This window comes from Passer domesticus, chromosome 7, assembly GCF_036417665.1.
Source record: "Passer domesticus isolate bPasDom1 chromosome 7, bPasDom1.hap1, whole genome shotgun sequence".
NCBI classification, from domain to species: Eukaryota; Metazoa; Chordata; class Aves; order Passeriformes; family Passeridae; genus Passer; species Passer domesticus.
The window spans coordinates 36798417-37086774 of record NC_087480.1 but is presented as its reverse complement, the minus strand read 5'-3'; the positions used below and the strand labels follow the sequence as shown (position 1 = coordinate 37086774).

The 288358-nt window shown below is 40.1% G+C and overlaps 1 protein-coding gene and 7 long non-coding RNA genes across 17 annotated transcripts; 5 read left to right on the top strand and 3 right to left on the bottom strand.

The window, feature by feature from the left end:
• Positions 1 to 9361: 9361 nt before the first annotated feature.
• On the bottom strand, positions 9362 to 15537 carry LOC135304870 (uncharacterized). 2 transcript variants are annotated; one of them, XR_010366099.1, is made up of 4 exons: positions 15465 to 15537; positions 12339 to 12455; positions 10441 to 10656; positions 9362 to 9500 (listed from the first exon to the last, which is right to left on the bottom strand). It is a non-coding gene; the product is annotated as an uncharacterized LOC135304870 (long non-coding RNA). The 2 variants fall into 2 exon arrangements; XR_010366100.1 differs by lacking the exon at positions 15465 to 15537 and adding an exon at positions 15102 to 15137.
• A 20969-nt stretch (positions 15538 to 36506) lies between these two features.
• LOC135304868 (uncharacterized) lies at positions 36507 to 40514 on the top strand. The gene is made up of 3 exons (XR_010366096.1): positions 36507 to 36670; positions 36958 to 37091; positions 39061 to 40514. It is a non-coding gene; the product is annotated as an uncharacterized LOC135304868 (long non-coding RNA).
• On the bottom strand, positions 38162 to 49345 carry LOC135304869 (uncharacterized). 2 transcript variants are annotated; one of them, XR_010366097.1, is made up of 3 exons: positions 49038 to 49345; positions 43420 to 43554; positions 38162 to 40418 (listed from the first exon to the last, which is right to left on the bottom strand). It is a non-coding gene; the product is annotated as an uncharacterized LOC135304869 (long non-coding RNA). The 2 variants fall into 2 exon arrangements; XR_010366098.1 differs by having other exon boundaries at positions 38162 to 40113.
• A 13777-nt stretch (positions 49346 to 63122) lies between these two features.
• Positions 63123 to 69950, top strand: LOC135304866 (uncharacterized). The gene is made up of 3 exons (XR_010366092.1): positions 63123 to 63448; positions 64210 to 64283; positions 69181 to 69950. It is a non-coding gene; the product is annotated as an uncharacterized LOC135304866 (long non-coding RNA).
• A 9818-nt stretch (positions 69951 to 79768) lies between these two features.
• On the bottom strand, positions 79769 to 275189 carry BRINP3 (BMP/retinoic acid inducible neural specific 3). 3 transcript variants are annotated; one of them, XM_064427756.1, is made up of 8 exons: positions 275053 to 275189; positions 257605 to 257890; positions 164882 to 165072; positions 155896 to 156086; positions 137419 to 137524; positions 135832 to 136068; positions 114582 to 114804; positions 79769 to 81246 (listed from the first exon to the last, which is right to left on the bottom strand). In XM_064427756.1, exons 2-8 carry the CDS (start codon positions 257838 to 257840, stop codon positions 80130 to 80132), a joined length of 2301 nt encoding a protein of 766 aa, XP_064283826.1. In that variant the 5' UTR covers positions 257841 to 257890; positions 275053 to 275189; the 3' UTR covers positions 79769 to 80129. The 3 variants fall into 3 exon arrangements, with proteins under 3 accessions (XP_064283826.1, XP_064283827.1, XP_064283828.1); XM_064427757.1 differs by lacking the exon at positions 275053 to 275189 and adding an exon at positions 271940 to 272423; XM_064427758.1 differs by lacking the exon at positions 257605 to 257890 and having other exon boundaries at positions 275053 to 275186.
• On the top strand, positions 121227 to 124919 carry LOC135304867 (uncharacterized). Of its 2 annotated transcripts, XR_010366095.1 has the most exons (4): positions 121227 to 122125; positions 122777 to 122896; positions 123626 to 123688; positions 123828 to 124919. It is a non-coding gene; the product is annotated as an uncharacterized LOC135304867 (long non-coding RNA). The 2 variants fall into 2 exon arrangements; XR_010366094.1 differs by lacking the exon at positions 123626 to 123688 and having other exon boundaries at positions 121230 to 122125.
• On the top strand, positions 175931 to 203650 carry LOC135304863 (uncharacterized). 3 transcript variants are annotated; one of them, XR_010366090.1, is made up of 6 exons: positions 175931 to 176179; positions 179550 to 179811; positions 183223 to 183325; positions 197975 to 198075; positions 199035 to 199096; positions 199200 to 203650. It is a non-coding gene; the product is annotated as an uncharacterized LOC135304863 (long non-coding RNA). The 3 variants fall into 3 exon arrangements; XR_010366089.1 differs by lacking the exons at positions 175931 to 176179; positions 179550 to 179811; positions 183223 to 183325 and adding exons at positions 195253 to 195781; positions 196188 to 196290; XR_010366088.1 differs by lacking the exons at positions 175931 to 176179; positions 179550 to 179811; positions 183223 to 183325 and adding exons at positions 195257 to 195781; positions 196213 to 196290.
• Positions 227300 to 238006, top strand: LOC135304862 (uncharacterized). Of its 3 annotated transcripts, none has more exons than XR_010366087.1 (5): positions 227300 to 227617; positions 227718 to 227921; positions 228096 to 228231; positions 228685 to 228750; positions 237916 to 238006. It is a non-coding gene; the product is annotated as an uncharacterized LOC135304862 (long non-coding RNA). The 3 variants fall into 3 exon arrangements; XR_010366086.1 differs by lacking the exon at positions 237916 to 238006 and adding an exon at positions 230158 to 231003; XR_010366085.1 differs by lacking the exon at positions 237916 to 238006 and adding an exon at positions 228854 to 230070.
• Positions 275190 to 288358: the final 13169 nt, after the last annotated feature.

Genomic DNA, 288358 nt, shown 5'->3' with positions numbered 1-288358 from the left:
CTGTTCTGCAGGGGAGCAGCTCCCAGGCTGTGCTGTGGGACTCGCTCTGAGGCGCACAGTCATTCTCCTGCCAGGAGATTGGATCCCACTCGCTGTGTCAGGAGCCCCCAGAGGTGCTGCAGCCCTAAAATGCAATTGCAAATGCAGCTCCTGCTGCCTCACTGCAAATCTACAGAGACACTGAGCCTGGGAGGACACGTGCTTGGCAAGATCAGCTGAGATCTGCAGGATCCCACAGCCTGGACACTGCCTGTCCTTGGGGTTCCTAGCAAAGCAGCTGCTGGCTTTGTCTTTGCAGTCTCAGGCTCCTGCTGGCTCCCCAGTCAGCAATTGCCAGGAGATGTGTGCAGAGCTGCCCGGGCGCCCTGAGCAGGCCTGGCAGCAGCTGCAGCACATGGGGTGGCAGCCCAGCCCTGCGAGGCTGTCAATGTCTTGGTGCTGGCCCAGAGGGGAATGGTGGGGCCTGAAAGGCTCCCTGTTTGCCCCGGTGTTCCAAGGGAAAAGGGAAAATCCTCCTGAGCTCAGACAAAGGGACCTGCAGCCCACTGAGAGTGCTGCTGAGCACCTCCAGCAGCAATGTGGTGCTAAGGAGCTGAGTCATGGAATCCCAGAAGCCCAGAGTGGTTTGGGGTGGAAGGAGCCTTACAGCCCATCCAGTGCCACCACTGCCATGGGCAGGGACAACTTCCACTATCCCAGGTTGCTCCAAGCCCTATCCAGCCTAGACTTGGACACTTCCAGGGATCCAGGGACAGCCACAGCTTCTCTGGGCACCCTGTGCCAGGGCTTCCCCACCCTCACTGGGAACAATTCCTTCCCAACAGCCCAACTAGGCACTCCTCCACTGCAATATTCACCATTATTTCCTCTTGTAATGTTCTAGTTTCAACTGCAGCTACAGGAACATATCAGTCATTTTGGAATTATATTCCAACAACTCATATATTGAGTTTTTTTCGTTTCCCTCTTGAACCCCCTGAGTGCTCTGGTGGTTCACTCTGCACTATAAAGGGACAACTGATGGCATTCTTAACTATGGGGGAAGGAAAGACTTTTTCCCAATAAGCCCACCACTTCCACATCACAGGTCTTGATCCTAAATTTGGTGTTGCACATGCTACATGTTCAAGAGCCGCTGAATTTTTCAGTGGGCCCTCTAGTCTGACTTTAGAAGGGAATTCTCTGCTGAGTGTGCAATTATCACAGCTAAGAGACACCAGTCGAACGATGCTCTTGCATTTTATTGAACATTTTTTTCCCACAGTTCATTAAAACTTGTAATCATTTGTAACAAATTTCAGCCTGCAGAGATGCTTTCTACAACGGTCGAGGTTTAAAAGACAGGTGTCAACTAAGGAAGGCAGGAGGCTCCCTTGGAATGGAAAACGTGAAACCCTTCCCTCTGAACTGTTACATCTTGAAATGACGGGGTGTTCAGGCAAAGGTATGAGGACAGGAACACGCGTTCTTTACCAGTGTGCCTAACACGGCAAACAAACAAGAGCAGCTCTGCGCTGGAAGCAGCCCGAGCCAGGAGCGGAGGCCCGCGGCCTCCTCCCCTGAGCTGGGCCACCACTTTTGTTTTTCTTAAGTACCCAGTTGTTAGTGTTTCCTAGCAATTTAGGGGGAAAAATTCTCGAAGTAAAACAGGACAAAAGGAAAGAAACCTAAGCCACAACAATAATGTAACAGCTGTGTACATGATGTGGAAACACTTTTTGAAGGCTGTGGCCTAAGCACTGCTTTCCTTTGCAGTCACTGATTTGTCACTGCGAGAAGCGGTGGGACAGCTCTGTCACCGCACCCTGCACACACTCCTGGCCCAGCCGTTCCCAGCTGGTTCCAGCTGGTTTGATGCTGGTTTGGAGCCCCCGCTGTCCTCGGGGTGCAGGGGTGTGGCCGTGGGGACAGCAGAGCATTCCAGGGTCCTTTGTGACACGGGGCTGCGTGTGCCCAGAGCCCATTGTGACGCCTGGGGCTGCGCCCTGGCCAGGAGGGAAATAAAGGCCGCAAAGAGCCCGGGGGTGGCACTCCCAGGAGAGCAGCTCCGCCAGGAGACGGTAATTCCCGGGAGACTTCAGCGACGAAGAGAGGCAGAGATGTCTGCACCGGCGGAGACACCCACGGGCGTCCAGCCCAAGCAGCGGTGGCTGCGCTGTCTGAGGAGGCAGAAGGTGAGCGATGGGCAGCACGCAGCTGCCTCGGGGCCGGGCCGGGCTGGCCGGCACGGAGGGAGCCGCTGTGCCAGGGCAGCGCTGCGGGTCCCACGCGGCCGCCTGGGCCTCAGCCTTCTCCTGCTGCCTGCAGGCGCAGAGGCGTGAGGCACGGGCAGCAGCTGCGGAGGCTGAGGAGCACCGTGACTCCTGTGCCGGCCCTGGCGCGCAGTTGGCAGCAGCAGAGAGCCGGGCAGCGGCCCCGCACAGCCCCGGGGCCCGCGGCCGGGCTCTGCTGCGCTGGCTGCGGCGCGGCTGCCGGGCCGTCCTCAGCAGGGTGGCGGCTGTCACCCAGCAGCCGGGGACACAGCGGCACCTGCACCGGGCCACGGGCTCAGCGACGACGGCAGCAGCCCCCGCAGCAGGGGCACAGAGCCGGGCAGCTGCCCCGCACAGCCCCTGCTGCGTCCCCGGCCACTCACCCGGCCAGCTGGAAGCTGTCACTGGTCAGAGGGCACGGGCAGAGCTGGGGGCTGTTCTGCCAGCAGCAGAGATGGAGGAGCAGCCCTTCCCCAAGCTGGAGGAGCACTGCCTGCTTCAGACACTGACAGAGGCAAGCAGCAGTCAGGAAAGTCAGAGTAGTGAGGAAGAGAGGTCCCCCAGGCCACTTACACACAGAGTATGGGAAGTGCTCTGGAAGCTTTGCCTGTGCACAGAGGAACCGCAGAGATCCCATCCCGAGAGGACAAAGCCCGCAGGCCCGTACCCCTTAGAGCGCTGCCGCACTCCCAGCCCCTCGCTCTACCAGCTGGAAGAGCTGCGGCTGTGTGGAGCACGGTCAGCGCTAATGGCATTCCTCGAAGTGCTGGGGAACGAGGAGCACAACTGGTCCCAGGTTTGCCAAGCCATCAGTAGTGGGGAAGAGATGAGGCCAAATGAACTGGAGTCTTACAGCGGCCCAGGACAACTCCAAGAATCAAATCCATTGGTGTCCCATGGGGAAAGCAGCAAGGCCCAAGAATGGTGGAAGAAGAAGAAGGACGTCAGCATCACCACCATCTGGGTCAACCCCCTCTACCCAGCCCTCATGCAGGAGCCCGGCTCGCTGGAGGCAGAAGAGGAAGATTCTGACCGGCCCAGCACATCTGCTGCCCCAGCAGCTCCCATGGACACCCAGCCAGGAGTGAAGCTGTCTCACCAAGAAAGTGATACATCCGTGTCCCAAGGGGAAGAGAGCAAGGCCCAAGAAATGTGGCAGAAGAAGAACAAGGATGTCCGCATCCACACCATCTGGGCCAACCCCCGCTACCTGACCCTCATGCAGGAGCCAGGCTCACTGGAGGCAGAAGAGGCAGACTCTGACCTGCCCAGCACATCTCCTGCCCCAGCAGCTTCCACGGACACCCAGCCAGCAGCTGCTGCCCTGGCTGGATCTCCAGACGACGAGGAGCAGCACGTGAGTGCCGCTGCCCAGGCACAAGGGGTGGCAAAGACAGCAGCTTCTGCCGCCTCTGGTTTGCCGGCAGCAGCAGCAGCACAGAGCCGGGCAGCGGCCCCGCACAGCCCCTGCTGCACCCCCAGCCCATTGCCCAGCCAGCGGGAAGATCTCGGGCAGCGGGCAGGCTCAGCAGCCGTGGCACTCCGGGCAGAGCTGCAGGGAGAGGAGGGGTCCTGCTGCGAGGAGCTCGGGTCTGGCCCATCCACAGAGTGGGCAGAAGACACAGACCTGGGCAGGAACGCCGACGAGGAGAGCACCTCATGGTCCCTCCAGACTGAGCTCTTGCCAGAGGACACAGAGCCACGCAGGCTGACCAGGGAACAGGTTGGCCTCATGTTCCCACCACGTGAGGCTTGGGTGGAAGATCAGGACCCAAACCTGGTTTGGGAGCAAAAGAGCCTCTCGTGGTCCCTGTCATGGGGGTCAGAGGAAGAAGACCAAGACCTGACCCAGAGCAGCGAGGATGTGACTGCCTCAGGATTCCTGCTGTGTGAGTCACAGGCAGAGAGCTGCACAGCCACACAGGATGGTGTGCATCAGCGCCAGGAACCCCGGCTGTGCCCACATCACAAAAGATCCCTGCTCTTGCACATGGGCACAGGCACAGAGTCAGAAGAACAAAGCCTGTCCCAAAGGGAAGATGCAGGGAGGGATTTCAGGCAACAGGAGGCTGCCGTAGGGACCACTTGGTGGAAGGAAGAGCTGCTCCGGTGGGACAGGAGCACATTTGAGCGTGTGCGAGGCCTGGCCTCAGCTGCAGCTGTGCCCGTGCCGCGGCCGTCCCGCTCCAGGAGGGCGCTCAGGGCTCTGCACAGGGCGCTCAGGAGCCTCAGGCGCCTCATTCCAGGGCTCCGCTCATAGAGCCCATCCCACCACGGCTCCTCACTGCCCAGGACAGAACACCCACAGAGGCATAAGAAGACCCAAAGCACGTCAGGCACCTGCTCCGAGTAACCCTGACCATGGCCTGGACATCCTAATGACAGACCTGGACAAGACAGCTTAGGACAACCTCAGTCATTCAGGAGAAGACACCAATTCAGTGGCAGTGTCAATCTGCTGGAGGGCCAGGAGGCCTCACGACTGAGGTTTCATTGTGTCTGCTGCCTCAAGGATGTGAGGAGCGGACTTAGTAGAACTAATAGAGTTAAATTCTGTAGGTTAGAGTTAGGTTTAGTTCTCTAGATTGAAGTTAGTTTGAATACTGTAGGTTGACGTTGAATAGGTTGAATTCTGTAGGTTCAAGTTAGGTTGAATTCTGTAGGTTGAAGTTAGGTTGCTAAGTCAGAACAGGTTAGATAAAACATGTTTCATTTAGAACAGCTTAGATAAAACAGTTTTTTTGAAATAAATCTATTGACTTGATAAATCAGAAGTGCTTTTTGTTGTCATTACACTGTGGTCATTGATTTGGGGGAAAATCCTGAAGGCTGAAGCCGTTTGGGTGCTGTGGGTGCAGTGTGAGCTGTGTGGGGCAGAGCAGAAAGGCACTGCCTGGGCCGGGGGGGATGTGGGGACTCCAAGTCCTTGTGACTTGTGGCACAAGGCCGTTGTTTGATGCAAAAGCCCCTTTATTTGTGTGCAGTTCTCCTGCCAGAGAGCTGCCCTGGTGCAGGGAGCATTCTGGAGGATCTCTGCAGGCAGGAGTGCTCTCAGCCGTGCCAAGGAGATTTTGCAGAACTCGCTGTTCTGCAGGGGAGCAGCTCCCAGGCTGTGCTGTGGGACTCGCTCTGAGGCACACAGTGATTCTCCTGCCAGGAGATTGGATCCCACTCGCTGTGTCAGGAGCCCCCAGAGGTGCTGCAGCACTAAAATGCATTTGCAAATGCAGCTCCTGCTGCCTCACTGCAAATCTACAGAGACACCGAGCCTGGGAGGACACGTGCTTGGCAAGAGCAGCTGAAAAGTGCAGGATCCCTCAGCCTGGACACTGCCTGTCCTTGGGGTTCCTAGCAAAGCAGCTGCTGGCTTTGTCTTTGCAGTCTCAGGCTCCTGCTGGCTCCCCAGTCAGCAATTGCCAGGAGATGTGTGCAGAGCTGCTCGGGCGCCCTGAGCAGGCCTGGCAGCACATGGGGTGGCAGCCCAGCCCTGCGAGGCTGCCAATATCTTGGTGCTGGCCCGGAGGGGAATGCTGTGGCCTGAAAGGCTCCCTGTTTGCCAGGGTGTTCCAAAGGACAAGGGAAAATCCTCCTGAGCTCAGCCAAAGGGGCCTGCAGCCCACTGAGAGTGCTGCTGAGCACCTCCAGCAGCAATGCGGTGCTAAGGAGCTGAGTCATGGAATCCCAGAAGCCCAGAGTGGTTTGGGGTGGAAGGAGCCTTACAGCCCATCCAGTGCCACCCCTGCCATGGGCAGGGACAACTTCCACTATCCCAGGTTGCTCCAAGCCCCTTCCAGCCTGGTCTTGGACGCTTCCACGGATCCAGGGACAGACACAGCTTCTCTGGGCACCCTGTGCCAGGGCCTGCCCTCCTTGACAGGGAATAATTCCTTCCTAATTCCATCTATACCTATTCTATGTTTGAGAACATTTTCCTCTATCTCTCATCAATATATATTTCCTCAGCACATTTAATATGCTCTGTTTCTTCAGTGTCAGGGTTGTGATATTTCCTACTTCAATAACTGTAATTTACTAATACAAACTATTTTTATTGTGGGTCATTATCATAAATATAAACAATGTTAGATAGCCAGGGGATGAGTGACTGAAACACTTTGTGTCTTTAAATAATGAAATTTTATTTGCAATAGAAAATGTTTTAAGAGATGATCCCCTCTTTTTCCCACATCTTTTACTTTAAATGAAGAACTTTGTTCCATGGCTGCAATGACCCATTTGAAAAACTGTTGTCACACAACAACAATAATTATGATTGTAACTCTCTATTACAGATTCTTCACATAATATTGTCACGGTAACTGCCCCAATATAATTCAAAGCTGAGATGTTTTCTCCAAGTATAGGCAGCTGAATAGTGCATTTAATTCCATTTGTAAAACCTCTGATCAGCAATTAATAATTATGTGTTTGGAAAGAATATGCTTAATCATGCTCTTTAAATTTGCATTTTAGGTTTGCAAATCCAGAAGACTACAGAGATTCACTAATGACAACTGCAGCCTAAAAGGCAGGTTTTTTGTAACAAAAAAATTAGCCTAGAAGAAAGTAGTATAAAAAGAATCATAAAAGAAAGCTGGAAAACACAACAGTCTTTCTTCTTGGTTTTTTGGAAAACAGAAATAATTCCAGATATCACTTCTCTAGGGGTTTCGTTCTTACTGACAGATACCAGCAAAGGAGGGTTGATTTTGAAATGTGCTTACTGAAAATCCAGGTGGACATCAGGAAATAAGTGAAGCAAAGACCCAAACCAGTAAATTTCTCTGAAAATTAAAATATCCCTGTGGTATTGTTGTTCACAGTTTGTACTTTATAAATAAATTATTTTTCAGAATGCTAATCCTTCCATAACAGTCCAAATTTTAGTTGTTCTTGGATCAATTGGGATCTTGAAACCAGATAAAACCAGACAAAACCAAATAAATAGTTATTTCCTTCTGTAGTTCTTTTCCATGTGGTATCTATAATAGTAGTGCTGCTTCTCTCAGCACTCATCTCCTCAAAACTTGTGTTTTGACACCTAAAATTTCATTATTTGAAGACATAAAGTGTTTGAGTCACTCATTCCCAGGCTATCTAACCTTGTTTATATTTGTGATAATGACCAGCAATAAAAATCACTTGTATTAGTAAATTACTGTTATTGAATTAGTAAAGGTCACAACCCTGACACCGAGGAAAAAAACTCTAGACATGAGCTGTTGGAATATACTTTCATAAGAGGCTGAAATGGTCACATAGTTCCAATTTAAACTGGGAAATTATAAGAAAGAACGGTGAATATTCCAGTTTAGAAGGGTTGGTTTAGATGGGCAGTTGGGAGGAAATAGTTCTATGTGAGGTCCTTCCTAATCAAACCACTGTGGGATTCTGCAGCTGTATGACAGCACCAGGAAAAAGAAGGTATTCAGGATTCTTGGGGATATTAATGCTATTTTTATCTTGTGCTATAGACCCTAAGATCTTCACTGTTCATAAAACCTTTACAGAATTTATTATGCACATCTATTGTCAGCAGATGATTTTTTGTGTTTGTAATTCCATCTCTTACTCACTTCCCTTGCTGCTAGGATTATTTCCCAGGAATAAGGAGTCTTAGAGTAAATATCTATCTTCAGAGTTTCAGTATCTGCTGGCTTTAGACAGCATTTTTATCTCTGTCATTTTGCTTTATAGAGACTAAAGAAATTGGCATTTGTAGAGGTTAAAAGAGGTCCAGGCACAGAAATACAGTTCAGGCATCACGAAGAAGGCAGACACAGGTGAGGCTGTCCTGCCAAGAAAGGAGTTCACTACCAGAGCCTTCAGCAGAATAGCTCTTGAGCAGTGAACTCACCTGCTTTTTTACATTCTTTTAAGATTCTATTGGTTTGAAAAGACAGGTGTCTGCTAAGAAAGGCAGAAGCCTCCCCTGAAATGGAAAATGTAAACCCCCTCCCTCCAAATTATTATAATTTTGAAATTAATGTGCCCTCAGGCAAAAATATGGGAATAGGAATAACAGTTCTTTACTAGGTAAGAAAATTGAAATAAAATAAAAAATGCAGTAATACAAAACAATACTGCCAGAGTCAGAACAGGCCCTGGCACCCTGTGGATCAGGGTGGTGGCACAGTCCCATCCCATGGTGGCTCAGCCCTCCTGCAGTGCCAGCTGTGCTTCTGCTGGAGCAGGGATCCTGCACAAGGGGGGAGTTTTCCTGTGAAGCTCCAGGGCTGCTGGAGATGGGCCTGCTCTTCCTCTGGGAATGCAGTGGGCAAAGGCTGCTGGGGTGTTCCAGACTCAGATTGTATCCCGGTAGGAATGCTTGGCTCCTCCCCTGGGTGGAGCATCTCCCCATGGGATGATGGGATTTGATCAGCCATGCAGGGACACTCAGTGGCCATGAACACAAGATAATTAATAATTAATGGCCCATGAACAGAAGAGGTCTTCTGGAGGGAGGATTGGTGGTGGAAGAGATAAAGAAACTTGCCCAATGAACAGAGGATAGCTGCCCCACCCCTGACAGATGGGGACAGAATACACATCCCCAGGTAACCTAAGACAAAGATTTAGGGTATTTTTCCTTCTGAGGAATCTCCAAAGGAGATTTTCTCCAGCTCTGAGTTCATTTGTACTCAATGTTGACAAGATATGAAATCAAATGTTAATGTACAGGTAATGACTGAGAAATTGTATGTTTGCACTAGTGGATTGCTGTTCATTAGCACACTCCAAGCACAAATCCTCATCAATCACTGCATATTCACCACGGCGGCTCTGCTGATTCCCAAATGGATTGCTATGCCAGAGGAAAACCTTATCCTTTATGCCATGGTCATGTTTCTGTGTGTAAAGGCTGATCAGGAGGTTTCCTGTCAGACCAGGGGCTTAGAGGTGGAGGATTATGTTTATTTTATTTGTGTGTCTGGCAAATTGCTTGCAGGTTTGAAACTGATACCAAGTTTTGTCTTCATCTTGATAGACTCTTAGCATTTGAACACTAAGAGAAGTTGGAGTTTGTTTACAACTGTTTATTCTAAAACCATGCATTCTGATTCACCATTCTAAGAAAGAAATTTAAACCAACAAAAAAGAAGTCTATTTTAAAATATTTATTTATATTTTTTCTTGATTTATCTATGCACTGCTAACATCTTCCTTTTCCAAGGACCAGATGGCTGCTGAATTCCACCTCAATATGGATGCAACTGTGTTTAAAATACCAAGATCATTGTTGACTCGCTGTGGACAGATAAAATAACCAAAACCTGGATGTGACAACAATCTGGTAGCTGGGGAGGGGTAAAGAATCTTGTTATGTTGTAGGGAGATGAGTCAGGAAGGCTGAATTCTGTTTGAACAGGGTTTTATGGCTTCCAGTTTTAGCAAGATACCAAACAGGCAATTAATGACATTTGTGAATATTCTAGTTAATGATTATATATGCCAAAAGTAATCTGTTACATTGTGGAAAATGACCCTATTTCCTGCCAATTTACCATTCCTGTGCATGTTTCTCTGTGTGTTACACATGCACACATCTTTAATTTTCAGTATTGTAACACTCATAATGGGTCTTTTTCACCCACTGCCATTTAAGAAGCGAAATAAAGAGTATTTATTAAACTCATGGAGTTCTTGTTGCTGTGCTTAGCTGAGTTTACATACTCTGATGAAGCCAAAGCTTGCAACCAATTTTGATATTCACATAAGGCAAGCTATCTTGCTAACAGCAGAATGTTTCTTTTTGGTTTGTACCCACAAATCCATACATTTCTAATTTGATTCATTTAATTTCTGAAGCTGCTTTGCCAACATGACATATCTTCTATTTAATTAAACTACTTACTTGGGCAGTAGTAACTTTGGTTTGTTTGTATGTGTTTGCAATATGTTTTTTTTACTCTGCAGCAGTTTTTATGTGGGTGTTATTAAAGGACCTGCTCAGAGAAAGATACCCCAGAGAGTTCTAAAGAAATGTGTCCATGAGAGCAGGACAAACAAAGCAATGGAAAAAAACCATAAAAACCATCAGTGATTTTTTCTGTTGCTGATTTTTGGTTTTTATTTCATAAGATTTATTTAGGGAGTTTTGCCTGGATTTTTTTTCTCTCTTTTTTTTTTTTTCCTTTTAATATGAAGCTGGAATTGGGCAAAATGAAAATGAAAAGTTTTCACTTACGAGTTATTGAACACTTTGACAGGAGATGCAATCTGGTGTTTGAGTTATTTTTAGCTTGTGTCAGTACTGATGGTCTGCATCATCAGAGCATGTGATCCCATGCAAAAGCAGCTCACTCAGGGAACAGGAGGCAGAAGGTGGAGAGTGCTTCCAGGACCAGGATCTCTGCATTCCTTACACCAACTTTGCTCTTTCTTCAAAAAGCAAATAACGTGACTGCAGGCAGCAAAATAAATGAGTGAAGAGAGAAGGAGACAGATGGTAAAGCATTTTTAGTACTAATAATGGGAGCTTCTAGAAATGCCACTTGTAGTGTGAATCACCACCTTCTTACATATATTTGTTTTATTTTGGGGGAAAATAAAGAAACCCTCTGTTTTATACAGTTTAAATCTAAATAACTGTTATGTGGAGATTAATTCATGAGTGCAATAGACCCTTTTTTACAAACCCATACATTTGAAATATCTACTGTGAGAGACCATGACTGATTTCACTGGAACTTTTGTGGACATTAGGTACATAATCACCTTTGAAGGTGTGGATTTCAGGACCCCACACAGTACAAACACAGTTACCAATGCAAACACTGTTCATGCAAATATTGCATAGATTTTTCTAAGTTGTGTGATGTGCAGGAATGAGGAAAACACTGCTCAGGCAGTCTGAGAAAGGCTTAAATCTCATGAATTAATAACCTAGTGAGAAAAAAGACACTTTAAAACCTCTTTCAACCTGAGGGACATTAGAAATGTTGCTACTGTTTTTAACGGGGGAGACAGGTGTTTATTTCCTACATTTTAGTTGTAGGCCTTTTAAAACTTCATATTTTACTTAACACATTTTCTCCCAGACGAGAGCACAGAAGGTTTTCCTTAACTGCCACAATCACAAAGAAAACATGTTTTGCCTATTTTTATTACATATGAAATATATAGATATTTATATAGACCACAATTCTTTCTCTGGCATCCATTTGTTTCCATGTAAATCTATATATTCTGCATATCCATATCCACCTCCAGGACTGTAGTGACAAGACTGGGGCAACTCTTTTGACCCAAAAGAAGGTAAATTTGGATTTGTATAGAGACCACTTTTTTATTATTATTATGACAATGGGGAGGCCCTGGCACAGGGTGCCCAGAGAAGCTGTGGCTGCCCCTGAATCCCTGGAAGTGTCCAAGGCCAGGCTGGATGGGGCATGGAACAAATCTGGGCTAGTGGAAGCTGTCCCTGCCCATGGGCAGCTCCTTGTTTTGGAATGAGATTATCTTGAAAGTTCCTTTCCAACCCAAATCACTCTTAGATGCTGTGATTCCTACATACATTCTGTGCATGCATGTACTTATATAAATTCACCTACTGAACATGTCACCAAATATTTGCAATAATTTCAATAAAAACTAAATCTAGGTTTTGTTAGGCGTTTCTGTTGCTCCTTAGAACAGGATCATGTTGTTACTGTCTGTTCAGAGTAGGTAGGGAATCTGATTTTAGTAAATTGAATGTGGGCATCCTTTCAAGTAATATAGTTATTAAAATCAATATTTCTTCTCTCCATACATTCAGATAGGGAAAAAAAAATCTGAATTCTAAAGGACAACACCAAAGTATAGGAAATACAGGGGGAAAAAAAGCTATCTGGAACCCTTCTGACCAAATGTCTCCAACTCATTTTTATAAAAAAGATTTGTTAAGTCTAATTTATTAAACTGTCTGCTTAGATATTCTCAGAGCACCTGAAAAGCTGGGGCTGTTTTGTGAAGATTAAAAGACTCCATTTAATTCTAAAACATTTTTTTCCTCTACTGTGATGCAATTCTTTGAGGAGCATGGTATTTCCATTTGATGGCTGCATCAACTCCAGCATCCCAATTACATTGATTGATTTTTACCTGTTTTTGCACAAGGAGAATCAACTTCTGAACTAATCACTCTGAGCTTGCTAAATGGGCAGATGGAATTTGTAGTGCATAATGTGTAAGACAGACTTTGACACATTTCTCATAGCTCTGAAAGAGAAAACAGGAGTTTCCTTGGTTCTCTGCACCTCTTGAACAGCAAGTTTCACCTGAACATAGAGGGAATATCCAGGATCAAGTTACTTGGTATTAAAGGCAGTCTCAAGATTTTTGATATTGACTCTACACTGGCACATGGAGATCCTGGAATCAGCTTTGTTATGGGCAGGAGGCTGATGGGAGTAGTTTTATGGAAGTTAGTTCACTGTTGATTCCTGAATTTTGGGTAATTTTAGTGGCTCTAAGTAATGGCCTTTTCTTGCTATTTTATTTTCTCTGAGAGTTTTGATCATTGCTAAGCCTGGACTGAAACACAAGCTTAGCTCCACACACAATAAACAAACCTCTTGTCATTCAGCAATGAAAAAATGCAGGTTTTCTTCCTATGAAAAATATGAGGATAAAATTGGAACCTGTTGAAGACAGAAACCAAACTTCTTGGTAGCGGTGAGGGCAGGATTTTATCCACTGTTTTGATTCTTCTCTATAATAAACCAGCTCATTTTTAGACCTGTTACCAAATGTTCACAGAAGATGATGTCTGGTGGACTGACAGTATCTGGAGACATACAAATTCCTGTTCTTTTTCAAATCCAAAACTAAAAGCATATTCTACTAAATCTTAGTAACATGGTAATAATAGGAAGTGGTAAGAATCCTCTGAGCCAAAAGGAGCTTTTAGAAAGTTAAGGATACCCACTTTGTAAGTAGTTCTTCCTTTTCTGGAGAAATATTGGAAAGGGCAAAATTTTCCAGGAGGGCAAAAAAGATCCAACAAGCCAATTTCCCAGAAATTCCTCACATAAATCTTTCCCTAATAAGCTCAAAAAGCAACATTCATCTCTTTGGTGAAGCTTTAAAATACCCCCAGACTTGTTCCCATACTCTCTGCATAGTCAATGCTCCAATGTTCAGAGCTGTGGCAAACAAAATGACATCAAAAAGCAGCAGCAAGCCTTTATAGATGGTTTTTTGACATGAAGCAAATGCAATTCAGTGCTGACAAATGCATGGTGTAGGAGCTTGGTTGCCAATAGAATAACAAATAGAAAAAGAATTAAGTGTACCAGCCTGAGAGGGCTGAAAATCATCTTAGCATGTGCAGACACGCAAAGGCTTCACAACCCCTTTGCCCTCTTCTTGCTGTGTCTAGTGTCAATCTTTTTTATTATTATTTTGCTTTGTCCTCTTGAAAAAGCCTTTGACTTTGTTTGTTTGTTTGTTTGTTTCTGTGTTCCCTGTGCCCTTTCCCTTTTAGGACTGGGTGAGTGCAGGTGACACAATGCAGTCTGGCTCACCTGTAACTGCCCTGGGATGTTTGATACCCCACAAACCAACAACTGAGTGTGGCTTTAATGCACTCTCACTCCAGAAGCTGGGTTAGATATGGCCTACTCTTATTTACAGCAACACTGTAAGTGCAGATATTCACAAATACCAAGATATTTGCATTTATTTCAAATTCATCCAGCATTCTCAAAGCCAAGCTGGTTTTGTGCTTACATGTTAATCACAAGAATTGCATTTCCTTAACCACATCCTCCCCTGTGAGGCACTTCTGCTTTGCAATCTTATCATACATCAGTCAGCATAAAACTATCAAAGAATCAGGTCTATAAAATGCTTTAAACATAATTCTTGTAATAAATAATTTTCTATACTGTAAGAGGATGAATCACTGCAAACAGGAACTAAAAAAAAAGAAGCACACGTCTAGACTACAGCCCAGTGCACTCTGAGATGCGTAAAACTGTGTGTCAACTAATATTATCCTGACAGGAAATACCGGCTTTACTAAAGATAATCCAACCAAATTTATCCTGCTATTAGGATATCCAGGCACCTGCACCGGCCACGGGCTCAGCAACGGCAGCAGCAGCCCCCGCAGCAGGGGCACAGAGCCGGGCAGCTGCCCCGCACAGCCCCTGCTGCGCCTCCAGCCCCTTGCCCGGCCAGCTGGAAGCTGTTGCTGACCAGGGGGCACGGGCAGAGCTGGGGGCTGTCCTGCCAGCAGCAGAGATGGAGGAGCAGCCCTTCCCCAAGCTGGAAGAGTACTGCCTGCTCCAGAGACTGACAGAGGCAAGCAGCAGTCAGGAAAATCAGAGCAGTGAGGAAGAGAGGTCCCCCAGGCCCCTTACACACCGAGCATGGGAAGAGCACTGGAACCTTCGCCTGTGCACAGAGGAACCCCAGAGATCCCATCCCGAGAGCACAAAGCCCGCAGGCCCGTACCCGTTAGAGCGCTGTCGCACTCCCAGCCCCTCGCTCTACCAGCTGGAAGAGCTGCGGCTGTGTGGAGCACGGTCAGTGCTAATGGCATTCCTCAAAGAGCTGGGGAACGAGGAGCAGAACTGGTCCCAGGTTTGCCAAGCCAGCAGTAGTGGGGAAGAGAGCCTGCCACAGTGCAGTTCTTGTCACCCAAATGAGCTGGACTCCTACAGCGGCCCAGGACAACTCCAGAAGCTCTTCCTCCAAGACACAAATCAATCGGTGTCCAATGGGGAATGTAGCAAGGCCCAAGAGTGGTGGCAGAAGAGGAACAAGGACATCAGCATCCACACCATCTGGGCCAACCCCCGCTACCTGACCCTCATGCAGGAGCCAGGCTCACTGGAGGCAGAAGAGGCAGACTCTGACCTGCCCAGCACATCTCCTGCCCCAGCAGCTTCCACGGACACCCAGCCAGCAGCTGCTGCCCTGGCTGGATCGCCAGACGACGAGGAGCAGCACGTGAGTGCCACTGCCCAGGCACAAGGGGTGGCAAAGACAGCAGCTTCTGCCGCCTCTGGTTTGCCGGCAGCAGCAGCAGCACAGAGCCGGGCAGCGGCCCCGCACAGCCCCTGCTGCACCCCCAGCCCATTGCCCAGCCAGCGGGAAGATCTCGGGCAGCGGGCAGGCTCAGCAGCCGTGGCACTCCGGGCAGAGCTGCAGGGAGAGGAGGGGTCCTGCTGCGAGGAGCTCGGGTCTGGCCCATCCACAGAGTGGGCAGAAGACACAGACCTGGGCAGGAACGCCGACGAGGAGAGCACCTCATGGTCCCTCCAGACTGAGCTCTTGCCAGAGGACACAGAGCCACGCAGGCTGACCAGAGCTTGGCCTCATGCAAAGGCCTGACCAGGCCTGGCAGCAGCTGCAGCACATGGGGTGGCAGCCCAGCCCTGCGAGGCTGTCAATGTCTTGGTGCTGGCCCAGAGGGGAATGGTGGGGCCTGAAAGGCTCCCTGTTTGCCACGGTATTCCAAGGGAAAAGGGAAAATCCTCCTGAGCTCAGCCAAAGGGGCCTGCAGCCCACTGAGAGTGCTGCTGAGCACCTTCAGCAGCAATGCGGTGCTAAGGAGCTGAGTCATGGAATCCCAGAAGCCCAGAGTGGTTTGGGGTGGAAGGAGCCTTACAGTCCATCCAGTGCCACCACTGCCATGGGCAGGGACACCTTCCCCTGCCCAAGGTTCCTCCAAGCTCTGTCCAGTCTGGCCTTGGACACTTCCAGGAATCTAGGGCCAGCCACAGTTTACATTAACATAAATATTATATTAAAGCAGAGAGGTTTTTGTGGCTTTGTAATGATTTAAATTTGTTTTCATCTCAATTTCATGTATAATTACAAAACTAAGATACTCATTGAAATAAAATCTGCCCAAAGGATCCAATGTTTCTCTAAGTTGTGGGTTCTTAGAACTAAAATACTGCATAAAATACATAAAATATTTCAATTTTCGATTGCAATATTCAGCTATATGTAAAATATACCACCAAAATATGCTTTGTACTTGGGTAAACCATTTTAGGACTAATAAATTTTAATAACATCTAAATGCTAAGTTTTCTACAGGGTCAGCAAACACATTTGGTGCAAATTTTGCAGCAAAACTATTTTTTTTTCCCAAGAAAACACATTTATTAATGAAGAATTTAACGTTTGAATCTTCCATCATATCACATCCTGACTGGCTAAACTAAAAGTGGCACTGAGATGAGAAAAAACACTTCCATTATATTTTTTTTTATTGAGACATGTAAAACTTTCTGCCCATGAGAAAAATAATTATAATTTTTATCTTTGCTAAGAAGAAAAATATCAGAAATAAGAAACCCTTCTCAAATGATCTCAAGTTGTTATGGATAGAACATTGGAAACAACATATGTCATTTTCTGAAAAGTACCAAAACAGAAAAAAACAAAACCCAAACAACAGCCCAAATACTGTAATTAATACATACATAGGCAATTGGATATTTAAATTCTGGGAGCCATTATACTTATTTACAGCGACTCTGCATTTAATTTGTACAAATATATTTTCATTTCTATAAAAATTATGGAAAATCTGAATTTTATATAATGAAAATTTCCATCAAAATTTCCTATACTCAAAATATTTTATATATTTACATAACCTAGTTTATTAATAATTAAATTATATTTAAGCACATAGTCAAGCCTAAAGCATAAATGTTGTCCAGAAATGGCTGAACAAGAGCTGAAAATCTACATTGCAAAAGCATCACATATATCTGGGGAAAAAAATAGCTGGTTTGACAGTTTGGTTTTATAAAAGAGAAAAAAACCCTCAACTGTTTCATCAATTCAAAAAGGAAGTTTATTCTTGAAATTGATTGTTTTAATTGTTGTGGGGTTTTCACCTATGCATAAAAATGTCATTTTGATTGGTCAATAAAGAAAGAGTCTCAAAGCTCTTGAATCAAAGTTGGTTTTTTTTCTGATAGTGGGTGAGGATCACATCTGTACCTGACATTTCCCATGGAAATGATATTTCACATTTTGTTGAGCTTTTAACATTACAGTCATCAAATTTAATGTCATCTGTGACACTCACTCAAGAGTGAGACTAAGTAAAGCCTGCAGAAAATGTACTTGATTAAGAAAAGTGGTTTGTTAGCCTGGAGAGATAGAAAACTTTCACTTCCATGGATTGGTTCCTTATTTCTTTCTTGTAGCAGTTAATCTTTGGCAGACACTCGACAGAGCTTGTTTCAATATTCCTCCAATGAATTTTTCTATCATTTTCTTCTCAATTTCAAAGCATCTGAAGTTCAGAAATGGTTTGGGTACTCCAAATTTATGGTTCATATTTATAGAATATGAAGTAGTGCCTGTATAGCCACCTGTAAACCAAATGACAAAGCTTTGGTTCCTGAACAATTATGGCCCAATCTTTAGGAATTCTGCACTGAGGGGTTGGGGCATGTCCAGGGAAAGGAGCAGAGCTGGGAAGGCGCTGGAGCACCAGGAGAGGCTGAGGGAGATGGAAAGGGGCTCAGCCTGGAGAAAAGGAGGCTCAGGGGGCCCCTTGTGGCTCTGCACAGCTCCTGACAGGAGGGGACAGCCAGGGTGTCAGGCTCTGCTCCCAGGAACGGGGACAGGAGGAGAGGGAACTGCCCCAGGCTGGGCCAGGGGCGGCTCAGGTTGGACATCAGGAGGAATTTCTCCATGGAAAGGGTGGTCAGGCCTTGGCAGGGGCTGCCTAGGGCAGTGCTGGAGTCCTCGTGCCTGGAGGTGTCTAAAAAACATGTAGAAATGGAACTTTGTGTTATGGTTTAATGGGCTTGGGTGTATGTGGTCAAAGGTTGGACTTGATGATCTGGAAGCCTTTTTTCAACGTTAATGATTCCATGATTTTGGGATATGTGATCCCACAGCTCAGAGCTCTGGGGTTTTTCCCCCTCACGTGGCAATTTCACAAAGTTACTTTATGGCTTTGAGCTCAGCACTGGCACTTCCCAAACAACTTCCTGATGAGCTGTATGTCCATCCACTCCCTGGAGCTTCTGCTTAGCACTGATCCAGGTGATCTTTGATGAAGTGCCAGCAGGAAAGGGTCCCACTCTGTCCACCATAAGAACAACCCCAGCAACACCTTCAACAGGTTTTGAAACTGTACCTCCTAACTTTACATGTTCCTGTGGGCAGCAGGACAATTTTGCCATTTAAGCAAATTAAACAAATCAATTTACAATCTGAAGCACAAAGCTGAGGTGTACTCACACTAACACACCTTAAGTATGATAATGTGTTACTCTGGGTAAGAGCTGTGTCACACAAAACCACAAGATTGACATTCATGAAGAAACTACTCATTAATTTTTTTTTTTTATACAGTGCATTCCATTATTTCATTCCTTATTCCTGTGATCAGCATTGAAGTAACTGATTTAAGACTGACAGATAAATTGTTTCTTTCCCTTTTCTTTCACTTTCGCAAAAGTGTGACATTTGCTTCATATCCCTCCAGATTCCTCTAAGGCATCATAGTAATATACATGACTGATAGGAATTTCCCCTTGGTTGAGCTTTTAATAAAAGCAGGATCTTGATACATTTACAATATTAAGGACCAGCAATCACTTTTTCTTTTTCTTTTTCTTTTTCTTTTTCTTTTTCTTTTTCTTTTTCTTTTTCTTTTTCTTTTTCTTTTTCTTTTTCTGTAAGGTAATAAAATTATTTTTTGTCTCCAGCCTTCTTACTATATATATATATATATATATATATATATATATATGTGTGTATGTGTGTTTGTGTGTGTGCATATATATATATATGTGCACAAAAATAGCATTGCATCAAATCTTTAGAGCCAAAGAGCTTTCATCTTTCTTCAAGTTAATCAATAACTATGCCACAGAGAAATCTTAGAAATCTGGACTAGTTCTACTATTATATCAACAAGCATATGCTGTTTACTAAGTCTAACTGCAAGCTGATTTTAAAAGACAGGGTAAAAGCCACGCAACACAGCATCTGTTTATCAGTAGATTTATCATTTTCCCATTTTGTTTCCTATGTCTTTTCCACCTAATTGGTATATTTCTGAATCCAGAAAGGCAAATCTGCAGATTCTTTTGCAAGCAAATTACAGAGCAATATACAGTGAGATAAGTTGTATATCCTTAGGAGGTGTCACAAAACCACGCATCATTCCCCTGGTTCCAACACAAAGTCCAGATCTCCATTCCAAACCCATGTTCACCTTTCCTTATCCCCTATTTCCCTGGAACTGAACAGATGCATTAAGTGCACTGATAAAGCCTGATCCAAAAATTAAGATTAAAGAAAATACAGAGAAAATTCATTTCTGTGTCTTTCTGAGGTAGCTATACAATGAATATTCCTGGGTTATCCACCTTGTGAACTGAAAGATAAACAGAATTCAGGTGGAAAGAGGAAAAATCACAAAGCCAAGGAAAATGTAAAAAAAATATCATTCAAAAATGGAAGTTTGGAACTCAACCAGATGAGTATCTGGCATTTCCTATTATATTACATTGGTGTAAAGGGAACCAATCTGTGTGGTTTTGTCATTTTGAATATGATCTGAAATCATCATCATTTCCCAGATGTGTTGGAAACCAATTCCAGCTTTCACACCAGATTTGAAGAAGAGAACTTGTAGTACCAGTTCAAGCTCTGATCAATTATTAATTTGCCTACCTGTGGACTTGAGGAAAATGTGTGCAATATCTTCTGTTTGCTACCAATCTCTTACATTCTGGAAGACATAAAAAGAAAACAAAAAGATACTGTTAAATGCCATCAAAGAACTCAGATTATGAATTATTGGGCTGTTTGGGATGATTCTATGAATCTTTTGCGTTTTTAATGATTATCCATCACAGTCAATGTAAGTTTTCTGTTGAATTCAAATAACTCTGGTATCCTGCCAAAATCTCTGTGGAATTGAAATTACAGGCTTGAGCTAAGAGCATATCCATCATGAATAAATGATGTTAACATATATATATTAATAAAAGTGTAGCATATATATATGTATATTTCATCTGCCACTGAACAACACTTAATTTTAGTCACTCTTGACGTGGTAAGAACTTGAAGGGCTGTTATAGCTCTTGTAAACATTTCCTAATGCAAATCAGTGTGACACAGCAATCCATGACGATAAAATGCTTTGAACTTCAACAGGATGAGTTCAGTCAGAGACCTCCAAAAGGTTGGGTTATATTAGCAGATGGAAGTTGAATGACAATGCAGGAAGTGAAACATTGGTTCTGAAAAGAATAGACAATGGGCTCCCTGAAAACAGATTAGCCTTAACTCTGTAAGAATCAGAGAATCATGGAGTGGTTTGGGTTGAAGAAGACCTCAATTATCAGCTTGTTCCACCTCCTGCCATGGGCAAGGAATTTTCCATGAGGACATACAACTGTGGAAAATTACACTCACCTACAGCTTGGTGCAGTTTCTGTGATTCCCTCTATTTAAATTAAAAACCCATGACATTTGGTAGATGCCAAATTGAAATACTAACTCGAAAAGTACTTTTTTAAGAGTGTAAGTTGTGGTGGGGAGTTGCAATAATTGGCTTTACATCAGAAGGGAACAGCGTAAAGGACTTCCTAGCAAAGTGCAAGCTGAAAGAATCTCAGAACCTTTGGTTTGCTTGTTTGGGGTTTATTTTAATATCTTAGCATACTCTCAAACATTTCATACACTCTTTTGGAGAGAAAATTTCATAGGCATTTTGTAGTCTTTTAAACTGTAAGTTGACTTAATGCTGAAAAACATCATCTGCGTTCCAGAACCTTAGAAGATCTGAGTTCCAGAACCTTAGAAGATCTGAGTTTGAAAGAACTTCTGGTCACCCTCTGGACCAACCCTCCCACTGATCCCACAACCTTTCTGGATAACCTGTTTCCATATTCAAACACTCTCACAAAGTAAAAGAAAAAAAAAAAAAAAACAGAAACAAAACAACCCAACCTGAAATTTTCCTTATGTTTAAGTGGAATTTTCTGTGTTTCAGCTTGTGCTGATTTGCATCTTGTCATGACTCTAGTAACAACCTAGAAGAAAGAGTTTTGCTACTTCTGTGCCACTGCCCTCCCTCCTTGGAAACTACACAAGTGTTTTCTAGTAAAAAACAATAATGAGAACAAATGCAAGGAAACAGTGTGTGAAATTGCTTCTGGTATTTCATCATTCGGATGTATAAACTGAAATGATGAGGCTCCAAGCAGGAGGGAGAGTTGAATGCTAAGGGAGGAGAGAAGAGTTGTGGGAATGAGCAACTACTGTTGCTGTAAATATTTTGGTTTTGTTTTTCAGTATTGAAGCTGCATTGTTGTATTATTGCCCTACTTGAGGAGACCATGTATTACAGAACCATGATAGACATTAATCTGAATTTGGGAATAGGTGGCAGCTGTAGACAAAGACAACTGTCTTAAGTGTATTAAGAAAACATCTGAGTTGAATAAAATATGACCTGAGTGTTTGAAAAGAGAGCAAAGCTTTAAAGCTTGAAGGTCATTAATTGCTATATAGTCATAGGTTATTAATTGCTATATAGACAAATTCAGTGAGGATATGATCTTTCCTACAGAGGTGCTGACAATGAACACCTCCCACTGAGAGAAATGAGAAAGCAAAGTTGTTTTCTCTCCCTACAATCAAAAGAATTATTCATATATTAGATCCCAGATACTGATTTTTGCTACAGGATAATAAAACATAGACCATTCTCTCTTTAATTATTTTACCTATAATATTTCATGGACAAATGTACCTTCTAGAAACAGTTGGTACCTTGAGCAGATTTTTCTTTTTTGTTTTACATTGTTACATAAAATTGGTGTGACCATTTTCTCACCCAGATCTTCTCTGACACATAATTTTATTTGTACTTCTGACTAAGCAAGGTGCTCAAAATAGAAAGAAAAAGAAGGGGAAAAGTATCTTTCCATATAGTAGTAAATAAAAAACTGCATAGAGTTTGTACTTAGTCATCAAAGGGGCAAGTTGTCAAATCTTTCAGAATTAAAGTGAAAGGGAAAAAAAAGCAGTGAAAAGATATCACTGGGTCAAAAGGAAAAATTGATAACAAAATCCTGGAGGTTATCTGTGATCAAGTCCTTCTTTTTATGCTTTATTCAGTCCAAATCTGTACCAAAAGCTTTGGTTAAAATCATTAGAGCCATTCCAAATGTATTCTGGAGGATAGAAAATAAACTCATCATTTTTATGCTGGAAAATTACCAAATCTTATTTTTTTCCTGTTTCTTTTCTTAAACATATTGCCAAAAAAAGACAATACAAATTACTTATCATTCTATCATGCAGTTTATTTTTTAAACATAAAGGTTGTGTCATTAATAACCCTACAGTTAATTGTGAAGCACTGAGAAAAGCATTTTCTCAAATGTATACATTTTTCCTATTTCCACTGTGTGTATTATTTTGGTTCTGGGCCTTTAGATCCCTGTCCTAAAAGCTACAGACAACCAAACCTGGTATCCACACTGTGTTACAAAATGGAATTATTCAGATAATCAGATAAAACCTATAGAAAGTACTTTTCTAATGTTGCACTTTGTTTAAATGAGTAAAATTAGAAAGAGAAAAACAATAATAAATAAGTTACTTAAAAATTGTTGAATCATATAAATGTTATGCAGTCAGTACTGATGGCTATTGTGTAAATAATTTATCTTTCAATAATCACAGCAATTGTTTCCTAAAATGTCCAGTGATGGAATTATCATTTTACTTGAAAATGTATGTAGGTAGAAGGCAGGTTTTAGCAAGCTATAATATGAACAGATAGAACACAAAATTCATCACTTTAGTCCCTTGATTGTTGGAAAAAAATTTGTATTATGCATAGTTATAAATATCCATAATTGCATTCTCATTTCCATTTAGGCAAATGAAAGACTTTTACCATCAAAGGTATTATGAACTGATAATGGAAACAATCTGATGTTTGTTGAGAGATGGCAATCAGGAGGTGTGCAAAAACAAATCCCTTTTTGAATATGCATGAATGTGGCTCGAGTATCAGAAATTATCACTTCCAGTGTAAAAGTTTAATTATCAGAACAGTCATTCTGTCAACCACAGACACATTGGGATGGTAAAAAATTCTATGAGAGCTGATTTTTTAGTGAGACAATTTGTTTTGCTTTGTCCCTGTTCACAAAGAAATGTGGAAGGGCAAGACATGCCCAAAGTCCCCTCTTGTTGTGGTTGTCAGGGTCCCAGGACAAGGGAAGAGATTAATCTCACTCCATGTTTCAAAGGCTGATTTATTATATTATTATATTATATAAAGAAATTATATATTAAAACTATACTAAACTATAGAGAAAGGATACATCAGAAAGGTAGAAAAGAATGAATAATAAAAACCCATGACAGACCAGAGTCCCGACACAGCTGGACTGGGATTGGTCATTAAGTCAACACAATTCACATGGAACCAATCAAAGATGCACCTGTTGGTGAACCATCTCCAGACCACATTCCAAAGCAATCAGATAATTATTGTTTACATTTCTTTTCTGAGGCTTCTCAGCTTTTCAGGAGAAAAAATCCTGGTGAAGGGATTCTTCGGAAAATATCATGGTGACACCCTCTGTCTACATGAACTCCTTGTGGCAACATGTGGATTTGGAAAGAGCTTTACCCACCTGCTGTAAGAGCAGTTCTTCCAAAAACCACTCAGTGAAAATTCCACTCACTAATCCAATGGCTTCAATCATTCCCGAGTGAAAAAACTTCAGAAAGACAACCTAATTAAGTTTAATTAAGGAAGAGGAAGCCTCAGGCTTATCTGGTTCTTGGTAAATGTTGTCTTGAGACCCGATGTGTCAATGGCACGCGTTGATTCTGGTTTCTGATAGGACTTTATTGTATCTCCAGCTGTTTTGAGATAACTCGCTAACATCAAAGTCTCTTTTCCTTTGGGGGAAGCAATCTTTGTAATTGGAAGCACTTCCAGAGCAATCATCCCAATACAACATCTCCAGAGTATCCAAAGGCTATGTGCTTCCACTTGACTGCGTGACCCACTTTGCAAACTCAGGAATCTGTTGGAGGCCTTTCCACACATGGCACCAACAATGCAACAGGAGACAGTGTCCTTAAAGGGGTGAGAGCACATTAGAGTCAGAGGTTGGGCAATCTGGAAATCATCCTAAACAGCAATAAAATCTATAGATTAATAGGGTTCATTTTTTAAAGCTGCTTTGGGCGGGGAAATTCAGACTACAAAATTTTTATATATGCATACAGACAAACCTATTTCTTCATATATCTATATTTATGTATAGACCAGAAACATTCATTTTGGGACCAAAATGTCTACAGTGCAGAAAAGATTGTCCTCAGGATAGGAAAACTTATTGAGGCAACCTGGGACACTCCAGAATGACAAGGAGAAAAGAAGGAGCCAAAGAAGGCATTGAAAAACCCATGTGGAGCAAACACCAAGTCTGACAGACCTAAACCTAAAAGGTTGTGCTTTGAGAGAGGCACATGGCACTGAGAAAGGCAACAGAATACAGTGCACTGCTAAAACACCTTTAAACAAACTTTAAAAAAAGGTTGTGTGTGGTTTTGGTCTCGTACTGAGCATCTATTTGTATTTAATTATACTCTTAGTGAAGTAACACCGACTTCTTGCCTCCTAAAGTTTGCCTGTTGGTAAGTTTAACACCATATAATTTTATCTCCACTGTCATTATGGGATCAATAAAGACACTTAGGACCACTATCCATCTTCACCTCTCCCGAATTTCGAGGCAAAATATCAGCTTGTCATTCTTCAAATGCATTGCTCTTTCCCTAAAATCATGGGGGCTCACAAAACTAAAAGAGGCTCAGGTCAAACACTGAGGTCAAATCAGATAAAATAAATGCTTTTCCAAGTAATAGTTCAAGTGGTTTAGCAGTTCCTATCAGCACAAGTGAAAGACCTTGGAAAGAATTAAATAAACTGCTGTTAAGTAAGCAGCTCCTCAGATTAAGTAAAATCATATTCTAGAAAAGAACAGAGATTTCTGGAGAATTCACAGGGAAAATGGGAAATTTATACAAATTCATTTACCAGAAAAATTCTCCAAGGATCTGTAAAGAATCTGCTTTAGATATTTAGATGTCTTCAACTATCTCTGCTTTCTAAACCAGCTGATTTCTCAGTGGTAGAATTCCTAAACATGGACCAGCACTTCAGAATCCTTTTGACAGCCAGCCACATACTCCTCAGATATTCTCCTGTAGCTGATTTCTTGCAAGTGCTGGAGGTGTTGGACGCTGTACAGCTCAAGTGTGTACAACAAACAGCTCAGGGAAACCTGCAAACAATGAAGTATGGCATTCCAGCCTCGCTGTGGTGGGCCATAAATCAAGAGCCGTGGATCCTGCTGAACCAGCAATGTCCTTAACCTTGCTAAATTCCTGATGTGTAAATATGAAGACTTAACAATGTGGCCTCAGAACAAATTTCAGGGTCAAATATAACACCAAAATTATTCAGCGAGGAGGCAATTTTCTATTTCCAACCAGTGGTACCATAAATGAGGTGCTGCTACTTAGCAGGCAGCGGGCCAAATAAAATCAATTCTGCTTTAAGCACCAAATGTTAGCAGACACTCCACACTTAAGGTCTCGTAAGTATCTTTCCAGAGTGGAGACAGATTTATCTAAGTCATCAGGAGCTGTTTGATACACCTATTATATTTGGATGTCATCAGCATAAAGACAGTAATTAAGATTGTGCCTGTAGAACCAACGACCCTGCCTGGAGCACATGCCATGCATGTTAAACAGGACTGTCCTGCCTGGGAAAGCCCTGATTGGCATTTCCAGGCTTTGACACTGCCCTAACACTTATAACCCAGAATTTTAAGAAATAAAGAAAAAAGAACTGTATGAAATTAACCATAAATTCATTTTTCTTGTATCTGTAAAAATAAATAATGTGGAATAGATGATTATTGTTCAATCTTACTGTGGGTATAAGAAAACCTGTGGTTTATGATATTAGGTGTTAATTTTTTTTTTTTTTTATTTATTTTACTATCTGCAAAATAGTTAGGTGCACAAGAAATACTGAAATCCTGCTCCCTGTTAATGTTGAATTAATCAAAACTACTAATAACTGCATGGAGTGAGGGGAAATTTAGAAAAGGAACACAGAGTATTAGGATTTATAAACTGCTTGTTTTGCAGCTCTACTTAATTATTGCCATCTAATTAGTTATCCACTATATAAAAGGGGAGATTAAAGAGATATTTCTCCTCTCAGGAGTAAAAAAGTCTGTTTAGAACTTTGAATTTAACTTTCATTGTTGAAATTTGTTTCAGGCTTTCGTATAAATGATTGCTTTCTATGTCACAGGTATGAACTATTCAGCACTTGTCCACATGTCCCCAACCTTTAAAACATGAAGAAAAAAGTTTAAAAGGAATTCAGAGGAATAGATTAATTTATTCTACCCCTTTTTTAGGTTACTGGTGGGTTTTTGGTTTGCTGGAATTTGCATTCTTTTAATTAATTGCACTGGGAGCTGCGCAGAGGAGAGGGGATTTGGGGAAAAGCTCATAAACAAGCAAGTAAAGCAAAAGACTCAACTTGAAATACAGCATTAAACTTCTGAGTTCTGTTTCCTTTTCTGTGAGCAATATAATGTGTATTTAATGTATTCATCACTCACTTTAACCTTTATATATTCACATGAATAAAAATGTATTTAGTCTGACAGCTTTTTTAGTTTTATATAAATAAAGAAATGTATTTTTAAATTTTCTCTGCAGCTGAGCAGAAATGCTCTTCCTGAATACTCTTTCTTTCTTAGTGATGTCTAGATATGAATCTGATAAAAAACAGGATAAAATAGGAGCCTGTTTTGCACAGAATACAAAATTCATCAGATTTTTCACAGGTTTTTTATTATTTTTCACTGCTGCTGTGCCTGTTTATTTGAGAAACCCGACAGTTCTTTAAAATTGTGTTATATATACACCACAAGATAGCTCAGGAGGAAAGAAAAACAAAAAAAGAGAAAGAAAAACAAAAGAGAGAATGTAATGGTTTGGGTCAAATTTTTTTTTTTAAAGTGAGATGGAAGCAGGATGGCACCTTCAACTGTCCTAAAATCATGGGAATATAATTATTTAATATTCTGGAGCCTCTTCTTTATTCCCAGAAAATAGTAAGAGAAATATTTTTTTCTTTTCCTTTTTCATTATTTTTCTTTTTCTTTTTTTTTCTTTTTTGTTTCCCTTGAGTTTCTTTGGATACTTTTCTCCCTTGAGCCTATTGCAATTGGAGACCCTATCAGAATCATGTCTTGGAACATCTCAGGAGGAAAATTAAATCAATTCAAACCCTTTGATAGGACACAGCAAGAAACCCAGTCCTTACTGTGGTTTTGTGGACTCACAGCACCCAAACAGAATTGCAAATAGATTTTTCAAAAAAAATTTTTCCCCCTCAAAAATAATCTTTGTGAGAATCTAATATTTTATTCCAGGGAGAATTAATAACTAAGAATTAATAAATAAGTTTATTAATCTTAGTCTATGGAAGTATTGTAGTTGTCAACATTTAAAAATACAAGGCCAAGAATGGAGTTTCTGTCCCCTTTATACAGGGAAATAAAAGTAAAAATGAATATGTCAACAGTACCCATATTTCACACAAACTGACTTTACTAAATACTTCCTTCAGAAGAGACCACAAATTCTGTTTAGAGAAAAAAACATTCCCTAAAATAAAATAAGTGGATTGCTTTTAAAGTGTTTCCAAATTTCTAATAATTATGAAGTATTTTCATGTAAAGTTTGAGAAACAGCAACATAAACTTTCAATGCCTGGAATAAATTTAGTTAAATTCAATGCAATGTGAATATCAGAGAATTATTCATAACCCTTACAGAAAACTGTCTGAACGCTCTGAGGACAAAGTACATTTTCACTTCATCTTTATTCTCCTACAGTACACAAGGGCAAATGAGGATTTATGAGAGAAATACATGAGGAAATAGCTTAAGTGAGCCTGACTCAACAAATATTTATATAAATACATACAAGGTTACTAACATTGGGCTTGATAGTGAAGATTAATTTCTAGAAAACAGCAAGAAATATGTTTTTTCTCAGGCTTCAACATTGGCAGGAGTTGCTACATTTTTTAAATGAAATCTAACCAAGTACCTGTTTTTTAGGGAAAGGATTGTGAAGATCTGAATTGTGACTTAGTAATTCTGTGAAAAATCTGAAAATATTTGGAGTAAACACCTGGATTATTCCCTCATTCTGATGCTATAGTTATGTTCCCAGCTCTGGAAGGACCTAGAACATGTTTACTTATGTTAAAGGGTAAATGTATGCAGTGTTAATAAGATTATTGTTGTTGTTTTTGTTGTTGTTATTGTTATGTTCTGGAGGTAGAACAGCTTGCTGGACTGAAGTGTGAAGTCAGAATCCCTTCCTTTCAAATGGGTTTAAAGTTAAATAAACACAACACACATTTAGACTTAGCATACACGTCCAGCAGCCTTCCAAAATGACCATGCAGAATATTGAATTTATACATGAATTGTACAGTTCTGTTGCTACACAATGTTAAAGATGTCACTGTGGTGTTTGATAAAGAAGGATGTAGGACACACTTTATGGTGCAAAAAGAAAAGGATCGACCCCAGTTTATTTAATGAGTCTCTTTTCCTAAGGTTTTTAAAGAACATCCCCTGTCTATCCCCAATTGATCAGTAAAAAGTTGTTACCCTGGATTGAATGGTCTCTCAACCCCTGGTGTGTACATGCAGAGAGAGTTGTTTGTGACATACTGTTTTCATTTTTTTATCTAACGGTGTAAAAATAGTTTATACAGGTGGTTAGTGTTTATCACAGTCCTAGAGTCCTTTCTCAGGGAAAGCAGGTTGTTTTCCATAGTCTTAGAGCTCTTTCTCAGGGAAAACAAGTTGTTTTTCATGCTGCAGGACTTTGTTCTCACTAAGAGCTCTCAGCTTTCTGTCGGCTAGGATCAGGATTCAGTTTGTAGGTCTCTGGTTCCACCACCACAGAATATGTTAAGAAATGTTAAAAAATCCAATTCTTTAGATGCCCTACCCTTTCTCTCTCTCTCTCTCTCTCTCTCTCTCTCTCTCTCTCTCTCTCTTCTCTCTTTTCTATCCTCTTAGGTAGGAACACTTACCCTTCTTGATCAATAAATGGTTCTCAGATATTTGTCATGTTTGCACTTTAGAAAAATCTATCAAAAATAATTCTCCCCAACTCCCCCTTTTACAGGGGGACAGAACAGATATTCACAGTGTTCTATATGCAATTCACTGATGAATTCTCCATTCAGAACCAAAACTCCAGAGATATTCCAGACGGTGACCTGGCCTGCACGTGCTGACAGACTCATGCATGCCATAACTAAATCATGAGACAGCACATTTCCTGGTTATCATCCCTCAAGGTTTCGATGAAAACCCAGAAAGAGTGTGCAGACATTGTTTGGATTTTATGGTTTTGGGTTTTTGTGAAAGTCAGGATGTTCATCTGGCATGAGAACAGAGTTCAGGCAGAAAATCAGAAATTCATAGCTGGAAAAGCCCCCTAAAGTCATCAAGGCCAAACACAATTCTGCCACCAACATGTTCACAGCTAAACCAGTGCCACAGCCACACATTTTTTGAACACTTCGAAGCAGAGATACTCCAGAACTGCCCAGGGCAGTATGTTTCAATTCCAGGACATGCTTTCTGTGAAGAAATTTCCCCAATATCCAACCTGACACTCCCCTGGCACAGCCAGAGGCTGTTCCTTTTCCTCCTGTCCATGTTCCCTGAGAGCAGAGCCTGACCCCTCCTGTCAGGGAGTTGTGCAGAGCCACAAGGTCCCCCTGAGCCTCCTTTTCTCCAGGCTGAGCCCCTTTCCCAGCTCCCTCAGCCACTCTTTATCAGACTTGTGCTCTGAAACATCAAGTTGAAATAGTTTAACTCTTATAAATACTGCTCAGCTCCATGGTAAATAGTTAAACGAAATTTCTCTTATTATGTTAATATCTACCCAGGCAGTGTGGATATACAGCTGTGCAGATCTTTGCAAGCAGTTCTTGCTAGGTGCATTTAGTTTAGATCTGCTCTTCCCTAGATCAAGATTTCAGTTTTACACATTTAGATATCTAATCTGCAAAACCAAATCTTTCCAGGCTTGTAAGTGAAGTTTCAGAAGACTTTTGTACCAGGATTGTTTCACCTTTCAGAATATATATATATTAATAATATTCTGTATCTTTAGTTTCTGCATCTTAACCAGCAAACCCATAAAGGTATTTATAAATTTATGACTCTGACAGAAAACTCTCTGAGTATTCCCTGGTTCTCTGGCACAGTGTCTGTCAGAGAGGTAAGACAGTCTAGACTCCTAATGAGGATCCTTGCTGTACAAATCAAAAGTCTCTGGGAGAAAAACTCTGGGAGAATCAGCTTCTGTAATGCTTTGTTCTCCCGAACTCCAAATAATGCTTTAATCTTGGATCGACAAATTTTTGAAGCTTTTTCCTAGTTTTAAAAGTCACATATGACTATCTTGAAGGAACATTGACAGTCTATGAATAAACTCATACTAACTGTCATTTGTTATGAAAACAAACAAGCATTTGTTTCTTTACAGAATCCTAAAAAGGGGGTTGTCAAATAAACAAATTTGGCTCACATATCTGAGTATAAAAATATCACAGAGAACACCCCATGTCTAAAACATCATGTGACCTGCACCATCAGACCACTGGTGAAGTCAGATATTGCTAATCCATTATGCAATATTTTCATTTTCTTGTTAGGTAACATCACAAATATGCTGATTTTCTACTCTAAATGACACTTTCCTAATCATGCCTGTATGATCTATATCAGTTTTTCTTAATTTCTCTATGTTTATCTTATTTCTCATTTGTGTAGGGACAAAAATCTAAATCCTGATGATCAGTGTGGCAGCTGCTTCATTACACTCACTGTGTTTGGTATCCTGATAGCATTTTACTGCAGCTGATTACTGTGTTTTAATGGTGCAGTAAATTCAAGAATACTGTAGAGTGACTGCCTTTCTTAGAATAATAAATGCCTTTCTATTACACAAAAAAATCAAAAGGAAAATTCAGTCTCTATGTTCTTAACTCCTCTTACCAATTTAAGCAGATCTTATATGTATGGAAGAAAATAGTTTCTGTCAAATTCTTTGAAAAAAGGCATCATCTACTGCTTAAATTTACATTTCATTCTAAAGAATCAAGATTTTTGTTTCAAGGGCTTGCAGCGTCTTTTTTGTATTCACAGAATTATTTCTATGGTGGGACACCACACTACAGAAAATAACACTGTCACATCAGCACATGAGTTTTCTCGTAAATACTTGGGAAATTTAATCTCTCCAAAAATGTGAATCACTTTTGCCATTCCTGTAGCCCTGAAATGCTCCTTTCCTGCACATATTTAAACCACAGAATCCCTGGAAGTGTCCAAGGCCAGGTTGGACAGGGCTTGGAGCAGCCTGCAATAGTGGAAGGTGTCCCTGCCCGTGCCAGAGGTGCAATGAAATTATTTTTAAGGTACTTTCCAGCCCAAAGTGTTCTCTGGTTCTGTAGATGATTGGCACAACTCTTCCCTGTGCCTGGTTTGCAGAGGAATTTAGATCAGGGCTGCCATACAAAGAAGCCTGAGTATAAGCCCCCAGAGAAATCTGTGGTAGAAAATACAGGGGATACTCAGGTGTGCATCACATTTAGTTGCAGTTGGAGGGGGAAGACTTGGATTTCAGTTTTAGAGACAGATTCTGACATTCTGTCTAAGCCCATCTTAAATTTGCAGCAATTCCACCCCATGACCTGTTTCCTGCTTCTATTTTTTCCTGAATATCTAGTTTCTTATTTTCATCTTGTGTGAGCAACATAGTGCCAAACTGACACGTCAAATAAAAGAGAAAGCAATGCTTATGTTTGGTCTTAATTACTCAAGTTTTTTCCAAGAGAATATGAAAGCAAAGTCAGCAGATAACTATCTGGTGGATATTAAAGATGTTTATTTTAATTAATTTATCCAAAGTCTTTTATGAAATCACCATTTGCCTTGTAGCCATGCGGAATCAGAAACATATTTCTCTTACTTACTCACTGGGGTTTATTTGATTTCAGATTGGCTTTCACCATTTCAACAAGGGAATGTTATTTCTGCCTGAATTTCAGAGGGCATTTTAAGAATTAGTTAAATTACTTCATTACTTTTCTTCATTTGAAGGTATAATATGTGGGTAAAAAGTAAATCTGTTACCACTCTCTTGCTTTGCTAACTTCTGCAAAGAGTTGTAGACTGGGGTTCTTGATGTTGATAAGGTTGGACTTGATGATCTTAGAGGTCTTTTCTAATTTTAATGATTCTATGGTTCTGTGTCATACTGGAGGACTGCGGTTTCCTTAAATGAAGGCTACCTTTGAATACTGACCTGTTTCTATGACTATGTTCATTAAGAAATCTTTCTCTTTAGTATTTTCAATTATTATTGTTTCTAAAAGATTTTGCAGTTGTGTACCTTGCTGAAGCTCTTATGTCACTCTGAAATAAATTGTTTTGTTGTGTGAAATATGTAACCTCTGGAACACACAATCCTTTGTAATGTTAAAGTTCTGTAGAGACAAAGTTGCTGCTGGGTCTAATCCAATATCACCTGATAAACATATTCCTCCCTGTCCTAGCATCATAAATATTCCAGGGTCAAACCCTGACCCCACCTGCACAAATCTTGCTCACAAACTTACCCCCTGGCCTAATGTCCAACAGGGACACAAAAACAGTCACCAGCTTAATTGCTGCCAGAGAACTATAATTCAATCTTCATCTTCTGGTACATTTAATGGGCTCAATGTTTGCTATTTCAAAAATAAATATTTATCAACAAGACAAAGTGTCAGTGGCTTGACGTCCATTTTTAGTAATGTGAAGGATAATAATTTTCAAATGGGTTCCTAATTATGAATTCTGCCCAAAACACATCCTGTTTAATAAGGTAAATGGAAACTCTCTGTCCTTGTACATGTTTTTAGAGCAATAGGACAGAAGCTGGCTAACACAGTTATGAAAACAGAGAAGATTTCATTGCACCCTTCTGTTTTGAGTTATTTATAACATACCACTCTGCTTTTTATAGCTGCCTTCCTAGAGAAAAATCTCATCTAGGACAAGTGCAAACTCTTCAGCAATGAACATGTTGGAGACCACAACTGAGAGAAAGCTTCACGTTAGAAGCAGAAAGATGAGCTGGTTGGTTTCAAGGAGATGGAGAAATTGAAGTAGTTTTCATATACTGATGTTATTTTTAAGGGTCATCTAAAACACTGAACAGTCTCATACATTCTTCCAGCCATTAATCATCCTAAGAGCACCTTAAAATTCAACTTTGGCATTAAATTTCTTCACGTAGCTTTTATTTGTGACCTGAATTAACATCTAACATTTGTTTCATTATAGAGTTTGCCATATATCAAGGTTTCTCTACAGATTGTTAAAAGTTCAGCCTGGCATCTGCTTTACCTGGTGTTCCACTGATTTACATTGGAAGTTTTTCAATAACAAATATTTCTCAGACAAGAAGATGGTATTAAGTCTAGCAACTCCTGGAAACTTTAGTTTGCTATTAACATTAACAGTATATGGTGCTACATTCTATATTTAACTCTATTTTAGCGGTTGATTTAGAAAAATTACATGAGTAAGAGTATTTTGAAAGTAATTTTGAAAGCATAAAATTAATAAAAAGTAGAATTCAGAACCAACAACTGACATTTTACTACAGTTTTACATGTTCTTTGAGTGGGCACAGATATCTCTCTCTTTTTTTTAACAACCTTCTCTGAATTTCCGGTGGGTTTGGACGGGAACAGGGAAACATCTTGGTTTCATTTTAGGTTGACTATGGTTAATGAAGTAAATATGCTTTTATTAAATTCATTTGTGTGTGTTCTTACTTTAAATTAATAAAAAACCCCATTTACACTGTGGATATTAACTAAAGGAAGTGTCAGGACAAGTCCAGAGGAGAGCCACACAGAGGTCAGAGGACAAGAACACCTTTTTCATTCTAGTAAGTCTGGGGGAATTGAGGTTCTGGGGCTTGGAGAACAAAAGGCTCCAGTGGGATTTTATTGCAGCCTTTTGATGTGCAAAGGGGCTTTAAGAGCGATGGTGAAAGACTTTTTACCAGAGCCTGGAGTGCCAGGACAAGGCGTAATGATTTTAAACCAAAAGACAAGGGATAGATTTGCACTGGATTCAAGACCTTTTTTTTTTTTTTTTATGATGAGGACCCTGAAACAAAAGGCTGCCCAGAGAAGCTGTGGCTGCTCCATCTCTGCAAGTGTCCAGTGGCAGCCTGGACAGGTCTTGGAGCAGCCTGGGACAGTGGAAGGTGCCCCTGCCCTTTGCGGAGGGGAGAATTTGATGATCTTTAAAGCCATTCCAACCCAATCCATTCTATGAATTCTATTTCCCATGGTAACATCCACTGATTCCACCTTATAATGTGATCTTTACCAACAAAGGGTGTCCCAAATTACTTATAACCTAGTCAAATATGAAAAAAAAAAAAAAACTAAACAAGAAGGCTTCTACTTTTATATTTTACAGATAAGACATCCAAGAATCTTCCCTCTCTTGAGGTCTGACTTTGCATTCTCATGGAGCAGAATATTGCTGGATACAATTCCAGTGCACACAGTTCCTGAGCTCCATTTCCCTTATGGAACACAGGCAGTAAATGTGTCATTTGAGTATTGTTGTCTATGAAATAAACCTGTGTCATTCAGAGACTTAAATGGTCAAAGTCAATAAAGGTGAATTAGTATCTGATACACAGTAGCAGCAACCCAGGCCACATAAGTTAATATCCAGAGAAATGCACTTGGAATAATGTAACTTGAAGAAGTTGGTCTTCTTTTTCCCGTTTTGCTAAAGTAAAAATTAAAAAATTACATTCCTCTCTGTACTCTTTATAGATCTTGTAATATTTTTTACACAAATATGGTTGAGAGTCTTAATATCTGCTAATCTGTAACTGGAAAGCTCTAAATTGTGACCAGAGGTACATTAATTGGTAGTTATTATCCTACTCTTAGTGCAACAAAAATCAAGAAATTATACTTTTTGAGGGAAATGATTAAGGTTATTTCCCCCATTTTTCACCCAAATAAGCACATTCAAGACTAATTTGCATATTGCCTTTATTTTTCTGGGGATCTCATGACTTTCCAATTTCTCGAGCATTCTGGGTGCTGAAGAAGTGCAAGGCCTACACACATAAAAATGCAAATACATGTTTTCCTTATAGATTCTTCCTAAGCTGTATTACCTCCTATAAACAGTGCTTTATAAATTAATTAAATGTTATGCCAATTTACCAGGGGATGGAAAATAAGACAAAGAAAGCAAGTATTCAACATTTTGTAAGCCACTAAGAGAGACAGAAATGAAGATTTTAGGCTTCTGCTCCATTTCCTATGCAGTTTACCTGACAGGTAGCTCCTTGTCACTAAGGACAAAACTTGTACCATTTACAGATAATTTGTATGTAGACATGTAAATATAAACATTAATTTTTATACAATTAAATCAAGCATAATATATATATTTTAAAAACTGAAACATAATTCATCAAAGTGCAAATTTTACAGTATCACAAAATGGTTTGGGTTGGGAGGGACATTAAAATCCATTCAGTCCCATCCATTGCCATGGGCAGGGACACCTTCCACTAGCCCAGAGTGCTCCAAGCTCTATCCAGCCTGGTCATGGACACTTCCAGGGATCCAGGAACAGCCACAGCTTCTCTGGGCACCCTTTGCCAGGGCCTGCCCACCCTCCCAGGGAACAATTCCTTCCCAATATCCCATCCAACCCTGCCCTCAGGAAATGGCTTCCCACTGCCAATCTCTTGTCCCTCCATCCCTTGTCCCAAGTCCCTCACCAGCTCTCCTGGAGCCCCTTTAGGAACTGGAAGGGGCTCAAAGGTCTCCCTGGAGCCTCCTCTTCTCCAGGTGAACAGCCAAAGTGCTCCCAGTCAGACTCCAGAGAGGCTCCAGGTCTGGGAGCATCTTCTTGACCTCCCCTGGGCTCTCTCCAGCAGCTCCAGCTCCGCCCTGTGCTGGGGCAGCTCTGCAGGTGGGGTCTCACCTGGGCTCAGAATCCCCTCCCCTGCTGCCCAGGCTGGGGCTCAGCCCAGGGCAGGGGTTCAGGGCTGGGGCAGCTCCAGCTCTCACCCCCAGCACCCCCGAGTCCAGGGCTGCTCCTAATCCATTCTCTGCCCAGCCTGGATTTGTGCCTGGGATTTCCCCACCCAGGTGTAGCACCAGCACTTGGCCTTGCTGAACTTCATTTGACCACTCAAAAGCCAAGTAAGAAAATATGAACAGGTTTAGGCTGTTAACACCTGCCTATAGTGAAAAGGAAGGTGAAAAATTGGAGAAAGACTTTGTAAATTCCCTTGTCTTATCTTTCCTCACTGGTATTGAAAAGAAACATTCTTAGACCGAGATCTATATACAGAGAGGTTTATGTCAGGATTTTCAAAGATTTTGAAGAAATCTTTGTTTGGAGTTTTGCTTCTTAAGTAGCTATGGAAAGGCAAACTAAAGCACAATGGTTTTGATGCTGAGCAGCTCCTCTGTTCCTCTAATCCCAGCCTGGAAATGCTAGAGCACGTAGCAAGTCCTGGGAAAACTTTAGTACTGGATGTTTCCAAGCGGGAGAGATGGAGCTCTCTGCCTGAGAAGGGCTCTTACAATGCAACACCTCAGAGCACTGAGCAAACACGAGGTGAGTACAAGCAGCTCTTGTCACTGATTCCCCTAATCAGAGCAGATGGCCATTGCCATTACCTCATTACTGCTAATTAAGGGATGGAGGAGAGCTTGTCTTGCCACAAATTGAAAGTAATGAGCATGAGTAAGATGGTGGATATGTATCATGTAATGATTCATGTAGTGATATAGAATACAGTCAAAATATGTGAAATATATAAAAGAAACCCAGAAGCTTTTTAATTTATGGATTTTGTTTTCTTATGGAAGCAGGGGAAAAAAGAAGGGTTAGCCAAATTGTGTTAGAGTTCCTTTATTCATCTTCAAAGCTAAGCGACCTAACCCAGATCTCTCATGCCTTTGGGTTCTATATATCCTCTTCCTTATGTATTAAAAAAAAATGCCTGTGCTTTTCTTCCCTGTTCTTATTGATGTTTAATGATAATGTAGTACATCATTGAGCTTTCCTAATGTTTTTTTCTATACATTCTACTTGTTCAGCCAATTGATTCTTTAGCAGCTTTAATCTTCTCAATCCCAAATGCTAGCTGATCTATAAAAGCCAAGAATTGGAAAGTGGCTGGGTTTTCATGACTGCAATAAATTAGCTGTGAGCAACTAATTTAGTTCAGAAAATGTAAATGCATCAGCAACACTCTGAACTGCTGAAGTGTTGTCCACTGAAACCAGGGGAAAGACTATTATTGACTGGGACAGGCTTTGGAGCAGGCCTTTAGCAGAGAAAAAAAAAAATGGGCAGGACTGAACTAGAAAAGAAAAAGGAACCAGCTAATAGATTTACTTATAATTCCCTTTCTCTGCTAGCCTAAGTGCATGTCCAACCACTCTATTTCTAAATAATGTGATAGTTCCTACAAAAGGCCGAAGGAGGATTGTGCATATCTGAACTTAGAAGACTTACTGAGACATGTACTCCAGACACTAAAAAAAACAACCAAAAGTACAAAGTACTATAGTTTGTAAAAAAACCAACCAAACAAACCATCTTTCTCAGCTGTACTTGATAGTTGCTGCAAACTGATATTTAAAATCTTTGTCAAATTTTAATTTGCCAATGGATCTTTTTCTCCTAAAAAGTAGAGCTGTGCAGCTCAGCTCCAGGCATTTCTCAATAAACACACAGGAAAAAAAGCTCAGGTGAATATTTGACTAAGAAACATTTTCAAACTATCTGAAGAATTTCAGTATAGGAAGGAAAAAAAATAAACAACTTGAGGAAAAAAAAGGAGTTTGGTTTTCTGGTTAAATTTTTTTCTGAGTAGACAGAACAAAAGGTGTCTAGAGGCAAAATAGTTGGTTTTACTGGTAAACATATTCTAGCACTATAGATTTCTCTCCCAGTCTACATGTTTGTTAAGTGTTTGCCAAAGGGAGAATGTGTTTTTCTCTCTATTTGTATTTATCAGCACTTAAATTTAATGATAAAAGGACAGTTTTAAGCTTACTGACTAACTAAGCTAACCTTTGTTTTTAAAAACTGTCCTCTTCAAGAGTGACAAAAGGTTAATTTATTCTTCAAAGTACATGTCACATATGTATGAGAAGTTAACTGTCAAGACCTTCCTAAAGATTCTTTCAAATTGTCCATTTTATGCTAAAAACTTCAAAGAGGCTTTCCAGAAGGAACCTTGAGAGACTGGGTTTTAGAACCCTCAGGTAAAAAACATTAATGAAGTACCAGAGGTTTCATACCCAAAATCATTTGAGAAGATGGTTTGTCATTCTTCTCTAGCATTGCAGCTCAAAGGCTGTGTTTTCCAAGACCAGGATCTGAGGGTTTAACAGAAAAGATGAAAATATGTCTGATTTTTAAATTGCACTGAACTGCCATATTTAGGGATTGAGGCAGAGAACTGGAAAAAAAAAAAAAAAGACAAAAAACCTCACAAGAACTCAACCAACCCGTTCTAATAAATCATTGATCTTTTTGTATCATGATTTTTTTTGCCTGGTTTTCTTCCTAGGCAAATCCAGCCTACAAAGGATGTCCTCATCCAACAAAACCATGGTACTGAGGACTGGGTGGAAGCGTGCTTCAGCTTGAAGAAAGTTCATTTTTTAACTTTATCCACTGCCTAACAAATAATGCAATCAGTAAAATAGTTCTAATCTTTTCTGGAAGAAATCATGGCACTAGATAAGATTATCTTCACATCTATTAACTGAAAATTCTTTACTCATCCAGGCTAGAATCAATCATTTTACAAAATGATTTTGACCTTATTTTTGTCTGAGTTTAAAGCTGTGTATTTCTAAACACTGCCAGCACATAAATGTTCACCTTTGTAAAATTGCATTCTCTCTTACAACAAGCATTCTATGTCACTTTGCCTGGCAAACTTTTACTTTCTGTCCAAATGATCACATTAATCACTTAATAGTCTTGTGATTACCACTGTAAAAGGATCTGAGAGTCATTTCAAAGACTCCCTTCATAAAACTGAGTGAGTGCAGTGGAAGCTGTAAACTGGCCTGGCACATATGCCTGGAAGATGCTTGATTACTTTTTAATGTTTAGTTCTTCTGTGGCAGGGGAGGACATCCAACAGGGCTGCAACACCAGGAACTGGTTTAATGTAGGAGAACTTCCATAGCAGTCTCTGGGATCTGTGGCAATCCTTGATGAGGCAGGAGTTGTTGGGATTTGGAGAGTCTGGTTTGAGGAGTGGACAGCTCCTCTAATCAGCTTTCTGAGGTATGTTCACACTTCTGTGGGTGTTCTTTCAGTTAAGCCAAAACCAGGATTCACAGCTGCAAGTAGGAGATTCTGAGTGCCAATGGGACAGTGTGATGTTGAACAGGCACCAGCAGATCCCTGCTATGGGCTGTTACTGCTGCTTTTCATGTCCTGGCAAAGATGGAACAACACATTGGAGCTGTAAACACATCCTGTTGGAAACAGCATGGGTGGCTTGGTCCTGGCCTTCACCTGTTCCTCCCTGGCACTTGTAGGATGGAGATGCAGGATGGAGCAGGATGCTCTGCCCAAGTGGGGCCAACACAGCTCAGATAAACCCCTGTTTGGAGATGGGAATAATTTTTGGGGTTGAAGGATGCTGAGACCAGCCTGACTATCTATTCTGAAGTTAAACACCTGGGAAGAATAATGTTCCTGAGTTCCTGACAGAGGAACCAACAAATGATAGTGCTGACAACTGATCCAAAGCTGCTGAGCTGGCACAGCCTGGGGGCATCTGACTGACAGTCCAGCACTTCATAGTACAAAAACCCAGTCCCAATGTTAAGAGGAGGGATCTTCAGCTCTTTCTTGGCATGTGTGTGGAGATTCTTCCCTGGAGTGGGCACACCCCTCAAGGCTGGGCTGAAAAGATTTGCCCACAGTCATTGGGATGGGTGAGTGACATCAGTCTCTACTGAGAAATTATTCTGCCAGATTTAATATCATTGCTTCAACAAATAGTGCACTATAGAAGTAGTCAGAGCTGCCTATACTGTGCAGTAAATAATTCTGATTAAGGTGTGTAGTCTAATCATTATAATTATCATCATTAATCTAAATAAACCATTTATTTTATTTATATAAACATGTCTGATCTGCCATCCTTAATCCTGGGAGACAAAGTCACTTATATAAAGTCTAAATTACACCTGTACAGCCACTGCCCAAGCCTGGGACTGGTACTGGATCCAGGCACACCCAGAGTCCCCTCCTAGGACTCCTTCCCATATTGAACCCTGCTGTCAGTAACCCATCTGTGTCTGCTGCACATCCTGGGGGTTTCTTTGCCTGCCTCATCCTGGTGTGCTTCCCAGCACTGCCAAGAGCAGTCCCTGTCCTCAGGTAGCCCCTGAGGAGTGGAGAAAAGCAGGTATCTATTTGCACTGATTAAGTTTTTAGGGTTCCCTTGCCTGCCATTGCACATCTGATCCTTCCTGGATTTATGTTTTTGGTGATTAGCCTTCAATCTCAAGGTCTGACAATTACATTTTGTTTCCAAAACACACAGACTTCCCATTTTTATACTCAGTCTTTCACTGAAAGTCTTGTGGAATGTCACTGATGGAGCATTGTGTCATATAAATTAAATGGTGGGACAACAGAATGGGAGTAGAACACAAAGAAGGACCCAGGATTAGAGCTAAGCAGATAGCTTTCATTAGAACTCTACCTTTTTAAAGGTTATTTTGAAAAATTGCAGAACTAAAAATGAAAATGCTGGTTTGTTTGCTTCTTTCTTGCTAATTTTAACAGGTAGATGTACATTAATATGAGAGACATTTGTTATGGTCACTGATCAGTAAATTGTGGATAAATTCTGTGTTACTGGAAATTCCTGGGAGGGGCAGATGAAAAAGGAAGTATTTTTTTTACCCCTCCCAGCCAAAGAGGCAATGTGAAAGATGGCATGGATGAAAAAAAAAAAAAGAATATTTTTTAAAGAGCATTTGTAGAAACAATTTCCCTAGTGCATGAAACCTGAGGTTATGAACCAGTGATGCCCTGTTGTAACATTAGGCTTTTAAAAACAGAGAGTCACATAAGACTTATTTAAATCTTTTGTGCCTCTCTCCTTCCTTCATCTTTCCTTCCCCCTTCCTGCTGTCTTGGCAGAAGAATTCCTTAAGTCAAAAACGTCACTGTGGCACTCAGGGAGAGAGGTGAGGCTACATTTGCCCTACAAGATCAGCCCTTGAGACAGTGGAGTACAGTTTTATGTTTCAGCAATTCCACCTTTCTAATTGTGCTAATCCAAAGCTCTTTCATCAGTTTGGCATCCCTGGCTTGCTGGAATAATGTCAGGGGACATCTCTCTCATTATCAACACCTCTGCAGCTCCAGATCATTGAAATGTGCCAAAGCAGATGTTCTTAAGACATCGATGGCTTGGGGAGAAAAATTATGAAGGAAGCTAGTAGTGGCAAAATCCCAAGTAAGCTTATTTGTCAGCTTTGAAGGAAGAGGAACTCCTGGAATAACAATACCTGCAGGTGCCCAAATCAAGAGACATTAGCCCCAAGTGAAAAAACCTTTGTTATCCTTGTGAAAGAAACTTCAAGCTGGCTTACAGTTAATAGTGGGACCATATGGGACAGGGTAGATGAAAAAGAATACATTTGCAGTGGGGAAAGAATTTCCTCAGTTACTGCTTTTTGCCAGAATCCATAGAATCATTGAATGGCTTGGGTTGGAAGGTGTCTTAAAGATCATCCATGTCCCATATACTGCCATGAGTAGGGACACGTTCCACCAGAGCAGGTGGTGCTGAGTTACAACAGACACATCCCTGCATGTTCAAACCTTGTGATCACAAGAACAAATCCCAGGATTGCTCGTGGATCATGGCCACCACCTCTGGATTTCAGTCAGTTTGTAGAATTCATTCATTTTCTGGAGAGCTCCTAAGTATTCAGCAGGCTGCAAACAGCAACTCTCCCTTATGACTTCAGCCTATTGATTTTTGTATTTATGCCATAGATCCTGCTCAGTTCAAAGAGAATTTTCCCCCATTAGAATGTAAATAATTGATATGTCTATTGATTTTGTTTAATGTTTTTTCTGAATTTGTTTTCTTTATCATTAACTTAATGTAACAGTGGGAACAACATATTGTGACTGTCATAAACAGTTACTCCGGGGAAAATACAATTCTTCCAAGTCTTTTCAGAAGTCTCATTACATGTGTGCTTATCTCTGTTGCAGAAGTTGTATGGGAACATAAGCACATCTTTTATTCTTTAAGTGTTAAAAAAAAAGCAAAACAAATGAAAATACAAACAAACAAAAACAAACAAAAAACCAACCAACAACAAGAAAACAAACAAACAAAACCACCTCACACAAAAAACAAAAATACAAACAAACAAACAAAAATCCAAAAACCAAACCAAAACAAAGAAAGAAAAAGCTGCTTCTCTGCATGGTAATCTTATCCAAACAGAATCCACATGAACCTCTTTGACTTCAGAATGCTTAAAAACATCACAACAAACAAGCAAACAAACAAGCCAAACACCTGCTGTGCTTTAATTGCATTTTAAGCTATCCATTTCTACATTTTCAACTCACCTATAACAGCAACAAATCTAATTTTGTATTGACAAAAGACAGAGTGGTTCATGTAATGTGCTCAGAAATATTCTGCTAACTGAATGTTCTGGGAAAAATGGCCAATGACACAGGGCCAGATTCATGATTCCAAAGAGATCCAGGCTCTCTCACCCTTTCTGCTTTTCCTTCTACTCCAAGAAGACCAGTGAGCTCCTTCTATGGTGTGGCATTCACATTCTCTGGTAAAATCCCTTCAGGTTTTTTTTCACCTGGGAAGCTGAGAAGCCTCAGAGAAAAGGAAAACAATTCTTACCTCATTTGCTTCTCCTGTGTTTTGTTCCTTTGGGATGTGTTTGGAGATTGTTTACCCACAGGTGATTGTTTCATTGGATTCTGCTGTGAGTTGTTTTCACTCTTTGGCCAATCAGGGCCAAGCTGTGTCAGGACTCTGGAAAGAGTCACAAGTTTTCATTATTATCTTTTTAGCATTGAGTAAGGATCTTTTCTGTATTCTTTAGTATAGTTTAGTATAGTATTCTTTAATATAGTATCATAAATTAATAAATTAGCTTTTTGAGAACATGGAGTCAGATTCATCATTCCTCTCTGCCATGGGGGTTCCTTGAAAATACAATACTATGGACTTACTCTGAGTAGTTTTCATTCAGTGGCTGAATTGTGTCTGCCTAAACAATAACAAATTCCATGTCCAAGCCCAGTGCATTGTCATCCAGAAGCATTGGCTGGACACTGAACAATTACATGGCACTGGATGTATACCAACATCTTTCTGTGATCAAATTTACTCTGTTTGCAAAGCTTTTACATTTTTACACAACCTTCCTGTGTTCCAGTCCACATCAGGAAACTCAGGTTTTCTCAGTTGCTACAAAAATTAGGAGTTAGGACTTGTGGAAGTTACTTTGTGTGTTAGAACAGGTCTGTGCATAGCTGAGATGATGATGGATTGCACAGATATTTTGAACAAGTTGCTGTTATCAGGTTTGTAAGTCAGGCTAACAAGGAAGAAGCAGCAATGAAGGAACAAGAATCCACCGTATCAATTTGGCTTTCTTCTCTAAAGAATTCAAGAGCCAACCAACTCAAGGCCTTGAAACAGTGACCTCAAAACACTTCAGCTAAAATCTTGGCAGTATTAAAAGTATAGCTTTATTTTTTAATATATTCCTGTATAAAAATACTGAACTTTGGACAGATTATTTTTTTAAAATCTCTATAATCATCAGATACATTTAATTTTCAGATTTGCTATGTTTTTTGCTTTTTTTAAAACGTTTTTCAGACTGAAGCAAAGGAATGCTTTCTTCCATTTCATTTTGACCTCCCTTTTCCTTTTCACATTGGCCTGACATGGTGCTTTGTTGTAGAGTGACTTTTCTTGCTTATTCACTGCTCTTCTGCAAACTCCCACTGCCTTTGTCTTGTCACAAACGTAAGGATGTAAGCCTGAAAACTCCTGCTGCTCTGCATTGGATCATGGTTTTGCTCCAAGTTTCACAGGTAACCCACAGTTCTTGGATTTGGCAGCCTGGAAGTGCAAATATTCCAGGTATTGATTAGCTTCTCGGAAAGTGTTTGTAGGAAAAAAAAAAGTCAGAAAAAAGGAAAATGGAAGTGATTATAGGCAGAAATGTGCCTTTTTTAACACAGAGCTATGGTGAGGCAAGGGCCAGTTTAATTTTTTTTTAAATGGTAGATACAAAGTTTTTAAAATATTAATTAATAATGCAAAATTATAAAATATTACTATATTCAGGGGTTTCTTTAGATTAAAAAAAGGATCACCTTGTAATACAGATTTAGCAAACTGCACAGGGAATTATGCACTAGAAAAATAGTCCTGTGGCAAATGAGTTTATATTTATAGAAAAAAAAAAGGTATAAACATGTTTACAGTCAAGCCTACTTTTTTACTTTCAAAAAAAAATCCATTCTAGGTCTACATTCTAACAAAAATATGTTTCTAGCTCTCTAATTCCTCCTACAGTTTTGCAGCTCATTTCTACAGCTCAAATAAAACAGACCATCTGAGTGACTCATGATATTTTTTAGAACATGGTCTCAGTGAGAACTGGTTTACAGCCAAGGAAGAGGAAAGTGGAGAATCATTTTAAACACAATTCAGAATCACTATCCTGATTGCAGGACAGAGAAAAAAAAAATACCCTCTTTGGGTTGTGTCAGCATCAATTTAAATTGACACTGCAAAGCTAAGGAGCCATCTGGAAGATGGAAAAATGAGTGTCAGCAGTCCCTTTTGCCTGGACAGGAGCAGGAAGTGCCTGGAGAGGAATGGCTGATCATGACACACCCACTGCAAGCCCCTTTTAGGGGAGGATGAAAAATCCGACTTTGGTGATTAACTTCTTGATATCTTCTCTGGGTGGAGGGACAGTTACTCCATTATATCCTTGTGATAAGATGGGAAAGTGAAGTAAAAATGTGTTTCCCCTGGCAACAGGCAGAGCTGGCCACGGCTGATTTACACAGAAAAAATGAAATGAGACTAGCCCCCACCACAGCACATTTTCCTGTATGTATGGTGGCTGTACAAACAAGCCCTATTTATAATCAGCAGGTCACTGATGAATAGAGGTACTTGGTTTTGCTTACAACTTATAATTAACATTTTATCATTTCCTATCAGCTTCTTATGCTCAAAGGTGCTATCATGGGCATTTAAATGATGATGTTAGTTTGTCATAGTCCCTGCAGCCATGAACCATTTTAATTGTTGATGCATGTGGAGAGATGATTGATGTGAAAAGGAATTCAGAGCAGTAAACTATTGCACCTCAAACATCTCCATCCCATATATCACTCTACACACAAAAGCTCACCAGATTAGCCTTGTTTAAATATTATTTGCATTTAAATTGCAGGATAGGTTGTAGACTGTGTATTTTATGAACGAGGCTAAGTGCTAAAGCCAGCAGTGACATATTCCTCTAAACACTGAGATTCACAGGTGCACTTTGAAGGCCGAGTTCTAAGCAGACTGCAGAGTCAAGGACATGAGAGGAAAATCTCATTTAACTGCTGTAAAGTTAAGGGCTGGGAGATGGGGCAGGAATGCACAGACTGTGTTCTGAACTGTGAACAAAGGGAAATATTCCTTGTTCTGAGGAGTGCCTCTGTAAACACATCTTCATTCAAGTATTGTACAGCCTTAATAGATTTTTTATGCACTGAATTGTTCTGTTTTTTAGCAGTTAACTTCAAAATGCTGTGCAGAAGGGGACTGTGCTGATAGACTGCTACCAAGTCACTTCTATCCAGAGTTTCAGTAATGAAGCCTCTAACTATATATTGATGCTAAATGCCATTGTTAGGAAGCCCAATTATATTTTTTTCCATGCTCACTAGGAAGAAGTGCAGTAGGTCACTCATTCTGAATAACAAATCAGCTTCTTAGCCTTCCCCAGAATTAATTCATTATTCAAAAAATCCATTTTTTATTTCATTTTTTCCTAAAGGTTGTTGTACATTTTATAAAAGCATGCTTTTCTTTTGCAAGGCCTTTCTAAATTCAGTGCCAAGTGCCTAAAATGTGCATTACCCTTGTAAAAGAAAATAATTTCCATGCAAAAGGTTATAAAATGAAAAATGGAATTTAAATTTCTCTGTGTGGGTTAAAATCTGTAGAGTTTCACTTTGTTGTGCTAACAAAGGACAATGTATCATAAAATGGATCTTGGAATTTGTTATGGAAGGGTATGGGAATGCTCTTGGAAGAATGATAGTATCAAACACCTCCTTTGGAATCATATCTGCTAATTCAGAGTTTTATTGATGAGATCCTGGAAAACCCTGGCTGACAAAGAATCTGGTCCCGATCCAGATAATAATGAAAGAATGGAGTATCTATGGGGGGAAAAAAAGTGCCCTACTGGCAAAGGTGATTATTGAAAGACTTCATCAAAAGAATGAGGCTGTGTCACTGGCATGCTGGCTGTGACTTGCAGGGCATCAGGAACAGAGCTTGGGAAATGCTTCATGATGAAGGAAGAGCTCATTTAAGAAAGATGAGATCTTTTTTCCATGAAGTTAGATAATCACTTATTGGAAACGTTCAGCTGCAAAACTGTAATAACTCACAAGCAGCTCATGGCAACGTCTTCTGCTCCATCAGACACTAAAGGTTTGTGGTGTGTGAGGCAGAGGGTTTGTGATGTGTTTGCTCAGGCCATGGGGCTGCTGCAGCTGCTCACAGCCTCCAAGGCAAACTGCTAAACAAAGAAATGAGGAGCAGCATCAATGACACCTCTCTGTGCAACATGCACAGCAGCTCCAGTGGGCTGTGGCATAATTAACAGGGAAATATTTCCATGGTCTCTCTATTTTTCCCTTGTCATTCCCCTGTCTGTTACCTTCCAGTTTATTTAGGGTCTGAGCCTCTCACTCTTCCCACACCTGATGCTGGTGAGTTTGTGGTCACTGCTGGAATGAATTCCAGCCATTCTGAGCACTTTGAGGGTGTGAGGAAGAGCCCAGAGCTGGACTGAAGACATGCTGAGAGACTGAGGGAATCAGCATTCCTGCATCTGAGGTTGTTCTCCCCAGCTTCTTCCTGCATTATCTCCCCTCACTCCACACCCATCCCACACCCTTTGGCATTTCAGAATCCCAGGCAGAGAATCTGGAACAGGCTCTGCTCCCCCAAGCAAGCTGCACACACCAAAGTTGGTGTGACCTAGCAAATATGATTTGTGATTTCATGTCTGTGTTTACAGAAGGTGGGGGGAATACTTTGAACAATACACGTGAGATGTTTGTATAACTGTTGAGACTCGGTACATGATTATTCATCCTGGTAGTATTTCCAAAAAAGTGTCTGCTATTTATTTGTATCTCAGAGTTGCTTCCCAAAATAATAGGCAGCACAAAAAGTCAAGGGCACTGGGTTCACTGATGTACCAGCTGCTCTCCCAAGTGGAATTTGTTACAAACAGCCAATAATATGCTCTGTACTAAGAAGTTTAAAGCATTTTTTTATTAAACTAGGAGTGCTGGAATTGTGTATATCTCCTGGTATTTCATTAAGGTTACTGGCCTTGTGTCCAGGGGGATAATAAGATGCCAGAAGGCTGCAAGAAATGCAAATAAAAATGATACGTAGCCCTGGGAGTGTTATTTGCAATACTGCAGTATTTTAATTCTCTAGCGCTAGCCTTTGCTTGAGGATAGAAGGCTAAAGCTGAGAGTTACTGATGCACATCCTCAACCTCAGGGAGAAGATTTTTTTGTGTGCTCTTTAAACCATTTGTCTAGTGCTCTATACCAGGGTGGTTTGGAGTAGACCTTCATGTTGCCAAGTTGTAGACTGCTTTAGAAAGCTCAGTTAGGAAAGCCAGCATGTTAAAATACAGAAGTTAAACCTGCCCTGGTTTATTCTGTGGGGAAGCCAGTCTTTCTCCTGTTCCTACAACAAGAATGCAGTTCCTGGATATTTAAATTTGGGAATATTTTCTGTTTCTCCCATTAATGGTTTTAAATCTTTGGAACCTTAGACTTTGCCTTTTGTGTGATGTATTTAAGTGGTAACTTCTGTTTGCCACGAGGGCAAGACTGCAATGATTGTTATAAGTTAATTCCAGCACAGCATTTGTTCAATGACTGGCCCATTTTACAGTACTGGGAACAGAAAACCAATTATTTTAACCTAGAGTAATTGTGAAGTGCTTTTGTGGGCTGTGGCAGTGGGTAAGAACTTGTGAGGTTCTAAATGTGCCAAGCATGGAGCCTTCTCCTGACAAATAAATCTGCCAGGTTAAATCTAACCTGGCAGATCAGACAGCTCTCTGCTGCTCAGAGCACTGGCAATCCCTTTGTCAGACTGCAGAAATCACTTGCAAATTTAACTTAATCTTTACTCTCAGTATTGTTAAAAATAATAATAATCATATATACCTGATTAGGTTATAAAACCACCCAGAAGCAAATAAAAATCTTTCAAATATCTTCTATGGAATCACGTAGGCTGTAGTCTGCAAGGCACATTTTCCTTTCTTTGGCTATATTTTCATCTTAAGGAAGATGTCATAGTGTAGAAGTGCTCCTAAGAGTTGTGTTTGTTACAGAAGAGAATTTGAAAATTGTGCCTGGAATCAGTTACGAGGAAAGCACATCCATTGTCAGAGAATCCCTCTGGAGGTTTATCAGGTAGAATATAAGTAATCAAAATTACTTTCATTTTCAAATAGAAATATTATTTTTGACTGGATGAATAGTCTAGAAAGGCAGCACAGAGGAAAATCTAAAGGAATATCCTCAAAGTCAGTGTATTTGGGGACATCCCCACCCCTGCAGGTGTCCAAGGAAGGCCTGGACGTGGCACTCAGGGCTCTGGTCTGGGTGACAAAGTGGAATTGGTCACAGCTTGGACTCAATGGTCTGGGAAGGCTTTCCAAGCCTTAATGATTCTGTGATTCTGTGAAATCCTATTCTATATTTTCACAGCATCCACCACAAATGCTTCCCACCTTAGTGTGAGGCCTTTGGATCTTAACAGGGTTGAGATATTTACTAAGAAGTCTTGCAGGAATTGTTGTGGGCAATATATTGCTACACCTGATAGGATCCATCCAACAGGATGATAGTCTTCTGGTTAGCATCATCAGGGAAAAGAGAAAGTTAATTTCATGAGCTACTCAGACATGGTAAAATTAGAAAAAATGAAGGGAAAGTTCAATTTCACTTGTAAGGCCTTCAGGATGACAGAGCCCTGCTGACCAGAAAGGTCCTGAGGCCAACAACAAAGAGCTGCCCCTGTCAGGGAAGGATGTTTTCTTGTGATGCCTGCCCTGTTCTCAGGGCTTTTTATTTTTTCCTCAGATTACTGGCAGAAATAGATTGCTGTATCCAAAGGCAGCTTTCAGGGACCTGAGACTCCACAGCTCGGCTCAGCTGGATCACAGGGCTGGACTGTGGTCCCCAGCCATAGGAAACATCCCAGCCTGCCTTCAGCTCAGCCCCTCTCAGGAGCACCAGTGGGATCTGCACATAAATCACAGAATCCCAGAATCATTTAGGTTGGAAGGGACCTTAAATCTCATGCAGTGCCACCCCTGCCATGGGCAGGGACACCTTCCACTATCCCAGGTTCCTCCAAGGCCTGTTCAACCTGGCCTTGGACACTTCCAGGGATCCAGGGGCAGCCACAGCTTCTCTGGGCACCCTGTGCCAGGCCCTGCCCTCCCTCACAGGGAGGAATTTCCTCCTAATATCCCATCTAACCCTGCCCTCCTTCAGTTTAAAGCCATTCCCCCTTGTCCTGTCACTCCAGGGCCTTGTAAAGAGTCTCTTTCCATCTTCCTTGTCTGCTCCTTCACCTACTGGCTGTCCCACTTAATTTGAATCATCCCACTCCAGAAGCACCAGGGGGATTGGGACATAAATTCCCATTTATTTCGAAAGCTGACAGCCATATTCCACACTTGGAACTGGTAACCAAGGGCTTGATTGGCAGCTATTCCCATGGCCTCTCTGGCCACCAGTCTGTGTGTCCATGTGTGCTCCGCACAAACAGCTGTGAACGTGTCACCACCAACCCTCCAAAGAGCACAGATTTCAATCTCAGCACCTAATTAAAGTCTGTTCAGAGGGTTTGATATCAAAGACCAGCACTATTTGATGAAGGCAGCTTTTCCTCTGTGCTGCTCTGATCACCCTCTTTCCAATTGCTTTAGTTGTTAGCTGTATAATTTTTTAATAAAGCTGTGACCTTGCAAGTTCTTGTGTGAGTTCTAATGACACCACCAGAATCAGCTTTCTCTGGTTATTGCCCACCAACCCAGATATGCAGCTCAGTCATGTTTAATTCAGGAATATATCAGCATATCTCCTGCCATGAGTCAGTGAAGGCACCCCAAAATGTGCCCACCTCTAATTGGTCACTGAGACAAGTGGTCTGCACATACACAGACTCAGGGAATATGTGCTTATGGCATGAAAATAGATTATTTTAGGTTTACAGATCGGGGGGGAATGAAAGGTCACATCAGCTGTTATGTAAAATCCTATCTGGTGGTATGCACCAGCTAGTTAAAAAATAAGGGTTAAATTAAATATTTATGTTAACTGTAAGCCTTAGTATAATCGTTTGCATTTCTAATTTACATTGAATTAAATGAAGAGAACTTGTAAAGGTATTTCGAAATTACATGTGCAAGAATAGACAGGGGAAAAATATATCTATGCAATATAATGCATTCCATACTTATTACATATTATTAAATGTTAGAAAAGGGGAAAAAATAATCTAAAAGAAAAACCGTATTTAACCATCCTGTCCCATAATGGGAAAACTTCTGAAGGACTCCCTGTAGGACCCCTTCTAGGTTTCATTCTTCCACACATTCCCATGAAACTGATGCAATACAGAATGAAGTAAAAAGGATTAAACTTCATTTTAGGTGCCTAAAGAGATAATCAGCTGAAAAATTGCATTCTGGATTTAGAATTCACAGGCCACAGAGAGATGTGCGAGCGTGAAAGTTTCAATAATCTGAAAGTGTTATTTTTTTACATTTCCATGTTCAAGCTTCACACAGTATTTGATTCCCTAAAAGAAATCCCATTTCTTCCAAATTTAGTCTGTTTGTTGCTTGTTGGCACTTTTTTAATATAAAACAAGCATGTTGTCACTTTTTTAATATAAAACAAGTTGCACCAAACCCAAGTGCCCCATTAGACATCACATTCATTAAAACAAGTGACTTATATAGACATAAGTAGATTTAATTCATGATATGCTTAAAAGTGGTGCCAAGTCACTCAAAAATAATTCCTGGGGTTTTTTTGAGATCTCTACCTACTGCTTCATCCTCCTTCTTCAAACAGAGAATTCCTAGGAATTTTGGGGTTCTAACCTTGATCAGACAACTCATTTCCAGGATGTATCTTGACAAAATACATTTGCAGAGCAAGCGTGGTTAAAAATGTTTCCTAATAACTGTAGTTTCTGTTCAATTTTTGTGTGACTTTCTTAGATAAGTTTTTTCCCTAGTTGTAAATTTTCTTTCAGTGCTTCACTAGTGTGTTCTTGGCTTTCTGCTGCTGCTGAGGACCAATATTTTCTCCAGCACAGTTACTGATCCTTCTTTTGGTTTTAATATTCTTTCTTGACAAGAAATAAGCTTAGCAGGATTTCAGAGCCCTCAGCAAATCCAACTTTCCAGCTACCAGGATGATGACTTTTCTGCCTACACATTTCTGAACAACAATATTTCTGCATTTTCCTTGCTCATACAAATCACCAGAAAGTTTTAAGCAGTGTATTTTTTTTCACTGCTTTTGAGAGAGGGATAGAATTGAATCTGCCAAGATTTAAAAAAGTTTTTAAAGGGCCCTACGAGTTCACAGTGGGAAATAAGTTGTTTTATTACTGTTGTCATTTCTTTAGCATTTCTGATCTTATTATTTTGGGTGGTTTTCGTGCATAGAAGTAAAGCCACCACCTATGTACACATTACTCTTTGTAGTGTCTACCATTTTTAAAAATTCCAGTATTTAAAGAGATGGGAAAAGCAGAATCAGTGCTTCCCTAACCCCCTAGGAAACCTAGGACAAAGGGTTTCCTAGGAAACCTAGGAACCCTAGGAAACAGGCATGGGTTTTATTCCACTATTTTATTCTAAGCTGGTCAATTTTGTTTGCAGTTATAATTTCCTTCCTTCCTTCCTTCCTTCCTTCCTTCCTTCCTTCCTTCCTTCCTTCCTTCCTTCCTTCCTTCCTTCCTTCCTTCCTTCCTTCCTTCCTTCCTTCCTTCCTTCCTTCCTTCCTTCCTTCCTTCCTTCCTTCCTTCCTTCCTTCCTTCCTTCCTTCCTTCCTTCCTTCCTGACAGACAAAATATCATTGTTTCTATTTCATCCATGGGGAAATTTAAAATTTGGTTTACATGGATTATGAATATGATTATGAAATGAATCTAGAAATATTCCTCATTCTATTGGTGGTGTATTTTTTCCCCTTTTCCTATCAAAGGAAAATCCTATCTTACTTTCATATTCATATTTCCTTCCTGCTTTTTTTGGTGTAAAAGTCCTAAAATATTGGTGATTTAAAACCTCCACATTGGGTTGAATGACACAACTCTGGTTCAGCAGCCACTTCTAGAAGTTTGTTTCAAAATGTACAGAATAAATCATAAATAACTAAAGCCCACTAAAAACTTAATAGAAAACCTAAATAAAGTAAAAAAATTCTGTCCAACACACTCCTGTAAAGCTCCAAACCTTCCTACTGGTTCAAATCTTCAGGATCTAAAAAACCCCAGGGGTTTTTGCTTACAGAGCTCTGGAATCCTTCTGCTGACGATGTGTTCAGCATTCATTTGAAAAGCAAGCCAAACTACATCATAAATTTTTCAAGAAAACAATGGAAACATGGGATTTATGATCATTGACTCTTGCTGAAGGCTGATCCTGTAGATCTGTATTTGTCATTTCGATTGCACGAAGTCATTTTTCAGTTTTTCATGGCTGGCTGAAGGGCTAGAGTGCCAATGGAAACATCACGTTGAAATAACAGATGTCAGAAATATTGCACCAGGAACCAGGAGCTACTTTAACAGACCTTGTAAAATATTGCTCCTTCTTATACTGAACATAGGGGTAAGAGCATTTTTTATTTGCTTTTTAAGTCAATTGGCACTTTGTCTCAACTGGAGCCATAGGCTGAGTTTGTGAGGGAATTTCAGTTTGTGCCAGTGCCTGTGAAGTTTTGTTTTCAAGGCAGTGAACTACTTGCTTTGGCTTTTGCTGAGCAATAAATATATTGGCTATTTAAAGGTCCTTGAACAGTAGAAAAGCATTGTATCACTCCTTTATATCTGTTTCACTGAAAAATATTTAATTCTTGTCCTCTCTTGCATTCATCTAAAGAAAGGTTATTAATTTTCTTTCCAGTTGTGCTTTGCTCAGGGAACACCCCCTAGTGCCTTTCTGGCTTGAGATATGCTTGAAGGTTTTCCCAGCATAAGTATGTCAAACAAGAGAGATGTCAAGTGCATCTCTGCTAGAAAATAACAGTAGGAAAAAAGAATGTGGCTGGGAAAGGGTGAGTTGTTAATGGTTATCCAATTTAATGCAGTGTCTTAGTTTATAGGTGTTCCATTTGATGAAAATACCATTGAATTTTATTTAGGGTAAGAGATCAATATTTGCCTGGTCCTGCATTAGAAAATGCAATTGTACATATATATCAAGGAAAGTGCTATCACTGTTAAGCTGGGATCCAGGCAAGAAATTATTTTTTTTTATTATTTTTTCTCCTATAAGAAAATTTGATTCAGAGTTTGTTTGGTATGGTTTTCATGAAGATCCTGATTTTGCAGGAAAAAAAAAATCAGACTGGTACTACAATGAGAGAAACTGAAGTTAAAGTTCTGTAAAAATGCTTCAAGTTCCTCTTAGCAGAAGAAGTATGAAATCAGGAATGGAATTCAAATGTTTATCCTCAAAAACTTTCTGGCATTTTAAATATGTTGATTGTTTTGAATAAGGTCTGTACAATCTTGTTATATCAATATTAAATATTGTAACAACCAAAGGCATTGTTCCTACAAAAAGTAGCAATATTTCATGTGGTGGTTTAACCTGCAGGCAGCTAAACCCCACAGAGCTGTTCATTCGTTTTTTTATTCATTCCCCCCAGTAGGGTCAGGGAGAGAATCAGAAAAAAAGGTAAAACTCCTGGGCTGAGATAAAGAAGGTTTTGATGAAGAGGAAGAGGGGAAGGAGAAGAGGGGAAGGGGGAGGGAAAGAGGGGAAGGAAAAGGGAAGATGAGAAGGAGAAGGAAAGGAAAAGGAAAAGGAAAAGGAAAAGGAAAAGGAAAAGGAAAAGGAAAAGGAAAAGGAAAAGGAAAAGGAAAAGGAAAAGGAAAAGGAAAAGGAAAAGGAAAAGGAAAAGGAAAAGGAAAAGGAAAAGGACTTCCTTCACACCTGTCAGAAGTCACCTCCAGAGGCTGTGGCTTGTGCTCCTTTCCCATCACTTTGTCATTGCCCCATTCCCTAGAAAGGGATCCCAGCTGCTTGGTTCCCTACCTTGTAGCTGCAGGCTGCTGGCCCTGTTGTCCCACATGGATTATAGGTGAAACCTTTTTGTCTGCCCACAGTTTACTGGAGGATGATGATCAGGTGTACAGAATCAGGAAGAACAGCAATAGGAATGTGCTGGTTCAACATCCCAAGTATATCCAAAATTTTCAAGAGCCATTCCATCAAGAAAGGAAAGGTGAAAGGGTGGAAGTGTCCTCCCTTGACTTCCCCATGGACTGGCACTGAGGAGAAAAGGTAAAGAGAGAAACTATGAATAGTTTCCAAGAGATATTTCCTGAACTGCAGAGCTGATGGTAATGCTGAGTACAAATACCAGATTAGTGTCACAACCAGTAATTTTATCATATCATGAGCCAGTGCTACACAGTACACAAAAGTAATAACCTTAATCCAGCCCCCAGAGATGGCAAACAGCACAACAGGGAACATTCACAGGAGGTGAGGTGCTACACACCACAACTCTGGGAATGAGCACAGCAAGTCTGAGACCAAATAATTAAATATTGTGACCAGTAACTATTAAAATATTATAATGAATTATTACAAAAATGTGGGGTTTTTCTAACATGCTGTGGTCAGATTTATCATTATCTCAACACTTCATACCCCATATTGGGTGTTGTGGTTTACCTGGCAGGCAGCTAAACATTACAACCACTCACTCATTCCCACTTCAGTGGGATCAGGGAGAGAAGCAGAAAAAACTCCTGGCTTGAGAAAATGATGGTTTGAAAGAAAACGTAGGGGCAATAATAATGAAGAAAAAAGAATACCCAAAGTGCTGCTCAGTGCAGTCCCTCATTACCCACTGATCCATGCCCAGATGAGTGGTGGCTGCAGCTCCCCCCTTTATTGTTCATCCAGGATGTTATCCAGTATGGAATAACCCTCCAGCAGCTTGGATCAGCTCTCCTGGCCCTGTCCCCTCCAGCTTCTCCTGCACCCACAGCCAACTTGTTGCTGGCAGAGCAGCAGGAGAAGCCAAAAACTCCTGGAGTCAGTGTCAGCCCTGCTCAGGAACAACCAAACCATCAGTGTGGGATAACACTGCTCTCATCCTAGACCCAGAACACAGCACTGAGCCAGGCTCTGGCTAAACCAGGTTTCTGTTAGACAGCAGAGCTTGTGAAATGGAAACCAGGCAGGAGAGTCTGAATCCAGCAGAGAGCTCGGTTCCCCAGCAGAAACACAGCTCTGGCTGAACCTGTAAGAATTGGAGGCCCTCAAGGGGAATCCAGAACCTCTAAAGCCTTTCTGGTATTTGGTGTTAGCACAAGCCATTTTCACTGATTTTGAAGGTACCCAATGAGGTTTAGGTGGCAGCACAGGAACAGCTCATTTCTGAGTCATTTCTGAGCCCTAATTTGTATGTGCCTGACCATTTGTGTCTTTAAATTCGCAGCCTTTACAGTGACTATTACCTTTACAGTGGTTCTTTCATGTGCATTTCACATTACTTTGTAAAAGTACCTCAGTAACCCAGGTAAGCCCATTTACACCTGTAAATGGAATTCTAATTTCTTTGTCTTTCTGAAAAAAGTATTTCGGTTTCCTTGGAAAGAGAAAAAATGGGGCAAAACATTTGAAACAGAAAAGTTAAGCAGGAGACAGGAGAAAGTCTCATTTTAAAGCAGCATATTTTCAGTTTTTAAAAAAAATATTTACTTGTTTCTGAGGAGAGATTTTTTAAGTGACAGCAGAGGGAAACACTTCGTCTCCTTTTCTTTACTCATGTAAAGAGTCTCCATTTCTAAATGTAATGAGAGGCTCTGCATTTTTTTGCTGGGATTTTTTATTTTATCCCTTGATGTGAATGAAACACTCACTTGCATTTAAATATAGAAATTCTTTTAAAAATCAGAAAACAAACAAACAAACCAAAAAAACCCCCAAACAAGTAGAAACCACTAACTCATTGAACAGAGATCTGTTGGCACAACAAGGAGGCTGCAAAGAAGCACCATGAGCCAACACCCACACTGGGAGTGTGGGGCATCCCAGCTCATCCCAGATAAATTTCTTAGTCAGAAATTACTGTCCTGCTGCTGATTGAATGTCCTCTTCAACATAAAGGCCCAAAGAAAAGAAAAAGAATGTAAAAATTTTAAAAATCCTCATATTCCTTACTAGAATAATTTTAAATTTTATTCTGCAGTTAAATATTCTGCCATTGGTTTCCTTTCTTAACAAGATAACTTTGCACTGAGTCAGTTAATAAATAATTGCATATCATAGATAATTAATAGGTAATAGATAATGGATAATTAATAGATATTATGATATTAGATATTATAAATAGAGAATTACTGACATTTCCAGGTTGGAAAGGACAACACTCTCAGGCACAGGATGGGATTGTTGAGGTGTCTGTGCAGGGACAGGAGTTAGACTTGATGATTCTTAAAACTCAGGATATTCTGTGTTTCTGTGATATTAATTTTAAACATGTTTCTGTTCACAACGAGTTTCTGTTACCTACCATGTAGCCTCCATTATTCTTTCTTTACCTTTATCAGCCTTCTAAACCAGGAAAGCAAGAGTGAGAAGTTTTCTTTCCTTGAGTTACTCATAAATCATAGGACATTATTTATAAAGGGAAAGAAAAAAATAAAAAGGCAAAAAAATATACCAGTCATGCATCAGCAAAAATCCCAATGAAACCTGGAGGAATGGAAGGCAAACAGTCAGGATGCAATGATAGGACACAGGGAAATGAACAGAAAAATACAGTGAGTGAAAGTTATCTAGTGATAAAAAAAAAAAGAAACAATGAGCATATTCAATTCAAGGTCCATTACTTTTGCCTGGTGGTTGTTACAACCCCACTTACAGTCAATGAAATGACTCCTATTGACTTAGAAGTATTTTCAATCAGGCCTAAAGCATAATACCTGTACCACTTGTTAATCTAGATGTGCAGCATTTAAAAAAGTTGAAAGGTTCTCTTTCAACCAAGAAACCTAAAAGTTCTGAATGCATTTTCATATATTTCAGGATGTGTCTAACCCAAAACATAGAGCAGCAGCTCTGCAAAACAATGCCCTGAGGCAGACTGAATTCCAGCACACAAAACTCAGCAGCTCCTGTAGATCACTTGTGCATAGGAATTACAGACACTGCTCAGAATGTAATTTCCTACAAATTCTCACTGGAAAATAAATTACTTCAGATGGGATGAAAGATCTTGCTAAAATATTCTTTTCAAAATGAAACTCCCATGGCTAGGCAGCTCTGAATAAGTTCTGGTTGAAAATAGGCTATTTTTTGTATTATTCTGTAATTTAACTGTTTTCTAATTTTTATTTTTTTTAGAGTATGTGATAATATAGTATCTGTGCATACTGAGACCTTAATGGCAAAGTATGATATAAAGAGTCAATATATATATATTTATCAAATAGCAAAAAATTGCTCCTGCACTGACAAGAGCATCTTTTTGTATCTATGTTCATCTGAAACACACAATATATTCAATATGCCACAGTCTGAGCCATTCATTCCAGCACTGTTACTACATTATTCTGATATATCGTTTTTACTATCTTGCTACTTGCTGAACAATCATGATGGAATATAAAATGTATATGCAAGTTCACAATACTTTTCTAAACATTTTTCTAAAGCCATTGCTTAAATCAGTTGAAAATGAAATGCCACTTGTTAAAATAATATTTTCCTCCAATGACAGCTTTTGGCAATTTGATGGTGCACAAAAATTTACATCTTACAGTTCTGCAGGAACGTCTTCTCACAGCACTCAGATATTTTTTCATCAGACTCTTTTTAGAAGAGGAGAGAGATATCCAGCAAATATACATTTGCTTTCAAAGGGGATTTTTAACATGAATTTTATTTCTTTAGTAAACAGAGAACTTCTGTTCACATGGAACTGTGGAAGCTCCTGATTAGAACTGGTAGCCACCAACTTTTAGGGAAGTCACAACTTGTTAATTTGATGTTTACTGTGACCAAGTCCTACAATGTTTTGTAGGACAGAAATAATTCAGGAAGAATTTGAACATCAAACAGAGATTTACACATTTGTAAAAGCGTTACTAACCCTACTCCAATAACTGAATGGCTTTTAGTAGGGTCGTACTGGAGACTGAGAACTTTATTTTTTCATCTGTACTGTTAATAAACACATTCAATATGCACATTTATACAGAGAATTGGCAGGAAAAAATACCTTATGATTACTGATGTTATTTTTTAGAATATCAAATGACTTGTATGAAGAAAAATCACCACCACTTTCTTTACAGAGAGGAATGGAGTATCAGTAAGGGTTTACTTTTGTGCTGTTGATGCTTCTGCAAACTCGTGCTGATTCACAAAGGACTGCTCTAGTTGAGCTGGGTAATAAACTTAAATTGGGGTTTATTCAGCCAGAACAATGATCGTGAACAATCTAAATTGTAGCTGTGCCTCACATCTTCAGAAGACTTGGCAAACTTTTTTCAGTATTTTTGGCTCCTTTCCTTCCTTTTCACACCCAATGATAGAAATTCATTCACTACTCTTAGCCTGAAAGTTTCTGTTTTAAACATCCAGAAGAAAATTTAACTCTCCTGAAACTGAAGAAGAAATGTAATTCTTTAACTTCATGGCTTTTTGGTCTCTTTAGATATCTTTTTCATGCTTTAGAGGAAAGGTTGCATAGCTAAAGCAAAAAAATAAGCTTTTGTCAATTATACAGCACTTACACCAAGTACTTCAATTAACAGTGAACATAGAAAAATTTAAAGTGTTATTAATGTAAATTTCTCTAAAATATTTCTTATTTCATGTCAGAAGTATGAACATTTACATAAAAAGGCAATGCACCCTCTCAATTCAAATAAATACATCTATTCTGGCTACTACAGAGAAACTAGTTCCATCTTTATCTGTATATTTAATCTTCTCTCCAAGTTAGAACAGTCAAATGCAGACATCATTACACTCCCAGTGCCATGCTGCTCCAGCCTTGTTTCAGGTTGAACAAAAACACTGAGAGCAGATTCCCATTTTTTAGTGGGAGCAGAGCACTCACTCTGCCCATAATTTGAGTGGTTACAGCTCCAGAGAATTGCACCACAGCACTCCTTTCACAACCTGAGCTAAAGAAAAGTTTTAGAATCATAAGATAGAATCGCAGAATATTCCAAGCTAGCAGGGAGCAACCAGGATGATGGAATCCAACCCCTGTCCCTGTCCAGACACCCCAAAAATCCCACCCTGGGCATCCTTGGGTGCATTGTCCAAACCCTCCAAACCAGGATGATGGAGACCAACCTCAGACCCCACCCAGACATCCCAAAAATCCTACCCTGTGCATCCCTGGGAGTGTTTTCCAAACCCTCCTGGAGCTTTGGCAGTCTTGGGGTCACTTCAGCCTCTTCCTTCCCACTTTTCCCCCTTTTCCTTGCCAAGGGACTCAGCAAAAGCTGACCACACACAAAATCAAGAATTCCTAAAGAAATTGTGCTCAGAACACTGAAACAGGCAATGAGGCTAGGACAAAAAAGGAGTGGCAGCCTGCACTATGTGCAAATAATTTCAGATCTTGCAGTGTGAGAAAAAAGCACATTTTTAGCCACAAGTTAAGGAAATTTGTCTCAACTAACTGGGATCAATAAATTTATTACACCTGCAGAGCACCTTTGTTTTGGCTTTTGTGAGGCCTTTTAAATACTCCTCTAAACTCTACTTTGGTGATCAAACACTGAAGGTGCAGGCACAGTTTTTCTCCAGGCATGTCAAGGTTCCCTTCTGTTGTTGGGAGCCATTTCTTATGAACAATTTTTAATTAGGGAAAATCCAATAATTAATTTAGTGAGAGCTACCTGGATTATTTCAAAGTCCTTAGAGGGACTACGAGATCATTAATTCTCTGTAACTTTCTCCTGCATATTTACTCTGGAAGGAAAACCATGGTCTGTGTAACAAACTTCAAAGAGAAAGGAAATTATTCACTTTCCTGTCCATTGTGAAGAAAGTAGAAACCTGTGGCTTAAACCATAATCTCTTTGTGACACAACTTGGTATTAAAACCATGTTTGGTTAGTTAATGTAAGAGTTGGGAAGCACTAGAATAAATTATGCAGGAGGCTTCAGGCCCTGAAGTTCTGTGAGAGCAAAGCAGACTGACCAACCTCTGCCAGCAACTGCATTTGGATAGTTAGTGCTGCCTTGCTGGAAGAAAATGGGATGAACTGGTGTTCCAGCAGCCCCATTTTCTGTCACTCTGGATGTGCTGGGCTTTATGACCTTCTACAATGCACAAAAATGGACAAGCACGGAGATAAATCTTTAGAGACAACATACAACAAGCCAAAAAAAAGTATTGTTTACCCCTCCATGCATTTCATTAGAATAGTGCCATGCCCTGCTGGCAATAGCAGACTCTGTGGGACAGTTAATGCATGTTTGTTGGCAGATTTTGGATAAGCCTTAGCTCTCCCAAGAGGTCTCAATAATTCATTTTTTTTGGCAGTGGGGGTACATTGCAGTGGGTTTGATTTAATGTAGCATGAGGTACTGTGTATATTTAGATATTTTGAAGCACCAAATTATTCTTAAGCTTTCAAATCACCAAATCTTTCCCTTTTACATGTGATTAAGTATCCTTGGTATTTAACTGTCAATTTTTTTATCCAATACTGCATTTTCATGTATATGGTGGGATCTGCTGCATTTCTATTCTCATAAAATTGACACAACTTGGAAGCCTATTGGCTCTTGGAGGATTGAAGTAACCGAAATTTTTAAGTACTGCACTGTTCTGGTTTTATCCTTCTTAATATTTTCTTGTTTTTCATCCAGCTCTGTTGAAACAGTTCATTTGCTTGTGTTTTAGGGCATCCTTTTTGCTTTGGTTATTGTTAAAATTTATTAGCCTTCCCCCATCGAGCAGTGATAATGTTGTTATTTGTGAGAGTTAGAATTTATAAGGTGTTCTGGAGGAAACATTTATTGCCTTGTAGGCTGCAAACTACAGCAGAGCTACCTCATAACTGAGTTTCCTAAAAGTGCTTGTGGCCACATTCTGGCATCAATGGCAGCAGCAGAAAAGTGAAGAAATTCTGCTGGCCTGATGTGGATTCTGAGCGTGAAGTTGTTGTGGGACTGAGCTGAATTCCAGCCTAGCTTGTACAAATATTGGCATTGGGTGAGGAACATGCAGATCATTCTTCCTCCCCTCACTGGATTCTGAAAGTTAATAACATGAATTGCAGGTACCAACTGATTGATTTAATTTCAAATCTTCCATGTCCTGCAGGTCTTGAAAGGAAACCTTGGTTTAGGTTGGGTCCTTAATAAAGCTTCCTGTGCCCAGGGAAATGCTTCATGCAAAATAATTCTCCTAACAAATGTCTCTGTGTCTTCTGCATGATCCCACATCAACCACTGGCATGCCAGGCTTTGGCATCTATTCCCAACAGATTTAGAAGGGAAATCAATCTCAACAAGAATATTCTGCCTATGTGCTGTTCTTGCAGTGGTGGACTCTGTTACCTTTTGAATAGTTTGTTGGGATTCTTTTCAGATTATATAAAATAATTTCCCTGAGGTTTTTGTTTTTTGGTTTTTTTTTTTTCTTTTCTTTTATGGAATATAAATATCTGAGAAAACAACCATTTTGTTTGTAATGGTTTTAGGCCCAGAGCAATGAGAGGCTGAGAAACTCTGAGGGATGCTACAGCACTGAAACCACTTGTGACTTCTTCAGAAATACATAAGATCTCAAAAAATGAACTCTAAAAACTTAAAGAAACGCACAATGTTCTGATGTTAATGAACAGCCTTCATTATGAATCAATATGAAATTGCAGAGAAGTTCTTGCACTGCAGATCCATTTGCTTCCTTTGTGGTGACTTTACAATGGGCTGTATTGAATTTCCGAGCTCCAGCAGCTGCCAGGGCTGAATGTCACAGTGGCAGCCCCAGTGTGCTGCTCGCACGTGCGGTGGTTTGCTGTGACAAGGGGCTCTGCTGGAACAACAGCGACACTTGTGACACACAGCCACTCATTTGGGCTCCTGCAAGGCTTTGTTACTAAACAATGAATGAGGTAATGAGGAGCCCTCCTGCTACTTGGCTTAACAGGACAGCAGAGAGAATCAAATATGTTTAATAGCACTGGAAAAAAAAGAAAAGAGTTAATGAGATACTTTCTTAGTTGTTGGCAAGTGAGAGCTCTGTATTGACAAAACCACCATCAGGCATCAGGCAAACAATCACTGCATTCCTGTGTTCACAAAGGAAGAAATCACCAAGTAATAGCAGTGCTTCCAACCATGCTGGAAGAAAAGCTCCCTCTCCATCCTCTACAGACACTTTTTAATATTCCTACAAAAACAACTGCAGGACTGTGAGGCCAGAGCTGGAACGGGCTTGGAGCACCCTGGGCTGGTGGAAGGTGTCCCTGTCCATGGCAGGGGGTGGCACTGGATGGGCTTTAAGGTCCCTTCCAACCCAAACCATTCCAGAATTCCATGATTTGATTATAGCTTCGATTATAGAGCTCACAGGGCCCAGGCTTTTGTAGACACCATCACGGACTTGGACATATCCAGAAGTTTTCAAAAATTCTCCCTCTCTCCAACTGATTTGGATGCTAGATGCCAAATACTCCAAATACTCCTGACCTTGAGAGCAGATCAGCTGGAGAGTTCCAACAATTCACCAGGGGCAGTGACTACTTTTAGGTTGAATTTGCAGCAAATCTTTTGTGGTGCTGGTGGTACCACAGTGAAGGCACAATATTTTCCTTTGCTTTTCTGCCTTGTTTCAAAAGAGAATAAAGAGGGACTGCTCTTTTCACTACTCTTCACATCATCAAACTGACTTAGGGTGGTGCTTGTCCTACCCAAATCCTCCTGCAGTTGTGTAATTCAAATTAGAGAAGCAACGTTTTTCTCACCCTATTTAAATAGCACAAAATGGGTCCATTACGTACCCCTCTGGACTTCCTGGAAATGAAGCAGACATTAATTCTGAAACATTAATTGAAACATTACCTCTGGCACCACTACAGGTACTTCAGCTCTTTATTGATTCGAGTTTGGCATTGACACCCAGCTTCCATTTCAGGTGATGATGTAGAGCCTGGTGAGAGAATAAGAAATTCTTGTTACTACAAGAACAAGGAGTTACTGAGGTGAATATACATGTGACAGATACACTCTCCTAAATCTTCCCACATAAGAGACCCATCACACTTGTTATCATTCACCAAGGCCAGTCAGAAAAAAAAGTGGTTTGCAGTACAAAAATCCATTTCATTGAAAGCTAAATATCTCATGGAGTTCTGTCTGTTTTGACAGCCCTTCTCACTGAAAGTTTTATGAGGTCCTTGTAATAGTACTGGTAAAAACAACTGGTGGTGGAGAAGATGAAATGAAAACCAAACCTCTCCCAGCAAAAACTAGGTTTCACAAAATTATATAGGGGGTTAAGACTATTGAGGTGCAAGATCTTCACCAAATTAGAATGGAGAAGAATTGAAGACATCCCGAAAATTTATTTCTGTTCTCAGTTAACCATCTGTTATTCACAAAGCTGTCAAATGGCATCTTCCTTCAGTCCTCTGCTAATTGTTCAGATGTGAAAATAAAAATTAGTACAGCTGATTTAATCTCAGACAGTTGAGAAATAAAAAAAAAATTAAGAAAAGAAGAGAGAATGAAAAATAAATTTATCTAAAGGAAGATGTGTAGAACAGCTTCATGAGACTGAAGTATTCACTGCACCTGAACTCAAGGCTAAGGCAGTCTAATTCCAGGTTAAAGAATAGAATCAGAGAAATAGAAAAGCTCTAGAGGTGTTTGGAAGTTAATGATGCAGCATTGTAGTAAAGCCCAAATTAAATTCTCAGTCTTCTCAACAGAAGCACATTACAATAAAAGTACTGCAGAATAAAGGTGTCTTCTGCTGCTTCATTGTTTTTCCCTGTGAATGGATTTTGTTTTCTGGTTTTGCTGCCAAGCAATGACACATGGCGGGGATTCCTGCTCATACTTCTATGTGAAGGATTTTTAGGACAAAAACAAGGGATAGACTAGCTGAAAATATTAAGCAAGTGCAGAAACTCATAGAAACTTAAACGAAGTAGAACGTGTCAAATTATGTACTCTGACTGTTGGACATTACTGCCAACAAAAGGAAAAAGAAGGGCAATTGGTCTCATATAAGTATCCTTCCTTGTCCCAGTTGCTCTTGACATGGAATTGGTCTGTAATTCTGATCTCTGCATCATTATTTAGGAAATTAAATTTACCCATTAAAGAAGTTTGAGTCTCTGGAAGTTCTACTGGGTTATCTTTAATTGCACAGGATGTTTAGAACAGAGGCTTAAGGTTTCAAAATGTAAAAAATTATCCTGTTGTTTTCTCACATCTGTGACTGTACCCATGCAGATAAGTAGAGGAAGAGAATATTAATATGCCCTGTTTGTTTTAAAAGAGCTTTCTCTGATTCCTTCCTTCCTTCCTTCCTTCCTTCCTTCCTTCCTTCCTTCCTTCCTTCCTTCCTTCCTTCCTTCCTTCCTTCCTTCCTTCCTTCCTTCCTTCCTTCCTTCCTTCCTTCCTTCCTTCCTTCCTTCCTTCCTTCCTTCCTTCCTTCCTTCCTTCCTTCCTTCCTTCCTTCCTTCCTTCCTTCCTTCCTTCCTTCCTTCCTTCCTTCCTTCCTTCCTTCCTTCCTTCCTTCCTTCCTTCCTTCCTTCCTTCCTTCCTTCCTTCTCCCCTAAATCTTCTCTCACTTTAATGACTCAGGGTTTATTGTGTAAGTGAAGCAATTTACACTGAATTGTGTTTATGGTTGTGGGTTCTACTGTTTAGACTCTGAAACATTTTAATTCTCTAACAATCTTTGTTTCTTCCTTTTCAGAGGTGTTTATTCAGGGATTGGGTTTGGTTTGTTTGGGGTTTTTTTCCCTCAGGCAATAATTACTCTTCTTCAGCTATATTGATAGAGTTTTGAGTGTTATTATTTGAAAATTGGGAAAGTTTAACTTTTTTTTTTTTTTAATGAAAAAGAGATGGTAATAGACTATTTGCTTTATAGCTTTCCAAGCTCTCTTTTCACTTAGATTACTAGAGAAAGATTTAGACTTAGATTACTAAAGAAATAATAAAAATATTACTAAATAGCATCTCCATCAGAAAGGATTTTCACAGGATGTAGGTTGTTAGTTCCAAACAAACCTTTGCAACAAGAAATATTTCTGTAGAGAGGGAAACCACAGACAGTCACGGGAAATTTAGAGCATTTTGACAGGTGGATCACAATATCTATCAAGAGGAAAACCAGAGAGGCAGAATAGACTTTCTCTCTATTGAGCAGCCTAAAATTTGATATCTATAACTTCAGCCTGGCCCCTATTTTTAAGGACAGAATTTCCTTGGCAAGGAAATAAGGATGGCATGTTCAGGACTGGGGAGGGGAGGGGAGGGAGAAGAGGCTTGTTCTCAGCAGCTGGTCACAGAGAAAGGTTGTTTTCTTGGAAAGGAGAAAAGAAACCTCCATTTGACAGCAGAGCTGAAAAGGTGGTCACAAAATGAACAGTGCTGCCAACAGGAGCTGTCACCATATTTAAGGCTGATGAGTAGTAATTAATGCAGGTTCTTTCAAGCCAGGCTTGCAGGCTGAAATGGTGCTCAGTGATTCACAGAGGAAGAGGAAAGTGAGAGGCTCTTCCTTGGAATTTGAATTCAGTGCCTGTGAAAGCCTGGAAGTGCTGGTGTGCAGGTCCCCCAGCCTTCAGCTGCAGCAGAGGAGTTCTGTGTGCTTGTTCCAAGTGCAGCAGCCATAAAAGCAGCAACATTCACAAGCAGAGCTGTCTCCCATCCATTCTGACCCTCTCACACACCTTCAGCACAATTTGGAACCTGATGGAAACTTCTAGTTCATTCCTGGGTGTTCATAGCCCTCAGGTTAAGATCCCAACTGTTTTGGGAGCTAAAAATGTTCATCTGAGAATGCCTGAGAAAAAACCAACAAAGATGAAGAAATAATAATTTAATACCTGCTGTTTAGCTCTAGTGTCAGCTACCTGGAAATGTCTTCATAATGGTAGGATGCAAGATGTAAGATGTAAGGTAAGAGATAGGAGACATATACATATTTCATGTATAAAGCCCATATATGTCCTGCCTTATATAACTTGCAAATTATGTAATTCTTGAATTTTTTGGGTGGAGGTGCACTGTGTAAACTTGTTTTTGTGTTTTCAAACAATGTCATGCAGCAGAAATGTTTATAAGCCCAGGAGCACAATGCAAAAGTCCCCCAAAGTCTGTATTACTGGTTGTAGGGTTGATCAACTGTAACTGATCATCTAGAAACCAAAAACAAATACATTTTACGTGGCAAACAGGCTTTGTAGTCTTGATACACAAATGCATCTGTCACATAAGGGGTTAAATTTTATCCCTGTGATGTCAGGGGAGGAGGTAAGAGCTGAGCTCTGCCCAGGTTCTTATTTAGCTTCTGTCCAGCCACCCCTACTCTGAGTACAAATTCTTACCAGTGGTGGTTAAAAGCCATGTAAGCAACTGCTTCAGCACAGGGTTCAACACAATGCCAAGTGCTCATGAGAGTTCTGCCCCGAGGTTCTGTGAATGTGTCAGGAAAATTAACCCACAAACACCAGAGGTTTATGTCCAGAAATGAGACAGAGGAGTCCTTTTACTTTATTCAAATACAGGGAGAGACCAGGGGGCATTGTTTCTCTCATCTTTCAATATGCAGTTTCATATATCAGCCAACCTACTGTTGGTTTATAAAGGCAAATATCTTTTTCCATTCATCAATCAATGGAATCCTCCCCATTGTTTCTTTTATCTTGCAGTGCTGGTTTTATCTACCAGCAGACCCACAGCTTGTTTGAAAAGACAAATCCATCATTCCTTTCAAATGTGTCTCAGTCTGGGCCATGAAGAGCAAGCCTTGAGAGGAGGTTCTGAGCAGCCACAGGGTTATTTCACCTGGTTCACCCTTCCCTTCTCTGCCACTGGAGAGCTGTGACACTGAGCCACGTCAGATGGGAAGATTTCAGGGATGGGCATTTCCCAAACCTAAATGATTCCATGATTCTCGGATTATTCTATGACTAGAATTAAGCCTTCTGGCAAAGTTACCTGTTGATTAATTATAGTTTTCACAGAATCATAGAATATCCTGAGCTGGAAGGGACCCACAGGATCATCCAGTCCAACTGCCCTGCCCAAACACCCCAACAATCCCACCCTGTGCATCCCTGGGAGCATTGTCCAAACTCTCCTGGAGCTCTGGCAGCCTTGGGGCTGTGCCCATTCCCTGGGGAGCCTGGGCAGTGCCAGCACCCTCTGGGGAAGAACCTTTCCCTGATCTCAGCCTGACCCTTCCTGATACAACTTGAGGCTTTCACTGTGGGTGTCTGCCCCACTGGGGTCTCCCCAAACCCTGCAGGGGAATCTGGAACACCTTCTCCCCTTCTGCTCTCCATTGGATATCTCAGGGCTGTTCTTCCCAATTCCTTCCTCATTCTTAGTTTATTTTCAAAGCAAGGATATGGTAGAGTTTCATTAACAAATGAAATAGTTGTTCTCTTTGGTGCACATTCGGTGCTCAGTTGATGCAATAATTAATTCAAATTAAGTTTCTGTTCCAATTAGCACAAAGCATATATGAGCTAAGACAAAAATAGTGGCTATGTTGAGTGAAGAGTTTACTCTTTTCCAAAACAAGTATCTTCTCAAGGAGCCAAGATGTAGCAGATACAGCTTTTTGAGTTCAAAAATTAAAGCTCAGCCAAGGATAGCAATAGCTCTTTGATTAGTTGTAAGCTTCCAAGTAAAAAAAAACACCAGTAATCAGGAATATATATTAGCATAAATTATACATAACAAGAATGATAAGAAAAACAACAATCTGGCTTAAAACAACAATGTTGGAATCTTAAAAAGCAGGAGATTGCATTGTAATTTAGTGTTTGTTTAAGTTAATGTATTGTTTTTAATTTTTCCAGGCAAGGACTTTCACCCATAGATGTCAGTTTTACCCAGGGCAAGGACAGTGAGAAGATTTTTGTCAGCCACAGAAACTGGAGGTTTTATTTATCAGAAACTTTTATATATCAGATGGCTTTGGCAGCTTAAAACTCTTTGGATTTTTCTTTCAGCTCAAGCCTGGTATGGGACATGCCACCTGGAAAGCTATTCCCCACAATATTCCCATTATATCACCAATTATTTCTAGCCTTGAGGATATCAAGCTTTTTGTGTGCACATAATGAAGACTCACTCCATGACAGCTTTCCAAGACCTGGACTTTAAAACAAATCTGGTATCATCAGCCTTACAGTAAAATTCCTGAGCTGGCAAAACAACAGAACTTTCTAAAGGAGCCAGTGCAGTCTGTCTCTAAGAGGGAAAATAGACATTTGCTACAAGGAAATAAAAAAAAAAAAAAAAAAGAAAGAAAAAAAAAGAGAGAAAAAATGGCTAATCAAAACAATGATTTATTTTTACTTGTATGATTCATTCCCTTAAATAAACAGCAACTAAAAATCAGCCTCCCTCTAGCTACAAATTGGCCAAAGCATGCACAGATCAATCTTGATCACTCTTGATAATGGGTTTTTTCCACTGAGTCCATTTCACCCAGCGTGCAAAGTGCAGCTCCTTACTCTCAGCTTAATGCATTTAATAAAACTTAATTAAACATTTGTAAGCCTAATGAAGCACTCTGGAAATGAAAACAAAGGCAAGCCAACATCCTTCTAAATGGAAACTTGGCCATCAGGAAAAAAAAAAAAAAAAAAACAAACTTGAAACTGTGTGCTGAGCTTTTAATGTGTCCTGTGGGGTTAACAGGGTAGGTTGGGGTAGCATTGAAAGCCCTGTTACAGCATATTTTTTATTTCTTTTTATTAGCATGTCACTCAGATGTAGGTGTTTTATGTTGTGCTGTGTATTCCAACTGGAGCTGGACAAAATTGATTTAGAGGTAACAAAGGTAACAAATCCCAAATATTTAACTTATGCAAAATGCACCATGTGCAGTGAATTCATTTATGGTAGGGACCTTCACACCAATGAAGGAAGATAAAAGTGGATAAAATTGGATAAAATTGTTGGAAAACATGTGAAAATACCAAGTCTGTCCCTGGAGGCTGGTGGGGAATGTGTGGGAAATCACATCCTACTTCTCCATGGAATGGCTTTAAATCTTATAATTCCTGTTGCTGTATTATTACTATTATTCTTGTTATTATTATTATTACTATCATAATCATTATTATTATTGGTGGTGGTGGTGGTTCTGGAGTGTTAATTTTTTTTTGTTAGGGTTGGGATTAAATGTATGAGATGGTTTTTTTTTAAGATTTAGATGTTTATTAGTTTTTATTTATATTATAGTTTTATAAATTGTGAGTTTTATAGTATTTTATTTTAATAAACTAAAAATTGAGTTGTATTTTTGTATAGTTTTTTAAGGATAAACTGTTTAATTAAGAAGTTATACTTAAATTATTTTTGTTTTTAACTTAATTAACTACTTGTAGTTTGTAATGTGGATTTTTTGTTTAATTATATAATATTATTTTAACTTGAGAAGAAGGATTAGTTTTTGTTCTGAATTTTTTGTTTTATATATATTATTATATTTTAAAACTTTATGTTTTCTACTGTGTGATATTACACATTTTTATTTCAACTATGCAGTCATAGTCTTAGTTTTATTATTTAATTTTGGAAGCTTTCTCTATGGTTTCAGGTTAAAAGTAGTGTTCTTTTGGGGGTCAGTGCTTGTCAACACAGAAAGCATAAAATTTTCAGCAGCTAGGGTTCCAACAGTTGTTGTTGTTGTTATTATTTGTGTAACAGTATTCAACTCTTTGGTTTTATTCTAATAATTTGATCTGAACCAATATTAATTCTCTGATTATTCTGGTAAGATTTTGAACATGCTGATAACTAATTCTTTGCTTTGATGTGTGTTTTATCATTGTCTATAACAAGATTTTGAATGATAATGGGCTGGTTTTTCCTGAGGAGAGGTGTGAGCAATGAAGTCCTTTGGAGGAGTTCCCCTTTGGGCTCTGGGAGGGGTTCTGGGGTCCCTCTCACAGCCCCAGCTCCCCCAGCCTGTCTCTCACCCTTTAACTCTTGCACAGCCTTAGATTTGTGAATTAGTGACATTTTGTAAGGAGCAAGAAGATGTTCTTATCCCAGCAATAAATTTCCAAAGCTGGAGGGACTTCATCCACAGAACCACAGAGTCCCTAGGGTTGGGAGGGAGCTCTGGAGATCCTCTGTCCCACCCCTGGCCAAGGCAGGGTCACCTGGCGACACAGGGGCACGTCCAGGTGGGTTTGGGAGGTTTCCAGAGTGGGAGACTCCAACCCTTCCCTGGGCAGCTGCTCCAGTGCTCTGCCACCCTCCATGGGAAGAAGCTCCTCATGCTGAGGTAGAACTTGTTGTGCTTGGATAATTCACGGCCATCACTGCTTGTCCTGTCACTGGGAATCTCTGGACAGAGTTTGGCACCATCCCCTTGGCACCTGCCCTCGGGATATTTTTATAGGTTGATTAAATCCCCTCTAAACCTTCTCCAAACTGATCTGACCCATCTCCCACAGTCTCTCCTCATCAGAGAGATGTCCCAAACCCCTTCTCACCTTTGTGATAATCCCACTGCATTCCTGTTTAGCTCCCTCCTCCTACCTGATAGCACAGACATTGGAGAAGGAGATATCCAAGACTTGATATTCATTTGAACATTTTCAGATTCGAATTCTCCAAAATTCTTTTAGCAAAAGGCTTTTCATTGCTGCGAATAAGATCCAATGGGGCTGTAGCTGCACATGTGGACACTTCATCCAGCATTTTACAAACACAAGCCTCATTTGTAGTTGTCTAAGAAAGGCATAAAAACTGCCTATTCACAGTTTTATCCAGGCCTAACAGGCTCATTTCATGTCATCAAATTTATTGTCACGCTTCCTGACTTGGACGTGCATCACTTGAAGCATTCCTAGTTTAGACAGGTGATTTATGAGGCCAGCTGAGCTCCCTGCATTTAATTTGATTTAGGGAAATTTCCCAGAACTTACCAGGGGAAACTCAGTTATAAATCCAAACATCATATTTCATAAGGAGATTTTACATTTTCTCCTAATGTGTTAAAAATATTTCCTTGAGGTGTGGCTGTGCTGTTGCCTCCACATGCAGCTGCTGAATTTCAGTGCATTCAGGAACCTTTCTGCACAGTTCTGTCCCACAGGCAGTGTCACCAAGGCACCCTCAGCACATTCCCTCTGCTCTGCTCTCCTGGGAGCCCCTGGAGCTCCGTGTCCAGTCCTGCTGTGTCCAACACAAGGACATGGAAATGTTAGAGCAAGTCCAGAGGAGGCCATGAAGTTATTGAGGACAATGGAGAACCTGCCCTACGGAGCCAGGCTGGGAGAGCTGGGAATGTTCAGCCTGGAGTCTTCTCCAGGTTGTGTGGAGACCTCACAGAACCTTCCAGGATCTGCAGGGGCTCCAGGGAACTGGAGAGGGACAACTCATCAGGAACTGGAGGGATAGGACAAGGGGGAATGGCTTCAAACTGCCAGAGGGCAGGGTTAGATGGGATATTGGGAAGGAATTGTTCCCTGGGAGGGTGGGCAGGCCCTGGCACAGGGTGCCCAGAGAAGCTGTGGCTGCCCCTGGATCCCTGGAAGTGTCCAAGGCCAGGTTGGATGGGGCTTGGAGCAACCTGGGGCAGTGGAAGTTGTCCCTGCCCATGGCAGGGGGTGGCACTGGATGATCTGGAAGGTCCCTCCCAACTCAAACCATTGTGGGAATCCATGATTCTATGCAGTGGCTAAATGTGGGCCTTAATCACTTCTTACTTTTTAAAATTAATTTTTTTTTAATAACTGCTTTTCTGTATCTATGACTGGTGGTATTTCTCCCTTTTTTTTTTCTTTTCTTTTTTAGCTCTTTGTCTCTTATATAAATTGCAGATTTTTTTATACAAAATGGGCCTAGGCTCAATAGAATTATGAATAAAGGCCTTAGTAGTTCTGGGCTGATTATTCACATTGCTCATCATTACACATTTAATCTAGGCTAGGAACCTTGGACCTTTGGATTGCTGAGGGACTAATGGACTAATGAGATGTCCAAATTGCCCTTCAGAGCTTTATTGCAAATAGAAGAGGCTCCCATCTGAAAGCCTTCATCACAGATGCTGTAGGTTTTACCAGCTGGATGCCTCCGTGTGGGCAGGGATGGATTCAGCCACCAGAAGTGTCTGTCCCCTTCAGCAGTGTGACAAAGGCCTTGCTTACAGAGCAACTTCACCTGCTCAAGAATTGCCTGCTCCCCGAGTGCTCAGGTGGAAATGACATCTATTAACCTGAAAGTCAAATATCTGCACTTGCAGGGGGATTACTGCCCAGAGTGTCCCAGTTCTTTAGAGAATAGCTTTTCCCAGCTCTATCAATGACATTAAAAGTTGTCTCTTAAGGAAAAAAGTAACCAGGCAGTTCAATGTGTGCATAGAATCCAGCTGCTTCAGTAAATATTCACACTAAAAAATTCATATATATCTGGGTTGAAGTGGAGGAATACAGGCACTCCAATTTATTTTAAGAGAATATGACAGAATATTGCCTTTTCAATGAAGGGAAAAAAAATTGTCATCAATGTATTCCATTCTACCAAAGGCATATTAGAAATAGCACCAATGTTTTCAATCTCAGTCACTTCATGTGTTCATTTTGCTCTCTGAGTCTGTTAAAGCAGAGAAATAATGTATGAAAATAAATGCTTGGTACTTTTACATTACTAAATTCTGACTGACTAGAGGCTTCAATGTTTAGAGTCCAGATAAAATTCATAGCTAAGAATTTCCATTTTCTATTTTGTGATGACAAGTCAGCATTTTTAAAATGCTTAGCAGCACAGTCCTCATCTTAACTTTATGCATCTAAATATTAAAAAGGCAGCTGTGATGCTCTCTGATGTCCTGCTGTTAAACAGGAACTTTCACATCTCAAGCTGTCAAACTAGTCCCTTCAGAAATTCAGATTCTGGGAGGGAAATCTTAAGCACTGGACAGCAAGAGAGGAATCAAATTCATAGAAAGACAGTGGTATAAAACCACTTTAAGAAAAAATAAAATTAAAAAAACAATAGAGCTGATTCATGTCTAATCTTGTAGAAATTGTCTATATTATTTTGGGGAAGAGGGGTTTTGTTTCTTTGATGCTGAGGAAGGACTTAGCTGGAAAACTTATAATGATATGTAAGACATAGGGTTATTTAAAATTATTTGGACATCTTACACAACCATAAGGTCCTCTCATGTTCTGATGCCTTAATTTTGTAGGCAAAGGAGTTATGCCTCAATACACACCTGGAAAACTGAATAATAGGGGAACATGAGGGGCCCCAATGAAAAGGGCACATGAAAGAAGCTCCACACATTTATACCATGAATTATCTTTTGTCATTCCCCTCTTCCTGTTTAATGCTTAAATTCCTTCTCTGCTGAGAGTGAGGAAAAGATGAAAGATGAAAATTTGTGTGCTCAAAACTAGCGATGCTTGATTTTCTTCTGTCAGGCTCGTGCTCAGATTGTACATGGCCCTTGCATTTTTGGTCTTCTGTTATCCCTGCGGTACCGAAATGTTTTTGGAGTGAGTTACACAGCTGTGATGGGATCCCAAAGCTCTTCAAAGTCTCTTTGTTCTCCCCTCTCTCCCCACCGAAGAATTGTGGCTTGATATGTACACACCTCACTTTGTTTTACTCCTCCTCTTCTCTCTTCCCTGTCAGCTGAGAATTGGCAAAAAGCCTTTTTCTGAAAAGAGAAAGCTCTTGGAATGTGTTGAAAGGTGGTCACGCTCTGGATTAGTCCCTCTTAGGGGAGCATTGTTTTCAGAGCAAAGCTATCTCTGCCTCCCAGGTGGTTTTAAGCTCTTTTCTGTCTGCTGTGTGCTGAGAGCAGATCATAGGCAGACAAACAAAGCCTGGTGCAGGTGTGACCAGAGGGTGGGCAATCCTGCAGCACCTATTGTTGCTAACATTGGCATTTCTTGTGTTTCCCTTTCATACTTGCACAGGAATGTTCCCTAAACCAGAGGAATATGTGAGTGTGTTGAAAAGATACACTGGTATTTTTAGATGCACGTTACCATCCAAGGAGTAATCTGCAGGGAAGGAAAATTTCACTATTTCTGGGAGGTAAAACTGTTTCTTTGGTCATAATTCACACCTTACTGTTGTTGGCTTGGCAGGGGAAAAAAAGGAATTTATGAACCTGCACTCCCACGTGCACTCGCTCCCAGAGCAGTGGCATCTCTGGTGTGGCCACACTGCCAAATTTGTGAAAATTAATGTCAGAAATTCATACACTTCTCTGCCCTGTGGGTGAGTTTACATCTTATCCACTGTGAGTGACCCAGGGCTGTGGGTTGATCCATTGATAGTCTGAGTGAATAGACCCCAAAGTCAGCCCCGCAGTCCCACAAACTGCCCTGCTGGGCCCCCATGAGTCCTGCACATCAGCATTAACACTGCACTGGCTCTGGTGTTGAGATCTCCCAGCACTGACTCTCACTAAAAAAGTAGCCACGACATACCTTGTTTCCAAACCCAGGGAGATCTTGGCCTCTGCTTTAGCTGTAGTGAGGCATACAGGCTCTTTCCTTGTTTAAAAGCCTGCTCAAATGAGATCTTGGTTCCTTTCCTCTCTCTACTTTTCCCTGGCTCCCCCCTTGCACTCCAGCCCCCTTGGCAGGAGCCCTGGCTGCAGCACCCAGGGGTGTTCCCATTCCCAAGGGTGGCACAGCAGCTCAGATTCTGTCCCCTGCCTGCCAAAGAAATGATGGCTGATGTGTTGTAAAACATGGATCCTTCCCCATATCCCCTTTTCCTGCTTGCTGCCAGCACAGCAGAGAGGAGGGTATGGATCACTTTTCTTCCCCATGATATTTTTCTGTCCCTGGAAAACATGCTGCATTTTCACAGAAAAGACCTTCAGGCAGTTGTAGCCCCCTCCTGCACTCTCTATCCTCCTTCCTGCACAAACTGCTTACTCAGCTTGGGAAAACTGACTTTTTTTGGCTTTTGTCTCTTTGCTGACTTGAGGTGTCTGCCAAATAAGCACTTTCACAAGAAATGCAGTCAGCATATGCATACCTTTGGAAACAAAGCCTCTCCCTCAAATTTTGGGAAAAAAGACCCTGACATGTGACTACACCTCTCTCTACCTTCAGCCACTAGAATATGAACTCATTTTCTTCCTGCCTATATTTTTTTTCAGCAAGCAATGAGAGAAATGAGAGTTCATTCATGTTCACTATGTTTGAATATGATTCAACTCAGCCTCTGTATTCTGAATTTTGTCACCCAGAGACTTAGATTCAGTCTGGAAAACCTAATTCTGGTTCCCAGATAGTGATAAGGGGGCCCATACCTACTGCAGTCTCTTCCCACAGTAGAATTTATAGACATTAGCCTGGCTCCCACACCTCATTCATGATCTGAACTGGATTTGCTTGGAAAATAATGTTAGAAGAGTTCTTTATCAGTTCTTTTTTAGAAGAGTATCTTTATCAGAGTTCTTTATCAGAGAGGCCTTCACTTAAGCAAGATGGTGACTGTGTTCTAATTAAAAAATACCTGGTTATTGTACCTGTAGATACTGGAATTTGTTCTGAATATTGTCCTAGGCTGTCATTGTGCCATTCCTTGGGTGCAGTACACAGGCAGTGACAGGACAAGGGTGAGTGGCTTTAAACAGAAGAAGTGTACATTTAGACTGGATACTGGGAGGAAATCCTTCCCTGTGAGTGTGGGCAGGCCCTGGCACAGGGTGCCCAGAGAAGCTGTGGCTGTCTCTGGATCCCTGGCAGTGTCCATGGCCAGGTTGGACAGGGCTTACAGCAACCTGGGGCAGTGGAAGGTGTCCCTGCCTATGGCAGGCATGGGACTGGATGGGCTTTAAGGTCCCTCCCAGCCCAAATAAGTCTGGATTTCCATGGTTCTGTGATTCTCTATTACCATCTTTTCCTTGCTTTGTTGTTTTTTGAGTTTTTTTCCAGTTTTTGATAGCAGGAAATAACAGCATTGATGAATGCTAGCACAAAGTACCAGGATCTGATCACTCCAAATATCTGCAATGCCCAGATGGAAATGAGTGCACATGGATGTAGCCACAGCTCTTTCTTCTCCACCCTTGGGTTCATATCTTATTACAAAACTTTCTTATGGATCAAGTTTTTTTGATCTACAGGATCAAGTTTTTTGCTGGTTGGACTTATCCAGACTCATCTTTTTCTAAAAAAATGTCCTGAACTTCATCTTTTTCAGAACACAGAAAGTTTCCAATTGGAAAAAAGTGTCAAAAGGGAAATATTATTGTCTCCTGTTTGAGAACCAGATAAACTTGTGCCTTTTTTTTTTTTTTTCTCACTATGTACTTACAGGGGTTTTTTTCCTATCATATTTATCTTTATAGAATTCAGTTATGGTAAAATAGAAACTCTCCCTATTCCATGAGGTTACAAGTTCCAAAATCCAAAACGAGTCCATGAGTAGTGGGCTAGGAAATCTGGCACAAAGCTGGTGAGTAATGACAGGAGGTTTCCACTGCTCCAGTCCAACACAGTGAATGTGTTGTGTAATAATTAAATGATGTCCCACTTTTGGGGCTTCTTCTGATCTGTATCTTCTATTACAGATATTGTTCTGCACGGTGAAGAACTTTAAATCTTGGCAGAGAAAGATATGTAAAAAAAACCCCCCACAACTCAGCCAAGAAAGAAAAAATAGTCATGGGGGAAAATCTTAAGAAGGAGAATTCACTTGTTTGAAAAGACTACACAAGGTACTTAGCAAAATACAACTATCTAATTTTGCAAGTTATAACAGTTGCCAAAGGCATAAAAAAGGAGCAAAATAAAGACTTGAAGATGAAAACAGGAATACTGAGAATTTTAACTGGGGAGATCTTACTAATGCAAGAGCAAGCCAAAATCTGGACACGTAGAAGAGGGGCTGAGATACATTATTTATCAGCAAAAGAAAGCTGTAAGTTGCAGAGAAACAGGAATTCTTCCAGAGGTTAACTCCTCCAGCAACAAAACAAACAAAACAAACAAACAAACAAACCCCAAAAACTAACCAAACAAAAAACCCAAAAATAAACAAGGGGGAAAAATAATTGCTAATTTTAGTTCTGAGTGACTTCTTAGTATAGAAGGTTTGAGGAATTATCCAAATGGTGGCAGTGAAACAATAAAGCAGATAAATATTTATAGGAGTCAGGAGAGAGAGGATTCACTAAGGAAAATATTTCCCTTGGCAGTGGGCTTTCTGAAGAGTTTCTGCCCTTGTACTTTAGCTTGTCTACATTCACTACAAGGTGTTTTCTCCTCTGTGCTGCTGGGGTCTTGCTGGAAGTGAGCAGTGCATCTTAGATTAGGCTGAATTCAAATGACTGCAATACAACAAATTGAAATGAATAAAGTTAATTTCATTAGAATCCAGCTGAATTAAAATTGTGTATGAATGAAATGGGGGTTTTTGCTTTATGTGCTTGCCCATAAAATATCTTTTTTTATGTAATTCCTTCCCATTTAAAAAATACAAATTGACTTTTAAGTCACAGATTCAGAATGAATCTGAGGAGGGACTACTAAACCATTTTGTATCCATTTCCTTCATTTTACTCTGCATTTACTAATGGGCACTTCTGACAATCCAGCCATTTGTTCTGTTCTCTTGCAAGAGGCAGCAAAAGCTTCTTGTGAGTCCCAGGTTCTGCTGTCTCAGACGTGCTTTTTATCTGCTGGGATGTGTTAAACAGCAAAGAACCTAATCCTGATCCACAGACATTCACATTTAATTAATTTCAGGAATTGATAATGTTTAATTAATGACTTGCACTGGCAGCATTATAAATTGTATTTCTTGTATCTGTAAAAGGGGAGTTTTTTAAAAACTGAAAATTCTTGCACTGAAAAGAATGGAAAAAAACACACATCTACTAAACATCTGCATTGGCAAGGAAAGTTTTAACATTAATTTGAATCTAAGCAGCATGGCTGTACTTGAGTGAGCAAGAGAAACAGAGAATTCTGAATATTATAGTGTGTGCATTTGGGAGGAGGCAACATTTACATATGCTTGATTCTTTTGGTAACTATGCAAAGCAAAGGATCAGGGGGAGAATTTTGAAAATCATTTTGGTCATTTTTCAGAGAGCCTTTCATCTGTCTCCTGTAGAGCTAATGCAGCCTTGCACTGCTGTCCATCCCACAGCTCCAGCCTCCTGCACACCCTAAAACACTCCCTGGGATCACCCTGGGGTCACACTGAGCACCTTGGAAAGGACAAGCCTCAGGTGGGGCATTGCTACAGTTGTCACTTCAGCCCAGAATGAACTCCTAGATACACATCCTAAAATTAAAATATCCCATGGCTTTGAATTTTGACAGTTTCTCTTAAAATCTGGAGTCAATCTCTTCTCTTTGCCTACCCCTCCTGAGTTCAACACACACAAAAGTGTATCAAAGTTACTACTTTTGTGTAAGAAAAAAGAATCCCACAGCATTTCTTTGTAATAACTGTTCAGCTACAAAATTTTATTGGTCTCCTTCTATGTTCCCTCTAGAGGATGTAATGCACAAAAGCATTGCCACGGAACATATAAAATTACAAATGAAATTTATTGTAAAAAGTAGAATGTCTTCTAGACTGGTGTCAGTATTTATTTCATTCATAAACCAAAACTGCAGGTATAATATATTCATTGTCAGCAAGTTCATGTGTGTAAATTGCCATCCAACAGTATTGACTGATATAAGACAGATATTGAAAAGACAATTTAAATTTACTCTTCCAAACATAAACTGTTCCACAAAAGCACTGTAAAAACTCCTTCAAAGTTTCGTGTTGTGCTTCACATTTATGGTTAACTACATAATTTGGTTGTGTCATAATCCACTGTGTTTGGCAATTTGGCATTAAAGGCCTGCAAAGCAGATTGGATCCTCACCACTTCACTGGTAGACAGTTTGAGTCTATGACGGAGCAAGCAAGAGAAGAGGTCCAGACGACGTTGGCCGGGTGGAGAGAGTTTATTTACACGGTCCCGAATCTCCAACAGCTGCAAAAGTGCTGAGTCCTGTGAGCCCTGAGTGTAGGGGTAGTCCAGCTGCAAAATCAAGTCTCGGATTGCTTCCGGGTCGAAGTGCATGCTGTAGCCAAACACTTGGATGTTGTTGATTTTCATGTAGCCCAGATTTCTTGAGGGATCAATAAATTCCAGGGGTTCGTAGTAGATGCTCTCGTTGCCATTTGGACCGTTCGACTTTATTCGACTCCTCAAATAGATGTGCACAGTTTCAAAAAATGTCTTCCACTTGTTGCCCAGAGTCAGCGTCCAGTTATAGCACTGAAGGGGTAAGTCCAGCTTAGTCCGCTCCCAGTCTGGGAAATTATTTTCATTCACAGGCATAAACCAGCTCTCAGAGTGGCTGCCCCCAAAAGGGTTGATATAAACAGCAAGGACGGGCTCTAAGGTGCTGTTCTTAGTCAGGCAAATTTGCAGAGAGAGGCCCAGTATCATATGGACCAGGCTGGACTTGTACTTGTTGCTCTTGAGAGTCAGGAGCATCCTCTTGCGCCACGAGGGGTCGAACCAGCTGTTGAGGCGCATGTCGTTGCTGATGAAAATGGCGTGCACCTCGATCCGCCGGTCCGTCTTCTGCAGCAAATACTTCATCTCCAGGTCCTGCAGGTCCGTCTCGAAGCCGATGTAGTGCTCGGTGGAGTCGGCCACCTCGGGCTTGCAGAGGCCCTGGCTCAGCATGTAGCCGGCGTTGCAGCTCCCGCAGCGCGTGCGGTTGTCGGGCGCGCAGCTCAGGCAGGCGGGGCCATCGCCCAGCGTGCAGGGCAGCGAGCCGTGGCACGCCACCTGGTCGTTGGGGCACGTGCACGTGTGGGTCTCCTCGGAAAAGCTCCCCAGGAGCCCGTTCTCGTTGCAGTACAGGAACGACTGGATGCGGTTCAGCCAGTAGTTGGAAGACCTGCAGCGTGAAAATATGGCTTTGTTATGTTGTATCAGAAAGAGGAAAATAAAGCTGGTTTTAGTGTCAGGTTAAGGCATGATAGCATCTGCTGTCAGATAGATGCAGGTATAAATTGCCTCTTAACAATGCAAAATCACAAAAGAAAAGTTTCCTTATAAACCCACAGGCATGACAGGAACATTTAGTTCAGGTATTTGCCTTCTCTGTGTCTCTGTCAAGGAAGCCTGACAAAGAACCATTTTCTATGACTGTCTTCAGATTAACATCTTGAAATCCTACGCAGCTGAGATTATTTTTGTGTGTTCTATTTGACCAAAGAAGAGTTTAGTATCTAATTGTCTACAACTCTACTGTCCCTCTATTCCATTATGAAGATTCTTTTTTTTTACTAGCTGGAGCTGCATTGATTTACAGACAGTGAGCCAAAATTCTTTCCTAGAATAGCAACAGGTCTCCACTCCCCACCTAAAGAGATTCTTTAGATGACTTCCAGCACTACAGAATCTCTACAGGAAGCCATGCATGAGCATGTTGTGTTTACTTTTCATCTCTGGGGACAAAATTAAAAGATCACTTTAATGTTCTTCTTGTCATCTCATTTTGGTTTCACTAGGAGGAACAGTTAATGTCCTACATCACACTGGGAAAACATACTGAAACCAACAGTTTAGGCTGATGAGGCACATCCACTAGAAGAATGACAACAGGAAGAGCAGAGCTACATGGAAATAGTCAGAAAAATTATTTTCTTTGCATTTTCCACTCTTATTATTCCCAACAATGCACAGTTTACAGAACTTGTTTTGTCTGCTGCAATCAGATCTGTTGTTGCCACATGAATGATGATGGTTGTACAGTTTCTTCCCCTTTCATTACATTGTTTTGGAGAAAATGCAAGACCCTAATTTATTCCTGACTGACATTTAAGTCACATCTGAATTTGCCTCAAGGAGAAATCCATGGCATCCCAAATTCTGGTATTTTAGAAACATGAAAATAAAGTTCAGTTAAAAAATATTCTGGTGACTTTTTAAATCTTTATATTTTTCCCTTTTTTAGGGCAGGAATCTTGGTTGTTCAGAGTTGGGGGTTTATATGCCTATAGCACTAGGTATTTTCTAGAAGCCTAAGTAAATATAATAACATGCACAACATGAACATACCTTATTCTTCTTGGTGCTTACTTGAAAGTCAGCATTAAGCAAAAACATTCTGAGTGAGTCAACAACATTCTAGGTATTCCAACCACATGGTGTATAAAACATTGTTTTTTTTCTTTATTAATGATGCAATCTGCTATTTCAATGATTATGAGGGGCAAAATCTCTAAAGTCACTTCTTTTCTGTTCTCTTTATTTTTTAATAAAAAATAGCCTGTCTTCCTCCTTCTATTTTGTTAGGGAATACAAGCAGCAGTTTAAAAATCAGCATGAAATTACAAACTGCAAAATTAAGTAAGTTTCTTGCTATAACTTAGTTATGTTGTTTGTAACTTAGTATTATCTAGCTTATTTAAACTATGTCTTTGATGATTAGCAGTTGCAAAGAGGTCGACAACTTTAGAGGGAAGGAGGTTATCTCCTTATTCCAGTGAAGTTCAAAACAATAACATTCTAATATTATTGCCTTACTTTGATTTCTCTTTACCTGATTTTAAACAGAGGGATAAGAAGAATCTGCTTATACTTGTCTTTGATTATTTAACAAATACAGTCTATTTTAAAAAATAAAATCTACTTCCTTATTTAACTGCTTGTTTTAAAATTAGTCATTAAGGAATACTGTTACTCTTTGTAAATTTATTGCTTTCAGTGGAGAAAATTAAGTAAATTATGCAAAAGTACATAAAATGTGGATGATACCTACTTTATTTAAGCCACTCGTCCTTAATTGGGTAAATTCACACTGGCGTGTCATTACAAAATAATTCTTTTTCTCCTAGAAAATCAAGATCAGATAAATTCTGGACCCTGCAGCCGAGGGAAGGGTTTGATTGGAAGCAGATGTGTCCTGCAGGTCACCACCTGGCTGAACAGCTGCTGCAGCTGGGGCTGCACAGCCCCTCTGGGGACGGTGGCAGCTGGGGACAGAGGGGGCTCCAGACAAGGTGAGAGGTGACAGCTCAGGTGCCAGACTTGCTAATCCTCTGACAAGGGCTTCAAGCATTGCTAGCTTGGGGCTGGAGCTCTAATGGGGGCTGGGAAATAAAGCATCCAGGGAGAGAAGCTTTCTAGTGTGGTTTGGAACTGCATAATCCAGTTGGAACTGGATGATCTTCAAGGTCCTTTCCAACCCAAAATGTTCTGTGATTCATTCTGTGCAGAAAGTGGTGCACCTAGGGGCCCTTCTCTGTGCCTGGACAGGGATGTGTGTGGGAAACAGGCAGATTTGGACACACTTCCAGTACTGTGACTTTCTCAACATCACAGAGGTGTGGTGGGTGGACAGAGAGTCCTTGGAGAAATCAGATAGAAGGGGAACATTTGCACTCCCCCAAAAAAGAAGCCCATAGAACTAAAACAAAACTTCACTATTGAACAAGCAATGCACAGGGTCTCCAGGGCAGGTGTGAGAGCAGAGAACAGTGAGAAGGGCACTGTCAGAATCTTTACACGCCATAAAATAAAAGGAAATGGATGAAGCCTCCCTGAATTCTCAGAACTGCTGGGTTGGAAGAGACTTTCAAGAGCATCAAATACATCCCAGCCATAACACCTCAACTAAAGCATGGCACTGAATGCCACATCCAGGCTTTCTTAAACACATCCAGGGATGGTGACTTCACCACCTCCCTGGGCAGACCATTCCAGAACTTTATCACTCAGATCCAACTGGAGAAAGCAACATGACCACAGGTGTCCTGAGTGAGGCTTGAAAGAACTCTTCAATTCTTTCACCAAAAAAAAAAAAATATTATTTGATTTGGAAAATTACACATGCTGGCCTGATGAGTTAGTTTTCCAAACACTGGGCTGTAGAACCAGTTTCCAAAGCTCATGAAACCAGCAAGAAGAGTCCTAGTCACTCCACTGAGCTTCAAATAAAAATGGAATGCTTGAAATACCTGTGTCTTCCTCATCCTGCAAAATTTTGTGATAATTTATAATCAAAAGCTATTTCTGGTGATTCACACACTTGAAATCACTACTTTACTGTGGAAGTAAATTATTTTTTTGTTTAATTAAATATGATACTTGGTAAGTGCAGGATACTTGTCAAACTATATAATTACACCTTCCTGGAAATTGTTTGGAATTTTTTTAAACTTCTTTTGTTTATTAATATTGTATCACTGAAATCAACCTTTCAAACAAAAGTACAAAAGAATTGCTAAATCTGGACAGAATTCCTATGAAAACATGAATATGATTGTCCTGTTAGTGGAAAACCTGTTGTCTCTATAGGAAATAGATCATCAAGCCACTGCTCTGATTTATGAGCACTGAGCCAGGTAACCCTTCCAAATCCCAAGCTCTGCCTTTTAGTTAAGACCCCAAAACTGGGTCTCCATTGTTCTGGGGTTTGAATCTCACCCTTGACTGCAAAGAGCTCCTGCTCATACAAATCACACCTCTCAGGGAAGAACAATTCCTCCCTCCTTATTAATAATAAGAAGAAGAATTCCTCCCTCCTTATTCCTCCTTGTCAATGTGAAAATACCTGGAGGTGCACGACAATATTCCACAAATTTTCTCAGTTCTTAAAATTTACTTGGAAGCAGATTGTTAACTAATTCTGCTTCAATGGCAACTTCAGCTCCAACTTCTACTCATTTCCTACTCTGCTCAGGCTACTGTTGCAGGATGAAGAGACTCCTGTGGTTAAATCTGCTGCCCCATAAACTGCACCAGCTTTCAGCTGGAATGCTTGCAGGGGAAAGAAAGCCTGCCAGATAATCTCACTTTTACACAAGCATGGTAAAAAATATGATAATCCTAGAGAAGTTAATGCAGCAATTAACACCAGCCAAGTTTCTGATGAGAATCTTAATGACAGACATAAATCATAATTCTGAAGCGCATTTAAAATATTTTGCAATTCTTTTTCTTACTATGAAAAAAACCTTCACTTAAAAACAGGATTATTTTTACTAGAGCAGTTGCAAGCTTAATCCAAACCACGTGCCTATTCCTGTTCAGTACACTGTAACATTAAATGTAAGAACAAAGCACTATGGTCACCCTATAGAATAGCTGGAGCAAGTATTTAATCATGATATGACACTTTTACCTCCTTCTCTGCCTCACTAAGTGCTTAACATCTGTTGTACATCAGATGGCTCAGTAGCAGATGATGAGTACTCAGTGAGGCAGATGCTAAGTAAAAAAATGAAGACAATTTAACAAGAAGAGGAGAGGCAGTAAAATACCCATTACCTACTTTCCCCTTCTTTGGAGGCCAAGTCCAGTATAAATCTGTGAGACAGCAACATCAGCACCAAATGCACTTACAGCCATCTCTACAACGTCCTGCTCTGGATCAGGTGGATTTACATCTTGGGAAGGACAAAGCAGACCCCAAGTACTTTGTTTCTGTGCTGTGATTCAAAACAACAGTAATGGATGCTTAATTTGATAATGGTCTTTCATGAGAATGTTGTTTTCTTCTAGGAATAATCAGGGTAAAACTACCAACTGCACAGTAGCCACGAGAGCAGTGAGTGATCATAGAATCACAGAACCACAGAATGGTTTGGGTTGGGAGGGAGCTTAAAGCTCATCCAGTGCCACCCCTGCCGTGGGCAGGGACACATTCCACTATCCCAGGCTGCTCCAAGCCCTGTCCAGCTTGGCCTTGGACACTGCCAGGAATCCAGGGGCAGCCACAGCTTCTCTGGGCACCCTGTGCCAGGGCCTCACCAACCTCACAAAGAATTTCTTCCTCATAATTAATCTAGCCTGTCCTCTGGCAGTGGGTAGCTATTCCTCCTTGTCCTGATCCTCCATCCCTTGTAAACAGCCTCTCTCTTTCTTTCCTGTGGGCTCCCTTCAGGCACAATGAGGTCATGCTAAAGGTTCTCCTCTCCAGGCTGAACAATCCCAACTCTCCCAGCCTTTCCTCCCAGCAGAGCTGCTCCATCCCTCTGCCCATGCTGCTGCCTCCTCTCTCCAGCAGCTCCACTCCTCCCTGTGCTGGGGCAGCTCTGCAGGTGGGGTCTCACCTGGGCTCAGAATCCCCTCCCCTGCTGCCCAGGCTGGGGCTCAGCCCAGGGCAGGGGTTCAGGGCTGGGGCAGCTCCAGCTCTCACCCCCAGCACCCCCAAGTCCTTCTCCCAGGGCTGCTCCCTCTGCTCCTCCCAGCCTGGGCTGATCCCAGGGCTGCCCTGACCAGCCCTTGTTAAACCTCCTGGGGTTCCCAGGGCCACTTCTGGAGCTTGTCCAGCTCCCTCTGCATGTCACCCTGTCCTTCAGGGGTGTCACTGCACCCTCAGCTTGGTGTCACCTGCAAACCTGCTGAGGGTGGCCTCAATCCCTCTGTCATTAGAAGATTGAATGTTTTTAGTTTATTCAGCCCCACAGAATTACCCACCACTGAAATAAATGTGCCTGAAATCACTTTCCTGTGGCTCACATTTCAGGTGTGGCAGTGACACTCTTGGTGACACTGCAAATCCCACTCCCAAAGATGGCAAAGAGGAGCAGAGCAGCTGCTCTGAATTCACATCTCACAATTTCACTGCTGCTCTACCTGAGCCAGGAACTTTTAGGCTGACCCAAAGGTCTGGGTCATGTGGGCCATGGTGAACACAAAGAGTAGTGTAAAGTAGGGAAGGACTGTGATACTTTTCTAAATCTATATAAAGGAAAGAGAATCCTCTACCTAAGGGATGCCTGCTAGCATACACAGAAAGGATATTAATTAGCTATGGAATTTTAATGGAAATGTTGTCTCCATATGCTGAAATTGCTTGCAGCATTGAAGTGGATGCAGTAAGTAAAGAAATCTGTCTCAGTGTGGGGATACTCTGTGGTGACTGGATGAACCTGGAGCTTGCTGCTGGATTATGTTGCTGGGGCTGTACACAATCTAAACTGAATCTACTTTGAATTATGGAGCCAAAATACCTTGTTTTCCCTGTTAATCACATTTAAGGAGAGTCTTTCCAGATCCCCTAGCCCTCGTGCCACCGTTCTGCAGCTGTTGCCTGGGCCCCTCAGGGCTGGTGCAAAATCAATAATACATGTTCTTCCTTTTAAATTCCACATAGCCTTTATATTATGGGAAGTAGAGGAATTAAGTCCCTACATTAAGTGGTTGAAACCTTTTGCATCTCATAGAGAAAACTGCCATGGTTTTCATGATATTTCAAGCTAAACAATATTTTGGCACTAAAACATGTAACATTTCAGAGGCTATTTCTAGTTGGTCTGCTTTGAATTGATTTACAAAGCTTTGTAGTTTTAATTACATTGACATTACACCCTTATAATTCTCATAGTAAATTTTTCTAATATTAAATATTTCTGCCACACACACTCCCAAAAGAATAATTATTAAGAAAAAATATTAAGATAGTATATCCAGAACTCTTTTGACACAGCCCTAATCATAGTGACCGTTGTGGTATTTTTAATTGGGAATCAAAGTGCTTTGTAGCACCAAATATTTATGTAAAGAGAGACAAATCAGAGACAAGCCTTGAAAGCTTTTACTAAATAATGATCCAAAGTGCAGCAGGGACAAAGGAAATACACAGAAAATTAATTAATGGAGTCAATTGTAGAACAAAAGGAATCAGAGCTGTTAGGAAAATTAAGAGTTTTCATGTAAAGGAGGAAGAAACTTGCCACACATATGCACAAAACCCCACCAAAATACTCCAGCCAAAAACCTCCAAAGCAGCCAACCAATGTGTGCTGCTTGGAGCCTCTCACCTGTTGGGTGTGTGTCTGTGTGTGCTTGTGTTTGTAGTGTTAGATCTGTGAAAAACTGACCTTGGTCACAGACTAGCCACTCATTCTGTGGAATTTCAGGGGGAACTTTCCAGATGTATGTTAAAGTATTAAGGTAGAAAGAATTACGGAGGGATTATAAGGTTTAACTAGATGCCTCTGAGACACTCAGGTTGATAAACCCCTTTAGGGCATTAGAAAAGTAACATCCAAATTCCCTGCTTTTCTGCCAGACTTTCCCTCCCAGCTGGATTTATTAGCCCCAAAAGATGCTCACATTAATGTAGAGCAAGGGCAGCTCTTTGCTCTGTGTTCAGCAGACCATAAGGTAGAGGTAAAAAAAGAGAGAAGTGAAGGAACATCGTGACTTGGAGAAAGGAGAAAAATTAAATAGGATTTCAAAATGAAAATTCCTTTCACTGAATGATTTAAGATGGAAGTGTAAATGTAGCTAATTCAGGGGTTTCTTTGAATTATAATATGTATATATAGCTGGCATAAAGCTAATTTCAGTATTTAATCTCTAGGAGGAAGGGAGCCACTAGCAGCTACTAATACCAACTGGATTCCCTCAAGATCTCGAGGCCAAATGCACAATAATAGTCTAAGTTGTTGTGTGAGCAGTACTGGCAACAATAACAAGATGTACCAGCAGCTCTAGTAGGCAGTAGAAATTCTGGAATTAATAAAAAGGTAGCCTTGACAGAAAGCTCTTTGTATATAGTGCAGCAGATCACAAAATCTAGTGAAGGTGAGAACACAATGTTGTGTGTTTTAACTTCAGATAGGAGGAAGGAGCCTCCACATTTTTGGAGCATTTTCTTCAAAATAGGAGTAAAATAGGAAGTTCAGAGACTGGAGATAATTTCTGAGCTAAAGCCTTTCAATGTATTGTAGGATGATCAAAACTCAAGCAAAAGGGCAATTGGTAGGGTTACTGCACCATGACACACCCACAAAAACCCCGCTGCTGAAAACAGCATCCAAAGTTTTAATCATGGTAAGGGGTAAATCTGGATATGAAAAGAGATTTAGCACCAGAGAAAGCAGCCATCAATTCCAGACTATCTGGAATTAAACCTCATTATTCCAGGTAAAATCAGAGCCTCATTAACAGCCAGTAGCAGAGAGGCAAGTCCATGATTACATCTGTAAAGCTGATACAAGACCATTACATCTTCTCATTTTCCTATTGATTTTGAGACAGGACCTTTAGTCCTATTTTAGGCATCCTTATCCCCAGATACAAATAACTGAAATAAAATAAAACAAATAAATAAATAAATGAAAATCTGTTTCTGTAAAGTTTGTGGCAGCTACAAATGTGGAGCTGGGGAAAATCTGCTTTTATTCCTGGCTTATTTCTGTGTGATGATGGTTATGGACCAGCCACTTGCTCTTTCCTTTGATAATGATCCTTATTTTTTCCCTGCTGTTTCCTATTTGGAGTATAAATGTAGTTATCCCTAAAAGCTACTGTAATATAAACAGCAACAATCTGTCATTTTCTTCCATTATGCAGAACCAGAAGGATTAAAGCAAAGCAAGTATCTCCAAGACAAGAGTAATGGTCTTAATTAAAGAATACAAAACTCAGTTCTGTGTTCATACCTCGCTTGTCATGTTATTAAACAAAATAAACCAAAATAAGATTGTGAGACCAGTGTGCTTTTTTCTCTAATTTTGTAATAACCGAAAATAACTATAATTTTGAGCAAACTCTTTAAAATTTTAATACAGGCACAAAAAACATTGCAGAAGAGAGGTTTGGTTTTCTGCCATGGTATGTTCAATTAAATTGCAAGGACACCCTTAGATTTCTGAAGAAAAATTAAAGGCTGTCTAGAAAAGTTGTATCCTGCTGTTTTAAAAACAACATGTATTTCACTTCACTTAAAAATCTATAATACTTGTAATAATATGTCACTTGTGTAAAAGTCATACACAGAAAGTATTAAAATAAACGGCCAAACGTTGCATGTCTATAATATAAATTAGGAGACAAGCTTGCAGTAATGCTTATGACAAATATCAAGTGATTGTAGAATCAATATAGATAAATCTCCTCGAATAGTTTTGCTTCCTTAAGCAATCAAACCCACAGCCTAAAATGCAATATAGAAGGTGATAGAAAGGGTGAAAAAAAGAGCAGTTTTCTAGGTGTTAATCTGCATAATAGAGAAATTGGTGTAGATAACAGAGTGAGGGGCCAAAGTCCCACCTTGGAAGATATGGAATTGTGATCTGCAGCACTAGAGGAACTCTGAATCAGTGACAACTCTTATTGCAAAGAAAGACCATGTTACTCCTGAAATGCTACTTTTCTACATAGATAATCTCCTTCTGATGACTTCATCCCCTATTGGTATGGTATGCCGTTAAATGCCACAATATCCAAGGGTGGAAAGAAAATCTCCCCATGCAGAACAGCTTCCTTGATACCTTGGCATTTTTATTTAAGGGACTATAATTAAAAACACATACACAAGCCCATCCAAAACAACAACAAAAAGCTGACAAAATACCCAACATATTGTTCCTCTTTAAATTCGTTCTTTCCAAAATTAACAGGCTGCTACAGAAGGAATTAATTTAAGGACCTAGTCTTTCACAAATAATTGCTAAGTGTTCACATCAATAACCAAAAGTGGATTGGAGCAGACAACATTTCCTTGCAGGAGAAGAAAAAAAGATTTGTTAGAGAATCTTTTTCTGACAAGTGATGTATAACATTTCAGAGCCTACAAAGGCATGGGTTTTAAGGCATATTTAGCGTTCTTAACAGAGTCATTCCAAGAATCTTGGATTGTAATCACAGTGGAACACTAAAGGCTCTGGAGGAATTCTATCATTAACAAGGTCTCTAGTATGATTTATATAAATACATATATATATTACATGTATATATTATAGATACATTAATGTAATATATGATATATATTATATATATATTAATGTAATACATTACATATAATATATATGTGTAATTCCATTTAACAAGGTCTATGCTTTATATAAATACATCTATATGTATTCTTATATATTACATACATATTATAGATATATTAATGTAATATATATAATATACTAATGTAATGTATAACATATATTACATGTATATGTGTAATATATAAATACATATATATGCACACACACATACACATACACACATACACAGATATATTAATGTAATATATGTAATATATATTAATGTAATATATCTAACATATATTACATATATATATGCAATATATATATATAAATACATATATATTTACACACATGCACACACATATGTGTGTATATATATATATATATGCACAAAATTTTCATCCTTAATACCCCAGGCACTCTCAGAAAGGTTTATCTATCCCTTCCAGAAAGACCAGATGCTTCCACCTGGAGAAAATCAAAAAGCAAAGCTACAAAAGTCCCTTGAAAATCAAGTCCTCCTAAACACACACTCAGGGGCTCTAAATTAACCAAGGGAATAAGGGTCATGATGGCATGAGGGGAATGGTGATGATACTAATTAATGGAAATTAGTGATGAAGAGATAAAATTGAATTTTTTACTGAGGATAGAGAAATAGCAAAGAGCTCGTTTTTTTAACCACTTTGTATAGAATTCTACACCACTTGTAGTTCAGTATCTTTGCACTTTAAACTCTTGAAGCTCATGAAGTTTGGTTAAATTTTAAGATTGTGAACGAGGTAATGAAAAAAAAGGATAGCATAGTGTTAGCTTTTAAATGTTTAATTACTGGGGTAAAAGCACTACCAAAATGTCCCCAAAAGGATTCCATCCATTCTTGATATTACAAATTATATTGCCCCTTCTATTGTATTTATAGTAGAAGTGACCATAAAAGCCTGAAGACATGATCCATATTGAATAAAACAACCTGCTTCAAGAACCTTTTCCTTGAGGAGATCCCAATCTAAGTGCAAACCAGACAAAATAAATAGAAATGGGCTGTAGGATGTGCTCACAGTGGTTTTAGAGCTGCAGTGAGGGATGGTGAGGACTGGAGGGGGATAACTGCAGAGCCAGGAGCTGAAATACAAGTCTGGATCTTTAATAGCCCCTCTGTCATGCAGAAGATTTCCTGCTGTGCACAGTGAGTACCACTGAATAGCAAGGAATAGCCACAAAAATAACACTGATGTCCTCAGGTAAAAATCATATCACCCCTGATTTCTCCTGTCTGCCCAACACATGGGGTTTGGAAGTATCTTTTATGTGGATAAGGTGGCTTAGCCTTTATATTACAGGAGAGTTTGCAGATTGTGGTGGGGTCTCTTTCAGCCTGCACTTTCATCCAAGCATTGATGACTTTTCCCTCTTCCCAAGCTGTGGTGCTCCTGATGGACAGCAAAGGGAAGAGGGTTTGTCACGGGCAGGTAAACAGGGCTGCAGCACAAGCATTCTCACCTTGGTGAGTAATTACACTGCCCCTGCAACACCATCCATCTCCAGTGGCAAAGGGACTGAGGAGCCCAAATCCACACACAGCCCAGTGTTTTTCACAAGGCTGTTTGCAACTGGGATTGACATCCCCAGAAAGTCAGAGAAAAATTGGCTCTGCTCAAATTCTTTCTTGGATTTTGAAGTTTACTCTTAAGAGCCAAACACTCCTTCTCCAAATGTCAAACTGTCCATGATAAAAGGGGAGCCAATTAACATTGGCTTTACATGTTAAAGGAGTTTTACAGTCTGGCAGGAGTTTTACAATCAGTGCTGTTTATTGCAATATAGTTCTGTCAAGCATTACTATTGTCTGAATGCCTGTTACTCCCTTAATCTATCTAATTCACCTCACTATGGGCTTGCTCCAAAAAGAAAATTATGGCAGCACTAAAAAGGACCCCTTTAACTTGAGAGCATTCCTGATCAATCACTTACATAGTCCTAATATTTTTAATACCAGCCTGTAGCTCTGTGAGAAACCACAGGAGATCCTGCTCAGTGATGTAATTTTAAAAGTAATTTTAAGACTACCACCTGTCCTTGTAACCAGCAGTATATTGCCAGTGATCCTTATTTACTCAAATAAAACTTGACTGAATTCTTTTAATACTCTACAGCAGTTTTCACTGGCTGTCTTTAGTTTCTATGGAAACACATTCAATTATTATTTTGTCACACAGGACTGAATTGCTGCATAGACTCCCCACCACAAATGGGCACTTGAACTCTTGAATATCTCTACCCTCAGCTCCAGAAATAAAGGTTTGTTGGGTACTCAAAGACCATTTAGTTTCCCAGCATGAAATGATTGTGATGGGGGAGAAAATTTGAATTGTCCTGGCATAATCTTTAATGTATCCTACTAAATCCTGCAGGTAGAGGATCTCAGTGATTTCCCATCTTCTAGTTGAGGATGATATTAGGGTAAAAATAACCATTATAAAGAGGAAGATAGGGTTGCTGTGGGAGAAAGCCTCATTGTCTTGCCAAGGGAGTCATTTTTTCCCTACTGATCTGCAATTTGATTGATTCTTCTACTTAAAATATTCTGCTGAAGTTGAGCATGGTTGTTGATGTTGTTCCACAGACCTTTTAAACTTTGACCTCTTTAATATAGTTTATATTTTCATTATCTACGGTTTGCACCATGAAAAACCAGAGTGTGTTTTCAGGTAATGCTGTTTAGCATGTAAAACACAAACATGAACTCATTAGATGGAGGGCAAAACAACATCTGTAGTGCCAAGGCATAATCCCCCACCCCCAAATCTGGGTGTTGATCCTCCAGGTAATGCTGAAGTCAGGCCCACTCCTCACATACAGGAACAGAAGGAGGGGAGCTGCAATTCTGCCAGGAGACCCCACAGAGATAATTCCTGTGGCCTTTCCTAAAGCATGAATCATGACTTGGAGTCAGGAACTTCAGGTAAGAGACAGAACCACTGAACTTCAGACAAAATGGACACAAAGTGAAGAGGAGATGAGGAAAAGTGCAGAAGCCTGCTGCAGAAACCTGGCTTTAGCATTGTGGCAGCCAAAAGAAGAATAACCTTTCTCAATTCTCACCCTATTCTGCAGTAAAAATTTGTTTATTTTAATATTGTAAAGTTTTTGGGGTTTTTTTTAAATTTTCTTCTTGATTAATTTTTATTTCTGGTTGGGGGGATTGTTTGTTTTGTTTTTTTAAAATATTCATTTATTTATTTTTCTTTCTATGCAATCTCTTTGGAGCACAGAGGGGCAATGTCTTCCATAAACAAACACCTAATTATGAACACCTTGCACATAATACTGACCAGGTTTTCCTCTAAATATCATAGGGACATTCATCACTAATACATGAAAAATGGTCTACAAACTTTTTTCTAGGCAAACTCAGCAAATATTGAGGAAAATACATAATAACCATTGTTCTGGGAATTGCCTTATTCTAGTGCCAGACCCAGAGCAGTTAGGGAGCAGCTCTCTTATTTGGGAGGAGGGTGGGAGCAGCATGTTGTCCCCACATCAGATAGATGGCAATGGATAAAACACGACTTTTCCTTCTTTTGCCAGTGGCTGAATCACCATGGACGTAGCTGCAATTCTTTTCCTCCTTGAGCAGAGATCTTTCTCAAAACTGATTAATGGATGAGACTTTCTGCCCACGGAGGACACCATGCCAAGGACAAAGAGACGCAAAGCTCCTTCTAAGGGTCACATGAGGTCACATCATAGTGAACTCAGAACTAGCACTCCATTACATCCTTTCCTTTCCTTTCCTTTCCTTTCCTTTCCTTTCCTTTCCTTTCCTTTCCTTTCCTTTCCTTTCCTTTCCTTTCCTTTCCTTTCCTTTCCTTTCCTTTCCTTTCCTTTCCTTTCCTTTCCTTTCCTTTCCTTTCCTTTCCTTTCCTTTCCTTTCCTTTCCTTTCCTTTCCTTTCCTTTCCTTTCCTTTCCTTTCCTTTCCTCTCCTCTCCTCTCCTCTCCTCTCCTCTCCTCTCCTCTCCTCTCCTCTCCTCTCCTCTCCTCTCCTCTCCTCTCCTCTCCTCTCCTCTCCTCTCCTCTCCTCTCCTCTCCTCTCCTCTCCTCTCCTCTCCTCTCCTCTCCTCTCTCCTCTCCTCTCCTCTCCTCTCCTCTCCTCTCCTCTCCTCTCCTCTCCTCTCCTCTCCTCTCCTCTCCTCTCCTCTCCTCTCCTCTCCTCTCCTCTCCTCTCCTCTTTCCTTTCCTTTCCTTCTCCTTCCCCTCCTCCTCCTTCCCCCCGCTCCTCCTCCTCCTTTCTTCATCAAATATCAACCCTAAAACAGCAACAAAACCAAAGAGAAGAGAAATCCTGCAAACTTTAGAAGTGCAAATATTTGGGCTGAAATAAAACCCTAAAACTGGGTTTTCCCTGTATTCTGTGCAGATACCAAGAGTCTCTTATTTATTTGTCCTTTCATTCTCTTACACTGAAAATGGCTCATGAATTTCCCACGTCTCAGTTCAGTTGCCAGAGCCCTTCAGCCCATTCCAGTGTGTGTGCTGAGCCATGCTGAAGGCACCAGTCACCTGTGTGTGACATTTTCAGAGCCTTTGAGCAGCAGTGACTGAGCTGAGCTATACAAAAAAAAATCAACTTCTTTCCTCAGGCTCCACTACAAGGTAAGGGATTGGTGGAGATGCTGTTCCAGACACCACTCATGATTCTCCTGGTTTGCTGCTACAGGAGTGGAGTCACTGAGCAGTGAATTTAATTTAGTGCATGAGCAGCACTCATGTTCTGCATGACAATAACTTGCAAATACTTTCTTAGGCACTACATTTTCAGGCTCAGGGAGCCCTCTCCAATTAAAAACAGATTGTCCTTAATAGAATCTATAAATGTGAACTGGAGTGTCTATCCTATTTTCTTTTGGTAGATTTTTTTCCCTTTGTAACAAGTTTAACCCAACTGTTTTCAGCTTTATTGTCCTGATAAGACAGCAAATTCCATTTCCTGCCATCTGTTGCTAAATTTGCAATTTTCCACAAGATCACTAGGTATATAGTGGGGGGATCTTCTGTTTGTTACTTTGGAGAACTTACTATAGATAGGCAAAATGATTCTCATATATTTGACTTGCCAAACCCTACCCTGATGGCCATTTAATACAAATATTAAAGAAAAAGATGTTTACGATTCTGCTCCTACATTATCTTCTTTGTGAGGCACTTTGTAAGTTTCATCTGTTGGTTCAAACTTACACTTTATTTTCTTGGATGTGATTTTTTTTAAACTTGTTTTTAAGCTTATTCAAGTGGTCTTTTGCATTTCCTATTAACTGCTTATGGGTCTGATTTTGATGGATCCCTCCTTTCAATATCCAGGAATTTGTAGAGATGAGCAGTTTTGCTGTAGCACTGTTCCAATTACTCTGGACTCGTGTGGAGATAAATTTGCTCTTTCTGTTTACTCTTAAATCTACACATAATTGCTTGTCAAACTCACACCTCCTTGGTGTTCTTCAAAAGCTGGAAAAGATCGTCTGAGAGAATCCATCCATGAGAATGGTGCTGATAATTAAGAGATATATTAAACCAAATGGATAAACCAGCAAATAGATGTTCATAAATTATTTGAAACTGAGGGAATTTTAGGAAAGAATGTCGTCATATATCAACAGAGAGTTGTTAAATGTGTAGGTACAAAGGAGATACTCGCTGAAGATAAACCCTCATAATTTGGTTTCTGGTTCTGAGACTTTCAATAATCTCACTGCCATTTAAGTGATTTCATTTGGGACCCCAAAGGAGCCTTTTTTGGGGATTTTTAAATTATTTTTTTTAAAACAAAGATTCCTGAAAAAACCTCCAACTATTATTCCAACATATTTTTAAAAGCATAAAGAATCAGAATATGTTTTAACCATAGACCACAATATGTTAATATGCATTTAAATTATTTATCATTCAAAGGATTTTGCTAAGGTTGGTATATTTGCATTATTCCTACTTGTATTGAGGCAAAGCAATGTCACCTGTTATTATTCATTTCTTGCTGACCTGCTAAGTACTCATTATTAAATTTATGCTCCTCCTAGTGGGATCTATCCTTTTAAGAACTTAAGGAGCACAGAAATGGCACTGCAGTAATGTATGGAAAATAGTTCAGTGTTTAGCTTTAGTTAAGTACACCATCATTGCCTCGTAAATGTGTGCAATGCCATATGCTTACAAATAAACAGATGAAAAAAGGGAGATTTTCCACAGAAAATTGGGGGTGGGGTGGTTAAAATACAGTTAATATTTTCTCTTATTCGTTCACTAAAAGTGTAACACATCCATGACAAAATAAATATTATTACAGGAAAGTTGGTACTGAGGCCATGTCAGCAGCTGGTCTGGTCCTTAACATACATTCTGAAGAACACAGAGTACAGAAAAGTGGAATTAATGAGTATTATTCTTCTATTAAAAGTATTTTTTTAATAGCTAGAATCCTACTCTTTAAATTCTATTTATGAAAAGAAACTTTAGAAATTTTTAAATTATTTATGGTTAATATTCTTTGTACTGTAACTCTTTGATATCTGCCAGACTGAGAGAAATATTTTCTGCAAATCAATACAACTCCTGCTGCAAAATCAACCAGAATCCTTTTAGATATGGATGCAGTCAAAATTATTGGCATTAAAGTATTGATATTTAATTACTGATACATTTATACTGTCTCACAAAAAACAGCAAAAAGGAATGGGGAAAAACTTGAGCGATAAGAAATTTCTCTTCTTGTGACTCAACTGCTCACAAGTAACAGAATCAAAGACTATGAATCAAGGAAAAATTGATTTTTAATAAAAAAGCATTTTAATTGAGAGAGTGACCATAAAGGAGAACCCTGATTCTTATGCCAGGAGATCAGTGGGCATCTTCCAGCTGATGCCAACAACCCATTAAAAAATCTTCCTTTGTGATAGGGTTTTCACATGACACATGGCAGCAATTCTAATTCCAGCTGGGTTTCAGCAGAGTTTAGATGGCTGCAAATTTTTATCTTGTAATTAGTGGGCAATGAGAACCATAAGTCAAATACCCTTTTATGCAGAGCTGTTCACAGCTCTATTAATATATTTCTCCTCTGTATCTCTATAACTTCTGTACCTCTAACCTCTCTCTTGCTGCTCAGGTCATTTAGATTCTTGTGTACAGCTCCCAACATGGATGCACTACGAGGATACTCTGGGGCAAATCTTTAGGCTCAAAAACCTTTTTCCCACTCTCACCATGGCTTTGTGGCTCGGGGAACAGTGACAGCTGTAACTCTGGTGCTCAGGTCTCCTGTGCCCAGCCCCAGCCAAGCCCCTCAGCCCTGGGCCACAGGAGCTCAGCAAATGCTCAGCCAAGCATTTACACCTCTTCCAATATTTTAATCATGACCCCAGTGTCCCCCAACCAGCCTTCCAGCTTTTTTTTTATTCCTCATCCTCCTTGAAGGGTGAATTCCACAGAGGAGGACTGAGCTTCTAGGCAGTACATTTCCTTTTGTAAGAACACGGGAGCTGTTAAGACTCCAGTCATCATGTAGCTATTCACAAGTGCTATGCTACAATAATCCACTTTTATGGGAGTTTGGAAGATGAATATAAAATAACATAATCCCCAGCTGTGCTGTTATGTGCAAAGCCATCCCATTAATCACACTCAGTTTTACTTTACAGCTTAAAGGTATGCAAAGTGTTGCTGCCATTCAGGTGCCTTAGTACTGGCAGTTGCACACCCTAACTGCATTTTAAAAGCTATCTTCTCAAGAAATTAAGCACTCAATCTTTTCCTTTCCTCCAGTGGAAATGGTAATTCAGCACCTTCTGATGTCAACAACATATGCAGAGCAGCCAAAAGCTCCAGGTGAGCAAATGAAACCTCAGCACTGTGACAGCCTCCAGACCTGAATATAACACGTTAAACACTTAAGAAAAACCCAAAAGTAGTTCAATAGTTCTATTTCTTTATAGATTATTTGAACTGATTTCGGATCTGTACTATTCATGTGGCTACTGAGCACAAATGGCAAACCCACATCATAATGGCTACAAGAGATGAGATCGTTTGGGGTTCACAAGCATGAATTCATGCTAGACTGATATTGCCAATAAAGACATTCAGTTCTTCTTAGGGCCTGTGGGAGCTTGCAGACCTAAGAGTGAAAACAAGTGATACTTAGAACTGCTCACTTCTTTCCTGGAGCTGAAAGCATTGATGGGATGGTTGGATTGGAATGGTGAGCAAGCAACTGAATTTAGATCTTAAGGGGAAAAAAAAGGATATTAATTAGATTAGGCATTAGGAAAAAATTCTTCCCTGTGAGGCTGAGGAGGCCCTGGTACAGGGTGCCCAGGGAGCTGTGGCTGCCCCTGGATCCCTGGAAGTGTCCAAGGCCAGGCTGGACAGGGCTTGGAGCAATCTGGGATAGTGGAAGGTGTCCCTGCCCATGGCAGGGGTGTCACTGGATGGGCTTTAAGGTTCCGTCCATCCCAAACCATTCCATGATTCCAGGGTTCTATATGACAAGGTCAGGAAGAGAGGAAACAACTGGTTTCTGGTTTTTATCTTGTTACTACTTTTTATCTGATAGTTGCAAATCCAATTTTCTACTAAATCATCAAGACAACACCTCAGATCAGACCCTTGGAAATTATGGGAACCAGCATTTTATTCCAAGGTGTGGCAAATTCTGTCACTCAGAGGGATCAATCTGTGATGTACCCCCCTACAATAAAGCTTGCCAGAGAGTAAAAGCAGAAAATATGAGTCAGGACAGTTTTATAAAATTCCTGAGGATGGATATTTAAACCAGGAATTGCATACAAGTTTTGTGAATTTCATAGACACAGGATGTCAGTTCCATTTCACTATCACTCTCATATATTGCATTTGCAGGGTGCCTTTGTGGCAGGAAGGAATGATGAATCTGACTCCATGTTCTCAGAAGGCTAATTTATTATTTTATGATACTACATTATATTAAAGAATACTAAACTGTACTATACTAAAAAATACAGAAAGGATGCTTACAGAATGCTAAAGAGATTATAATGAAACTCGTGACTCTCTCCAGAGCCCCGACACAGCTTGGTACCTATTGGCCATTAAGTCAAAACAATTCACAGCAGAAATCAATGAAAGAATCACCTGTTGGATAAACAATCTCCAACCACATTCCAAAGCAGCAAAACTCAGGAAAAGCAATGAGAGAATATTGTTTTCCTTTTTCTCTGAGGCTTCTCAGCTTCCCAGGAGAAAAATCCTGGGTGAAGGGATTTTTCAGAAAATATGAATGTGACATCAATACACAGGGTAACAAGAACATAGTGAATGTTCTTGCAAACTTCAAAGGTGATATAGATTAAATAAGTTTTTTGTGAAACAAATTTGAAAGTTCGGTTGAGATGTGTGATCCCATAGATTGTGAGCCTTGCAATGTCATGGATTTCACAAATGCATGGCACCATTCATCTGAATTTGTCTATAGAGCTCTATAACCAGATGTCTGTCTGCTATTCAGCTAAAAAAGAAGAGACAGGCTCTGGAGTAATTATTAGCCAAGATTCACAGGTGCCTCGTGTAGAAACCCTCTTTATAAAGCTTCACTGCTCTGTGTCAGGACACTAATCTCTATTCAGTGCAGAGAAATTCTGCTTTTCACAGACAGAGGGTCTATTTTTGTCTTTGAAGTTAATCCAACCCTAAGTTGCAGCAACACTTGGAAACCCAGATGCAGAAATTCTGTATAGACTTCCTTTTAAATATTCATGGCTGGAAACCTGTTTCTCTGCTTCTGTCATTTCAAGCTGAGCATTCTGGCTTTTATGGACTTTTGCTCATCTCTTAATCCACAAATAAAATGTTTTCTCTCCCACACAGTTGATTTTATACCCAAATGTGGATATACATAGAGGAGTAAGTTGGAATATGCAGCAGATGGTCAGCAGAAGAAATAAAAAATCACTTAATGTCCAACAACCAATACCAGTGGCAAGACTCATTAAACCATGGGCTGGACTCAGCAAGACAGAAACTGCTGCTCAAGGGTTTTGTGAGGTATCGAGGGCTAAACTGATGAAACAGAAAGTCTGCATGCTGGCCTGGGATTTGCTACATTGGTCTCTGCTCAGAGCTTATTTAACTGAAGTTTTGTCAAGGAAGGCTGGGCCAGCCCCGTCAGCAGCTCAGCTTTCCATTTCCCAGTGCCTTGCTCCCATCTTGGACACATTTGCCAACTGTCTGGTTTATATTTATACTCTGTCTCAGCCATCACTCCAGGAATGATCCAACCCAGTAGTGCTTGCTGCAGATAATGCACTGATGAAGCAATCTACACAGATGGTAAGCTATCAACTTACATTAAAAAAATCATCAGTTATTGTTCCTAATTTTTTCCAAAATTAAAGCAGCTTTGTTCAAAAATCTGCAGAAAAATATATGCACAGTTTCAAGGACAGAGTGCCTTTGGGCTCTTCTAAGGCCAATTAAAGAATTGTTTGGGATTTCATCTAAACTATCAACAAGCAGTGTCTTAAATTTGGAAGATTTAAAAAATCCCACAATAAATTAATAAAAGTTTAAGGAAATTATCCTAGTATCAGATCCTGTTGGAAATATCACTGTTTAAAATAAGGAATGGAAATATAATTAAATATAACAAAGTCTAACCCATGTTGATAGAGATTTCTAATTGCTTTTTAAAAGGAAATGCCTTTCAAAAAGTTAAATTCATTCCAAATTTCTTTTTTAACACAAAGACATACATTAATTTCAATTAATCCAACAAATGCTGATGTTTGCTATACTTTTATGTAACAGGAGAGGTTTAAGGCATGTTGAAGTTTTTCCTGTCATACAGGCAGGAACTAATTATCTAAGAATTCAAATTACTAAAAAGCCACATAGGAAAATAACAAAAAAAATATTAAACTTTGTGATTTTTATAACAAAAACGTAGAGAAAATAAATTTTTGTGGTAAATATAGTGGCAGCTTCACAACTGGAAAAAAAAGCTTGCCTTTCTGTAAAGGTTGTAATTACATTTATAATTTCTTGAGTTTTAAGCAAAATAGATTAATTGAAAAGAGAAGGTGATTCTGGGTAGAATTCAGAGAAGGCTTTAGTTTGGTTTTGGTCATCTTCTTATTTTAATACCTCAACAGTTGAGATAAGTCAGTTACTAAAGATAATCCAAAATAACTATGTTAGAAAATTAGCAAGTGTCCCCTTTTGTCTGGAGGGCCATTAGTTCTGCTCCTTGCAATAGGTAAGTCCTTTATTTTATACTCACTATCACCTATCATTTCAAAGACCAGTTTCTAGAAGTGTGATAATATTCTGACTGGGATAAATTCCTTACAAATTAATTGGAATTAATGCCTTCTGCAGCTGTGCTGTGTCATCTGCTGCTCGAGGAGAATTTTGTAATGGTCTGTGCTTATCCATTTTTAACTATTGAACTGATTGTATCTCATTAATTTGTCCCAGAGTCCAAAATAAGGGGTAAACAGACTATATGTTCTGAGTCAGCATTGCCTGCCTGGGATAGATCACATGGGATCTCAGGATGTGATTTCTATGAGTTCCTCCTATGAATTCTGATGCCCTGTGGGAAAAAAAAACCCTTCCTGCCATCTCCTGCAGGGTTGAAGCCATGGGACTCAGATTTCTTGGACATTTGATTTCTCTTTGTCATTGGTGATTGTGCAGATGTAGGATAAGGAGACAACTTTTTAATTCCAAAACACTGGTCAGGATGTAATGTGGAAGCAGGAAACTTGATAGCAAGGCAATCTCATTTTCATCTCAAAAGTTGTTTAAGGCCCTGATTTCCTCCACTTTTTGGTGCAATAAAATTCATCTGCATCCTCTCAGCCTGAAGCTTTTCTGTTTCCTGCCTAAAAATGACTCTAAAATTCAGGGTTTTTTAAAAGGAATATTACTGATAACACAGTGCTTTATGTTTTTTTCTGAAGTATATTCGTGGCACTTCTCCAAAAGGATAAAAATATGGGAAATTTGCATCAGTGTAGGTCTGTGCCTTTTGTACAATAACAAAGTACAGGGAGGATGGAGCTGGGAAGTGCTTGGAGCAGCCTGGTCTGGTAGAAAGCATCCTCTTCCCATGGCAGGGCATGGAACTGGATGAGCTTTAGGTCCTTTCCCACCCAAACAACCCAGGGTGAAGAATTCCTGTTTGTCAGGATCTCTGGGTGCACCGAGGAGCTACACTGACTTTGTAAAGAAACCTGTCAGGGACATAAATGTTCTGGCAACACAGAACATGAGGTGAACCCCTCAAGAGCAAAGCTTTTCCCTGGGTGACACCTGTGTACACAGCACATGTCACAGCACAGCCAGCAGAGAATAAAACAACACTGGGTTTGTTGTTTATCACGGACTTCCTTTCACCCCTCCAGCTGGGATCCTTCCCAGGGAAAGGTGACATTTGTTGGCAAGGCAGTGCAAGCCTGGACCTGCTGCTGATTTCTGTCCCTCCAGGAGCACAGAGGGCTGGATGCTCCTGGGCTGTCTGCCTGGCTCCTCTCTGGCGGGATAAATTCCTTCCAAAACAGGGGAAGGCAGGAAGTCTTTGCCAATCGGGATATAGCTACATACATGAGACACCAGTAATGAATTCTTAATTTTAATTTTAATTTTTTCAGAGGCTTCTTTATGTGTCTAAAAAAAAACCCCTCTTCTTGTATATATTTTCTTCTAATATTTTTGTTCATAAACTACAGTTGAAAGTATCTGTAGTAATTATGCACAAACTGAATTCTTATCTAACAGCTCAACTTCAGAAAAATCAAATGTTTCCCTACACTTTACCCTTCAGCTTCTCTCTATCCATTTATTTTGCTCTTATCTAGATTGTATGAGAGAATAAAGAGAATGTATTGCTCAAAAAATTAACAAAATTCCAATTTATAGAAGACATAATAGATTGTAAATAAGAAAGAGTTATTAGGTTTTGATAATTATGAAGCTGATGTATATGAGTTATTTCTTTCTTTGTGTTACAAATGGAAAAACAGCCTAGTAGGAATCAGTCGAATGAAACTTTACATAAATCTTTTCATAAACTCATGGAATGGTTTGGACTGGAAGGTACTGTAAACTTTATCCAGCGCCACCCCCTGCCATGGGGCACCTCCCACTGCCCCAGGTTGCTCCAAGCCCTGTCCAACCTGACCTTGGACACTGACAGGGATCCGGGGCAGCCACAGCTTCTCTGGGCACCCTGTGTCAGTGCCTGCCCTCCCTGACAAGGAACAATTCCTTCCCAAAAGTCCATCTAAACCCTCTAAACTGGAGCATTCACCACTATTTCCTCTTGCAATTTCCCAGTTTCAGCTGAAGCCCAGGGCGCTGCAAGCTCCAACATCTCCCTCTGGGGTCTTTCCCTGACCTCCAGCTGCACTTGCAGAGTACGTGATGCTGCAGGTGGTGGGTGCTGTCCAGAGTGTCTCACGGCCACCATGTCACATGTCATGGCTGCAAACACAGATGGTCACCAGGCCAGGGGCAAACAGGAGCTGCCAAGCCCAGAAATGTGTGCCAGGATCTATCCACGCGTCGAGTAATTATTTTTAAGTGTGGACTTTTCCAAGCCTTGTGAGTCACTGCAGTGCTGGCTCTGATGCTGTCTCTGCAAGTGATTCATGTGGATAGGTGATTAAGATGTCTTTAAATCTGGCCTGAGGAAAAGTCCTTTACAGCAGTTTGGTCACAGTAAAAGCCAAAAGGCCAAAAGCAAGATCTTCAGTACTGTGCATCTACACAGGGTATTAAATGTGCTGAATACTTTATAGCTTAAATTCTTTAGCAACTTTTTTTTAACCCATGTTTTTCTTTATTTTTTTTTTAACACCACGTGTCTATAAAAATAAAATGTTATTTTAAGCATCTTGTTTTTAATTTTTTTCAAATTTTCAGGTTGGTTGGATCAATTGAATTACAAAATTTGCCTGGGGGAAAAAAAAAGAAAGTTTGGACCTTTGGGTTAGAAACAAAGAGATGGTTTGTTAGATGGAAGGGACAAAGGCATTTTGAAGTGGTAGCAAATTAGTGTCAGCAGATCTGAAATAAATTAACACTCTAGAAACTGTTTCATGAGGGAGAAAAGGAAACTGAGCCCAGCTTTCTACTTTCTCAGAACTGGACTGTATAGAGGAATGTAATTTCTGTTCTTCCCACCCTGTCACTCACGGAAGTGAGCCCACAAGAAACTCACTCTCCTTGAACAGATGATTCCCTTGAGTCACATTCTGCTGTTGCACTTCTAAATAGTGACTCCTCTGAAATGTTGTCTGAGTATCCAGCAGTCACAGATAATGTGTGAGCAATACAAGTCACATCTGTTTTGTCCTTTTAGAGTACAGGCTGTTTGCCATGTGGTCAGTGATTCAGCAATCATATTTTAGTATTGCAAGTCTCAGAACAAGGTATAACTCAACACCCTGCAATATTAAATCAATATCATATCTTCAATATCATTAAACCATATATCTTCCTGCATTGGTGGAACACCTTTCATGTCAGAAGAATCTTACTAAGATGATTTTCTTTCTTTTAACATCCCATGGCAAAATGTAAACCATGATTGCCAAAACACTGCTTTTAGGGGACAGTGGCACTGGTAAGTTGTTTGTAATTGAAAACGACAAAACATTGGTGTGGAAATGTGATTTCATTACCCATATTGCACATATGGTTTCCAAAGCAGGAATATTCCTGCCCTGTGATATTAATATAAACCCTCTATTCGTTTCACTATCTGACATAAAATTACTTCATTCTAATGTTGCTATTCATCAAAAATACCAAAAGTGGAGCTGAGGAGCAGTTGGGAAAATGTTCATGGGTAGCAGGTGGTCAAGAACAGCTTCTATGAATGTGCAATAAAATGCTGCTCCACTAGAACCCCAGATCTCCTTGAGAGGAAAGGTGTTCCAAGGACAGGTGCCCTGTGTATATACAGCTCCTAAACCACATGTGGAAACACATCTGTACACAAGAGTTTATCTCTGCTTCTCCTTGTTATCACACCTATTATTTGCAGGGCTGCAGATCATATTTTTATGTATGTCACGTTAGTTTTAAATAACTCTAATCCCCAATCCAATTAAAGGTATCACCTCGAAGCAGATCATTTTATTTCCTTTGAGAACAGATGCAGGCTTAGTATTCGGGTTAGTAAAGCAGCCACTACCAAGCTGACCTTCATTTTATCTCTCACACTTTCATCTTATCACCTTCCTTGTCTGTGGCATGTGACTTTCAGATGTGCACTTGGTGTATCACATCCAATCTAAATTTCCACTGGACAGGCATTCCTTTACATTAAAATTTGTAAATCCATTTTTGATTCCCAAATGAAATATCTTAATTGGAGCAGATAAAAATATTTTCTTATTTTCTTTTTTTTTAAATACACTAATAATGATGACACATCTTTCTTGGAACTACTTTTGTTTAGAAACATCTCTGTGATTCTTGTCCTCTATTAAAGAAGATGTTCTGAAAGCAGACAAAATACTGTTTATTTAGCACCTCATGTTCAGAAGAATCATTTATGTAAGACCCAGCCCATCCTGAGGAGCTTTTGCTGTCTTACACTGCCCTTCTAAAACATAATTTTCCTCTAGACTCACTGCTCACCTTCATTCCAGCAGCCTGTTAAGTGATGGATAATTAGATTTTTTCCCCTTACATCCAGTGCCACAAATGCTCTTTAAGAAGAAAGTCTCTGCATGATAGAGGGAGAAACTTTCATATCTTGAACTCTGTGGCTTCCTTGGTGGAATTTTTTATTCCTTAGTAATGTTGTGCCCATGAATCAATTACACTTATAGCAAAGCAATCTAAAGTAGCTGATAAACAACTTTGGGATGTAAGGAACTAATCCTGCATTATATCCTGAGGGAATTGGATTAACCTGCACTATCCCCTTTATTTGTTACGTATTTCATTCTGGAGAGCTCTGAAGGAAACAGGTTTCCAGGCCTCAGTGTTCTGATGGACTGTGTTTACAGATGCTATAAAAAAGTCATCTCTTTTAAATCTGTTTTTCTGCCTATGGACTGAAGAGAAGACCAAGACACAAATCCCCTTCTCTGAAATGTTTTTAGAGTATTCAGACCTTGTTGGGCTTCTCGGCCATGTGAATATTTTGCTAAGTGAAATTCAAAAATTATAGAGAAACAAGAAAATGCAAATAATGGGTCTTCCTTCTTTCATAGCTGCCTGCGGTACATTCTGTGGGAAATTCCAGAAAAAATTCTGATTTTAAAAAGCAGAATTCTTTCTGAAACTCTTCTGTTTGATGTGGCTATTCACTGCCTCTAGTGATGAACTCCTTCTAAGTCTACATTAGCTTCTTTAAAAAAATCACTTTCATGGGGATAAGGACATGCTGCAAGCATAAGGCTGCCAAGAATGACTTTCCTTCCAGAAATAGGGGAGTTAATATGTTAAAATATTTTTTTAAGTTATTAAGAAGTTTTATCTGTATTTGTCTTCAATTTCTGTTACCAGAATTAGATCCTTTTAAAAAGTGTCTGAACTATTGATATAATTATCACCTTCACTTTAAACTATATGGTTATATTAAGCATCCAGTCTTTGCAAAAATTCAAATACTAACATTCTATTCAAAATTCCATGCTTTTGTGTGCACATGCCATACCTTGGTGTTCTAAGATTGAAATTCTTATTTACTTGAGATGCTGATAATCTTCATTTGCAGCTTATTGCACCAGGTTTCCATTTAGTTATTATGCAAGGAAGATGCAATTTTTTTCCCACTGACTTATTGCTGTATTTACATTACCTCTCTCCTTTTAATATTTTTGTTTATATCTTTATTAAATCACAGATGGCGCTGATTAAATTAGACCTTAAGTGATGCTTTTTCATTATGAAATTATTTAAAGTGCATACAGATAAGGTTCATACGTACAATAATGTCCTGTACTGAGTGTACTCACTTAAAAGGATGATTAGTGAAGGAACCCATTTGAATGACACAAAAGGAATGAAACCAAGTTATAAACTGGCACTTCTGAAGGAAGAAATGAAAGCTTCCCCTCTCTTCCATCTCTTTCACTAGTGGTTGGAGATTAAAGCAAATCAGACAAAATCATTGCTTTTCTTCTTGAAAAGTATTTGGGAAAGGGAAGATTCTCCTTTTCCACTCAGACAGTTAATATTTATTTTAATGCTCTCAATCACAGAGATTCCAGTCCTCTCCCTTTGGTTCCATAATTTGGGTGGATGTGAGTGCCAGCATACCCCTAACTCTGGTTCACACCAGGGGTTTCACTGACAGCAACTCAAGGGTAGAATCAGCTCTTCTGTTCCTGGGATTTTCAGTTTCTCAGCACAGTCATTGCATTTGAAATTAAGCCTTACTGCTGTGTCCACCAAAACAGAAAGAAAACCCATTTTCTCTCCCCAGAACACAGTGACAACTGTATAACCACACCTTTGCTTGCTGCTTCACTTCCTCCCCGGCCCTATCAGAGCTGCAGTGGCCCTGTGCAGTACAAATAATATTTACTAATTCCCTCCACTTATTTTTTTCTCTGACAAATGAAAAGGTTCAAACGAAAAGGTTCAGCCTGAAGGTGATGATACAGTGAGAGGTGGCTCACAGATGACACCCTCCAGTGGGGGTGTGAGCCAGCAGGCTCAGCCTAAGCCTGTGGGGAAAGTTGCTCTCACCCAGTGAGTGGGACATCACTTTCTGACCTCATTTGAGGAAGATGCTGCTGGAACCTAGAGCTTGGACTAAATGACCAGTTTAGTCCTTTTTTGAGGGTGGATGCACTACACAACAAATCCCTATCAGTGATATTTTTGCTCCCGATGGAGAGGAATGGTGAGAAGGACTCCATTGATATAAGAAGGCTAATTAATTACTTTATTATACTATATTATTCTATATTATATTACACTATATTACATTACATCTAAACTGAATCTGCCAAGCACTCAGCTCTGCACACAACTCCACAACCTCTCGTGACTGTCACCAACAGTCCCAACACAAACACACCTGGCCCTGACAGGCCAAGGAAACAAAACACCATCACTTTGGGTGAACAATCTCCATATTGCATTCTACTTTGGCACAAACACAGGCACAGTAAATGAGGTAAGAACAGTTTTCCTTTCTGTTCGTTTCATAGAATGTGAAAACCAGAAATATTCTTGGGAAGTTGTGCCTCGCTTTTCTCTGTGAAGAGAAATGTGGCTACAAATCCCCTCCAAAGATTAACCACTGCTCCTCACAGCTCATGGTCCTAATCCAGAAATGCACCAAATGAACTCAGGGCACACACGTGTTTTACACCTCAGCTTGATTGCTGCAAACCAAATGTTCTTGTGCTCCTTGTGCTGTTCAACTGCCCTCCCATCTGTATTTTACACCTCCTGCTGATTCCTGCAAAGCAAAATGTTCTGTGCCATCTCCCAGCCACATTCCTGCACAAAGGCTGCAGCAGGAGCTGGCCATCAGGTAGGATAACAACTGCTGCATGCAGTGGACTCTGCCCAAGAGAACACAGGAATACTCCTTGTTTTTAAGGCTAATGTGTCAATGCAATGAGAACACACTGGAAATAATCCTCTCAGCCTCTTGAAGCAGCAGAGACTCAAATTCATGCAGGCAGGAGCTCACCTGGTAGTATTACTCTGCAGAACATATTTCTTTTTTGGAGTGCATTGTTTTTTAATCCTGTTTTTCTCTTTATCTCTTGAAATAGAATGTTTTATTAGCCCATCCTTTATACACAACATGGGAGCAGATTACCAACACAGAAATTTCTCTGTACCCTGTTGGCTTTGAATTTTAGTTGGTATTTTTTTGCTGAACTCAGAAAACCAGTAAATACTCCACTGATTACAGACTGATTGATTAATTGAGGTGAATTTTAAAAGTTACACTCAGCAGTGCCACAATGGAAATCTAAGGGTGTTTGATGTACCTTGGCATGATCTGACTTTCAGGAAAAGGACCAAACGTCTGTTTCATGTTAATGAAAGCAAGCTTAAAAGCTGGGCAGAACATCTGGAACTTGAAAAGATTTGCAGTGAACAGAATAAAATAAAAGTTGCAATCCCGGGCCCACCCCCACTGTACACAAAGTGCTCCAGTAAATTGTTCTGACCCTGAGTGCAAACTGAAAGAAAACTATCTGTACTTTATTCTAGCTGAAGAATATAAACTGTGTCCAAAAAGGATACATAGAAATTTAGTTTCTTTAACCTGCAAGTTAATTGAGTCTTTTTTTTTTTTGCTGTGAATAATGATGTTAGGAGAGGATTCAATGGTATTTTGGTTTCAGGATTAGAAAATTAAAATATTAATGTAATTTAGTATTATGATTACTAAGTGGCTTGGTCTCCAGGAAATATGAAAGAAATTGCAAGCAATTCTGTGTAACTCATTAATTAAGGCCCATTTAAAACAATCAGGCAACAATTTGTTTCATGTTCAGGAAAGAAATTTTGTAGCCAGAGAAAAGAGATGATTTTTTTTCAGTAATTAATGATAACCTTGACCGTATGCAGGAGCTCCTTCAGGCGTGACCAAATGATTTCTGGCAGACTGCAGAGATAAATCCCTATAAAACTCCAGTCTCAGAGAAAGTTTTCATGAATTACATTAAACTTTGAGGACATACCTCCCAGTTTCATGAAAAAACAACCCTCACTCTTGAGATATCCCTTTAAAAATCCTTTATACATATATTCTATTGATTAGTAAAGTTCGGCGTAAAATTAAACATTAGCAGAGCTGATTTTACTCACTTCCAACATCATGACCTTTATTAAAAATTGAAGCATTGCCTTTTTAATCTGTATCTGAGAGGACACCTGCCCAAAATATTAAAAATAGTATTTATATCTTCATTAACTCCATCTAGTTTCTCTTTCCAAAATAAAATTCACCCAGTAGCAGAGCCCAAACACTAACCTGAAGGAGTTGTTCAGAAAGCCCTGGAAAAAATTATATTTTGTTCCAATTCCCCTTCTTGTTTGTTTGAAGCCTAGACGGTGCATGGCCCACAGAGTCATAGACTGGCTTAGGCTGGAAGGGACCTCAAAGATCACAAAGATGTTTTTTCTGCTTTTATTTCTATCTTCTCTTGAACAGAAAAAAGATTGTACTGGGGTTTGGTTCTCTTATTCCCCTTGCTGTCTGCTGAAATGTTTGATGTTACAGCCTGAGCAATGATTCCTTTTTCTCCATGGCATTACTCAGGTATTCTTTCTACATTCACTTACCCGTTGGCAGGTATCAAAAATTCAGTATTTTATCTGGATTAGGTATATTCTCATAATGAGGAATATCTGGAAACTGTTCTGTCAAGGTCCTGTTTTCTTCCTCACTATTGGTCTTTTCACCACTGATATTCCTTTATCCAATACTTTATCTTGATCTATCAGATTTTTTTTTAAATGGGCTTGGACACTAAACCAGTTTATTTTGACCTTTTCCCCTCACTTCCTATTTTAAAGCTCTACTTATCAGCCATAAAAGCCTGGATGTCAGAAGGCAATTTTCCCAGACAGTCAGATGGAATCCAACCTTTAAAAACTGTCTCTTTTAGCAAATGTATCCCACTGGCAAAGTATTCCCAAGCCTGCTTCAACACTGATATTTGAGTCATCTGTTGCTCATCACTACATCATACGCCCTATCTCCCTCTGTAGTGACAAGAAAAAAATTCAGAGTAGTCACTAAAATGAGACATAATTAACTCAAAAGTAAGTGATGGTATTTCTGAGTTTGAGATACACTGCAAAATCAAACTGCTGTGAAAGTTTGGTGCAACTCCCTGTAGAACAGGCAGACTCATGGCTGATAATATTTGCTGTGACAGAATCATGGGATACCTTCAGGTTGGAGGGGATCTCAAGCATCATTTGGTCCAATCTTTTCTGGCAAAAGCATGGCCTTGAAAAGATGGCCCAGCACCCTGTCCTGCTGCATCATAAAATTGTCCAGCACTGGGGAGTTCACTGCTTCCCTGGAGAGGTTATTTCAGTGACTGACTGCTCTCATTGTGAAACATTTTCCTCTTCTGTCCACTTGGAATCTCCCCAGCAGTACCTTGCACCCATTTCCTCTGGTCTTTTCCATGCGACTCCTTGTAAAAAGGGAGTCTCCATCTTCTTTGTGTCCCCCTTTAAATATGGAACATGGAAATAAGGGCTCTCCTCAGCCTTCTTTTCTCACAGCCAGGCAAACACAAGTCTCTCAGCCTTTCCTAATAGGGCAGCTTCCTGTTCTGGGATCATCTCTGCAGCCCTTGTCTGTCCACAACGTTTTGGCACAGTGTCACATCTTTATATGAAAAAATAAATTGTGAAGTTGCAAGTTCTGCATTGAACTAAATCCTATCTATAACAAGAAAACTGTGTTTTGATCAATCCTTGTAACTTTACACATAATTTTTGAATTTTTAATTCATTTTGAATGTTACACTTCATTTTTAATCAATGTCATTATCTACGGCAACCAAACATTGCTCCAAAGCCCTACAGAGGTTACTTTAGAAGACTTGATTATTTTAAATTATTTGAAATCCATTATATTCAGTTTTGGTGGGGGGAAAAGTGAGTCTGGACTGTTTCTTGTGTTTTAAGAAGCTCTGGGCTCCTGCAGAAGTCGTTCATGGTGAATTATCTCTTTGCAGGATGCTCATTCAGGTCATGGCCAAGACACACCCGAGAGGATACGAGGCTCTGCAGTGATTATATAACCTCTCCTGGCAGAATGTTTTCTAATCGTGAAATGACCCCACTAGTGAAATTTTGGTTTCAACTAACAGATCACAGCACAAAGCACAATACGTAGAAAAAAGGGAGCATGAAAGCTACAAGCACAACCTCCTGAAAGAAGGGGGAGAGCCTTTGAAAGGCAAAGAGGAATTGATGGTGCTTGAGCTTGCAACAGCAGAGTGGAAAGCAGGGGAGTGTAAAGTATCCCTGGCAGTTCTGGAACACTGAACCTAAACTAGATTTCTTTAAAATCAATGGAGAAACGTGCTAAATGCAGGAGTCACTGGACTATCCCACAATGCTTGTGCTCAGAAGAACAATGTTCTTAAAAGCTCATTCATTTCAGATTTACTATAGTGTCATTGCACTAATTTCAACAGAGCAATTTTCAACCAGGAATCAAATATACCCACTTTATGCTAATGTAGATTTGATTAGCTGGCTTTCAGGATCTCTCCCTGTTTCTAGGAAGGACTGAAACTCTTCTATTTTCTTTCCTCAGGCATCCTTTGCAATCTAATTCATATTTGACAAACGAGACGAGAAATCAATTGTGTGTAGTATACATTGTATAATGACCCGCAAAGTTCCTAAAGCAGTTGTGCCTGCTCCAGAGCAGTTATTCAGGATTCTGTACACAATTCCTTGGCACTCGTACACCTGGCCAAGTGCCACAGAAAACGTGGCTCTGTAAAACAGAGGCAAACCAAATGGGATGATGAATCTGTGCTTATGTCACATCTAAGTTGCCTCCTACACTACACAGTCACAAACAAGTCAGGATTTATTTTGCCCTTTCCCAGTGTATTTAGGAAAACAGGAACAGAGTGATATTGCAAGCTGGAACTATTCAACTCCTACAAAAATGAGGACTGTACCCTGTGCCTGTACCATTCCCACATCCACAACCTTGGGGATATTTTAGTGCCACATTTGGATTTCTCAGGGTTTCATAGAGTGTTCCTTACTGTCTCAGGTTTAGCTGGGAGTGTATTCTATCCCCATCTGTCAGAGGTGAGGCAGCTATCCTCCGTTCATTGGGCAGTTTTCCTTATCTCTTCCACCACCAATCCGCCCTCCAGGAGATCTCTTCTGTTCATAGGCCATTAATTATTAATTATCTTCTGTTCATGGCCAGTGAGTGTCCCTGCATGGCTGATCAAATTCCATCATCCCATGGGGAGATGCTCTGCCCAGGGGAGGAGCCAAGCATTCCTACCTGAATACAAACTGAGCCTGGAGCACCCCAGCAGCCTTTGCCCACTGCATTCCCAGAGGAGCAGCTTTCTCCTGCCCTGCATTCCCAGAGGAAGAGCAGGCCCATCTCCAGCAGCCCTGGAGCTGCAGAGGAAAACTCCCCCCTTGTGCAGGATCCCTGCTCCAGCAGAAGCACAGCTGGCACTGCAGGAGGGCTGAGCCCCCATGGGATGGGACTGTGCCACCACCCTGACCCACAGGGGTCCAGGGCCTGTTCTGACCCTGGCAGTGGTTTGGTTTTGGTTTGTTTGTACTATTGCATTTGTATTTTCAGTTTTCCTAGTACAGAACTGTTATTCCTACTCCCATATCTTTGCCTGAGAGCTCCTTAATTTCAAAATTATAATAATTCAGAGGGAGGGTGTTTTCATTTTCCATTTCAGTGGAGGCTCCTGCCTTCCTTAGCAGACACCTGTCTTTTCCAACCAAGACACTCACCTCTGCCTTGGCATGCGGATGAGGGGTTGTTTGTGGCACCTCTTGCTGAGGCTGAAGAGTTTGTGCACCGTTCTCTGGGCCTTGAGGAAGAGTTGCTTCATGCTGCTCTCCAGCTGCTCGTAGCGGCGTTGGAAATTAGAATCCATTGTCCACAAATGCATCACAGCAGATGTGTTAAGGAAATAATTCATAGGCAGCCTCTTCATAAATAATTTGAATTCGTCTGAAAAAAAAAATCATTAATAGTCTTTAATTATGCAGCTATGGTTATTCTTGCAGCAGAAATTAACTTCTAATTTGTTTTTTTTCTTTAACCAATTTTCATAAACTCAGTCTTCTGAAATTTTAAAATTGAGCATTTTAACTCTTTCAGACTAGAAAGGTGACTACAGTTTTATTGGTAATATTAGAATAAAGCCAGCAAAATCCAATATTTATGTAATTTTAAAATTAATATTAAAGCGAATACAAACATTGTTGTTATTTCTCAACCTGGGTAATATGAAGATTAAATAAGAATCAGAGTTTCTTACCTTCAAATCTAGGATCTGAAAGCAAATGTGCATTTAATGATCAATGTTTATTGACTCATTTGAAGAACACAAGAAGCTGTCTTAAAAGAAGTATTTTCCAATACTTAGGACATGCAAGTAAATGTGATTTTACAGGCCATTGCTCTTATATATATGTTATTTCACCCGACACAAGCCATTAAATTAGACTTTCATAAGTATTTACAATTAAAATGGAGCCTTTCAAAGCATTTTATGGTACTTCAAAATTTTATGGCACTTCAAAAATGTTCCCATAACTTCTTTTTTGTCTCTAAAGTGGTGGAAAGGAGTTCTTCAATCACAAGGTCATCGTTACTGTGAGCATGCCATGCTTTCTGACTTGTTCTGGTAGCTCAGTTCACACAAGATATGTAGACAGAATCTTATTAACAGAGTTTTATGAATCAGGGAGTCTGTTTCCATAAGTAGAATGATGTATCATTTCTGAACCTAAACAAACTACCATTAAAAGGGCTCGAGATACTGGGTAAATACATGAGAGTGAGTGGCACACTTGAACGCACATGTTTATCCTTTTTCTTTCTTGTTTTTGTGTATCAGTATGTTTTCCTGCCTGCCCTCCTGCCTGCTGCCATCCTCCCACCCTTCACAATCCTTTTTTTTCTTTCAGCTTGTTCCTGCAATGCAGTCACTCATCCCACAGTTTGGCTTTCACCCTGCCAGATGCTCCTTTTGGATAGTTTATATTTCAGCAGACTATGTGAAAGCAAAGATCCCGCTGCCTGAAGTAGCCTCCCTCTTCAAAGGAAAATAATCATAATATTTAACATTGGTGTGATTTTAGGTTGCTCATGGAAGATTGGGGAAAATGTCCACTCACATCAAAGAATACACCATTAACATCCTTGCTCATAAGTCTTTTGGTTTAGCTTTGGCTTAGGTTTTTTAACATTTTTACACAAAGCAGGGGAAAATATTTTCTTTTTTATGGATGCAGAAAAAAAGATCTTTTGTAAATAAGCTGTAGTGACCCTTGACCACATCCTGAAGGACACAGGGCAGTGATGGAGTACAACAGTCCCTCTTCAGCAGAGTATTTTCTGTCATGTGTGAAGACTCATAACAAAACAAAAAGCATTGAAAGGTCTTCTGGGAGGTAAAAAATAAAAATCAAGGGAAAATTATGATGAGTTTATGTTTAACAAAATGTTTTTAATAATTCCTGTGGGAATGTATTGTTCGTTTTGCCCTCATGCCTTCATCTTTGCACAGCCCCGGTTCTGTCCTTAGCGCAGGACGGAAACGAACTGTTTCTTTATCTTATCAACTGTTTGGAGCCTTTTATATTTTGCTTTATGCCTTCCTTAATTTGTGTAAGTGGGTTTTTATCCTCTGTCCAGCAGGAATGTCCATTACTGGGTGTAGAGCTAACAATTTGAATTAATGGGAATATTTAATAAATTCTACATTACCAGAGGAGCATCTCTGTGGATCTTAGTGTAGTTTTGGGATAGACACTTCTGTTTTCTCCTTCCCAAGTGATAATTATTCCTTCCTTAGAATTAGAGAACAATTTGGGTCAGAAAGGACATTTACAGTTCAACCCCCACTGCAATGAGCAGATACCTTCTCTAGGTTAGGTTTCTCAGAGCCCAGTCCAACTTTACCAAGCTCTGATTCCTTGTTGGAAATGCCATAACTTTCTTTTTCATTTTAAGCAACTTTAGTCATGGGTTTGTTCCCCTTTGCCAAGGGGGAGGGGAGCTGGGCTCTGTTGTTGGTTTAATCGCTAAACCACCAAGGTTTTGGGTCTGGCTGGGCAGGGCCTGATAAGCTTCAACAAACAAAAAGGGACTTTTGGAGGTGTGGGATTTTAAAATTTACATGTTGGCAGTCTAGAAGATATGGGGGAGGAAATCAGACATTAATCAGATGTTAATCTGATGACAATCTCCCTGGCAAAGTTGGAGACACCTTCTCTGAGAGAAGAGTGCTAAGGGAACCACAGAGCTGGACCAAATGAGCATGAAAGGCAAAGGGATCAATATCCAATACAAGATCACACACTAACTAATGAAAAGAATTGTGTAATGCAGAACCAAAGAATCCTTTGCTTTCTAATAAGTGTATAGAATGTGAAAAGTCTCGTAATGGACATGTGTAGCTGGAATGATTTCCAATGCACATCCTGGCCAGAAGAAAGGACTGCCTGACTCACTGGCAGCTCAAAGACGGTGTCAGAGAGTTTTATTCCTTCCTGAGCTCAGTGGCAGCCTCACAGTGCCCTTCCCAGCCCTCAGTGCCTCCCAGGTCTGCACAGGAGGTGTAACAGAAGGTTATATGTGCCTTGTCCCATTGGCTTGGTAAAGCCTTCCAAGTCTAAACACTTAAAATATTAAAAATAGTCGTTTAAACAAAAAAAAAGTAATAGGAAATAAGTTTAACTGAGCTGATACAAAGTCCTTTACAATGCAGAGGTCTGCATCTTGTAAAAACCAGACAAATTCTACCAGATTTAGAGGACTGAGGGTACGTATGTATATAAATATATACTCTGACACCTCTGGGAGGGATGAGATCCCAAAGCCACGTTCCTGACTATCTGCTTAATTCCTAAGGTCTCTTTTCCTTTCTGTTCCTCTGAGGCACTGGTAAAGCTCCTTAAAACGAGCTTCATGAAGCCAAAACAAAGGCAACTCCCTCAGGAAACAACAGGCTCAGACGTTGCCTTTTCAGCGTTCACATTGCTCTAACCATGTATTTAAAGAACATTGTCACTTTGCTGTCCTCTGCTCGATGGCACTAATCTCTACAGCTAACAACTGCTCCATGCAGTGTTTGGAAGTGATAAGGAAGGTTTACACTCCTCAACTTGCAATGCAACAGCATTTCCAATCAGAAAATGGGTTTTTTTCTCCCTGTAATAAACATCATCTTTGACTACCCTTGTGCCCTGTCTGATCCTGCTAATGAGCACCACAATGCAGGTGGAGGAGAGACAGAGATAAAATGAGCATGGTTACACAGTGCCTGCTGCATTAAAAAAAAAAGAGAAAAAAAGAAAAAAAAAAAAAGAGGAGAAGATAATGTGCCCATATCTTAAACAGACACATTTCATGATCTGTGAAACTACAACATGAACTCCTAACACTGAGAGATGATTAAACTATTACACTCTAATCAACACACAGTGCCAGCCATTCCTGAGGATTAACAGCCAGTATTACGGTCCCAGGGGCCATAGAAATTGATACTTTAATTCATAAAATCAGGGAATATCCTGAGCTGGGAAGGACCTACAAGGATCATTGAGTCCAACCCCTGGCCCTGCACAGGACAACCCTAAAAACCAGACCATGATTCTTGATACCACATAAAATCTGATTACAGCACTTCCTTTTTTATTTTCACATGGGTAGTACATGCAATATGATTTTATATATTCTTAACTAATTGCAAATAAGGTAAAAAAGGTAAAACATTATATGCACTCAAGCAAGTTCATTCTCTGCCTGGTTGTGTCTCTTTTCACTTCTTTCTGCCAGGTAAATCTCCCTTGTGTCAACAGTGCCTAGAGATGGAAGTGGCATCCCATATTTCAGCAGGAAAGAATAAATGAGAAGTATTATAATGGGAGCAAACATTCCTGCTGAAATCAGGTGAATATCAGACATATTTAGAGCTGCAGAGATGTAAATTGGCTCCTCAGTGTAATTTGGTGTCAGAGCAGGGCTCAGTGCTGGGTGCAGTGGTTACCACTCTGCAGACAGAGCTGGCAAAGACCAGAAAAATCCAGGAAGCCTCACCCAAGGATCTGACAGTGCTCTGCTACAAGGGAAAAAGGTGCCATGCTTGATGCCTGCTTTAGTTTTGAAGGAGTTTTGAATGAGTTAGAGATGGGGCTTCTGAGTTGTTTTTGATGATGATGTTTATTTTCTTATTCTCTATATTAGTAGGAAGGGTAAGTTTGGTTCACATCTTTACAGCATGGTTCAGAAGGTCACAAGACTCCTAGTTACAAGACATTTAAAGGACTTGTTGACTAATGAAACACTGCTAACAAGGATATTTATGTTTTTGACAATCTTTAAATATTTCCTCTTATTTATGTTACAGTGTAAGCTTTCATAGAATATTATATTATGACATACAAACCTACAGGACTGCATTCTAAACTCCTTGTTTACCTTTCTAACTATTTTTATTTCTATATCTTAAACTCTAAAGCTCTAAACTTTCTTTTATTTAGCTTAACATATAAATTTAAACTGTAAATCCACATTCTCGCTTCTAGCGCCTAAGTTTGGAAGCCTTTCCCAAGGTCTCAGATCAAATCCTGGGTTTAATTCTAAGCTTTGGCTCACAGGCCCAAAGTTCTGAGAGTTCCTTGCATTTCAGCTTCCATCACCTGCTCTCTGTTGGAAGAGAACAGAAGCCCTGATCTCTCTGCTGTGAATATTTTGATTTTCCCTGGTATTTTGCTACAAGGCCTGTACAAGACTGTCCCACCTACACAGCACACTTCTGGTTTTGTTTCAGTGGTTTGTGAAACTTCTCCAGGCTGCCAAAATGTCTTGGGTTAGCTTGTTTCCTAAGATCCCTTGTGGAGGGATCCTTGGATGCCAATGGATTTATGCCTGCTTGCGGATTTAGAACACCAGGTTGTTAAAGGTGCTGCAGGCTGACATCTGACAGCAGTGTCATGCTGGAAATATGAAAATACCAAATTTTATCATTGCACTTTTGTCTCCTATTTCCTTTAGAGTAAACAGAGCAAGTCCAGGACTGAGCTTTGAAACTGTCATTCCTGAAATTTCCTTTTAAATCATATAGGCGCTGTTTTCCCATTCAGTGTAGCTGGGATTAGCTCAGGACTAAGGACTTTGGAGCAATTTCCTCCTCACAGCCCAGAGATGCTCTGCACCAAGGCAGGGAAGAGCCTGAGCCTCTGCAGTCAGGGCAGCAGGAGCAGGGGATAAAACAACAGCTCCTTTAAGCCATGGTTGTGTCTAGGGAGGTCTCAGAGATGTGCTTATGGAACACCAGAACTCCTAAGCAAAGAGAAAATTCAAATTTGACGTGGATTTCTATCAAAGGAAAGAGAATACTGGGGTTTTTTCCCTGCTGGTTCTTATTATGGCTGAAATAAATGACAACATATATGTGACAATAATTGAGGTGAAAATCTACATAAAGCATAGTTTGAAACTAATCTGCATTTAGTAATATGCTAAGGAAAAAATTGTTTCATAGCAAGAAACTTCAAGCCACTTTCTCTCAGTCTCCAGAAATGGCAGTTTCTGGGGAGATGACATTCCATCAAGCATTATTCTGTTATTTCATTTAATGTCATATTTTCTGATGGGCCATTTTACCCCAAATGAAATAATATAATCTTATGGATACAAAACTTTTAGCATTAGAAATTACAGCATGGTGCTTCAGTAAATATATAATCCTGTCTAATTGTGGGTTATATCATCTACCCAAAATCAATTTTAATTTTTTTAACAATATTCAGACCCTAAAAAAGCAATTATGTTTTCTGGGCAAAAGCAGCCTGACAATAACTGAAAAAATGTAAGAATCTTTTGTTAACTGAAAGATACTATTCACAATTTTATATAGTCTATGTATTTTGTATTATTAATAAGGATTTGGATTTAAGGGGTTTTTTTCATTTAACAAAAATATGTATATAGGAGAAAACCCCTTTCTTGACAATATCAAGTCAAAATCTACCATTAGAGAGCAATTGTAATGGGCTGTTTTGTCATTTCTTTAAATGAGGCTCTAAGGAAATGTTTTTCTCCCTTAAAAATCTTTACATCAGTCATTCGTACGCACATCCTCTGTTTTAGTCAAGTTCTTTAACTTGCTCTAGAAGTATCAAAATTCTGCCATCACAGTCTAGAAGTGAGTAATGCCTCATGCCAAAACTGTTCTGCTTTGGCTCTGACAAAATGTTACAGTGGGATTAAGGCAAACTAACAAAAAACAAGTGGTCTTTAACACGTGAGGGTGTGATGTGTCTGAGCAAGCAATGATGTGCTGCTCCAAGCCAGAGTGCTCCAGACGGCTTCAAAATTAGCTGAAATGAATTCTTGATCTCCACTGCATTTCCTCTTTTCTCACTCTCACAATGAGAATTGCAAATGATCCCTCCTGTGTACAAAGCACTGCTTCTTTAGGAAGCCAGCTCGCTTCTTAAACCAGAGTGCTGGGATCAGATGTTAAGTCAGACTTGTTATTTCCTTGGGCAGTCTGGAGTCCAAGAAGAGATGCTCTTGTGCTTCAAGCATGTCAACTCTGCCATCAGATTAACTTTCTCAGAGCTTGGTGCAGTCAGGATTTGGAATCTGCTGCAGTCAAGGCCCAAGTGCCCTCATGGGGAACAAATTCCTCCATGCCCCCAGCGTGAATCTCTCTCATTTCACTTGATGCCTGTTGTCTCTCCCCACACAGAGCCTGGCTCTTTCCCCTCCCTGCACGCAAGGTGGCTGCTCTGAGTTCTCTGAGGCCTCCATGCCCAGGGCTGACCAGCCCCTCCTGGGGCCTCTCCTCTCAGGGCAGCTTCTCCACCTCTCCGAGGACATCCCTGACCACACTCCAGCTTCCTGATGTCCTTCCTGCACTGTGGAGCCCCAGACTGGATGCAGCATCTGAATGTGGTCTGAAAAGCCCTGAGGCTAATCCCCTCCTTGATCTGCTGGTCCCTCCTCTGTAGCACCCACAATGTGTGTACTGTCAGGCCACTTCATCCTCTGCCCCAGGAACCTTCCTGCAGAGCTGCTCCAGGCCAGGCAGATCCAGCCCCAGCTGATGGATGCTCTGCCTTCCAGAGCAGGATTTTTCTTTTTCTTGTTTAACTTCACCAGGTCCCTGTTGTGCTGATCCACCAGCCTGTCCAGGTCCCCCATATGCCAGCCCTGACCTTGAAGATTTCTGCCTCACTCCTTCAAACTGGCAACATCTGCAAACCTGATGAGAGGGCACTTTCTCCAAGTCATTGCTGAAGACAGACCCTGGGTGTGTCTGGGACAGACCCTGGCTCTACTGAACTTTCCACCAGTTTTCAGATAGGATTTTTCCCTTTTCCTCACAGGCCTGAACCCTGTGTGACTCCTGATGCATTCCAGCTGTGCCATTCCCCCTCTGAGCATCATCCCATCCATGAGATTATATTCCAGAGGCATATGCCTATAATAATGCCTTTCCAGATTACTGTCCAATAGATGAAAAACTACTTAAGGAACTCAAAACTTTACATTAAATTAAAAAAAAATCTGCAGTTTTAGTTCATTCCTGTTATGTTTTTCCTTCAAGGTAACCTATCTCCTTGTCTCTGCTAATCATTTTCCTACACCTGGTTTTAATGGGACTCCAGCCTTCCTTTGGCACAATTCCTTTTAACAGCAAGCCAAAATAAACAGATAATATTGCATAAGGGAAAGCAGTGACAGTCAGAACCAGCAAGATATTCAAACCAGAAGCTCTCCTTGAAAAAACATAGGAAATATCTCTAGAAGCTCTAGTAGAAGTTTATTTCCCTACAGAAAAGGTGACACAGAGCAGTAAAATCAGCCAGCCCTGCTGTGTGTCCATTGCAGGGCTGATTATCTGCAGATGCTGTAAACAAGACTATTATTTAATATAAATACTGGCTGGTTTTTCTTCCAGGTTAGGAGTTGGAAAGAAGACTGCCAGTTCATCACACACAACAGCCAAGGAAAGCTGCTAAAGCTACTCGTATCACCAGCAAGAGGGCTCTTGAGTAGGACTGTGCAAAGAAAAGAAAAGGTGAAAGGATTTTTAGAATTCCAAAGTTATCTTAAATTTTTATAAATTTTCTAAAATTTTTCAAATGCCTCTAATTCCTCTGAAATCCTCTGAAAGGAATGTTGCAAAGTTTTCCTCTTTTTCTTTGCTTTGAATCAGTCAAAATATTTCACCTTGACAGAATAGAAATTTTTTTTCTTGTTGTGTCGACTTGATGTTGCTGTTATTATGTCAAGTTTTCAGTTTCAAGTTTGTTTTTATGCCAAGTTTCATATTATAACATCAAAATTATGAAGTAAAAAATTTTAAAGATTAATAAACATTTCAAAATGAAGGTTAAGCACTTTATTGTATTCCTAAAAATAGACACCAAAAACAAACAAAACCAAACAAAAAACCAAACAAAAACCAAACAAATAAACAAAAAGCAACAACAAAAAACCAAACCAAACAAAAAAACTAGAATTAAAAAAAAAAAAAAAAAAAAAAAAAAAAAAAAACCCAAACATAATTTTGCAGTTACTGAAAGATTATTCCTGGTTGGTTTATTCAAAGTAGCTGTCTCTATATTTTGTAGCATCCTATATATAAATCTGCTACACTTCAACAGACTTTTCTGTTTAGACTGCAAGCTCTTCAGAGAGGCCTGGCTCTTATTATATCTTTATAGGGCAGTTAGCACAACAGACCCCAAATTTAATTGTTGCCATTTATTACAAATAATAAAAATAATTTTGTCTATTGCTCCAGACAACTGCATCTTCCTTGGAGTCCACAGTGGGAGCTGCAGTTCGTGTAAGGGTGAGAGTTCTGGTAGGAAAGATCTCCTAATTCCCATTTTATCACACATTTTTCTGTATTGTTTGTGCAAACCTGTTGCTGCTCCAACAATGTGACCACCATGTTATCATTCGTATTCCACAACAATGGTTTTTTTTTTCATTTTAATCAGGACAATAAATATGATGGCGAGTCAAATACCATTGTCAGCTGTAAATCAAGACCTGAAAGCACAAAGCTGGAAGTCTGAGAGGATATAAACCATGGGACCCACATTTCAAATAGTTGGATGTGATTGCTGTTCATTAAAGTGCTGCCTCAATATTGTGTAGATGTTATTAAAGAGATTTATAAAAGATAGATGTTTTTAAAAATATCCCACCATGATGCAGAAGCCTGGAGAAAACAAAGTGCTAAAAATGAACATATATTTGTTTTTATGTTGCCATGAATTTTAGTTCTTCGTGATGCATTACTCAATTTGTCAAAGAAGTAGCAGCTGTGTTCCAAGAAATATATGTTTGAAAATAATCCAATTCGAAGAAGCAGAAGACTGCAGCTGGAAACAACCTTATTTCTTCAGAGAAGAGACAGTAAATCTGAATTTTCCTTCCCCTTCTCCCTCCAATTTAGACTAAATCAGCCAGCTCTCCTGATAATTAAAATATTTCCTTCTCCAAAGCACAGGATTTCTCCTTTAAACTTTCTGAAGGACAAAGGGAAGGGAGGAAATGTGTGTTTTCTGCAAGACATGGTCTCTGTTTTTCAAGGAGGAAAGGAGGCCCACACTTCCTTTTGGACAGACTATTTGAAGTGGAACAATCCAGCTGCTACAGAAACCTCAGGGAAACAAATCTGGATGATCCTGGCAGTGGGGTAGATTTGGAGGTGTGGAGGGAGTGGTTTGGTTGATTTCTTTTTGAAGTGAGGAATGCTGCAAGGACAGCTCCTCTCATCCCTGTGCTCTGCAAGAAGGAAAAAACAGGGATAAGTGTCAGCATGAAGGGGGAATTGGTGGGGAACAGAGATCCTCTGGTCAGTCATTTATGTACCTAATTCTGAGAAACCTCATGTAAATGTTAAAAGGGATGAGAGGAAATGGTCTCAGGCTGCACCAGGGAAGCTTTAGACTGGATATAAAGGAAAATTTCTTCATGGAAAGGGTTGTGAAGTATGGAACAGGCTGCTCAGGGCAGTGGTGGACTCACCAACCCTGAAAGTGTTTTAAAAATGTTTGGACAACAGGGTGGTGGTGCTGGTTGATGGTTGGACTTAATCATATTAAAGGTATTTTATATAATATTATATATTATATATTATTATATTATATAATAATATTAAACGTCTTAGTGATTCTGTGGTTCTGTCAGAGATGTTATATATGTGTATAAATACACAAACACCTGTGTATAAATGCATGTTGTAGAGTTAATGCTAGTAATGTCAGCCTGTCATAGGAACACAAAAACAAAAATCCTCCTCTCACAAGCCTGGAAAGTCTCCTGGTGCCACATAAAGGTGAAATAATTTCAGTCCAAGTCAGTAGTGAAACCAGAATATCATGCTATAAATTGTGGATTAATTCAGAATTTCTGCTGGGCAGGAGATAACCTTGCCTGGACTCTGCTACGAGCTGGAAGGGCTCACATTTCCTACAATGAAGAAACATGTTTCTTATTGCAATCTAAATATGACTTTGACATAAAGTTGCCTTTTCAGAAACCAAAAAGCCAGACTCCACACCTGCCTCTGTAAGTCCCAGCATTTGAAGGGCATTCCCTTCATCCTGTCAGGTTTGATTTTGGTTCATTACTCCTTAAAATGTTTCTATCCCTGCCCTTCAAAGGGATGCTCCTTGGAAGTCACAGTAAACTTTCAAGAAACATGTCTCAAAAATTTATCTATGGGTTATTTTAGATTTTTTTAGTAAACATTTTTATTACTCCAATGAGGTTTAGAAGTAGTCCTGTATCATGGATGGCCCAAAGTCCTTTATTATCTTTCTACAGAACTATAAATTCACTTAATGCATAAGACATATTCCCTATGGGCAGATATAGATATAACCTCTGTCAGTCCAAAATTTACCTTAGTTGAACATGCTGGCAACTCCTAGAGTTTGAAAACTGGGTAGGGTAAATAAACATGTAATGATTCACAGGAGGATAAAGGAGGGAAGAGAATGAGTGAAACTGAAAAATGTTCTTGGAAAACACATTGAAGTAAATAAGCAGTGTTAAGCTGTTCCAGGAGAAGATTTAAGAAGCTATGAATCAGAACAGACAACGCTGCCCTAGAAGAAAAGAGAGGCCACAGAGTGACATCACTCTTAATAAAGAAAGCCCAAAGCTGCCAAGGCAGATTGGAATTCCACCAAGAACGAGGGGATTTTGTCACTAGCTTTGAAGGGAATTACATTATGTCCTGTACATGGTGGACATAAGTAGAATTATATTAGATCAAGCCTTCTGCTCCTCCTCTTATTACAATGTCATCACAGTGTTTGAAGCATCTCAGAGCGCAGTGCCACGTAAAACTTTAATAAGTTGATTTGCCAGGTGCAGCAGGAGCTGTATAATGCTTTTAGTTTTGGAACGAGGGCAATTATATCAGTTGCACCATAATTTCTGAAGTAGGACAGGAACAATTTAGACACTGACCCTCCAAAGGCATTATGCACGTCCCACCTGTTCATTTTATTAAAACAGTGGCACCTCCACAGGGGTGGAAGAGCTGGGAGGGGAGCGTTGGTCACAGAAGGGATGGCAGCTTGGTGTATCTGCTCATGTTATTGATTAAACTTCCTGACAACCACAGAGGGAAGTTAATTACTGGGAGGCAAATTAACACCCCTGCAAGATAATAGAGAAAACAATAATTGTATTAAGAACTCAGGGGGCTAAGTTTTCCTGGCCCTGAGCCTGAGGCTGTAAGCAGTGCTTGAAAGCAAACCACCGCTCCACTGCTCAGGGGCAAATAGTTTGAACCATATTGATTGAAGTCTTTATTCTCAGTGATTAAAAAGCACCTTCAGCTGCCAGTGAGTCAGTTCAGACTGTTCACAAGGAGTCTTTCAATTAAGATTTCAACTGGGACTCACTTTGCATGGCAATGGGTCTGTCCTGGTCAGCAGAGAGAGACAGACTGTGCACAGTGACCCAGGCACATCTGGGATGGGCTCTGTGCAAGGACCCTTGCCCCAAACCCACCAAAACAAAGCTTTTCAGACAGCAAGGATAGATTGTGACTTCTATAAACTGAAGAAATCCTCCAGCATTCAGTTTGAATTCCAGATTTCATTTTTAGTCCCATTTTGCATGCATTTTAATTGAATCACTACAGCTGGAAAAGCAGGAATATGTCACTGGATTAAGAGAGGACTTCCAGTGCAAACTGCCTTCACTACCAATGATGGAGTGGGCCTAGGAATTTATAGTCTGTCAGTGATGCCAAGTGAAACCTTGTCATCTTGTGATGTTATTTAGGATTTGAAATCTCAACACTGAGTCTGAGAATCAGTCTGGGCATCTTTTTTTCCATTATAAATGCAATAAGTTTCTTCTGATCAGAGTGTACAACATCTCTGTTTAAACTGACATTTCCAAATTATGCCTGCAGTTACCTTCTGCCCTTTTACTTCCTTTTAGTAATTTGAAACAGGTATAAATGAGACATTTGGTACATATTTTAAAATGTCTGTCTTACAATGTAGTTTCTCTTTGAGGGATTTTTGTTGGCCTTTTTTTTGGGGGGGGGAACTTTTCTGGGCTTTTCTGGGGTGGCTGTTTTCTCTCCTTCTGTAGCAAAAGAACCATATCAAACACTATAAATGCCAAGATAATTTTTAGCTAGAGATTAAATGACAGCCTGAATTTTTTTAAGACAACATCACTGTAACACAGGAGTTATTGAGGGCATTTTTTAGCTCTTTAGGTGGTCATTATCACTGCTGGTAAGAAGGAAGAAGGCTGGGACCCAGGTCAGTGTCTCCATGATGTCAAGCCACAAGCTTGGCTGCTGGGAAGAATTATCTTTTTTACTTGTCAGCCAGGTGGCTTTGATTTGGATGCAGAGAGGCAATAAAAAGGAATCCCATGGTGTCCTCTTCTGCTAAAGCAGTTTTAAGAAAGTATTTGTGCCACAGGAATAGCAAAAATCTGAGCCTTATTGAGGTGGTAAACAAAATTACACTTGATTTTTCTGACTAGATAGAGGGATTTTTAAGATTAAATTTCACAGGCTGAATGCAGATTTGCTACAGCTTTTCTGGAGTTGTCCATCAGGAAGAACATGACAGCACGAGTTTAAAATGCTTGTCTGATGAAGAGGAGGAGAAATACTGTTCCACTGGTCGCATTCCTTAATGCACTGCCAGCAAATATCAATATAATCCATAATTAAGATTATTCCAGAGCAACAGTGTATGAAATGGTGAAAAAGCTAGTGCATATCTGATGGTACAGACTTCTTGTCCCCTGTGTCTGTATGTTGTGATTCACATTTAATCTTGAAGATTTGAATTTGTCTTTGGCTCTCCTCATAATGTATTCTGTACACCACAGAAGGTTTCTGTCTTCAGCACTGGACAGCCTATTCAAATTTATTTACATTACTTTTTTTCTAGCTTGAAATTTAGTCTATTCAAATCTAAGTTAAAGATATAACTTTATATTTTGTTTAACTGCCTGGCTTTGCACCTGCTTTCTCAAAGCATCAATATATTTTTAGCCAGTTAAGTAAGTCCAGCTGTATCTGTTACTTTTTGATTGCTACAAAAAAATTGATGAAAAAGTAACTCAACAGATGTATCACTCTTTATTGCTATGTGCTCAGCATCAAGGAGTATCTACATGCAAGAATTATGACTATAATTTGCTTTTCTAAGAAGTACTAAGAGATTTGTGTAGATTTTGAGATCAAATATGACCACTTGCTATGGTTGGGTGTATTGATTGACTGTTGGACTGTCTCTGATGTTGGGACAGTCTCGGAATTCCTGTTTTGCAGCTTTTTTACACCCTCAGCAATCACAAAGGCAGTGCTGTCCATCTGTAACAAACACATGGGGCTGGCAGGGAGTGTAAGGAATTCTCCCCTGAGCACCTGCAATGTTCATTTCCAGCTTTGATTTTCCTGTATTTTACAACAGTTTTCAGCCTGTCTGTTGGAAACAACTTTCACTGTGAAAACAGGGATCAAAATACTCCACAAGTGGAAAGTTTTGAAGCCAGGAGTGAGGGCAGGGTCCTGTTTTATACAGACAGAGTGTGACCACAAAGGGTTGGTCAATCTTCTGTTGTGCTTGGCTTTCCTAAGCCAGTGCTTAGTGGAAAGAGCCTTTCTTGTTCCAAAGTTGGCATTTTACAGCATGGGCTTACTTCATTTGGGAAAATATGAGGTGAAGGAGAAGCGAGAGTTAGGAAAGTGTATCAGCAGAATATGGTGATTTTCCACATTTTGCAGTTTTGAAAATGGAGACATAAATTCATGGCACTATTAAATGGATAATTCTTTGAATCTCACTGCAGATTATGGAATGCTGGAGATGATCTTTCCTATTACTTTCTGTAGGTTTTGCATAAAAGTAATTATACAGGATGCAAATGCTACCCCTCAAAAAATAATGAAATGGTTGGACTTCCTCATCTTCAGTATTACTGATTTTTAATTCAGTAATAAGCTTATAACCTCCTCCATTAGAATCCACTTTCTCCAACCCTTTAAATCCAATTCTTTTATACAAGGGATTTTGGGAACATCATTAATTCAATCACTGTAAAGAAAGGGAAAAATATAATTGAACTGAGGAGCACAACTCCAAAGTCTCCAAAGCAATCTCTGCTGAGCAAACAAAAAAACTTTGTTAACATCTATGCAGTGCTGTGTATTAACTGAGGTTCAGACCTCATTTTCAGGTGAACCTTTCCAAACTGCATTTTTTCAGATGATTTTAAGTCTCTACATGTAAAGGGTAACCAATGCTCAATAGCAAGACATCCCAGAGTTATTAGGGAATTATGGAATGCATTAGACATGAAATCCAAATCCAATGAAACCAGGGATTTAAGAATAGCTTGCACCAGCAATTCATTTCTGTTAGTATTTGCAATCAAAGCAGTGATGGTGGATGGATGGACAATGAAAAATAGTTTCAGCAAATATTAATGTGAAAGTTAATATCAATTTACTTTGGCTGTACTTTCATCACTTGCACTTTCTGGGATACTGAAATTTACCTTTTGAATTATCTCTGTAAAGCAGATACAGAAGTGACCAGAAAAATCAAACTCGACATTTTGAGAAGTTGTTTGTCATTTAAAGCTGTAGACAGATGCACTTCAAAATATTTGCAAGGTGACTTTTGATTAATTCTGTCTGTGTCCAACCTGTCTGTTGGAGTGAGCAGTGTTTGTGTTCTGTGGTCAAACCCTTCAGGGGCCTCCATAGTTCTGGTTCTGCTCCTCTAAAGCTTCTGTGGACATTCAAGTCAAATTCCTGAAGTAAATGGACTACGGATTGTTTAAAAAAAGTTAACTTCCTCAAACCCTTCAAATGATTCACACATTTTGCACATATTTCAGTGCAGCTGTGACAGGCAAATTTCTGTCCAGTTTGTGGTGGGCGTGCTCTTTCCTTCCATCTCAGCTGGTATTTAAACTAAATGTTTAACAGAATGAGTTTGGTGTTTCAAAGTTACTTTGAAATTAGGTATCACAATATTTATTGTACATCTCCTGATCCCATGCTTTCCAAGGATATATTCCAAAAGGGATTTTGTTGCCTTCAAAGGGGGAAAAAATCCATTGCTCAGCATATTGTGAAATATGCAGAGAGAAGGCAACAAGCTGCCATTGCATGAAGTGAAATGTGAAAATAAATGCTTGATGGAAGATTTTACTTTCATATTTCCAGGAGGTCTCATAAATGTTAATGATAAAAAAAGAAATTATGAAAAACACAATTTTGCAATTTTCTATTTTTTGAGCTGCTTTATCATCCATGTCCTTATTTATTTTGATAGCCTTTTTAATTCTGAAAGATGAAATTACTACAGGAACTGCTACAATTTTTTTTCCATGTCAATGACCAGATCACTTTAAAAGAAAATTGCTGTCATTTAAATTGTTTAAATGGAGTGTTCAGATTTCCAAAGATACTCAGCAGCCAACCACACCAAGATTATGGCACAGGCAATATGTGATCATGTTCTTATCCTTGTTGTCAGAATCCAGAGCCTGTGGATGGTTTTGACTTTCCTATGTTTTAGAGCAGTGGATCATGATCTCTGGAACCTGCTAAATTGCCATTCAGTGTTGTATGTCAGAATTAGTTTCTTTGTATATTAATTCTTTAACACTCTCAAAATCTTTCCAAACCAGTGATCTGTAACAGAGTAAATTTTTTATCTGCACCATCCTCAACACTGCTTCAACCATAAGCTGTGGAAGTCCCACCTACTTCCACAATGTTAGAATTTTTTCAAGGAATATTTGACACTCTTTATTGGGGGAAACAAGTTACATCCAAGCGCTTAGTTCAAACCTTTTTCCTGAAGTAGAAAGGAGGAGTTCACTGAGGTGAGGTAGGAAAACCACCTGGACAAGAAGGTGCTCCTGTATTGGGGCAGAAGGGGAACAAGAAAATTGGCAATATTAAAGGGGAACAAGAAAACTGGCAATGTTCCTCACTGAAAAGGTGAGGAGGGCTGCAGGGACACTTGAGAAGATTGCACAGCCTGGGATCTCAGGGAAACTGAGTGACCTGTGAAAGCAGCAAGTCAAACTGCATCACTAATTTGTTTGTTGTTTTTAGTTGTCCTTTCAGGCTACAAAATCCAGTGAAAGGCTATTTCCATGCACATCAGGAGAGGTAAATGGAGCCCTGCTTGATTCCATTAGATATTTTTAGTGTTAGTAGTAAGAGCACAGCTTCTTGGAATGATAGTCTCAAGGAGCACTTTGCTTACACAGTAATTCAGCCAAACGCCTCAAGAAGTTAATGAAATTTGTTAATAAAGGTTGAACAGCTTTCATATGGATTTTTGATAAAGAAACAGCTGCTCCTTTTTTTGGGTAGTAGTAGAGTCTGGAGGCCACAAGATCTGATAAAGGATAAGCAGATGGTTCAGAGTAAACAATTTGAAGAAGCTCTTGTAATTTTTTTAAGATCTTGGTACATAACCTGACACTAAGAGGTTATACAAACTTCATTGAGCTAATGGTGATCAAATATTTATTGCTGGAGGACAGCTAGAGAAATGAAAAAGGCAGCCAAATTTACTGAGAGATAAATAACATACTGCTGCACATCCTCCAAAAAGGGATTTGAGTAGCTAAAAAGTGCCAGAAGAGCCTGGGTGAAATGCAGTCTGCACATGAGGATAAACAGCACATTGTGACCTGGGATGTGTTTGGTCATGTAACCTGCAAGAACCAGAGGGGCTCAATGAGAATTGCCACTACCAGCAGGCCCAGACTGCAGACCAGAGTCTTCCTGTGTGGAAACCAGGACAATTCTTTGATCAAAGAATGGCTGAGGTGGGGAAGAACCCCTGGTCCAAACTCTTGCTGAAGCAAGGCCACGTAGACCCAGCTGCCCAGGACCATGGCCAGTTAACCTCAGAACTCCAGGAAAGGAGGCTCCACAACCTCCCTGGGCAAACTGTGCCAGCACTAGATCATCCTCAGTGACCTAGAACCTCCTGTATTCCAGTTTCTGCCCATTTCCCCTTGTCCTGTCACTGTGCCCCACTGAAAAGACTTTTGCTCTGTCCTCTTGGCACCCTCCCTTCAGGTATTTATACATTGTCCCTGAGCCTTCTCTTCTCCAGCCCCAGCCCTCTCATCCTTCCTTCAAAAAAAAACATTCCTCAGTTGTTTTATCTTGAACAGACAGGAGGAGAGATAACACAGAGAATAAACAAACCATCATAAATGGAATATTTACTTCTTCCTCTTTAAACTAAATCCTGCCCACTGTGAATGGCCTCAAGTGAACTCAGTAAGTCTTACTTATATACTTATTAGGGGACAAGACTTGTTTCTGGAGTCAGAAGACTGGTTTGTAACATCTCAACTAAGAAAGGGTTTAGAAGCAGAAATGGTAAAAAATTAATTCTCTCGTATTTACCTTTAGTTGACTCTGAAGTTCACAGTGTCATAGAAGGGAATTCATTAGTTCATTAATTCCTCTACCATTAATAGTAGCTATATGGGCCAGCAGTGACTGCTCTGGATTATTTTGCCCCTTGCTGCTCAGACTGAAATTACTACATAATCTGGCCTCCTTTCTAGTGAATTTATTTTTTATTATAAATAGATTAGAATAAAGCAACATACTGTTATCTCAGAAGCTGACTTCCACAGATTTAGACAAAGACTTAGCAGTTTTCTGGTTTTTCTTAATAAAGGTCACTTTTGTTCCCAGAATGTGCCATTAACATGGATCAGATCACACTGATATTTGTTAGTAATTTTTCATTATGGAAATATTGCTCAAGCTCCAAATGTTTCAGAATATGTCTCATTGGTTATAAATTGTTATATATATATATATATGGATTTATAAATATAAATTATATATATTTATTTTATATATTTATAAATATGTATAATTTTTAAAAATATATCTATTTTTATATATATATCTATATATCAGTGTGGCTGGAAATGCTTACAGATCATATGTGACAGCACTGGAAGAGCTGCTCAGTGGTAATATATGATTTATATGAGGTTGGCTTCTCAATGACTAAGTTATCAATCAAAAATTCCCATGCCAACTCTTTTTCAAGAGCAGACCCATACAAGGTTACCTATCTCACCTTCCTATGAACATCTTTATGCAAAACACTTTGTGAGATAAAAGCAGAAATATTAGAAGCCACCTCTGAGTTGTGGAAGTCATGCTTGGTATATTTATTAGATTAAAAATGATTTAAATATTTCAAGGGCTAAAGAGAGGAGCGTGGCATATGTCTTAATGATGTTAATAACCTAAATTTCACACTTCTTAGTAACCACACCTACTAGCAATTACCAAATTGACAGATATATGTGAAGTTGGCATTTTAGTGATTCACCCAGCAGAGCTAAAGAGTCTTTTAAAAGCCCAGAATTTAACTCTTACCAATTTTTCCCTGACATTTGTGTCACAGACCTGAGCATAGGACTAGAAATGTAGCTGACAATGATTCAAACTCATAATTAACTTGATGTCCATTATATAGCTCGCTGTAAGAACCCTCCACAGACCCAGATGTGTGTGTTCTTCCAGCTTGACTAAAATTGCTGTTAAGTAGGTGCCTGCAAAGGACATTTTTCAGGCACTGAACAGTGTCACAGCCCATTCAGCTAGGACAAAATATGGCAAAATATGTGTCCCTCTGAAGAGTCAGTATATTTGCCCAAGTTTGCAAAATAGTAGATGATAGCATGGCTTCACAAATAATTAAAGGTGTCCAAATAGTCATTGAAAAAATGCACTCAAATGTACACAAAACCAATACATCAATTAATGCTTCTACAGTCAGAGAAGTCTGTAATCCTCCAATGAAAAATATTAAGAAATATTGTTATTGTTAAGTGATGTCCTCCTGCTAAATGTCAGAATGGAGATAGAAAAAGAGCCTCAGATCTCCTAAACAGACTCAGATAAAAAATAGCATCAAGTTAAAAATGACAACAAATGACATTTTAACTGAAACAGGGTCTCTTGAAATTATCAGTTCTCTTGAGCTGACGAATCAGTCTTTAACAATAAAACAAGAAATATAAAAATGGATGTATCTAAAGCACTGTTCATTCACACTCTTTTACTGATATTTATTCTACCCTTCCTTGACCACTGTATGGTCTTCCTCCTTTTCTCTTCCACTGATTTTTTCTCTTTCCCCAACACAACTTGTTAGAACCTGGGATTTTTGTATTTTTTCTGACTTTTCTTTATCTCCCTCAATTCTTTTTTTTTCTCAACAATTTTTCCCAGGTCTGCTGAGCTCTCCTTACTTTTCCCACCATCTGGCTAGACAGCTGTTTCTCATAGCACTGAACAAGTAGGTTGTGAAAACAGTTGTTCAGAAGCTGATTTTACCTGTAGCTCCCATTCTCTGTGGGAAAGGAAGTTCTGATGATCAGGACAGGTGAAATGATGTATGAAACTCTGGATTTTTGGTTGGGTATTTCTTTTTTTTTTTTTTTTTTTTTTTTTTTTTTTTTTTTTTTTTTGTTAAATTTGGGATTAAAGTTGTGGGATGGTATTTTTTGTTTGGATATAGATGTTTATTAGTTTTCATTTATATCATAGTTTCACAAACTGTGAGTTCTACAGAATTTTATTTTAACAAACCAGAAATAGAGTTGTATTTTTCTTTTTATAAGGTTTTTTCCAGAAATGATACTTAAATTGTTTTTATTTTTAACTCAATAACTAATAACTCCTGGTTTGTAATGTGGATTTTTTTATTTAATTATACAATACTACTTAAATTCACAAAGAAGAAGGTGAAGAAGAAGGACTAGTTACTGTTTTAAAAATTCTATCTTCTTATATATATATATTACCATATTCTAAAACTTTACGGTTTTTTACTATGTGATGTTATATACTTCTATTTAAACTATATATACTATATATGTAATATATATACTATACTATATATATCTACTATATATACACTGTACTATATATACTTTATATATATACTATATATATAAAAACTATATATATAAACTACACATATATACTGTATATACTTCTATTTCAACTACACACTAGTTACTGGTTTAAAACTTCTATCTTGTTATATATATTACTATATTCTAAAACTTTAAAATCTAAGGTTTTTTACTATGTGATATTTTATACTTCTATTATATACTCCTATTTAAACTATACACTTAAAATTTTAGTTCTATTATTTAATTGTGGAAGTTTTCTTCACAGTGTCAGGTTAAATGTAGTGTATCCTTGGGGGTTATTTTTTGTCAGTGTAGAAAGTCTAAAATTCTTAAAAATTAGGATTCTAACATGAAACAAACCTTGATGCACTAAGGAAAATTTAATATGGCACGAGCAAGTTGCAAAAACATGGATGGGGCCAGTTGGAACCCAAACCATTCTATGCGATACAACCAAAGAGGGGGGAAAATTAAATTTAAAAAACCAAAAAACCTCACCAGATTCTTCAAATTCACTGTTGTATGCATTCCAAGTCTCACTTATGCGGAGCAGGTTCTCTTCCATGGCTTGAATGTCCATGTAGGGACAGTTGCACTCGGGGAATTTGGGGCCACACTGACACCAGCAGTCATTGTCCTTGCAGATGAACTCCCCCTCCGAATTGCAGGCAATGTAGCTCAGAGCTGCCTGCACAAAGTGCTCTTGCAGGTACTCAGGAAGGATGACCTGAAGACCTGGAGGAAATGGAGGAAATATTTTGGTGTTAAACACAAAGGAACTTCTGGAGCTGAGCAGCTTCCCCAGCTCACCTAGCAAACAAACAAACAGTTATGAAAAACAAAAACATATGGGGTTTTTAGGATAATTTGTACATCTGTCCAGCATTTATTATGTCATGTATTTCCTTTCTTAATAATTATTTTCAGACATATTCCTCACATTTCCCTCTCAGCATGGAACATCCATCCACTAATAAGTAACCTGTATTCCTCAGACAGAGCATTTATTGTTTTAATCTTTCTAGGGGGATTGGGTAACATCAGCTTCTCCTTGCTGAGTGAACAGCAGCCAGAGCCTTGCAGCAGGAAATCACACAGCTGAATTATAATCCTGGTGCCAGCAATAATGCAGATTCTGAAAATGCTGATGAAGGGAAAGCAGCCCTGAGAGACAGAGTAAAGAGACAGCATAATCAGGAAAAGAGGTGTAAACATTTCTATCCAAATTTGGGCTTGTTTTCCATGTTTCCTGTGGCACAACAAGATGTAGCTTGTCTAAATAACTCATTATCTCCTGTGATTCTGTAGGGGCTAAGAAGGAAGAGTGAAATTGGGTTGGAAGAAATCTTTGAAATAAATAAAATTTGTCTGGTTATTTTTCTAGCATTGGTAGCAAATTGCTGTGTGACAGTCAATTGGATGTGAAGGGTAGGGCAACAAAACCTTGAGTAAGAAAATTCATTCTTAAATCTACTTCAGTTTTAGCATGGAAAGGGTGCAAAATCCAGCTCCTGTTGGGCTTCAAAAAACTCCTGCTACATGTGTTCCAAGTAATTTCTCATCATATCAATTGGGTATTTGGTGATAAAAGTTTTGGGGTTTTTTAAATTCCCAGGAGGAGGAGTGCTTTGACTCCTCCTGATTTAGACTATTTGAAAATGTATATCCTGTTTTTCTGGTGCAATTTTGTTGCAACAAGTGCAGGGGGTGTCAGCTACTGCTCAGTATGTGCAAAGCAGGCTGAGCACACCAAATGTCACCCCCAGCTTGGTGGAATCTCTGGGAATTCAGGCTGTTCAAGAGGTGTGCCAGTGGATGCTAAATAGGGATGCAAAATGTTAACAGGGCTATTCAAATTATTTTCTGATGGCTGCAGAAATTGTTTCCATTTGAAAGGTACCACAAGGTGCTGACATTTCCTTCACTTTGGCTGGAATGCACCCACTGCACACACACACAGACACACACACACAAAAATTAGGAAAATGACCTTTTATGAGGTGGGAGAAAGAAAAAAAAAAAACAAATAGCATGATAAATGTCACCTCGTTCCAAAAACAAATTAATGAAATTGCACCTACATACCTTGCAACTGAATCTTATTTTCAGGACTCTGAACCAGAACAGAGCTGACAGAATCTAGGTTGTCATAGTTACTGCAGCCGAGGGGACCCGTCCGTGTCTCTGTCACCTGGTGGGAAGGGAGAAGCACTCACTGGATTATCCAAAACAGACTGAGGAGTTCAGAAGATTGTTTCATAAAGTTTCCCACTATTTCAGCCAGAAATACTTGTCAGACTTAGTTATGGTGGCATAATTAAGAATATATGAATATGCATAATTAAAAAAGGATAAGTGCAAATGTTTTAGCAGCAGAAAGTGCTGTTTGTACCACAGAGAATCCTTACAAACACCACACCATTACAATTCTGCACAAATACTACAGTAGTATAATGCTGGAGTGGTGTAATGCCACAACAACAGTCTAAATACAAGTTATTTTTCATAGCTGTGGGAATTACAATGAGTTTGCTAAATACTCAGTTTATAAAATAAAATATAAATACCAAGTTTATAAGAATGGGGACTGTGATTTTCCGCTCTTGAAAGTTGTGCACATGACAAGTTGTGCTTGAAGTCATGGAAAAAACTCTGACTTTTTCAGTGAAGAAGATCAGGATTTGGAATTAAAAACTCTTTATGAGCTGTATTTATAATGGTGATAGTGGTGGGATGGTTTTTTTCATAGGGGAAGGGCCTAAGATAAGTTTAGCCACAAAATTGTGGATATTCTGTCTGTTGTAATCAGCAAATTCATGGCCACAGAACCAAAATACAGCTAATTTATCAAACAGGACCTCCACAAGCAGAGCTCTGGCTTAACGGTGAAGGTTTGAATTTGGGTAGGAGCAGTTTTTTATATGATGGAATCATCAGGGTTGGAAAAGCCTTTTCAGATCTTCAAGTCCAAACATTAACCCAGCACTGCCAGGTGCACCACTAACCCGTGTCCTAAGCACCACATCATGGTTTTTGAACAATTCCAGGGATGGTGTTCCCACCCCTCTCCTGGGGGCAACCTGTAACACTGACTGGCCATCCTTTCAGGGAATAAATTTTTCATAATATCCAACCTAAATGTCTGTCCCTGGTACAACTTAGTGAGTAAACGCATTTAAATAAATAAATTTTTTAAATGTTAGTAATTTACATGCTTCCTGGAATATTATATATAATTCTTCAGTGTCAACAATTTATTTCTAAAATGAGAAGTACAACCAATCTGTCTGTCAAGCACATCCCAAACTGTTCTCAGCCACTCTTGTGGATTTCCTATTTCTCTTCTTTTGACTGTTTCAGAAATTGTGGCCAGATTTACCCTTATTTTGTACCTACTCCAGTTTTGAATACAACCACTTCTGTTTTCTGTTACTTCAGGTATCATATTCAGCTCTGGATCTCCTGGAGAACCAGCCTAAATTGCACAGTGAGGGAGCAGATTTCCAAAATACAGACATGCACTGATCAAGTGCCAGCCATGCAACCAGACAGCCAACGTGAATTGTAAAGAACAAAAGGGAGACGGAAATTTAAACAGTCTGATTTGATGGAAATATGAAGATTTGCTGACATAAACCCTGATTTTTCATGTTGCTGAGGGCTCCCTGTTGCTGAGGGCTCCCACAGCCTGTGGGTGGCTGCAGCTGGGCCTTGATGTTCTTGAAACCTTCTGAGTTGATGTTCTTCTGATGTTCTTCTGAGATTTCACATTCTTCTTGCCCTTTTGCAAAGAATATATGAGATTTCCTGTCATTCCAAGCTCCTGGCACCTTTCCATCACTTTGAGGGTGGACAGCCCATGGAGAGGACACAGAACTGGCCTACACCAAACCTATGAGCAGAGCCTGAGATGCATGGGAAAAAGGGATCAAGGCAGGTTGTGTCCTCTCTGCACATATTTAGCAATCTTTAATATTTATTACAGCAGCAGGTTTTTGCTTAATCATCCTGAATCAGCACAAAGACACTTGCAGTGGAATAAGATTTGGATTTGACATGGCTGGAATGACAATTGTGATTTGATCCTTCAGTCCTCTGCCAACAAGTAGTCCAAAATTCCATTCTAAAATATGATATTTTTTTTGGAAGGACCCCCAATCCATATATAAAATCCTAATCTCTTTGTACAATGACAAAGAGTGTTACCTAGATTAAATATGAGAAATAGCCAGAAGATGAAAAAAAAAAAAAAGACATGTAAATGTTGTAATGAATTTTATCCTTACTCTGACATATTATGGTCAGCATTCATTTATGCAATTCTTTATTTAAAGATCCATTTCTTTTAATGTTGTTTTTGTTTGCACATTATTATTATGGTTTTCAAGCATTTCTCTATAAGGCAATGCAGCTTCATAAAGTTAAATGGAATGTATAAACTATAAAGCAAATATTACCATTCCTATCCATTCCTATTACTCTTTTATGCCCCCTGAAATCACAAAATAAAGAAGGGTGAAAAGTAGCTTTGTAGTTATTTCCCCCTTTTTGTTCATATTTCTTCACTCTTATCTGAATTATGCCAGACATGGGTAGAGACTGCCACTGTTTTGAGTGATAACATTTATAAATACATTGATTCAGAAGAAAATTATATAGAGCAGTTTTGATATGAATTACAGACAATCATTGCAGTGAAGTAATTAAAAATTGTAGTAGTAATAATAATAATAATAGTAATAGACAATGCTCTATAAATACATCAATAAATAAGGACCTTTTCTAAATGTTCATTTTTCATTCCAATCTATATATATTTATATTATTCATTCTTTTACTTTTCCAGGAATATTCACACCCTCTGTCAGATGCCTTGCTCTGGTACTCTTATCTTCTGCACAGAAAATACATTGCAGCAAGAAATTCAACATGAATAGTCTCACTATGTAAAAAAGAAATGCTAAAGAATATAAAAATCATCCAACCTTCCACTTTTGATGGATGACAATTCTAGTCAGAGGTCAAAGCTATACAGTTACATATGTTTTGGTATATTCTACACAAATCCTACTCCACAAAGACTGTCAATCAGAAAAACATTGTGAATGATTGATAAATGAAAGCCTCAAATTTCTATCAAATTTTCAGACCAGATGAAAGGATTTGTTTTTCCTAAATTATGCAGGTACAGACTGGTTTGGTTGGAAGGTACTTTAAAGAATATCAAGTTCCAACTCCTGCCACAGGGACATTTCCACTAGACTGAGTTAATCCAAGCTCCATCCAACCTTGTCTTGGGCCTTTTGGGGTAACTTTGGTGATAAAAAGGCAGACTAGAGAAGAAGAAAAAAAATTTTGAAAGGATAAAAATACATTAATTGTGGTTTGAGCCAAGTGTTACTGATGATTTCACATTTTTTGTTTCAGCAACAATAGGAATGAAATTGGCAAGGCAATGGCACGTCTTTAATTATCTTCCAAGCAGAGAAGTGTGACTGTGCTCAGTCCCAAGATCACAGCTGAAAACTGTTCTGTCAGAATGTGTATGAAAAAAAGATGAACCAAAAAGAGGAGAGGGACAGGTAATAAAATAGAAATTCAGATTATGCTGGGATGTAGCATGGCCCAGAAGCGACTGACGTTGTGCAAAGACCACCAGAACCAATGTTTGTTTTGCATGACCTGCAGCCCACAAAGAACATTAACTCATGAAGCAAAGCACCACAGAACAAAATTATTAAACAACCAAAACCCCCTAAGAACCAGTAAAAAACACCTGTGACATCATCTGACACGAAGCAGGCAGGATGTTCTCCAGTGCCTTGTTTTCAGAGATTATCACAGAACAGGTGTCCCTGGGCAGCAGAGTTTTCAGTTCCCAGAAATAAACTCTAACATTTGGCATTAATGAGACAAATGCCTACAGTTTTCAGTCAGTTAAATCTCATAACCATGGTGATAATGACCCGATTATAAGTGCACTGAGAACATACCTCCCAGCACTTAAGCAGGGCTGAATTCTTGTGATATCAGTGGGTAGTATTTCCCTGGGAAACAGCCTGCTTTTTTTGTCCATGATAATTAAGCCAACAGAAGACTTTCCTAATAAAAGGGAAATACATTTCTGCAGAGATTTTGCTCCTGGTGAGTCCTTTTAAGCACATGTAGCTAATATTCCTAACGAAGTGCCCATGCAGAGGTGGTGTGTGCCTTGCATAAAGGACTGTCCTCTTCAGCAGGACTCCTTAAAAATGGGTTTGGTTTCTGAGGATGAGAACTGAGCCAGCACAAAGGAGGATGAGGCAATGCTGGTCACTGCAGAATAGGCAGCTGTGCTCACATTCACATAAACCTCTTTAATGCTTCAAACATTCAAATAAGGATTTAGAGCAAACTCGTCATATCTGCATGAGGCAGCAAGGTCTGTTCTGAGTGGCTGTGCTGACAGAAGATGGGGCAAAAGTCTGGAATGGGGAGAAACTGGGATTCTCCTGAATAACAGGAGTGCTGTTAGTGGTACTGCTGGGCTGTACCTGGTGATCTTCAAGGTATTTTCCAACCATGATTGTCCTGATTCCATGACTCTCCTACCAACCTCACTTCAGGCCTTGTCCTGCAGCCCATGCTCCTACCCCCTGTAGTCCCTGCCCATCCTGCAGTCAATGCTCATTTCACCTTAAAAAAAGACTTGATCAAATAAATAGGCACTAAATGTACTTTCTATTTAGGTGTGCATCTCCTGCCAACTCTTTTCTTTATTTTCCCCCAAGCTTGACAGTTTTTCACAAAAGCACCTTTATTCCAGCACTTCCCTTTGCCACACAATAGTTGCTGCTCCACTGCCCTATTTTTGTCATTGAACATATTAAAAAACTCCTGCTAATGAGTGTGCAATTAAAATAAATCAAATTTTCTGAGTGTTCCAAGCACTGATACTTCTCAGCTAGGGGCTAGATGAACATTTCTGAAGGAGGTACAGACAAAGCAGAAACATTCACAATGTCAGGGGTAGGATTCATGTTTTCAATATGATTTTTTTAATTGCCAGGAATCTAAAACAATACCTCAAAGGCATGATATATTTTGAACAGATTTTTCTGGCAGCATAGGGCTGACACTTTAATTTGAAGAGCCCCCTAACTCAGGAGACCTGGAAACACTCCCATCATATTTTTCAGTCGTCTGTAAAATGGAAGAGGAAGAGTAAAGTTGATCTTTCTGCAAAAGAGATAACTGCAAAATTTCCATTAACTTCATTAGAAGGGAAATAGGGACTTCTTTCAAGTTTCTGGGCAAGGAGATGACTTTGAATTTTACTGAATGCAGCACTAAAGCTTCCCAAGAGATCAGTCTAATCCTTCCATTCGCACTGCTTTGTTTCTACACTCCCAGGAATTTACTGTGAACCAGATTGTTACCTTAAAATAACAAGGAAATTGAAATGTATTCTTCTTACATAAAGCATTAAATACCTCAGAAATCAGAATATTTCGGGAACTGGAAATGAGCTCACACTATTTGAATTCTGCTCTGTTGCAACTGCTGAAAATGCAGTGATTTTCTAAGGCTGTTCAGTCTGTCTGATAGGGAACAATCCCCTTTCTGCTCAAGTCTATTCCCCACTATCTCAGGGAGCAATATATTGTCTGTAAGTTCCAGGAGAATCCACAAGAATATTGGAACAAGTCTGGCAGCACTGACAGCTCTGGCATCACAGCCACGATTTTCCCTTTTCAAGGACATTTTCAATCCACTGCCTGTCTGATGCCACATTCCCATGCAACCTTCTGGATTGCAACAGGGAAGTTTGCAGGAAATGAGGCTGCTGGAAAACCAGTCAGGGCAGCCCTGCCAGAGCCTTTATTTCCTGCACTTTCAGAAATCAAAGGTGCATCAGCCTCACAGAGAGAACAAGGACAGGCATTATCTCCAAAAGAACAGGTTATCTCTTTTAATTAATCTTGAAGAGATGACAGTGAAGTTCTCTTACAGAGAAATAATAGAGTTAGCAAAAATTTAATAAAAACAGAAGATTTTGTTTCAGTCTCCATTTAGCTACTTCTGCTTGCCCATATCTTACTTAAATTAACACTAATATTATTTTTTCCTCAGCTTTTATCGCCTAAAGAGACAGCTGAGCAACAAACAGCAAATGAAATCTATATATTTGCTTTAAAAGATAAAATTAGAAACAGAGGGAACAGTGCAGATACAAATTAAAATAATATTTCACGTTCATAAAAATCTCAAGGTATCTGCAGAAAGCAAAAGCAAAGATGCCTACTTAAGAAAAAACCATTTCCCAACTTTACATCCTTTTCCAAACATAATTGCATTATGTATAGAGGACAAAAAGCTCCAAAGAATTTTGGGGGCTCATACTGTACAGGTTAAATATCTTCTTACATTTAACCCAACTGCAAAATCCCATGCAAGGACTTCCCAAGAGTATTGGGTACAGGATTTGTATCTTCATGGACCAGTTCCAACAGGCAGTGCTGAGGCCACTGGGATTTTTCTCTGTGTCCCCATTAGTTTCAAGAAGACAGAATGATTTGCCTATTTATAAGACTCACAGATATTATTAGTCATAATAATACTGTAGGTGAATGGATTTTTTTTTTTTATGTTGGGAAAAGTGTGAATAAAAAATATAGTCCTTCCTAAATCAGGATTAAAAGTTAAAATGTTCCTTTTCTTTTTGAGGTGCCAGGAAAAAGATCCTCTTTGTAAATATAAAAAGTATCTTTGGATCATTTGGGAACGTTATACCTTTAATCAGTTTTTAAAATCATGTATATGCTATTTTTAAGAGAAAAATAAAATTTTAAAAAAACCCAAATTTGTGCTGAAGAAAAAATGTGACGAGTTAACACTGGCTCCTAAAAAGAACATGAAAGGCATTTAAAGACTTGAAGCTTAAAAATCAAAATGATAAGGGCAGGTTAATTAAGAATTTAATTTTCCATAGAGAGAATCTAGAGCATTTTACCTTTGATTATACATTTCTGTGCCATTCTAAAACTTAGCTGCAATATTCTTTTCAGCAACATCCCTAACAATTCACTCATTTAGGCTGTTTCCAGGTGTTAGGTTTGCTGCCCAGAAACCCCTGAGTTATTTTGCTGCCCGTGTCCCTCCAGCTCAGCACAGCCTGCCCCTCCCTGGCGCTCACCTCTGCAGCAGGACATTTCTCATGTCCATTTTATTTTGCCATCAAACTCGCCCTCCTGGGGTTGTCATCCCAAGCTCTCACAAGGAATCACATTAGTGTCCATAACAGGGGTGTCTGCCTGGCTCGCAGAGATGTGTGCAGGGATTTATTTTTAGGTTATATCCTCATTACTTCCCACCCATTTATTCCCTCTGGTAAATGATTGTAACACATTTGCCCTTTCTGTCTCATTGGTATGGCCAACTCTCAATTTAGAGTTTTGCTGAACTCTTGTTTTTGTGCAGCTTGGTTTTTAGAGTGTTTTCCTGCATCTCTGCAGACCTACTACAGACCAGGCAGCTACAACTGATCTATAATTTAATCATTAAATCCCTATCAGTTGTTCAAGCTAAAGGGAATTTAGCTTTGCTAAATTTGTGTTAGAGAAGAAAAGCAACTTTACACTGAAGCTTTAAACTTCATTTCTATGGCTGCTTCATTCATATGGAAAGTTCTGTCAGAGAACCCAGTGACTCACAATATTGTTATTTCATGAACAAAACTAGAAGAGATATTTTAATGTACAGAAAACTGCTCTTGGAATTAGGCTCTGAGGGCAACATTACCCAGGCTAACTGCTGAGCCCAGCTGGAAAATCCTTCACATCATCCTGATTCATGGGAACAGAAAGACCTATCAAATACCAAGACCTGTTCATTAAAACATACATGAATATGTCCTGCTATGGGTAGGAAGAAATATTTAGAATATAGAATATAGGATCTTGTCCAAGGGGTTTTATTCATTCCTTTCTTGTCCTCACATAGATGAGCCAATGGCAAGGGCAAAGAATGATGTATCATAAGGGCAGGTGCATTTCTTCCTTCAAAAAGACAGAAAAAGAGAGAGCCAGACTTCCTATGAGCACAAGAATCTAGGGAAGGAGGGAAGTTCAGAAGGAAAAAGAGGAAACCTATGAAAAGAAAGCAGCAGTTATTATCAGGACTGTGGAGCCCTGGGGAAGTGAAAGGACTTTCTTCTGCTTAGAATTGAAAGCAATTAAACCACCTGCAGGTTTTGCTTTGTTTCTATGCAGATGGCCATGTGAGGTAGGACATTCCTAGATATCCAGCTCCTTTCACAGTACTGTAGGTGAAAAACCTTTTGACAAGAGTTGTTTCCTCAATTAAAGGTCTTGCACATGTAAATATCTGGATTGAAGTCACATATGCCACTGTATGCCCTTTTGCTATCAGAATGTTTATCTTGTATGTATGCACAGTTATTTCTAAGCCATTGCACAGTGGTATCAGGGTAGAACTCTCAGGTCACACACTACAGACGTGACTTTGGGATATCTGCATGAAGGAAGGACAGATCCTCCCCAGGGTAAACCAACACCAGAGTAAGAAAAGAAGACCAACACATTTAATTTTTTATGCATGAAGGAACATGGGCTATTTATTTAATTATGGGCTCAGTATTCTTGTGAATGTTGTGTTTCAAACAGGGAATTGGAGTAGGAACAAACTCTACTTAAGTAGACTAAAACATGACAGGAAAAATATTTTAATGGTCCTCTACAAACCATTTTCTCTATTATCATCAAGGTTTTATCATGACCTAATTTTACACATCAAGAATTTCATGAAAAGCTGAAGAAAAAACATGGAATGATTATTCATTGGCCAGACTCTAGATACACTTGGAGAAGGTAAAATTAAATTTCCTTTACGTAAATTTACATATTATTTGGGAGACACCCATATCCTCCATTTGGTGGAATTATTATAAATGCTGGAAAACTAAGAACTATTATAACCATGACACAAAAGGGTCTTTTTATTATTTTTTTTTCCTTTTCATATTACTATCAATAAAATTCAAAGGAAGAACACCCAAAGCCCATGAAATATTAGCTATTCCCTGGGAATTAAAGGGTTAAAGTGGGCTATCCAGGGACAGATAATGAACAGCAGTTTGATAAATTGGGAAGATGGTAGTTGAGGCTGGCTTGTGGAAACCCTGATCTCAGTGAAACCAATATGAATGAGCAGAAACTTCCTTGACTCACTGTCATTTATTCCTTGCATAAGGTCAGAACCTCGCCATGAAAAATTAGAAGCATTTTTTTATTTTGCTCACTGGATTCTGCTACAAAGCCTGTAGAGCAGCTTCCAACCTTTCAGGCATTAAAGATCTGAAAATAATGATCACTCCATGCTGTAGAAAGTCTCCTGGATGAATAATGAAACCTTTCTTAAACCCAGCTCTGCTTCAGCCTGTAGAGGCGTTATATACATTATCTTGTGAGAGATTAAATTATAGTTTTGCTGTCAGACATGCAAATTCTGCTGGAGCTCCGTGAGAAGGTTTACAAGGTAAAAATAACAGTGAAGTGCAGAAGACAGCAATGATATAACTCTCAGTGCCACTTAGCTGTGAAGGATTCCCACACAAGGGGTAATTTTTCACACTAAATGAATAGATCAAAGGGGATGATTGCAGATTGAATCATAAACCATAATAACAAAACATGCAAAAATGTATTAGAGCCAAAAATTCTCTCGGAAAAATAATATGAAAACTGAAAACTTTCCACAGCCTTTTATCATTCTCTAAGCTGATTTGTTCTGATGCAGAGCCTCTATTGGTCTGAGATATTCTTCCTAATCTGACCTCTGTGCTCATACAAGCTGTTGATACATGCTATCTCCTATTTCTGAGAGCTCAGAGGCAGGGAAATGTTCTGTGAATTTTATAGTCCTTGCTTGACATTCTCTGACCTGCTGGCAAGCAGTAGCTGCCAATTAGAGGTGGAGGACAGGCAGAGTGCTGAAATTTCCCAACCCATACACAAGCCAGCCAGAATAAAGATCAAATTGAAATCTGCACAAACCTGAGTGCCTCCAAATTCCTGCCGGAATGCTCTGTCTAACTGCACTGTTCAATATGTTCACTGTGGAGCTCTCAATACTAAAACCCTTCTCCATCTTCTGGGTTTATTTACCTTAGTTTCACTTTTTTAAGGAGGGAAAAAAAAGAAACCAAGAGAGTATGGAACACTTAAGGAACTGTGGTGTGAATTGTTTATAGGTTTTTGACAACTGTGATGGCAAGTGTTGTGTGAGTGCTGTTAAGGTTTCTCTTTTACATATGTATATTTATAGCCTGCTCAAGGTTTGGCAGTCTTCATCTCCTTGGGTTTTTTTTACTCTTCTCTCTTGACTAAACTCATAACTAGAAAAGCCCTTCAATTTGTTTTGTTCTATCATGTAATATATTCTATCCTATTCTGTTGTTTGGGTATTTTTTATTAAGTGGAGAATAGTTACCCAAAATCTTTCCAAAATGCTTATCCAAGCATCTCTATTATGTGCCATTTTATTGTTCTGAAAGCATCTCACTCTGCACTGCCAACGAGCTGGAGATGCTGTAACTCCTTGCACTTGTGATCCTCTGCACACTCGGCTGCAAAGGTAACAGAGTGCAGGTGCTCCTGGAGGCTGCTCAGGGCTTAGGTTGGATTGGGGCTGTGTGTTCTGTTCCCATCTGTCAGAGGTGGGGCAGCTACCCTCTGTTCTTTGGGCAATTTTCCTTATCTCTCCCATAGCCAATCCTCCCTCCAGGAGATCTCTGCTGTCCATGGGCCATTAATTATTAATTATCTTCTGTTCATGGCCACTGAGTGTCCCTGCATGGCTGATCAAATTCCATCATCCCATGGGGAGATGCTCCACCCAGGGGAGGAGCCAAGCATTCCCACCTGGATACAATCTGAGCCTGGAACACCCCAGCAGCCTTTGCCCACTGCATTCCCAGAGGAGCAGCTTTCTCCTGCCCTGCATTGCCAGAGGGAGAGCAGGCCCATCTCCAGCAGCCCTGGAGCTTCAGAGGAAAACTCCCCCCTTGTGCAGGATCCCTGCTCCAGCAGAACCACAGCTGGCACTGCAGGAGGGCTGAGCCACCATGGGATGGGACTGTGCCACCACCCTGACACACAGGGTGCCAGGGCCTGTTCTGACTCTGACAGTGGTTTGGTTTTGGACTATTGCATTTGTATTTTTAATTTTCCTAGTAAAGAACTGTTATTCCCATTCCCATATCTTTGCCTGAGAGCCCCTTAATTTCAAAATTATAATAATTTGGAGGGAGGGTGTTTACACTTTCCATTTCAGTGGAGGCTCCTGCCTTCCTTAGCAGACACCTGTCTTTTCAAACCAAGACACTAAGACACATCTTTAAGGAGTGCCTGGTGCTGCAGCTGCTGTGATGGACTGTGGCACTGATGCTGTTAAGTGAGCACTGAGAGGGATCAGTGAAATGTTATTGCTCTGGCTTTGGAATCGCAGCATCCCAGAATGGTTGGGTGGAAGCCCATTCCATCCCCTGCCATGGACCTCCCACTATGCAAGGGTGCTCCAAGCCCCATCCAGCCTGGCCTTGGACACTTCCAGGGATCCAGGGGCAGCCACAGCTTCTCTGGGCACCTGGTGCCAGGGCCTGCCCACCCTCACAAACAGAAATTTCTTCCCAATATCCCATCTAACTCTGCCCTCCTTCAGCTTAAAGCCATTCTTCCTTCTCCCATCACTGCTTGTCCTTGTCAAAAGTTCCTCTCCAGCCTTCTTGAAAGCCTCCTGTAGATATTTTAGGTTCCCCCCACCATCCTTTCTCTCACCCTCTGAAATATTGAGGGCCAGATTCCCACAGGAATTGTGCTCAAGAACTGACCTCTATGTTACCTTTCATATAAAGCAGCCCTGGAGATTCAGTTTAATTAAAACTGAAGGAAATAAAGGTTTGGGGTTTTTTAATATCATCACTGTAAATTCTTCAATAAGATAGAAATAGATCCTTAACATTTCACTTGGTATATTCCTAAAATTAGTGAACAATCCATACATAGCAGACACAAGATGCCTTGCTATACCTGTGGTGAATTTAATCCAAGGATCTCCAACAGTTTCTGTGTAAAAAAAGTATAAAACCTCAGGTATTTCATTTTTATAGTGACACAAATACAAATCTCATCCTGTGCAGCAGAAGATGGTACAGAGACTTCTTAGTTACCTTTGGGTGATGCCCAAAGTCTAATTGCAGGTCCCAGTCCTCCTGGTAATATAAAATTATGACCGAAATTTAAAATTCATACTTAGCCATATTAAGAGCAAGCTGGGTTTGTGAAGCTCTTAATATTGAGTGAGATTTCTAAAGACACCTGAAAAAGTATTCAATTCTCACAGAAATTTCAGGGAATAAAAACATTCAAGATCCCAGTTCTTGTATATTTACTAACTTTTAACTCCCCCTTGGAAAAATGTCAAGCTTTGGTCTTGTCTGTATGAAGGCAGTCTGATCCCCCAGGGTAGTGGAGAACTTGGCATTTCACAATGATCCTGAACAACACCTGTCCTTGGAAATCTGTCCTGTGGCTTTTCCTTGACATTCCTCAACTATATCACCAAGCCTGCACAATGGGGAAACCACAAATTTTTTAAAAGGATCAATAATTCCTGGCTCTTAATTTTGTGGATTGTTGCAATTAAATTTTCATTTGTATTTTGTTTCTTTAACGAAATCAATAAAACCCTGCTATCACAGGACTTTCCAAAACAATGCTTCCAACTGTGATTTTATACTTTAAAGCTGTTGCTGGGCAATTTTTTTTTTCCCAGTGTTTGGTCCTTTACAAGGTTTAACTGCTGTAAAGTCTTAAATTCTACCCACAAACTGAATGGATAAAGTGAGGGCAAGAAGGGTTAGAGATCTGGATTTCAAAAGCTTCCCCAAAATTGGCTGTTTATACAAAACTGTGCAAACTGTTGAGATTTAGAACTTGCCAGAAATCTCACAAAAGCTAAAGGCTTTATAGTACTTCAGCATTTCTACTTTCGATTACAGCAATTACTTGAATTCACAGAAAAACAGATGCAAATAGGGGGTATAAAGGAAAAAAAATTGAACCAAGCAAGCTTTTTTCAGACCAAAAAAAAAAAGAAAACAGAAAAAAAAAGGTCTGTATTTCAGTCTGAGTTTTGAGTGAGAAATTAATTTCATTACACTTAAGTTTCCTCTCTAACAGCCCACCATGAGTCATTCACGGGTTAATTATAGATAATCAGAGATAGTTATCACCACAATAGAGCCCTGTTCTTTGTAATCTAAACTTCTCAGATAAAACCAAATGCTTAAATCTCTCATAGCAAAGAAAAAAAAAGTGGTTTGGGGAAAGTAAAAAGCAAATTGCACAATAAAATTTAATTGGAATTACAGGGCACGTTCTCAAGGATGTTTATTCTTTCTCACTCAGATGGAATAAATGGGCTGTAAATAGCTGTAAATAGCTGGTGGAAAATTCAATTTATGCATCTGTTCTTCTGTTGCCTCCTGTTCCTTTGTTGCCCTGTGGCTGTCCCAGAACTGTTTGGACTCTACAATAACGCCTCTGCTGTACTCACCTGGCCCAGCTCCCACAGAAGGAGGTGTATTCTGGGATGGAAGGCAATATCCTCCAAGAGACACCTATGGAACAGCCTCACTTCATTAATGGCAATGTTCTAACAAAACTGTGTTTATAATTTTGCAGAATGCAGTGAGACTATTCAGTAATATTTAATTTACCGTGCAGCCGAGGTGGTTTTTATGTGTTCTGCACAACTGTTTGGACTCATGGCAGAAGTTTGTTAGGGACAGTGCTGGAATTACAGCTTGTAGCAAACTGGAATAAATGGTCATCTGAGAGGAGCACGCTGCTGTGTCCTAGAACTGGGGCTCAGGAAGCAGGGTGAAATCCAGATGTGCAGAAATCCAGATGCTGCTGGCACACCCCTCTGCCACCCACCCACAACCACAAAAATCTCAAAATTGCTGCTAGGAAGGTGGCCACACCACCCGGGCCAGCTCAGCAGGGTCGTTCTGCCAGTGGGCAGTGACAGGACGTGGGGAAAAATGCTGCCTTTACCATCTGTAAAACAACCCTTTATCTGCATTCTGCTGCCTTTATCATCTGTGTTCTGCTGCCTTTATCTGCATTCTGCTCCCACAGCTGGGCAGGGTTTTATTAGACAAGAGCCCCATCACCCTAATAGGTTGTTAATAAGGAGAACCAACAGCAATCCGTGCAGCTGAAGAGAGGTTTTGGTAGGAAAATGCCTCTGAAATAAGCGTGCCAAGGAAGTGATGTTGGACGTGTCATATTTCAAACACAACAGGCTGTATGTTCATGTAAATGTTATGCAAATGAGACACAGCCCTCAGGCACCTGGTGAGCTTCCAGAGAGGCCCTGGAGGCTCCAAACTGTTGATTTAGCACATGAGCCTTAGCACTTGCACTGAAATGCTTGTGCTAAAATTATATTGAAAGAATGTATGTGTCAGGGACTTTGAAATATATTAAATATTGATACAAGCTATGGGCTCTTCCCATGGACATTTTGATTTCCAGTCAGAAAATGTTGCCACAGGATGATGTTAACTCTTTTAATGTGGAATATACAGTGCATGATTAATGCAAAGCCTCCATCAGCAGCAGCCTCAATGCTACTTTTAAGGAAAATTATGTCAAGGGTAGCAGGAGAAACAAAAAAAAATTGCAAGAAAGGACACAGAATTAATGTAGTCATTTGTTTAGAAGATACATCATGTGTGGATAGAAATTATCTCTTTTTTTTAGGAGAAAATATACAATTTTTTTCATAGAAATATAAAAAAAAAGAGGTGTGAGAGTGATGTGGTCTAACCTGAAAGGGATGCTTATATCAGTCCGGGGGAAAAAAGGAGGAACACATTGTCTTTGTAGGAGGTTGTGTGGTTTTGGAGGAAAGAAATTGTATTTGTAATCTCTCTTTTCAAATAATATTTTAGAGATGTCCCAGACATCAGGATAGCTGTTTCTGAGCACTGCAATCAGTAAACATGTAGGTGTGCAAGCAGCTGTGCTATTTTTTCCCAACTCCTGCTGCAGTTTCAGATTGCCCATCGTCACAGGAAATGTGACAAACAATAAGTCAAATAGCAAAGCAAATTATTCCTGTTCATTTAGAAGCCCCAACTTGAACTTGAGTGGCAGATTTCATCTGTGCACCAGAGTGCTCTGATTTAACTGCAAATGTCAGGGCTTTTGATTTGTGTTTTAAATCTTTTCTGTTCCATATTATATTTTTGTTTGGTAGGTTTATTCAGATATGCATTCCCAACAGGGTAGTTATGTTCTTTCTAGTAAGAGCACAAGTTATATGAAACATTTTTGATACTCTCAGCTCTCTCTTCCTAAAATATAAACACTTCTTGTTAGTGTGGTAGAGTCTAGAATACTGCATATGAAAAAGGCACCCAAAATTAATAAAAAATGACAGTATCAAATACTAACTAGGTCCCTGAACATGATTTTGTTGTTGTTGTTTCTAACTATTCAGCAATCAAAAATGATTGCTGGGAAAACTTCTAATATTACTTCAGAATTTTAGGGATTTCTCAACCTGTTGCAATGCCTTTATCCTGGATTTCTTTGATGCTGGTCAAAAGGGAGTTATGCCAAGCTGTGAGACCTTTCCTTGGGCTCCTTTGGCAAATCCATCCAAAAGAGGAAGGCTTTGAGCAGAGCTGTGATGAGCACACCAGACAGAGGAAGTGCTGGTGTTGGAAGTGATACAACTTTTAAAATTTTTAACTAACTGTGGACCAGGGGGTTGTTTGTTTTTGCCCAAGGGAAAGCAATTAAAGTTTCTTTTCAAAAGACTCTGTTGCCTGGTCGAGGCCTGGTGGTTTTATATCTACAGCCTGGGAGCAGCACATTAGCATTGAAGGCGAAGGGATCAATACCCACAGGAACCCAAATATTGAGAATTGTGTAATTTGGGACCAATGAGCTTCGAACCAATGAATTTCTCTGGGTTTTGTCTGTACAAGTATGTGAAAAGTCTAGTAAAGAGCCATGTGTGATGGAATTATTTACTCTGTAACATGTGGATTTCTGTTCCACATCCTGGCTAGAACATCCTGTCCAGAATTAAGTAATGCTTTAATTCTCCAGAATAAAATAATTCTTTAATTCTCTAACACTAAAAGTGATATTGCAGAGTTTTTGTTTTTCCCACAGTTTTGGTGACACTGGAACTTGAAGAGCTGCTCAGGAATCTGGTGTAACAAGCACTGGGGTCACTCCTCTCTGCAGCAGCACAGGAGGGGAGGCTCTGATGGATCCTGGTCCCCAAGTCCTTCAAGATGTCACTTCTCCCAAGCTAACCCTCAGGCTGGTCCAGCAGCTGTATGGAAAGTACTCTAACTCAGATGTCAGTATATATCTGATTGAAGATTAATGAATCATCTTCAAATGTGCTGCTTACACCCTGGATCTAAAACTTTACTTGATGGTTTTCCAATTTAAAAACAACAGTCTTTCAAAAACCTGTGCATATAGAACAAAAAAGAAAAAAAAAAATGCTTTCCTTGGCTGATTTCAACAGAAACAGTTTTTTTGTTCAATTAAGTGTTCTGACAGTGGAAATTTGTCATGCAAATGTTCCCAGCCTCTCAATGAAAGCAGTGGAAGAAGCCAGGGTTTCATTTATCAGCGCTGGTGCATCTGATGTGAGAACCATTTCCTGGAGGCTCCTGCCACCAATCAACCAAATCAGATTTGCTGGTGGACTAACACTTGGTTTGTGTCCACCTCAACAGGAGGCTGGAGAGAAAGCTTTCATTTGTAGTGGCTATAGAAATCTTGGGACATACAGAATGCTACTCTGTAAATTGTAGGTGGGCAGGGTTGAATTTTGCACTGTGACACAAATTTTCTTAAAAATATTTCAGTGGCTAGAAAGGGCAGATTTCTTTCAGGCAATGTTTTGTCTCTACATTTCTGTGTTCTGTCACTTGAGCTACCATTGGTTGCAGTCACCAATTATCTTCACATGGAAGGATTTTTTGCATGTGGAGGGGGCCCGGTTTTAAGGGTTGCTGTACATTTACATAATAAAGTCAGGTTATGAATGTAAGTCACATCTGAGGGATGGGTGATACCATGGAATTCAACCATTAAGGTTGAAAAGACCTCCAAGAACATCAAGCTTCAAACCAATCTGTCAACTTACCCACATCTCATCCACTCACTTCTTGACACCTCCAAGGATGGGGACTCCACCACTGCCCTGCAGAGCCCCTTCCAATGCCTCACCACGCTTGAAGGGAAGGAAGTGTTCCTAAAATCCATCCTGAACCCACCCTGGAACAACCTGAGGCTGTTTCCCCTTGTCCATCACTAGCTGCCTGGAAGAAGGCTCCAATCCCACCTTGCCACAACCTCCCAATCCAGTCCCTCCTCCAAGAGCAGGTGATGAAATGGGCAGCCTCAACCAAACCCTGGGTTTGTTCTGCTGCATTCAGCTCAACTCTGGCACCAGCAGATGACCAGCCCTGAGCTGGGCTGAGCTGAGCTGCCATGCCACCATTCCAGCATGGATGGGACTTTGGGAATATCCTCCAGAGACCAGCAGCCAAACTGAACATGTGCCGTGGAGCCACAAATTCTGGTTGTATTCTTCTCCCAGTAAAGGCACTTCCAAGGAAGTACATTTATGTTTGCTTGAGTAACAGCTAAGGCAGTTGGGAATTGCATCAGGTTTCAGGTGTCTTTAATGAAGATCCTGGTTACCAGTAGAAGGATCCCATGAGCAGAAAGGATTTGAAATCACATCTTACAGCAAGAGCTTCATAACTACTGCACATTCAACTGCAAGTTACAATTTTCTTTGCCCCTCAAAGCTGGAAATAACCTAGGAGAGGATATTTCAAATGAGTAACATAACACTAGAGATCTCCTCAGTGGGACAATTGTTGCTTTGTGTCCTACCTGGGCCACTGATCTTGGCCAAACATCCTCCAGTGCTAGGAGTGAGCTGCAGCAGTCAGCACAGAGGGTGTTTTTACTGACAAACTGTGCTAGAACTACTTCCTAACAGAAAATAATAATAGATCTCCTTAAAACTGTAGAGACAAACTGTTCAAAAAGTCATTAAAAAAAAAAAATCAAGTGCAATGACTATATCTTAAATAAATAAATAAATAAATCTTTTTTTAAAAGGAAGAAAAAGAAGTGTGAGAAATATAAATCTGTCTGTAAATGTTGTTACTGATCACACATGTCCATGAGGTTGTCCCAATGACCAAACACTTCTATAAACACTTCTGTACCAATCAAATGTGTACCATTCATCACTAATATCTCTAGCACATCTTTAGACCCTCTGCCAGGCTAGCACCTCCCTCATAAATCAAACTCCTTTATTTGGGTAAAAACAGAGAATAACATGGATTATTTTGCTAACAATTTCCAATCAGACCACCCTTCCTGAGGGGCTGGTGAAGCTGGGATCTCCCCTGGAGCCGTGTCCTGGGGCTGTCCCTACCTTGATGGCGGTGGAGGCGATCTGGATGTGGTGCAGCCGGCGCAGGGTGCTGTCCCTGTCGATGAAGTAGGAGGCTGCCAGCTGGTGCAGGGTCTCCAGGGTCACCACAGAGCTGTTGGCGCTGGGGTCGCTCCCTTCTGACCTCTTGCTCAGCTTCCGTTTGTCCACAAAAATTGTGAGTGACTCCTCTCCTGGGCAGGGAAAGAGAAGCCCCAGCAGGCATCAGCCATGTGCAACACTACAGAGAGATTTTGTAGACGTTCAACTTGAAGAACATACAAAATATGTTTATTTTCAAGGTCACTTCATACATTAGTTCAGTGGTGTTCTATGTTGGCATAAAAGAAAATGAAACCAGTGTAATATTTGAGATGTTTGTTTGTTTCCTCCTCTCATATCTGATTTTAGAAGAAAGGCACCTTGTTACACCTTGTTATGAGCAGCCATGTGCTTTCTAATCGATTCAGCAGTGCCTGAAATCTGATGGAACAGTTGTCTTGAACCAAGTTTCTGTAACTGAAAAATGTGGGGGTTTCAGAAAGTTGGTGTCTTTCCAAAAGAAAATAGAAGCTCCGGCACCTTGTGTTGTGGATTTCTCACTTCCTATCTCTTTGTAGAGACGTGGATAAATACTGTTGAATTCAGAAATTTTAATTTCTGTAAGAGTATTGAAATCCAAAAATCTGACTTGCTTAACTGAGTGAGTTCTTAGGAACATTTTCACACCTCCTGATACTGTCAAATTTTCCATGTTTATCATCTAGTTCATGGATATATTCTCCTGTGTGCCAGGCTAAGCAAGAATTCATTCATTTAGTAAAGTGTTTAGGCAAAACTCTTTACATCACAAAACAAATTGGAAAAGCAATTTCTGGACCCAGTATTTTCATCTGTGCAATTTATGTCCAAAATAAATTGGACAGAAGTAAATTTCCTCACTCTCAGAGAGTGTGTTTGGTAATCTGCATCCTTCAGTATTTAGCTCAACAATTGATTAATAATCTCATTATACCTGGATTTTAGGTGCTGAACAACTCCACTGAGTGCCTTTTCCTAGTTCCTGGAAAGGAAGTTACCCTGCTAAGGTCTGACTTGCCACTTGTGCTACTTTCACTGCTCACCCATCTGCTGCAGTGGCACTGTGCCTGTGCAGAGGACGCCAACTTCAGATGGGATTATGTGCCAAAAAGTAATAGCTGTAGGATAAAAATCTAGGATGAGAACATGACATCATCTTCAAAGGGAGCTAATCTGGGTGGTGAGAAATGCTAAGTGAGGAACGTGTGCCTTTGTGCAGGAGATCACCTCTGCTGGCAAATTTTGACCCACAAAATTTGTCTTTGGTTAACGCGAGCACACTCCTTGCTCCCCAATGTACACAACGTGTTTCCCAATGTCTCAGAAATTCAGAGGACAGTCAAGCCCTTCAGACCTTACAGAGGCAAAACTGGCATTATACAAGAGCTTTTTTTATCTAATTAGATCTTCAGGGCTTGTCCAGAATATTCCTTTTGTCCTGGGAGGGACAGGTGGCTGTTCCAGCTGGAGCTTACCTCAGTCTCCAGCACTACATTTATGCTTCTCCTCCTACAGTTTCCTAATGGGTCATTATTTTGTGCATGAAGTCGTCAATGCAGAGATTAATTGCCTGAAGCTCCAAAGAACCAGGAATTAACACAGCCTCCTTAAGTACCAGGATTTTCCCACCCAATTATTTAATCTTTCTGCTGTAATATGTGGACAAAGGTTCACAGCTGCCGTGAGGAGGGAACTGGGAAAGCACAGCAAACTCTAATGACCTGTTCCCTGAGAGAAATCTGCCATCAGAACATGCTCTGGGTTCCAGCTTTGCTGGCATTCAATGTGCCCATGAAATAAAACCTGACTTGTCACAGCCTGCCACGTGACTCCAGCCAGGAGGAAAGATGTTTCTGGGATCAAAAGCAATGGAGTGGGCTGAGGTTTGAGCCAGTGCATTTGGGCTTTGTGCAGCTGTTTGTGGAGCTGCAAAGACATGGTTTAGGACAGATTTTAGGAAGGAATTGTTCCCTATGAGGGTGGGGAGGCCCTGGCACAGGGTGCCCAGAGAAGCTGTGGCTGCCCCTGGATCCCTGGAAGTGTCCAAGGCCAGGTTGGATGGGGCTTGGAACAACCCAGTCCAAGGATGCCTTCCAACCCAGACCATCCCATGGTTCTGTGGTATCAGAGAAGACAACATCAGAACTCAGAGAGTGAATATTGTGCCAGTGAGCAGTTCAGGCTACACAGATTAGGTGCAAAATTTTCCTAGGAACTTTCCCTCCATGTTTTCTCCTTTTCCAGAAGTCTGAGGTTGTTTATTTAGATTGAAGTGGCTTTTGCAAGGTCAACCACCTTTCCACTAAAAATATAATGAATTGTAAGGGGAAAGAAAGAAAGGACTTAAAGCTGCAGAAAAATCCCTGGTAAATATCAATTTTTTGAGGTTCTTTGTGTTTCATTATCACAAATTATATTATTATTTAAGCAGAGTTTGTTGAGTTTTGTTCACATAAAAAAAAATCTCAGGCATTTTCCCATTCCCTGCTCTCCAGGAGCAGACAGCAGAACTGCAACAAAAACTCCCATTTCAAAAACAAACAAACCTTGAAAAAGGACAGGGCTGTGTGTTGTGATGTTTTACTTTGATTAGAATATCTCAGAAAAACAATGTTTGGACCACGTCAGAGTTATCACATCATCCTATTTGCTTCATCGTGCTTGACCCTACGCTTTCCATGGCAGTGGCTGCTGGGTGTGTTCTGGCAGGCAAGATCCTTTGCACCCCCAGCCCTGCAGGCTCTGTCTCTGATGCCTCAGGTTTTAGCTTTTATATTTTTCAGACTCTGAACTGCTGAAGTGTGTAGTTCTGAGCTTCATATCAAGGGATAGTAGCTTCACAGAGTAGGGAGACAAAACAATTCCTTCTCCAGCTGGGGACCAAGGACAAATGATCCAAATCTCAGGCTCAATACAGAAACAATGTGGGCTGAAGAGAGAAAAACAAGAAGGATGGGACTGCATGGGCTAAAGCTGTAACTGGACAATTAACTCCAATATGCAAATGGAGCAGAACTTACAAAAGTGAGAGACCTCGTGAGTGGTTGTGCATTTTGTGATCATTTTGGTTCATCTTGGGTGTAGCCCTGTCTGGGTTCTTGTAGTGCCCATGGTGGATCCATTGAGGCTTTTAATAAATCCCTACTTCATTATTTAAATCCATCTAGCCTCTGTTCTAGGTCAGCCTTCACAAGGCATCATCCCCATGCCCTGACAGATATGTTTGGGTTTTCATTCTTTGTTAGCAGACTGAAATGGCTTTGAATGCTTTCGTGGCATCTCACACAAGATGTCCTGGCTCACCACTGGCATTCCCAGGCAGGTGCCATCATGTGCAGCTCCAAAATGTTTTCTGCCCAAAAGTCTTTCCACTGAGTTTTTAATCTGTCAGAGCTGATTGAGATCTCTCTAGAAAAAGTGGATTCCCCTCTACATTGGTACTTAGGCACCCATGTCCCTGCAGAGCTGTGAAAGGGCTCCCTTAAACACCCAGAACTCCAGGGTTTGGGAAGTAACACTGCCAACTCAGATTTGGGGAAGGCAATTTAAGTTTTAAGTTCATTTGGAGAAAATTAAACCCATGCCAAATGAGACTCTCGTGTCACATTGAAAACATGGAGGAATCTTGTTTTTCTCTGGTTACTGTCTGCCACCATAAAACAGGCTAAGAAGATTGCTTTATGCATCAGCTAAGAACAAGTGTGATTTAGAAAACAAGGTTATGAATTTTTGAGAATTGAAAAGGAGTAATGACAGTGAACATTTATAAAACATGATTATTCAGCATCAAATCCTCCCAGCTGTGCTTTCCACAAGCTCTGAAAGCTGCATTTGCTCTCCTTCCCAAAATTCAAGAGACAATAAACTTCACTTTCTCAGGTTTAAAGAAAGTAACATGGAAACACACAATTATGCTCACAAAACAATTCCACATAGCCCAATGGGTGGTTCAAGAAGCTCTCAGTCACTACAGGGATGTTCTATTGCCATGTGGGGGCTGTCCCTGACAGATTGTCACTGCAGGGGCAGGGGACTGATGCTCACACCTTGCCACAGTGTCCAGTCCTGTCTCCACCAGCCCTGGAATATACAAGTTTGTAACTTAACTTCAAATTTAATTCTTGCTAGATCTATAGGAACATATTGTCCATGACATATATTTATAAATTCAACTAGGTCCCAACAACACGTGCTGTTAAAATAAAATAAAATAGGTATATAGAAATTTACCCAGATATACAATTGGTCTGTTGCCATTTAGATGTAAGACTCCTAAATAACAGTTGGCAAGTGGCATTCAGAAATTAGAAATTAATTTTGTGTTCATCAGGAATTATTTAAATTAAAAAGGCAAATCTTCATCAATATGGTGGAATTGGAATAATGCTGTAACAACTGTAACTAAATATAACCATCTATTGAAGGAGTAAATATATTTTGTTATACATAACAATACATATTAATAATATTTAAATGTTTAGTGCTATTTTCTGCCTCAGTTGTTGAGAGATTGCTTGCCTGTATCCACATTTTAGGAATAATAAAAGGATTATAGGCCTTGATGTGTCATATTTTCATCTGTAGACTGGGAAGTGGTAGGAAAAGGCAGTGATCCAAGCAGTTCCCATCACTTCATGTCAGAAAGAGAGGAATCAGGAATAAAAGGACAACAGTCCGAGGTAGCTACAGCTGAGCACAACCCACAGATGTCTACTCAGAGCCCTCTCTTCATACACATAAATGTATCTTACACAGAAATAAAGGTCTTTGGCCTATGAACTTCTCAAAGGTTTCTGATTAAATAAAATACCTCAGCTACTACTTAAATAACTACACCTAAATAAATACACCAGTTACTACCAGCTAGTGGAAAATCTATTCCTGTCTGGATCACCAAAAGTACCATTAGGGTTTTATCAGGTCATTTTCCCAAACTTAAGCAGATGCTGATGGAAATGCACAGGCTCAAAAACGATATAAATTAATGTCAGGCCAGATGTGGTATCATTTCCATGGTTCAAGTGAATAACAGTGCACGTTAATTCTATACAGACCATCTGTTTAAGGATTTAAATTTTTTCTTCATTAAGTAAACGGGAGAGGAAGGAAAGTTAATGTGTTTTGTGCTTTTTTTCCCCCTCCCCTTAGCTTCCATAATCTTAAATTCTGAGGAATTTACATACCCAGACGGGAGGGTGTGACTGGTGTTTGCAAATCTGATGCAAAATTTTCAAGTTTCTTTCTCACATCAGTCATTTGAGACTGTCCTCTCCTTCCCTTATTTGCCAATATTTTGTGTCTTACCTTGAGAGAGTGCTATGGAAAGCAAAGGTCGTATCAGCAGTTAGTGCAAGTGCTAATAAATCCTTCGGAACCCACTGAGATTCACTGTTTTACACCACCTGACAATTTCCCCCCTCTCTGCAGGCAGAATAATTCGCAGCTCCGGGGGAATACTAAGAAGGGGCAGAAAAGCTGGAGAAGTGAAGGTGTACCCATCACCCTGGCAGGGCTGTAATCAGCGCAGAGAGGCTGGGGTCGAGCTGATCTGCCCGCACCTGTTAAGACTGTCTGCTTTAAAGACAAAACTACCTCTTTTCCTTCCGATTCACCAAGCCTTCAACGACATCAAGGGCTATTTCCTGACCCGGAGAGCTGAATGGATTGATGGTCTGGTAATGAACACCTTCAGCAAAGATGACTGACAATAGCAGTAAAAATAAATCGACCTGGAACGTTTCAGGTGACCACTTAGGCAGTGGCCTAATGAGGTTCTCTTTTCTCAAGAAGCTTTGGGATTGTCCTGGAAATTGGTTTATTCAGAGCAGCTTCCAGGTGCAAGGAACACTTCCTTGCAAAACCTGCTGTCTTCGTCTTGCAAAGCACCCAAATCAGCCTCACTTCACCCAAATGAGGGTGAACAAGAGCCTGTCATTGTGGTGTGCTAATTATCCTCATCACCAACTCTATTGCATTGCTAAATGGCCTTTTCTGCCGGAACAGCATTAAAGAAAATGTCTTTAAAGCGTGAGGGATTCAGTTTTGTCCTCCTACATCCATCCCACAGCGGTACCCCAGGTTCCCAGCACCCTCCAGCTCCGAAGCTCACATCTGGTTTTTTGTATGCCATTGAAGTGTAGCTCCAGCAAACTGCACCGTCCTTCCATGATGTTGTGGGCAGGCAGAGGAGGAAAGTATGACAGCAAAACAAAAAAAAGTGTAAAAGAAAAGTATAAAAGCAAAAAGGAGGGAAAGTCACAGTGAGTGCTCAGCCTGCTGGGTCACACAAGGTCCTTCGATCATGCAGCTCGTTATGGACTTTGGGCTTATGGCACAAGGAGATAAAATTTCCATAGGAAATAAAAACAGTGAGAAATGTCACTTTCCACATTATCTTGTGGCAGCAAGAAATATAGAACTTTTTTCCCTTAGTTCTCATTTCTGAATGCCCTTGAGGAGTGTATTTCTGTGTTTGTGAATAAAGACTAGGGAATGTTTCACAAACAACCATGTGCAAGAGTTCCCTTTATGCTCAAAAAGGGATCTTTATGGAAACCAAATGGTCACAGAGGCACACAAATCTTATCACAGCATCGTTCATTTGCCAAGTTTTCCTTTCTGTCCATGAATACAGATGATTGGGGATTCATTAAATAAAAGTACTGTGCACACTCCGTTTGGTCTTCTGCTTTTAACAAGCTGCATAAGTGACAAGCTTTCACAATAAAACAACTTGTAATTAAAGGGAAAGTACTAATACATTATTAAAATTTTAAAAAAATCTAATTATGTGTTAATCAAATGTGGACAAGCATCTGTGGGAATCCCCATTCAATCCAGCCCGAAAATGAGAAATAACACATCCAGGAAAGTATGGGTTTATTAGCTACCTCATGAAAGCTTTCTTAGAAATTACTAATTCCCTGTAATTATTGTAATTGAACCAATTTTTCAAAGTATTCAGCACCCATCCAGTGATAATGGAAGGCAGCAGGTGTGCCTCAAATCATGCCTAAAAACTGAGACTGGGGACCTAAATCAAACCCCAAGTTAATATGAAAACTCCCTTTGACTTCATTAAGCAGTGACAGTGCCCAGGAGTCAACACTGTCTCCCTCTGAGTGAAAATTTGGGCAAGGCTGGGGCAGCTACTGCATTTTGGAGCCTTTCTGAGGTGAGAAAATGGTACCCTGCCTCAGCTCCCCTGCAGCAAATCCTGAGGCTCTGGGGAGAACATTGAAGGTCTAAGCTAGAATTTTCAAATGTCCTCAAAGGAAATACCATTCAGTTTCAGTTTTCTTTGGGTACAGACCTCCTGAATGTTGTCAGCTCCGTGGCTCTGTGGTGATCAGTGTGATGCTGCTGCTTCGATTGTAAAGATCAGCTGTGGTCGTGTCAGACTGTTTTCCTAGGGCTGCTAGATCCAGCTTCACCTTGACAATGAATTTCATCACATGGCTGAGGAGCTACTGCTATTTACATTAGGTAATAATTAGCAGATAGGTTGCAGTACTGAAAAATAATTTTTATCATTGGATAATCCTTGAAGTGGGATGCATGCAGCAGCTAAAGCTTTAGTTCTTATGCTTTATATTTTAAGGAACATTTTCCTTCTCTTCCGCATTTAGTTTTCCTATTCAAATGTGCCATGTGCTCTATACTCAAGAAATCAGTCATTTATAAAATGTGCATATTTGCATGGAAAAATATTCAAAGTAATTAAAAGAAATTTTGGGATTTTTGTTACAAATTGCTGGTCAACACATATAAATTTTTCTTCAAATTCTAATGGTAATGCCACAGAAGCACTAGTTCCCAAAATAATGATAGAAATTAGCTCTTTATTTTTTAAAATAACTGGAGCAAGACAGAAATTCCTCTTGTTTTTAGGATGGTCTCCTTCAAAAGGAAGCCTCTGTGTGCCGTTTGGGTTGTTACAGATCTCAGGTATCAGCCAAGAGAGACTAGGAGGGCTCTCATTTCCTTTACAAATGGCTAGGATTCAGTTATGAAATGTATTAAAAAGAACCATTCCTCAGGTGAATAAAGGATTTCGACAAGCCTGTCCTGCTGGAAGGACACTCAATCACCAGAATTATCTTTAATATTATCACCCACGACGGGATAGAGCTGCATTTCTAAAATGTCAGTTCATTGTGTAATGCCTAGATGGGTAATCACAGGTACTAATTATCTTTCATTCGGAACAATTTATGCTCTCCTTTGAACATTAGGCCTCTTCACTGGATTTCTTCAATCCATCTGGTGACTGGATCCCAATTATCCATGGGGCTACCCTTTCCAGATTAGTCTGGGGGGACTGAAAGATGCAGATTCCATTAAGTTAATGGGAATGACATGGCAAAGCCTCATCATCCCATTTTGAAAATGCAGTCCCACTGGTTAAGTGAAGACTAATTCTAAAAAGGGCAGAGTGACAATATAGAGATTTTCCAACGGACAAAGTAGTTTAAAAGTCTCATAAATTAAAAGATTTGTTGGAAATACTTGTTACTGGTTTTCTGGCTCCATTTCTGCAGGACTGCAATGGACCCAGACATTTCTGTGAGCTGTTATTATGTAAATTGTTACAAGGACCACTTACAGAAAAGAAAGTCACTCTCCTTAATGATCTCAGTGCAGACAAAGACCCCCAAAAGACATGGGGCAGCACAGCAGGAGCTCAGGTAATGCACCTCCATCTTAGCAATTGGATTTCTTCTCTTTTTGTGCACAAAATTACAAAAATCTATAGCCAGCAACAATAAAGAGAAGGACTTGTGGACAAAACCTGCTCCCACAGCAAGAGCTGTCCATCCTGGCAGCTTGGAAGAGTTAGAGTTGTGACCAGCACTCTCAGTCTACTCCCACCAAGCCCATCCCCAACATGCCCAAGAAGTAGCCCTACCTCCCAGGGTAGCTGAGAGCAGGAAATGTGTCCCATATTTCTTGATCAGGTTTTCTGTGATCTGTTGAAGGGTCGGGCGCCGTCCCAGCAGCCTTATGTTGCGGAAGAACTCGGGGGCGAGTGGCAGTGGGGAGCCAAGGAAATTTCTTCTCTCCACAGCAAGATTGTTTACTTTCCAGCGGCCAAACTCTCTGCAAAAACAAAGCAGTTCTCATTCAGAAATGTGTCATTCAGACAAATGTCCTTCATTTGCAAACGACTCTGCTCTGCTGAGTAGCTGGGGGCGACTCGCTGGGAATTACAACGGGCCTTGACAGTGATACTCTGTCATGTGCTATAGACAGGACAAGCAACGAGGGTTATTTATTAGAAGTGAGGAAAGTACTCCATAATAAAATAATTGTTGGGAGAGAAATAAATAAAAAACGAAGCCACTTAGGTCGCTGCTGCTCCCGTTGCTTTTGTGTGGCCTCTGATGTGAATACAGCTCTAAAACAACCCAATTTGGTAGAAACTGAAATGAAAGCAATGATTTCCCCAATTATGGACCTAATGCAACAGGTATTTTTGTTAGAACAAGGTAAATTTTAAAATCAGAACAAGAAGGAGTCCATGTCCTTTTGATGTTAAGTCAGTTAGGTACAGAACTAGATAAAATGGATAACCTAAAAAACACTGTCACACCACATTTGACCTTACTGTGATAATTCCAGTTTTCTACACTTCTGGCCTCCATCTTGAGAAAATACACAGACAGAAAGACTGATTCCTAAAAGGTGGTGATGTTTCAATTGTAAGAGGGATGTAAGTGAATTCAAAGACTTGCCTCCTTCCCCCCTCCAAAGTAAATCAATGACAGCAGGGAAAACAAACAAGCTCATTGCACAGCAATAAACACATCTTTTATTAATTTACTTGCCAATTAAGATACCAGATAGAGCTATTAGTGAGAAGGACTCATTGTCCTCAAATCTAGACAGGACAGGCAGCCTTGGCAGTAACTTGGCTTCTCCCAGATAGCAGTTTTGGTTACAGACTCTGGGAATTAAGTGCAAGGCACCTGAGGACTCTGCCTCAGCCACCACTTTGTTGAGTCTTTTGTACAGACACGTCAATTAGGATTCCTCTTAGACAAGATTGTGGAAAAGCAGAGAGCTTAGCGACCTTGCTGAAGGTTCCAGGTAAACAGAGGGAAATGCTCACGTACAAAATTAGCACAGAAGCAGGAATCAAAGATGCAGCAAAAAAAAAGAATATTTGAGGGATGCCACAAACCAAGGGCTGCCAGCAGCTGAATAACCAGGGCTGTGTAACACATACTCAACACTGGGATTTTTTAATACTTTTAAGTCCACAGTTATCAGTAGAACCAGATAAATACATTTTTGTGTAGCCCTTCTGCTTTCCAGCATCCTCCTCTTTCCCTCCCAGATCCAAACTACCTTTACTCTCAGACACATTCTGGCAGATGCCATTTTTTAATCAAAAACAAACGTGAAGAATGATGGTAGGGAGAGATTTCTGTAACATAACTGAAATTTAACGTGATTTACCAGTCAAGGGCATGAAGTTAAACAAGACCCCATAGTTCTTAAAGACTCTGCACATCACCAGTGTGCTAAATTGGTATTTGAGAATTGCTTTCTGATAGGGGATTTTCCATCTTAGTTGTCAGCTCTTGAAGTTTTCTCTCACGACTTTCCTGTTAAGAAACTAGAAAGCCTATAACTACTATTTGCAGGTTTTATGGAACTACTGTATATGAGTAGAGAGAAATGAAAAAATCACACACAAATATTTTTTGCCTGTAAAGTGAAAAAATCCTCATCGTGTATATTGATCACATTAATGCAGACACTAAAAACAGTGAATTACCCTGCACTGTAAATGTAATTTTCAAGTGAAAAACAAACCAAACCACCAAAAAATAAATACATTTCCAAAAAATCTTCCATTTTTTTGTTGCTTAAATTCTCTGCTTTCTGGTCATATTTTTCATTTGAATACCTCAGAAAATGTTGGTTAACTGTAGTTCCTGAACAGACCATCAAGACAGACTTGCTTTGACACCGAGAAAATATTACAAGTTTTATGTTGAAAAATATTTATTTTATGCCTTGAGGAAACCTTTAGTTCTAAGCTCACTATCTGAGCTGAGGTTCAAACACAATATTAACAGAAAAGATACAATTCTTATAAAAGACAGTTTTCTGCCATCCTTGATCTGATTTTCATTGTGAGTATTTAAGGACAGAGAAGACCACCCTAATCCCCTGAACCTGCTCCCTTTTCAGTGCAGTCAGAGGAATCTCACCAAATGCCTCTTGCTGTCACACCTTTGGGACTGTGATGAAACTGTCCCCCAGAAAAACGTCTCATCTTGACTTAAATTCTGAGGATTTCTCAGAAATCCTCTGCAATCTGTTGTGGCATTTAACTACAGAGGGTGCATTCTATTTTCAGTTTGAACATTGCCAATTCCAGTTTCCAATTTTTAGAGCTCTTAATGCATGCTGGGCAACTGAAAAATTGTCTAAATATTAGATACATTCTGTGCAAGTAATTACAGCTCTTGTTTGAATCCCCTCTTGACCCTGGGCTGAGCCCATTGCCTTCCTTGGCATCTCTCTGTCAACAGTGGGCTCAGAAATTATGTCTTACAGCCTTTCTCCACAAGCAGCAAATCCTTTCTTGGAAGAGTTAAACTGGAAACAATGGCCACATCCATGACAAATCCAGAATTTCCAAGCTGAGTTTACCCTGACCTACTACAAATCATTTATTTGCTGAGTCCAGGGACTGGGTTATTCAGGCACTGAGAGAAACTTGCTTGGCTTTAACAAATTTCAGTTCTTTCCACAGTTTTTGCTACAGAAAGATTTTTTTTTTTTCTGTAGGTACAGAGAGGAAGTAGGCAAATACTTTTGTAAAAGTTTTGTCTGAGGATTTTTGGTTTTTTATTGTTCAAAATGTATCAATGGGAACATTTATTAGTGCAGCAAGTAATCATCCTTTGAAATTCACTGCTGAGGAATCTGGGGGAGTAGAATATGGAAGATGGAGCCCTTTTAAAAAGATGACAGTTTTATAATTGTGCCGCAGACAGAGCTGAAGCTTTTGGAGATTTTAAAAAACAACTTTTCTGTTTTGCTGAAGTCTTTCTTAAATGAAGTATTTTGGAATATGGAGAGATGAAGACCTAAACTCTCTGGGAGAGACAAGAATAAGGTTCATCTCTGAAGATAAAATAGGGATGCAGGACACTAAAAGTGTCTGCCTGTCTGCAGGAGCAGGGATACCTGGATTTGGACAAGAGAGAAGTGATGAGCAGCTTCCAGAGCTGAGGAAATATTTCAGAATTCAGAAGGAGCTGGGTTTATGAGAGTAAATTGTAGGAGCAGGGTAAAAGCTGGGATGAGGTTCAGGGTGAGGGGTTATGGTGCATTATTTCTAGCACGTTGAGTGAGGAGGTTTTCACAAATGCTTTCTGGGTCACTAGTAGCTCCTAAAATTAGAGCTGATTTCCCTTTTTAGCAGTGTCACTCTGAGTAAAATCATATCCTTATCTTCCTTTTTATATGACACATAAATATGTCTATCTATATTCCTGCCCATATATAATTTCTGGTTTTAATCTTAATTTCACTTTGCAACCCTCTTTTGTCAGCCCTTTCTTTGCCTGTTTGTCTTGCAGTCTCTCTAACAAAAAACTCTCCAGCCCCAAATATTTTGTTTTGTGCCCAGTGTACATTATTCCCCTTCAAAAATCAAGTTCCTGCCCATTGCCAAAGGCAGACCAGCAGGTCTGATGGAGTTAATAATCTTACTCTGAGCAGAGAAAATGCTGCTTTCCAGAGGCACTGACTTCCATCCATCAGGAGAATACCTCCTATGGGATAGCAGGGCACCTTCACTCTTGGATGGTGAGAACATGACTGCTTTGGAATGACAGTGGCAGCCTGAATCCAATGTTTTCCCATGCAGCTGCAAGTTCTGCTGTTGGCAGAACAGCTCACTGCGAGAATAAATGGTGTTTTTCTCCTCCTGCCTTCTTTAAAAGCCTGAGGATTTCAGAGTTAATAATCTTACTCTGAGCTGAGAAAATGCTGCTTTCCAGAGCTACTGAGTTCCATCCATCAGGAGAACACCTACCATGGAACAACATGGCATCAGTGCTGGCTGCTGCTCAAGAAAACTGATTTTCCACTGAGAACAAACACTGGGGCTAAGAGAAGCTTGTTCTTTCCCACTCTTCCTCTTCCTCTGCTCTGTAAGAGCCCAGCCCAGCAGCTTCCATGGTGTTCTCAAGGAGAGGATGGCAGGTGGATGTGCTGCCCATCTATTTCCAGTGTGACTCACTGCATGGAGCTCTTCAGTGCTCCAGGCAAAGCCTGTTGTGGAGAAGGATGATGGCTCAGAGTTCCCAGGCTTGCACAAGAGAGAGGATATCAGTCAGTCTGGCTCCTAGGATGAAGCCTTTAATGGAATCATGTTATTATCATAAGTAGTGCCCCAGGCCATGGGCAGCATTCTCTCCATCTTCCCAGATATCAGAGCCATGGATTTGCATGTGCTGCCCCAAATCTGATCCCTGGCTGGTTGGCTGCCATGGCCATGGGAGCCCCTGGAGTATGGTCGTTTCTGGGGTCCCCCAACAAAGGAAGGAAAATTATGAATCTGATTCCATGTTCTCAGAAGGCTAATTTAATATTTTATGATATGATATTACATTAAAGAATACTTAACTAAACTATACTAAAGAATACAGAAAGGATACAGACAGAAAGGCTAAAAGATAATAATGAAAAACTCATGACTCTCTCCTCAGAAAGTCCAGCACAGCTTGGCTGTAATTGGCCAATATGTAAAAACAATTCACAAGCAACCAATGAAAGAATCATCTGTTGGATAAACAATCTCCAACCACATTCCAAAGCAGCAAAGCACAGGAGAAGGAAATGAGATAATATTGTTTTCATTTTTCTCTGAGGCTTCTCAGCTTCCCAGGAGAAGAAATCCTGGCAAAGGGATTTTTCCAGAAAATATGGCAGTGACACTGGAGCTCCCATGAAGAATGATCAGCCAGAGAGTCAATATGGGATGAGAAGAAGCACACTCTAAAATGCAGTTGTCATTTCAACACTATTTCTTTTATTAATGACATGGAGAGAGATGTTTAATCTCAGGAAACTACTAGTGTTCTGACAGGAAAGACCTGTTAGTAAAGCATCATACAAGTTTTGGACAAGTTTTTATCTTCAAAGAAGCTTAAATTGCAAGTAGATCTGAAAGGAATCCTAGGGCTGTCTATGTCTCTTTTGAGTTTCAGGCCATAGCTTTTTTTCCAAATGTGTACATTAATTATAGACTTGCTTCTATCACTGTATTCATTTCAATACATTTAAAATCTTATGGCATGGGGAGCTATGGAAAGCTCTCTGTAAAACAACTAGACAAAGGAAATGTTTAAAATGCCATTGTACTCTAAAATGGTAGCATGAGGAGATTTGAGATGGGAATATAATCTCTTTCATTGCAGTGACTGAATCAGCCTATAAAGAGATTTACTGTGAGTTTGATGGATCCTTCCCAACTACCTAAGTTCAACCACCCACAAAACAGAGCCCAGGCAAAGTTAACAATGTTAGGCCTCATTTGAAGTAATTTGTTGTGTTTTATAAGTCAATATTATTACTCGTAAGCATAAATGTTATTGAATAATAATATGGCATAATGTGGAGAACACTCTTTGAAAATTAACTTCACACAATTTCTAATACAAAAGAACTTTTCTGTGTTTCTTTCTCTTAATGTTTTCTAAATGAGGCACCTTCACTCTTGGATGGTGAGAACATGACTGCTTTGAAGAGGCTGGAATGACAGTGGCAGCCTGAATCCAATATTTTCTTTTCCCATGCAGCTCAAGTTCTGCTGTTGGTGGAAGAGCTCATTGAGAGAATAAATGGTGTTTTTCTCCTCATACCTTCTTTAAAAGCCTGAGGATTAATGCCTGAGGCCATGGTTTAAATAAGGCCAAGATCAGATGAAAGCTGTTTCATTTTATATTAAACTTCTACCTTCTAACAGTTCCAAAACATGAAGTAGATAAAGTATTTGCTGGAAAAAAAAAAAAAAAAAAAAGACTTTTAAAAAGAGGATTCACCCAGATGTGGACAGATCTAGAATCAGGTAATATCCAAGACTGTGTTATTCACAGATTGGCAAGTGAAAAAATTCTCCTTACCAGCACAGGTCATAGAAATTTCAATGCTTATTACAATCAGTTAGACAATGGACAATCTGCCAAAATCTTTACTGAATGCTTGTTATGGTTGATGTTTCTATCCAAGGTGAAAAAGAAGGGGATTAGTTACATTGTGGCTGAGCAGCCTCCTGAAAATCTCTACCTTTGTATAGAGACATGACAATAGAGAAAGACACTGCAATATGAGCAAAGTAAACAGAACAAAACTCCCTGGAGGAAAAGAAGCAGATAGTACAGAACACATCTCATCTGTGTCCCTTAACATTTTCAATTATCTACATGTGGTAATCAGAAAAAAAAAATCATTCAAGAAATAATAAGCTCCTTTTAAACATATTTGCCCTCGATTAAATAGAAAGTATTTCTTCATCAATTTTATGCTTGTAATTGTCTGACATTTTGCCAAGGTCAAAACAGAAAGATTTACTGAACATATGTATTTTTTTCATATTATTGCTTTTTACCTAGCAGTGAATAAGCACTATCAGTAGGATTTTTTTTTATCCTAATATCTTTTTATCCTAGTCAATTTTTTCCTTTCTATGCCTTTTTTGCCTTATCAGCTTCCTAGCATTTGAAATTCTACTTCCAGAACTAGAATTCATCAGTATCAGCTTCACTATATTCTTGCATTGTGAATATGAAATATGTGCAAATGTATTAATGAATTTTAATAAAATGTACATACATTATACCTAGAATGTACTCAGATATATTTCTTTTTTATGACTCCTGATAGTCGGATTACTGAGTCAGCTACTGGGACATCAATGATTTCAAACTTCTCACCTATCATGAACACCAAAAGGGACACAAGAGGGAGGAATGTGGCTTTCCTTTTGTGCATGTCTGATTGATATTTAGCTCTATAACATCTGTACTGAAAAATTTCCTTCTCTGATGAAATCCAAGGGGGAATTCTTTCTGTATCTTGTCCTGTGGTGTTTTTTGCCTTTTACCCAGAGTTTGTGATTAACTTCCCAACACCTTTGTGAACATTCATTCAGGAACTCACCATCCACATATTTAGCTGGACCTATATTCATACAAAGGTATTTTGTAGCTCCTAATGACTAAATCTAATTTACCTCCTGCCTCAGAGGCAGCTCAATCACTGAGCAGCACAGAATAAAGCAGAAATGCACTTACCAGGAGCACATTGCAAATGACACAAGGGATAAACAGCAAGTACAGGAGGAGTGAAAACACTTCAGAACTGAAATGTGTTTGTATGAATCATCTAAGAGTGAGGAACTGGTGAATTATCTTGTAAGATCTCACTAGTTTGCACAGGCTTGTAAGACAAGGGTAAATTCCAAGCAAATGATTGCTCTGCAAGTGATAGTGGTGTCAGGGAGCAGAGGAGAAAGGGAGAATTCCCAGTGAAACCCAACCTTGCCTCTGCTACATCTGAAATGGAAAATGAGTGGGATGCTTGGGAGGTGTTTCCTACAGGCTGAGTAAGCAGGAAACAGATTTTGCACATCTTTTCTGTTTCTGGGGTTTGTTTTCTTAGATATGCTCTGGCCTGTAGGTACTTGTAAGTGCATGCAGTGTGTGGATATACACAAGGGGCCCAACCCAGAAGTAAAAGTCTCTCTCAATAACTAGAAATCTGGATTTAGTCCAAAGAGCAGATCTGTTGAGCAAAACCAGTACATTTTACATTGCTGAATTTAAGCATGGAAGTGCCCTATACTCAGAGGTGAATGCCAAGAGGATGGGGCCAGACCCTTCAGTGGTGCCCAGAGACAGGACAAGGAGCAATGGGCACAAAGTGAAACACAGAAAGGTCCATCCAGATACGAGGAAAATCTTCTTTTGAGGCTGCCTAGAGGGACTGTGGATTCTCCTCCTCTGCAGACACTCCAAACCTGCCTGGGTGTGATCCTGTGCCACTTCTCTGGTGACCCTGCAGGGCTTGGACTGGGTGATCTCCAGAGGCCCCTTCCAACCCCAAACAGTCTGGGATCCTGTAAAAATTATAATAACAACTTGGGTTTACAGCCTGCAGGTAAGATGGTGAGATATTTGGAGACAAAAGTAGCTGTCCATCCAAATAATTACAATAATCTATTCTCACTTGTTTATATATTTATTTTCTCTGAAAAAGGTATTGATTTTGTGGTTTGTCATATGTTCTAGAGGGATTGGAAAAATGTTCCTTCTCCCCTTGGCAGTATCAAGAGAGCTTCTAACACCTTGTACTGGCAAGCTCAAAGCATCCTCCTTTCCCAGTTCATATCTGCTCATAAGAATCATTTATTATCTAAACAGGTAACAGATTTGATAAAATGGTGCATTTGTTTAGACTGGCAGAAGACAAATGAAATCCAAAAACTTCCTCTGACTGGAATATTCTTCCTCTTTTTCTTAAATTTTATTTGTGACTGTTATGAAAGCCAGTGTGGCCTGAAATTCAATGTGAGGAAAAGATGTGGATTTATACTTTGTAAATGGGGTAAAAGACTGTTTCACTTTCAGAGAAGAAGGTATCTTACCCATAGCTAAAACAGCAGTTAACCTTTGAAATGGAGAAGACTGCCCTGGAAAAGAGTTTTTGGACACAATAAGGAAAAGAGTTATTAGAAGGAGAAGCAAAAAGGTCTGTTTGCAATCTTTTTGCCTAACCTTATGAGCCAATTGATATTATGGTCCTGTCCCTGTTGTTAATTTTACAGGGAAAAAAAATATTCTGGATCCTAAGAAAATGAAAGTCAAAAGTCTCTGGAACTCTCATTGGGGCTGGACTTTAGAGAATTGGCTACACCTTCAAAATCAGCATGAAAATCATGTTCTTCTTCAGTCTCTTTTTGTCCTGACTGAAAACAAAAAGAATTGAACCATGTTTCTTGTAGAGATAAGGAAGAAATTTGAATCTCTGGAAGTGTTTTAGTGCATAAATCAACACATGAAAATACAGTTTATAAAGAATGAATCAGCATAAAGATCTGTTGGAGAAAATAGAGCAGAGGATTCATAGATTCAGTGTTGATGGATACTTGCAGATGAATCACGGGGAAACATAAACTGCTAAAATTCTTCATCATTATGTGCTACAACTCACAGTCTCAAAGTCTTTGAAATGCCTTTTATTTTTTACAATTTTTACAACTTCTGTTTCAGAACTACAAATTGATCTGCAGTACTGGGCAATGGAGAGGCCAACAGACAAACCCACACCGTGATAAATGATTTAAAGTTTCAAGGGAGTGCTCTTGCTCACCTTAGTTCTCATTTGAAAAATGAGGCACAGTCAGGCTGAGAATTCTGGCAGTGCTGTGAGCAGCCATGACCTCCTTCTACCCCATACCCAGAGCCAAACAAAAAAATCTTTATGGCCTGGATAGTGTGGCAGGGAATATGAGACCTTAAAGCCTCTGGAAGCTGTTGGCTTGCTTCTTTCTGGGAAGTTACTGGTGCTCAGGATTGGCTTGTGCCTGGTGCCACAGAGACCAAATTGCCTTCTATCCAAAACAAAAGCTGATGTTACTCCTGACTGCCTGAAAGAGGGAAAAGGTACCTAAATTGTTGGCTTCAAACAAAATTATATAGTCTTAAATATTTTCTCTAATAAATACTGATCTAAAGCCTTATTTATGAAACTGTATATAAAATCCAGAATTGTTCCTTTTCCAGGAGGAATGTTGTATAGACTTAACCTTCTACAGTGTGCATTATTTGGCTCATTTTTTATTCAATTTATAAGTTTATCCTTCCAAAGTGGAGGCTTTTTGTCTCCAGTTTGATGCCAGCAGTGCTATTTACAGCACTGATGGATGACAGTTACTTAACCTGCACTTGAATTTATAAAGGCAGTTGTTTCTACCAACCCTCTGGGATGAGTCTGGCTTCACACAAGTGTAAATCTCACAAACACATGCATAAATGCTGTCTTGATATTGTGAAATATAACATCTGCACTATAGTTGTCTGTAGCAATTCAAATTGTCGAAAGGAGTAGGAGGTAAACCAAAATATTTCTGAAAATACTTTGGTGTTTTATTTGTTTGTTTTGGCTTAGCTCTTGGGGGAACGTGCAGATGATGTTCTTTGCATCTAAATGCTCTCCTCGTATGCAAGTGTTGTTTCACTGGTAGCAGGAAATGCTCAGATCTCCACTTGCACCCAGAAAAATTAAGTCAAGAATTCTTATTCAGCATATGAAAATGTTTCTACCACAGCAAAGGGTGCTTCTCTTTTAGGAAAAAACTATTTGTATTAATTCCAAACTAAATTTGGAATGTTAGCTTATTAAAAATTATCCTGGTGGGTTTTTTTTTTTTTTGTCCAGTGGACTAAATTGCAACTATCTCTAAAGAAGCAGTGGAATTGCACTGGTGAACTAAACAGACAATCAGGGCAAGAAAATTGTCAATATAATTCCAGATTATAAACACAGAGCTCCCTAATGCTCTTAACTAAATCAAAGCATTGGATGGGAGTTCAGTTATTAATTTCTACAACAGAAACAGTGAAGTGTTAAATGTGTTCTGTGAAAGAATAAAGCCTGTATTTATCTTACTTTACAGAATCCCAGAATGGTTTGGGTTGGAAGGGACCTCAAAGCCATCCAGTGCCACCCCTGCCATGGGCAGGGACACATTCCATTAGCCCAGGTTGCTCCAAGCCCTGTCCAGCCTGGCCTGGGACAATTCCAGGGATCCAGGGGCAGCCACAGATTCTCTGGGCACCCTGTGCCAGGGCCTCACCTCCCTCACAGGGAAGGATTTCTTCTCAATATCCCATCTAACCCTGCTTTCTGTCAGTTTGAAGCCATTCCCCTGGTCCTGTCCCTCCAGTTCCTGATGAGTTGTCCCTCTCCAGTTCCCTGGAGCCCCTGCAGGCCCTGGAAGGTTCTGTGAGGTCTCCACACAACCTGGAGAAGACTCCAGGCTGAACATTCCCAGCTCTCCCAGCTTGGCTCCATGGGGGAGGTGCTCCAGAGCCCTTCATGGCCTCCTCTGGACTCGCTCCAACATTTCCATGTCCTTCTTACACTGAGGACTTCAGGACTGGACACAGAGCTCCAGGTGGGGTTTCACAAGGCGGAGCAGAGGAGGAGAATCCCCTTCCTCGACTTGGTGGTCACAGTGCCTTGGATGAGCCCTGAGCTCTGCTGGTTTCTGGGCTGTGAGTGCTCAGGGCCAGCTCACAGGGAGTTTTTCCTCACCCAGCACCTCCAAGTCCTCCTCCCAGGGCTGCTCTCAGTTCTCTCTGAGAGGTAATTTGGGATTGCCCTGACCCCGGTGCAGGGCCTTGCACTCCCCTTGTCGAATCCATGAGGTTCAGAGCCCCAATCTGCACAGGCCCTCTGGTCCATATTTCAGTCCTTCCTGAATGGTAGGAATATGTAAATAACACAAGGTGGAGAAAGAAACAGGGGGAAAAAAATTCAGGTCTCTGGGGATCATACAAAACTGGGTAGGTCAGCTGGTAATGCACCTTGTAATGCATCCATTAGAGAGTTACACATTTTGTATTAAACTAGACCTATTCTGAAGCTCAACCTACATTAAAAATTCTGAGAAAGATACTTAACCCCTCTACAGAGTCTAAATATGAGCTATTTAAAGAAGCTGTAAACAGAATGAACATATTTTCTATTGTAAAATATATGTATTGAAAATGCATTACTATAAAAATTCTGTGCCTCTGAATTAATTTCATTATCACTTCCAGCACCTTTGTAGAAGAGGTCTTAGAGAGAAAAATAAAGGTGATTTTGGAAAATATCAAATGGGATATAAACACCAGAGGGAGATAAAATAGTATTAATAATGCCATGTAATTATCATCTACACTGTAGATTTTAGTTATAAATCCACAAGCCCTGACAGAGTGGGAGAGACTGAGACTTTGGGCACCCAGCAGAAGCTGGGACAAGAACTGCACACCAGGGACATCTTTTACATACAAGAGCAGCAGTACATGACATATCATCCTAAACATTTAACTATGGGCAGGGTTAATCTGCCTTTCACTTTGTTTTTTTATGGAACATGAGTGTTAACATATTTGGGAGCAGCATAAGATATGCAGGCCAGTTGAAATAAAGAAGAGGCATAATAATTTAACTAAAATTAGCATAAAGATTATTACTTATCTTCTAGGTATATTTCACTTTGAGGTTGATTAGCCAATAATTTCAGATTATTAATCACAGTATAACAACTGTGCTTTGGACCACATTGTCCTGGCTGCTGTTCTGCCTCAGGCTCAGGATTACGAGGGCCTACATGAACATTGCAGGTTTTTCATAGGAAGTTTGCTTAGGAAGAAACAGAAATATAAAACATGGCTCCACAGATCTAGGAATAAACCCAAAATTAACTGACTTCCCAATCATATGCCCAACAGATGCGATGGTGTTTATTCTTCAACTTTTTTGGGTAAGGAACAATGCTGAGCAATTACCAGGGATTAGCCAGAGTAAATTTAACATTTGTTCTTAATGTCTTGGCCAAGAGGATTTTTGTTTGGTTGTAGCACTCACCAGCTCTGCAATGCTGCCAGGAAAAAACACCAGTGTACCTCTGCAGTGTGGCTTGCTTTCCCTAAATGGAGATTAAGTGTTAAATATAGCCCAGTATTTTATGGGTAATAAGAATATTTCCGTTAAATGAAAGGTGTGAGAATAAATGAGGTCGTTTACATCATACTCATGGGCAATGGCAGTGCACAAGACAAATCTGCTGACAGAGGATCCTGTGAGCAGTTACAAAATCTTGCCCTTTGAACTGCCAGCTTGAACACAGTTCAAGGTGCAACAAAACAGGCATTTTTGCCATCTGATACTTGGCAGTGAACAGAGTGAAGGGACCCCCAGCTTCACTTTCTGGGGAAAATATATCAAAATATTGCAGGAGCAAGCTGATCAGCATATTCATAAAGTCTCACTGAAAACAAGGCAGAAACTGCATAACACCAGGGTCTGCTCTTCCTGTCTCACAGCATGCAAGCAGTGGGAAAAAGAGGATGGTTGGAAATTTCCTTTTACACAGATAAATGCTCACTTTGTGCTACTGGTGCCTTGAGTTGTCCTGTATGAGTGAGAAACCCACAGCCACCAAGGTGTGTAGGGACATTCCTGTGCTCTGAGCTGGACCAAGGGTGGCCCAGCCTCTGCTGATTCTTGATGTGCTCCACACCAGCTCAGAGAGCTGCTGTGCCACACGTGCTGAACGACTTCCCTCCCCCTTGAGCTAGAACCAGGTGAAATCAGGCCAAAGAGCAAAAAATTAGTGACTATCCAAACAGCACAGAAATAGAAATCTCCCTGACATCAGACTCTTTGCTATACTTTTCTTGCAAGAAGTAGTTCACACACAAACAAAGCTACAAACCCACAACTTCCCTATCCCCCCATATCATCTCTGTCAGGCAGGAAGCAGCAGAGGTAAATATTCCTATGATTTGAGGAATATCTTGTTTTTGATATCTCAAATATCTCAAATTTGAGGAATATGTCTCTTTTTGATTTTCTGGCAGAAGCTCAAACCCTGTGTCATGGGCTTCAAACAACTGCTCAGACACACAGAATAGAACTATCCTCTTCATCACTCTGCTTCCTGCTCATCCTAAACCTGACACTTGTGTGTGGTTGAGGTTGGACTCCCTTGCAACAGGGTCACCTTGATGTCTTTAGTTTGAGCTTTCATATTTTCCAGATTCAGTACTGCATTAATATATAACTCTGAACTTCATATAAAGTGTTAGCAAGTTCTCCTCACAGTTCAGTCAGACAAAACAATCCTTTTCCAGCCCCAGAACCAAGGACACCACTGCAGCTTCAGGCCCAAAAAGTGCAAACAACAGCAAATTGAGGAGAGTAAAGTGGGAGGATGGGACTTCATAACCCGGAGCTGTAATTGGACAATCAACCCCAATATGGAAATGGACCAAAACTTATAAAAGTGTGACGACTCATAACCAGTCATCCATCTCGGGTCCATCTTGGGTGTAGCCTCAGCCAGGCTCTTGTGCTGCCCAAGGTGGATCCTGTGAATGCCTTTTAACAAATCCCTACTTTATTTCTTTAACCCTGTCTAGCCTCTGTTCCAGGTCAGCCCCTTTAGACATCAACCTCAGAGTGGTGACAATTCTTCCACAAGGCCCATCCATGCCCAGGGCTGGTCTGCAGCAATAGTGCTCTCACCCTGCTCACAGCAGAAAAAGTAGAAAAGCAGGTTTCCAGAAGAAATTCATAACCCCCACAAGAGAACTGGACTTCATTTGATTTACTCTTGGAAGTGAGGCATGTTACATTTATATATATACATACATACATTTTTTATATATATATATACACATACATATATATATATACACACACACACACACACAGTTGCATCTCTGGGAGCAATCCTGAGTTTTTTCTTTTTTTTTTTTTTTTCTCCCAAGGAAATTAAAGCGAAAGGAAAATACAGGGATATTCTGCTCTGAATCTGGCTACCAAAAATGCCCTTGATAGGAAGAACTAGGAAGCGGTCTTGGATCCAACAGTTCTGACATAGCCATGAATCCCCGCACCCTTTCAAGAGAAACTTGACCCAGCAACAGCTGCACAGATAAGAACAAACGCTTTCTTCACCTCTTTAACTTAAATAAGCACACGAAATTCGCTGCCAAATAGGGACTATTTAAATGCTAATTGGGACAGCAGGTGATTTCATTTCCTCTCTGATTTTTCCTTGAAACGAAATAAAAAGAGTTGCAGCAATCCGAGGCTTTTTTGTTATTAAAATGGTTGATTTTGTTGTAAGTTGTTCTATGTGGTATTGCTGCATCTTGTGATAACTAATGGAATTTTTGAAATTGAAGGAAATTACAGAAAAAAAATATCCTCCACATCTTATATCCGTGTCACATTACAATTAATTTACTGAAGCAAAGAGAAGTTAAAAGTTGTTATAAATCAAGTACTTTCCACTTGCACTGTAATTTTTAATCTATTTTCTGGTAAATAGTTTAGTTCACCTTTGCTTATGCGAAAATAACATAAAAATATAAAATATTAACCATGCAATTTTCGGTTTCTAGTGGAATTTTTGCAGCATTCTGCATACACAAATTGCGCTTTTACAACTCACATAATGAGAGAAAATTGTTATATCAAATAATCGAAGGCCTCATTGCAGTCTGCTACAATCATCTCCTTTTCCACAGAAGCTCAGAAATCATCAGTGGAAAATCTCTGTGCTGTGGATCAGCTTGGAGTCCCTCATGATAAAATTTGATCTATAAATGTCCATTTACAGTCCAAATAAATGATGAAGTTTGTGTATTTCAGCACAGAAAGAGTGATTACAGTCATTTTGCTGAAGGTAGCAGACCCAGATTTGCAAATGGTTCGTTGTTCCTGGTGCATTATCAAATTAGAAAGGATCCTACAGCGATTCCCCTCAATCTGCTCTTTTCAAAAATTCTTATTATTGAGTAGAATGATAGAAAGCATGTTCATAGAACACCCAGACAATATTAAGCTGATGGCCCTGGAAAGTACTTTGGAAGGTTTTGAGAAACCAGAGAAGCAGTTGAAAATTGAGAATGTGGCATGTGATAAAAGGTAAGGCACTATGCTAAAAAAAGAGAAAATGCCACAACATGTGGGGTCAGCCTTTTTTCCCAGGCAGTTAGTAATAGGACATGGAGAAACGGCCTCAGGTTGTATCAGGGAAGGTCCAGTTTATTAGGAAAAATATTTTCATTAGAGGAAAGGCATTGGAATAGGCTGCCCGGGCAGTGGTGGAGTCACCATCCCTGGAAGTGTTGGAAAAACCACTGGAAATGGTGTTAAGAGATGTGGTTTGCTGGGTATGACGGGATTTGGTCAAAGGTTGGATTCAGTGATCTTGGAGATCTTCTCCATTATGGAATTTTATGAAAATAAATAATTAGGAAAGTAGAAATATGATAAAATACAACACATTTCCAAAAAGCCCACCTAATTATTTTCAGAAATCCAAATCGGCAAACTCTAAAAATTTTAACATAAAACAAGAAGGTTTTATGTGTGACAATAAAATAGCTACATCAGTTTCCAGAGGGCTGCTAAGATCCCAATCATAGCCCCCAAAGAAATAAAATTAAAATATAATTAAAAAAAATTAAATGTAAAATAAAATAACTTTAATTCATTTTCAAAATAACAAGCAGATAGAAAGGTCTAAGAAATTCCTTAGTAGGAAAGGTTGCACAGTTGGATCTTCTTGGAGAACACAAGACTTCCAATAACATATGGAATGTTATTCAGAAACAGGAGGTGAACAATTGCTCACTTAGGAAAAAGAAACTTTATTTGGGGCAAAGAAGGCTGAACAAGAGTTGTGCCTGTACATGCTTTAGCATAGGAAAATCTTGGTCTGTTGGTGAGTCCCAATCCACAAATTAATAATATTCACAGTTATTGTGTTATCTCAACACAATAGTTCCTGAAGAGTAGAGGAACGTAGAAAAATAAGGGACTGTCAGCAAAAGATTTGGGTTTAATTTTATTTTATGCAAGGTGGGTTTGCTACAAGTTAATACAAGAACAAGAAATAAAAGAAATTATGAAGGGTTGATTATAATTGCTATGTTTCATGAAGGATCAGTCATGTCGTGGATGGCACAGGATGCAAGGGGAATTATTCCAAAATGCCAGAGTGGAGCTGTAGTCAAGAATGTTATTTTCACTGAAAATGTCAAATATGCAGTAGAAGCTGCCTGTTTCAACATTTACTGTGCTTAGATAAAATGTTTTGTTTCAGTGATTTTAAAATTATTTCAAGATTATCTTTTAATCAATTCTAATTTTATTTAGGCTGGTATTTTTCTAAAGCTGACACATTTTGACTCAGTGACACCAAGGAGATGTCATTTTAATTACAGAGAAGTTGGGCAACTGAAAGTTTTATAATGTAAATTTTTACCATCATGGAATTAAAAATAAGAAAAAGTGCAGATATGTATAACTTCTTATTATGATTAAGTTCTAGGCTTACTTGAACCATTTCAGTTATTATTAAGATTTTGATTTATCATTTCATCTCACACCTGAGAAGAGGAGGGGAAGAAATTATGTATATCCATACAAATAGCAGTGTTTGTAAAGAAATTGCTACTCGTCCCTGAAACCATGGGATTCTTTGTGTTTGAGGTTGCAGGAAGAGGCACAGTCAGTCCTGCCCATGACAACAAGGACACACAGCCAGCAGGCATTTTTGTGGGATTTGAGGGAAACCTCACAGAACAAAACTTAATTTTGTAATGAAAACATGAAGTGTTTTTCTCCTTCAGCTCTTACTTGCATTATGGAGTTGTATCTTCTACTACATTGTTCAGTGACTTCTTGACCATGCAAAGTGCTAATTTTGTTTACATCACTGCTGCAGATTAAAGTGCTCTCTGGCAGCTCATAGCAACCATATAACTCCTGAAAATAAAGCCTTATTATAAAACCCATAAGGATTAATCCTTATAAAGGATTATTTCGGGTGAACGAGCTGAGAACAGGTGACTCTTTAGAAACTGATGTCCTCAGAGGGAAGGAAAAGAGAAGGAAAAATGTCTCTTTCCAACTGGAGAGCTGTTTATCAGGAAAGAGCATTTCCAGGCTTTCCATGAGTCTTTCATAAACTGCATTTTGTAGCATTTTCAGCTGTGCCTGCAGCTCAGAGATGGTGACAGCCCTGGCAGCTGGACATGGGGACAAGCAGCTCTTCCAGGAGGACACTGACACAGCTGGAATGTGCTGCCAGGAGAGAGCACAAGTGGGGAATGGGTGAGCAGCAGCAGCCCCCAGGTGAGGGGTAGAGCCTTCCCAGAGCTCTGCTCTCAGTTTGGGAGTGCTGGGATCCCCAGCAGGATTCTGCTGGAAGCAGAGGGGATTGATCTCCCATTAAACATTTACAAGGCTTACAAGTGAGCTGTACAAGAGGAAATGTGAGCATCAGAGATGTGCTGAAGATTCCAGCAATGCCCTTTGATGATAACATCTTGGGAAAGTGGAACTGAAATGCTGTTTTAAGATTCTATTTACCTTAAATAATCTTCAGGCTTTTTTAATATTTTTTTTTCTATTGTATTTTTTCAGCCAACAACTGGAATGCAAACGATTTTGTGTAGTGGACAAGAGCTGGCATCTCTGTTTGAGCTCTGATCTCATTTTTATGGGGAGCTGAACCTACCCTCTGCAGGTATTTTACGTCCTTACACATTTACACTGTATCAGAATAAATATTTTCTTTTTTCTAGCAAGTAATCCAGGATACAAACTAGGTGAGTAATCTGTGTGTACCTGACCTTATGTTATTTGGGAAGCAGCTTTAGGGATTTTAAGAACAAAATGTGTTTTAAGAGTCTCATATGGCCATTGACAATTGCACTTGTTCAAACACAGCAAACAGCCCCTTCCAGCCCCAGTTTTCCCAGCTGGAAAAAGATAAGTATTGAGACATTTATGGGAGTCATAATACCTTTATGTGTAAAGTATTATGGAAAGCACAATGGGATGGGATTTTAAATGGGTTTTCCAGCATTACATTCTTTCTGTAAAAATAATTTTAATGGGGATGTTCTTTGATCTGTATGGCATAGAAGTTCCTTTTCCCTTGTGATTTTAAAGGACCTTATTTCACTTCCATGCAGCAATGGAGCCTCCCTAGATCCAAGCAATCACTGCTGCCCCTAAAATGCATTTTTTCTTTTCTCCCTGGGATGCTCCAGTGGTAACTATCTGTATCTCTGTGCAGATGTTCTTGAGCCTCTGAGCTGCACTCTGAGAACAAGACAGGAATATGGCCCTGCCAGCACAATTTCTTAGCAAAGTAGTAACCATGGCACCAGAGGATGATCTAAGCCATGTATCAATAACTAATCAAAAATGTGCCAATGACCAAAGTTGACAAGATTCAAGTATATTTAGTTTCACAGGCAAGTAGGACATATCACTTGCACATGCCTTGGACATTTATGGGAAGGTCCAGATGGGGATGGATGGATGGATGGATGGATGGATGGATGGATGGATGGATGATGGATGATGGATGGAAGGCTGGATGGATGGATGGATGGATGAGTTGGCTTTTAATTTCTCTTTCTATATAACACAAACAGAAACAATGGAAGAATCAGAAGCATGGCAGACCTGTGCAAAGGACCATGAAACAATAAACTTGTTATTACCTACCTGAGGGGGATTGGTTTGCCCATATCTTACCTTAATCAAGGTAAATCAAAGAGTAGAAGCATTCTATAGAAATTCACCCCCCTGGAAATCCTAAACTCTTTAAATGTGCCAAAGAGAACAATTAAAATTAAATATAGAGTAGTTTTAATTTAAGGTAGAATCTGGTCTTCTAAATTCAGCATCTGCTTCAGTAAGGAGTAAATATGCAAAGTGTCAGTAATTCTCTTTCACCTTTCCATCTCCCACCTGGCTTCTGACTTAATTGATTAAAGACAATCAAAAATAGGTTTAGAAAATTGTAAATGCTCACCTTTGTTTTAATCTACACCCAGACATTTGAATATCTAACTTCTCCCCAAGGCATCTTTAAAGGGATGAGCTTTCAAAATCCTCTCCAGAGCTCCAAAAAAGCAGTATTCCTCTAAATACAAGTTTGGAAGCACAACTAATGAGGTAAACAATGATTAGTTCAGAAGTGTCAGGGGAATGAGGAGTGAAGAATGTTTGTTCTGCACCTGCTGGAGTTAATGCAAATTTGCCATGAGCCACTGGAGACCTCACCCTGGGAGGTGTCCTCAATAATGAGGCAGAAGTTGGTCTTTATACCAACATCAAAGAAAAGCAACTTTCTGGGCTTATCAAGTGTCTAATATATATTAAACACTGATGTTGTGATGTTGTGCAAGAATATTTTGAGCCTTAGGATTCCAGCCCCTCTGATACTGATGAAAAACCAGCAGCTGAAATGTTCTCATCCTGAATGGACCCAGTCATTAAAAAAAAAATCTAAAAGGACCTATTTATTAATTTGTAGTAGGTCTAAATAAGTGTATATCTATATTTGGGGCTTATGTAGCATATGTAAGAGATGTAATTTAATGATACACTAAAATACCTACACTTAGGAAAAATAATGCCATTAGTGAGCTCTGCTGACAATCCTACTGCTCTGTAAGTAAATTAAAACCAAGGACTGTCAGAAAAGCTAAAAGTCTCAAGGGGTTAGAGCATCATGTCTACTATATTTAGAGATTTTAACAGAGAAGTTACTAGATGCAAATTATTTTTTATATTAAATGCTAGCACTATAATTACCATTATTAAAAATGGTAAAGTGGACCCTAAGCTTTGTGATCTCTAATGTAAGTCTGCCCTGTGAGAGCTCAATAGAAAACCCACTGAAGTAAATGAAGAGGCAGAAAATAAATCCACAAGCCACCAAAATTTTAACTGGTTATTTTTGCCCTCTGGTCTTGAAACTGATTTAAAACTATGTGTTTGAGTAAATTATTCGCAACCAATGTCTGACCAATTTGAATTATTTTTGTTCTCAGCATGGCCAGTAGCAGATTATTTGTGCAGTTTATTCGGTGTTTGAATGCAGTGGGAATATTTCCCTTGTATTTTGTATGGGGATAATTCATTGTATCTACTTGACACCACATCCAGAATGCCAGTTAATTGGGATCACTGCATGAATCTCCTCTGATTGGATTAACATAAGTGGGATAAGCAAGCAGATGTATAGATGAGCTGAACCACATGGGAAACGTGCTCATCTGTCCACTTCAAACTGTTTCTGTGGCTTCAGAGAGAAAACAATTTGAATTGATATACTTATTTTCTGGAATTGTGCAAAGAAATGGATACTAATGTTTACCTGCTATAGACACAAAAATAAGGTTCAATTAAAAAAAAAAAAAAGAAAAGAAAGAAAGTTACAGCATCTGAAACCCTCAAAAGAGATGATACCAGAACCTTCCCATTGCCCACCATGAACCTGGAAGGCTTCCTTATGCATTTGGCATCCAATCATTCTAGAAGGATTGGATCAATAGAAAGTTACCAAGGCCAGAAGTCCAGATGGTGCTGGTTTCAGCCAGCTAGAATTAGCTTCATTGGGTTTGGCTCACTTGTCTATTCCTGTTGATCCATGAGAATTTATGGATAACTGGACAAGAGCCAAAGCCATACCCCATTCATTACTGGATGTGCCTCCAGTTTTTCCTGTTAGAATATAGTAAGTGATCTTTTTTTAATCTGAAGTACATAAGGAATTCGATTTTAACCAACAGCTTGATTTTCTGTGATTAAAATTGTGTATCTGTTTGTTAATAAATTTTCAGTATACAAATGTTAAATTTTCACTTTATCAACCAAAACCTCAGATGACTTTAACTAATGACTTTTTAATTGCCCTCTGGATACATCAGCCTTGTTGGTTTCAGATATGATTTGTTCTTCTTTGTTATTTATATTGTAGCAGTGTCCCAGTACCTTAAGCTAAATGATTAGCAAGGTTTATTGTATAAAATTAGACACCACAGTGAGTTGCAACTGAAATTTATGCTATTAATATGTAAAATAAGTACTGGTAAATGAAAGTAAAATATTTTTCTGTCTATATAATAATAATAATATAATATTTTACAAACATTGTGCCACTAACATAAAGTGATAAAATATTCATCGGAAATTGTCTCTCAAAAAGAAGGGTGGTGGTGTTAAATAAAACACATTCCCAAATGAAAATGTCCTTATCACTAATTAATCCCAGGAGAGGTGATTATTGCCCACTGACTACTGGTGTATGACACAATTTGTAAGGCCCCTAGCAGGCAAGTTGAAAGGCACATTTGAAGTGCAGTGATCATGGGTTTTACCTTACACATCTATATTTAGTTCCAGCTGTACCAGGTCAGAATCAAAGGCAAAAAGGCAGAACTAGAAATGCTCAGATTTCAAAGTGCAGGAATGTTGACTCAGAAAGGTCATTGCCAGTTAATCTGGACGTTTCTTCATTGTAATCTGAACTGTGGGTGGTTGGAAGGATTTCTCAGTGCTACTCACACCTCTTCTTACACAGTACCATAAGTAGATAAAAGTGAGAAGGGTTTGGTCAAAACGTCCTCTGGAACTCCCTGACAATGAGAAAACCTACCAGCCAGAAAAAGTTGCCTTTGCCTCCTTCCATTTTGTATCGAGCAACCAGTTTTTATATACACAGAGCATCACAAGAGTTTTGTTCTGAGGGAAGGACTTAAAGTTGTTGACTTGTAATTTCTGAGTTAAAGGTGTCCAACAACTTCTGAATGGTAAAGGAGAGGCACATCCAATTTAATGCAAAATGGATAAAATTATACTGGACATATTTTGACATTGAGAAGGAGAAAAATAAAACCCTTCAAACTGCCATTAGTCTAAATGCATCAGTCACATTAACCTCAAATTGCAAAGCTGAGGTAACTTGCAGGCCGTGGTGAAGTTCACTCGATTGTCTCCACCTCACATCACAATTACATTGCCTGCATGTTCTGTGTGTACATCTATTTCATTGTTCTGTAAATTCAGCTTAGGGAGTGAATAAAAAATTCAGGATGACTTTAATGTGGCAAAAATCCATTGGTGCAGGCATTTCTTTCAGTAGGTATCTGATATGACCAATTAGCTTCATGTCTGTTATTAAAATTAGAAATTCAAACCCTGTCCTTTTGTCAGTAGATCTGTCCATAAAAATATTTAAATTCACTCGGTGTTCCAGACCTTGTGCAGACACTACAGAAAGGAGTGAAGAGGAAGATACACAACTAGGTTTGTTTGAAGTTAAAATGAGAGAGACATCATTCTCTGTCTTCATCCTTTTCTTATTTGTTATTATTTTGCTCTGCAGTAGAAAGTGGCTGCAGATGAATTTCTAAAACTGGTGCCTCTTGCAGTTCATCCCTCTGCATTCCCTGAGTGCAGTGGTGACACTTGGTGGCAAACGTTACCCTCTGTTACACTTCACTGGAACTCCTGTCCTTTCTCCCCAGTGCCCAATTTACAGCAGAAAGCAGCGGAGAGCATTCGCCTTCCTCCAAGTGCTCCGAGTGTCATTTCCCTGTTTCTATGCTTGATAGCTTCCCTGTGAGGAGGCACAAGATATTTCCATCTTCTTTCTTGTACATTTGCCTGCTATTTCATTATCATCTGCTAAATAGCATTGCAGCAAATACTTAAATGCATTGTCTGGGATAACAACACAGCTGAGAATGTGCTGAGATTGCTGCATGTGCAGCAACTGTGTCATTGCTTCAATGTGAGCTCGTCCTCCCCCAGGTTTGTTTTGCTCTCTTTGTCTGTCTTGTCACCATACTTCTGCTTTGGCAGAGAACTTGAGTTTTATTTATTGCATTTCTGAAATACTTGTGCATTCATGGAGACATTGAAGAGTTTCTTGCTCTCTCTTGCTGTTAGGACTTGAATGTTATTGCCTCAGTTCCCACCTGGCTCAGCACTGAGGCAATTACACACATACTTCTGACAAAAATTAACTGTTCTCCTCAGGTAAAAGGCTTGGATTTATCAAGCAAGGAAATTTGCTTTAAATCCTCATGCCTTTTATCACGCCACAAGCACTGGCACAAAGATTACTCACAATAGCCAATTCTCAGCCCTTCCCAGGAGCTGATCTCAGGAGGCAAGAGGAAGGTCTCATCTCCAAAGCATTTCCACCTTTTTCATGTAGGGTGATAATTCTACTCAGGTTTTCTTTACTTGAAAGTCCTACTTTTCTCCATTTTCTCTCAGTCAGCTTTCATGGTGAGGAATTACTTTTCTCATTATAATCATGAGCTTTTCTTCATAAGATATTGCAGAGCTCAGAGATGACTTTGAGCGTGTCCTTCCCCCGTTCCCCCATCAGTTGGCATGGAGACACAACAGCTGCTACAAATCACAGGAAAGATGCTTAACGGGTACATTTGAGAGAAAAGTTCCTGCTAAAGAAACCACTAAATTTGCAATCATAGCCCTTGTTCTTGGGTGGCTGTAGCAAAGGGAAAATATATTTTGGAAGTGCATACCTAAGGTATGAGCGAGCTCGTGCTGAGAAACAAGCTGGGGTGGGTCTGAAGCATTTACATTCTGTGCAGGAGGTGATTCTTGGCTTCATGGCCAGAGATGGAGCCTGCAGAGGTCGGGATCACACACACCCAGTGGCACCAAGGTGCAGCTGGAGATGCTGCCTCAGCTTTGAACTCCTCTGGCCTTCCACGACATCATCACTCTCCAGCACTCAAATATGTGAGAGTTCAGAGCTAAACCCATCATGTGCAACTGTAATATTCACACTTTCTAGGGCAGCCACACGCTGGAAACCACGAGGTGATGGTGCAATGAATTAATTTGTACTGTCTATACAGTCCTGCATGCCAGAATCAGAACCAAGCCCCCTCTCCTCCTCCCATCCTGCTTAGGAGCACATGGAGATGGGCCAAAGCACATTGCCAATTCTGCCTGTGAGTGCCTTTCTGGACTGCTTTGGATTTAAGAACGGTATTTTTCCAGATAATTGCCTTATCAGACCGTGTAACTTCCTTATCAGACCTTACATAATTTGTAGCTGCCCTGTGTGCACTTCCTTTGAAGATCAGTGTTCCTACATCCCCTGGGGCCCATTTGGAAATTCCCAGTGGCATCTTAGGATCAGAGCCAATTATCTTCATTCTTTTACTAGGTTGTATTTTGGGGATTTTTTGCCTCCCCCTGGAAATCCTGCATTTTCAGACTGTCACTATTTCCTGATTTGTGTTAACAACATTGAACAGGTCAAATAAATCTTTTCCCCAAGCCCATTCCTTCCCCTGGTAGCAGATATTTCTCTAAAAAGAGGTTTATGGACTGTCTGAAATTCCAGCCAAGATTTAACAAATCTTCAAAAATTAAACTCAAAGTTGTTGATGGTTGTGTTTTCAAAAAGAGGCAAGTGGCTCTCTTTAAATCATGAATACTCCTTTAAATGGTGGTGTGCTCATATTTGATCCTGGACATTCCCGTTTTCTGCTTAGAATACACTTTTTGCAGATGAACAACATTCCCATTAAAATGAGGGTTTCAATGGAAGTGCTGACATACTGAAGCAGAAAAGCTGGTGCTTTTGAATTTATGCAGGATGTATCAGGTGGGACATATTCTTTCATAAAAATTGTGTTCTTACAATTACATCACTCTCCTTCTGCAGTGCTGAGGTGCTGACAAGTTTAACCTATGTTTTTTGGGAATGTTATACCAGATACCAGTTACTAAGAAATCAGTGAGTACTGAATGAGACAACTCCTCAGCACAAATGTGAGCATCAATCCTGACCTTCCTCCCACATCTTTAACTGCTTCTATTTTTATTTGGCAAATCAATTTAGGATTTGTGACACCAGCACCTCACTTTTTATTAAAGGTGAGATGCTAATAAGAGAAGTGACCATGACTATTCAGGGGACCACTGGCAGACACAAATGTGGGCCCAGGTGTCCTGTGCCTGTCTGAAAATCCCTCCTAGCAGGGGCTTATTTTTTCCTTTAGGTCACCTTTAGGGTGGTGAAAGTGCCACTATCAATAGACTTCAAATTTTCACACCTATAGTTATGCACATGGAGTGTACATACACATATTATAGTCATAAATAGTGATGGAGGACAGAGTTAATTAAATAACTCTTTCCCAAAAGGGTTTTTTCTCTCATTCTCCTTTTTTTCCTTCTTCTTAACACCACTGTGGCTGGGAAGAGCATCTGATAATTCTACCATTGCTAATGATGATTTGAAAACTAAAAAGGTAAACAGCAAAAGTGTGTTCTAATATTAGAGAACACAAATATGCCCTGCATGTTTGGAGAGCATCTTTGGCGAGCTTTTGGGGGTGTATTTTAATTGTAAATGTGAGGTTTCCACAATGTCTGTGGGGAAAAACAGAACCAGTGTTTTTGTGACATTGAACCCAAACAGCTCAGATTCAGTGTGGAGACCCTGACCAAACCAGACAGCTGAATCCATCAGATCCTAATCCCCCACACATCCAAGAGAAGGAAGGTTTCCAGCCTCACTAGACTCAATACCAATGCTAACAAGTTTTGCAAGAAGCTAAAAAAGACTCAAAGCAGCAAAAGTGTTCAGAAAGGGACTTTGAAGTACTTGTGTTGGAAGATGAAGGCTCTTGCACAGCAGGCTAGGGGCTCTGTGACACAGATGCTTGTGTGCACATGTGCACATGTATGCACAGCTCATGTTCAGCCATGACAAAGGGAAAAATCATCCCAGCATCATTCCTGTGCAAGTTTTTATTTCATAGAAGAATGGCTGCTTTCAGAGTCCTTCAAATGTTTGAAATGTTTGGAATAAGAGCTCAAGTCTCTGTAAGTCTTCAGAGAAAAAGAAATCTTTTAGATGTCTGCTATGATCCCAAAAAATGTTATTTTTGGTAGCACCGTTGTGCTTATGTGAAGTGTATGGTTCAGAGACACTCAAGGTTCTGACCTGTTTTCATGTTTGTTGCTGATCAATCAGAGCTTGAATAACTTCTGCTACTCTGAAAAAGCTTAAACTGAACTTGTGGGAGTAGCAGGGAGAGGGAGGCGAGCTGAGCAGCTTGTTAATGAAGGCTAAGGAATTACAGGAACTCAGTGTTTGGATGGCAATGCATTTTTTCCCCACCTAATTGTCTTTTCCTTTTCTATTCTGTCAGTTTGCATTTCCAGGTAAGTTTATGAGAGAAAGAGAAATAATCCTATTAAATAAAAACACCGGTTGATATTTATACACATAACTTCCTAGAATATTTATTAATATAATTCTAATAATTAATAGGCAGATATTTTCCTCTTCAACATCTTCTGCACATTGCATATAAATCCTCACAGTGTTTCAATGACTTGCTTTAAAAGGCAGCATAAAATTGGTACTTCTCAGAAGATATATACATTTCCTCATTGCCCCTGCTTACTGTTTCTTGTCTTAAAAGAGTGAAAAATTCATCAAAAATGGAATTTATAAGGTAACTCAGCCCACAGAGCTTGTTGTCCTGCATCAGCAGGGCCTGTTTTCTCCCACCTTGGCCCCCTAAGGACCAGTTAGGTAAGAGAAATCCCAAAGAATTATTATTTTGTACTTAGAAGAGTGTTTTGAATCTGATTTCCTTGAAGCAAAGGAGGTTCTTCATGCACAGGGGTAAAACAAACCCTGCTAGCAAGGGTGTGAAATGGTGGTGAAAGGATGGGACACCTCTCCCACGAGAAAAGGCTGGGAGAGTTGTGATTGTGCAGCTTGAAGGAGAGAGGATTTGGGGGTAAAGGTCTTGAGTCCTTCCAGTGCCTGACAGGAGAGCTGGAGAGCTTTGGGCAAGGGCTTGGAGTGACAGGACAAGGGGAACAGCTTGGAGCTGGAAGAGGCAATTTTAGGCTGGGTATTAGAAAAAATTCTTCCCTGTGAGGGTGGGCAGGCCCTGGCACAGGGTGCCCAGAGCAGCTGTGACTGCCCCTGGATCCCTGGCAGTGTCCAAGGCCAGGCTGGATGGGGCTTGGAGCAACCTGGGGCAGTGGAAGGTGTCCCTGCCCATGGCAGGGGTGGCACTGGATGGGATTTGAGGTCCCTTCAAACCCAAACCATTCCATGATTCTGTGTTATTGCAGGGTACATACATACAGTGATGAGACCAGTGTTCCAGGAATGGCCACAAATAGCTACAAGATTTAGTCAAATGCCCAAATCTGCCACTCTCCCATCTGTATTCCTCTAGCTCTGGCACAGACTTTGGTGCCATTTTCAGCATTCCAGGCTCCAGAGGACACAGGGCAGTGATATCTCTCAGACTCTCCCCTTCCAGCTCCTGGGCCTCCCCAGGGAGAGCTCAGTGATTTGTGCTGCGACTTCCCAGGGGGTGGAAACTGGTGATTTCTGCTGGGCGGCAGCATTGAACCACTCCCACTGTGATCACCCCAATCAGTTATTTTGTTCAGCTTCTTCAGCACTCTCTTCCACAGCTGTGCTGTGGCTGAATGGCTCTGTGATGCTTTGGAGAATTATGAATTCTGTTCAGTTTTGTGAACACTGTTTGTAATTGCAATAACTGCTGTGGATTAAATCACTTTTTTAAATTTTTTGTGCAAAATTGCTACACATTGTGGGGATAGAGTCTGAAAGGCTGCGACAAAGAAATCCAATTTTATCAGCGTGGAATGACTCTTCCCTGATTGAATAATGGTGCTACTGTCAGCAAGGCTTTTAATTGAAATGGATTTTATACAGAAAACTAAACCAAGCCTGGCCTGGCCTGAGAGACACAAAGTCCTCCAAGTGCCAGCTCACCCAGTGACTCAGAGAACTGATTTACACCACTTGGCCCAGAAATCTGGGGAGATTTGCCTGTTAGCCTGCAATATACTGTAATACTTTGAACCAGGATATGCTGTGCACAAGCAATAAAAAATAAAATAATTTATGTTATTTTACTTAAAAAAAAATATATATAGGAGAGGTTGGAGCACTTCTGCTATGGAGGCAGGCTGAGTTGGGGCTGTTCAGCTTGGACAAGATAAGGTTCAAAGGAAGAAATTCTTCCCTGTGAGGGTCCTGGGATAGTTGAAGGTGACCCTGCCCATGACAGGAGGTGGCACTGGCTGGGCTTTAAGGTCCCTTCCATACAAACCAGTATGTGATTATGTGATTCTGTGACTCTATATTTCAACTTGATAATACAAAAAAAATGCTGTAAATGACTGTGAGCAGCCTTTACTGGCTCCTGGGGCTGTGCAAACAGAGATTCTGCACTATTGGGCACTTTTTAAAAGCACCAACCTGGTTAAGAGGAACAGTATAGCTGCACTGCATTAATTACTTCACATCAAGGAAGCAAAAGTGCTGCCTGTCAGCTGAGGCCCTGGAGAACAGAAAGACTAGAAACGTGGTTGTTTTCCATTTACAAAGGTGTTTATTTACACAGTATATTGATGTTCAACTGCCTGCTGTGAAGAGCTGTCTGAACCAGGCTATTCTACCAGAATCCCTTCCACCTCTCATTCAATCATGTTTAGTCCCAACAAGCAAAGACAATAAATGGAGAAGAATCACACACATGGCAATGCACTTCTGTCCATGTCTTCTCTTTCAACACTCTACTACATTTATTAAAGAGTGTGAGGCCAGCTGTAGAAAAGTTTCAGTCACTAATTACTAGTTGCAAGATGTAGTCAGGCTGTGATTTTTATTTTTTTTTCTGCTCAGTTCAGTGCATTTTGGATTCCATCCCACATCAGCAATTTGGATCTCTTAGTATGAAAATTAAATACATTCCAAAACCTGTGTTAAAACTAAGAGAACTTAATAGCTGTCAAAGCTGTATACACAGATACAAATTGGCTAAAGCACAGGTAGAGGGATGGCCACCATCTGGACAGCATTCACGTGGTAAGCACATATTTCTCACATTAGGGATTTGGCATTTCATTCCTTCTGAGTTTACTGCCAGGCAGAAAGCACCTGAGCAGAACCCAGATCTGGAGCTTTTCAAAAGTCCAGACCTCCTTTCTAGGGTGTCAAGTTCAACAGCTTTTATTTGTTGAAATATTGTTAAAACCAGTTCTTGTGAGACTTGGCTTGCTGTTTGTGCTTCAAGGGCCCCAGAAGGACACCAGCCAAGTGCCAAGGTTTGTCAGTGCAGCTCATGCCTGTTGATCTGATAGCCTGAGAAAACAAGAGACCAATAGTCCACTTTCCCTAGCTTGCTGGGGAAAATTCAAGGCAAAACCTTGTGTGGAGCTTGAATATTTGCAGTGTTCACCCATGTACCAGGCATTTGTGAAGTTCCTGGTTAGAAGCTCTGTACCTTTCACATTCTCTGAAAAAATCCCTTAGCCCAGGATTTTTCTCCTGGGAAGCTGAAAAGCCTCAGAGAAAAGGAAAACAATTCTTATCTCATTTGCTTCTCCTGTGTTGTGCTCACATGTGGAATGTGTTTGGGGATTGTTTACTCACAGGTGATTGTTTCATTGGATTCTGCTGTGAGTTGTTTTCACTCTTTGGCCAATCAGGGCCAAGGTGTGTTGGGACTCTGGAGAGAGTCACGAGTTTTCATTATTATATTTTTAGCATTAAGTATACTTTCTGTATTCTTTAGTATAGTTTAGTATAGTATTCTTTAACATAATATAGTATCATAAAATAATAAATTAGCCTTCTGAGAACATGGAGTCAGATTCATCATTCCTTCCTTCTTTGGGACATTCCCAGCAATGAGAAATACAAATAATAAAATAGAATTGAGGAATACAAAAAATACAATATAGCTCACTGCCAAAACTCCCATGCTGGCTCTGTGGGGCGTGTCAGGGACACTTTAACACCAAGGGAGTCAAATTTGTATCCTGGCAGCGTGCACCAAGCTGAGGGGATGCTTCTCTGTGCAGGATGGAGGTGACTGCATCAAACTCCTGGCTCAGCACCTGTTCCTGATGGGATGATCAGCACACACAGGTTTCTGTGAGGTCAAAGGACAGCATCTATAGATTGCTGCCATGACAGGGAACGTTTTGCAAGCTAATGGCTCAGCCAACGCTGCTGAGAGGTGACAAGGCACGAGGCACAGAGTGCTCATTAATCCAGCACTGTCCTTGTGGGAATTCAGTGCCAAGGAGCTCAAAGACCGGGTTCATCTTGAAGGTCAGATATGTGGGTTTCAAATTATTGATTGTGCAGTGCCTGTGAAGTTGCAGCTGGTGCATTTGAGCCTTTTTGATCGGGTGTTTGGTCACGCTGAGGTCGTGGGCTCTTCGGCATTGATGTGACAGAACAAAGTTTGGGGAGCCATGTGTCCACTTTTCTCTGCTGTGCCAAAGTGTGTGGCTTTTGTAGAACCACTGGAATATCACATTTAGCTGCAGGGTCTAATACTGTACTTGGGTATTATTGCTGTGTCATCTGGGATATAGAGCACACGTGGAGGGCTTTTTCCATTTTTAAATCAGTTTGTCATGTATGTCATGTATGGATAGCAATTACATATAATATGGTCAATATTTTACTGGATTAATTAATTTTTTTGATAACTTTTGGGTTATATCCTTAGGAGAGATGTTTTTCTCTTGCTGTAGCACTTTGTTCTGAGGTTTTGTAATGCGTGAGGAATAACAAGGATGAAAATCAAACTGGACTTGTCAAAGAATTTTCAGGTAGATTTATTATCAAATTAGACTTATTGGATATTTTTGGTAAGTGTAATACTACACAATAAAAGAAAAAGACTACTAAATTTTAATAATAATTTCAAATGTCAATTTTTCTTCTGATTTTATTATCTTTTAACTTGAGGTTTTCAAAGAATCGAGAGAATTGTGCACAGAGGTAAAGGACTAATCCCTGACCTGAGAAGTGAACAGACCCTGAGAAACCACCAGGAAAGACATGAGAAATTGATGGATGTAACAAAGAGCACAGTGATAAGAAAATAAAATTACAGACACTGCTGTCAGGAATGGGCAGATTTTCAGGAGTTTAATGGGATTTATGGGAGAGAAAGGCACTTTTTAGAAATATTTGGAAGGGAGCACTGGGGACTTTTTGTAGTGGCAGACTGAAAGGCCAGCAGCACCCAGGGAACTGTGTCAGCAATGCCAGGATTACCCTGGAAATGCTGTCAAACATTCTAAATTTGTGTGCTGACGTGGGAAAAATTACTTCTTTGGGGAAACAGAAACCAGGGACAAGCGATCTGTTTGGGGGTTGGCCGGGACAGAGAAGGAAAGAATATGAACCGAGGGTAAAACCAACATGGGAAACTGGTGGGAAGAGGCTTAAAAAGAAGCCTGGGAGGTTTTGTGCCCAGCTGTGCAAGTGCTTCTGCACCCCTGGATTGGGTGCTGAGCCAGGAGGGTGGCCACAAAGGAGGAAGGGGACCTGCCCTGCATTTTGAACCGAACATTCCTGCAGAATTTCAACAGATTTCATTGGCAAAAAGTCTCAGTGTTTTCCTCAAGAAGCCACTTTCATCATTTACAATGTTAATGACAATGTAGGAAAATGGCACCTCCTGATATTGCTCAAGAAGAAACTAAAATCATATGTTTTATCACATTTAGAAAAGATCATCATTTATCTCTGCTTTTTAGAGTAAAACACTGAAATCCCTTTACAACCCATGCAGACTGCATATAAAGTCACTGTTCTCTGATTAACACTCCGTTTCCATAGGTGCATAAATATTTATTTTTCAGTCCTTTTACAAGCTTTATAGGAGCTTAGACATACAAATTGCTCAGTCACCTGTGTGCAAGGTGCAACAGGTTTTATAAACTGAAAAAAATCTAGAGAGATTAAAAGCAAGGATCAAACAGATATAGGTTAAAACAAGCTTTTTATTTTGGGGTTTTTTTGCAGTTTGAGTAGTAGAGACTTTTTTTTCTATATGTTTAACAAATAGGACATGTAAGCTTTGATTGATCTGTGTTTACCATAGGTACAATACAAAATTTTTCTATAAATGCATTATTTTACCCTTGTTTTTAAAGATGAATAGCCCCCCATACCCTTGTAAAGGATATTGAGGGATCATTTAAATTGTTTAAAGGATGATTTAAATAATGTTTTTTCACTGTCTCTTCATATCTATAGCCCTGCAGGGTTCCCCTTTCATTTGCTCAAATTTTCCTTGAAGTTTTAGGTATTTTCTATTTTAAGATTATCTTTATTTTATATAAAAATTCAGGATAAATCCTAAACTCTGTTTTCTGATTTACTCTCTTGAATATTTTTTTATATTGCACAGGCTTATTTTTATTCCACAGATCCAGCAATCACAATATTACTATTTATTACTTTGGCTGCACTTTCCTCCCAAGAACTCATTCCTTTCTCTAGGTGCTATTTCACTTTTTGCTGAGGGACAGGAGCATATTTCTGTCTGTTCATGCCAGATTAAAGCTCCCTGGGTCAGTTGTAGAAGAGTGCCAGGAAATTAGGTGTGTACTTTTATCACTCATTTATTTATTACTGGTTTTTATCCATTGTATTGCCAATATTGACCCTGAATGTATCCTGACAGTCAACTGTTTAGCATTGACACACTTTTTCAGTTCCAAATTGATTTAAATCTCATGAAACAACTTTTGGTTTACAAGATGTATCTGTGTCACTGGTGTTCCAGGTGCTCTGAAGCTCGTGGTGTTGGTTACATGGGGTAAAAAAAAAATCAGTGTGATAACTAGTGGAGTTAATCAGTATGATAACTAGTGGATCCTTTCTCCCAGGATCTTTTCTTCCTTTCCTCATCCTAGTAATTTTTTAATTCTTAATGCTATAGATTTTTTAATAAGACTAGTACTTCTTATGGACTGGGCGTGGATTTTTGTCAAAGGTTTTCTTTTAGCAAGTCCTGCTCAACTTTTGCCTTTTCTTAGTATCCTTTAATCCTGTTTTGGGTGTGCCTCACCCTTCTCCTAACATTGGAGGAGTGCACTATGCTTTCAAACTTATCTCAGAAGATAGAACCAATCCCACTTTAGATATATATTTATTTATGATGTTGATGTCATTCAGGGTTTTTCCACCCCCACAAGCCTTTGCTTTGCTTTGCTTTTTAACCTCACAATATGGGAAAGGTTCATTAACCCCTGCTCAAGCAGTACATAAACCAGGAGCTACAACTCCACTCACCACATTCATTTTTACTATTGTCATTTGAAAATGTCAGGAGTCAGAGAGCTCAACAGGCTGAGGACTAAATGAACAATTTATCTGAGCTACAAATAAATGTTTCCAGACTCCTGGACAACTCTCAGCACCTGCATTTTGTACTTCCCAGTGACCTTGACAGAATAGATCAGCTTCTCAAAAGCAGAAAAGCAAGGGCAGGAGGAAAGGGGTGGAGGGTGAAATTGCATCTTTATTTATCTGAAAGCATTATTTCCATTTTTTTCAGCCAGCTGAATGGAGGATGGCACAGTGAAGTGTCCACAACAGCAAGAAAATTAAAAGCAATCTGTAGGTCACGCTGGATGCGTTTTAAGACAGCTTTCTAGGAATGCTTATGCATAATTAAATGCAGTGGAAATAATTTTCTCCATTTGTTGGTTGGGTTTTTTAGGTGGCAGTTGAAAATACTGCACTTCCATAAAGCTCAAAATGCAGCAGGAAAGGTGGTTTCTGTCCATCAGGTGCAGAGCTGCAGCCACCGCTGCCCCAGCAGCCCCACAAGACAGGAGCATGCCCAGCTCCAGGGCACCCTTTGCCTTTGGATCTCTGGCTGCAGGGAATGCAAACTCTGCTTGTGTTAACCCTGGCGATTTAAGAGGCTCCAGTGCCATAATTCCTGTCTCTGGGATTACAGAAGGAGAACAAGCCCAACAAGAAAGACAGGAGAGTTAAGCAGCTGCATAATTCCACGACCATGGAAACTGCTGTGGCTACAATTTTTGAGCACACAAAAAGGAGGAGAGAATCTTCTAGCAGGATCAAATGAAAGCCTGCATGAACAAGAAGGCACAGGGAGAAAATGTATCCCACAAGCAAGAAATAAGATCAGAAATTTATAACTCCACATACAAATAAATATGAAGAAGAAGCTCATAACTCCTGGAGGAGCAGAACGTATTGCAAGCCACAGGAGCATCACTGAGCCCGGCACCTGGACCAAAAGTTGCTCACAAAATCTTTACATGAGCTCCCATATTTTATCTCCTCACCTAAATTGCCTATCTTGTGCATCTCTTGTGCTAACTGAAGGCCCAATTTGGCCATTTGGGGCACCCACCCTAGGGAAGCCAAAGCTGATTCCAAGTACAGCCACCAAGGGCAGTTCAGCTTTTTCTGGACTTCCAGATTGCCTTGCTTTAAGCTGAAGGGTGATAAGTCTTGTGTTTCCCCAAAGGGAAAGGCCAACAGCTGTGGTTACTCAAGAATTTTCAAGAGCTGGAAAGAAAGGAACTGTTGGAGGGAGGCTTTTTTTTGGGTGGTGGAGTTGTTTGACAGAGAGAAAAGGAAAAAGGAATGGAGCAGTCCACACCCAGGAATTGTTCACAGGTTTGTTTTTATTTTAAGTAAAATATTCTCAGAAAACTATCTCAGAGTTCTTGTCTCTGGTTTTCACTTTCCTACTCTATTTTCACTGGCAATTAACTAAATTAATTATCCTTATTTATCCTGGTAGCTGGTATGTGGTGTCCCTGTCTGTATGTCAACCCATGAGCTTTTTCATCTCACTCTCACATCCTGTTGAGGAGGGGAACAGTGAGAGTGGTCAGCAAAGGTCCAACAGCCACAACGCTAAAACATCCCCAAATTTAGAATGAGAATTTAACATGGACTGTTTAAGAGAGCCACAAATTTCCTGGCTTTCCTAATCCTTCTTGGGGTTTTTTTAATAGGTTCTTACCTAGAAAAAATTTTAGTTCCTCTAATTTCTGTTTTCTTATGTTGTATTTTAACAACCTGTATCAAGTTGCCTGGTTCTCAGACAATATAACCACAAAACATCCCTGCTGTGCTCAACTTTTTATTTCTGTTGTCATTTATTTGTGTCATTTTCCTGGTACAGTCTGCTACAGTTTTAAATTCACATGTTACTAATCTCTATTACCTGCCGTGATACCAGGAATTAAAATACACAATAGTAGGAATGCATAATAAAAATTAATATTTTGGTTTTGTATAGAAAATTATTTTTAAACTCAGATTTTATAAAGGATGTATTACTTAAGTGCATTATAATTTCTAATTGTGAAAGACAAATGACTCAGCAGGTATTAATAAAATATTACTAGAGCACACACCACTCACAGAAAAAAGACCCACAAAAAACTATGTAAGCTTGTAAAACAACCTTACTATTTAAAAGAATAAGAAGTTTGCATTCTAATACATGACTTCTCCTGCTCAGTACAAGGAACTGCTCTGTTCCTGTGAACTGCTACTTGAAATAATAATATTTTACAGGCTGTTTTTGTGAAGAGGTTTGTAAAAACAACAATACCTGCTGGTGATTTAGTAAAGGCAAAGAGCTCTTAGGAAATAAGGGTAGTATTTTCAGCTGGAAGTTATTAAAAAGGTGCATTAGAGGGTAAAAAAGAAAAGTATTATACCTGTGGAAGTGTTGCTAAATAACCACTTTTTATTGTGTTCTGTGAGCTATTAGCCTTCAGAAAGCTCAGCACAATAACATCTAGAGACAATACAGTAAAGAAAATACAGCAGTAAAGAAATCCTTTTGTGTATACATCACCTCTGCAAATACCAGCCAAGGAGCCACAAGGTCTAAAGGGAAGCTTTGTAATTTCTCACTGCTTAAGCTGTAAATAATTGCTTTCTGTATGCTGAAATGTTTACTACAGGCATTAAATGTCAGCATCTCCACTGACCTTGTATCCTTGCTGTCAGGGTTGCACAGAGTTTTGCTGCAGGGGAAATAAGGCAACAAACAGAAAATCTGATCTAGAGCATTTTTTTTCAAGCTATTTGTTTTCTGTGAGGTCCAATTTATCAATTTTTTAGTCAATCACACATGTGGGCATGCAATTAAAGTATAAAGATACAGTTTAGTGGCCCTGATGCTGTACTTGATCATGGCACACGCACAAAAAAAATTGAGCAAAGCACTTTAGCAAGTGCAACTACTCATTAAATTGATAGTTCCTATCATTTTCAAGGCACAAGCTGCACAAAATTTATCTCAATCACTGAAACAGCCTAGAAAGCATGAAACTCCACTGTCCCAGGAAAAGGCAAATTCATGCTTAGCCTTACTTTTAAGTTCCAAGTTCAGAATTCTCCAGCTTGTACATGGGCTATAGGGAATTTTGGGAAAAGGTGATTCTGGGAATAGGAAATTCTTGGCAAAGAGAAGGTCCTGAAAATTATTAAACTTGTGGCTGTGAATGTCTTTCTATCCACCACTATGGACAAAAGCTAGGGAACCTAAAAACTAGCAACTAGGTTAAAATAAATAATTCTCAATGATCATAACCTATCTACTTCAAGGTCAGAGCAAATGGAGTACCTAAGTCTATTCTTGCTTCTTTCTGCTCTACAAGAATGAACCATCTGACACTTCCATGTCATTTGCATTTCACCAAAGCACTTATCCATGTCCATCAGAATGGCACCTGCTGGTTTCTCTTTCTCTAAGTGGTAATGAAGGAACAAAGTCCTGTAAAAAGGTGTGGGTGGGGTTTGCTCCTCACTTGTGGCACCACAGCATCTTTAACTTAGCTGGGCTTTGAGTAAGTGTTGCCAGTTGTTGGCAGAGTATCGTTAATGGTTTATAAAATATTCTTTTAATTGGTGAAATGCACCCAGAGGCCTCTTAGGGAAAAGAAGCCAGGGTGTATTTATATGCAAGGAAGCCTAAAATGGATACTATTGAAAAGCAGAATGTCAGCCAAAATATCCCAGTCACTTATAGCAAAGCACTTTTCAAACACTTTACTGACTCTAAACTTCCTCCCTTGAGTAGGATAAGGAACTACATAAATGACATTATTTTTATTTTTATTCTGTGGGCTGAGGTTGATATGATTGCTCCCTAGGTCAGCTACATGCTCGTAGACAATCACATTTAAGCATTTTAAAGAATTAATTCCTCCAAAGGATCATAGTCAAGCCAAGATGGATTATTTTCATGAATAATTCTTGTGAACTATGATATCAAATTCTTTACTAAGTTCAGATATTAATCTAATGCATTCTACTGTTCTCCCCAGAATATGGAAATTAGAGTCAGTGGTTCAGAAAATTCCTCAGCAAGGCTGGAGGTCCTTGTGGCTGAAGCCATGAAATATAATATCTTTTGCTTTGAGAATGGATGGATCAATGAATAAAAATGGAATAAGTATCCCTCATATTTTCAAAGGTCCTGGAGGGATATGAAGCCTTATTACAGTGCATGTGAATGAATTTGCTTGCACACAGTCTGCTTAGACAGATCTGCATCAAGGCATAATGTGAATGAGATGTGTTGGATTTGAACATCCCATAAATCATCTGGGATGATGGCTAAGGCCGTTTCCTTTGGCAGTACCTTCTAAAATGTAACTGTAGGGATCACCTCAGTGGAAAGTCCCTGGGTTTAGAAGAAAATCAGCTGTGAAACATCCCCAATCTTACACCAAGCAAGGCCAGGTTATGCCTGAGATATACATCTAAGTGGGCAGAAGTGGAAGGGCTTTTTTTTTTAAGCTCTGTGATGTCTGAGGAGTAGAGTTGGGTTCTCTCTGCCAATTACAAACGTTAGTTTCCCAAAAATAAAGAGTTTGGGTAGGGATGCAGGTGAGGGTTCTGCTCCCTGATGGAAGCAGAACCCTGGTCAGGGTTTGCTATCAGCATGTTGCTACTCAAGTTTGTAGAGCCATCATCAGAACCATATTTGCAAACTGCGCCAGCAGGACCAGACTCCACTCTGCTGGATGTTCTCTAAAAAGAGACTGAAAACCACCCTGTAGTCCACAAGGATCAGCCAGGGAATGCAACTAGTTCCAGAACAAACTTGATCAGAATTAGCTGGAAACCTGACTGCAGGGTCTCTCAACCTCTTGCCCCTCCCTCTCCCATTCAATAGGATTTCACAATGCAATATCTTGTTCAGAATTTGAAAGTTCTGAGAAAACAAATAAGGGTTGTTTGTTTGGTTTATTTTTAATATGGTAGAATTTATTTCAAATTGCATCGCTGAAAGTTTTTTTACACATGAAACTCTCTTGCTTTAGTTGCAGGAAGTCTTTTCTCCCTTTTGAACTTCAGTTTAGGTATAATTCTATAAAATCAACAGGGGCTCATTTCCCCCTTTTCCAACACAGATTACATAAAACTTTATCAAACCTCTCTCTACTAATTAAAAAAATAAGTTCCAGTTTCTCTTCCTGATGAAGATCAGCTTGTGCTCCTCACTGCCAGGAACATTTTCATGAATATGACCCCAAATCTTCTGTTATGAGAAACAAAGGCAGAAGCAAAGTTCAAAGAAAGCCCCAATCTAAAATGAGCCACTGGAGATGAAGGCTCAGATGATAAGAGCCAAAGCAGATTAAAATGAGAAAGAAGGACAAGAGAAGAAGAGGTAGCAAATTTTTGTACTGAGAAATAAAATAAGCTGAGATGTGGGCAGTGAGGAAGGAAGGCAGTGGAATTTAATTAATAAGACTGGTATCATAGAATCACAGAAGGGTTTGGGATGGGAAGGACCTCAAAGCCCATCCAGTGCCACCCCTGCCGTGGGCAGGAACACTTTCCCCTATCCCAGGTTGCTCCAAGCCCCATCCAGCCTGGCCTTGGGCACTGCCAGGGATCCAGGGGCAGCCACAGCTTCTCTGGGCACCCTGTGTCAGGGCCTGCCACCCTCACAGGGAAGAATTTCTTCTTAATATTTAAACTAAACCTTCTCTCTCTTGGTTACTAGAGGGAAAGAAAAGAAAAAGGACAAAATCCATAGCAGAAATTTGGCATCATAAAAGCCTGTCTTTTCACTCCTCTCTTATCACATTAAATTAAAAGGACTGTTGGGGAATTTTCATAGTACCCCTTGAGGTGAATAAAGTACATGTTTGTGCTTAAAGATTAGCAAAAAGAAAATCAAAACCAAACACATGAATTAACAAACAACACACTGGGCAGAGTCCTACTGCCTTAAGCAAGGAGACCACAAAGCTATGTCACCAGCCAATTCCACATAGACTATGCTGAACAGTTACAATTTTAATTTTCCTTCAATGTAAAATAGTGACAACTTATACATTCTCCAATATAATTTAACCCTGTCTCGTTCATACGCACTTGGGAATTTTCTAGGAAGCAAGCAGAAATTCCCCTTGCTCAAAAAACCTGAAAAGCTCATGGAGGATTCTTCAGCAGCCAAAAATTAGAGTGCTAATACTCTCATGCATGCATATTTCTGGTGGTATTTCCACAGTGTTTGCATTCCACAAGCACTTTTAGCGCTGATGTAACACCTTCTGTTTCACAGATGAACAGAACCAGCTCTGGCCAGTTACTCAAGATCAAGCTGAACGTAAATGATCTCAGACAATAAGGGAATGCTGTGAAAGTTCTGTGCAAGTGTGACTTGAATAAAACATGGCACACAGCAATGGGGAAAAGCAAGCTCTTCTTGGTTCAGCCAGATGGACAAAGCTTTGAACTTATGGAATTCTCCCTTTGGAGAAACGCTGTCTGCTTGTATCCTAAGATATGGATTTGTATTTTTGTACTCTTAGGCATGTGGTGATCAATTTTAAATGGGGTGAAATGCTTTTATCCTGTCAAAAGCAGCAGCTCAGTCCGTGTTCATGGCATTCACATTTTGAAAACACACACTCAGTAATGCTGCACCTCGCAGGAGGGAAGAAATATTCCATTAAATAGCAGTAAAAGTACTGCCACCATATTTTAATTTTTGACTCCAAGAAATAACTGCTTCATTATCATACTTTATGGAATCATTAAGGCCAGAAAAGACCTCCAAGGTGTTCAAGTCCTACCTTCATCTGAGCCCCACCATGCACATTAAACCATATAATGAAGATTCCTGTAAATGTGGTTGTAGCCCTGCATCAAAAAATAGCCACACATATTTACAGCAACTACATTGAAACAGTTGAGGGCCATTTTATCTTTTGGAAGCCTACAGTTTTGATCTGGTTGTTTCTTGTAGAAAAATGTTTACAGTGAGAACATTTCTATACACCAGATTGTTCCATAAACATTCCAGAGTGGTGCTGCTTGTCTGTGTAAGTGAAAACAGCTTTTCAACTCAACTAGGTCAAGTCTCTAACAAATAAACTGATAATTATGATGTGCATCACTTGTAAATAATAAAAAAGTGTTTTGGACTGGGGGTGTGGGGCGGGTGTGTGCTGTAGGGAGAATGAAACCCAACTGAAGCTTTCTGTCCCTTTCAATCAACCACAATAATAAAATAAACCACAATATTCGGGACCAGCTTCTTTTCTATTCTGTTTCAATTCCCTTCTACCATTTCTGGCAGGAGAAGAAAGCCAGCTGTAAAAGAATTTGGTTAAGCAGAATAAACTGGCAAGGAGCCACTGCTCGAAGCCCCTCAGCTGAGTGCAGCCCTGGGCTTATGCGTGTTGGAAAAGGAGCTGTGGAAGACACTGTGGCCTGACCCTGCTCTCAACCCACCCCTAAGGCTCACCTGCACCTTTCACCTTCATGTCACATTTCTGTGCTGTGCCTACAGGTGTAGGAATGCCCAGCATTACAGGTTTTTCTTTGGACTGCAAGGGAATGCTCAGCAATACCGTTTCTCAGGAATATGGATTGTGCTTTAGCAAGCTTTAATCCTCAGCTGAATTTTTCCTATTCCTGTGACCAACCTTTCTTATGGACACAAGATCTCAACATATAAATTGATTTTTTACAAAAGTAACCTTCAGCTGCAAGAAGTGAGTTGTGTGTTTTGGAGACAGACCAAATACTGGAATAGAGGTGCCCAGGTCAAGAAAGAGATGTGATAAATGCTATTGACTCACTGTAGGAATTCAAGGATGACAAAATACAGAGAAAAAGAGGTTGTTGCTGCATGTGTTCATATCACAGGGCATGAAAACCTATAATCCTTCCTTTCTGATTCAGAGTTCTGCAAATATTTGCCTTAGCTGGAGCAGTCAATATTGGGATCACTTTTTTAGACATCTGCTCAGAAAAGGCCCAAAACTGTAAGACATCTATTCCCCAGGAGATATGACAGCACTTTTGACACCTTTTGATAGTCTTTTAATTCTACACAGCTGATATTTAATCATAGTGTAGCAGCAGCAGCAAACTTGGGCATTGAATTGTCCTTTCAAAGAAAACTTGTTCTAAATTTGTGTTTTCACTACCCTTCAGTTTGGTGAATAACAGGACTTAAGTAATTAATTAATTGTGTGTCCCCTTTTCTCATAGACAGAAATTTTCATTTTAGCTGGAAATTCACAGAGAAGTATTACATACATTTATATTTATTTCAATAGCCTTGTGTCAGATTTCAAAATCTATGATGCTCCAGGAAAAAACTATGAAGGAAATATTAATACAAGGGGGGAAATTTTCAAATTATTTGCCTCTGTGCAGCCTTCCAGAAAGTTGGTTCCTGTCAGGGATCTCATCTCTTCTGCCAGAGTTCCTCTCCTGTTTTCCCTTTCTTTTGAGCAAGTGAATGGTAATATTTAGCCCTATACTTGAAAAACCAAAGCTTTAGAATAACTGTTGTTCAGCCCAGTTTTTGGGACTTAAGTGACACAACATGATAATGACATTAGTGGCACTTAGTGTTGGAGTTCCTGTTTCACAGTGGAAGGGAAATTGTAATGAAAAAGTGATAGAAATCAAAGTGATGAAATTCGAAAGTTGTTGATTCTGTCAAAGAGTTCCCGCCAATGCAAACTTCAAATATGAATTTAAAAGAAAAAAAAAGTGACTTATCTGTCTTTCCTCAACTATCTCAAGAACCAGGCCTTCAGCATTCCTTGTTGCCTTAGGAAATGGAGTTATTTTGTCTTTTTATTTTGGGGTGTTTTAGCTAGTTTTATGAATAAACTATTTCATATATATCAAGTATAATAGTGCCAGTCCCTTTGTAAGTCCTTCCTAGTAGTACCTTATTTGCCAGAGTAATGCAAGGCTGTCTGCATTAAAGACTGAGAGATGCTGCAGTAATGGGCACACTTTTAATTTATATCATCAACAGAACACTTAGATTTAAACTATTCAGAGATTTAGCTGGGCATTACTTAAGACTGCTTAAGTTAGGGTAGTAGCAGTAGCTGCAGAGAGAGTGCTAGAGTGCACAAAGAGAATTTTGGGGATTAATTCTTCATTTTTGTACCCCTTCATAAGGCAAAAAATATGAAAACAAGACTAGTAGTTGTTAAGGTAACTCTGTCAGTGAACACAGACTCAGCCTGAAACAGGAGGCTTCTGCTAATGGGAGAACAACCTATTTTCCAGGATAGCTGATCAGCTGGTTTCTGCATGGAACAATGCACAACTCTGAAGCTCAGTACTTTTACAATGTACTTTTCCCTTTCTTTAAAAGAAAGAAAGGAAGACAGCTTCATTCAGACAAGTAATTCTCTGAAGACATATGACATCTTTAGAGTTTTACCTTCAAGGTCTTAACAACTTTTTGATTCTGAGATCATACTGTGTATAGAAGGTTAATTCAGTGACACTAGAACAAGAATGGAAAGTGGCAAACTCAGAAATACACTTGAGATAAGACTTGACATGCTTTAATGGAGAAAGATATGCTATTCTTGAAAACCCTGTTGCTTTTACAGGATTTTCCTTTGCTTTTTAGAAGAATTTGTTGTTAAAGTCTTACCTTCAGAACTTGAACAAGAATACAAAATAGCCACATCTATATACAGACCTGAACTAATATTTCTCTCTCTTAATAAGGTATTTGTACTTGAGATGCTGAATAACAACAAATACAAAATTATTTGTTAAGCATCACTCTCTAAAATCATCAAGGCTGTAAGGAAATCAGAAAAAAACCCAAAGAGACTGTAAAATTAATGAGGTAGTATGTTGGAAAATCATGGTGGATACTTCTTAGAGGGCAGAACAAGATGAATTTTTTTCTGTTTCAAGGTCCATCAATTTCCAAAATGGTGAGCTCACGAAGCACAGACTTTGTATCATGGATGTTCAGTTGTTGATACAGGAACACAAGGTAAAGACATGGAAATTCCTAAACAAAACCTCCCATAGTTCTCACAATCAAAACCAGCAGTTTAAACTGATGGTTGCCAGCCCTGAAGCACACAAACTGGGCTGAATTACCTGTAAAAATGCATGCCATCATATCACTGTCTTTGGAACCAACTCTGACTCAGTGGACCAACTTTACCAGTAATCGAGCAAAAAACAATTACAATAACTGGGGTCTGAGCTTGCAGCAGTGTAAATCTGTACTGGATTGTCACCAGATGACTTTGTGTCTGAGCAGAGTCACAAAACCTACTAAAAAGTCATTCAGTAATAAGCACAATCAAAACCTGGGGAGAGCCTTTAACTTCATCTGTTTCTCAAGCTTTCAGGCAAGTTTTCTTTAGCAAAGAAGCCAAGGATTATTTCATTAAAATAATCCTTGTCCATCCCATCAGTTACATTTTTTTTCTCCTTGGAATGAATGAAATCTGCTGCCTCCAATTCATCACCATTTGGACTATTTTCAATCTGAAAATGTCCTTCTGGCACAAACAATATGAATCTTGCTGGTACCAACATATTCATGAACCCAGCCTTGTGACATCAGCAGCAGCTTTCAAGATATGCCCAATTTTACGTTTCCTAAGTTACACCTGGGTCAGTCATTAATTAAGAGCTCATTGCCAATGATTGTCCAAAGCATGATTACGTACTTCAGACACACCAGCAGCACCCATCAGCCCCCAGGGCAAGAGAACAGGCTTTGTTGTACCAAAAAGTGTAATATAATCAAGTGTTCATGGCCCCAGCATCAGTTTGAAGCCTGGCTCTGCTGGAATCAGGCACACTGCTAAAAGCAAATTTGGAGAATAGGACAAAACTATCTAGGAGGCCATTTATCAGCATGGTCTCACTGGAGAGCTTCTCCCAGCTACTTTTCTCCCACAAGTAACATTTGTGAAGAGATTATAAAAACCCCCGTGTGAATAACTTCTGAGAACAAGCAGACTCCAGGTAATTCAGCAGAGTATTCCAGCACTGTTTCTTTCCCTGTTTTCTGAAGTATATTTTTCACTGCTTCTTGTCAGGGGGATGACAATGGCAATCAAAACTAATCATACTTCATTAGCTGAAGTTTAAGCAGTGTAAGACAGGCAGGTGAGCATCCCCAAGCACCCACTACTACACCACAGCCACCCTGCAAGAGGACAGTTGTCTTCTTGTCCTAAAGCCGATCCTAAAATGCTGGGGAATGCACCTAAAAGCAAATGTTTCCTTTCCAGAGAGAAAACAACTCCAAATGAATGTAATTTGAGCAAGTCTGGAATCTATGTAGATTCTAGGAAGCCTACTCTTGGAAAGAAAATGGTGTCCAGTCTATACCATATTTACTTTTTATATGTTGTATTGTATTATTTACATTTGTATTATTTGTATTATTGTTTGTATTTACTTTTTATATGCTGTCAATACCTTCAGCTTGCTTGTAATCCAAACCAGGACAGTTTTCCCACACAAATCCATGTATTGATCTTCCTCACTTCTCCTGAAGCCTTATGCAACCACGAGCACACTCAATATATATCTGTTTAATGCTGAAAGAGATCGTGGTGTATACTGCATATATTTTGAATCAGATGGTCTTCATAAGGCATCCAACTGGATGTTTCAAAAAGAAAGGACAAGTTTTCCATAGCTCTTTCATCATTGTAAGAGACACGTGTCTCTGTACTGAGTTTGGCTGGGCTGGAGTTAATTTTCTTTGTTGTAGCTTTTATGGGGTTGTGTTAGGATATGTGATAAAAACAGTGTTGATATCACAGACTTAAGTTTTTGTAGAAAGCTGGTAGACACTTCCTGATGGTTTTTTTTTTCACTGCCATCAAATATGTAACGCTTATACTACATGTCTCAGTAGGGTTTTGGTTTCAATAACATATGTATTTGTAGGTGAGAGAGACACCTATCAAATATATATTAATTATTCATGATGAGCTTGGGTATCAGAATCTAGCTCTTAGCAGAAATTTCTGGGGTGGTGGGTAGAAAAAAGAATAATTATGGATGTGTGCTGCTGATAGAGAATAAAATCTTGTTGTTTCATTGCTTGCATGCACAACCATTGGCTTTTTTGTGAGTAAACTGACTTGTCTTGAGCTATGAGGGTTTTCCTTAACTTCCCCAGGGCACAAAGGAAGGCTGATGGATGTGTAATTTCTTCAATCCTCCTTCAAGCCCTTCTTGTAGATAGGGGTGACATTAACTCTCTTCCACTCTTCTGGGACATCCCCTGACCTCCACAACTCCTCAGAGATTATTATGGGGTGCAGCCTCACAATTACATCAGCCAACTTTTAACATCCTCAGAATTTGTAAGGGTCAAGCTCCTCAGTAGCTCAAATACAACTCTTCCTTCACTGGTAGTGGGTCTGTTTGCATGAACCTGGACTGGTGTTCCCAAATCTGGGGTCCAACAGGTGAAGGATGTGTTCAGAACCTCCATTTTTTCAGCTTTGTTCGTGACACTTCCCCTGTGGGCTCTGTTTCTGCTTTTTTTTCTGTTTCTGCTCTTTCTTCTGTTTCTGCTTACTGTTTCAATACCTGATGGACCTTTTCTTGTAGTTTTTTAACATCTCTGGTTAATGTCAGTTTGAGCTGAGATTTTTGTTTTTCTAACTGCAGTTCTGCATACCCTGGCAATGCCCTTGGAGTTCTCTACTGCCACATGTTCACAAATAGTTTTATTTGCATATTAATGCTACAGCACAGAACACTTCCAAGTCATCATACCCTCTGGAAGCTCATGATTTACTTCTGAATTACTACAGCCCTGATCACAACCTCTAACAGAAAGTTAAACCAAACAGTGGCTTGTCTAAAACTGGTTTATTTTGCAAATTTTTTAATAAGCCAATACTAAAATACAAGTGGTGCTGAATTGAAAATAATTAATTATTTTTGGAAAAATGTCTGTGAAAATTACAGATTTTCTGTGTTGTTCTTGAAGGTATCATTAGTGGTTTGGAAATTTGGATGCATCAATTATTTTTGTTTTATGGTAACTTTTGTCCCAAAGGCTGTGTATGAATATTTTATCCCAGATTATTTTATGACTGTGTGAATTCACCATTTAAGTTCCAGTTATCTGACAAAGTAGTGTGACTCATTTTCTGTTTGCCTTTTCAGGTGTTTAATTCAGAACTGTTAGGAGAGCATGTCCATCCCTCATTATCCTTGGAAAATGGCAAACCTGATGAAACAGAAATGACACCAAAAAGAATGATTTCTCTCCTTCATCTTTAATTGCAGATTTGTGTGGACTCATGCAACTCTAACTTACCTAAGTGCTTGGATTGCTGATCTTGTTTTTATTTTAGTTCAGATTTTCTGAATTATTATTGTGGAAAGAATAAAAAAGAATTCTTAATCTCTGTATTGGTAATGAACCATTTGTGTGCAACTTGCACTACCAGAATTTAATTTAGGTTTTCTTACTGAGCTAAAGCTTGGTCAGCATTCCTACACATATAAGTCTATTTCCATTTCTGTTATCCTACTGCTCTAAACTAACCATTTTCCTCAAGCATATAATGATGTAGAAGCGCCCAAATATTCAGGTAAGAATTATTCCTAGCAAGCAATGATGCAAAACTATCCTTAAATAAAACTGCTTTTATGGCCTGAAAAACCACAGAGCATTTTGTGAATTTAAATAGGCTGTTTGCATACTCTTCAAATGATCATGTTTAAATCAGGTGGTTGCCTGCAAGGCACAGTGCACAATTTAAAACAGGGATATGCAACTTCCTTGGAGAGGTTCATGGGATTCCCTGTCCAGTGTGAGTTCCTGCCACTGCTTTAAAGGCTCTAAATATCCTTGTTGAATTGAAGAAAAGGTATCATGGTAGTAAAGCTTAAGTTCAATGTATGGCCTATGGCAGCTCAGTATTTTAATCCTCAGAGAGTTTTTATCTGACCTTTGTGCTTCATTGCAGCCGTCTAAGAAACAGGGATGATAAATGTGTCTTTTTCCAACTCCCTTTTAATTTCCTGTTTTATTACTTAAATATACATATTTTTATATATAAAAGTAAGTATCTATATGTTTTCTCTGCACAGGTCAATGTTCCTTCTCAACATATGTGAAGTTTTTTGGCAGCTCTCACAGCTGTGCTGTCTGTACAAAACCCTCACTTCATCAGATGAGAAATGCTGTGGGTCAATCAAAATGCTTTCCATATATTTTTTTCTATTATTGTTGACCCACATGATTTTCTCCCCCTTTTCCTCTTGGCTGGCTATGTGAGCTACTTCTCCTTACCCCACTCTGAAAAATTTTTCTTCCCTGCGCACAAGAAGAACCTCTGGTGTAGAACAAAAGACTTTTTAGAAGGTTAAACTATAGGAAGCACCTGAAAGCAAAGAAGAAGGAAAAAACAGAGTATATTGATTCAAGGGAAGTTATCAGATGGATTGAAATGCTCCTCTTCTGCTCTGTTAAAATGACATTTTAAGGAAACCACCTTGATCTCTCATGGGCCGCAAAAGGAGACGCCACGAGAACACACATTCCCAGGAAATATAGGAAATTTCTCAAGTGCCTTCCTTTAGGTATGAGCTCACAGAGCCTTTTGATCACTCGTTAGGATCTTGTTTCATCTGTTCAGCTCACTGATCTTGCCTGGATTTGTCGAGCTTTTCATGACTTTCCCCCTCTGCAGGCTGCCCATCGGTTGCATTTCCCCACGGAACTCTGCCAGTGAAGTCTGGCTAACTATCTGCTGGTACTACAAGATAATAAATCTTTCCAGGAGTACAGGCAGCCCAAAGAATGCTCTGAATTTAAACTCTGCTTTATGTCCTTGGCTCAGCAGAAAAATTCCCTCTCTGAGAACAAAAGCTCTGGCTCTTAAGTAGAGCTGAATATTCTTGAAGTGGCAAAATATTCCCTAAAGTCTGGGCTGAAGTTTAACTCTGGATAACCAGTCAGAGCTGGGCACTGTCCAAGAAGCTAAACCTTAACTGGCCTGGCTTTTACTTCAGACTTGGAAAACTGATCTAATTGCCTATTTCCCTTCCCTGAGTAAAACCCATTGCTGTTTCCAGTGAGATTCCATGTCGGTTCACTGCAAAACTCATTCAAATTGCTTGAAGGTTAGAAATCAATAAAATCAAGTGTCAGAGAATAAAAACCCATCAAGAAAGGAGAAACCCATTTCTTAACTCATTTTTTCCCCCACGATCTCTTTGGTAGAAAAGTGGTTTTGGTAGATTTGGAAAGATTTTCTTGTAAGTGTCTTTCCTCCTCTAGATGTGGATCATGCTGGAGCATCAAATAAAGGATATCTTTTTCCCTCCCAGTAAACACTGCTGGTTTTTCTTGCTTATTGGGAGAATTTAGAACACAGTAGAGAAAGAGATTCTGAAATTTATCACAAGGAGACTTCTCCAATGTACTGAAGAGTCATGGCTCAAAAGAAATAAAATCATCATGCCAATATTATACGTATTATTTTAACATTCAAATGGATTTAATGTGTTTTGCCTGTATGAGGATTTCAGATGGCTATAAAATATGATTTCTTTCTGTGCTAGGCTTTCTAAAGCCCAGAGTTCTTGCACTCTCTGACACATATTATCCTTTCTGTTGATGAAATATGAGATTTACAATAAGCTCTATGTCTAACATTGTTCTTTACACTTTGATGAATGTTACACTTATCCTTAAATTTATGAGCAAATGAAAAACTTTTACAGCTATGGAATAGAAAACAGAAAATAGTTTTCTCATTTTAATAACTTTAATTAAATTTTTCTATGTACTGTAATTTTAACACTCACAAACAGGAATAGATGCACCAGCGAGTAATAAATCAGCCTTGCCATTCCTCTGTTATTTCCCACCATGAGTGAATGTTACAGATTCATGTTCCAGTAATTCATCACTCTCCATCCATTATCCTGTGAATAATTTGCTGTGTTTATAATAAGAGATTCTAAAACTCATTATATTTAAATCCTCAGAAAGAAGAAAGTGCATAAATTTGACCATTAAAAAAAAAGTCCTGAATATGAAATCAGTAAAATACAGGTCCAAATTTACAATTTTTTAATTTAAGGGGTGATAAAACAGTATTCACCTGCTGCAGCTGAGCAGGGGATGGTGGGTAAAGCCTCTGTCATGACAACTAGAAGTATATTAAGAAGCAAAGATCAGCTCAAAACTACAAGCTTAGTCTCCTAATGGTTGTAGCCTCACTTTCATTAAATTAAATACATTATTTCATTTGGTGTATTTTTGTTATGTGAAAACCTAATCAGCTTTGCTATCCAAGATCTTTACAATCTTTTATCTGTCTCTTATTGAGTTTTATTTAATCTATCTGTAGCATGACTCTGGTGATCAGCCAAAGGTTGGACTAGATGATCTTAGAGCTCTTTTCCAACCTTAATGATGCTGTGATTCATGTCTCATATTACACTGAAAGTTTGGATTTTGTCATAATCTAATTTTTATAACATCTGAACTCTGAAACCATTGAAATGGGAAACATATGCTGGAATAAATAGCCAAATGGAAAACTTTAAAACTCTGCACAAGAGCTTGGAGCTGTATCAGAGGAGGTTTGGGTGGGTATTAGAAAAAGATCCTTCCCCCAGAGGGTGGTCAGGCACTGGAACAGTGACTTTTCCCAAGTTCAGACCTTTCATACCTTAAATCTGAGCTCCACTTTTCTTTCAGCTAGGTGTAAATAAATTGTAGTTTTCCTCCCTATTGCAGTTGTGAAAAAAATCAATCAAACACAAAACTGAAGCAGTCTAATCAAACTTCGTGGTGGGAAGCAAATCATCACCTGGTGGAGCTTGTTTTGTGACCCAAAATTCCACACTGGGCTTGCTCTGAGCATTGAGGATGGTGGAGACACTTGAGAAACAGCAATTTTCCCCAGAGATGTGTTTCCTTTTGATGAAAACCTTGAAATGGCAGTGTCAGGGCTGCAAACGTGTTTTACTGAAGATGGATTCCTTTAAATGCAGATAAATATTCCTTTCATGCAGATAAATATCATGTAAAGGCACCATTCCAAACCAGGGATTCTAGAGTAGGGCACCACATTGCTGCCAAGTGCTCAGACCCTTCACATCCACTCCTGAGGTGGGAATTGAGAGGGAATGAAAAAACAGACACTCAGGATCTCAGATGAAAAAGGATATGGCCAAAATAATAAGCACAAAATAGAAAACACAAATTTGAAAAAATAAATTCTATTAAAGGGGAAAACAAAAATTGATTACTGCCATACCAAACTCACGAATCTTGTAAAGCAGAAACTATTTTACACATTAATTCTGAATTCTACTTCCAAATGACCAGTGATGGGTGGAGAAGATACAGAAGAAGAGATCCTGAAGCTTACCCAGGCCGCCTGAGAGTTCCCTGTCTGAGACACCTGCTGAGGACACAACCTCTGAACAAACACAGGTCCAGCAAATGGCAACACTGGCTTTACACTGATTTTCACATTATTTTTTTTATTTGTGCCATAAGGTCAATTTACATTTCTCTGCGTAATAATTAAAAAAAAAAAAAGGATTTTGCAAGACTTTGAGTATGAAAACCTAAGGGGAGGTCATCAAGACATTACACATTTGCCACCACATTTGTAATGAAAGCTTAATGCTAAATTCATCACACCTTCCTTTACAGGTGTGACTGGCACTGTAGATAATCCATGAATGAAAGACAGAAGAAAAGACCTGAGGAAAATTAAGCCCCTGATATGCAGGCTACAAAAACAGGGGGGAAAAATATTCCTACCATTAAAAAAAAAAAAAAAAAAAAAAAGAAAGAAAGAAAAAAAGAGTTATGGAGATAGATAATTAAATAATTCAAGAGTTAAACTCTTGCAGAGCATTTGTGGTTTCTTTTTTTTTTAAACATAAACAAACCCAAAACAAAATGCTCATAAAATTTTGTTATGAGCAGGTGCTGATTATGTCAGTATGATCACAGGAATCTCAGGACATTTCTAGTCCAGCTCCTGCCCAAATCTGTGGTCAGAGCAGATTGCTCAGAACTTTCAGCTGGATGATAAAAACCACCAAAGGTGGGAATAACAGATTTATCTGCTTTGGTCCTTGACTTATTGTAGGGCTATGAAGGAAAGCAATTTTTCCAGACAGATTTCCAGTAACAAGATGTATATAATTAAAATATTATATAAACATAACATTTTATATAATTATATTATATCATATAATATAATATCATATAGAATATCATATTTATATATTACATACCAGTGTGTAAAATAATTCAGTGGGCCATATCTAAGCAACTCACTGTGTTTGAGGGTAGCAAATCTGGCTCTCAAGAAGACCCAGAGACATCATCACAATAATTTAAATTATATCAAGTGAAAAGTGTATCTAAAGCAAGAAATAATTTCTAAATGAGTGCATAAAACAGAATAATTATTTGCAACAGAGAGTGGTCAACAAGACACCTGCAGTGTTTGGAACTAGACACCTGTGAGCTGAATTTATAAAAATAATGATGCTGTAAGAGCAGATCACCTGCTCTAGGAAAAATAAATATTTAGGGGGAAAAAGGGATTGTGAGAACTTCAGCTCTACTAAGGATATTTACTGTTCATGCAGGCTGGAAGCAAAATGATAGGAATGTCTTTTAAAAGCAGTAAATGTCCAAAGAACTTATATTGCTAGAAAGAATTAAAACTGTTCATGGTAAGTACTGGAAATAGTACAGAAAAGTGAGACATGGTGAACCTGCAATGCTTCTCTCAAACAGGTGGAAGTCACCTACTGGGAAGTTTAGTGTTTATTCATTTATCAAAACAGAGATTATCTTAAAAAGTGATAAGGAGCTAGCTCAGGACCTGTTCTTGAAATAAAACCCTGCCATCAATGCTGCCTGTGAAAAACTCGTTTGTTTTCTGGAGCACAGGCAAAGTATGTGCAGAAACAGAAAATGAACATAAATTTTATGATACTAATGTCAGCTTGCTGAAAATCCCCCTTTTTATCGCTTTATGGTACAAGTAGATTGGGTGCTGCTTTAAACCCTGAAAGTAGCTAAATTCTTCTTCTCTGTCTTATGCTTGCATTTCACAGAATTGCAGAATTGTTAAGGTTGGAAAATCAAGCCAGCACCACCACCACATTCACCACTAAACCATGGCCTCAAGTGTCACACACACAATTTTTGAACCCTTCAAGGCACCCCAGCCCACGACAATGCCTGACCATCCTCTCTGTGAGGAAATTTTACCTAATGTCTGATCTAAACCTTCTCTGACACAACTTAAGGCCGTTTCCTCTTGTCCTGACAGTTTGCTACAGGATGACTTTTCATTGTTTATTATTTCACCATTAAGAATACCCTGTCAGTCCAGCCTGTGCAAGCACACACTGTGATATTGTTCAGATTTAGAAAGGGATGTTAGTTGCACTTGCCAAAAAAGCCAGAATCCCTGCAATGTTCCAATTCATCCTGAAAATTAATGATATCTTTCAGCAGGAGCCTGAGCAGTTGCTTGAGCCCAAGCCTGCCTGAGACTGAGCTCTGTTGATCTCTTCTTCCTCTGAACAACCCCAAGGGACCAAACTCCTGCTCCTAATGACCAGCTAAAGATTTAAGAAATTGATTCATAACATCAGGCCTCCAACTTTTAAAATCACAAAACTCAAAGCAACTGAAAAAGGTAAGGCAGAAATTAAAATTAAATTAATTAATTTATGCATTGTTTTCTATCTGTAGCTTACTGACTTTAATTTTACCAGTTCAACAGTTATACATTGATACACTGAGTCCTAGCCCTTCAGAAAGAGGTAGGAAACTTATTCAATAATATTCATTCAAAAAAATACCATCAGTTTTAATTTATTTTTTTTTTTACTAGAATCTTGATATAGCTGTAAGGACTCTGGACCTTCAAAATAAAACAAGGCAGACTCTAGTAAAAGCAAACATTTAAATCTATCTCAAACATAATGAGAAAAAAATCTTTAGAATTAACTCATAATTAATATTTAGAATTTAGAATCTTCAGAATCTTCAAATAAAATATCCAAAATGTGCTTAACATATCATGGGAAATATAAAGGCAGACTAAACAAATTTGTAACCAACCACTATGCAGAGAAGTTTATAAGTTCTCTGTTTCCAAATACAAAATAATTAGTCAAGAAATGTTGGAGTTTAATATGGCAAACCACAAAGGACAGAAATAAAGCCTTGTCACTATATGGTAAGTACTGTGTTTGTCTCATGGACAATTAAAGTGCATTTAAGAAGGATTTCTGCATTAATGAGCACCCCTGTAAAGTTTGTGTTTCCACCTCAGTGCACAGAGATGAGCTGCACAGGCAGAAATCTCAGCGCCAGAACTGATCACCACTCTGGAGGCTTCAGACAGCAATCCACAAACAGGAGGGAAGAAAACCTCCCAAAATTAATCAGATGGTTCTCCCTGACCAAGACACAGCATTTTAGCAGAAAAGAATAAACATTTTAGAAGGAAAGAATATTTGTCACTAAAAGTTTTACTGATAAAAGCATTCCTGACTTTATTCTGTCCCTGCAGAGCCCTGCACACACAATTCACTCCAGCAGACTCTGAGACATTCAGGTGCTGCTGCAATGCAGGTTCCAGAGGCTGAACCCTGCCCTAATGAGCCCATCAAACATCACCTGAATGCAGAGTGCTACAGGAGGAGCTAACAGCCTGGGACAGGAGAGTTTCTGCTACACAGCAGGATTCAGATTTCTGGCACCAGAGGAACTGATGTGTCACCACTTCCCATCCTTCTTCCCCCCAAACCGCACTGCATTTCCAAACATATTTCCATTTTTGATGTGTTCTACTGTACCTGAAGGCCCATGAAGAGAAATACAGAACCACAGACCCACAAAATGGTTTGGGCTTGAAGGGACCTAAAGCCCAACCAGTGCCACCCCTGCCATGGGCAGGGACACCTTCCACTGTCCCAGGTTGCTCCAAGCCCCTTCCAGCCTGGCCTTGGGCACTTCCAGGGATCCAGAATCCAGTCCAGCTTCTCTGGGCACCCTGTGCCAGGGCCTCCCCACCCTCACAGGCAAAGATTTCTAAGATATCTAATCTAAATCTAAATATATTCCTGTAATTAGTCCAAAAAGTACCAGCACAGGCTCTTCACTTCCAAAGGTGTAACCCAGATAATTTTCAAAGCTTTTCAGCACTGAAACAAGGAGTTGTCCTTCATTCTGGATAAATTTCAGGCTGCATTGTATGCTGTGTAGGAAGGTATCTGCTATGGTTTCAGTATATCTTTACATTTCAGGAGTTTATTAAGGCCATAAAAACTGTGGAAAGACATGTGCATCCAAAGATGTAGCCCCAAAAATTATCACACATCCAAAACTTGCTTTGCAATAGTGTTGATATTGGATAGCAAAGATTATTTTTCAAAGAACATAATTTCTTTTCTGAAAATGAAAATTTCTTCATTAAAGAGAATACAATTAAAATATAATTATTTTCAATAACATCGACTTTTGCTGACTTTTTGCAGGGTTTTTTTCTAAATGGTAATTCTCTTTGCAAATGAGAAAATCTGTATAACAAAAAACACCAAAACAAGAATCCTTTGAATTTCTATTGTCATGGAACAAATTGTTTTCTCTTATCTGCACATTTAAAATAATATTAAACCTTTGCTTTTTTTGGTGTTAAATACTCCAGTTCTATAACATCACCCATTAGTTACTAAAGGGAGAGAGACTAAACCGTAAAAATAACAGAGATCTAACAGAGGATGAAGAAATTAAATGCATAATGCAACTAAATAAAAAAAAACCATGAAACAGCCCTTCCAAGGCTGTATTTCACATCCCTATCGTCCACTCTTCAGTACTCTCTTTGTTTTATGCTACCTGGAACATATTTTGGAGGGTATATTATAGCTGGATATTGAACTTTTTCTGTAGCCTCCTCATACCTAAACAAATTTCCATTATAAAGAGCTGTCCCTGCAATCATATGGTTTTGTCACAGCTATAACTTGTCCTACAGCAGAATACAATGTCCTTTACACTGTACAATACAATATCCGGTGATTTTGCTGAAATTGTAGAGAGGAAAAACATGTGTTTCCTATCTTTTTTTCAATGCAAGTAAAGAAAAAAGGTTTAAAATAAAATCCACATGCACAGATAGATAAGCATTATCTTCTTAAAATAAAACAACATTGCAAGACTGAATTTACAAAACCTATACACAACTAAAGGACATTGCTGTGCACATTTCTTCAATATTTCAATTCATTCAGTCTCATCAAAATAATTTTAGCCAATAAGCCAAAGTTACTCATTCGCCTAAAGATAAATCCCATGTTAACTGAAATATTTTAGGATCCCAAAAATTAATTCTGAGAATCCCCTCAGGAAGGTGACTAGTCCAAAATACTCTCAGAAGCACAGCCCAGGTTTCAGAGCAGATTATTGGCTGCCATGCATGCATTTCTTGCTTCCTGTGGTCCTCTTTAACCTGAATTGTGAGATATGCTGCACACACTGGAAATGCTACTGTGACACCCAAGATACTTCATGGATCTATGTACTCTTGGATCTATGTACTTTGATATCTGTGTTGATATTAGAAGGAAAACAAAAAACAAATCTTCTTCTGCTCTGTTAATATGAAATATAAAAAGATTTCTTTTCTCATTCTGTACTAGGCACAATTTAACCTTATAACCTTCTTATGTATTATTTTTTCAATTAATCTATACTATAAAGTAAATAATTTTTAGTATTTCTTAACAAAAGCAGCATTTTTAAAAATCTGATTCTCCAGTTACTAGGTGCGGAGGGAACCACCCATTAATTATTGCCTGGTCTTGGCTCAAGCTAATTTAATAAGTAACACAGACAGTGATGGTGTTATTATGGGATGGTACATTTAAATGTGAGGAAAAGAGCCAATGAGAGAAATAGAACACCTTGATAAAGACACCATGTTTTTGGTTCAGGAAGGATACTATTTAAAATTTGCACTCTGTGTTTTCTCAACTGACAATAAAGCAACTAAAGCAAGGAAATATTTTTACTTTGATTAATATGGAAAAACAATTTTCATTTGTGTAGTGGCTTTCGAAATACAAAATAGCATTAAGGTTCAGAAAAACTTTGAGGTGTATATTGGCCCTGTGGCTGAATCGCTTCATCCACCACTGGAGTGAAACTACTGCTGAAATGAAATATGAAAATGTTTCAGTTCATGGCAGCTCCATCAGGCACGGGAAAAGAACCAAAGAGCAGCTTCTCAGTGTAGAGCTGAAGGGAAAATAAATGTCATGAATGGAAAGGGAGCCAGGCTTTGGGGCTCCCACCCTTTCCTTTAACATTTCTGTGCCTTTTGGGTCAAGCAGTGTTAAAGGAACCCTTTGGCCAAGACACTCAGACAGATTATGGGTCATATATCTTCCAGTCATCTGTGATTATTTCTATAGATGGATCTTTTCCAGCTATATAAACACTTTTTTCTCTCTCTAGTATAAGAAATACCTGTAGTGTTGACAACTATTACAGCATTAGTATTAGTGCTACTGATTTTTACTCCATCTTCTGCAATTTGGTTTTTTGGTAGCTTTATTCATAAACCCACATTGAGTGGCTTGCTGAATCATTTTCAATTCCTCAGATATCAGTTCTCTTCAGAGCCTGTAGTCCACTAGAGAACAGCATTCTCTCACCAAGAAAAACAGTAAGTCCTTCCTCTGCATTCCCAGGAGAATCCTCCCTGTTGGCATGTGGAAGGAGTGGGCTGTCCACGCTGCTCACTCTTCCCAGGAGCAGCAGCTGGGACTGCCCAGGTGCTCAAATGTTTCCTTCTTCTCTTATATTCCAGATTCTTCCATCTCAGCAGGTACACTGGAGTCTTTTGCACTCAAGTCCAGTGTGTCAGCTTATTTTTTATTTTTTTTTCTTAGTATGAACACAGAGGGAAACCATTAAGACACGTTTTGTTTAAAGCCCTAAACGTGCTGGAGTGGTGGTAGTTTAAAGAAATGGCAGCTGCATGGCCCCAGGACTTTTTTCATCTGTCCTGCCACTGTGATGCAAATAGCATAAGTGCCTATAAAGACGTGGCCCAGCTGGGCACGTTAAGAGGCATGAGCACTCATAAAGACCCAGTTCTATTACTGGCACCAAAGGCGAGGTCAATTTAGGAAACGCTGTCGCCGATTCACAACCTACTTCTTGCTCCTTGTTTTAATGAGAAAACACAGTATGGCTAAAACTGGAAGTGAGACCTTGCAGTGCAGCTCACATTGCTTTTTCTAACAGTATTTATATGGTTCCTGGCCATACTTGCTGAAAACAGGCTTTGACTTTTTATTATGTCCACTGTTCATTACCTATTTCCTAAACAAATATCTACTTTGACACCTGAAAGCTAAAGAAATACTTTTAAAAGCCTAATCTGACATATTTCTATCCTGCAATCCAATCCCACAAAGGCACAGAGAAATGCATAAATACTTCTGAAAGACACAAAATCTGAGTGGCTTGGAGGACACTTCCGAAGTCAAGAGCATTTAATGAAGAATGCCCTGCTTTGAACTGTCAGGATGCCCTGAAGAATACAAGATTTTATATAGAAAAGCAGCAACTAAAGCTCTACCTGCCTAGAAAATAAAATCATTATATAATTGTTGATACTTTACAGCAGTGTATGTAAGAAAAAGCTGGTTAAATCTTCTGCCAAGGCTGATTTAGAGGCAGCTGAGTTCCAGTCAGCTGAATTCTACAGCTCATACAAATTATTACTGTGGTTACACATCTCTCTATTTATATATTTCCTGGATTTTATTTCCTTATTTTAATCACTGGTGATGAACAAGCCCTCAAACCAGAGGTACTCAGGTCATGAGAAGAGTTAGTAGAAAGGTGTTAGGCCACTGTCAGGTCTAAGGAGATGACTGAAAAGGAGGGTCACAAAACCATCTTTTGCATAAGACACCTGAAGCACGTGTAATTATCCCAGTGAAAGCAATTTGAGTAACCAAGAATAAAAAAAAAAATTTGGATGAGGAGGAGGGTTTTGCTTCAATGGGCAAAGTCCTTGAATATCGCAGGCTGACATCATCTCCCAAGGAACTGCAAAACAAGTGCCTTTACATGAGTGTAAGAGGTTCTTAATGTTGGATGTGCCTGGCCAACTTCAGACATACTCGTGGAATTTTGGAAAAGGCAATATGGTGCAGAAGATTCAGAGAATTGGACATTCATGGAATCATAGAGGCATGGAATTGTCGTAGTCGAGATGGACACGAATGACACACTGAACAATGTATCAAAGGCTTTTTTATTGCTGATTCTTCTACTCTTTTACACATTCCTTAACCAAGCGTGTTTCCTGACAAAGCCTGCAATTAAATCATTGTCACAATAAAAAGCTCATCATATTTATCGGTGCACAGCAATCAATCTGTGTGAACATATTTGGAAAGCTTTCACAAAAATCTTGAATGCACGTATTAGTTTTGTTTCTCCAACTGCAAATATCCCTTGCTTATCTCTGTTCTCTTGGTTTCCATGCAAATGACCTTGTCTTCTTCATTTCCTTAATTTAATTTCCTTCCTTCCTTCCTTCCTTCCTTCCTTCCTTCCTTCCTTCCTTCCTTCCTTCCTTCCTTCCTTCCTTCCTTCCTTCCTTCCTTCCTTCCTTCCTTCCTTCCTTCCTTCCTTCCTTCCTTCCTTCCTTCCTTCCTTCCTTCCTTCCTTCCTTCCTTCCTTCCTTCCTTCCTTCCTTCCTTCCTTCCTTCCTTCCTTCCTTCCTTCCTTCCTTCCTTCCTTCCTTTTCAATTACTTCCCCTGCTAGCTCAAACTGTTGGCTCACAGACCAGCTGTCAGCCCCCTCCAGAAGGAATCACTGAAGTTGGAAAAAACCTTTAATGCCTTACAACCCTTTCTGTGATTTTTTTTCCCCCTTAACAGCTAATCTAAACCTTTCCTGATGCAGCTTGAGGCTATTCAAAGAACTGCTGCTGCTTGCAAGCAAATCAAAAAGCCTCTGCCATGGTACCAAGCTTCATCATTCCTTGCACAATAGAGGGGACTTGAAAACAGAACGAAAATAAAAAACAAGCTAATGAAAACTTACTGTAGGAAGAGTCATTAACTGCTTAAATAAATGCAGTTTCTAAGCTTATTACATTAGAACTAGTGTCACTTTTACTGACTTGAAAATGTGTGGAGCTGCTGCAAAGTACTGCTGCATCCCCATAACAGATAAAGAGAGAGGGATTTTATAGGCTCACAATTGTGTTTACCAGGGGCTAGAAAAAGGAAAAAGAGCTGGTCAGATTAAAAAAAAGCATGAATGTTTAGGGTAAAGAAAAGGAATCATCTGCTATGAAGATAAGATATTTAAAGCTTGTTCAAATTCCTCTACTGCAAATGTCCTTATTTATCTGTTTGTTTATTTCCATTTTTAATGGAAAGATACTGATAATTACCCAAAGGCTCTCCAGCCTAGCAAATCCACATAGAACTTGTTTTCACTTATGAAACTGATTTTTTGTGCAATAAGGTGATACACCACTTTTCTTCCCTTCCCACTGTAGGGTCAGTTCTGCAAGATGAGAGATCTTTTCTTTAGCCCAGCATTGTTTGGAAGGAAACCAAAGGAATGAGATTGTTTGATTATGGCTCTTCCTCTTTACTGTGTCCCACATGCGAACATTCCAGGAATGTTTTCCTCCTACAGTCTTCCAAAGGGCCTGGCTCAGAGCTCTCAGATAGAAAGGGTAGAGCAGCAACTTTACCTGATATCTGATATGAAATCAACAAACTCCTGGAGGCACATGTGTGTTGTGTAATTCTCAGAAGGGGTAATAAATGGAATGGAAAAGTAACAGAAAAACAATTAATTTATTTACAGTGGTGATGAGCTGCAAGGCTTACAGACATTAAAGTATATAACCTATTACACCATTTCTCAATTTCCACTGGAAAAAAACAAGGAAAACATCCTATGAATTTCCTTGCTTGACTGGGGACAATTATTAGTGAGCTGTGACAGTACTCTGTAAAAGGCAATTTGAATATGCTTTTAATCATGACCTCATTGACAGGTGCAAAACTACTTTAAATGGAGGTGAGATGTCCAAGGCAAATGGTGTTTTATACTTTGAGTGAGCTTCATTGCTTTTTGCAGCACAGATTGGAAAGCAAGGGAAATCTAACACCCGTAAACAGCTTTTCTTCTATTTAAAATCTGTATATTTTCTTCTCAACACCCAGATAAAACATTAAGTTTAGCTAGAAGAGGGCAGATATCAAATTCTAAAGCTTTAGATGAAAAGAGAGAGTGAAAGGAAAGATGAAAAATGTCTTAAAAGCTGGTTTCTGCAGAAAATATAAATATTACCAGTTGAATAGTGGAATTCATGTTTTAGTGATACATTAATTCCTCCCAGGTCAAGGGCTCCTGTAACATACCTGCTGATGTGTCATAAGGTAGTCTGAGTGAGGTTCAATACTTATGAAAGGTTGGAAATTGCTGATGATTCAAAATAAAAATATTTTATCTGTGAAATATTCTACTGAAAATTGGCAGCTGACAGATCCTTGATTTGATTTTCTCCTGCTGGAGCTATATTTTAAACCCGGGCTGAAACTTGAAGCCCAACACAAGCTGGCTAAGAAATAAAATCCTTTTTTGTTTCTGACACTTTGGTTTCTGTTTTTCAGCAAGAGCCCTGGATTACCTCTGGCTGGGATTCTTACCAGGACAAAAAAACCTTTTGGGAATTGAGGTTGACTTTATACTCTTCCCTTGTACTCTCTTCTTGGGTTCCCCACAGCACCTCTCTCCGCAATGCCCTTGAAACACAGCAACTGGATCTAGAGGAGAGAGTCTGCATGTGGTGCCAAGCTTGCTCTTTTGATGATTTAGAATGATTTTTAAGTAGTCTGTCACTTTCAAAAGTTCTAAATGAGCTAAATAAAATCAATAAATAGACGGTAAATTTATATTATTAATATTAGGAGAAAAAAACCTAGAAATTAATTACATGTTTCTCTCCTAAATGGATTTCCTTGATCTGTCCTGCCACACATTTCAGTGCAAGTATAGGAAATGGCCATGGTTTAACTGGCTATTTTCCCTGTGTTTTCTGTATCCCACCTCCAGCTGGGGTAGAGTGGATGGTTCACAGATGGGTGAATTAACATCTACAAAGCATCTGGCAGGGAATGCAAGCCTGTGAGGTATTCAGCTTCCCTGGAAGCTGAAGGCATTCAGCACTCAACCGAGAAGGTTTAATTGTGCAATGCTTTACCACGGAAGCAAATTTCTTCATTGCCCCGTTGTTTACCAGCTTAAAAATCGAAATATGAACATTCACAGCCTTGTCAAGTTTACGTTAGAAAACATCAGTCATGGTTTCTCATAGAAATATTCACATAGGTATTTCTCCTTCTACTATCTTGTCACAGCATATTCCATGGATCTAGTTGTGCATTACCTCTTGTACTTTTAGATATCCTGCCTTCTGTTTTTAGTGAAGGATTTGGAATCCTGGAAGTGTTCAAGGCTGGGGTTTAGAGCACCCTGGTCTGGTGGAAAGTGTTAAGGGCTTAGAACAGGATGGTCTTAAGGTCCCTTCCAAACCATTCTACAATTCAACAAGAGCATTCTATGATTCTGCAAGAGAATTCTATGATTCTACAAGAGGATCTATGATTCTGCAAGAGGATTCTGTAACTCACACCAGAAGCATGTGGAATGATCCCATGATCTTGGCACTGCTTCCCCACTGAAGCAAGAAGGGCAGAAGTCTGATAGACAGGTGGAGCTGCACCTTGATGTGCATGGGAAGTTTATGCAACATTTTCCACGCTCATTTTCCTGCCTTCCTTATGGTTTTTGTCATTGATTCTGTGTTCCAGAGCTATGCAAACATATTATTGTACAGAATCATAATGCAGAATCTCAGCACCAATGGTTTGGGGTAGAAGAGACCTTAAAGACCATCCAGTTCCATCCCCTGCCATGGGTAGGGACACCTTTCACCAGACCAGCTTGTTAAGGTCCCATCTAATATGCCCTTGAACACTTCAAGAATAATTTAATCAGTTTTAGCAAGTTAACAGGTAACAGAAAATATCAAAAGGCCACTCCCAGTGGACATATCACATTCTTCAACCTGGGAGAGCACTGCTGCTTTTCAGATGAAATATTATTTCCCAAGAAATTGCTGGACCACATTTTTTTAACCCTTCTTTACCCTTGTCTTGTCTCCTTCCTCTACAATATCTTAAATACAGGACTAACTTAATGCTACAATTACCCCCTTGGTGGCAGAAAAAGGCACAAGACAGCAACAACATGAGTTTTGGCACAGCTTGTGCAAAACTACAGCTTTCATTTACAAATCCAGGAGATGGAACACATTTCTATCCAGTGAGATCATTGTGTACCATATGAATGATATTCTGACTGAGAATAACATGTAAAATAAAAACTAACTGACATTTTGATATAACACAAGCAAATGCTTTGCTTTGGAAAAAATGCATGACCACTCCAGGATAAATTTCACATCAAAATTGTGGTTTAGTTGACTCATTTTAAAAAGAGATTTCTAAATCTATCACATCAAAACATGAGAATAACTCAGCCTGTATAAACTGTCATAATGCAATTTTATCACAATGTTGTAGAAAACCCATCAATCAGCTTTTAACCAGGAGCAAAGAGCACATGAAAATGTTTAGGTGTTTTCCACTATACCTTCCTGTAGTTGTTCAGTGTAGTTTCTTTGTATTATCCAAGACTACTAGCAGGAAATTTCCTGGGGAAGAAAGACACCCCACCTTCCACATAAGCGTTTTTGATTTCTTTCTCTGTTCACAGTTGGTACCACTGTCAGCATTCCAAGGGTCATGTGGATTTCTGAGCACCATAAATGGCACTGGAAAGGTACTGAGGCCTCTTTTACTACACATCTGCTACCAAGCCCACAGGCAACCTGGCCTGCCTACTGAGTAACACTAGAAATTCAATTTTCTCTTTTCATTTACAGGTTAAATCTTATACAGCTACAAATTAAATGAGACAGATGTGATCAGAGGGGGCTGTGAGGACACGTGCTCACCTAGCTGTGACTCCTCAGTTTGGTTCAGGATTTAAACCCAGGAATTTGGGTTGTGTGGGTTCAGGGAGTGAAGGTTTATCACTGCTTAGGGTGTGAGCTGTGATGAAAGGCACTGGGAAAGTAGGAGCAGGGTCTGATCAACAGCAGCAAGGGAGTATTAGGCAAAATGTCTCTGTTGAGGCACAAATAGTTGCTCTGCCTGTGGCAGGATTTGTCCCAGGATACCACTGCAGTATGGAGGGAAAAATGGGCTGGCTTTGATGATTTTGCTGTAGTAATGATACTGGCTCTGTTTGGTCCCATTACAGCTCTTTGGAGGGGATTACCAGAGGGAGGGTGTTCCTTCCTCTATCCAAACAGAAACAGCTTCACTTTCATCTTAGAGCACTCAGCTTTCTAAAGGCATTAGAGAAGTTTCCTAGCCAAAATCTCCTAAAGAAGCTGTGGTGCAATGGGACAAGAGAGAAGATCCTCTAGTGGATTGCTAAAAGATAGGAAACAAATATAGGGGGAAAAAATTATGAGTTGTGCACAAGGGAGAAGATTATTTCATCCCACATGGATCTCTCTTGTTCAACATATTCCTAAATCATCTGGAAAATGGTGTGAGTAATGAGGTGAAAATATCAAAATTCAAAACTTTAAAAATGCAATAAAGACCTTCAGCTGAACTGAATAATCCCTCAATGGATTTTTCATTCACAAACCGTTTTATATTTAAACTGTTCACTCCAGTATTTGAAGTCTATTTTTAACATGGGAGAATATTTCTTCTCCAGATCCATTTCTTCACACTTACTAGGTTTGCTGAAGAAATAGTAAAATTTTGATGGCGATTACAAAAGCCACTTGCCAATCTTCTCCACCTTCCTGAATAACTACATTTGTGTCTTACCTCTTATTCACATTTTTTCCCTTTCACTGACTGTCTCCAAGATTGTTAAGAGCTCATACTGCAAAATCTTGATCCTTGTTGTTTGTACAAGTAGATCAATGAGAGAAATTTTCCTGGAGTGACTTTATAACAGTTGTCATCACCTTGTCTGGGTCAAACAAGCAGATTTTCAAAAGGTGAACACAGTGAAAGAACTGAATGAGAATTGTTAAAATTTGTCTTGCCTGTAGTGCTTTATACACATTTGTTGACTCCCATGTTTTAACACACCAAAATAAAAAGACATGATCACAGCCCCCAGTTGTCTCAAATGATTCTTATATCCATCTGATTTAAGGTCAACAGGGACTGTGGAATGCATCTGATCTGACCTAGCACAGTGCAGGACAATGAGTGGTGCCCCACAATTTGTGGATTAAAGATTCCTCCTTCTCCTGTGAGTGAATGATGCTGTCCCAAGAACCATGGCTGAACTGCAGGCTCTCTCTTGAAGTACATCCAATCATAAATTAAGCACTATGAATCTAAATCTTATTTTCATCTAAAAGACATTGAATACAGTGATGGAATCCAAGAAATGCCTACAAATTTTTCTGTGGCCAGGTGATATTGGAAACTAATATTTATTGGATAATCCATAGTAATCCTTTGTTCCTTTAAGCTTCCAGTTTTTAGGATAAACCTTCCTTCTTCTCCCTTTTAGTCCAGAGAAAACCTTATCAGGCTTTTATTGCCTTCTGACCCTGTACTTCACCACAGTCTGCTACAAGAACTTGATCAAGAGATCTGTGTGGAGCTGTTTTAGAAACACATCTACAGCTCACATCTCACAAAGCCATCACATAGAAACCAGATCCTACTTCTTGGTGGGTGAAAGGATTGGACAATTTGTCCAGTCTTTCATCCATCACTTTGCTTTTCCTTCTACAAAGAGCAAAGAACACTTTGAGTAGAAATCACACCTGCAATACACATAAGACACCACAGTACACTGAAAATCCCAACAGTGCTGTAAAAACAAGGACTAAATCATGCAAGATTATGGTTTTGAAAAAGAGAAATTCATCCCTCTGTGCTAACAAAAGTGCAACTTGTTCATCACAAGCTCAATTTATAATCACTATTACTGCCTCCTACTATGTTTTTCATTTCTAGATGATTCAGATGAGAAGACACACATATACACATGCAGGAAACAATCCCCTTAAACCTATACATAAAGTTAAATTTTAAATGAGAAAGGTCAAACAAGTTCAGATTGAGCAAAAGTGGTGCTCAGTTAATTTCCACACCCCCTACCCTTGCCACAGTACCTGGGCACATTTAAATTTATTCCTTCTGACAGATTCCTGTGAGGCAGGAAATTGGTTTTATCTGTGGCAAAGCAGGCTAAAGGATTTGTGCATGGTCACACAATGAATCTATAAGGAAAAAGGGATTTGGGCAGAAGTTTTCTCAGTTGCAAAAAGCACTCTAAGCCCTGGACTCTGAATCTGTTTCAAACAAAGGTATATAAGCTTAGTCACCCATATTTTCTCAGTTAAAAGTTACTTCTGAGACCCTTAATGAGCTGTATAAATCAGCATTTTTCTAGAACTTAATGCAGAAAGATCTGAGCCTACTCTTTTAAAACCACAGAGCTAAATCTCCCAGAATACACACATATACCACTGACTGTTTTTTCATCATATAAAGCAGATATGTTTGAGCCATACATAAAGGAAACACAATGGAATATCCTGAAGATAATACAGTGGTTCTCTGCAAGAAATGAACAATGTAGCTGGACAAGGATTTTTCTGCTTTTAAACTCTTTTCAATAGGAAAATGCTTTTCATCAGCTAGAAGTATAGACAGAATGTGTGTCTTCCTCACAGAGTTTCATTTTTCCTTCTTTCATGAAAAGTTGTGGTTTTGTAACGACAGAAGCGGTGTTCACTGTGGTTTGGGAGAGGTTAGGGAAGAAGTTCCTCTATGTTTACCCAAAACTGAAAGTGTTTGCACCAAACACTGCAAGAAAGATCTTGAGCTGTTAAAGAGTGCCATGGAGGGGCATGGAGATGGTGAAGAGTCTGGAGGGGAAGCCATACAAGGAACAGCTGAGGTTTTCCGTCTTACTGAAAAGCTGATATTTGAGAGAAAAATATTCTCTGAACACTTGTAATGGCAGTCAGTGCCATCTCACTAGCTCAGCAATGTTATAAGGGTCACAGAATCACAGGCTTAAGGGACCTCAGAAGGTCACTGATCCAACCTCCTGCTGAAATCAGACAAGGATGGAGACTGCACCATCTGTTTGGGCAACTCTTCAGTTATTAACTGTCCTCATGGAGAAAAAATTCATCTCTTTGGGCAACCTCTTCGGTTATTAACTGTTCTCGTGGAGAAAAAGTTCCTCCACAACATGTTTGTTGTCCATGTGATTGTCCTCCCATATGGGCTGCAACATCAAGTTGAACTCAAGCACATTGTGAGACTGACAAAACCTCACTACAGTGGAGGTGTGGGGCAGTCAGTGCCCTCAGTCACCAATCCAGTCACTTCCCTGCAGGGTGATCAGGTGGATCACACATGATTTAACCTTGGTCAATCCATGTTGTTGTCAGCCACTCTATGTGGCCATCAAGTTCCCAAAATGTGCTCCTAGAGGTCTCACTCCATGCTTTTCCCATTGATCCAAACCAAGGTGATCAGTTTCTTAGACCATTCTTTTGGACATTTTAGAAGATGAGTTCAATTTTAACTTATCCACTCATCATGGAACTTACTCAGTCTCTATGATCTTTCAAGAGCAGCGCAAAGGGGCCTTACGAGGACATCACCCAGCCCTTTCAGCACCCTTGGATACATGCTAGGTCCCATGGGGTTCCATGATCCAGTTTTTCTCATGTAATTCCTCACTCAATCTTCATTTTCTCTTGGTAGCTCTTCTCCCCTTAGTACCTATCCACTCAGTTTAGAGGCAGAGAAAACTTGTTCATAACAACAGATGGGAAGGAAGGGAAAAAACACTCCACAAATAAAACCAGAAATACTTCTAGCCCTCTCTGCCTTATCATGGCTGTTTTTAAATCACTTGTCCCATACAGTAGTGAGTCCAAATTTGCCTTGTACAGCATTTTGTTGCTTACATAACTGTATGAGCTCTTTTTGTCCCCCTTGTTGTCCCTTGCAAGTCTCTATTCCAGCGAATTTTTCATTTTCCCAACACTATTTTTGCATGTTCAAGGAAGTTTTTCAGTTTCTCACTGGCAGCTTGTCCCTGCTCCCACCTCCTGTTTAGTGCCTGTTTGCCCCAAAGCTCTGCTTACCCAACCTGGTCCCCTGATACATCCACTCCTTTTCCTGACTGTGCCTAGAGGATGCTTAGAGGATTCTCTTTTCTCAGCCTTGCCAACTTCCCAGAGCTGCTTTTTCTTCCAAAAAGCTGTCCAGTTCCCTGAATAACCCAAAGTCTCGTCCTAAAGCACAAGGACTGTACTCAGCTATTTGCTTTCCTCATTCCCCTGAGGGAGGGAGGGAGGGAGGGAGGGAGGGAGGGAGGGAGGGAGGGAGGGAGGGAGGGAGGGAGGGAGGGAGGGAGGGAGGAAGGAAGGAAGGAAGGAAGGAAGGAAGGAAGGAAGGAAGGAAGGAAGAAAGGAAGGAAGGAAGGAAGGAAGGAAGGAAGGAAGGAAGGAAGGAAGGAAGGAAGGAAGGAAGGAAGGAAGGAAGGAAGGAAGGAAGGAAGGAAGGAAGGAAGGAAGGAAGGAAGGAAGGAAGGAAGGAAGGAAGGAAGGAAGGAAGGAAGGAAGGAAGGAAGGAAGGAAGGAAGGAAGGAAGGAAGGAAGGAAGGAAGGAAGGAAGGAAGGAAGGAAGGAAGGAAGGAAGGAAGGAAGGAAGGAAGGAAGGAAGGAAGGAAGGAAGGAAGGAAGGAAGGAAGGAAGGAAGGAAGGAAGGAAGGAAGGAAGGAAGGAAGGAAATTCATTAGATCAGATTAGAGCAGCTCAGTCAGTGAACTACAAAAATCACCTTTTTTTATTCCCAGGTATCACCATAATTATGTAATTCCCAGGAACAACAGGGATGAACACAGCACTGAGTAATTCTGATTACTGGCTCGTGCAATAATGGCCAGAGGAAGTGTGTTAATATCTCAACAACACAAATAACTGGTTTGGTTGATGTGAGCTTTTTAATTCTTAAATCAAACTATAGGAGTTTTAAAAAATGAAAATCTAAACTAACACAAATAGATGGATACTAGTCTCTCTGGAGAGTAGCTGAAATTAGGATTTTTAATTACTTTTTGATCATGATTATGACTAGTTCTTACAATCTAAACCTCTACAGAATCTCACAACATCTTTCATATACGCATTTGCTGTTGCTAGTCATTAAGCCATATTAAGTTCACACTTTTTGATATTTTTATAGTGAATGAGGTAATTCCCAAAACTACCAGGAAGAGCAATGGAAAAAAAAAACATAGGAGAGAGTTATGTGTAGTTCATACAGAAATATTTAACTTTCAACAAAGTCAATGTTTCAAATGATTGCCTAAATGAAATCATTTTGAGAAAATGTTCATGTGGTTTCAGAATCAAATCTTTTGAAGAGAATGGTTCAGATTGGAAGGCATCTAAAAGCTCATCCAGTTCCACCCCTTGCCCCTTCTACTAGACCAGGTTTCTCCAAGCTCCATCCAACATGTCCTTGGACAATTCCAGGGATGGGGCAGCTGCCACAGAATTTCTGCACAACCTCTTGAATCCAGTCTACACAAGAGATAAGTTGTAGGGATGCTGTAATGGTTTAGTAAAGCCTGGCAATGCTCTTTCCCTTACAAGAGCAGCATCCCTTTCTGCTGGATTTACTCTCTCCACTAAAAGCCAGTTTTCTTAAGTAAACCAAAGTGATAAGAAGCAGATAGGGAAAAAGATTGCCTTAGAAGGGAAGATAGATGGAAAACCCAAAGGCTGCCTTGGGTCTCACCTGGCCTTTTCACCTGTTGTTCCAAAGAGGTTTGTGAAATCTGGAGGCCAGATGGGCAAGCACACCTATGAGCCTTGCTCAGAGGGGCCTCTCTGCTCAAAACACTCTCTCTTCATCCAAGCTTGCAGTTTAAAAAAGCTGCTCACTAATTGCAATAATTGTCTCAAGTGCTTTTTAAATACATATGCCAGCGCACCAGAAATTTTGAGTAATTTTTTCTTTGCCCTCCAAGGACACCTTGTGACCACTCCAAAAGTGTCAAATACAGACATAAATATCAGAAAGGAGCCCCGAAGCACTGCAGAAACTCTGCAGTTTATCTTAGAGACATGCAGCAGCTTCCTGACAGCTTGGCTTCGACTTCAATTTTCTTTCTCCCTGCGCCAGGCACCATATGCTGACTGTTACACTGAGATGACACTTAACCCTCCAGCCTGCAACAGAGAGGCTATATTTAAATTCAACTGTTAGGTGAAAGTGTGTTTTAGAAAAACCTCCAGGAAGCTGCATCCAGATGGTTACAGGGAAGAATCTATATCTAGGGATTTGGGGGAGGATAACAGGTTACAGAAGCATCACTTCTGAAGCTGTGGCTGTATAGTGATATTCCCTTTCCTTTCAGGTAGCACTAAAACCATTGCATAATGCAGTGTTTGGCATTCATCCGCTTGACTGTTTGGAATAAAGAAAATTTTAATAAACTTGGTTTCTCTGGGATTTACTGTAACTATTTCTCTCTGTGTGTTATCAGTCTCAACTTCTTACTTGAAGTTAACCTAACAAAGTAAATAGAAATGTTAATACATTTATTTCAGTGTTTTGTCAGCATTACTTTACTTTTAAATGGCAGAAAGACACTGGAGGAAAGCTCTATAACTGTTGGAATTACCAGCACTGAATATTTGACATTCTGAATTAGAAAATTCCCAGCATTTTAGCCTGTTCCATAAAGGGAGAGATGGCAGTCAGGGAACTGATTCTGTTCTCCAGATCTCCAAAGGAAATGTCAGTCCTGACAGTACCCACAGCAGTTCAACAAAGCTGTGACATTGGCCCAATTTTTTACTTCAGTTTCTTGGAGGAAATGCTTTCGAGTACCTGAGGGTATTTATTAATTAATGTTGAAGTGGCTAATGACTCACTACAACTTTCAAATCAGTTTTGGAGGTTGAGAACAGATGAACATGCAAATATCCACAGAGTGATCCTGCACTCTTTAGATAAGGGGAACATTTGAGCTCCAGCCTCTGATATGACACCATATATTTCCATTCTTCATGTCTTTTTTTAAGCAAAGAGATGAAGCATATGTGTAAGCTCACATTTCATTGTTTGGACTCAGATGTTCATTAGTTCTTTATTATTATTATTATTATTATTATTATTATTATTATTATTATTATTAACTATTATTATATTAGTTCTTAGCCTCACAAACCATGAGCACTACAGCACTTCACTCTAACAAACTAAAACTGGAGCAATATCTCTCTCTCTACAAGGCCTTTTAAGGATAAACTGTCCAATTAAGAAATGACACCTAAATTATTTTTACTTTTAACCCAATAACCAACCACCCAGGACCCGCAACGTGGACTTTTATCCAATTTTAAAAAAACACCCAAACCCATGAAGAAGAAGGTGGAAAAGAAGGTGAAGAAGAAGGAACAGCCTTCACCCTAAAACTTGCTTTGTATATATTACTATATTCTAAAACCTTAAACTCAAAGTTTTCCACCCTGTGATATTACATACTTCTATTCAAACTCCACACCTGTAATCCTGATTATCATTCAATTGTAATCCCATATTTTCATTCAATTATAATCGCAAATATCATTCCATTTTGGAAGCCTTCTCCGTGGCCTTAGGTCAATGCAGAGTTCTCTTGGGAGTCAGTGCCTGTCAGCACAGAAAGTCTGAAATTCTCAGCAACCAGGGTTCCAACATTTCATCTGGCTGTTGATGTTATCTTAGAGATTGTATGAAATTAATTTCAGAACAAGTACATTATAAAATATTGTGATTAGGAAGCTGTCAGTATGCTTCTCACAGAGAAAACCACGAAAGCCTGTCAATAAACAGTGGAAAAACACTGAAAAACCATCTTTTTCAAGAAAAAATTTATCTTGAAAAAATAAATTTACACCTCTAAAGCTTGGTTGACCTGACCAACATTTCTGTTTGACCTGGTTAGTCCCCAGCACAGCACCAATCTCACACAAATCAAACAAACCTACTGTTTGTCCTCGCACTTTCTTAGCAGAAGTCTGGGACACATCAGTTCTTCTCTTCCCAAAAGATCTGACCTGCAGAATTCAGTTTAAGAAAGCTCAGGATCGATCTTGTAAGATTGGTCTCAGCTAATGAGGCATGGCTTGTTTGCAGACCACTTTCTTTATGGCCCACATTGGCCTTACAAGACACATCCTATGCAGAGGAGGACAGGTTTCCTTGGATCTGCTCGTGCTCCAGTGTCACGAGCCCACAAATTTGCCATTTTTTGCACCCAGTTATTTAGCTGTGCTATAAATTCATCTCTAATCTAATTTACAAATTAGTATGCAAGTAAGAAATACTTGCATATTGAGATTGACTTTTCAGTGACAATTGCAGCCAATCAGAAGAAGAGAAATATACCATATGAGGGAATTTTACTGTGAGATTTCCAATCAGGCTATCCACAGTCCCCCTCTACAACTGACACAGCTGAATCCAGCTCCAGAACCCATCTGGCAAAACCCAAAGCTTAAACAATCCCCATCTGAGCACATATTCAGTAACATATATAGGAAAGATTGTTACACTGCTGTCATTTTTCTTGGGGGGCTTTAATCCCTCTTTTCCACATGGGGATTTCTTCTAAAATGTAGAACAAGAGGTGCATTACTTTCTCCTGCCCTTGCTCTGCTGCACTGTTAATGCAGAATGCTCCCTACCCCCTTGGTATGGGATGCATTGCAGAGCACAGCTTCTAAAATATAGAATTGTAGAATCATGGAAGAATTAAGGTTGGAAAAGCTCTCTAAAATCATTGAGTCCAACCATTAGGATAACACTGACAGGCCCAGCACTAAACCATGTCTCTAAGTGCCACATTGAATATTTTTTTGAATACTTCCAGGAATGGTGACTACACCACTTCCCTGGGCAGCCTGTTCCAATGACAGTGACACCTTCCAGTGAAGAAATTTTTCCTGAGATCCACCTATAACATGGAAGTAAAGGAGGCACAGGTTTGATAAGTAGATAACAGTAAAATTTCAGCCAAAATGTTTTTCTCCTCTCCAAAATATTTCATGTCTGTTTCAGAATGTTTGAGAAAAAGAACAGTTCCCAAAATAAAGGAAACAAACACATCACCACAAAACTGAAGTGCTTTTCTTGTTGAATTGGGGTTTTTAAAATAAAATAAGTACAAACTGTAATACCTATAATAGGTAGCATGTAGTGTAATAACAAAACCTGTAAGTTCATACCTTTGAAGAACAGTTAGTTTGCAATTCCAGCTGCCCAAAGGTAGGATATGCCATTAAAGGCCAGAATGAATAGGAATTATGCTTTCTTCCACATCTGACATGGGGTGAAGAAATCTCTTTGCAAGTAAGCCAAGTGCGTCAGTGTCAGTGCCACTGTCAGAAGCCAACACCAAGGGTTCAGAGGCCTAGGAAGGCTGGAGGGGAATAATATCTCCTAATTCTATAGCAAAAGTTGGTTAATGGAAACAGAGAAAGTAACATTTTAGCAAATTATACAAGAAAATCATTTGGGTTTAGGTGAGAGATATGGTGTCATCCAGTACCACAGCTAGGTGGCAAAATTTACTTAAGGCAAGATGACATAAACTATGTAAAATTAAGTTGAACCAATACACTTCATATTATGCAAAAAAATACAGCAAGAAACCTTTTGAATTCAATGAGATCTATTATCTGAGCTAATCACCTGTAAATTTTCCCTCATTTCTTTTGAAAAACCTCAGAATTTCACTGTCCTGTATCAATGCTGTTGCTCTGCAAACTCCTTTCCTGCTCCCTAATCATTAAATCCACAGAACTTTGCCACCCTCTGTAAATAATTCAGTCCCATGTATTAAAATTCTCTCATTCACAAAATCCTCAAGGATTCCTCCTGTCAGACTGAGATTTTTTTCTTTTATTGTTACAGCCTCACATCATTATTTATTTTGTTCCTCTTTTGTTCTCTGTCCCAAAGTTTTTTGCAATCAGGACCTGAACCTACTAAACCAAACCAGGAGGTAAAATCTTATTAAACATGTCAACTGTTCACACAATTTTCCACTAATGACAGTGGAACCATCCTAGTTAATATGAACCTGGTAAACCATCTCCTTCAGCACAGCAATTACTCTCCTTAGGTACCTAAATAAACAAATGTCACACCGAGGTCTGAAGCCTTTTGAAAATCTGAGGTTCTTTTGAAAATCTGTTTCTGAATGGTAATGCTAAGCTGTATAGAAAATGTCAGTGATTGACTAGTAGAAAAAAAAAGTACTCAAACAGCATATTTAATTGATATGGCATTAGCCTCAATGACATTTAGAGAACATCAAAGACAGAACATATCTGTATCATGAGGAATATGAAGCAAAAATGGAACTTCAGCAGAATGATCAAATTTAATTCAATGAGCAACAATAGTTAGGATAACAAAATATGCTATGCAGTAAGTTTACTCATCCTCTTAACTTTATTTGTGCAGCCTGAAATTGGATTCCATAGAAATGCAAAGTTTTACAGATTGCTGAGATCTGAACCTTTATCTTTCCTTGCAGGCTATTTGTATTAATCCACTTTTCTTTGAAGCACAGAGCTATTAAACTGTTAAAGCTCATTTAAAATGTGGCTGTATTTCTATCAATGGACCCAGATAGTTGAATTCTAGATTTTAATTATGCTTTTTATACTTTGGACATGCTTACTTAGAAATATTTGTAACAAAAATATGCAATTAAAGAGCTTTTATTGCTGCTGATTGGTGAATTGTGTCTATATTGACAGCAAGAGGTGGCTTAGCATATAGGAGAAATTACATGGGCCACTTTCTGTTAGTGACTAATACAAAAACCATAGCCAGCTTTGTTCCTCTGCCTTTACCATGAAATCAAAGCATGTGAAAATGTAAAATGCCATGTGCTTTAGCAGTGATATACAAGAATATTTCACACTTGAGTAGCACCCATCCTACAAAACCAGTTAAATACATAACTGGAAAATCAGAATTTATGCTATTCATCTGACACATCTGACTAACTTCTCCAGTTCAGCAAAAGCAGAACTGGACAGTTTCCATCCTGTAATATTCAATCACTTTTCCCATTGCAAACTGCAACTGTGGGATGGCCATAACACAGGGGAAAATTAAAATAAAACATAATTAAAAAAAGAAAGTAGGAACAAGCCCTGCAGTAAATTGGCAAAGGTGAGCTCCATTTGCTTTACAGATAGCAAGCAACATGTTACTCTGTGGTTTGCCAGATTTGAAATTTAAAAAATCATCTTGTACCATCAAATACACCAGAGGGGAAAGAGATGATACAGAATAAACCTAATCCTTTCACAAATTCCACCACCCTGACATAACTTACACAGCATGACATGAGCACATTAGGAAAAAATGACAAAAAGGAGGTGTTTATAATGGACAATTGTTTTCTTCCAGAAATTTAATTTGCTCATTTAAGCTCATCAGAATTTAAAAAATGGCTGAAAATGGAAATTACTACAAACTACTTCAGAGAAAGCCCAGTGTGTGTGTCTAGCATGCTCTCTGGCTCAAGAGTGGTTCCAAAATCTGCACCCATGTATTCACACATATTCACAAAGTTGTATTTCTTTTTAGTAAACAATTATCTAACTGACTTCAGTAAAAACGATGCTTTTAAAATTTTATTTGGTATATGAAAAAGGTGTTCAACCAACCTGGAAATACCCAAGAGAAACCATATAATCATAAAATTGCTAACGGTGGAAAAGACTTCTCAGGCCGTCAAGTCCAATCATCAACTCAGCACCATGTTCACCTCCGAACCATGTCCTCAAGTGCCACATCTACACACCCCGTGAGCACCTCCAGGGATGGGCACTCCACTATTGCCCTGAGCAGCCTGACTGCCGTTTCAGCAGAGAAATTTCCCCTAATATCCAGTCTGAGCCTGTCCTGGCCCAGCCTGGGGCCGTTCCCTCTCCTCCTGTCCCTGTTCCTGGCAGCACAGCCCGACCCCCCCCAGCTGTCCCCTCCTGTCAGGAGTTGTGCAGAGCCACAAGGTCCCCCCGAGCCTCCTTTTCTCCAGGCTGAGCCCCTTTCCAGCTCCCTCAGCCCCTCCTGGTGCTCCAGACCCTTCCCCAGCTCCGTTCCCTTCCCTGGACACGCTCCAGCCCCTCAAGGTCTCTCTGGCCAGAGGGCCCAGAGCTGGGCACAGCACTCGAGGTGCCTCAGCAGGGCCAGCACAGGGCACAGCCACTGCCCTGGGCCTGTGCCCACACCAGGGCTGGCACAGCCCAGGGCCATTGGCCTCTGCCCACCTGGGCACACCTGGGCTCCTGCCCAGCCTCTGTCCCCAGCATCCCAGGCCTTTTCCAGCTTTTCAACTCCTCTGCCCCAGCCTGGAGCTGCAGGGGTTATTGTGCACAAAGTGTAGGGATCTGGCACTTGGCCTTGCTGACCCTCACACCACTGGTGTTGGCCCATCAATCCAGCCTGTTTGGGTCCATCTGCAGGGCATTCCTACTCTCCACCACCTCAACATTTTTCTACTGCATTCAGTGGTAGTTGATCTCACAAAAAGTAAATTAATAGTCCTTGAACACCCTGGCTGTGAAGGTTTCTGCCTTCACTTTCTGCTTCTGCCTGTGAGGAGCATGACTGTTCCTCATTTCACAGCATGGGAATTAAATCTCCATAGTACTGTTCCAAACTCCACCATTTGCTATCAGAGAGAAAAACATCATCACTCTTTATATTAGAAAGGAGTTAAATAAATCCCAAATCCTAATCCTTTTGCTGGATTAGTCTCAGCATCAAGTCCACAGTGGACACATTTATACTTTTATATATTTCCCTCTGTATGCCTGTCAACTTACAATGTAGATCAACATACCATTTCATGCTAGTCTAGACCCAGAAATTTCTGTAGTTTGTCAGTTCAGCCCCCCTGCTTCAACTAGAAGTGGATTACTTCATCTGAGACAGAGAGTTTCATATCCCACAAAACTAATTCACAGGTCATGTCATTTTTGCATAACGTTATTACAGAGATAGAATGACTCCTGATTTTCAAGACCTGGTAACTGCCAAAGGATAAATAACACAAGTGTCTTTCCCTGGGGCAAACGTGAAGTCATTCATTTCACTCCTTTCTTACTTTTTCAGCATCGACTACAAGGGATTACCAAACCTTGTGGCAGGGTAGTTTAATTCAGCAAGCAGAAAACACAGACTGCTTTGATTCTGAGCTATATGTTGTAGGGCACCTTCCAGAACATTTTGCTAAGACTGAACAGGTGAGATACTCAGTGATATATCTCATGAAATCATAAATTGTGGAGAACCATATTGATTAGTAGTAAATATGCAGAGGAAAACTGGTGATATTGCCTGATTGCCTGAATAATGAAAGCCACCCAGCCTCTTGCATTCTTTCTGAGAATCATAAAAATCACAGGATGTTTTGGGTTGGAAAATGTTTAAAGCTCATCCACTTCCAACCCTCTGCCATGGGCAGGGACACCTTCCACTATCCCAGGCTGCTCCAAGCCCTGTTCAACCTGGCCTTGGACACTTCCAGGGATGGGGCAGCCACAGCTTCTCTGGAAGTGTCCTAGGCCAGGCTGGACAGGGCTTGAAACACCCTGGGCTAGTGGGAGGTGTCCCTGCCCATGGCAGGGGGTGGAATGGGACAGAATTTAAGATTCTTCCAACCCAAACAATTCTGATTTTTATCATTCTGTGCTCTTTCAAGTTAGTGGCATTAGTGGTCCTTACCAGTCAAGAATACCATCTTTCCCATTTAGTCTGATTCTAGATGTGATTTAACCTGCTTTCTTAAAAAGTGGCAGTTGTGGATCAGCATTGTGGTAGTGGGTGTTACACATACAGGGAGGTGTTACAGGCAGATGAGTAAATCTAACTTACTGTACATCCTCAAATGAATTTCACCCATTTCTAGACATATTAAGCCACAAATCACCTTAAAACTATTTCCACATTCGATGATCCGATATTACAGTGGACAAAATGATATTATCACAAAGGCACACTCAAAAATGTCTCTGCAGAGTTAAACTTGAGCGCCGAAACATGACCCTCTTAAAAATGCTTTGACTCCAACATAAGCTGCAGTCAGATCATCAGCCATCAGCCAGGGGACAGGAAGTTGTGGAAAAGCCATCTGTATTCATTCTGGCACTCCAAGAACAGCTGGCTCCATGGATTTGCCCTGGATTTGCCCTTTGACTTTCCTGTCCCTGCACTCAGCAGGTAGTGTGAGCAGGCAATCACTCCAGTGGCCTTTCCACTCATGGCATTGTCACCATCATCTTCCTTTGCTTACTGGCTTTAAGGGATGTTTCTTGCCAGACCAGCAAATTCTGAAATTACTGATTTGTTAGCATGTTTCAGGATGATCTCACGTGACAACAGAGAGGCAAAGCACAAGCTTTTTTTCACAGCTGGGAAATGACTATTTCACAAGGATAAAACCACTTTATCTCAGGTACCTGCTGTTCAGACAGAGCTGTCAGCCACAAATTTGTTTGGTTAATGTGAAGGTGGACCTTTCTTCCACTCTACCCACTCTCAAAAATTCTGTTCCTTGACTAAATTTGGAAATATTACCAAGTTTACTTAACTCAAATTGGCCTTTGCCTACTGTTTTAGTCCAGTCACTGTGACAGAACTAACTCTTCTGAGGGAGAGAGGAATGGTAACTCATGCAGATAGGAATTTCCAAAGATTTAAGCTGAGTTAGAAACAGGAGTCTCATGACCTCAGGTTTTGTGTTTTAGAAGCTTGCCAAGTCACACTTTGTTTTAGCATAAATACTACATAAAGACTGTTTTATTGCTGTCAACAACCATATAATATCTTGTAAACCCACTCATGGTTTGGAACTCTCATGGTTTAACTGTGAAGACAAGAGAAATAGAGTGAAATAAGTGTGACTTATACATTGTATATCTAATTTTGTCTCCCCATAAATACAGAATGGGTACATGAAGACATTTTATAAAATAGAAGTACAATTCTTTTTCTTTCATTTTAACGTCCTACTTTTAAAAGTTCTTGTTAATTATCTCTAAATTCCAATTAATTACTATGTTTAAAGTTCCTTTTTAAGTGATTCACCTTTTACCAGTTTCATAGAATGGGAAAATGACCATCACTGTAAAAAAAATTGCACAACAATTTAAACAACAGTTTGGTTGTTTATTTTGTTTTTTTTGTTTGTTTTTGTCTCTCTGAAAGAGCAAGTGTCAGGGAGTTTGACGTATTACATTGATTTCTAAGACTCCTTCATGGTTTGGGTGCCAAGGAAACACATACCCAAGTCACAGAGAACTGCTACTTCAGAACGTGTAAACAAGCACACATTTGTGCTCATCCAGGCCAAAGAGTCAGTAGTAAAAATAGATATAACCATTACTTCATCAGGCAGAATCTTAAATAAACAGATGTGCCTTTGAAGTCAACCACACGAGAAATAGTTCTAGTTAAAGGAATATCAAATTTGTATAAAATACAATAAAAATATCTTCCAGACACTACACAAGGCCTGAAACAAAACAAAACAACAAGAACAAAACCAAATTTTAAAAAAAAAAAGTGTAAAGGCAAAGGTATCTAAGGACAAAGCAGTCCCAGGTACTGAGCTCAACAACTCCTTTCAGATTCTTTGAAAGTTTGGAGTTGTGCACCACCTGTAATATTTATCAAACCTGTTGACAGCTCTTAGCGCCATCAACACATGAGCACATGGTGGACCTAGAAATGAAGGTACAGGTGGAAAATCTATAGCATATGAATTTTCCATGATATTATCAGAGAAGAAATCTATGGAAAGCTGAGACTTAAATGAAGAGCTTCCGCAGTCACGTACATACCAAATTTTTTCTGTACCTTGTCAAGGCTAATTTCATTAACTACATCCAGAATCATATGGAAAGACAAAGGAAAAAACAGAGCAAAGTCATGGTAGCTCCTGTATGAAAAATAAGTTTCATGGTAATGAAAAGGAATAAGAAGTTTCATGGTAATGTGTTTCAGTTACAGATTCTCAGAAGTCTTATATTGCAGCCACAGCTGCAATAGACCAATTTATTTAACACATCCTTATCTATCTTTATATTTATATTATATTTATTCTGTATATATCCACATATCTCTACATACACACACATGCACACACATACATATATGTGTACAGAAATGTATACTCATGAATATAAAAACACATGATTTCATATTCACACTGATTCATTCTCACAGTAATCACCAATATTTGGTCTCTAGACAACAGTAGATGGACAAGCAGCACAGTATACACGTTTTCCACTTATTCTAATTTATCAAGCTTTGGTTTGCTACCAAAAGCATCATTATAGAAACACGGAATCTGCCAGTTTGGAAGGGACCCACAGGGATCTTTGAGTCCAGCTCTGGGCCCTGCACAGAATACCCCAACAATACCACCCTGTCCCTGAGAAAATTGTCCAAATGTTCCTGGAGCCCTGGCAGCCTTGGGGCCGCGCCCATTCCCTGAGGAAACTGTTCAGTGCCCACCACACTCTAGAGGGAAGAGCTATTTCCTGATATCCAACCTAAACCTCCCCTGACATGACTTCAGGCCATGAGTCCTGTTGCTGGCCATGAGAGAGATCAGTGTCTGTCTCTCCTCACAAGGAAGCTGTAACTGCAGTGAGATCTCCCTCAGTCTCCTCCAGGTGAACAGACCAACTGCCCTCAGAGACTCCTCATAAGGCTTCCCCTCAAGGAAAGCCCTCCTTTGGATGCTCTCTAACAGTTCAGCATCTTTTGCATATTTTGGCACCCAAACTGCCCCCAGCACTCCAGGTGAGGCCACCCAGGAGCAGAGTGGGACAATCCCCTGCTGTGCTGAGCCTGGTGTCCCCAAGACAGGGATGTCTCTCCTGGCTGCCAGGGCTCTGCTGACTCAGATCCAGCTGGCCATGGACCAGGACCCCCAGGACTCTTCCCACAGCTGCTCTCCAGCCTCTTGCTCCCCACTCCCTACACACAGCCAAGGAAGCCCTGTCCCAGGGGCAGCACCTTCCTTGTTAAATTCCACGTGTTTGGTGATTGTCCATCTCTCTAATTTGTTGAGGACATTCTGCAGCTCCTTTCTGAGGGAATCAAACAGCTCCTCCCAGTTTTGTGTCATCTGTGAACCTGCTGACTATCCCTTCCAGTCCTGTGTCCAGCTGGTTCATTGGAGAGCACAGGGCTGAGGATGGAGCCCTGTGGAACCCCACTAGTGGCAGGTTGCCAGTCTGATGTCATCCCAGTCTCTATAAACTTTTGTGCTTGACCTGTGAGCCAGATGCTCACCCAATTCATGATATGTTTATCCAGCAGTGGGATGGATATTTTGTCCAGAAGGATCCTTTAAGAGACAGTCTGGAAAGCTTTCTGAAATCCAAATGGTTACATCAACAGGCTTCCTTGATCAGCAAGGTGGGTCACCTTGTCATAAAAGGAAATCAGGTTTGATAAGCAGGACTTTCCCCTCATGAAGCCATACTGGCTGTGACCAATGACTGTGTTGTCCACCGGGTGTTTTTCAATACCTCCCAGAATAACCTTCTCCATAATTTTACCAGGCCCTGGAGTGAGGCTGACAGACCTGTAGTTTCCAGGGTCCTCCTTGTCCTTCTTGAATATTAGCAGAACATTTGCCAGATTTCAGGCAGCTGGGACCTCTCTGGATTCCCAAGACTACTCAAAAATCATCACAAGAGGTTTTGCAATGACATCAGCAGCTCTTTGAGGATTCTTGGATGAAGCCCACCAGGCCCCATAGATTTGTAGGGATCCAACTGGAGCAGGAGATCCCTCACAAGTTCAGGGTAGACTGGAGTTAATCATCCTCATGGACAGGATCTTCCAGCTCACAGCAGTGAAACTCTCTGGGTCCATCACCCATGTTGAAGACAGAGGGAAAGAAGGCATTAAACACCTCCATCTTGTCTCTGTCTCAGTTTGAGAGGTGACTGTGCTCATCCTGGCATGTGCCAATGGTATTTTTACTCTGCCATTTGCCATTAATGTATTTGAAAATACTTTCAATTTTCCCCTACAATTCCAGCAGCCTCAACTTCATCTGAGCTTTGGCTGCAGAGATTTTCTCCCCACAATGGAAAGCAGCACCTCTGTATTCTCCCCACATCATTTGACTTCTTCCACACCTTCCTTTTTAGCCTTATTTCCAAGAGAAAATCCCTGTTCAGCCAAGCAGATCTTCTGCCTCCTCTGATTTCCAGCATTTGGGAATTGCGGACCAGCAAAACTGACCGGTGCTGATGGGCCTCAGCACCTTTAATATATTTTCCCAGGGGACCTTGCTCATTAGTCCCTGGATCAGCCTGAGGTTGCACTCCTCATGGGCAGAGCTGAGGTTTTGCTGACATTTTTCCTCTGCCACCTGAGATTTTAAACTCAACAACTCCATGCTTGCTGTGGCCAAGATGGCCCCAACCTCCACTTTGCTCATAAAATCCCAGCTGCAGACAAGCAGCAGATCAAGGAGGGCATTTTTCCAAGTTGGCTCCCACAGGACCAGTCCCAAAAAGCTGTCATCCAGGTGTTTTTAGGGTGGTGGTGTTTTAGGAGGCCCCACAATGACAGAAGGACTTTTGCCCACCTCATCATTTGTCTGGCCTTCAGTTCCACAGCCTCGTGCCTGGTGCAGGAGGTGCCAGCCCTGCTTGTCAAATTCTGAGGAGGTGAGGAGGAGGAAGAGGAACTTTCTTGCTGTTATGTGCAGGCACTTGCTTCCAGCCTTCATCTTCAACACACTTTTGGCTAGCAGGCTTTTGACTAATTACCCTGCAGGGCTGTGAGTCCACCTCCTTCTCCACTACAATGGAGGCCTGAGAGTCGTGAGAATCTTGAAACTGAAGCCTCTCTAAAAATAATCAGTCTCTTGCTTGTTTGCTTGAATCCTATATATTCTGTTTTAATCACTTGGACTTATTAATTATTTTAAAAATTTATTCTGCATGGGTAACTACATGAAATGTAGAAAGAACATATTCTGTTTGTTAATGCAGGTTACCAGATTGCTGTGTAAGGTTTAGCATTATTATTATTATTATTATTATTATTATTATTATTATTATTATTATTATTATTATCTGCAGCCAGTATTTTTTGTAAATGGCTAAAGATGTAGTTTAAATAAAATACAATTAGATGTGACTTGATAATAAACCAATGTCTTTGTTTACTTTCTGTTCTTAGAGCATATATATATATCAGGAAGGAAAGATGATGTTGTATTTGAGTTCCTAGTAAAGCATCCAATCCAATCTATAGTAGCTATAGTTCAAGAACTGTAAGGATATAGTTCAGAATTAGCTGAAACACAAATATTTAGTTTAGATTAATCAATTACATTTCCTCAGTACCCAGATTTTGCTTTTTTTTCTGAATATTTGGTAGTGTCTCTTCTGTTTTGATTTTAAATTATGTTACTCATATCGGTCAAAACCTCTATATGTGCTTTTCCCTTGAGAAATTAGCATTCACTCCTCAAAGCCAGGTTCTATCTCTTGGATGCATGTGAGACCTGCATACACAACTTCTAAATTGCTAGTGGGCTCTGTGTGTGCATTTTTCAGAGCTCTGTATATATCAAATTGTCTGGTCAGTAACAATATCTTCTCTTCTCAAGCTGCATAAATAAAGTAGAAATTGAGAGTATCAGAAGATGAATTGAGATACAGAGCCATTAATGACCTTAAGAACACTGTTATCCATAACAATCATATTGGGATTCTAGGCAGAATCGAGCAACAAGACATTATTTTGAAGTATTGCTTTTCTTCACAAGGGTCTCTGCTGGAATGAACCTGTAGCTACAAAAAAAAAAAATAAATTCACAACCAGCATAATGAGTGTGGAAACCTGTAGAATCAATCAATCCAAGCTAGAAGACAAGTAAGATTTGGATTCAGAGATATTGACCACAACCTTAACTTAATGATAGTAGAAGAAAATGACAAAAATTCTTGTGTGAGCACATTCGGTGTCAGTTGTTCTTTTTCCTGCATTGAAAAGGCACAAATGCCCTTCTATACAAAGAATCACACTCCAATCAATATCACTGGCTTTTTATACAGAGAAGCTTTCTGTGCTACTCAGTCATTTTTCTCTGTATAAGGTACAACGTGCCACCCATATAGACTTAACATATGGTCAAAAAGAAAAACCTGAAAGCCATTCTGTTTGGAGACAGCTACTGCCCTAGCAGTAAGAGAAAACAGCAACATGGGGTTCAAACAAAAGCAGAGAGAATTTGATTCAACTAATAAAAAAAAAATTCCTTTTTTCTTCAGTAACTAAAAGAAATCTTGGTAATTGTTTTCTCCTTTATGAAAGTCATCAGCGTTTGATATCCTCTACATCTTGAACATCACTGATAGTACCAGCAGGGATACTGAAATGAAAATGAAAAGGAAGGGCAATGAAAGAACAAAGACCAAACTAACGAAATGTTCTTCAAAGAATTAATGAAAATGACCTGATTTCATGAGCAAAATCCTGTCAGACTACCCTGCTGACTGAAGAATGTATCTGTTATTAGTGTTAAACAGCTTTTACACTACTTCAGTGATTGCAAGAAACCATTAAGTTACAGCCTCTATTATACTAATTTTTTTAGGGCAACTTAAATGATTCATGAACTCAGTAACTGAAATGATGACACACCATATCCTCTAAATAAATGTTCTTTGTTCTTGGGAAACATATCAGTAGGAGGTTTGATCTAATAATTATCCTTAAATATTAGATTTTGAAAGAGAGTATATTCTAGAAATAGATTATAATAATGTTTACAAAAAATAAGATTTGCTCTTCTCCTTGCCATTTGAGTTTCTTTAGGATCTTTGATTAAATACACAGAACAAATAGGGAGAAATACAAAGAGAGATTGTCAAAACACAGACTCCTGCAGTGTATTATGAAAAAAAGACATACAGAAGGCAATCTTGGCATCAATAGCCTCCTTTGTTGCCAAGCTGAAACATGCTCATGTTCTTGTCAAGCTGACTCCTGAGAACACTCCTAATCCTGCTGGCACAGCCAGCACTGCTCCCCAGCACCCTGCCCAGTGCTGCTCTAGCTCACCAAGAGGAACTCCACCCTTCCTCTGAAACCCAGGAAGCTGATGCTGAGTGGAGTATCAGGGGATATGGGTCTGAGTCTGGTCCCTGGCAAAACACCCTCGAGGCCTTTGAGTTCTGTAGAATTGGGCTCTCTGATCAATAACTTGTGGTGTACTAAATGTTCTGCAAGATCCTGTAGGAAGCCAGAATCACTTAAAAATACCCTGTGCCTGTAGGGGCTGTCATGCACTTCAGAGACTCACAAAATTGTTTGGGTTGGAGGGCACCTTAAAGCCCATCTTGTTCCACCCTCTGCCATGGGCAGGGACACCTTCCACTATCCCAGGCTGCTCCAAACCCTGTCCAACCTGGCCTGGGACACTTCCGGGGATGGGGCCTTTTTTCCAAGATCTTCAAATGTGGGCTGGTATTGCGGATCAGTCTCAAAAATGAATTTGATTTCTCCTTTGTTCTTGAGTAAAAAGTGCTTTACTTTACCCAGAGCACATGACTTCTCTGCCACACCGGCTCACAGATGTCAGAGAGCTGGAAAGACAGGGTCATTTTGGGAATCAGAACTGCCTTCCTGTCCATCTCTGAGCCCTCACTTCTGTCTTTTCTTTTCCTGGGACACAAGTACCCATGAGATCTCAGGCTCCTTCATTACTGCCCATGGAAATATCATTTATCCATGCATGGCAGACCCCTTACACAACTGGGATTGTGAGCACAGACCTAGACAAGTGTCCAGTCTTTATCTTCTGCACCTTTCATGTCTCTGATATCCATCTTAGGAGTCCCCTGATTGTCCCAGTGATATTTGAGATAGCTAAATGCTCCTTCACCTTTGTGAATCTCCAGTCCAGGGACTTGTCAATCCTTTAATATTATGGCTAAACTAAGGTAGGCTATGGTTATAATTCATCTGAAAATATGTTCTTTTCTATTATGTATGTGTGGCTTCTCAGTTTAAAATTTCTCATCCTTTATTTCCACCTTTTCACAAGCACATACCCTCCACAGAATCCCCCTGAATCAAGAAACTAATATAATATTGATATTATATAATATTGATAACAGGAATTGCTAATTGTAATGCATCATGACGTGATATGTCTTTAGGGTCTAAAATTAAACTTAAAATGCTTTCCTATGAAAGGGATTTGCATTCAGAACAAAGGGATGGAAACTCAATTATTTTGGAGGACACTATCCAGGTATTTCTAGACCTGGAAATATGGTCATCTAAAGTTTTGATTTTTCTCAGGTATGTGCTTATTCAAGCAGTTTCACCACACCTAGTTATTTAACTGGTGCCATGTTTTCTCTGCCCAGCTAACTAGAATAAGAGAGGCTGTTGTATCACAATCCAAAATTAAACTCATTGATGTTTTTCACATCCAGACATTCTTAAAAATGTGCTGGGCTACAAATATTATTTTTCTAGTGGGAATGTATCAACTCACAATCCCAAAAACGCTTTGAGCTGCTCTTCCCTGTTACCAGCCTCTAAGCCCCTGAAATTATAAAGAGGACTTAGTGCATTCCCCAATCTAGCCTCTTGCAAACATTCTGGGAACAATGATTCATCTGATTTCTGTACATTTTAGCCACCAAGTTGAATGGAATATCCCCTAAAGGAACCAATTACAACACAGACCAGAAGCTATTTACTGATAGAGCCTATTTCTGGAAAAGGCAGAGATTTCTGTTATTCTTGTTATTCCCATTAAAACACCTGTATTGAAAACCACTGTTGGAAGACCTTTGTTAGTTCTTCTCCACGCTTTGAAATTCCAGATTAATCAGTTCAAATCACCCTCAGGAAAAGCAGGAGGAAATGTTATTCCAGACTGTACACTGGAGTGAAAATTGTGATTCAGGGCATATTGTGCACCTGCACGACTGAAGCCCCATGGATTTTATTAACACTGTCTGTCACATGTGTCAAGTCTAGTGAGAACTGGGCTAAAATATTTTGATAGGGAGTAAAAAAATGACAAAACCAACTAATGTTGGCCCTACTTAGGTTCACCCACAGGAGTTGAAACATATTAGTGAGTGTCCTGTTACAGTCTTGAGGCTTGCTCATTTTGCCCTGTGGGTTCAGTCACCAGAGGATTCAGAACAAAGGAGAGGAACCCAATGTGTTCTTATCTCTAACTTGCATTATTTTCAATGCTTCTATTTTTTGTAGCTATTCATGAACATAATCATTTTTAAAACAACCTCTAAGAGAATCTTTTGAAGCCAGGTGAATACCAGGCTGCCAAGGCCAACTCACTACTTCAAGAGATTCCTTTTTTTTTACCTTTTGCAGAGTAGTATTGGGAACTTAGTAGCTGCCCCAAAGGATGTCAATGGTCACTAAAACTTCATCCACTTTTATCTGCATCACATCATAAAACCCTTTCCTCCTATTTGTATGATTTGGAAGGTTTTGTAACTCTGTATGTCCCAGAATTTCTTCAATTATTAGGAACCTTTTCTAAAGAACCAACCTAAATTTATTCATTGCCAGTTTATACCAATTTGGTTTTGAAACATCAATGGCTTTTGGTTTACATAGCTCATCTCACATTACAATATGTATTCTGTTGGCAGGAATTTTATCTTCTTTCAACTCTCTTTTTTTTTCTCCCCCTAAATATTGTCAAGTATTTTTACCTTAAAAGAAAGAGTGAGGCTCTTTCTTCCCCTGATTTTTCACATCTGTTTCAGGTTTTAAATCATTTTGCTTCAACAAAACTCCACAGTATCCCTGAGGAGATTTCCTCAAGACCTTATTTGATAGGTTGAATACTTCCCTATCTCTGTAGAAATTACCTCTTCTGATACAATGTAGGTTCTTTGCATAATTTCACAATCACTCTTTCCATCCTGGTAACCTCTCTGTCTCATTCTGTTTGGATTTAAATTCCTTTGTCTGGGTAGCTGATTTACATAAGAGGCACAGCAGTCCTTTTGTGTATTAAATAACAAATTATAAACTTGGTTTTCCTTGCCAAAATACTTATTGATGCTAACTGCAGGAGCACCTTCCATCAAATATTGACAGCATTCCCATGAATCTACAGGTTTTCAGCAGCCATCCAGGTGCCTTCTTAGTGGTTTTCTTTGGAAAAGAAAATCTTGGTGGTTTTCTTTGTAGATCAGTGATGAAGAATACCACCAAAAACTGTGGCAATTTTAAAATTTTTCTGAGGAGGGTATTTCCTTTGAAACATTAGAGGGAATAGAAGAATGCCATAATAATCACATAATCAACACAACAACCCACAATTTCCAACTTATAACAATGTTGATAGCACCAGTTGTATATTATTTAGTGTTCTACAATACTAGATTAAAACTTATTTCATATTTATTTGTCTCTTTCAGTTCTGTCTTGTAACACTGAATACTCCTGGCCTTGGAGAGAGCCAGCTTGTTTGCCCACGAACATAACTGAACCTTAATATATAGAATAAAATATAGGTAGCAGATGATTTTTCTGCTGGTGCATTCCCACAATTGATGCACTAGTTAGTTTTATCATATGATTGTTTGATGTACAAAAGCCAGACACGGAGATAAGAAAAAGTGTAACTTTTATGTTTTAAAAAATATGCCGAAGTTAAGAGCTCCTGTTAGAAATTGGGCTCAGTTAATCAGTGTGTTCCTTGGTGCAAATCCTTGGCTTCATCCCAATAATTTATAACAGATTCATGGTCAGATGAACACTTGTTTACAGTAACCACAGGGTGTGGATGCAAAGCAGTTGCTTTTTGCCTTATTGGCGTGCAAACAGGGAGCTTGGCTTTAAGCTGAAAAAGGGTAAATTTAGATTGGATATTTTCACTCTGAGGGTGAGGAAGCCCTGGCACAGGGTGCCCAGAGAAGCTGTGGCTGCTCCTGGATCCTTGGAAGTGTCCAAGGCTAGGCTGGACAGGGCTTGGAGCAGCCTGGGACAGTGGAAGATGTCCCTGCCCATGGGAACTGGATGATCTTTAAGGTCACTTCCAACACAAAATAGTCTGTGATTCCATGAAAACAGAAATACTAACACACAGTCCATAGAGTGATAAATTTTCTTGTTTTAGGCTAAAATTTTGACTGCATGAATTTTAAATGGAAACAGGTTATGTAAAATAAGAACTGAAAAAAGTAAGCCTACCGAGTATCATTAAAAACAATTGCCATATGTGAAATTAAACTTTAAAATCAGTCTGTCTCCTGCCACGCAAGTGACAGAAATAGAAGAATTAGCACAACATTGTTTTACTCAATAGCTGAAAAATAATGACAATGTATCCTTCAAGTAAATTCCATTTTAATATTCTTTGTTATTCTCTCTACTGGGTGCTTTTCCAATTTCTCTGTCCTATTGTCTGATTTTAATCATTCTGATTCTTTCATGGGCCTGCAGTGTATGACCTTGATCCCATTCAAACCAGTGTCAAACAATGGTACAAGACAAAGGCCTTTGTACCTGTAACTTTGGTATTTCCAGAAAAATGCATTACTTGATATAACCAAGAGCAGAAGAACATGTATTCTCTGCTTTTTAATATTATTTTGATTAAAATAGAGAATGTTTTTAATGAGGGAATGAAATCAAATCTTGTGATATTACGAATTCCATCAAGATTTATTTTTTTCCACATCATTACTGCCTCTCCTGAGACTGCAAATGGAGGGGAAATGAAAATATCATTCTAGTCACTGAATAATTGTTCCACTGTTGGAAAGCAAAAATCAGACAGCAGTCTCATGCTGAAATCTCCTGCTACACACCTTGAACTATGACATGGAATATGTGCAACTCACTGCTGGCTTTATGTTATTTCTATTAAGGCAGTTTCATTTCTGCTAGTTGTAGACAAACAGTCCCAGTGTGAGGTTGTTCTTCCCATGGGCAGCAAGACTTGATGGGTTTTGGCAGAGAGCTACAATTGGTCACATCTTGTGTCAGTCTGGAGACACAGGAGGTGAGCTGCTACTGCTCAAAGCCCTGTTGGTTCTTCTGGAGCAAGCCCCTTATAGAAGAGAGGCATTCTTTTAGGTAGCCGGCAGCCTCTTGCCACATTTGTGCCATTAAAAAAGAAAAGGGATCTCCAGTAATTTTCTGTCTGACCCCATGGTGCTACCAACATCCTGCCAGGAAGGTTTCAAACGGGACACAATCCCCTGGAGTCCTTCACTCCACACATCTCACTCATCTTAAACCCCATGGATTTTGACCTGGCATGGATTTAAAATGAAGGAAGACCTTCCTTCATCCTTAACCTTTAAATGTCAGGTTTCAGGTGTGTCATTCAAAGGCTGAAGAGCTCAGGGACTGGAGGGGCTCTCTTAGCACCTTTCTCCCTGGTTAATTCAGCCGAATCCCTGCAGGCAGGGGCTTTCCTCCTCCTTACCTCTCCCTTCAAATAAGGACCCGTCCCTGAGGGATCGTATCCATTAGGTAAAAGGCAGGTGAGGGAATGAACGGACAATTAGGCTCCAAGTCCCATAGCCTGGGAAAGCTCATAGAAAAGCAACAGGGATAAAATTTACAGTGTGTGGCTTCTAACAAGGTCACGGTGTTCTGCACTACTCACTAATGGGACCATATTTTACAAGGAAACTTTACAATAAGATTTGGTTTTGGAGGGCTGAAACAAAAAAGTACAACTTGTGGTTCTTTTGACATCCTGGAATAGGCAGAGAATGGAACTAAAGCTGAGAAACATTTTCTGTGGGATTGTGTAAATTAAAGTCAATTGAAACCTATATTCACAAACCCAAATAAATATTAGCAGTGTGATTACAGATCTGTGAAACTTAACAATGTTGCTGTAATGATGGCTGAGAGGAGAAAAATTCTCAAGGACCTGATTGTAAGAGCTCAAATGAAATACAATTCCATCTTTCATGTTTTAGCAAGATAATTTTGGTTCAGTTTTGACTAATACAGAATAATGGGAATAAAATATGCTGCCTCAGTCTCTGCATTATTGGCTTTACATTATTGGTCCTGACAGCTGGCTTTTAAAATGCAGTAAATATTGGGCAATGCTGTTCTGTTAAGACAAGCCACTTCATCAAGCATATTTCCAAATCACACTTTATTTTCAAAATGGGTTTAATTTCTCTGTATATCGCAAAGGAGCCCACTGCAAAATTGACCTGCGACAGAGTGCCCTCTACTGCATGTATTTGGGAAAGGAAAATAAAGTCAATTCCTTAAAAATAAAATCTTTAACGCTGAGGCCAGCACTTTTGTCACAGGCTATTGGACTCTGAACTAAATATAATATACATACAGGCATATATCATTCTTACCTTCTTCTAAAGGACTAGGGAATAACAGCCTAAAATAGGTCTGACATTTGCACAATCTCTTCTGTGCTTTTCAATGAAATCAGTGTATCTCTTCCCATACCAATATGGTCTGTGTTTGTAGGATGGACAGTCATTAGGGGAGCTGAAAATCTTCCCTGTACTGCCCTGCTGCCCCACTTGCTTTTGGCTGTTGGGAGGAATCCATCACAATTTAAAGTAAAAAAGTCTCTATGCTAATAGATTTATTTTCCCAGTCTTTAATCTCTCCTAGTCTCTCATTTGTCCTTCTGTCTATTTGCCATTAGGTCACTCATGTTAGACTGAGCTCCCCCGTTCCTGCCCATGTCCTTGATAATCTTGGATGATACTGAGCTACACCCATTGCACATGATTGAGGAGACATTTCACCAGTGCTGTCTCAAAAGAGTAGAGGTTCACAGGTAATAAACATCATTGAATCAATTCCACAGCAAAGCCCAAATTCTCAAGCAGACCTATACTTTTGAAGTCTTCCCCCTGTTTTTTTCTTTTCTTTGGGCCAGCCTAATGGACCAAACACCTGCAACCTCTGTTAAAATTCACAGTGGCTCTTATCACTCGATTCCTCAGGGAAGAGAACACCCATTTTCAAAGCAATGGCATAGATAAATGTTAAATGGCATAAACTAACATTAAACATTTTTGAGTCACTTTTGAAATGCCCTCCTTTGTACCATGAAGTCTGTTCTGTCAGCACTATCTGCAGAGCCACAATTTCTTTCTTAAAACCCCAGCTTAAGTCTTGATGAGCCACACAGAAAGCAATTGATGCACGATCAAAGGTGATCCCTCTGCAGCCAAAGGTGGTTTTTGAACCCCTAACACATTTTTTACCATATCACTAGGACAGAGTAGAGGTAGGTAGCAAACAACAAAGTTTTTCAGAGCAACATAATCAATTATCAAAAGTTCTCCAAACAAAACAGAAACAACACAAGCAGCATTTCCATAATACACAGTGACTTTGCATATATTTCAGCAATTAATTTGGTGTCTATGAATTTGTTCCCACAGCTGAACCTTTCCCTTAAAGGAAACCCGTATTGACAATTTACAACTTCTAAGGACGGTATCTCTGTAATTGCTTTCTCTTTGCTTCATACCTGTAAATCTTGTATCTTGTGCTAAATCCCTGTCGGCTTCTGTCCACAAAATCAGTGTATTCCTGTGAGCGATGGAAGGGTCCCTTATCAGAGAGGAGCCAGTCGAAGGGGCTTGTGGCATGCTGATCCGAGACAGCAGCAACTGCTAAAACCCAGCAATGAAGACTCAGTGCTATCCACTCCCATAGAGCCATCAGAGAGAACAATTCAGCACCAGCACTGCATCGCCATATCATGCTTCCACTGGGGATTTAGAGCCTTCATTCTCTTAGCTTTCCCTCAACACCTAGACAAAATACACAGTCAATTAGATAAGCACACACTAGGCATCCCTTGGAAGTAGAAACAAGTTTCCTTTCTTTCAGCTTAAAGAGATAGTGGCCTCTACTTTATTATATTTTACATTAGCATAAACCCCACTAGGCTAGTTAACAGTGGAGTGTTTCAGTACTTCAAATGCTGTGAAACTAATGTCTTCATTAACATCATCAGTGATAATATTTACTGTTGAAGGGAAACCTTCACAAATCATCAGGGGAGGGATTGTTGGGGTTTTTTTCCCATTCATGCTAGTCATTAATGAAAAATATGCAACATCAGATTCTTGTCTGTTAGCAGCAGTACAAAATCATTCAGCAATGTTTGTACATAAGCTCACAGTACACACATTGGACAGAAAACACAGGTGAGATTCAGAAGACCCCGGCTGCTGTCTCTTTTAATGTCCTTGGGGAAATTGCATTGTGGTTTGTCTTCACTGCAAAGTGTAGTTAACAGAGCTACATTCCTCTCTCCAAACCAACATTGCTGGACAGAGTGACTGCCTTGATCAAGAGCTCTGGAGCTGCCCACAGTGATGCCCTCTTACACCTACTCCAGATGCTGAAATTTTGGGTATCCCTAACAGCAGCAATTTACTTTCAGTCCAAATTGCTGAAGTGTTTCTAGACTAATCCAAACTCAGTGGATCAGCCTAGAAACACTTTCTAAACAGTGCCTAAGCAATTTTTTTTTGTGTGTCCTGTCACAGATCAAGTATTGATTGCATCATGTAGGAGCTCAGTGAAGACAAGCCACAGTTTCCCTCTGTACCGCAGACCCATACCTGTGGAATGGGCCAATGTTTCTAATATCCTGCAGAGATTTCATTAAAGCATCTATACAAGATCTATGCATGAGGTTTTCAGAGATTACAAAGGTCAAGTAGATTCCTAAGTATATAGAAGCAATCAGTTCCAGTTTTCAGTCTAAGTTGAAACAGCACAGAATGAATTAAAATATATGAATGTGAGAGCTTTAATTTTTCTAGCTGATGAGTTTAGAGGGAAAAAAATGCTGGATTCACATTCACTCAAATCAGCACTCATCATGACATTTTCACCTTTGCTATGTTTTTTGGAACTTGGTGGGAAATGTTTCCTTCCCATCAGTAATTTGTTCTGTAAGTGAGCCCTAAAAGATGGATATTTCCAACAGAACAGTCCTGCAACTGAGCACTCAGCACCCCCATCCATTATAATGAAAATTGTGTCAGTGAATAAATATGCTCTGTGCATATATGTGAGATATTAATATTCTCAAGAGTCTGCAGAAGCTGACTGCCTCCAGGAGAGCACAGAGGTTCTTGTGAACCAACAGGAATTTACAGCCTAAGAATATGATAATCTGTCTATACAACCAGATAAATACTCAAGCTTTATGTGGTGTAATTGTTTGTAACATGATTTGGACATGATTCTGCAAACAATAAATGTATAAAGAAAGACCCTGCTCATATTTCATGCTGAGCATGTACCAAGACACTGAATTGTAACCATAAACAGTTACAGCCATGCAGTAGTTTCTGATCATAAAACACAGATTGCATTAATTTTATAAATCCTTTTGAAATTAAATTCCAGGCGTCTACAGCAGAGACCTCTCTAGCTTTTATTTATACTCCCAAGCCATCACTTCCATGCAAAAAGAGTCTGCATATTGAAGTTTGAGTATCATCTTCCTAGACTGGTGGTGTTTGTTTTCCTTCACAGATGGAAATTCATGTATTTGAGGTTACACCACTGCATAACCTTCCTCCCACTGTATCAGAAAGTCTGCACAGATTTGAAGCAAAACTGAAATGCAATAGAGTGCTCTGCTGGCCCATAAAAGCCATGGTGATCATTTGGTTTCCACTTCCTGTTAAAAATAAATTAGTATAAATGAAGAAAACATTCCAGTCACTTTCAGCCAGGCCATACCAGCCTTTGCATCACAACAGAGTGAAAATCCACAAATGTTTTTGTCTCTTCTTATCATTAATAAGGGAAAAATATATTGCACAGCATATTCATTCCCTTCCATCATCCTTAGCATAGACAGGGAAGATGCTGGGCATAATTTTTTGACATTATGTGAAGCTACAGAAAGTGAGTGTCATGAGAATTTCAGTTTTCATACCTACTGCTGTATTAAAATTTCTAACTTTTCTATTGAAAAATCCCCATACTTGATTAAATGAGAAAAGATAGTTTACTTTTTCAGTTACTTATTAACACCAAAGTGTTTCAGGCTGTTAAACTGTAATGATGACTAATTGAGTCCCTTTTGAATTCAAAATGATAATATTAGGATTGGAAAATTAATTACTGTGTATATGTAGCATCTTCCTAACACTAGACTAAACCAGCACTTGGAAAGGAATAGTGGAAGAGGCAGGAGTTTATTTTTGGCTCAATGCTGCACCTCATGGTGTGTCATAAATTAACCACTGGTAAGACACCTGCAGAGAACCTGTGCAGGTACAGAAGAAAATAATCTTGGTTTAAAGATCTCCTTGTTTTAAAAGATATGTGGAGATACATTCCAAAGGAGCATAAATATACAGGAGAGAAATAAAGAGAGAAAAATCATGTGTGTATTTGTAACTGGTATTTATGCACTTGTCTCTGTTGTCCAGTCATTGTAAAATCATTGTGTATTGCATTAATCCTCATAACACCCCTGAGAAGGAGACTTTAACAAACAAGGACCAGAAGCCTGAAAAGATGACTGCTAAAGGAGGGGTTAAGCTGTTAGAGGGATCTAAATGTGTGTTTCCTATTAAAAGATAATTTAGAAAATTCTAGCCAAAGGATTTTTGCAAAGCTTACAGTATCAGAAATATCTTAAAATTTTAAATATTCAAATTCTCTAATTAATGCAAATGCCCTGAAAACATTTTCTAAAGACTGTTACAGGCATATGGAACATACAAAGTTTGCAGGTACAAAGCCATCATAGAACTCCAGGGAAGAACAATGTGTATTAAATTTGTGGTAGATAAAGGTGGGGCATGGCAAATAAAACACCTGTTAAGTAACTGAGCTGGTGGATTTTCAAGTAGAGAAGACATTATACAGAGAGCAAATAATGCAATATTTATTCTGTGATAAAAACTGTCATGTCAACAACAGTCTCTTTGAAGTGCTGGCTTAAAGGACAATTCTCAGGTATTGATGCTCTCAGCACATTTATTTTCTGTTATCCCCATGGTTTCACCCAGCTATCACTTGTAAAGGCTGCTAAGCTTTTGGTCCTTCTTCTGAATTCTGAGGTTGAGTTCAAGAAGCAACACAGGCTAAATTCTTCTTTGTTAGAAATCTATTGTCTCCTCACTGGCATTACTGCAGCAGGAATTTGACTCAGCGTCTTCTGGGTATACCATAACTAAGTCCTAATTCGCTTGAATATGTAAAGGTTCTGGAGACTGGCAAAACCCATGTATTTGTATCATGTGTGGATGTAGAGCTGGCAAGTGCAATGCAAACATTTTGGCCACTGGGACAAATTTCATCAGGCTTCAGCTGTGAACAAGAGAACAGGACATCTGTGGTCATTTTGTTGTCGTCATATTGTAGGGCAAACGCCACCAAATTCAGTCTTTTTTAGGCAATTTTTTAAAAGATTACAATTGTATATAATTATATTTGGTAGTTTATGAACTCACTAAGACACTAAGCTAAAATAGTCCAGATTGAAGTGTTTGCTTGATTTGTGGATTGAGCTTTCTTGCTTACAGAACATTAATTAATGAACCATGTATACTAAGATACACAGAATAATATAGAGCCAGCTCAGATGTGTGTACAAGAAAATGCTCAAGAAAAAAAAAATCAGCAAGTTTAAATCCTTTCTAAAATCTCAAAAAATTTTGAGGGGGAGGGAAAAAATATAATCTATTGTTACCTCAGTGCATGTAACCTTTTATTTCCCAAGAGGTGGGAGCCAAGTATAATGCTAATGTGTTAATTTACAGTAGAGATATAGCTACTAAATTGGTCATTACTGGTTCACTAGTGGAGCAGCCTTTTATGTAAGAGTCAATAAAGTTGGTGTTAGTCATCACCAGTAACTTTTTTGGGCCAAATCAACCTGTGGTTCTCAAGGATCAAAATAAAATAACTGTACAAATGTATGGGCATTTTTGATAAGATCAGGTTTGGGGTTTTTCTCAATATTTCTCTCTACCCTGGAATCTGAGAGATGTATCTGAGACCTTGGTCTGAGATTCCCTTCTGTCAGTGGAAATGCAGAAGACCAGGGTCTCTCTGGAGTCCTTTGGTTTTTATGTTCACTTGAATCCCAAGAAAATGCTGGTACAAGCCAGCTCTCCATGGAAAATTGATAATCCACTGTGCCAAAGTGGGATTCTCCTGGCTGCAACTTCCCATAATGATGAAATAAAAATTTAAGACTGTTATTCTCAGATACGTCCTTTCAAAGGAAAGTAAAAAATAATTTTCTATAACATTTAGAAAATTAACATATCTAAGATTTTTTTTCTATGCAAAACACAAAGCTTGGCTTTCCTTGAACTAATCAAAATATTAAATACTACTTGCATATCCTTTAAAAATAAACAAACAAAGAAAAAATAGGATAACAGATGGTGGGGAATACATCCAATTCTGTTTGTAGGCAGTTGGATTTCAGAAAGGTCATAATTTTACCATTTATGAGGGTTTTGGTACTCCATCCCTCCATTCCTTACAAGCCTTAGGGATTTCAAAGTTACTGCTTTTGATCAAGTGCAATACATGGTGTAGCAGAGTACTCTTCATATTTCTTTTAGATTGCACATCATGGAAAACAGGAATGGAGCAAACCTTTTGTTTTCTAGGTATTACACAAAATTCTCAGGAATGCTACAACTTTGAATCAACAGCAAGAAGCAACATTTTATTTACTGCAGGTGAAACAGTGAAGCTCAGAGAAGGCAAGATAAGTCCAGACCATTTTTTTGAAAGGTATTTTGACACTGAAAAATGGAAAGACATTTTACATAAAGAATAAAGCCATAGTCTGTGTCTCAGAGATTGCTCTTATCTGCTGTAAGTCCTTGGGTTTATCACTTCATGTGTCTCAGCTTTCACTTCCCTGTCTGAAGTGTGATGATCACATTGCCCACCTTTGCAAAGCACCACAGGACCTACTGCATTATCATCAGTGATTCTTATTCTTCCTTCAAGAAGCCATTTTTCTCATGCTAACAATTTTGAGTGAATGAGACCCGAGGAGGAACCTGTCCATGGGATTCTCACACAGCCCAGTGTAAATGAAACAGCTGTGGAGCTGATGGTGTGCTGTGGGAGAAAAGAGCAGAAAGGGCTGCAGTCAGTATCAGCTGGAGAGGAGAGCAAAAAGTATCTCAGTTGTGCTCTGCTCTGGGCTTAGCCACCATGCAGGTTCTGTTCTCCAAAGCAAGACACTCAAATCCACAGAAAAAAACATCTCCCAGGCTAATCTTCCTGAAGGACAGCAAAAGGACTTGAGAACTGAGGTGGGCTGCTCAGTCCTGTGGTCACAGTCAGCTGTTGGACAGAGATGAGCTCTGTTTGAAGTCCCCCCAGATGTCTGGGGCAGGAGCAAGAGACCCAGAAGAGATAAACAGAACAGGCTTTTGGGGCATTGGAATCCCTGCATCACAGAGTCACAGTGCTTTGGGTTGGAAGGGATCTCAAAGCTCAGCTCTCTTCAATGCCAAGTGGCCCAGGTTGGTCAGAAGGACCAGGGCAGAGGATGGTGAGGTCTCCCTGCTGTCAGATCTGACCTCATGAGCTGCAGGGGACAGTGTGTGACACTAGAGAAAAATTAGAAGTCACCTAGATAGACAAGTCATACTTCTCAACATGGTTTTCCAGAGAGGGATTGAATCAGCTTGTTCTCTGGTGTTCATTCTGAGCTACAATCATCTAGAAAAAAAAATCTGAAAGGAGAAATTAAATCTATGTCTAACAAGATTAGGAGAGGTTTACATTCCAGGCTTAGGAATAAGTCTTCGCATCAGTTTCTGGTAGCAGTTTTGACTACAGGCACCCTAAATCAGCACCTTTCCTTTATTCAAACAGAGCTTCATCCACTGCCAGATTTTAGCTTTCCTCTCCCCTCTCAAAGGGGAGCCAAGACCCCTGTAACTATGTCCTCAACAGCCAAAATAAAGAACAAATAAGATGTCTGATTTAATTTTTTAAACAATCCTTTTTTCCTTTAAACAATATTTTTTTTTCCTCCTCCCTGCCTTCAGAGAAAAGGAAAGAACATCAAATGCATCCACAGAATGAGAGAATTTATGTCATCCCAAACTCTGCAGCTGCGCTCAGGTCTGTCTGGAATGTTGCTGGTGGCTGAGTGTTACAGCCCTTGCCCACAGAGCCTGCCTTGCAATTTGCTCTGTCCCTGCAGAATTTCACTCCTGCAAAGTGCCTGTGAGCCTTCAGTTGATGTCCCCATGTGGTTTTTGTCACTTCCCAGTGCAGCAAGTGCCAGCCTCCTCAGCCCATGAAGTTCCTGCTGGCTGTCAGGCGTGCCGAGGTAACTGCTTCAATGTCTGATATTTGTAAAAGACCTGCTTTTTTCCTTTGCTGCCCAAATCATGATGTGTAAATTCCCTCAGGCGCTGTTTAAATCTGTTAATCTAAGTTCATCCTCCTGTGCAAATGGATCCTTATGTGTTTTAGCTGATGATGTCAAGCAGCATCCCCAAAATGCCACTGCAGTCTTTCTGCCTTAATGAGTGAATCTGTTTCTACAAGGAGCCCGTTGAGGGGAAGATATTACCTGTCAAGGCTCTGAGAGCACAAAAAGGCCTCAATAACCTTGACCAGCCTTATCTGGGTGTTCCACCCACCTCACGGTGACCAGGGGCTCCAGGACCTCCAGTCCCAGCTTGAGTGGTGCTGGTGGGACTGAAGGTAAATAACTGAAAGGGAGAAATCATTGAGCCATAGAATGATTTGGGTTGGAAGGAACCTTAAAGCCCATCCAGTGCCACCCCTGCCATGGGCAGGGACACCTTCCACTATCCCAGCTTCCCTTCCAACCTGGCCTTGGGCACTTCCAGGGATCCAGGGGCAGCCACAGCTTCTCTGGGCACCCTGTGCCAGGGCCTACCCACCCTCACAAGGAAGAACTTCTTCTCAGTGTCCAATTTAAATTTGGACGCTAAATCCTAAATTTACTCTCTTTCAGTCCAAAGCCATTCTCCATTTTCCTTTCACTACATGATCTTCTAAAATCCACTCAAGTCCTCATTGTGTCCCAGTTCCTCATCTTTAAATGGGGGCTAGCACCTAAATTCTTGATAGACAACAGGTACCAGTCCCACAAGAAGCTAAAATGAAGCTGATTTCTGGAAGCCCTGGTTTTCTGGCCAACACCCAGGGTGCCAAGAAGACACAGAAAACCTGCTGCTTTGAGCTTGAAGTCTGCTCCAGGCTGGATGACTGCATTTCTGAAATCATAAAAATCCATAGGGGTTGAAGTCTGTAGGGATGAAACCTTAATCTTTGCAAGTCCACAAGTGCACATGGACTATACTATGTGCAAAATGTCTCTGCATGAAAACTCTGCATGACATTTCAGTCTTAAGTCACTCTTCCATTACACAAGTTGTGCTAAACATCCTCCCAGATTGTCCAAAAATTTTCAGCTAAAGCATCTGATGGTAGGAAAAGAGTTATAAGGGAAACAGAGCAAGCTCTCTTGGCATAAGTTTGGGAGCAGCTCTACAGAAAAATAACAGCTTTGGGAGAGGTTCTGGTCCAGCATTTCCTCAGGCCCAGACTGACATGTATTGCTGTGACATACAATTTTGCATACTGGAGCTTTCAAGTTTGAAGAAAATCCCAACAGGAGACACATATTTAGAAGCCTTGATTCCATCTTGGATTTTTTTTAACTGAATGCTTAACTTCTGATCACCCAGCATTCTCCACTCTGATAATCTCATTGGGTGTGTTTTAATGGCAATTGAGCTGCTCCTCAGGATTTGTAAAAACTACCCCATGAAATGAAGTAATAAATAACCATTGAAAAACCATGACATATGAGTTCCAGCAGCATGACTCCTCTTCACTCATAACTTAGTCCCCAGACAAGTTTTCTGACCCAATTTGACAGCTAAGTGTCAGTAGGATACAAAGATAAAGAGACACATGTAAATTAGGTGTATCCAGTAAACCACTCTGGAGCAACAAACAGCCCTTTCCTCTTTTAATCCATCCTTGTTTATAAACCCAGGGCTCTTACAGCTGCTACCATCTAGAGCAGGAGGAAGCAGCAATTTACACACTGTACACTAAAGCTTTGCTTCCAGAGGCTTTCAAGCCCGAGGACAAATCCAAATATAACTGATTAGTAGTACAGAAGGGCTAAAATGGGATGGAGTGGGAGGAAACTTTGCTCACCAACAGATTGGTGAACTGAAGAAGGTTCAGGTTACAGAGAGAAAGGAGAGTACTTGGAGCCGTTACCTCAAAGTACAACTTTGATTGTGCTCTATAAACCTTGCCAAGTGCCTTAACCTTCTTTAATGACAGTTTCTATTATGAAGCCTAAACAAGCAATGCTTATAGAATGCTTTCAAATTATTAGATGGAAAAATGTTATAAAATAAAAAGGAAGTTGATTTTTTCATTAACAGAGTGGCTGACTATTTTTGTTGCCGCTTGAAATTTCTGTTCCTGGAGATTTTACAAGAAACGCTCAGAAACAGGATGGAGAGGAAAGGATTTGTCAGTCTCAGGCAAAAATAGAAGTTTCTTTGAAGTTATTGGAGTGCTAATATTGTTTGTACAATAATGAAGGGGGGAAATAATGGTGTATAGCTGTTCCCTGGACTTAAGAAGGGAGCCAAAATAGCAATGTACTGAACTGATTGCAATGGGGACATATCCACAAAATCCAGCCTAGTTTCATGTACGTCCATCCCCTCAGATATTATCTGACCTAATCCACAAATAATGTGGTTGGGGGTTCTTTTATTTCTAAGAATGGTTTTCTCAGTTTCGAGGTTCTGACTCAGGCATGGGACAGAGCCCTCTAATTTTAGTTAAGGCTGTATCTGGTCAAGGATTTACACTCTTCTTGATTTTATTCTCCATGTGAAAATTAGTAGTTACAACTTAGATGAGTAGTTAAGGATAACATCTATAAAGATCTAATGGCATGAAATTTTTCTTTCAGTGCACTTCTCTGGATGCCTTGCAAGAAGAATGGATTATTTTATATATTTTATTTCTTAACAATGATATCTAATAGAGTGGAAATGTTTTTATTTTGCCCTTTTACTATGTCTTTCAGACAAAAGTGCTCCAGATCTCACAGCATATTTTACAGCTGATTTCACAGATGGCATACATAGTGTTCAGCTGATACAAATGGATGGTTAAAACTCCTTTCAGGTTCCTCATCTTCAACCTATTCATTCTAACAGGAAAAAACCAACAAACTTAACACCACTTGTTGTGCCAGCTCCAAGGCAGGACTCATAGAAGCTTCAAGAGTCCATTTTTCTAGAGCTGATCCTACTCAAAGATGTTGCAGGATTTTTCCACGGTCCCTTTGCTGCAGCGTTCCAAGCCTGTAGCCACTGCATGGGCAGTAGCCAGATCCTCTTAAATGTTCATGTTATAGCTATTAATTTTTTATAGCAAGAGTAGGGACTTTATGGCTGACTGAGCAAAGATTCAAGCTCCAGCAAAGCAGTCTGGGGCTAATTGCAGCTCAGGATGGATAAAGCTTGATTGTACAAGTAATAATTTTGTTATGTGTACTGGGCAGCCTGCTATCTCACATAAATCTAGCACCACAGCTGCCTTGCAAGGCTTGATTTTTGACAAGATTAGAAGAAATTGCAAAATTAGAGAGAAAAAAAAAGTCTGTCTGCTAAAAGATGTCTTTCTTATGAACATCATGATACAAGGAGTGAAAGCCTGAGTTTGCATCAGGAATTGCAATCTCTCTACTGTTTTAATTTAGATATGACACAGTCTGAAACTGCCTAAGTACAAAAATTGTCACTATTTCTTGTTGTAGCTCATAGAAAAACACATTCTTATTTAGTAGAAATTTGTTAAGCGAATGTTGAGGAGCTTAAAACTTTCAGTGGTACCTGCACAGTGCTGAATGAGAGACACATGTTTGTTTATGAGGAATTACAGATCACTGCACTCCCTCTGAGTGTGAGGATCATCAGTTTTCTTTATTATAGCCTATTTTTTCCAGAAAGACAGAGAAAATGTTCTAGACTTTGCCTGGCCAAGACAAGCAAGCATGAAGAAGTTAAGCTGGTTTATAAATAAGAGTACTTTAAAAAAATAAAGCCACTACCATGTCTTCAACTAATGTGAATCAATCTAATAAACTCAAGCTAACAGAGAGCTTAAAGGGTACTTAGATAGTTACTAAAGCTTTTACTTTTTAAGCCAATGAGTTAGATTCACATCCCACAGGAGCAGTGACTAAAAAGAGAACATCACCAACTAATGGCTCTCTGACTGTGAAATAAATCCACGGTCTCCAGAGACTGGCAGCAGGATGAGTCTTGACCTGCATAAACAGTGCTGCTTTACCTAAACAAGCATCTTCCTTAGAAATGTTGGTACAGACCTAAAGGAATCAGGGGATTAATCCAAGAAATGCTGAGCAGCTACATGGAGAAAAAGAAGTAGGTATCATCTCTGCCCTAAACTACAGCAGTTTTAACCTTTAGGGTGGCACACTAAGTACAAACCATACAGAATTATTCCATATTAAAATTGTTGTAATGTATATATGCTCTCTTTGCCCAACAAATTGTTAATGAATAGGGATCAATAATGTTTCAGGTGGAATAAAAATATACACTTGGGCTGCCACCTCCAGCCATGTTTTTCAGCATTTAGCAGTGTTTTTCACCAGTGGTGGTAAATCTCCTCAGAAACAGATTTCAAATAAAGAAAAAAAAAAAAGAAAATACTAAGAATTAACATTTATAATGGATTTTAACAATCCCATTTGACTCCAGTGTGGTCATCCATGTTCAATTAACCAGGTGTTTTTGTTATTTCTAGTAGATTTATAAGTACTGAAAGAGGCAAATTAGCCCCACAGAATTCTCAGGAGTCATGAATAATATGGATTAAGGGTATGGAGCAGTGCTCTGAGTCCCCAGATTTACACCTTTTACTTGCCAATGTATAATAAGTGCCTTACAAACCACTTTTCTCATTAATCAGTGCTGGTGGATGTGGCAATGAAGGTGTTACTGCAAATCAGCAGAATTTTCCCCCATTAATGTAACTGTTACAATAAAGGTATCTGACACAGGAGCCTTACGATCTCACCTCATTATAAGAGGAACCACTACAGTTTAATAGTGTTAATTTAGCTAACAATATATATTGCTTGGTCAATCTTCTTCTGAAGGTGGAACAAAATCTGTGGCCTTTGTAAGAAGCTCATTAGTTAAAGTTGAAAAGCTCTGATGTGGCAGGGTGTCCTTCTTCCCTCTCCTCAGTGCATTATTTTGTGACACACGGAGCAGGTGAAGACTTTCAGTGGGAGATAGGAAAGAGACTGAGCTAAATAATCATTCCCATGGTATGAGCCAGGGCAAAAAAGTGATTATACAGACCACGGGTGTGGAGGAATGAGTAGTGCATATCATGCATATTTATATCTATGTCTAAACCATATTTGTGTATGCACACAAACTGTGGTACATATAAATTAGTTACTTCAAAGCTAGAAGACCAAATTCATTCACCCTACAGTTTTCAGCAGGGTGATGACTCCAGTCACAAGGTGCTTATTACCTGCAGCTCAGTGGGACTTCCTCAACTTCATACAGAAAATGTTGATTTATCAATGATGAAAAAGTACTGAGGCCTAGACCAACTCACAAATTCTTAGGGCTTTAGTATTTTAATATTATTTTACTCAAGATGTGCAAAGTCTGCCACTGCTCAGTACGCAGCATGTAACTTCATGATGCTCACTTTTTTCCCCTCTAAATCTGAAGTTCATTTGGGTTCCAAAACATTGTTTTGGAAATTGATCTTGCTTTTATTGAAGTTAATAGGGATGTTCTGATCTCCTTGAATTGTCCAAGATCAGGCCCTCACCACACATATACTGGGCAAAAGGAAAACCATTATATGAAGAGAATGTAGTTGCAAATTTATTTTTAAAAAATGTTCTCTTATGCTGATATAGGATGAGATCAGGAAGAAGTTAGAATAGTTTCCCATGGAATGACTGGCTGTAGTACTCCCTGCAGCTCTAACAGGACAGTGGCTTCAGTGCAACCCTTCTCAAAGAGCACTTGGGCTCTGTTGGTCAAAGTGTATTTCTGCTGATTTTGCTCCCATATGAGGTTACTAGTGTTTCAGGAGAGTAAAAAAATATCTGCTTCTGGTTTTGAGGAGAGGTGAAGCTTTGGGAGGATTAAGAAAGCGCTGCACTAGTTATGTCTGAGATAGAAAATAATGTTTCCAGAAACCATCACTTAATACCTTCCACCACTCTTTTTCTTCTAAGGAAAACTCAGGTAAGTAGTTTGATCATCCAATTTTCCATTTAGATTTTCAAAAACTGCTGAAGAAGCAAGCTTACTGGTAAAATTATCTTCCTTTTGTTTTCAGCAGGTGTTGCATCTCAAGCAAGAAATTACTTAGACTGATCACAGTCAGATATGATTTTGAATTACTACAAATGAAGAAAAAATATTTAAGTCCCATAAATCATTGTCTGGGACTGAGAGGAGTGACAAGTCACTGCAATCTATGTGACGAAGCAGTAAATTTTTGGACACATTGGTGTAAACAATGAAATTACTTCTGTAATTAATTCTTCACAAAGGCATTCAGAGAGTAGTAGAAAAAATAGGAAAGGATAAGACAGGATGAGTTCATCACTTGAAGATTCTCAAGTTGTTTTGCTGGTTTGTTGTACAAATGATGCCTTCTGCACTGAGCTCTGTAAAAACATTCAGCTGCTTGTTTTCATGTTTCTTAGTTATCATTTTCACTCACAGGGATTCAGCATTTCATGAACAAGCACCCCAAACAAAACTCCAGTGAACTCAGCATCTGTTGGGGAGGTTTGCTCTCACTGGAGGTGGATCAGCTTACAGAAAATATCACAGATCTTTTTTTTATTCCTCCCCTGCTTAAATTATACACATCTTAGAGAGAAAAACGCTTGGAGGCAAGAATTTGTAGGTAGTTTCTGGATGGAACTCTCCTGATTAGCACTGCAACAGCATCTGAGACCGAGGGTCTGTTGCTATGCTTCGATACAGAGAGGAAGAGATCCAGTCAAATGGTTCTGTTCCCAAAGCTGGTCTTGTGGTAAAGCTGATAGAGCACCTATTTAAAATGAGTAACTCCTTGTAGGGATGGAGTTGAGCAATGACAGCAGTCTGTGAAGTCTGATATCTAAACGGATTGCTCCTCTGAAGTTATTTCTTATATCCTGTAAATGTTAGCAGGGCCACTCTAGCTTTATCTCTGTACACTTAATGTGTCAGTCACTCATCTCTGAACATACAGACTCTGTAAGGTTCTGACTACACTCCTTCCTATAGCAATCTTTTGTGATGTTGTATTTAATAAACGTGTTTTTTTCTAGGAATGAAGTTATTTTTAGGTTTTTTTCTGACAGACTTTCTTGTCAGATACATGCTTCTGAATTACTCTCTACATTTTCTCAAAATCAGGTCTATCTCACACTAGCCTTCATTTCATATAGATCCATAAACTGATTTTGCTGCTACAACAGAACAGCCTTCTCTTATCACATGCATTACATTTTTCTGCCAGTCATGAATTCACTTCACTTCACATGCATTCACTTGCTTAATCTCTACATGAAATCATTACAACTCGAAGCTGACGTAGTCTTTCCAAACGGCTCCCGAACAGTAAATCATGCCACATTCCACTTTCTTCCCACTCTGCGCTACACAATTTATCACTAAATGAAAGCTACACGGAAAATGCACTTGAATCCGGCAGTGAATCACAATAGAGAGTGTTGGTAACAAAGCCCTTACCTTTTTAAATGCATGATGCTCTCTAAGTCTCCAAGAAATCGCAGCCCAAGAAGCAGGTCCGCCTCGCGGTGCGCGGTGACAGTTTACACCCTATTTTCCTCACCTCCCTTCTTACAGCATGCCACATCTAGTTCACGCTGCTGTCTCCGGGATTGGCTGGTGCATCTCAGAGGCGCACACAGGACTCCAGCCTGGAGCACCCTGCAGCCCTGCCTTAACCCTTTGCGGTGAAGCCTCCGCTCCCTCTGCGGGCGGCCCCGCACGGGCTGGCGGCTGCGGGGCACGCACCGCTCCCTGGATGGGGGGGGGGGGTGTTTTCTCTTCCCCGCACAAAAAGGAGCTGCCCTCGGCTGCCGAGGATGGGGAGGGGCGAGCCGGGGGTCCCGCAGCCGGAGCAGCCCCTCCTGCTGCCGGGGAGGGCGGCGTGTCCCCCCGACCTCCGCCTTGTCACCGGCCCCTCCCGGCTCTGCCCCGAGCACACACAGAGAACTGGGCAGATGAAGCCCGGGAGGGTGAGAAGGCAGGCTGGACGCTGACAGGTCCTTAAAGGTGTTCCCTCTGCCAGGGCCACCTCCCTGGATGTCCGTCTGCCGCGGCCACTATGGGAAATCGGGAAATGAACTCCCGGCCAAAAGGGAGTCCCAGATCCACGCAGCTCCAGGGCAGATAGAGGTAATCCTTGGCAGTGAAGCCAGACACGGGCAGGCAGGGAGCCTGGACATCTAAATACAGGGAAGAGAGATGTTTGGGAGCGTTCTCTCGGGAATGGGCCGCGGGGCTCCGGAGGTATTTCCACACGGCCAATGTATTGTACAAAAAGAAAAAGAACCAACTACGGCAAAGCAAAAGCCGCCCGGCTGCTGCCCATTATTCTTGGTTTTTTTCTGAGTCATCCAGCCCCATGTGAGAAGGAGGCATCCCTGGGCTGGGGGTACGGAATGCTGGAAATTAAGGGTAGTGGGAATATTCTCTACCACGCCTGACTGTCTCTTGTTGCAATCGCCCATTAAGCCCACGTTACTTGCATTGATTTATTCGGTGCTGTATGCAAAGGGGTTGATGTGCATCCCCTCGCCTTCCGCTGAGTACAGCAATGCCACCCGGTCCAACCTGTGTCACTTTTGCTGCCCAGACACCGTTTTACTGCCATCCGTCACAGCGCCTGTGAGCTAAACAACTCCACTGCCCTCATGCTGTGTCTTACCGTCTCCCATCCCCGGCAGCAGAGGGAAAATCGAGTGCTCTTAAACCCGGGAAATATTCTGCTGATGGGCACATAAATCTCTTCTGCAGAGCGGTAACATTTAAGCAGCACGGCAAGGCGATGCTCACTGGCTGAGCTATTCCCACTACAACATAAATCCCTCAGGACTTGCTGGTTTGTTTTGGGTTTTTTTTTTTTCTTTACTAAAGGTTTAGGGGGTGGGGGGAAGATTAAAAATCAGGAAGAGGTTTTGAAACGCACTCCCTGCCCAGGGAGGGAAGGGGGGTATGACTGCACGGAAACTTTCCTGAGCAGCCTGGTGCGGGAGGATCCCGGCAGCAGCAGCAGCGCCAGAGGCGGGGAATTCAGGGGAAATGTCTGGGATTTGGTTCATCACCTCAGTCTCATGGAAAGGTCCGGGGCAGGAGGAGATGGGGGCTGAGGGGGAAGTCAGTGGGAATGGGAAAAACCTGCTGGAGTCTCCGGGAGAAGGACGCTGAGCTGGAAGGAGATAAGTAGGCATGGGAGCTTCGAGCTGGTGGGAGAAAAGAGGAGCTGGAGGAAGGGTGGGTTTTGGATCCCGTGCTTGAAGGGCTTTTTCACTATTCCTTTCCAGACATCAGCCAGCAATCTGGCGGCCGAGGGGGGAGGCATAGGGCGGGGAGGGTGGAGGGAAGAACAGGAGGGGAGCACACTCTGGCATTGAATTGGTCTTTCCCGTCTTCTGCATGCCACCAGGCAATAAATTCGGATCTTGTTATTTCTCCCTGGCATCGCTACCTGCCTGCAAGCCTTGAGCCCCTTCCTGGTGATCTCCGCAGGTACTGCTTTGGAGACATGACCGCGCACACACAGACACACACACACACTTATCCTGCACCCAAATGACAGAGTTACACGGAGCCCAGTCAGACACAGCATGTTTCCTCCCTACCTTCTGCTATTGACCGTGGGAGGATCTCTGCCGCTAATTAGAGACACTGAAATCCTGGAAGTATCAACCACAAATAGCACTCTGAAGGCACCCGTCCTTTTTTAAATGTAATGTGTTTATTTCCCTTGGCTCTCCTCTCTTTTTCTCTCAAAGAAGCCCCTACTTAATTCAAGAGCCCTACCTCTACAATCTACCTCAGGTACACCTATAGATGGGCATACGTTTCTCCTCCTCGGGAGCCAATTTTTGGCCAGCGAAAAATACAGGCATGCCCGAAAATAGTGATAAATGAAATCGGGTGCGATGGGATTGGGAAGTGAGGAAAGGGCTAGGAGCGAGCGGCGGCTGGACAGAAGCCCTGGCAGCAGCAGGACAGAAGCCCCGGCCCCCCCGCCTGGCCACTGCCCCCTCCCAGCACATGCGACGGGACCTGAGGTCTGGAAATCCTTTCCTATCCCTTCTGGAGAATCCTTCCCCACCCCCAATCCTGTGCAAGTTCTTCAGGGGATGGGGAAGAGCGGTGAACTTTTGCACCTGATCTCCCCCCGCAGGCTCCCAGGCATTCCTGAGGCACGCTCCCGGCTGCCTCAGGCAGCAGCAATGAGGGAGGAACGCTGAGCCCTTCCAGCCGCTCCGTCTGCAAGGGTTAACCGGGGAATGGAGCAGGTACCGCGCCTGATGGAAACATGAATAAAATGTGATGAATAAGCAGTGGAACGGTGGCGCTGGAAGCGGTGCTGCGGTGCGCGCTGCAATCAGCGCCGAGCGCGGCGGCTGGGGATGAACGTGAGCAGAAAACTGGTGCTTCCTAATTCCTTCGAGTTCAGAAAGTGGAGACAGCCCGCTCGGGAATAAGGGGACGCAAAACTTTTTTTTAAAAATTATATTTTCTCTTATTTTTTATTTTTCCCTGTTGTTTTTAGTGTCCTTCCTGCTGGAAGCACGCCACCTGAACGCGAAATCAAACCTACTCACCGGGTGAAATCGCAGGAGGCGAAGCGGCCGTGAATAAAACGCATCCCGGCTCCAAGCATATAGTCCATGATCTGCGGCTTCAAGCTAAAGGATGGCTGAGCAGGGTGGGGGAACTTTGGGAACCAGCAGCGGTTCTGTGTGTGTGACAACCCATTTACACCGTGCGTGCCTGTCTGTGTGTGTGTGTAGGGCAGAGAGAGGCTCCAAACCCGAAAGGGGGGAAAGAGGGAGGGGAGAAGGAGGAGGAGAGAGGGAAGCAAACCCGAATAGCAAGAGGAGTTGCGAAGAGGGATGGGATTCGCTGGGGTAGGTGTGGGGGTTTTTTGGTGGTGATGGAAGCGATTCTCGAGGAAAGAATAACAAATTGTGGGATCTCAGCCGCAGGCAGGAGGAGAGGGGCTTTGCCCACGCAGGTGGAACGCAGACAAGACCGCAGCGAGGAGCGGGAGGCCGGAGCCAGCCGGGAGGGTCGGAGAGCACCGGGGGCTCATCCCGACCGGGGGGTGACGAGCACCGGGGCGGGGGCGAGCGGCGGAGGGGGCGGGGGAGCCGAGACAGAGATGGGGGAGCGCTGGGGCCGGGGGCAGCTCCCGGGGCACGGCTGGGACAGGGCTCGGTGCGGGGGCAGCTCCCGGGGCACGGCTGGGACAGGGCTCGGTGCGGGGGCAGCTCCTGCAGGCTGCGGGTGGCGCGGCACCAGCCTCTCCTCCTCCTCCTCGTCCTCCTCCTCCTGCACCCGCAATCCAGCGAGCCGCGGCGGCGATACCGACCGGGTAAGAACATACGTGGCCCCTACCCTCGGCCAGCCCTTTGTTTCTCATTTTTTTATTCCGTATTTTCCGCAGCCCTGCTCCCCGGCCGGCGCCGCTCTCCCTCGGACCCCGGCACGGAAGGGCTGCGGAGATCCCTGAGCGGTGAAGCGGCTTTTGGGAGCGACCCTGCGGCCAGGAGCGATTGCGGGAGAGGGGATGGGCGGAAATTCCCCTGCTCATCACCCGAGTCCCTCTCCTGCCCCGGGTAAGCAGAGCATCGCCCCTCCATTTCCCCCGCTTCTCGATGCTTCCAGCCTCTCGGCATGGAAATAATGGAAAAATCCCCCTTTTCCTCGCATAGCGGCTCCGGAATGCGTGCGGAATTTGAAGGTGTGTGAGGTCCAGCATTTATGGAGCTTGATACATGTCCCCCCCTCTCCTGGTCCCTCTTCTACACCCGTGCTGTGACCAGACACGCGTTCATGGCTAATAAAAATGCTTTTCCCTGGGCACAGTCGGGCCGAGAGCTCAGCACGGGTAAGCTGCAGGCAGTCCGTGTCAGGAGCAGCGTGCAGGGCTGCGTGCACCCCTGGCCGGCAGGATGGGTGAGCAGTAACCATGAGATGATGCGATGTGTGTGCCAGGCAATGTGGAGAGTTACAGCAGCACTGCTGCGTGCGCTCTCCAAAAGAGATGGCAATCTCTGGGTTGTTATTAAGAAGCTTTTTGTCTTCTTTCTATTGTCTCTGTAAGCAGCACTGTGAAGCGTTCGTGTCTGTTTGCCAGCCTGGCAGTTTCATGTTTCCAGAATCTGCTGGGGAAAAGTCGGAAACCGCAGGAACCCAAGATTCCTCTGGCACCACATTGGTTTGTTCCTGTCAGCATGTCTAATCATTCTTATGCTAAAGAATCGTGGAGTGAAATGAATCTTAGCAGTGATTTACGCTGCTTGGGGCTTTATTGATTTTTTTTTTTTTCTCTTTAGCGAGGATGTAAGAAAAGGAGTGAAGGAAGAATGATACTGTTTGTAAAGAAAAGAATTCAGTGTACATTTCAAGTGTAGTCGCTGTTAAATATGTCGATATAGATACGATTCTTTATGCAGTTATAAAAACAAAAGGTCTCTTTGCCTCAGGATGTGATTTCTCTTACAGCAACAGGTAGCACAGGCTCCTCTGCCCCCTTCTCTCCCCTTATCTCCTCCCCTCCAGCTCCTCCTGACAGAATGAGGTTTAAAAGGTCAGCTTTTATGTAAATATTGTGCCTTCCTTAACAAAGACAGCTGCACATCAAGCCTGCAATGACTGTCAAATAGACTTGGGCTTCAAGGCATCCCATAAGGGTACTGTCCGTTTTCTAAGACTGATAAAATCTCGCAGAAAACAAAGGACAGATGTGGTGCGTGCCTGGGATGGATCAACAGCACCAGGGAGCACATGGGCAGCAGCACCGCCACGGCAGAGTTTGGTACTGCAGTGTCCATCGGGCCTTCCCACCGCATGTGTGCGACAGAGGGACCCACAAAATGCATAAAAAGAGATTTGCTGCTATGCTAATGCCTTTCTGCTCTTTCCATCAGGTTTCTTCTTCTCTCTAGTGATGTTCTAGGCTGAACTCTCTTTGGAGCTCCTTCACAGCAAAGGTAGCTTCAATCAGCCAAGGAGGATTTTGAGTCTGACCAACCTCATCCTCCCAAGGACAGAGATGGACTTCATTAGTCTCTGGCTCAGACACTTCACAATTAGATGCAGTTTCTACTTCATAGCATCCAGAGGTGCAGTGCACATAGTCTGGTCTTTATTTCACTGTGCCCTCTTTCCCTCCCTGCCACCTTCTTTCACCTACAGAGCAGGACACCTTGGTTTCCTCAGGTAGCATCAACTCTTCTGGTTCTTTTCCACTTTAAATTAATAAGAATATTCTGATATTATTCACTTTATAGAATCATAGAATTATGGAATAGTTCATTTGTGAAGAGACCTTAAAGATGATCTAATTCCAGCCCCTTTCTACATCCCACTAGAACAGGCTGCTCAGATAAGATTATGCCCATTACCAAAAGGTTAAAGAGATACTTTGGAATTACAACACAGATCTTTCCCTGTGGTCAACTCCAAGTCCTAATTGCCGCCACAGTTTGATTTGAGCCCTTAAAATAATTCTGAAGAAGAGTTAAAGGGTTGTAGAGGATTATGATGCCTTTTGTTCAGTGATTAATAACATGTGGCCTTAAAATATGATATTATAAAATCTCATTTTAGGGCAGAGTACTGAAGTCACAAATAATGGAACAAACTAACTTGAGCAAGGCAGAAACTTAAAAAATGCTAAATCCAGACTGAGACCTCATGTGAGGGAGGAGTGGAACGTCATATTCTCTCTTCCCAAAAGCCTTGTGGCCCTGAATTAGAGTCATTAGAGTCCTTTGTCCTGTAAATCTGCATTTAACAGCAGTGTATATCTGTGTAAACACATTTTTACAGCTTATCCCATAATATTTTTTTTCCTACTTCCTATGATCAACCTTTTGGTCCTCTTTCTTCCAGAGCCTGCTAAGTGCTTCTCTTAAACTACTGAAAAATATAATTTATTAAGGCAGTTCAGTAGCTAGTCTTAGTTTGCAACAGGCAAACCTATTATGCAGACAATACTGTCACCTTCTTGCATTGGCTTCCTTCTCCCAGCTTTAATGAATTCCCTGCATGCTACTCTGCTGTAAATTCTCCATCTAAAAATTCCATCCACTGTGTGATGTGTCAGGGGAAACCACACTTGACTTTTGAAACAGTTGGGAGGAGCAGAATGATAACCTACTAAAGTGCCTTGCCCTTAACAGAAATTATGGCAAGCAATTAAAGTTGGAGCAAAAGGACTTAAGCTTTGGACTGCTTATGTTCTTAGTGTTTTAACTTGGGTGAAATTTTTTTAGACGTCTGATTTGAATGTCAAATTTGCATACTTATCCAGAAAACACAGGGAGTGCTTAATTGCCTGTGTCCAGCATTCATATTTTGCTTGGGAAACAATGCTTCACATATTCATGAGTTTCATTTCCAGCTACTGTTTGCACCCATAAATTGACCTGTGTATCTAAACGAGCCCTGTAGTTGCTCATTACAGAAACCAGTGTGCCATATTTAGAATATATCAGAGACACCTGGCCACAGAGGAGATGCTTCTGCTCCCCTGGTGCAGTGGGTCTGGCTGGGGTGGGGTTCATGTTCCCAGAGCATCCCTCAGTGCTGTGCTTTGCCCTGGGAGGTGGAGAGGAGCAGGTAACAAACACACCAGGTTTGGCTGCTCTGGGCAAGGCTGGCACAGCTCCACTCTGTCCTCAACATTCCCTGCCATGGAGGGGCAGGGAGAGGGCACAGCTGCCCCAGACTGACCAAATGGGCATTCCAGAGCAATGGCATCAGCTCAGAGACAAAAGCTGAGTGGGGATGGAGGACTGGGCAGGAGCATGTGTTATTTACAGTATTTACCTTCCAGAGCAGCAGCTCCATGTGCTGCAGCCCTGCTTCCGAGGAAGTAGCCAGACATTGCTAGCTGGTCTTGCTAGGAAGTAGAGAATAAAATCTTCCTTGAGAGCACACAACATTTTACTTCAGTTTTAGTAAACTGCCTAATCTCAGTCTAAGATGTTTTCCATCTTATTTTCTCTGCACTGTCCAGCTGGAAGGGGGAGTGGGTAGAGCAGTTTGGTGGGCACCTTGCATTAACAGAGATATGATTCACTTGAATGAAATTATGCCCACTGAGTTTTTCCTCACTTGCAGAGGAGATTTTTTTAGGATCTCTCAACATTTCACCTACAGAAAAATGAACCAATACTGTATTTTTTCCCACAAAATATCAAAGATATAAAACATATTTCTTTATTCACTTGCCCTGTCCTTTGGCAGCAGGGGACAAACTTAAAGGCTGGGGTTTTTTTTCAGGCTCTTGCTGTCATTGAAACACCAGTTTTCTTAGAGAGAATAACCTCTTTGAAGAGGTGGTATTTCTCCACTGCTTTCAGAAGATGTTAATTGCAAGACCTGTAAGCTGAACTCAGCAGACATAGCCAGACACACGTGTCTAGGAGGGACACAAAGGCACCTGAGATGTGGAGGCATGAACTTCTCCAGGGCCTGCCAGCTTCCTGAGCCCTATTCTTGAAAGATTTAAGGCTGTTCTGTTGACTTTTCACAGCTGCTGTCATCTGTGCCAGGCAGGGTGCTGCAAGGTTCTCTTCATGGCTGTCCTGGGACAGGCTTGGCTTACACCTGTTAATTCTTAAGGGATATAAGGCACAGGATGTCTGCTGCCGTACAGTGTGAGAGGGAAAATCAGCACTTTAAAATGCTCCCAACCTTGACATTAAAGCTGAAAAGATCAACAGGAAATGAGTTGTCTCCAAATCCACGAGACAATGGCAACAGCAATGTGCTGCAATATGTAACTGACTCTCTTACTAATTTTTTTTTGGCCATGTTTCAATGACCAATAGCCATGCAGGGAAAAAATATGGGTTTGCCATTTTTAAAATATCCTCTGATGTATTCAGGTGTTTCTTCCACCTAACTGGACTTTACAAGATCACAAAAGTCTCTGTTAATTTCAAGAAATGTTTGTAGAGAAAATGGTAAAGGAGGCGATGCATTTGAAATCATGTTGAAGTGTTGTGGTGGAGATTCCTGTGCATCAAATGCCTGTTTTTCTTTAGAAAAATGTATTCAGTTACTGAGAAGGCCTGTCATATGAAAGTGGTCTAATCTGTATTTCTGTAGTAGATGTGATGGCCAGAGAATGGAGGCCCCTTTGCCACAAGCACTGATTTTACAAGCAGTGTGAGAAGCACTGACCTCTGCAGATCTGGAGAGGAATTGAGGTGTAATTTTAGCATGCTTGTGTTTAAATAAAGGAGTCATGCATCTTCTGTTGGGTTTTAGCCCCATGTGACCTTAGTGTTAACACCAGAGTTAGGAAAAAACCATACCAGCTGGTGCTGTGTTACTTCTGTGTAGTCAGAAAGGAGTCCCTTCCAGACTAGGCAAGATATTAACACAAAAAGCCTCTTTTTATAGAGTTTGGATCTGAAATGCATTTGAATTAATGGTGTAGGACAGAGAAAGATCTGAAATTAATAGAAGACCCCCTCAATGAATTTTCTGTGCATGTGTAAAAGAACAAGACCCACATTCAGAAAAAAAGGAGTATTTGGAAGGGTGGTGGAGTCAAGTGAAGTTCAGTTGATGCTTTGCAGAGTCAAGGAATTGCACAGTAGAAAGGCAGAGTTTTGCAAAGTGGCTGTGCTGTGAAGAAATTCTTGTAGAGAATGTGATTTGCATTTAGAAAATAGATTATTTTACAGATATTTGTTCCATTTGATAGTCATTCCCTGAATAACATCTGCTGCATTATCTCAATAAATCTGGTTATCTCCCACAGAAACGAGCTGAGCAAAAGATCTGTAGTAAGTTTTGAAAATAACCTTTGTTATTATGTGTCATTAACTCATAAGAATCAAACTACATGGCCACTAATGACACTGAACAAAAACAATACACTTTCTTGAACATTCTGTTCCATGCATTTCCAGTCTCCAGCCTGCACTTAAAATACAGCAATTTTACAAGTATTTCTCATTTGCCTAGGCTATGCAGTTAATGAGATAGAGAAAGCATGAAGAATTTGTATGGATGAACTCCATTTACCTAATTTCCAACCCAAACATAACGATATGAAAAATAAGCAATATGTGTATAAAATTGTGTGTTCTTTTTTCGCTTTTCACAGTTCTTGTCTTGCAGCAGTCCAGGCTGAGTCATTGTGGCACACAACAGGTATGTGTCTTGTCAACAGCCATCACCCTTTTGACATTTCTCCCAGCTGCTGGGGGTGGAGAGCAGGGAGATATCAGCTTCTCTTCTCAGTCACAATGGAAAAGAGGCAGTAAAAAAAAACCCACTTCCTCTTCCATCATTTATTTGATTAGGTTTGTCAGAGCAGCAGAGCACAAAGCCCACATGGATTTTGTGAAGCACTCTGGCTTGTAAGCATACATTTAAAACTTCAGCAGATGAGGATGGCTTCATGTCTTCAGCATGTATTCTGCTGAATCACATGACAGCAGGAATTTATTCTTTTAAAGTGTTGCAAAATGCTTTTACCAGAGCCATATTTCAGTTGCATTTCTTCAAAAGAGGTTGGAGAGAAAGTAAATGAAATCTCAGAACCTGGTTCAAAAAAGACATAAGCTCAATTTAAAGTTAGCTGCATTGATTTTGCTCAACCCTAGAAATAACATTCACCTTTTGGCATAACTCTGACACAGCAGAACACTGTCTTATTCTTAGTAGGACATTAAGAAACCAGCTACCCATTCTCCTGCTTGTTTTTTTATCAGATAAAGACATGAAAAGTAACAGTGCCAAAATGTATTAACATGGAATCGTCTCAGTGTCCCTATTAGGTGTGCACTTTAAATGAGAGAGTAAAAAAACCCCTACAGGATAACAACAAAACAACCCTAAGGAAACATTCTCACTGAGCACTACTTGGGCTGTCTAGAGGAAATGGAAGGTCTTCTCAACCTCTGGAGCTCCAGAGCTGCTGGAGATGGGCCTGCTCTTCCTCTGGGAATGCAGGGCAGGAGAAAGCTGCTCCTCTGGGAATGCAGTGGGCAAAGGCTGCTGGGATGTTCCAGGCTCAGATTGTATCCAGGTAGGAATGCTTGGCTCCTCCCCTGGGTGGAGCATCTCCCAATGGATGATGGAATTTTATCAGCCATGCAGGGGCACTCACTGGCCATGAACAGAAGATAATTGATAATTATGGCCCATGAACAGCAGAGATCTCCTGGAGGGAGGATTGGCTGTGGGAGAGATAAAGAAACCTGCCCAATGAGCAGAGGATAACTGCCCCACCTCTGACAGATGGGGATAGAATACACACATATCCTACAACCCAGGGCAATAAGGATCACTGGAGGATGCTATCACTGCCTTATTCCTTCACTACATTGGCTGCTGCTGTATCTTACACTTTCCTGTAATCCTCTGACCCTGCTGAGGCAGGAATTTTTTGATTGAGTTCTGGCTCATTTTAAGTTTGTTCACACAGTCCCTGAAGAGCTCCAATGCTGCCTTGTGGTATCACAAGAGCACAGCAGGAGAGGAGACCCTGCTGGTCCATGGAATGCCACCACACAGTGATTATTTCTACCCACACCTGTCTGTAATGAAGACATTATTTTATGTTTTCTATTAAAAAAAAAAACAACAAACAAACAAACAAACAAACAAAAAAAACCCACAACTTTAAAACACTTGAAAATCCAAGGGGGTGTGTAAATACGTATTTTTCAAAATGTCAGCAAAATAAGATTGTAAAATTGTTCCTGATTTTATTGCAAGTTAGAAGTAATTTGAAATACACATTTTTATTCAGCACATTAGCTAATAGTCTCAATTGTCAATGAATATTTGGGTTTCTGAAGATTTGTTTTATAGAACCACATTGGGTAGACAGACACTTGCTGCTGAAGTGAGCCTCGCAGGTTGCTGAATTAAGCCTGATAACCAAAAAATTAACTTTAGACTGGAAAATAATTCCTTATGTTCGTGTTCTATTGGCCAATTTCTGACAGCTTTTACCAGGCATTTCACTGCCAACTTGAAATCAACTTCAATTGTAAATACATTCAAGGATTTCTTTTTAACTGTACTTAAGATAAACCTGCCATTAAATTGAAAAATAATTTTAAAAAACCCAAACACCCAAACAAACAAAAAACACAATCAAGACTCAAATCTTCAACTTTTTCCAAACTGCATAATTCTTAAAATAAAAAGTCCCCTTCACTTTTAGAAGTCTGTGAAGAAAGTAACTTAGCAATATGGGCTGATGGCCACCAGCTATTAGGGTTTTTTAAAATGTTAACTGTTTCTATAGAAATACAAGGTAAATGTATTCCAGACTTTTTATATTTTTTTGCATTTCATTCAGGTCATGTTTGCATGTAGATGATTGGCACATGCAACAGTTAATAAAAAAGTGTTTAATTATCCTGGGATAAAGTTAATTTTCTTCTTAGTAGCTGGTAGAGTGCTGTGTTTTGTCTTTAGAGTAAGAAAAATGTGAATCCCACACTGAGGGTTTGGTTGTTGCTCAGCAACCCTTACCCTAAGTAAAGGATTTTCCTTATACTATTATTTAATTTATTTCAGTTATTAAACTGCTCTGAACCCGTGGGTTTTATCTTTCTCCAACTCTTCTCCCTGTCCCACTGGATGGGCTGGGGATGAGTGAGCAGCCGAGTGGTTCTTAGTTGCTGGCTGAGGCTAAACCACAACACTCATAAATAAAGTAATGTTTTATGCTTGTCACAGGTAATTGTGGTGCACTTTACAGTGGATTAGTCAATCTCTCTTCCTGTAGGGCTGTAAAGTTGGCAAGTGGCAAAGAAGAACTCTTCTGCACAGCCTGCCAGTGAGTCTGTTTATAACAGTACTGGGAGTATTTTCCATTTGCAAATCAGCAATTGGAACAATGAAGTAATTTTAAGTGATGCTGTTTCTGAATGTGTTTATTGCTCAGTGATTACTGCATCATCACCTGCAACATCTTGCAGTGCTGGAAAATGAAAATCATTTTCCTAACAAGTTTTCTACAGGATTTCTCATTCAAGTTAGCTAAAGGATATGCAGATTGATTCTGCTAGCTTCTCTATAAAAATCTACTTCTACATTCAAAATTCTTCTCATCTTACTCAAATATGGTCCGCTTTAAAGACTCCCCTCCCAAAACACTTCCCTATGATGACTGATGTCTCTGACCAGCACTAAACACAATCTTTTTTAGTCACAGAAAACTTTTCCTGGAGACAAACTCTCCCTGGTCTCAACAAATATTAAACTTAATTTGTAAGTAGCTTGAGAAAAATTTATCTGAAATAACTTTTGGTAATCCATCATCATAAAGGTAAGATCTCTACCTACATTCACAGTGACCTAACCCTTCAGCACTGCAGCTGGTGGTAATTACACACAAGCCACACAGAAATTGCTCCATGTGCCTCCTGTCACAGAAATAATTTATACCCGTGGTGGGTTGACTTTGGCCAACTGCCAGATGTTCACCCTGCCACTTCCACTCACAGAATCACAGAATATCCTGAGTGGGAACTACAGAGATCATGGATCCAGCTCCTGTCCTGCCCAGACACCCCAACAATCCCACCCTGTGCATCCCTGGGAGCATTGTCCAAACCCTCCTGGAGCTCTGGCAGCCTTGGGGCTGTGCCCATTCCCTGGGGAACCTGGGCAGTGCCAGCACCCTCTGGCTCTCTTGTTTTCTTTCTTTCTTTCTTTCTTTCTTTCTTTCTTTCTTTCTTTCTTTCTTTCTTTCTTTCTTTCTTTCTTTCTTTCTTTCTTTCTTTCTTTCTTTCTTTCTTTCTTTCTTTCTTTCTTTCTTTCTTTCTTTCTTTCTTTCTTTCTTTCTTTCTTTCTTTCTTTCTTTCTTTCTTTCTTTCTTTCTTTCTTTCTTTCTTTCTTTCTTTCTTTCTTTCTTTCTTTTTCTTTCCTTTCTTTCTTTCTTTCTTTCTTTCTTCCCTGATATCCAACCTAAACCTCCCCTGGCACGGCTCCAGGCATTCCCTGAGTCCTGTCACTGTCATGGGGATCAGCCTCCTTTGAGCTGTCTACTGCACTTGTGGATTAGAGGCATCTGAAACCCAGACTGTGTTAAAGGGCTCAGTGGTGTTTGAGGTCTTTTCCAACCATAATGGCTTTATAATGCCCACTAAGGATTGGAAAGTCCTATATTCCCAAAAGATGTGGCATACCCAGAGGGAATCTGGACAGCAAAAGTGTTAAGGATGTGGAAACCTCATCATGATTGTCTCAGGAAGAGAGATGAAGTTACATTAGAGAGATTAAATCTGTGGCCTGTCTGCCTGCTAACACTTACAGTCAGTCTCTTAGTTTGATTTTATTAGTAAAGATTCCAGTTTGGGAGCTCCAGGATTGCTCAATAGTGAGAACCAAAGTGCAATAATTGATGTTGATGACCAGATGCATTTTAAAAGCCCACTCCTGGTTTGGATTCAAATTCTGTTCCCTTAATTTATTGAGCTGGAGCATAAAAAGCAGTTAGGACTCCTACTCATTGCATCTATCAGTGAAAATGGCACAAACTGAGAGCACCTGACCATCAGAAATTCCAGTCCTGGGGGGTACAGTCAGCATAGGTTGCTTAGAGAAACCAAATCTTTAAAACCACATACATCCTTCACTATTTTCTCCCAAATCTGTTGTTTCTTGATATTTCCTAGGAAATACTTATAAGATAAGAGAAATAAAAGAGCCACAAATAATAATAGTTTCATTTCAATGGGTGTCTTGTCCCATCTTCAGCAAAGGTGTAACTACTCAAACTTCCCTTCTTATCTGATATATTTATGCATAATATATGCCAGTTAAAATCCATTTCAACAGAATAAGAACACTATAAATTAATTTATCTTCTAGTTCTTCAGAGGAAAATTTAGAAACACAAGAGATACAAATTCTCCTTGGCACTACAATTATAAATTTGACACACACAACCATGTATTAACCCAACTCTCCTTTCATGGTAGTTGCTTGAGCATTAATAGGGTCTCTTCATGGTAAAAAAGTTCCAATATATTTGTGTCATGACCTTATAGTGGAGAAAAAAGAACACAGCTACTAGCAAGGAGACCTTTTAAATCAGTACAAAGTCACACAAGCTCATATCTCTATCATCAGCCATTCCATGGGAAAAACAGCTGTTTATTTTAAACCCCCAATCTATTAAAAAATGATGCAGAATCCAAATTGTCAATTCTAATGAAGAGTTTGGTAAGGAACATAGGTGAACAGATTCTCCATTAGATATTAACTTTAAGGTCATACAGTAATTGTTAAAGGTTTGAAAATTAATATATAGCACCTATATACTAAAGGAATTGTAGAAAAGGAGAATTAAAAAAGAATTGGACTCATAGCAATCAGACTCACTATATCTGTTATTTGTGTACTTACATGCACTATTTTATACATTCAGCTATCTCAGAAAATTAACAGAGATTGTTGCAGAAATTTGTCATTTCAGCTGACAGATCCAGCAGTTCACTAAATTCATCCATGAAGAGGGAAGAAAACAAGAGAGCCACAGTTAAAAATAGAAAGCCTTTGAAATAAATGTCTTATCTCCATCCTCAGCAAAAATAGTGGAGGGGTTTTTTGCTGACCACAGGTTGATAAAATTGTAGTGGATAAAATCCCACATTGGTATTGTATCAGAATAATTGATTTTGTCAGAAGTAGATGGATTAAAGCAACTAAGCACCTGGCCCACTTTAGGCACTGAAATTAAAATCTTGAAAAACACACTAATTTAAATTCACCAAAATGTTTAGATTAGCACATGATCATAGTGCTGAGCACAATAGGGGAAAATCAACTTCTTCTAAGAAAGTTATACACTGAAACCTGACAAACCTTTTTACAAGTTGGTCACCCAAGGTATATGATTTTTACAATTACTAGTAAAAAAATCCCAAAAACTATTATTAGTAAAAGTCTCAGGCAGACTCCAAGACTGAGAACAAATCCTTCACTACACCACAACATTCCCAGGAAACATCTAAAGTGGTAATTACACATGGTTAATTCCCCCTTCCTAAAACTTTGGAGAGGGCCAAAGCTGCCAACTTTGGGATACAGAGGAGCATTGGGAGGGTAGGCCTAGTGCTAAAGGCTTACACAGGAGGCACTAGAATGTCCCTTTTTTAATAACTATTTCCACTGTATTCTAATGAGGGTTTTCTGTAGCAAGCACAAAGCTATTGCACCGCTCCAAGATTAATGTGACTAAACCCAGAAGTCATTGCCAGGTCTTTGTGTGTGCAACAGTTTTTTGACAAGGTTTCATGAGCTTGGCATATTGTGGGATTGTATTTTTTGCTCTAAGATGCTAAATAAGTACTAAAATTCTTACCAGCACAGGATTAACCTCTTGCTTTCAGGTGAAGTGCCCTCTAATTACATCCTCCCAGATTCATGACAGTGCTTCACATCCCGAAGTGCAGCAGCCTTTCAGGATGGTCCAAGACAGAGATGTGGCTGTATGGCAAAATAAATAACAGCCACCTGCTCACCATTTTTTATTAAAACAGCATTTTTACAGCAGTGGCTGAGAACACTACATCTTGCAGTAGTGCTGCTGTAATTCTCTAGGTCACTACTGCAGAACAGTCGCATTTTTATAAGCTTGATGGAAAGATTAGGTGTCAAATTTAATAAACCCTTTGGCTCTTTTTCTATTATTCTATGCCATGGGTCCTCTCTCTGCTTTGAAGTAGCATATTTTTTCATTTGGTGGTGGCAATAATTCAAATATATAAGCCACCACGTATCATTTAATATCATTTGCATTGACTGGCAGGTTTAAAGCTAACCTGTACTAATGAATTTTTGCATATGTAATATATGTGATACAGACAGTTCAGGGCAAAAATCTTATTAGTAAAGTATAGGGAAAGC

Bases quoted from the DNA above. Each gene is read 5' to 3' on its own strand.
- BRINP3 (XM_064427756.1), bottom strand. From the start codon at position 257,840: ATGATATGGCGATGCAGTGCTGGTGCTGAATTGTTCTCTCTGATGGCT. The intron at 137,525-155,895 runs GTAGGGACAGCC...CCTTCCCACCAG, and splicing joins TCGCCTCCACCGCCATCAAG to GTGACAGAGACACGGACGGG. The intron at 114,805-135,831 runs GTGAGGTTTTTT...TTTTTTTTTCAG, and splicing joins CAGTGAATTTGAAGAATCTG to ACGAATTCAAATTATTTATG.